Here is a 276,961-nt window from a genome sequence, read left to right as displayed (position 1 = left end):
GATCTTTTGATTTTTTTTTTTTTTTTTTTTTGAGTTGTGTTTCAAGTCGTTATTACATTTTCCATGATAAGAGTCATAATAAGATAAATATTTTTGTGCTGTCTTCTGGAGATGAATGTGGGCCTGCACAGCTCGTTACTGGGCTGTTTCCTAAATTGAATTACATTTAATCATTAAATCAAATCAAATGCAGCGAATTGGATTTTGACAGAATGTCTAAACTCAAATGAATTATCAGAATATCATACATGCCTGACCCGCTCACATCATCAGTAATCTGCTATCTGCTGTCATCTTAAAAAAAATTATAAGAAAATGGTACATGTCAGGTTTAATGATAATGAAATCAGAGTACTTAATATCCTGTGGAAGGTTTGTGACTTCATGTAGTGGTAATCGTAATAAGAATATGAATAATCCTGATAATCCTAATGTAAAAATAAAAAATAAAAATCAAATTTAAAAAATAATATAATTAAAATAATAAAAATTAAAATATAATAAAATAATTAAATTATAATACAATGCAATAAAAATAATAAAATAAAAAATAAATAAAAATTGTGTATCATCAGTAAATACATTAAGCCAGCCTTTCTGTCTCAAACAGCAAAAAAAAAAAAATCCATCTCTAACTCTACTTCTTCCCTCCCTCTCCTCCTCCCTCCACCTCCCTCATCCCGCCTCCTCCTTTTTCTGTCTCCTTCACCTTCACCTCTCTCCTTGGGCTCTTCGGCCCCTCCTCCTCCTCGGCTCTTCCTCCCCGCTGCAGTAAAAGCCAGCAGTACGACAGTAAGTGGTACATCCCGCTGTCGGAGCTGACCTTCCAGGGCCCCGAGGAGGCCGAGCCGCTCACCATCCCTCAGGTCCCCGACGAGGAGCTGGAGGCCATGAAGGTCAAGATCTCCCACCTCCGCAGCGAGATCCAGAGAGAGAAGGTGAGGTGGTGTGTGCACACACACATCGCATTCACACACACAAACACACACAGGGACAATAACAATAGCAATAATAATTAGATAGATAGATAGATAGATAGATACTTTATTCATCCCGCAGGAAATTCGCAGTTTTTCAGCAGTATCCAGAGATTACAGATTAAATAAAATAAAAAATAAGATTAAAAAAAATAAAGAATAAGATCTAAGTACAACAGAATAAGATCTGAGTACAACAGAATAAGATCTAAGTACAAGCCAGTGTGCAAAAAGCAATGTGCAACAAAAAAAAACAGAAAAAAACGTGTGCATGGGTGTATAAAATGTGCATAGAGGTAGGTCAGTGTGCAAATTTAGAAGAAATATACAGTATACACATGATAAATAGCAGTAAGCAATATAAACACTATAAACAAGGATTATAAAAAAAATAGAAATATGAACAATTTAAACAGAAGTATTAACAATTTAAACAGCACTAATAATGCATTTTATTTAAATGATCAGCTGTGTGGTTTGTGAATGTTGAGGACTTTTTTTAATGGCAGAAACAGAACATTATAAGGACGCTGTTTCAACCAAAAATTCAAATTTGAAAATGGAAGGATTTTGATTACATGCTGTGAAATCTTTAGCACTAACCACATGATTTTCAGTATAACTTGTTGCCATGTAAAATGTGGGCCAAACATTCAAAATCACTGGTAGAGTACCTTTTTAAAGCAATTCAGTACTTTTCCACCACTGAAAGAGACAAAGACACACACACACACACACACACATACACAGTCATATCCAGACAGGCTTTAATATCATGTTCTCGCCTCTCTCACTTCAGAGAGCCAACAAGGGCTCCAAGGTCATAGACCGCCTCAGGAAGAAGCTGTCGGAGCAGGAGTCGCTGCTGCTGCTCACCTCGCCCAGCATGGCCCTCCGAGTGCACAACAGGAACGGCAAGGTGAGGAGGACCGGCCCCCTGCCGCTCGCTGAGCCACCAGCCACCTCCTCATCACCTGATCTGACCACTGAATGGACGTTATCGGTCCTGATTCCCCATTGGTTGGGCAGGTTGGGGTTAGTCGGTCTCTACGGCGCCCTCTAGTGGGTCAGAAGCTGTTAGCATCTATTCTTATTCCACAGGTCCTGGTGAATACTGTGTTCTGATTGGCTGGCAGGTGTGTGTTAAAACCGTGGATTGCACACGTAGTTCAGCTCAAGTTTAATCACCGTCCAAAATTCATCGGCTACCCAATGCGTAACCATAGCAACATTAAAAAGCAGCTGACGAAGCTTACTCGTTATCAACTGTGGCCGTTTGTCGAGGAAAACACACCGATGGAGTTTTTCATATTGTTTTTTCCTCTTTCCTTTACATTGTTGGTTAATGACGGTGGTCTAAGCAGGTTAATCAGCTTGTAGGTGTGGGTTAAATTGTTAATTGTCAATTGTGCAATTCGTTGTGCTGTAAATCCGTTTCACTCACACTCACGAGTCGATTATCCCTTACATCGTCAGTCTCTCTTAACCACTCAAACTTTCACTAGCTACGTGGTTAAGGTTAGGAAAGAGTCTTTGTTAAGGCTGGGAGAGGGTTTGTCTTGATGGTTAAGTTTAGGGAAAGGTCATGGTGAAGGTTAGAGATTTTCACACTTAGGGTTGTTTTTGTCATTTCATTAGAGGTGCAGTCATCAGTTTGAGGGGAGTGGGGGAAAAACAGCAGCAAGTTTGAGACAAAAGGTAGCTCGCGTTTAAAAACACACAGATATAGCAACAGATAAATGAATAAGATCAATTATAATGAAATTGTGTGCTATTTTGTATTTCGCCGTCCAGAATAGGATGCAACATTGATAACTAGAAACAAACATGGCTCTTGTCTCAGTCGGGACTCGATCCTGGGTCTCTGGAGTGACTGTCTCCATCCTCCATCCTTCTTCATTGGTCTTTATACTACGTCACGGTACGTCTGGCTCCAGAGACCCACTAGACGGTGCAGCAGGGACCCACTAACCCAAACCTGTTGGGGGGGGTCAGGGCTGATAACGTCCAATCAGTGGTCAGATAATATTTCATTGTTTCCCTCATGCTCAGCTCCTTTTCATATTTCATATTTTCTATTTATTTTCCTGTTTTGTTATCGTCTCCCTCCAGTTAGCAGCACAACAGCTCCCTGCCGATCTTCACGAGACTTTTTCTCATTACCTGCCACATATTTACTTCACTTTTATTATTGTTATTACTGTCAGTGTGGAGCAGTTAGTATATAATAGTTGGGAATGCATAAATTCATAGCCTGAGTTTTCACCTGTTTTTGTTTGTTTGTTTGTTTCAGAGTTACATTTTCCTGATTTCATCTGACTACGAACGCGCCGAGTGGAAAGAGATCATCAAGGAACAGCAGAAGAAATGTAAGGGTCTCAGAAACAACAGCAATAATAATAATAATATTAGCAATAATAATAACCTTTATGTAGAGAGCACTTTTCAAAATCCACATTACAAAGTGTTTCACAAAGGCAGCAAAAACTAAAATGAAACAAACGAGTTATCAATGAAACAAATTATAAATGCATGCGCTGCTGCCGGTGTCCTTTGTCTTCACAAATTAAATTTTTGAGGATTTGATGAAAAAGAGATTTGTTTTTCCCAGTTCCAATAAATATGTGACAAATTGCTTTGTATTTTAAATGGACCCACTTCATGCAGGATACATGAAGCCTTTTCAGCACATCTTGGGATGTAAAATTTACTTCTTTTTTTTCAAGAACGTGGTAGAAACTGCTGTTTTTACAAATACACAGAAGGCATTTTTAGATTCCAAGAGCTACAAAGTGCAGTTCATGGTTTCAGGAAGACCCATGCGCTTTTTACTGGGTTACATCTGGGTTTTTCGTGAGTGTTTTTTCTTGCCCCCCTATGAGGATTAAGCCAGTTTGTTGTAAATGCGTGGGCACGTAAAGCCCTTTTGAGCAATACTGGGCTTTTAAATAAACTTTTACATATATAATATCCACGGCTGCTCGAGGACCCCGACCTTGACGCAGTAAATCCCTTCCCTCCAGGTTTTAAAAGTTTCTCCTTGACGTCCATGGAGCTGCAGATGTTGACCAACTCCTGCGTCAAGCTGCAGACCGTGCACCACATTCCCCTCACCATCAATAAAGAAGGTAAGGCACCGGGCGTTGTGCTGTAAAAACGTGTTTATTTGTTCATTTTAACCGATGCAAATGATGTTTTGTAATGTTGCACTGCACCAGCGTGTTGGGTTTAGTGGAAACGCTGCAGCATGGGAGATGGGAGATGGTTTGGGACTGGATGTATGGATGCTTTGATGCTGCTTTCATTTTCCACCATTTCTGCATTTCAAATCATTCAGTGTGTAAGAAACTGCGCGGGCATGTGATGATGATTGATAGCCGTGGTTTTGATGAGGAGGAAAAGTAGGAAAAGCAGTTTATGCCGCATGTGATGTAGTGTGCAGCTCTTTTTTTTTATGCTTCCTTCCATTTATGACTCCGCTCCAATATAAATAGCGATCTGAATGCCTCTCTAAGCCTCTCCTCTATTTCTGTTTTTTTTTCCTCTCTCTCTCTCTCTCTCTCTCTCTCTCTCCCTCTCTCTCTGTTTGGCTCACTGTTTTTCCAGAGGACGAATCCCCCGGACTCCACGGGTTCCTGAATGTAATCGTCCACTCTGCCTCCGGCCTCAAACAGAGCTTGAGTAAGTCTCCGTGCACGCGGCAGAAAACACAGACGAATACGACATGCTAAAAACACAATGTCGTACGCTAGCGAGGAGGCGCAGCTGGAGCAGGGGGAGGCGCCGTCCTGCTGTTTTATGTGGAAAGACATATTTAAAAAAAAAAAAAAAAAAAAAACACGTAATGCTGCAGTCACACGGTTCCCTCAGAGTTTACATTAGTCTAGAAGTCAAGGTTAACATCCAGCCTCGCAAAAAACAAAAGTAGAATCACTGTTTCACCCTATTTTTTTTTTTTTTGTTATGTTTTTTTAAGTATTGTTTATTTCATGTCATTTTCTCTTTTACTGTAAAATACAGTAAATATAAGAAAATCACCATACAAATAAAATGTATTAATATTATAATCATCATCATCATCATCATCATCATCATTGTTTGTAGTTTTTTTTAATATATTATTATATTATTTTTTGTTTGTTTATTGCAATGAATATTTTCAAATACCTATCTTTCGCCATTGCAGGGATGTGTTTGTAGAACTACAAAAAACGCAAAAATAAAAGCCTAAAAACCATTAAAGGTGGACATTACACATGGAGAATGAAATTTGACCCAGTTTGTGTGCCACCCAAGGTCCCAGTTTGTTGTTTTTGAACATTGTTGGTTTTTGTTTGTTTGTTTGTTTGTTTGTTGTTTTTGTGGGCATAATGTTGAAAATTCAGTTCATTTACAGCCGTTTGCACAATTTCACTAATCAGCATTTGAGCTCATGTAATCCCAAAAAAACAGACCAGCTTCAGTGATGCTGTGACTCTGTGCTGACTCCTCAGATCTCTACTGCACATTGGAGGTGGACTCGTTCGGCTTCTTCGTGAATAAAGCCAAGACACGAGTGTATCGCTACACCACCGAACCCAAGTGGAACGAGGTGAGAGCCGAGCCCTTCTTATGTCCAGCCGGTTGTTTTGAGATTTAAAAAAATAAAAAAACATTTTTAAATAAATCACTGTTGACTAAAGGTACTCAGAGTAAGTCACATTGGACAAAGCCTGAATCATATAATATGATGTAAATACCATCTGTGCTGCACCCGAAAGGTTTGTCTGTTTTTAAAACGTAATTGATTTCTGCACAAATTTGTTCACATATTACTTTAAAGGAATACTTCAACATTTTCTCAATCTGCTTCATCACAATACAAATATTCTTTTATTGTCTTATACCCAAAATACTTTTTTTCCAACTCACACAGATGTTGGACACCATTTCCTCCTCTGTATGTCCAGTGGTTCAGTTCTCATGGGTAGCTTTTCATGTTAGCTTAGCATAAAGAGTTGAAGTCTATGGGAGTCGTTAGCCTAGCGCTGTCAAAGTGACCAAAAAACATGAAAAACCTTACAGCAGCTCCATGTCTTGGATTTTTTTTTAGTCTCAGAAAAGTTAGTTGACTACTTTTATCCCTCCATCTGATCTGCACCGCTGAAGGTCAAGTGAGATCCACCACAAATTAACTTCTCCTAAAACCACTCTCTCTTTTCTTTTTTGGCCTTTTTTTTTTAATGCCAAGCAAGCTACCCATAGGAACCGAACCACTGCATGTACAGAGGTGAAAGTGGCATCAAACATCTTGTCTTAGTCTTGGTCAGGGGCGGACTTACCATTAGGCAAAACTAGGCGGTTGCCTAGGGCCCCAAGTTCCTGAGGGGCCCATAAAACTCCTCATACACTTATGGTTAGTACAGTTATTACTTATTTGCACACATTAATTATGTTTTTGATTAAAATCCTTTCGCTAAAATGCCAGCAGATTGCTTATCGTATTATGTGTGTCTCGGGGCCCCTGTTTTATTCTCATTTCAGAGGGCCCCATGCCTGCCTTTGCCTTGGGCCCCAAATTTCTTAAATCCGCCACTGGTCTTGGTATTGAGAGAAAAGGCTATTTTGCCCAAAACGTTGGATTGTTCCTTTAAGAATGAGGTTCAGCACACGTGGTGTAAACACCAGACCGGTGTCTTCGTTACTCCTCCGCCCAGGGAGACAACTCTTTCCCATGAAACATGCACACATGTATTTATAGTTTCCTTGTTGCCACGGTGTTTACTGCCTGTTATACAGTGTGTGTGTGTGTGTGTGTGTGTGTGACATATGGCTCTGTATAAAAAAAAAACATCCTAATCATCCGGCTGTCTGCCTTTGAGTAATGAAGAGTTAAATAACAGTGGAGAGCTCACATGGTGCATCTGCAACCCCTGCAAACATTCACACACACACACACGCTTGTATACATGCATACACACACACACACACACACACACACACGTTAATGACAGAGCTCAGTGTCAGGGCTCAGAGTGCTGCTACGAGGGCAAACCGGCTTTGATACACAATCAGCGGCTCTGCTCGTCCTCCGCCGGATTTTTCCAGGACTCCTCGAGTGTTTTGCTCAGCGAAGCGGAACGAGTCTTAGAGGAGCTAACGAGGAGCCGCCGCTGATGACTCACATCTGTCCACATGTGAAGTGAACCAGCACGGTTTAGCGCAGAGTGCTCCCTTACATAATTAGAGGGAGCCTCGGTCAGCTGTGCGCTGCGCCGCGATGGGTTCATTACGACACGATCGCGGATTTTTACCGTGGACGTGAAAATCCATGCAGCGATTTTCTCTCCATATTTCCATCTGTCTCTGCTCTGTCTTACCACCGTCCAATCAGTGCCCGCTCAATCCAGATGGGCTTTTTTTTTTTTTCCACACTTAATGACAAAAAAACCCCTGAATTACTCATCCCTTAGTCATTAGGTGACCTTTCGACACCTAACACTGGGCGTAATCTTCCACAGAGAGAAGTAGTTCCTCAAGAACTCACCCACAGGAATCCATGACATACTAACATCCTCCTACAAAATAAAGTGTGCACATTTCAGGAGTGTAACAGCCCAATAAAGCTGCAGTTCGGTGTGTATCACGGTTGTTGGGTCAAGATTTCGGTTTCAGTTTGGTTTGGTTTGTACATTAGGGAGAAAAAAACATTTCTAATGTTCTCTGTATTTTGTTTTACCGTATTTCACCAATTAATCGCCCGGGCGTTTAATATGCAAAATCAACTTGGACCCCGGGCGTTTAAAAGAACCAGGCGGCTATTCGCTGCAGGCCTTTATTTATGTTTGCACCAGGACATTATTGTGATGACAGTTACTGTCCAACATATTTTCAGTCGGTCGATTTAATATTACGGTACACCCTTTTGTTCTAACATTAGCTAGCGCTCTTATTTTGACAGAAAACGGAAGTGCCGCACAGTTATTGTACGGATAATTGTTTACTTCTGCAAAAATAAGGTGAATAGCCTTATTTTGGGTTACTTCAGTATAATGCAAATAATCGCCCCGGCGGTTATTTCCTGTATACATATCTATAAACATTTAAGCAATGCAATAAAATAAGATTATTTTCAGAAATAAATCTGAATTACATTATGTTTGGTATTGTAATAAATAAAATAATAATAAAAAAAAATGTTTGCCCCCCCCCAGCGCAAATTTCAAACTCCGCCTATGGTGCAGACCCCAGGCGTTTAAAAGAACCAGGCGGCTATTTGCGGTCCGGCGATTAATTGGTGAAATACGGTATTTGCAAAAACATTTTTTTTCATTCAGAGATTTGGAATAAAGGTATGAAATTATCAAATATTCTCTCAAAGGCAAAAGTCTTCACTTAACTTAGACTGTTCGAGACAAACGTAAAAATCCCTAACCCTGGAGGTCCAGCCATCACTAATGAAAACTTTGCCTTGTAGGGCATTTTGAGGATTGAACAGTTGTTTTTAACGCTTTTTAACAGTTCGGTTTTACAGCCCTAATATCCATGTATATACAAGAAGTAACTAATATGAAAAAAATCATCTTTTGCTGTTGACCATCAGTATGAACAGATGGCTCCAGGGAAAATAGAGAAGACATTGACATATTGACATATTGTTTTATTACCGTTTATTGTATTTTTATTTCTTTGAATTGCATTTGTATATTGTTTTATTAGCTTTGAGCATTTGTATTTTTAACTTGTAAAGCACTTTGTGAGTTCTCTCTGTGAAAAGCGCAATATAAATAAATTTTACTTACTTACTTACAATGACATTGATAAAGATTATATACAAAAGGTTTGATATCCAAGTCCTCATTCAGGCCACGATGATTTTTCATTTGGTTTGAAGCCTTCGCCCCTTCATGCATAATCTCCTCACAACTCTTCTGTGTTTTTTTTTTTTTTTTTTTTTCTCCATCAGGAGTTTGAGATTGAGCTGGAGGGCTCTCAGACCCTGAGGCTGCTGTGCTACGAGAAGAGCTACAACAAGACCAAGCAGAACAAAGAGGACGGGGAGAGCACAGACCGCATCATGGGGAAAGGACAGATCCCGGTATGGCATGACGTCACCCCCCTTTTCTCAGGCCCACCGTGACTCATTACCGATAGGCGGTTATGTCACCACCGCTGCAGCAGAGCATGAAATCCACATTATGACTTGAGTAACAGATTTGCCTCCTGAATGTCTCCGGACATGTCCGTGACGTCGCAATCATCCGAGTTGATTAATTTGCTTAATAAGTAACGGATCGGTAGACCTTTTTGTTTTACATCTCTCACCGAGGGAGGGAGGGAAATTGCTGTCTCGTTCATGCGCCGGCAGCTGCAATATGAATATGAAAAAAGGTCAAAACCCGGTCATGTGTTGCCCTGTTGTTATTACCTCAGTTCAGGTTTGCATTTAAATGAGGTGAGGCTCAGCGTGCGGCTCTGTCCGTGTGCTGGGAGGCGTTTCTGCAGCTTTCACCCTTCATCACAGCCCGGGGTTTGTAAAGGTTAGAGAGAAACAGCCTGGCCACCGCGCACCTGTAAGTGATGACTTCTGTGTCTGTGTGTGTGTGTGTGTGTGTGTGTGTGTTAAAAGGCCAACACAAAGAACATGGACACACACACACACACACACACACAGAGAGAGAGAGTAAAAAGGCGTCTGTACACACGATGTGACACCGTCGTGAGCAGTCTAGCCGTGAGATTGACTGATCCCAGGTTGATAGCAAACCCGGTGATTTGGTTGCCAAGGCGACGCCAGCCTGCAGAATTAGCCCAGGAGTCATTCAGGATCAGCGGAGAGAGAGAGGGAGAGAGAGAGAGAGAGAAAGAGAGAGAGAGAGAGAGAGGAGAAAAAGAGAGAGGAGAGAGAGAGAGAGACGAGAAAGAGAGGGGGAGAGACGAGAGAGAGAGGGAGAAAGAGAGAGAGGAGAGAGAGAGAGACGAGAAAGAGAGGGGGAGAGACGAGAGAGAGAGGGAGAAAGAGAGGGAGAAAAAGAGAGAGACGAGACAGAGAGAGAGATGAGAGAGAGAGGGAGGAAGAAAAATAGAAGAGAGAGAAAGAGAGAGAGAGGGAGAGAGAGAGAGAGACTGTGTGTGTGTGTGTGTGTGTGTGTGTGTACACTGGGTGCGGACCAGCTGTGTGTTTTGTGCAATTCAGACTGAAACCAGAGTGTTTGCTTTGATGAAGGTGAGGATGGGTGTGTGTGTGTGAGTGTGTGTGTGTGCGTGCGTGTGTGTGTGTGTGTGTGTGTGTGTGTGTAGGGGGCGGGCTGTGCCCTTTATTCTCACCCACCGCTAAAACACTCCTTCTCCACCTGAAGCAGGCCAGGTGTGTGTGTGTGTGTGTTTGTGTGTGTTTGCTTGTAATTGGACACTGCTGAACACCATTTCACACACACACACACACACACACACACACACACACACACACACACACACACACACACACACACACACACACCTGGCCTCCTGTCTGTGTTTGAAGGCTGTGTAATCCAGAGGTGGAAGTAACATGTTGCTGTAATTGAGCAGCTTTGTGTACTTTGTGTGTTTTTTTGAGTTTATTGTGGTGATGAAAAACATTTGAAGTCTCTGAAAGTTCATTTTCATGTTGTGGTGGAATAAATGGAAACCAGCAGCTGCAGGAAAGGGAGGAAAGATGATATGGCAGCTCTAAAACACCACCGCAAAATCACTGGCATGGTCCTTTAAACGCCAGCGAGGTAATTTGAAGGTGATCCACTGGTTTACTGGAAGCCGGCGGGGTGATGTGCTCATTTCTGCATTTTAGTGAGCACCTGACAGACGGCGCTTTGGGCATACTGTACCTCCTAATAGTTTTGTCTGATGGATTTCACGCAGTAGTGTCACACACCAGCCATTTAATCTACAAATTGTGCAGCCTGTGTGCTGAATGGCAGCAGAACCCTATTGTGTGAGATGCCGCCTGTCAAAATGTGAAATATGAGCACACTGCCCCCTCTAGTGGCCGCAGGGGGGGGGAGCACCCGGAGGCGGCCGTGCCTGATGATGTCAGCCAAAACAAACCGAAGCCGGCGGTGAGGAGAGGAGCTGAACAGGCTTTTCCTGAATCCAGGACAGGAAACCACAGAGCGGCTGACAAATCCCACATTACACCGAGTTTCTCTCACTGCCTCACCGGCCTGACGCGTTTTTAGAAAAGACCTAATGGCTGGTTACCTGCCGGAGTGGCTGCTTTTGGGGGGGACCAGACTTATTTTAGCAGCGTTGGCTAATCCTGATGGATTTCCTCTCTCAGCGTGTGTCGTGTTGTTTATCTCTGTTTCTGCATGTCTTCCTCGCTCTTGCCTTCTTTCCGTATATCCGCCGCTTCCTTTCTTTATTTTGACCTGTGGCATGTGTATCAGCGACAGCAAAAGGCTAAATACCTCAGTGTGTTCTCATCATGCTTTCATATGAAATGCTCAGTCCTCCCACTGGCACTTCTGCCTCTCTCTCTCTCTCTCTCTCTCTCTCTCTCCCTCTCTCACACACACACACACACACACACATACAGTAGGAGAATTTATTTTTCAAAGCTGTGCCTCACAGGCTGGAAGTCATCATAGCAGATTATTGGGATCATCTTGTCATCCTGGCAGCCGTACAGATGGTGGGAACCTGCTGGCTCACTGGCCTTGGCTGTATACAGAGGGTGTATGCTTATGTGTGTGTATGTGTGTGTGTGTGTGTGTGGGTTTGGGTGTCTTTATGTTTTAAAGTCCATATGCAATAAGCTCACATGGCTTCTGCTCCTTGTAAAACACAGTATCTTAAATAGTGACATCCTGCACTCGTGGGTGTAAATTAAAATTTCAACCCATACAAACTGTGCAAATCTTTAAACATCCTCTCTCATCCACTTATTCCCTCAAATAAAATTGTCTTTTTCTCCCAAACTGAATATCTTGTTGGTTTTTGCGCTTATGGAAAGCAGGATTATCTCATCCCATTGCCAGATTTTTTTTTTTTTATTATTATTCACTTGAGACAAACAAGATTTTAACACGCAATATGAGACTAAATTACTTTGAGCGATTTGATCAGGAAGGATGAGAGCAGCTATCGTGGTCCTGCTCACTTTCAGCTGACTTTAACTCTCCGTTCTGTCCTAAATGCCTTTGGTTTAAACCAACAAACACCCTCACAGTGAAATAAATGATTTTGTATAGAGAAATGTGATTCAGCATCGCAGGCAAGCAGATGGGGCTTAGCCTAGGTAGGGGAGAGGAAAAGGTACTGCATGAAATGAACTGTGCTCAGATTTGCGTGTGTGTGTGTGTGTGTGTATGTGTGCACCCGGCTCATATGCTCCAGATGGCATGGTTCTGTGTGTTTGTGTTTGGGTGTTGTATCAGTCTGTCCAAACTAATTATATTTGTGTAGCACTTTTCCTAGCAAAGTCACAATGTGATAAAAGACGCAACAAAACAGACATTAAACTTATTCAGCTGCGATTAAAATCAAGGCCTCCGCTGTCGACTGCATGAAGGTGCATAGAAACAGAACGAGCATAAAATTCATAAAAATACAAATAAACATAATAACACTGCAGGCGTGAAAGTTAACTCAACAGTCAGCAGCTGTGTGCACCACCTAATAGGAGCTACATGGACGCTTGATACTGCTAAGATCTGTTCAGAAACATGAGGAACTCCCAGCGTGACAAAACAACACCAAAATAAAATGCATTGCTTCAGACAAAGGCAAGACCAGAAATCATTCCAAGGATATGTCTTATTGTTTAGGAAAAGGTCCTGAGATTAAATAAGATTTAAAAATCCTTATTTAGACAAGGAGTTCCCAAATGTTTTAATACCTTGGACACCTGAAATAGTGAGGAGTGAAAGCTACAAAGGAAGTAGTCATCTATTGTGCCAACCTCCTTTGAGTGAAATTATAATAAAATTAAAATTGTTGAGTATTTTTCCAGGGATGCCCTGGACTTCGCAGGTGCCTTGCTCCCGTTTGAGGAACCACTGATGTGGAGATGAAATGTGACCATTCACATCCCGAAGAAATAATCTGGTCACTCTTTGCCATTATCAATTACCAAGAGCGAAGACATGAGAGATAATTAGTTTTTCAGTTACTTATGAAAAGACAACTCATGAGAAAAAAAGATAATTTTACTATTTACTTGGCATATGTGCATTGTGGTTTGGTATGCATCTGTACATCTTCAGTTCAAAGTAAATATCACTGTGCAGATTGATTGTTAGCCTAACAAAGACCTTTTTTGTCCCTTTTGCTCCCTCCCTACACAGCTTGACCCTCAGACCCTCCAAGGCAAAGACTGGCAGAGAACAGTCATTCCTATGAATGGGGTGAGTGAATCACATGAATAATTGTTTATCAAAATGCATTTTCTCCTTTTCAATTGTTTTGCTGCATGGTTTCCTCTCACTTGCAAGGGGTGGTCAAAAGCACAAGATGCCTACTGTGTGAAACTCCTTACGTCATTAGATGTTACTGCTCATGGTACACGTTGTGGCATTCAAGGTTTCCAAGCCAACATCTTTAGATTTCAGTGTGTAGTGATTTCCCCAATGTCATGAAGAGTTACCAGTAATGGGTATTGGCCTTATAATGTTTCTTGTTGCTTGGTGAAGTGGTTTTAACTCATAGCCTGTTTTTTTTTTTTCTTCTCTTGTGTCAGATTGAGGTTAAGATCTCCATGAAGTTCACCAGCCGAGAGTTCAGCCTGAAGAGGATGCCCTCGCGGAAACCCATGGGTGTGTTTGGAGTCAAGATCTCCACAGTGACCAAGTGAGTTGACTGTTAATAACAGCCATTTACCGACACAAAGGGAAACTAAGGATGTAACCGCCTGGCCTCTTGTACTATTATAACGGAGAAAGCTCCTCATTATGGCAGCTTCTGACCTGATGGTCTGAGTGAATGTGAAAGTAAAGGTCAATTGCTGCGCTGTGCTGTGAAATTGCTATGCTGTAGGGTTTTGGGGCTCCTGCGTAGCCTGCAGAGGCCGTTTCTTACGTGCACCTCTCTAGAAAAGGGTGATGCAAGACTGCAAAATCTGCAGTTGTGCTTTGTGCTGATGCCATGTTTTGCAAATTGATTCCCTCTGAATTTAGACAGCATGTTGCTGGTTGTAATCTCTCTTCAGCTAGCTTGAAGTGAGGAGGTTGAGAATATGTGCTAATGTTGCCAATGTATCCCCAAATTATTCAGACTATTTATTACTGATGGTAATAAACCCAAAACATCATTTTGGATACCAGCAGTGTGGCTGAGAGTGAACTCTGTGTTTCAGAGATTGTAAACAATATTACTTATGTGTTAATCTGTGCTTCATTAGTGCAAAATATTAAAATATTGACACTGCTGCCCAGAGTTTTAACTGATCATCTCTGTGTGCACAGACTGTGCATAGCGCCCTATGCAGAATTATGAATACTAACACCAACATAGGCCACTGTGGTGTAGCTATGGTGACAGTTCAGTGAAAAACTATCAATTAGCCTTAATTTTAGACTGATAAGATACTGAAAGATAATAAGAGGTACAAGAAATGAGGAGAGATACTGAGGGAGGTAAATTCCAGCAGCAGCCTCTGTGCAGCAGTTATAAACACCACAGACACCTATGGCATAGTTATGGTGACATTTTGACAGTGAGCCATAAAGTAGCTTTGATTCCTCTCTGGAGTCAACCCTGAAGTCTGAGAAATAAAGTCCAGCTCAAGCTGTGTATCTTCACCACACACGCTGTCCACTGAGGTTCCCCAGGGTTCAATTCTGGGACCTTTCCTCTTTCATGCCTGTGCTAAATCTCTTTCTTTGTCATCACATCCCACAACTTCCTCTATGCTGACGACACTCAGCTTCACCTCTCTGTTACATTTTCGTACATTTGGAGTGCATAGAATGCCTTCTTGTTTGAAGTACCTTGTTGCTTGTTTGTTTGATCATAAAGAGCAACCAGTCATCTCTGTTCTCTTTGCTAAAATGTCTAATGACTGTGACCTCAGTCCTTTTTTTTAGTTTATCCATTTGAAAAACTTAGGGCCAACAGTACACTCTTCAGCAGGGCAGCAACAACATATTTAAAGGACCATGCCAATGATATGGAATATATCACAATGTGAAGCGCATTTTTTGTCACAACAAACCATTTTACAAATCATGCGGGGGCACTAAAGATTTCACAAATTAATTGAATTTTTGGCTGAAACACCCATCTTCTAATGGTGTGCTCCTGCGGCTTACTAACTTCTTCACCATTCATTAACCATCAAACTTATAATTGTCTGTGTAAAGCAAATGTTTCCCTGATGACTATATTCCAGCCGAGAGACCAGTTTAATCTTCATATCTTAGTGGAATGAATGGGAACCAATGGCTGCATAAAAGGCACGAAAAATTATATGGAGTTCTAAAATATGACTGCATGCTTTGAAAAAAGAGTAGCAGAAATATGAAGTATATACTTTTGTAGATATTAGGATAAACATGCAGAATCACACATGTTTTGAGCATGTTTTGGCCCACATTGCTCTCATCTGCTTCTATTAACATTTTTTTTTTTTTTGTGACCAGCGTCCTGCAGAGCTTCTTGTTGGTTTTCTGCTGGGTAAAAACAGATTTTTTTGTGTGTGTGTTTATGAGCACTGCCAACTGTGTGTGCTTATTTGTGTTTTTTTCTTTTTTTTTTTCTTTTTTTTCCAACCAGGCGGGAGCGCTCCAAGGTGCCCTACATTGTCCGGCAGTGCCTAGAGGAGATTGAAAGGAGGGGCATGGAGGAGGTGGGCATCTACCGGGTGTCAGGAGTGGCCACTGACATCCAGGCCCTGAAGGCAGCTTTCGACACCAGTGAGTACAGCCTTTATCAGCACTGGAGGATGTTTTACACAGGGAGGACATTTCTGGGGCGATGGTGTGGGTGGGCATTTTAGAACAAATGACTAAATGCATTTTGTTTTTTTACAGCACTCAGCATAAGAATTCATATATTATTCACATGGTTTAGGACAGTCTAATTAATAATTGTGAACAACTCTTTCTAAAGTCAGAGAATAAAAACATGTTTTGAAGACCCACATAATGTGGCTTTGTTTTCAGTCAAAATCAGTTTATTTTGAAGTACTGTTGTCAGTTTTGAACAAGTACATGTAACCGGTTTCCTTATTGTATGACAATGTTAGATACATATTCTGCATCTGCTGGCTGTAATGCACTGAAGCTACATCACAATTATATTATATTATATTGAGTGAAATAGCCAAACCCAAGATAACGTTGTTTTTTGGGCTTGTTTTCATGTCTTGTGCATACTTTTTTAGACATTTATTTAGTCATTCAGCAGCACATATTCGATATCTTTGGAAACCTTGGGATTTGTACTAGAATTTAAAATAGAGCTCCGTGGCTTTGAACAAATCTCATCCACACAATTACAAGCCAAACGATGGGAGCAGCAGGGCTGAAGAGGTTAAAATCCCCCTGGTCTTGGCCATCTGTCCCAATTAATTCTCTGAGGAGCAGCTCTATACTTTCTCATATTTAGACAGTTCAAGACCTCATGAATAGCATGAAGGAGTTCATCACCTTTGTTTCAAGCTTGGCAAACAAAAATGAGTCATAATACACAGAAAGAAGAAAGTGTGTTGTATTCACAGACTGCTAATAATAATAATAATAATGATGCCATGACTAAAGATTTTGTCTTTGTACGTGACTTATCAGGCCTCATTACACCACAGGCCGTGCATACTGTAATGTTTTTCTGTGGAAGAAAGCTGAGGGATGATTCACCGTCATCTGAAGGAGATTTGTTTTCTAATCTTGTTGACTGTATCTCTGTTCTTCAGGTGATCCTTTCGGTGCCTCCATGTTTGAGTTTCCTATTAAATATCCTGTGGGTTTGTTCAACAAGAGAATTTGTACCTGGTGTGAAATGATTAACCAGTTTTCTTTTTGTCGTGGGCTAACTCATGTATGAAGACCTACATTGCATTTTTGTGTTAGTGTGTATGCACGGGCGCATACGTACTCATTTTGAGTGTGTGTGTGGAGCGCATGCGGGTGTGTACCTTTATTCTGATGAGATTCTGGCAGCGAAGGAGCATGGCGGCTGTCTGGTTGTGCTCCATAAATTTAAAGCGTCGTGTTATTTCTCCTGTCGCTGCTAAACGTCTCGTCTCAGCTCAGCTTTCATGTCGCCCCTCCAGATAACAAAGATGTGTCAGTGATGATGAGTGAGATGGACGTCAACGCCATCGCTGGGACTTTGAAGCTGTACTTCAGGGAGCTGCCAGAGCCGCTCTTCACTGACGAGCTCTACCCCAACTTTGCAGGAGGCATCAGTGAGTCCCTGAGCTTTAGCCTCATCTACACATCACCCCAATGATCCAAACATATCATTAATCAATTGATCAATTAATCAATCAAGCAAGTAAGCAGTTGAAACTTAACATTACAGATGTAGTTCATCATACAATTCCCACATTTAGTGAGTTTGTAGTCGGGATGTAACCGAATCCAATTATATCATTTGGGAGAGCACAAATCATGCAGTGTAAACAGATATTTATTTGGCCTGAATTTGCTGTTATCATTCGGGTTCGGAGGAAAAAGTTAGTGAGAGAGAGAGAGCCTGGCTTTAAAACAATGCTTGTAAAAAAAAAAAATGACAACCACTGATTGGTCAGGCACCCATTTCCCACTGTAGGGGGTGTCGGTGGGGTTCAGACAGTTCATAAAACTTAGTTTAGAGAAGTAGAGAAATTAAACGTACAGTATCAGGCTGTGGAAATTTGTTTCATAATTAATTGTATGCTAATAATAAATCAATTTGATGCTTTGGAGGCATAACAACTGCATTGCCAGTGAATATTAGGTTAGAAAACACAATACTGACTGATTTAATGTGATTCCAGGTATAAACCACGCTTTTTCCATGACGTCTATCCAAATGAAAATGCAGATACAGATGATTTTGTTGGGTGAAGAGACACAGACACAGATAATGATATCTCTGCACAGCTCTAGTTTGTAGTGCTGGCACTGAGGGTTGCTCCAGCTCCCAAAGGGAAGTGTAAATGAAATGACCTGCAGTGTTTACTGCAATTTGTTACCTGTTGTCGAAGTCTTGACACTTAGTACTAGAGGACAAGATACACAAAACACCATTTAGTGTCTATTTAAAGGAGCACTATACAAAATTAATGAGGGTTGACTTAAGTGAGGACTCAGCTGACAAAAAAGCGGAATAAGCCTGAAATTTATCACTGAGAACCATTTGGTGTCAACAGTTAAATTAAGCGCTTCTGCTACATCCATTTTTTGTTTATTTTTTATTTTTTTGTCAGTTGATTCTAAAAGATCCTCACTTAAATCCACTCTCAACCCTCTCAGCTCTTAAGACTGTTCTTGAAGTAATGAGTGTGTCCTTTCCTCTGGCTGTGTGCAGCTCTGTCTGACAGTGTTGCCAAAGAGAGCTGCATGTTGAACCTGCTGCTGTCGCTGCCAGAGCCGAACCTCGTCACCTTTCTTTTCCTTTTGGACCACCTGAAGAGGTAGGTCGAATGAAAATACTAATGCTGGTGCACGTGAATGTGAGAGATCAAACACATGCAAACACTCACATATACACAAACATATAGTCTGACACATGCATACGCACAAACACCCATGGAAATTTGGGTGCACAAAAATAATGACACACAAAAGCAGCTGATAGTATACATCTTTAGTAATTTGCGGTACTGGCACTTGACTTGAATATTATCATTTTTTGAAACTATACTTTTACTGCCCTGCATGTATCTGATGGCTTTATTGAACATTGAGTTTAACTTCCCAGAATTAAAATACATCTTACAGGTCAATGCATCAATCATTTAATAACTGAAATAAACATTCATCACATTGAGAAGCGTTTACTTTTCCTATTTTAGTACATTTTACTGCTAATACTTCTGTACTTCTGTAACATTTTGAATGCACGCTTTGAACTGGAATATTTTCCATTTTGGCACTGATTCTCTTATCAAAGTAAAACATTTGAATGCTTTTCCCACCTTTTGTATAGTCATAAGAGGGAAAATATTCCTTGTGTAGAGCCTGTAGTCTATAATCTAGACTTTTCACTAGAAGACAAGCAGAGCAGGTGGACAAAATGTACATGGGGTGCTATTTTCACTGCCACAGTAGAAGGAAACACTGAGAAAATTTACTGTTGAACATATGAAGTGAATGTAAAGTTTGCTGTTAGTCTCATATTGCTAAAATAAAAATGCTATATATAGGGCATTCCACAACATCCTGAGTTTGAACCCAGCTTGGACCTTTTGTGACACGTCATCATCACACACACGCACACACACACACACACACACACACAGTGCCTACATGTGGTCATGATCTTTAAATACATAAATAATGTGTGTGTCTGTGTTTCTTCCACCAGGGTGGCGGAGAAGGAGAGCGTCAACAAGATGTCTCTCCACAACCTGGCCACCGTGTTCGGGCCGACCCTGCTGAGGCCGGCAGAGAAGGACAGCAAGATCCCCACCAACCCCACCCAGCCCATCAGCATGGGCGACAGCTGGTCCCTGGAGGTCATGTCACAGGTGAGGCCAACATCACCGGACAAGCCCTCTTTTATCTCGCTGACTCTGTGGTTTTATCCACAACTCTTGACGGACTCTGATTTTTTATTACTTTCTGATCATGATGCATTGCCAGAAATTGTGGTAAATTTCTTTGACTCGATAGCTGATCATCAAGTGAAAGATCCACTGGGGCTGTGGTTTTCAAAGTGGGGCTCCGGGGCCCTGCAGAGCTCCCTGAAGGGCTTCCAGGGGGTCTTCAAATGAGGATGACTTTATTATATAAAAAGAGATAATTTTCTCTATAATTTAACACACTACAAATGTTGATATGAAAAGAAAATGTACAAGTGAGCATTTTAATATTGTTTAAATATCATCACTTGTTCAAGTATGACATCTAAACAGTTTAGTGCTTCACACAAAGCAAAGTAGCTTCTCATGTCAGGTTCTCGGGGGTAAATGGGATGGATTTGTCAGTTGCAGTTTTTAAACACAACATTCAGCCCCTCCTCCCTCCCTAAAATAACTGCCAGCCACCAGTTTTCATTTCCTAGGATGGCGATGGAATGATATGTAAAACATTCAGTCGCCGCCATAGAAAAAAATCCTACCAACAGCACGTCGCTCTTCATCACTTGGCACTTTGTCTCGCTAGATTTCCTTTTTTATGCAGTCCACGTCTACCACTGAGTCTACACATTGTCTTTTAGGAAACTCCTCCTCATTCTGCCTGTGATAAAAGCCAACTAGGCACATTTAGATCCTAGTTACATGTTGTATAAGATGTAATCGAGAAACCATCCTGTGTATGTCCGTACAGGTTCAGGTGCTGCTGTACTTCCTCCAGCTGGAGACGATCCCCACACCGGACAGCAAACGACAGAGCATCCTCTTCTCCACTGAAGTATAGAGGAGAATTGGCCCCGCCCCCCCCAAGTTTTTGACTATGAAGGAGCAAAGAAGAGAAGGACTTTGGCTCAAACTGAGCTTATAATAGTACGTTTTTGAATTGAGTGACTGGTTGAGTTTGGTGCTCGCAGCAGCGAGGGGATTGTCTCTGGAAATACCTGACGGCCGCAACCACAAGAGGGCGCCGTTGGGCCTCTAAAGAACAGCTGCAACTCTCCATAGCTTTTCATATCTCTCTCTCTCTCTCTCTGGTGAATACTCATCAATACTGTGCATCACACCTGATATTTAGTGTGATTCTCTGTACCTCCGGTGATGCAGTATATCCCATCTACCCTTCTCCTCTTAGTTTTGTCTCTTCATGCCTCTTTACCGTTGAACCTTTACAGCGTGTACACAGTCGTACTTAACACACCGAGAAACTGAAAAGCAAGCCGACTGTCAGAATCATTCCATTAGAGAAAGATAACGTGTCTCTGTTGATTTCCTTTCGTACTGATCTGTTAACAGGGAAGACCATCCACGTTTTATCATTTTCTGTTGAGTTCAGATGTGCTTGTTTCTTGTTTGTTTTTTTTAAAAGGACATTATGATCCATTTGTCTTTATTTTGGACAATCATCAAGTCACCGCTCTTGCAAAGCTTTTCTTGTCGATCCATCCGAAACACTGACTGGCGTCCTGTGATGGAAAATTCTGACTGTGTCTTAAATAATCTCAGATTTTTGTCTCTGAGAAGACGAGAGGACACTTCTGCCGAGACTTTTGTTTGTTTTTTTTTTCCTGTGAGTCGAGGAAAGCCACCGGAAACCAACACTTACAAGTTAAGTAAAGTGTTTACAACGTAAACAACCCCTGGACGGAGTCAGAGACAGAGGCTGTGACTTCAAGAAGTACTGTAAGAAAAAAACCAAGAACTGTCGAGAAACGAAGCCGATAATTAGTAGTACACTGCAAATCTGACTGCCTGCGGTTTTCAGCCACAAAAGCAAAATTTTTGTCTTGTTTGTGTTATTTGTGTCTCAAGGTAGTCTTCAGCTTAAATATCCAGGAAGCAATATATTTTCTAACATAGAAGCTGTCTGTGTTCACATCTTTGTTAAGGAAATGTCCTTCTTATTGTAACATAGGACATCTTGCCAAAATAATATGTTGTTTGTTTGTTTGTTGGTTTGTTTCTAGGACAAAAGGAAAACTGTTGTATTTGCAGATGTATGTACATAATCTTAAAGTTGTATTTTTTTTTTTTTCCTTTTTGTTTAACAGTGTAATCGTAATTTATTTTGGGGGTTGGGGGAAAAAATCAAAATTAGTATTTGTTTTTTTGTTTTTTTATGTCTACTTTTTTGGTTTGATTGAGAAAGTGGTATAGGTTTTAGCCTTGACTTCAAGTCTTGCAGTAAATAAGCAGGATTTAGCCTTGTTCTTATAGAAACAACTCAGCTGTTCTGTCCAGCCTATCGATATTCTTTTAAATATTATGAAGGTAACACACACACACACATACACACAAGCACACACACACACACACACATTGTAGTTAAATATGCTGCTGTGTAAAAGGCACAAGCTCTTTAGCTGCTGGGTCAACCGTTGTTTCTCAGCAGTCCGTCTCACAACCTGGAGACCATCGTCTATCTAGTCTTGACATTATGCAAAGTCATGAATCAGCACACACACACACGCACACACACACACACACACACACACATGACATTCTTCTTTTTTTACCATTTAATCTGTGGCTGCAGAGATGCACACAAGAAATGTTAGAACTACTGTATTACAAATCAAGTGACCTGAGCACTCATCTACGTCCAGTGAAGGCCATATCTATTGATTTTAATGAAGAAATATTTGTTCATTCTATCGAGTGTCGTCCTATATATTTTGTTTCTCTAACTACTGCAACCTGATGTCACGCCAGAGTGTGTCATAGAGCCGCTGGTCCACAGGAGGAGAGCGTGTCAGTGTCACGTTTTGCGTCGCCAAGGTGTCACAACGACACGCTGGAGCCTGAGCTGCCAGTTACCAGGTCAAGATGAACATGTTCTAACCTTAGCTAAACTACCTGGTTAAGGTGAGGGTTAGGTTAAGGGTAGGGTTAGGTTCAGGTGAGGTTTAGGTTAAGGTTGGGATTAGGTTAAGGTTGGGGTTAGGGTTAGGTTATGGTAAGGTTCAGGTTCAGGTTATGTTGGGGTTAGGGTCAGGGTGAGGGGAGGATTAGGTTCAGATTCAGGTCAGGGTTAGGTTTAGGTTGGGGTTAGGTTGGGGTTAGAGTTAGGTTAAGGTTAGGGTTAGGTGCAGGTTAGGGAGGTGGCATGTTCAAACCAAACACGAAGCGAAGATTCACGCTACGGACTCAAATGAATACAAACTTGAATTTTTTGCTGGAGTTGAAAAATTTCAATTGGCATGAATAACACAAACTTCACATCTATTTGTGTCTTTCCATTGGCTTGTTATGGGTTAGGGTTAAATTCCGGTTTTGCTTGGACTTGAACTCGGGTCGATCACGGGAAAGTCTGTGTGTTCGACCCAAAAGCACCCCTCCCCACCACCTCCAGCCTGCCTCCTTATCAGAACTCTTTCGCTCTCTTTATACACCGTGATGTTACCGCTCCTTCACAAAACCCTGCGTTTTTCACGCCTCGGCAACTCAAAACGTGACATTGACACGCTTTCCGACGGCAGACCGGCGAGTCCATCACGCTCTCTGCCGTGCCACCGGGCTGATGACTCCATTGTGTCCGCATGTGCCCTTTAATTGTCCTCCATCCCGTCCATGCCTCAAGGTCTCTAACTCGAGGGCCAAGTCCAAGAGAAGCTTTGGAATATTTTGCTGATAAGATAAAAATTAGAGATTTCTAGTTTTGATTTCTTTACCTTGATTTAACATGCAGGCATGTTTTATTGATGGAGATTTTCCGTTCTCTTTTGACAAAATGTGTTTTCATAGATTTTGTTATTCTTGGCTTTAGGATGTCAGTAGCTCACGAGGATCTGGTTTACATTGTACATTATGTCCTTTTTCCTGGCCTATTAAAGGATGTGAATGATTATCATGTTCAACGGTGACTTGTAAGAAACTAGTTGACTAACTCTTGCAATTAAATGTATTTCTGTGCTTTTTCTCGCCCAGTCCTCCCATATAAGCATGGGCATATAAATAATAACCAAATCACCATGTTTAATGGATCTGGGAAGAGTTTGTGTGTGATTGTGTCTGCATTTTAGAGTCACAAGGGAAGCATGCATGAATGAATGATGTTAATTGTTAATTAATAATGAAGCAAAATGCTGTGTTGCTGTGAGAGGTTTTAAAACTTTGAAGACTAGAGGAGTCTCTTCTTCTGAACACATATCAGTCGTCTCTACATGTCAGGAAATTTACATTCAGCCACTTCATACGTCTTCATTAATAATGTCTCTCTACTCAACATCACTTAACATTTAATACCAAGAAAATGACAATTTGCGTGATTTTGGGGGTTCAAAAACATCCAGAAAAAAGCCCTTAACTTTTTTAATGTCAACTCTTTTATGAGGTACAACACTGTCTCTTTTTCTTTTCTTTTTCTTTTCTATTTATGCCCATAAGTGATGTCTCTCACACAGTTATTTTTGTCCACCTTATACTGTGTCCTAAACTGTTAACGCCTATTGCAATGTGTAACTCTACCGTGTGTAGCATCCACTCTTGTATTCCCAGACTCGCCTGGGATGTGAGACAAACATCTACAACTCACCGATCCCATCTGCCATCTGTATCACAAAATCCCCATCGGTTACACGGCTCTACCCTACTGTGCCTCAACACTTTTGCTTTGGTTTTAGCGCCTGTTCTGTGGGATTCAGAGTGTAAAAAAAAAAATAATAATAATAATAAAAAATGAAGGAATGTCAGTGGAAATGCTGATGCAGTCGGTGGGAGGCGTCGGTCCTCTGCTCTCCTACAGCGGCGTCTCAGTCTCCTGTTGCCTTTGGCGAGGACGTCGTTCATCTTTGTAAGACTGATACAGGACCTCAAGACTTTTGGTACGGTCTTAGCTCAAACTGGATATTGAACGCCCGAGCTGCTCGCCACCTTCATCACCTTCATCACCTTCAGACTTGTGTGCTGTAGCTAAAACTGAAAGGGGCAAAGAACTGCATTTTTTTTTCACATCGGAAAGAACATTTCTTGCCCATGCCCTTGTTATAGCTCATAAAATTTGTGTTCATTTTTGTGTTTTTTCCCGTCTATGTCAAGGCCTGCTGCATCTATTTAGACATTATATGAATAACATCAACTGAGGTTAAAGGCAGAATGAGCAGGATTTATCGGTTGTGGTTTATAAACACAATATTCAAAGTTGGCCCCTCCTCCCTGGCTGAGCTAACCACCTGCAGCGAGTTTTCCTTTCCTAGGATGGCGATGGAATGCATGCTGTCGTCGTTCTAGGAAATAAAATTCACCTGCTGGCTCTTGCCTGTCCAGCAGAAAACAAGCCAACTCCATGTTGCTCTTCATCCAAACCCAAATTCACTCTCGTTGTGTCATGAGCTTTGTCCACTTGATGTTTTCGCCTCGCTAGATTTCATAGATGTCCATGATTTTCGTATCTTCCTATTGGATGTCATGCTATCGATCTGGCACCGTGCTGCGCTGTGATTGGCTGGGAGCTACACACCTGCTGCCCAAAGGCTGATGCCCAGAAGAGTCCAGAGCTCAGCAAAACAAGAAACTCCAGTTAAAGGGCAGGGTTTCTGCAGAGACACACACCAACACATACATTTGTCTATGAGTATATAGATTTTTTAAAAGGTAAATCCTACTCATTCTGCCTTCAAATCGGTAATAGAAGAGCGGGTTTATGTGGTCAACCTGCTACAGGAAACTCTAACCTCTCTCTCTGATGTGAGTCCTGTGTTGCAGTCTGCTTACCAACATTTGCTTATTTTCACAGCTGCCAAACAGTTTGTAGTTATTTTGACGCCACGTTGCTACCGCAAAAACAAAGTGGAGCTTCACCTTCTTATATAAACGTCTGCATCATCAGCTAAGCTGCGTATTTATTTGTGTCGTACGTCAGACTGGCCACTGTGATTGTTTTGCCACAACACATAGGTAATGATGAAGAGCAGGTGAAGGTCGATTTAAAAAGTAAGGAAGGATTTTTGTTTTTAGGTTACACCACTCAAGTTTCTCTTACTTTTCCGTAGAGTTGTATAATATGTATTATACTAGGCAGTACAGAATTTGGTTCACGTTTTATTTATTGTGAATTTGATCAGCGAGGACTGATGGTGCCGGTTCTGTCGCTCTGTGGCAGCGGAGAAAACGTCGTGTTGCTTTCAAATCCACATCGCTTTGGTCTGTCGATTGTCAGTATATTAATGTGTTCTCCATATTTCGATAACCTCAGTCCCTTACTTCTGTATGTGAAAGGTAAAATCCAGTATGTCAATAGAATTTGTTTAATTCTAATGTGGAAAAGGCTGAAAATCTCACAATATGGAGTGTATTACTCCATTTAAAACTACTAATATTGGTGTATCAAACTGGATTTGAGATATGTCTATTTTTTGTTTTGTTTAATGTGAAAAATGACACGACCCTGGCAGTTGTCATTATATTTTCATGTTGCGTGTAAAACCTTCATACGACCCACAGTCTCTGAGATCATGCTGGCGTTGGGCTGCAGCACGTCATCCTCCAGGAAACATGCTGGTTTTGTTTTATTTGTGAAATCATTTCAAGCTGTAGATGGGACTTGCTGACCAACAACAAAACACGATAAGTTAACATGTTTTCTTCTTTTCCTTGTTCAGATTTTTTGATTCCTGTTCCTGTTTGACAGTCAATGTTCTGCTTGTAGAACTGTAAAAAGAAATATTGTATTCTGAGGGCAAACATGTTTGGGAGGCATTTGCAGCCGATGTTTGTACACAAAATGTTAAATAAAATCTCCTGTATCTACATCTAAGAATATCGTGTATTTTTTAAAAAAACAGAAAATGAGAATGTCTACTTTTACTATTAACTGTGCATACACACACACACACACACACACACAATACATACTATGACTGTACTATACTGTCAGAGGAATTAGCTGTTTGTGCACTTATGTTGAATCCATGGATTTGTTAAATTCAGAGGCTAACAACTAAACAGTTTTAGACACACAGATATTCAAGTTTCAGGCGCTTCTGTCTGATGTAAATTGTGTCAATCCAGTGGTTTCCTCTTTTCAGATCTTCAGATCTTTTTTAGATTTAGTCCTGGGATTTATAATCAAAAGCCCCCTTCCACTGGGACACCAAAACCCCCTCCTTTAAATCAGTATCAATGATTTGGTCAGGCCAGGAAAATAAAATAAGACTTTATATTCAAGAGAAACAGCTGTTCAAGGTCAGTGACATGTCAATGACAATGACAATGATCATGTTCTTGAAATCAACAAAACTGTGGAAAAGTCATAAAAATTTAGGGCTCCAGAAGCTATGGGAGAAAAAAATTTGGTTTCCAATGACGGCCAGGCCCACACTTATGGTGGCCAGAGGTAATTAAAAAAAGAAAGAAAGAAAGAAAGAAACTCCCACGCTCAGCTGAAAACTGGTGTTGACCTGCCCTTTAAAATAAACTGAAGCCTCACACAGCTGGTGTTTGGTTTGACAAAGGCTCAGCATCTGAGAACGTGTAGAAGCCGTTTTGACACTAGGTGTCACCAGTGAGCTGCTGAATTGACTGATTACAGCGTATGGTATTTACTGACATCAGCCTGCAACACACAGCAGCAAGGCTTCATGAAGTCAGTAGGTGTAAGTAGGTACACCAATACACAACACATGTATAATTAGGTAAGCCCTAAATGTAACCAAGTATTGAATTTGTTACAGCAACAACCTTATTCCAATAAGAATAAATAATGATAAAAAAAAATAAATAAATAATCACGTGATGCAAGGCAGTGCTGTTTTGTGACATTTGTTGTAGGATTCTGGTTTAGAAACACATATTTTATGTTAGTCTGTGTGAAACTCCACAGAGTCACTTATTTTTTGTTACAAACTTTCCTCACAAGTTAAAACCAGAAGAGTTCACTCAGTGGAGTTCAGATCTCCACCAGGTGTGTGTGGAGGCAGGTGGGTGGTGTTCAGGAGCTGCAGGGCACGTGTGTGTCCAGTGTGTGTGTGTGTGTGTGTGTGTGTGTGTGTGTGCATGAGGGTGGTGGAATCAAGGGGAGACAATATGCAGAGTTATCACACCACCATGAGAGATGAGTGAGCCGACGAGGACATTTCAGCAGCTGGCCGACATTATTGAATGTTCTCAAACAACTAAACTGCTGCCATGTTTGTTTGAATGAATAGAAGCCAAGATCACAGTCATAATGTTGGTCATGTGACTTATGTGCATAAGTCACACCTGTGAGTACTCAAGCAATTTTGTTGAGCAAACCTGAGGAAGCAATGAGCCCAATGCGTTGTTTGCACCTAATTAAGTTACAGTAAAGTTATTTCAGTTTGTGGTGGTTAATTTTTATTTTTATTTTCACTGACGATATTCCTGCGATCAGCCGGCACCTGACTGTAAACGCTGTTTGTGCAGAAGGAGCACTATTCAATTTTCGGCCTAGTAGACCCAAGACTAGCTGCAGACAGATACACACAAACACACACACACACACACACGACTGAACACCTGATCCCCTCAAGGATGCCACCCAGCAGAGATTTTGTACAAAAAAGCAATCTGGGTTTTTTTTTTATGGATGATACTGCTTTGGCTATGTTTGGCATCCAACCTTTTATTGTGAAACAGGAAGTCCGCGATGGTAATAGTGGATGGAGGTACATCAAAAGAAAACGACAAAAACAGCTACAGTGCACAAATAATAGAAAAACCATCCCTACCCTTCATAACACAACAAAATCTAAATTATAAACAATACACAAACAATTCCAAAGAACTAAATGGGGAACATGAGTCAAACATCACTGAACTGGGCTAAGCAAATGTCCGGAGCAAATGACATTTATTGATTGTCATTTTCTAAAATCACCAACCTCACATTGCCTTAACTGACCAATCAGAATGGAGTATTCAACACAGTGCTTAATCCAGCGCTGCAGATTGATCCTAATGAAGTGAGGCACAGTCGAGTGGAGACGCAGTGAAATGAAACATGATGAGGCGAAGCGCTGAGGGTCTTCATCAGAGCCTGGCTGATGAACCGTGTCGCTGAAAGCTCATACAAAGCCCGGCTGAAAAGGCTCCCCTCCTCGTCTCACTGCCTCGTCACACACACAGACGGGCAGCCTGTCTGTCTCTCCTTTATCCTGGCTTCTGAGTTTTGTATTCCCCAGTCTCATGGCAGGCTCTTCTGTCGGCCGGTCCAATCGGCTGGTCGACCATCTGAGGCTCAAATTGCAGGTGTGACCGAGGGCAGATGAGGAGCTCAGACAGCATCTTGGACTAAACTCTCCAGCGTTTTCCATGATGCCGAGTGCAGCTGAAACCAGTTATGACTGACATTAAAAAAATAATAATAATAAAAGGAATAAGGTTATATAGACACCGATGCATAAAAATGTCAATATTATTTAGAATACTTGATTCTTAAGACTTCAAGCTGTTGTATGCAGCCTTCATATTCCAGATATTATAACTTGTTTAAAAGCCATCCTGATTATGAGAAACCCCAATATGATTGAATTTAGGCCTAGACAATAAGGGCAAAATCAAATATCCCAATTTTTTAGACTGAATAGCTCAATATCAATAGAGTGACTATAAATGTTTACACAATGTGATTATCGATTGTTCTGTGGATATTGTGGCAAATAACAGAACAGACAGAACAGTATAATATGTTCAGAAAAATTTCATGCCGCCATTAAAAACAGGAGAAAACAACACATATACCATATTATGATGTTACGATTTCCAAATTCCCCGATGACACCTCATCTTATATGACAATATTATTATAATATCAATGTATTTCCCAACCCTACTTGGATTGTCCTGATAGAAAACTATGATAAGGTACACAAATATATATACAATGTATGATTCAGTTTATTTTTGTGTGGTGTAAATAAATTCTGCCTCCATGTGTTTGTGACTGTTTGTTTATAATCACATTTGAAGACGCAGCTTGTAAACAGTTTATCCTGAATGAGAGTGTGTGATCTTTCAAATCGATAATGTAAACACACTCTGTTCATTTTAACTGATTCTTATTTTGCGTCTCAAAAACATACATTAAATGAATTAAAGTAATTATTATGACAAAGCACCCAGAGGTTAGCAAGTGAAAATATATCTGTTCACTTTCCGTGCATCAAAGTCTACGTTTAGTTTGCATTTTATTGTCATTGTGCCACTCTATTCTTCTATTCATGCCTCTGCAGTTTCTCTGAGCTGCACATTTTGGATTTCTTTCTGTACATTTTGTCCTTCTATGCGCAAATTAATTAGTTAAGATGAAGATCCAAAATCTTTTTCGGGAGAGTGGAACTTCCTGCTCATGTGGTGGAGCCCCAGGAGACACGTGGCCAGCAGTTTGTACATCAGTCTCCACTACATTTCCATAAGTTACACTCCTTTTTAAAACTCCGCTCTCCTTGCAAATTACTTTGCAGTCATTGCTGTGTCTATGTACTTTGCTTGCAGAGGCTCTGATGTACAGTCACACACACACAGTCACACACACAGTTACACAGTATTTGCATGTGGCTTCACTGTACACGTTTGAAAACAAGCAGTCAAACAAACCCACTTTGGGTGTGTATACTTCAGTCATAATCCTCGATCCTGCCAGTGATATGCTTCTGGATCATTCCCTGGCTCATGTTTCTGTCAGCCGGGACTCCGCTGTGGTGCTCACCGTAACTCAGTGATGTCCCCAAATATGTGTGCCTCCCTGCTGGTTTCCCATCACAGCCCTTTTCTTCAGTCTCCTTCCTCTGTTTACTCAGCAGGCTGGTCCACCATGTTACCTTGATGCCATCTATCCGGACAGAGCAGATTTCATGACGCCCGTGCCAACGTGCCACAAGTCCAGGCCGCCACCACCAGTATTGCCAGTAATGCCATGGCAATACTGCTTTTTGTTTATGTATTGCAGCATCACGTTACAAATTGTCATCATATTTCTTTTAGCTCTATGAATAATGCATGTTTAGCAAAGCATTAAAGTGAAGTTTTATCATGGGCGAAGGCAGCTCCAGTCCTGATTGTAGCCACCTGCATGCACTAGACAGTCCGCCTGCCTGTGCACGCACAAAAAACTTTGCAGAAATAGACCATGAAGTTGCTGATTCCAGCTGAAATTCATGCCCACGGTGCCTCATTTAAACATTTGTTCTCAAGTTTTCATTTTCAGCTTTCAGTTTCCACCCACCTGCCCGATCTGATTTGCCGATTCCTGGAAAAAAAAAAAATTAGCTCATTTAAATCTAAATCTGGCAATACTACTTTTAAACATATGATAGCACCCCTACATGAGTTTGTGCCATTGTGATCTTAAAGCAAATCCCGAGGAATAAATATTCTGTTGGATAGCACCATGAAGGTTAAGACAGGAGGAATAAAATATGACTGTACTTTTGGCAAGCCAGAATCATTGACATTTATACACATTCAAGACTGCAGCTGAAACAATGCAGACAAAAAAACCTACTTTTCATATATAAAGGACAAATTCGAGCTCATTAAAGTATTTACTGTGGCGTGATTTTTTGGGGGGGAACGCACAAATTAACCTCCGGAGTTTCATCTAGTTGAAAAAAGATGATTGTGATGATACTCTCCGTCTTTGGTTCCCCGTTCTCCTCACCCCGGTGGCCTAGTTTGTTCGGACCTTGGGCTAATTTATCTCACCTCTGCCTGCCTGCTGCTGCTGCTGGGAGCATGCAGGCTAATATTAGCACTGTCTGGCTACAGCTGGGCTTCATGTTAGTTTTTAAGCAGCTGCCGTCCAAACTTTAATGTTTTGAGACCTGCAACAAGGAAAATTGAAATGCACGTTGGAGGAAAAATACCAGTCTGCATAATGTGTGTGTTTTGTTATATGGCTGCATCTCTGGCCTGTCAGGGTGCAACAGCAGAGGTATCGTGCTTTATAATGGGATTTTCCACACCTGTCCCATTGACTTCAATAAAAGTGGCACCAACATCAACATCTGGAGCGCTGTGGCTATGAAGTGCCATCATCTCCTTCATCACATGTCATTGTCCTTGACACATCATAGACTGTTTGAGCCACAGTCCATGGAGCTAACCCTGAACTGTAGTTAGACGTCTAATAGGCAATAGAAACATTTTTGTAACGTGGAGATTTTTATTCTTTGACCTCTTTTTCAATAAGTGTCCAATGCACCAGCGTATACAACACTGTGTGGGGAAGAGCTGGGTAGATGACTTTGTCAGCTGCAGAGGCAGAACATTATAAGGCAGACGCTAAAACCAGAAATTCAAACTTGAAAATGGATTTTTATTATACATTGTGCAATCTTTAAAAATGGCTTGCTACAATGTAAAAAGTGGGTATATTGTGGTTAATTGGCTAAACATTCAAAATCACCGGTGTTGTGTTTTTAACAAAGCAATGCAAGTCTTTAAATAATAATTTCTCTGCCTCTGTGTAACTGTTGTTTTAGTTTGCCTTCAGTGCTGGGTGGATGGGGGTCATGCACTTTCTGGACAATGAAATTTGTTTAATTGCACTAAACAGCATCAGTGAATCCCAGAAAGACTGATTCCATTTCAAACAGTAATCCAACTCCCCTCTGGGAAACTGGATAAAACATGAGGACAGGATGTGAGTGAGACAGAATTGTCATCGAGCCGATCAAGGAACTAAAAGGCCTGTCGCCTGTCCACTTTGTCAATTAAGACCAAAAAACAAAAAAACAAACAAAAAAGTGAAGGCTTATAAATACTGTCTTGTTAAGCCTGTGACTAACCTGCACTTCCTTTTTGTTTTCATGGTTGTTAGAGCATGACTTGTGTGTGTGTGTGTGTGTGTGTGAGTGAGTGAGTGAGAGAGAGAGAGAGAGAGAACAAGAAGGAGAGGCTGGGGGGCAGAAAGGAAGAGAAAACAGAAATGAAAGAAAGAATGAGGGAAGCACGAGAGAGAGAGAGATGGGGTGACAGATAAATCTGGCAGGTTTCAGACAGGGAGGATTTTTTTTTTTTTTATCTCTCTCACTTCGCTGGTGGTTTAACGGAGGCACGAAATAGCAGAAAATGAAATGATGCCATCAAATGACGTCGTGAGTCACAAACTCCGACCTCACGGCAGAACAATTCCATTCAGTTCAATTCAGTTTTATTTAAATAGATTCAAATCAATCAGCTTTTACAGAGACTCAGTAGATTTTGGCTCATCCCATAAACTGAAATCTCCCCCAAGAGTGAGGACATGGCGAGGAAAAAGCCATATTAACAGGGAGAAAAACATATAAAAAGAGAGAGAGAGAGAGAGAGAGAGAGAGAGAGAGAGAGAGAGAGAGAGAGAGAGAGAGAGAAAGCAGGAGGAAAGACAACACAGTCCAATGCAGTACAATGCTAATATGTTGAATGTCTTAGGCTTGCCACCAACATTTATGTGCTTGCCTATTCATAATATACCATTCTCTTACATGTAATTCCCATGTTTTATTTTTTAATTTTATTATTTTTAATTTTATTCACATATTCACTTGCAGCACTTTGCAATTATATGTGGAAAAGGGCTGAATAAATAAAGTTCATTATAATTATTATTAGCAGAAGTGCTAGTGGTAGTCATAATAGTAGTAGTAGTAGTAGTAGTAAATTGTAGTAGTAGTAGTAGTAGTATTACAAAGCTATAGCGCCCCCTGTGGGCATATCAAAAGTTATGAGTCACCCGGACCATCTGTGTGCCAAATTTGAAGAAGTTACCAATGTATGCAAATGATTTATTGGACTGAAAACACCGCAATACTACAATACTAAACCACCGGATATAAATGTCTGTAAACATTTTAATCATGAACATGCTCCAGAAAACTTCTTTTTTTCTTTTCTTCTTTTCTTTTTTGAAGTCTGCGTGTTATTGGTTCCAGTGGTTTACCCTCCTTTTCGCTTATCGCTTCTTCGTTTCGTTTCGTTTCGTTTCGGTCACACACACACACACACACACACACACACACACACACACACACACACACACACACACACACGCCTCATTTAGACGCGTTAGAGGCTGTAAAAGGGTTTTCCTGTCGACGCGTCACGGCGCACGGAGAGCCGAGCGGAGCGCACCGACACCGGAGCGGAAACAGCCGCGCTCTCTCCGTGCTCAGCAGCCGTCCGCGGGCCCGGGTCTCCGTCTGAAAGGTATGTTTAAAGTTTTTTAAATGTGACTCTTTAACACTGAGAGATGAGCTGAACATGTTGATGGAGAAAACAGCAGGGTGACACCTTCACAGTGAGGCAGGGAGCCAGAGAGCGCTCACTCCATATTCATAGTAGACTGTGTGTGAAATAGATAAAACAATTAGTAAATGATATTTATTAATACAGATATGAATTGATTTTGACTTTGCATACCCTGTCATGTGTCAAACAGGTGTTCCTTTGTGTTGTGTTATATTGTGTGTTAACTGTAACAAACATCACACACACTTTAACTGGACCTATATTTAGACTTTACATGTTAGTGATCATTCTGTATTTAATAATTATGAGCTCTATACTGTAGTAGGCTAACAATGTTGCATACAGAAGTTTGTCACAGTAACTTGATGAGTAAGATGGATTAAAATTTTGACATTACAATTATTAACATTGGTAGAAAGTTTGGGACGGTTTACATTAAGTATAAACCCACTGCATAAATAACTGGAAATACTGTCAAAGTGTTTCTGTAATTGATAATTATCAGATTTGGAAAGAGGAACTACAAACTGCGACTCCGGTAGAAGCACTGTTACTTTGCTGATATTTGAGTTCTGCTGTACGGAAGTAAAACTAAAGAGGAGCTCATTTAAAACCTAAATTGGGTCTAAACGCGGCTCACCTCCGTACAGTGCAGCTTTTATTGGAAATATTTGAAATGACATAAAAGTGGAACCAACAAAGTAGAAGCAGGTTCCTCTTCTGGTCTTTGCTGAGTGGCGTTTTATTGTGAAAGGTCCCACAATCTGTCAGTGGCCATTAGTTCTCTGTGATGGATCTGATTTAAAATGCAAAAAAACTCGAGCAAAAAAAAGCCACTTAAGTAAAAGGAAAAATACTAAATAAGTCCACAAAAAGCTACTCAACTACAGTGACATGAGTAAATGTAAATTAGTTACTTCCACCTGTGCTAGTTTATCCATTTCTTAAGAGGTAAAAAGGTGTTTGAGAGGGTGTCATTCTACTTATTAGTCATCAGGCTCACTTCAGAGGACACACAGGTGTGAGGGGGAGATACCTGCCTCCCATCGCTTTACCAAACCACCTTAAAATCAAAGTGGAGTGCTCACCGCGGCTCGGTAAACATGAGCGCCCGTGGCCACTTGTTGGGGATCACAGCTAAAGCCTTTTTCCATCGCTGGCCATCAAACACATAACTCGCCCACTGGCCCGGGCACAGCTGGCCTGAACACTGCCTGTCCCTATCTGTGTGTGTGTGTGCGCTGTTCAGAGTTTAGATCATGATTTCAATCCTTCATACCTCACTCTTCAGCTATGCACAAACACACACACACACACACACACACACACACACACAGAGCAGCGGCCAACAGTAATATATAACTTATTATTATTATTTTTCACTGTTCTTTGTGGTGCTTTGACTGGCAGGGCTCTGATAGATCCCCTCCAGAGGATGTGTGTCGGCTTATCACTTCCTTCAAGGCTTATGTTCACATGCCACACACACACACACACATGCGCAGACACACAAATGTTATTGCCAACATTAGGTGAAAACTTTAGAATTCCACTTTTTGTGATTTTCGTGTTTTACCTTTACCTTGAATTGAAGGATGATGTGACATTATTCTTACTGAACATTTTTTCTCTATATTATATAGGGTTCTTTTCTCATCATAGCTGGAGTGGAGAGTGAGAATTTCATGTTTCAAGGTAGAGCTGAAAGTTTCTTGTGCGCCCACACGATCCTCAGGTGCTTTACATTTTCCTAGAGAGACAAGAGCGCAGAGGAAACCGAGATCTGGAGCAGGGAGGAGCTCAGTGTGACAGACACTCACTCATTTCTGCACTAGAGATAACTCATACATGTGCATATAATAATATAAACTGGTCAAAATGCACTGTTGCTGTGCAAATGTTGATGACTCAAATGCCTCTGTAGATATATAGCTGTCAAACTGATAAGCAAATATTGTGGCATGATTTGGGTAAACATATTAAAAATTAGTGGGTTGATGAAAGTTAGCAAACCACTGGAAAATTTTAACTAATTATCCAGTGTAGAAAAGCTTAAGGAACATCCAAAGCACACTGTTTCGTTGAAAAATATTTGAGAAGTCTTTATTATAACATGGCTAAGCATGGGTAAAAAAATGGGCTGCTGACCAATACATTTCAGCTGCAAGAGGCAAACCACTGTTGACTATGCAAATCAAAAAGCTGCAAAAAGATTTACAGGAGGTGAAGAAATCCATGCACTTTGACTTTTGGGATGCGACTCAAAGCAGATCAGTTGCTCTCAGGACAAAAAGTAAACGTCGGTCCTCGGCCGTCAGTCCTCTCAGATCTTATTCAGTGTGTAGACGTTGGCAGGGAGGAGACGGGCAGCACACACACTGATCCCATTTGCTCCAGCTGATAAACTCTTATCAACCTCAGGCACATAGATGCTTGAAAAAAACGAGTCCACCGTAACTCTTGGTGTGGATAAAACACTGGCTTTCAGCACACAGCGAGTTCAAGACCAAGTTCATAATTGAACAACTACACCGACATATTTCTAGATGAACATTTATACCAACATATTTGAGCTGCAAACTGCATCAGGCTGCAGAACACGCCCTGCTGGCAGCGGTGCAGAAAGTACGACAAAGTACTAAAAATAACTAATCTAACTAATCTTTTTCCAAACAGTAACTGTGTTAGCTGGGATCTTTTCCATGCAGTTAGAAAAGGAGGAGAGAACATGCTGCAGACTGCATGCTTTTAAAGGGGCATTACGCTTAAACTGAAGTGAGGACCTTGTGGAACAAGTGCATGATAGGATGGTTGAGTCTATGGTCCTCTCTTTTCTCAGCACTTATTCCACATTTTGCTTTCCACATATTGCTTACTGCTATTTATCATCTGTGTATACTGTATATTTCTTCTAAATTTGCACATTGACCTACATCTATGCACATTTTATACACCTATGCACAGGGGCGCCGTATATGGGGGAAAAGTTAGGACAATTCCAAGAGCCCTTGCCTGACAGGGGCCCCAAAAAATAGGTAAAAACTAATATAAAATTATTAAACCATCATCGAGTAAACATATATATATATTTTTCATGGGGCCCAAAATTCCTGGCAGCGCCCCTGCCTATGCACACGGTTTTTTGCACATTGCTTTTTGCACACTGTTGTACCTAGATCTCTAGTGTGTTGTACTTAGATCTTATTCTTTATTTTTTATTTATTTAATCTTGTAATCTGTGGATACTGCTGAAAAACTGCGAATTTCCTTCGGGATGAATAAAGTATCTATCTATCTATCTATCTATCTATCTATCTATCTATCTATCTATTTTTTGCCAGTTGAGTCTAAATGGTCCTCGCTCACATCGACCGCGCAGCCTTTCACGGTGTAGCTTTTATTGTGAAATTTGGAAATGACAAAAAGTAGAACCAACAAAGTAGAGAAGCAGATTCCTCTTCTCAACTTTGCTGACTGAGCTTTTATTGTGAAAGGCTCCACGATCTGTCACTGATCATCTGATTTAAAATGTAGTCAAGGACAAAACTCGAGCAAAAATGAACGGAAGGAAAAGTCAAATTACTGACTTTAAAAAATTCTCAAAAATGTAATTAGTCACTTCCAGCGCTGCCTGTTGGGTTTTCTGCCCTCGGTGTGCTCTATCTCTCTCTCTGGACTCCGGATGGTTGTGATATGATTGTGTGTTCCAGCATGTGCACACAGGCATGCATGTATGTATGTGTGTGTGTGGTGTGTGTGTGTGTGTGTGTGTGTGACAGAATGGGGCAGCTCATATCACCGTCAGGACAAAGACGGAGCTCCTGTTCTCCCAGGCGGGAAACGTCACTCTGCAGATAAAGCTGAACGTTTTGTACGCGCCAACATGGAAACGCCGTTCAGAGCCGGATTAAATACACAGATCACACCGGGCAGACTGTGTTCTTTGGGCCCGCCGATACACACACTGACGGACATGTCAGACATTTCCAGTAGGTCTTGTTGTTTTTCTTTGGAAAACAAAACACGCTTTGCTAATGATATGCAAAGCAGATCCAGCAGATCCAGTTGCCGCGGGGTTTGTCTGAATCTCACACACCTGCACCTTCAGCAGAGGAGTGCGAAAACACCTCTAGTGACAAACTTTGACCCGTCAGTATCATCAAAGTCAGACTTTTTAGGGGAGATGAACTTGAGATAAACACATTTTGAGTAGAGGGTAACATTAGTGTTATAGGAAACTTGAAATGATTAAAAATGACTCTGTCTAAATCTTGTTTTTCCTCTTATTATTATCAGTTTTGATGCCCGATGTAAGTCAGTTACCAACTCAGCAAAAACATCAGTTTTATCATGGTTATAATTATCTGACATGATCTGGAAACTTCTGTCTTTCTGTCTCACTCTCATGGCCGTGCTGAATAGCTTGGCCCACATTTCACACTCTTCCTCTTTGTCTGAGGTTTTTGCAGTGAATTACTGCAAAATTAATCACTGCAGAAACCTCACAGTCACTTACTCCCACTAAGTGAAACGTGTTCGTAGCACAAAGGAGTAAATGCTTTATAAATGCTCTGCAAAGACAAAAAAAAGACAAAAAACAGCAAAGTTAGTTGAATAGTGTGTTCCAGTAAGGGCACAATGGCTCTCAATGGTTTATCGCTGCTTTATTTTGTGTGATTATCAGTGATTTGGGGGGAAGCGTGACACTGGGAGCCAGATGATTAGTGTGCCGGGCTTTTGGGAAACTTTTCCCGAAACAAAAGCGGCATTGTTGGACTGTGGGCTCTGGCCCCGTATGGAAAACAAAGTGCCCTCCTCTCCTGCAGAGATAGATTGCCTTCCTGACCTGCGCATGTGTGCACATATCTGTGTGGTAACCTGCAATCTGTTTGTACAGGCTATACCAGTCTGATTGTGTGCTCCTCTCTCTCTCTCTCTCTCTCTCTCTCTCTCTCTCATCTCTTTGCTGACTGTAACCTGTTGCAGTGGCGGATTTAAGAAATTTGGGGCCCAAGGCAAAGGCAGGCATGGGGCACTCTGAAATGAGAAGACAACACACAAAACAGGGGCCCCGAGACGCACATAATACAATAAGCATTCTGCTGGCATTTTAGCGAAAGGATTTTAACCAAAAACATAATTAATGTGCGCAAATAAGTAATAACTGTATTAACCATAAGTGTATGAGGAGTTTTATGGGGCCCTCAGGAACTTGGGGCCCTAGGCAACCACATAGTTTTGCCTAATGGCAAGTCCGCCCCTGACCTGTTGCAGGACAGGGGGGGGGCTTTTCTCTGCTCGGCTTTCATCCTGGGGTCTTGGTGCTCAGGGGCGAGGCTCAGTTCTGTGTTTGGGCAAGCAAGACAAGACATGCAAGACGGACATGACATTTTTGGCTGTTGGACACCATTTTCACCTCTGTACGTCCACTGATTCGGTTCCTATGGGTAGCTTTTCATGTTAGCTTAGCATAAAGACTTGAAGTTTATGGGAGCCGTTAGCCTGGATCTGTCAAAGTGAAAAAGTAAGTCTAACTCCCAAGATTTGTCCTTCAAATCCAGTTGATGCCCTGTGTGAATAAGACAGCTTCAGAGTTCCTGTAAGACTTATTTTTTTCACTTTGACAGAGTGAGGCTAACGACTCCTATAGACTTCAAGTCTTTATGCTAAGCTAACATGAAATGCTACCCATAGGAACCGAACCACCGGGCGTACAGAGGTGAAAATGGTATCGAACATCTGGTCTCAGTCTGGGGAAGTCGGAAAAAAAGGGGGAGTTTGCCCAAAACGTTGGCATATTCCTTGAAGGGGCTGCTTTGGACCAAATTTGAATATTACAGTTTAATTATAGGGACGATATTCAGAGTGTTTGGTTTGTAGGTGAGGCATTGACGGATGGGGAACTTTAGACTGTCTTTGTTTTTCTTTTCTTTTTTATACTGTGTGTGGGCTGCATACTGTTTTGTTAAGGTGTTACGGTTTTTGTTGTATTTTGTTGGTTTGTACATCAGTTGATATGGCTCTGTGTTTGATATTATGTTGTAGGGGGAGGGAGGGTCTCTTGATATTGTGATGCTGGTGTGTGTGTGTGTGTGTGTGTGTGTGTGTGTGTGTGGTGGTCGTGAGTGTGTTTGAGGAGAGACGCAGTGGGTTTTCCTTGGATTTCTTATTTAATCTCTTTAAGATGCATGTGGTGTTTAGTTTTCAAAGGCTGAATCTGTATTTTTGGAGATGTTTTAATAAAGGTGTCAACAGTCTCTCTCTCTCCCTCTCTCTCTTGCTGTAGCAGCTGTTGGCGGACACTCCCTGCCCGTGTCCAGTTCCTGGCAGTGACACGGTTCACTGAGGTGACCGAGAGACTCGCAGCGGGACGGAGACAGACGACAGAGTCAGAGAGGAGGAAGGCTGACAGACTGAGATAGTGCGTCTGACACTATCACTCAAACTTCTGAGTAAAACGCCACTTCCCCATGCAGCGGCAGGGATGTTTGTGGCGAGAGTTTCCTGTCTCAGCCGTCCTGCCGTGACACAAGAGTTGTGCCGCGCAGTTGCACCAAGCGGTTTGGCAAGCACATGTTGATGTAAAGACGCTCGGGGCGGCGTGCGGGCGTGTGGGATGAGAGCAAAGCGAAGGCAGCAGGCAGGATGGATGAGCTGGTGGTGTACGTGAGCCTGGAGCTGCTGATCGCCTGCCTGGCCGTGGCCGGGAACGTCCTGGTGTGCTGGGCCGTCTGCCTCAACTCCAACCTGCAGAGCATCACCAACTTCTTCGTGGTTTCGCTGGCAGTGGCCGACATCGCCGTGGGGCTGCTGGCCATCCCGTTCGCCATCACCATCAGGTATCCCTTCATTTTTTCACCACAGCATCTGTCAGCCCCCTGAACCCTGGATGAAATCATTAATTAATGTTTTTTTTTATTTAAATTAATTATTAATTATTGTTTTTTATTTTGTCAAACAGCACAGACTCTTTATGTATGTGTGTATATCTATATTTGATTTGAGTTTGACTTGAAAGTTTTATTTTGAACAAGAAAAAAAGAAAAGAAAAACAACAGCAACAACAACAGACAATGAAATCTGTATCTATATCTATCTGTATCTATCTATATAATCTATCTATATCCATCTATCTATACACACACAATCACACATTTATGTATACATACATGTCTAGCCTGCATATATATGTAAACAACACAGACTCTTTATATATGTATATATATGTATATGTATACACATATTATATAGATATTAAAGTTAATTATGTAATTATATACGAATATACATGTATAATTTGTATATCTGCATATATTTGTTTAATGTGTTTTTTCTTACTTTTGTCCTTTAAAGGTCTTATATATCTATATCTATATCTATATCTATATCTATGTGTATATATACATATGTACATATAGATTAGTATTAGTATTTCTTTCTTTTCTTTACTTTCCAGGTAAAAGAAATGCCCATTCAACGGGGAAAAAAATAATTTTCACTTGTTTTTGAAAAGGAAAAAAAACATAATTTTGGTGCATTACAGGTTCCAGAGGATTAAATAAAACTTGTCAAACAAACCTGTCACTGAGCGTATGTGCTTCATAACAACCAGATTACTAGATTTCAGTAGAAACAATGAAATAATTTACTGAAGTGTTGATGTGTTTTGTCTTCTGGTGGTGTTTCCGTGCTCCATCGTCTCCGCAGCACCGGCTTCTGTGCCAACTTCCACGGCTGCCTGTTCATCGCCTGCTTCGTCCTGGTCGTCACGCAGAGCTCCATCTTCAGCCTGCTGGCCATCGCTGTGGACCGCTACATCGCCATCAAGAGCCCGCTCAGGTGAGAGGAGCAAAGTCACCTGTGCTGATCGCTCAGACACACACACACACACGACAACACATCAAGGGATTCTGTAGATGCTTTGGTTTTGTCAAATTAATCGTATATCATGTCTTCATCAGCTGGGCGTTAATTTGGACTTACACGGACTCAGTGCAACTTAAAGGACCACATCAGTACTTTTGAATGTTTGGACCATGTTTTACATTCCAACAATCCATTTTGCAAATCAGATGAGGGCACTACACTGCAAAAACTCAAAATCTCACCAAGATTATTTGTCTTATTTAAAGTCAAAAATGTCTTATTCCTAGTCAAAATATCTCATTACACGTAAAATAAGACATGATCACCTCAGAAGTAACTTGTTTTTAGACATTTGTCTCTTGTTTCAAGTGAAAATTCGCTTGAAACAAGTGAAAATTTGCTTGTTTCATTGGCAAAATTTGTTTCTTGTTTCTAGCTAATTTTCACTTATTTCAAGTGAATTTTCACTTTTTCCACTGGCAAATTTTGCCAATGAAACAAGCAAATTTTCACTTGTTTCAAGTGAATTTTCACTTGAAACAAGTGAAAATTGTCTAAAAACAATTTACTTCTGAGGTGATCATGTCTTATTTTAAGTGTAATGAGATATTTTGACTAGAAATAAGACATTTTTGACTTGAAATAAGACAAATAATCTTGGTGAGATTTTGCGTTTTTGCAGTGTAAAGCTTTCACAACATATAATCAAAATTGTTCCTTTTCAAATTTGAATTTTCTGAACAAAGTCCTCAACTTTCAGAAACCACACAGCTGATAACTGGAAAGCAAAATGTTTCCCTGGGGACTACTTTCCCTGGCGGAGGAATAGGGAGCGTTTCACTCTGTCCTAGTTTGAAAAAGTCCTGAAAAGCCAACAGTGCTGCTGCTTTTAGGAAAACTCATGTGGAGGACTTTATCCCGCTGATGGAAAACTGGAGTGAAGAAAGTGTGAAGGCTCTGAAAGTTCATGTTCATATCGTAGTGGAATGAATGGAAACCAGTGGACATACTAGAAAATCAGTTTTGAAATAAATGCATCTCCTTCGGCGACTACAGGATTGAACAGAGGAAATTTCCAAAACACAGATAATGGCTAAAAAACAAAAAAAAATCATTTTGTTTTGGTGAAGCTGGATGGATACTGGTTTACAACTATGATGCTCACACACACACACACACACACGCCACCTCAGGCAGTGGGGGGAGGGAGGGGCGCATTAGGTGTGAGAGGCGAGTAGCAAAACACATTGAATTATAGCGAGGTCTTATTCAATCAAGGCTAACGGGGCCGACAAAGACAGACGTCTCCACAGGCGTTATTGGGTTAGTGTGTGTGTGTGTGTGTGTGTGTGTGTGTGTGTGTGTATGTGTGCTGGTGGAGGGATTCAACTTGCTGAGGGCTTTGATCGGTATCGTCGCCGTTAATCAACACCAGTGGAGAGACAAAAACAGAGACAGGGCTCCTGGCACACACACACACACACACACACACACACACACACACACACATAAAACACTGCATATTTATGACCGTTGATTTCCCAGAGGGACATCGAAATTTTAACCCAAACTTTAACAACTAGACACTTTTTAGCCACGTTTACATTTACTAAGGATGCACTAGAAACCAAATCCATACTCAGCAAGAAACGAATAATAACTTTCTGCTGAATAAATTACCCTTCAAAACATTTTTCTTTTAGTTTGGCTTTAAATAATACATGCAATTTCTTCACAATCTGAGGTTACGTGTGAAGGATAACACTACTCTGGCTGTCTTTGCCATCCAGCCCTTTAATTTGAAGAGGCATTAACCCAGAAGCTACATCTTATCCTGCATCTTGTCCCCTGTAGAGGATGGAGATAGACCAAAAGAACCGAAAATAACAGACATGGTGAACAAAAAATGTGAATAATATTGTATTTCTTTTGATTTGCGGAATACAGAGTTGTTAGAGTGGGTTTCCTAAACCTATATAGTTTCAATAAGCAGGAATTTCAGTCCCTTTATATTTATTTGTAGTTAAAATCCAGCGATTACTTCAGGTTTAAGCCATGCCCACTTTTTCCCAAATCTGAACCCGAATTATCTTGTCCCAAAACAAATACAAATACAGATAGTGGTGCCTCCACACAACCCTAACATTTACATTTACATTTACATTTACATTTACATTTACATTTACAACGGGGATTTTCTGTGCCGGCTGGGCGGCTCGTGGCATTCAAACACAAGAAATCTGATGTTGAGCATCACTGATCTGACCTTTAAACAAGGATTTTCAATCATTAAAAATATAGTTGTCTTCATAATACGATTAATCATAATACATTTTTATTTATAGAGCACTTTTCAAGCACAGGTGAGAACAACAGCAACATCAAAGAATAGATGCAAGAGCTAAACTTTTTACTAATGTTCCAGTTTTTTCCCCTAATTTGCCAGTCGTCTTTTTTCACGTTTTGTGAGAGAAATTGAGTGAATTTGCTTGGGTTTCAAAGGGTTAATTGATTCCAGGTTTGTTTTTTTGTCCCTGACAAATGACAGAAATTCACGGTTTGTTCTTTTCCCCTCTTATCCTTTCCTTAAATCATCTTATTTTCTTAGGCATTCACTTTATTTTTTATTAAATGCTGTTTTTTGGCCTTTTCACACCACAGAACATTTTATTAGACCTGCCACCGAGCCTGGTGGACTAAAAAAAAATTATTCAGCAGGTGGTAGGTGCTAATTAAGGATGCACTGATATTAATACCAATATCAGTGTTTTCCAGTATTGAGTCAAATTAGATAATTCAGTTGTCGCTGTCATTTCACTATGAGCCAAATCTGCTGACTCGTAGGTGATAATGCTGTGAACTTTATTTGAACTTGATTTCCACAGTAATTTGCTCTCCAACACCTGTTTGTCTGTGAAGCCACTTAACCTGCAGCTCAAATGAATTTCTCTGAGATACATTTATATCTTATCTTATTTAAACTCAATGTTTTTTTTGCTCTTTTTCAAAACGGTCCCTTAGTCCTGCATCGCTCAGTGGAGGTGTGTGTCTCCACCTCGTCTGAAATCTCCGGCCTCATGACGAGAGCGCTGATATAAATTTGTTTTTATTGCGTGATGTTGTCAGTGTATATATATGGCCATTTATTTTTAGTGCCAGCCCTCGAGGAGCTTGATAAATATTGACCACTGGGACAAAGGGACCGCACTAAAAACCACCTCGGTGTCCATCCGGGGGCTGACGGAACAACACAATAAATTCATTTCATCACAACCATCCAGCAGATGTCTGATTAGGGCTGTAAAGTCACATTTTATCAGATTACATTGTGTGCTCAGATTGCGATGCTCTAAATGCTGTTTGTGATGCAGAGGGATCTGCTTCCTGCGTGGTTCGCCTTTCTCTCTCGTTTTGCAGCTCACGACTTTCCCGATTTCTTTGCTTCGCTCGGTCGATTGTGTGTGTGGACGCCGTCGGCTCGATCAGACGGTCACAGCTGCATTCTTCACTCTTTTACCCCTTTACTCCTCTAGTAAGCTGCAGCAGGTGACGCATTTGCATAAGCAGTTGCATAATTGGTGTGTGTGTGTGTGTGTGTGTGTGTGTGTGTGTGTGTGTGTGTGTGTTTTATGTGCTTCCACTGGTGCCACAACCCTGGCACCAAAGACCAGAGGACTAATCATTCATTCAAAGTTCAAAGAGGCCTAATACAGTCGCCGCCACCCGGCCCTAAACACACCGCGGTCACATGACGGCAGCTTTGAAACTATGACGGCGTACCAGGGCCACTGCAGTGAGAAAAACATTAATCATAATCTGAGAAAAAAACTCAGAATTTTCAAGACTAAAGTTGCAAGATATCATATCAAGAGATCATAAAGTCAGAAATTTAAGAAGTTTTTCAGAGACAATTAAAAATGTGACATTCGAGGTTTCCCGTATATCATCAAAATGCACATGTGAAATAAGGACAAAAAAAAAGGATGACAGGCAGGTGATGACAGATGGAGAGCGAGGTGGCATTTATTTTACCGTCGAACGCTCCTTTGTTTCCCGTAAAGGAGGTATTTTTCTGTATTGAGCAACACAAATAGAAACGCTTTCATAATTCAAATAGATCCTAATATTCTCCTTTGTTGACTGTAGTACTGTAATACAAACCTACAGTTTTAATAAGCTCCAGCTGATGTGGCAACAAAGTGTACCGCCGGCTAAATGCACACCGGGCAAATAACAGCTCAGCAGCAATCATGTTCAAATTAATTAGCGCTGAATATGAACACAGTATCGAAAGCAGCGACTAAACCAAACAGTCGGTACGGACGCTCCTGGCCGACGGGACGGAGGGAACAAAAGGAAGCTGGTCAGAGCAACAGAGCAAACACAGTGACGGGGAATAATGAGCGAAGCTGTCGGCCTCGCAGGCGACTGAGCTCACCTGCAGTGCCACAGGTGTGCCTGGTTACTGCCACAGGTCATATGGTCATCATTAATACGACGGCATTTTAGGGCCATTGTACAGGTGGGGGTAATATTCCATTAAAAAAAAAACAAAAAAAACTCAGAGATTAAAGTTGTAAATTTAGGAGAAAAAAATGTATATATTCTCTGAGATTATAGTGTTAAATTTATGAGAAAAACTCACAGATTTATGAGAAAGAAACTTGAAAATTCTGAGAGTATCAAAGGACACATTTGCAAGAAAAACTCAGATATTCTCCAGTTTTAAAGTTGTAAATTAATGAGAAAAATTCACAAATTTATGAGAAAAAAATAAGAAAAACAGTTTTTCTGTTTTTTTTTTTTTTGGTCAAAGAACCAAGAAGCAAGAGCCAGATTCAGTAAAGTGAAGTGATGTGGTTCCTTAACACCACAAGATTTTTTTTCTCATACGTTTGTGAGTTTTTTTCCTTGTATATTTACCACTTTAATCTCAGAGAATATCTTCGTTTTTTTCTTGGAATATTCCCCGCACCACCCCAGTATAAATCTGTTGGAACAAGGCAGATTACCCACTAGGATCAAGAAAATAACACTTGATTCAAGAAAAGTTTCATCAGTAATTTATTTATTAATATGTGAAGCACTAAATTTAAATGACCACATATTTCTCACTGCCTCACGCTGTTCACGCTGATCTTAACTAAACCAGGTGACTGTGATCTCTCCCTGTCTTCCTCTCATGCTGTCAGGTACACCAGCCTGGTGACGGCGCAGAGGGCGAAGGCCATCATCGCCGTGTGCTGGGTCCTCTCGGTCGGGATCGGCCTCACACCCATGATGGGCTGGAACACAGGTGAGCAATTTAAAGAACATACTAGAAATATGTAAATGTCCATCTCTTAACCCAGGGGGAGCCAACCATGAGCCATGGAGGGTCGAAAGGCTGCAGGTTTTCATTTCAACCAAAAACTCCACCGGGTGATTTCACTGATCACCTTCAGGCAGAGAGGAAGAACCAATGAACGAAATCACCTGGTGGAGTTTTTGGCTGGAATGAAAACCTGCCGACTCTTGGCACTTGGCACATGGTTGGCCACCCCTATCTGTTAATGTGTACATCAGTTTAAGATAGACAAGACTGCACCAAGGATTTCTGTCTTCCTTGCTTTCACTGCATCTAGCATGCTCTTACTGCTAAGATGATTTTTTAAAGGAAAAATAGAGCTTAAAGAAATACTTTTTCTGACTTCCCCAGACTGAGACAAGATGTTTGATACCGTTTTCACCTCTGTACATCCAGTGGTTCAGGTTTTATGGGTAGCATTTTGTGTTAGCTTAGCATAAAGACTTGAAGTCTATGGGAGTCGTTAGCCCAGCTCTGTCAAAGTGGAAAAATAAAACTTACAGCAACTCTGAATCTGTCTAGTTTGCACGGTTTATCATGTGGATTTGAAATACATATTTGAAATACTTAATATTTAGTAATGACAGTTTTGTTTTTCTACTGCATAAAAAACATTGAATTCATGACTCAAAGTGAGTAACCGCTGGCTCGGCCCTGCAGGCGTGACCACCAGGAACAGCAGCAGATGTCATGAAGGCCTGACTGAGTGCCTGTTTGAGGAGGTCGTCACCCTGGACTACATGGTCTACTTCAACTTCTTTGGCTTTGTGCTGGTCCCCTTGCTGGCCATGCTGGTCATCTACGCCCACATCTTCATGGCCGCGCGGCGCCAGCTCCGGCTGATCGAGCTCAAACTCGCCCACGTGCCCGTCCACAGAGAGGGCACGACGTCCTCCGGCTCCTCTCGCTCGACGCTGCAGAGGGAGGTGCACGCCGCCAAGTCGCTGGCCATCATCGTGGGTCTGTTCGCCCTCTGCTGGCTGCCGCTGCACCTTATCAACTGTTTCAACCTGCTGTGTCAGGACTGCGAGCGTCCGCACATATGGGTCATGAACATCGCCATCATCCTCTCCCATGCCAACTCCGTCGTTAACCCTTTCATCTACGCCTACCGCATCCGGGAGTTCAGACACACCTTCCGGAGGATCGTGCATCGACACATCCTGCGGCAGAGGGACAGATGTGGCAGTGGGGTCGGCGGCGGCGGCGGTGATAGGTCGGCCGGCAGCAGCAGTATGATGCGGACTCCCTCCCGAAACAGTATGGCGGAGGCTTCATCGTGCGGCACCATGGTAAATAGCTACGTTGTGGACTCCGGCCCAGACCTGAGTCCGCCTAAACCCTCTCATGGAGCCTCCAGCCGACGGACAGCGAGGCTAGATGCTGCTCCAATCTGCAGCATCGCCAATGGACACCATGTCGGGGATTGCACCCCGTCACCCTCGCAGCAGGAACCCTATATCATGTCATTTTCTGCAGACGATGAAGTGGAATCCATTACGTATGTGGAGGGAACGACAACAGTTTTGGAGGTAAAAGACAACAGAGGCGGCATTTCTTTTGTGAACGTCCAGCCTCTCTCCCTGACACACAGCGGCCCGGCCCGCCCTGCAGAGCTCACAGAGGTCTCATGATGGAGGATTTCATTCACATAATCTATTTTTGTTGATGAGCTTGTGTGTATTACAGACTAACTGTGGACTCCTGTGTGTATCATACATTAATGTGGGACCAACAAAACAAAACAACAAATCGCATCATCTTCAGACCAGCATCTTCAATTTTCAGATGTTTTATAACGGAATAAGAAGTGTTTATAGATGGTTTTGTAATGAACTGGATAATTTTCTGTGTACTTGAGCTATGTCCCTTTTGAGTTGTTGTTTTATGCATTTAAAATAATTATTTTATAAAAATACATTGTGCAAACTTTGCAGACTTTTTATAATGACCTCAGGTCAGGAAAGAAGGAATATAGAGTTACTTTGATTGGTACAGGATATATGGACTCCAAAAATCACCACGAGGGATGCACCGATTGTGAAGTTCTGGGCTGTTACTGATACAGATGGTTAAAATAACAATTTGGCTGACAGTCGATACTGATACCAATATTTTTTTTTTTTTTATCTGAACTGCTTTAAAGACTTTTAGGATCCTCATTATATTATGTTTGACTGAGCACAAATTGCAAGACTACATTTGAACACATCATGATAAGATAACATATTACTTTATCTTTGCCCATTTTTACTGAATAGACATTGAATGCATCATCATGTAAAACCTCTGATAACGCTGAAGTTGGATAGTGTGGATAAGGACGCAGCTCAGCAAGAGCTCAGTCTCTATGACCCTGTTCAAACTTGACCGCAGATATTGACAACAATAATCAATAATATTAGTGATACTAATGATAAAATCCCTGAAAATCCCCTTTTGTATAGACCCTTTTCCTCTGATGTCACGCTCAGGGTGGGAAGCTCAAATGTGTGTTTAAGTTTTACTGCTGTGTTCCAGGCTGCATCTTCTATAAACGAAGGGAATCTGACAAAACTTTATCGTTTTACTGCTTCCCGACTGATGAACAACTGAAAACACAGTGGAGAGTAGAAATCCAGAGAGACTGCAGATCATATTTCAAGATGAAACAATGTGTTGTTTTACCCTGAAATATGGCCCGATTTCCTTCCAGATTTTTACCATCCATTATCTTTTTAGTCGCTGATCAATTGGGAAAAAGTGAAATTAAAATGTTTTGTCAGATTCCCTACATTCATAAAAGACACAACCTGCAATGCAGCAGTACAACATGACATCAGAGCAAAATAACCACTGTGTGAGTCTGGTCTGTTGGATCTCACGGAGGATGTTTGCCTTACCCAAACACATTTTTTTTCATCAACAAACACCATTTGTCTCGAGCTCTTGACAAAAACGGACTGATAAATAGCGATCAGTGTCATCGGCGAATGTGATCTTATAGCCGATACTGATATTCCAGTCCAATAAAATGAGCACTTTTCTAATCACTACTGTTACGTTCTGTCTCCTGTAATGACCAAATGCTCTGTTTGTCGCCCTGCTCTTCTTCAGATTATAGCCACAAACACCAAAACCTGCAGAAAGCATGTGGATGTTTACAGTCAATCATATGGAGACTTGAAGGGCCAAATCTGACAAAAAGTATAATCAAAGGAATGTATTCTACCTGTATCTGTGTCATTACAAGACAATATCTATCTGTATACCTATCTGTAAAAAAAAAGAAAAAGTGCATTTTCTTTTCACTGTCATTTTGTGCATAATAACCCCCCACCCCCACCCCACAGACACAATACCCTATCAAGTAATCTGTATATTTGAAACTGTATCAATTTTTTATGTTTTAGGTTTTTATGTTTCATGTTTTTATGTTTTATAAATCAGAGAATTAAAAGTCTTACATAATTAAGTTAGTTTTTTTTAATCAACTTGAGTCAGTGTCAGTGTACACTATATTACCAAAAGTATTCGCTCACCTGCCTTTACTCATACTATGAACTGAAGTGCCATCCCATTCCTAACCCATAGAGTTCAATATGATGTCGGTCCACCTTTTGCAGCTATTACAGCTTCAACTCTTCTGGGAAGACTGTCCACAAGGTTGAGGAGAGTGTTTATAGGAATTTTTGACCATTCTTCCAAAAGCGCATTGGTGAGGTCACACACTGATGTTGGTCGAGAAGGCCCGGCTCTCAGTCTCTGCTCTAATTCATCCCAAAGGTGTTCTATCGGGTTCAGGTCAGGACTCTGTGCAGGCCAGTCAAGTTCATCCACACCAGACTCTGTCATCCATGTCTTTATGGACCTTGCTTTGTGCACTGGTGCACAGTCATGTTGGAAGAGGAAGGGGCCCGCTCCAAACTGTTCCCACAAGGTTGGGAGCATGGAATTGTCCAAAATGTTTTGGTATCCTGAAGCATTCAAAGTTCCTTTCACTGGAACTAAGGGGCCAAGCCCAGCTCCTGAAAAACAACCCCACACCATAATTCCTCCTCCACCAAATTTCACAGTCGGCACAATGCAGTCTGAAATGTACCGTTCTCCTGGCAACCTCCAAACCCAGACTCGTCCATCAGATTGCCAGATGGAAAAGCGTGATTCATCACTCCAGAGAACGCGTCTCCACTGCTCTAGAGGCCAGTGGCGGCGTGCTTTACACCATTGCATCCGACGCTTTGCATTGCACTTGGTGATGTGTGGCTTGGCTGCAGCTGCTCGGCCATGGAAACCCATTCCATGAAGCTCTCTGCGTACTGTACTTGGGCTAATCTGAAGGTCACATGAAGTTTGTAGCTCTGTAGCAATTGACTGTGCAGAAAGTCGGCGACCTCTTTGCACTATGCGCTTCAGCATCCGCTGACCCCTCTCCGTCACTTTACGTGGCCTACCACTTCGTGGCTGAGTTGCTGTTGTTCCCAAACGCTTCCATTTTGTTATAATAGAGCTGACAGTTGACTGTGGAATATTTAGGAGCGAGGAAATTTCACGACTGGATTTGTTGCACAGGTGGCATCCTATGACAGTTCCACGCTGGAATTCACTGAGCTCCTGAGAGCGGCCCATTCTTTCACAAATGTCTTGTTTCACAGTCTGCATGCCTGAGTGCTTGATTTTATACACCTGTGGCCAGGCCAAGTGATTAGGACACCTGATTCTGATCATTTGAATGGGTGAGCGAATACTTTTGGTAATATAGTGTATTTTTTAGTCACCTTGAGGATATATGTGGATAATTTTGACAATATGTGCCTCAATAATACTTTATCTTTCTGTTGTTTTCACTATAAAAATGGCTGAGATACCAAACTGTTTGTGCCATAAAACCGTCTGTTGTGTAAAAGTCTTTCAAAAAGTCATTTGTCAGAGGACTGAATGGCGACGGGACAGGCGAGGTCGCCCGATTGATTGGATTTGATAACAGCCAAGCAACATTTACCTCCCGTTGCCTCAATAAACAACAGGACAGATACGTCAAAGACACTAATTTACACAACAGACTTATCATTTTATCTATTCAAATGTGTCTGTCAGTAATGTGGCTTCATGTGTGGCTTCCTTGAAGAGTCACAGTTGAACGCATAGACATCGTGTAAAACACACACAGACATGCAAACATGGTACACACACACACACACACACACATACATCACCACATGCTATTCACCAAGACGTGTTTACAGAGCACAGTCTCAGCGCTGACGCCAGGCAATGAGCCCTAATGCAATGGAAATCAAATGAAGGTTGGTTTGATGATGTCTTTTATAATGCCATTATGCTTTCCCTGTCCTCGTTAAAAAGCCCCTCCGCTGTGGGAAAGACCTGCATTAAGCAACATTTAGTTCCCCTGAGTAATCCTGCGCAGATACTCCAACTCTAATTGCTCTTAGCCCTCATTGTGTGCGGGTATGAAACCGATTTATGTTTATTCAAAAAGGATTCATGACAGCCCACTTCATTGATATCGTGCTCGGGCATAAAAATGAAGGAAGTATGCAGGCAATTATATTCTAATACGTGATGAGCTTGGGATGAGGCTTATAAAAATGGATGATTCAAGCCTTTAATCTCTACACTGCAGGGGGGGAAATAAATGAATAAGGTCCTGTGGGAGATGGACGTCATACACCTAAATAATCATGATTCACCTACAATTCAAGTGTGGTGCAACGACAGAAAAGGGCCAAACGGGACCCATGATGGCACTGAGAAACATAATTGGCTCATGCAAGTGGGAAGGAAGCGCAGTCATTAAGGGAAAAAAAGGCAAATCTGGCAGAAGCAGGCAAAATTTTCATCAGATTCGATTTTTGGATTGCTCCGTCGAGACACAACAAACCAGTGTTGAGTGGCAGATCTGGCCAGCAGCGACTGTGGAGAACTCCCCTCACTGTCTAATCTTGTTGATATCTTCAGTAGAACATGTTCATAAGGGCATATATAGGATGGCTTATTAGGGCCATTGAAAAATTAATACTCCAAGAGAAAAAAATAGAATTTCTAAATTTCTGTAATAGTTCCTCCATCAAGGAACTTCTAAAAGATTTGAGGTTAAACAAGCAGCTCAGCCGGGTTGTTTCTGTTCTGGTTCATTATTTATTTATTATTTTAGTTGCAGAATTGTTGGCTATAAAAAAAAAAAAAAAAAAAAGCCCTGACATTGAGCCCGTAAATGTGTGTGGAAATCATCTGTACGTAACCAAGTTGGCAGATGATTTGAACGTCTCAGTCAGGAATTCAGAGCAGATCCCTCTGCTGATCAAGAACATACACAAGTTTTCTCAGGCGTTCGGTGCCGTATATGACAATCTTCTGATAGATTCGTTTCAGATTCCAGTTAAAAAGGAAGTGATCGCCGCCATGCCAACGCTGCTTTGACGGCCAAACTTTTCAGAGGGTCGAATTTTTTTTAAATTTTTGTGTTATGTAATATTCTAATATTTTGACATACTGGATTTTTGATTTTCATGAAGTGCAAGCCGTAATCATTAAAATTAAAACAAAAAAGGCTTAAAAAATATTTCACTTCATGTGCAATGAATCTAGAATATATTAAGGTTTCACTTTTTGAATTAAATTACGGGAAAAAAAAGAACTTTTACATTATATTCTAATTTTTTGAGATGCACCTGTACGTGTGTGTGTGTGTGTGTGTGTGTGTGTGTGTGTGTGTGTGTGTGTGTGTGTGTGTACCTGGTATTGCTAATGTTGTGGGGACATAAATCTGTTTACACAGTCACGTTGTGGGGACTCGCCTCCTTTATGGGGACAAAAAGCAAGTCCCCATAAGGGAGCACCATTAATTTTAGGGTGAAGATTTGATTTAAAGCTAAGATAACTTTAGGGTTAGGTTAAGGTTAAGGTTAGGGTTAGGGTTAGGCAGGTAGTGGTTAGGGTTAAGGTTAGGGTTAGGGTTATAGGCAGGTAGTGGTTAGGGTTAAGGTTAGGATAAATCTCCAGGAAATGAATGTAAGTCAATGTAATGTCCCCAGAAGTGATGGAAACCAACATGTGTGTGTGTGTGTGTGTGTGTGAGAGAGAGAGAGAGAGAGAGAGAGAGAGAGAGAGTAAGTAAATTTAAAAACTACAACTTCAGCAAAAACAGTGAGAACTTTACACAAATTATACAAATAAAAGTCGTATAAAAAATAAAATATAAACTCCACATATATCCAATTTACCACTGTGATTCTTCATCAGCCACAAATGAACACGCACGGCTTTGCGGAAACGTGACCTAATAATAGACTACATGTCCCACAATGCACCGCGCTCACACCCTCCGGAAGCACTAGGTCGAGACCCTCGGCATTGTGGGAAGGCGGAAAAAGGCTCAAAAAGATACGCGAACCCGACGCCCGCACGTTGCAGCCGCTCACAAACCCCGTGCGAAGCAACAAAAGCAAGCATTTCTCCAAGCAAAACCACGGTAAACTTTATCCACGTTACTTTAGGAAAAATATTTTGATTAAGTAGCTTCGTTATCCGGCTGCGGTTTGTCCGTGTTTGTTCTGGAAAGTTCATTCATTGAGCCGCGAACACGGTTCCGTCTGTTTTCACACAGGAACACCGAACACAATGTTATGCTAAATTTATCACTAAAAACAGAAAATAACACAAGTTTAATCATTGTTTGGGTTTAGATTATCTTTAAATGGTGGAATTAAATAGGAAAGTGTGGCGAAAATGTTTGACGGTTTTCAAATTCACGGACAATGAGTCGAGTTAGCCGGTTGAGCTAGCTAGCTAACAAGCCTGTGTTCTCCTGTATGTGATGAGCTTCATGTCGGCTCTTGTGTTTCTCCGCAGGAGTGAAAGGAGGTGAAAATGTCCATCGGTGTTCCCATCAAGGTCCTGCATGAGGCCGAGGGCCACATCGTGACCTGCGAGACCAACACCGGAGAGGTTTACCGGGGCAAGCTGATCGAGGCCGAGGACAACATGAACTGCCAGGTGGGTTGGATCTGTCTGTCCGTACCCGGGCTCAGACAGGTGGGTTCTGTCTGTCCGCCCCTGGGCCCAGACAGGTGGGCTCTGTCTGTCCGTCCGTCTGTCCGCCCCTGGGCCCAGACAGGTGGGCTCTGTCTGTCCGCCCCTGGGCTCAGACAGGTGGGCTCTGTCTGTCCGCCCCTGGGCTCAGATAGGTGGGCTCTGTCTGTCCGTACCTGGGCTCAGACAGGTGGGCTCTGTCCCTCTCTAGGCTCAGACAGGTGGGCTCTGTCCCTCTCTGGGCTCAGACAGGTGGGTTCTGTCTGTCCGTACCCGGGCTCAGACAGGTGGGCTCTGTCTGTCCACCCCTGGGCCCAGACAGGTGGGCTTTGTCCCTCTCTGGGCTCAGACATGTCCTCTGCATTTGTGTTAAATTGCATTTGCCTCATTTACAATCAGAATCTCTTTGATGATCTCCGAGGGGGAAGTGGGTCAGCTGCAGATGCTCAAATTCTCAAGAGAGAAATGTATACAAGTGAAGTTATAAGACATAGAAAGGGAAAATGTGAAGTGATAAAATGAGTGTGTTGATCCTACAATAGTGTTACAGCAGTATAAGTAAGTATCAAGGCTTGGCTACTGGTTATTTTCATGAGCTTAGGCCTCCTGAAATCTGCATTTTTCAATCGCGAAGAGAGCAGAGTACAACCCCCAGCCAAGACAGGGACGTTGTCTTTGCTCTCACTGAGATATAAATATAAACAGCCAAACATCGATTGTACATCAGTTAGTTGATCATACACACACAGTGTAGCTTGTTAAATTTGTGGGTTAGATGAGGGATTAAAAATACTCTGGGTTGTTTCGTCTGCATTGTCCTGATGACAAACTCTGATAATTTAAGGTGTGAGACAACTGACTAACCCACAGATCGCATGTGTGTGTGTGTGTATGTTAAGTGTTTCTTGTTAAATGAGGCTGAAGATAGTTTGCAGTTATCCCAATGACTGTATATAAATACTCATAGGGCATAGTGATGTAGACAAAATCAAATATCACAGTGTCGACCACTTCTACCAATATTGTGACAACATTGTTGGGACAACATCTTGTGCTTTCATAAGATATTTACATATAAATTTTTTGATAAACAGTCACTAGTAATCTGGAGATTATGACCAAGCAACTAGAGACAAATCTAAGTTCACAAAACTGCATCCCTGTACGACTGGTGGGAATCACTGGAGGTCCCATGTTATGATAGTGTTGCAAATTAAAACGTTTTGCAATATGCTGAGAATTGCATTAATACATATTGCACTATATTGAGATGGGATTGTCAAGCAGACAGACTGACCGACTCTGTCATAAAAACCTGTCATTCGATTCTTGGTGACCTAATATCGATCCTTGGTATCTGTATCAGTACAATATCGCTACACAAAATATCATGATACTGTGCTGTATGGATACACCCCTATCTTTACTGTAATGCAGCCTTTAAAACCAAGAAAATACAACATTTATGCCATATCACAGTATAACAATATCTAAAGTCCCAGGCGATATCTAGTTTCAAATCGCAGTGTTGATATAATATCCTTATACTGCCCAGCCCTGCTTGTGGCTCCAACTGAAATTGAATACTATCCCTGAAAATGACTTTCCATGTTACTTACACAAAATTAAAAGGAAAAAATCCCACGTAATATCAATTTTAAGTTGCAGTGAAGTTTATTTTGTAAGATTATATCCCTCCTCTCCTGAGTCTTTGCAGTACTCATCAGCAAAAATGTAATTAGTTGTGCTTAATCTAACCAAATGTAACTTTTTCTTTTTTATTATTTCCCCTTCCGACAGATGTCCAACATCACAGTGACTTATCGTGACGGTCGGGTGGCGCAGTTGGAGCAGGTCTACATCCGAGGCAGCAAGATCCGCTTCTTGATCCTGCCCGACATGTTAAAGAACGCTCCCATGTTGAAGAGCATGAAGAACAAGAACCAGGGCTCGGGAGCGGGGCGGGGCAAGGCAGCTATCCTCAAAGCACAGGGTGAGTGGAAAGCTTGTGTGACTTACGGAGACGTAATCTGTGTTGAACGGTTTGGACGGCCGACTCTGCGTTTGTTTCTACTGACATTTAGGCCTCGTTGTGTTTACCTCTCCACATGACGGCGTGTTTCACCTCCGGGTTAACCGGGGTCATGATCTCCCGACTCGACCGAAACCCAACGGTCTCTGTGAATGTTAAGTCAGAGTCCGATCCAGAAGATGTTGGTTTATTGGTGAATTATCATATCACACAGGTTAAAGCTACACTGAGGCTGAGATTGCCTTTCTAAAATGTCAGGCGTGTCCTGTATCATCACGCCTACAAAGGTCGGAAATTAGCGGGTGTCAGGGTCTCCTTCAACATTTGGCCTCTCTGCTCACTAATTACTTTTACAGTAAGAGCTGTGTTTTAACACAGAATGAGGCCAGGCTTGCCTCCCTAAATCTAGAATATGTTCTGTCTTCTGTATCGTCACACCTACGCAAAGCACAAATTAGCAGGTGGACTGTGTACTTCTCTGCTGATCAGAGCCAAAGACGATTATTACACAAGACTTTTGGAGCGTTCAGAGCATGGGACTGAAATGTTGGTTTAACTGTTTACAAGGATTGGGGTATTTTTTTTTGAGATAGATAGATAGTTGATAGAGTAAAGATACTAAATGACCTAAGGAATGTGTTGGTACCATGCATGTCATGCCAGGTTGTTGGCAAGGGGAGTAAATATTGCTCCAAATTTCAGTTAAATTTTGGCGAGGGAAAATCTGGCATGGCCATTTTCAGCGGGGTCCCTTGACCTCTGACCGCCAGATGTCTGAATGAAAATGGGTTCTCTGGGCAGCCATGGCTCTCCCCTTATGCTGATCCCATGCAGCCCAAGAGCCATTTCATTGATGTCACTGTATAAAATGATCTATAGTGACCTCTAGGATAATCACAGCCTCATGAAACTTTACAGCCACAAATTGCAAACTGAGGGCATTCAGAAGATGTTTTTTCTTGGTATATTGACAATCAAGGGGAGTTTCTAAGCAATTTAAGACCAGAGGAGGATAATTGATAAACAGAAACTGCAGTAAATTAAATTGAATTGAAATACTTAAGAATCGTAATACGTATCGTATCAGCACCAAAGTATCGTGATCGTATCAAATCACGAGATAAGTGTATTGTCCCGGCTGTGTTGTTTACTCTGAGTTCAAGTTCCATGGGATTTTAGTTTGATTTAAAATGGATGCATCTGTGTGAAAATGTGATGTCAAACTGGTGTTTTTAAAATGTCTTTTTTTTTTTTTTTGTTTCTGCACAGTGGCTGCGAGGGGACGGGGCCGTGGAGGGATGGGAAGAGGCAACATCTTCCAAAAGAGACGATAATTACTCCAGATTGTTGTTTTGTACAGACTCGTTTTTTGTTGTTTTTAATCGGATCGGTTATCTTAGTTTTTATTTGTCCATTGCGATGTTAAGCTTTACAGTTGACTTCTTTTTTTTTTTCCTTAATTGGATCGGATATCTCCAGTTTTCTTTGTCCATTTTGATCCCAGTTTTGTATGAAAATAAACATTTATTTCTCTTTAATGTTCCGTGTCATCTGTTTTTTAATCAACCAAGATGTTGTTGAGAACCATCACTGTGGAAACTTATTTTTTTCATTTCATAAGTCGACTCAGTTTCATGTTGGAACAGAAAAGCCAGTTGCAAACCATTTCAAGACTAGTTATCTGTGCATTTGGGCCTCGATAGGTTGTGGCTTGCATGTTTACTGAATCATTTTAATTTTATTGGTGTACATTGTGAGTGATTTCTTAGTTAGCTTTTGTTGTCTCTTTGTCCTGGATCATATCACTCTGTCAGTCAGTGTCACTCCCAAATTAAACGAAACACTGTTAGTCTATCAGAGTGAATCAGTATACATTTATGGACACATATTCTGCTCAATATTGTGTTTACTAAACATATGAAGTCTCTCATTCCCAAATTAAAGAGTATTGTTTAACCCTCCTATTATCTTTGGGGTCAGTTTGGTCCCATTCAGTGTTTAACATTTCTAAATCCATGGTTAACTTTTTATTTATTTATTTATTTTTTTGCTTCATATTTAATTACTTTTAATTCAATTTAATTTAATGAGGACAAGCGGGTAAAGATAAAATTAACACTATTTTTTTAATGTCCTGTACACATTTTGTATGTACTGGTCTTTCTTTGAGGTCAGTTTGATCCCAGCCTGTTAAAGTTGTATAAAACATGAATTATCAACATTTTGCACACATTTGTTAGAGTTGTTTTGGATGACACTGAGGAACTATAACATGACATTTATAATCTTCAAAAAGCTTCCCTCTGCTTTAGGACCCTCACCATATGTTTTATTTAAAGGGCTGCTTAGGTAGTCAACAAGATATAAAATACCTGACATAAACTAGAGTAACAGTTTTTATTATAATCATTTTCTGGAGGTTTAAATTACTGGAGTCAAATTGATGAAACAAAGGGGTTAGAATTATTCAAGGATTGCTTTAGTTCTGTTTCGTCCTGGGGAATGACAAACAAGACAAAATATTTATTGTTCATATTCCTATCTTTTTATAATCCTTGTTCATAGTGTTTATATTGCTTACTGCTATTTATCATGTGTATACTGTATATTTCTTCTAAATTTGCACATTGACCTACCTCTATGCACATTTTATACACCCATGCACACGTTTTTTTCTGTTTTTTTTTTTTTTTGTTTTTTTTTTGCACATTGCTTTTTGCACACTGGGTTGTACTTAGGTTATTCTGTTGTACTCAGATCTTATTCTGTTATACTTAGATCTTATTCTTTATTTCTATTTTTTTATTTACTTAATCTGTAATCTGTGGATACTGCTGAAGAAAATGTGAATTTCCTGCGGGATGAATAAAGTATCTACCTACCTACCTAAATAATACAAAATTCTTGGACATCAAGGGTCCTTGTTTATCTTTGTTGCCCCACTAGGGAGACATTTGTTGTGCAGCCAGGCTTCACATAAAAAAAAAAAAAAAAAAAAAAAAAAAAAAAAAAACGAGTGCAAACGGTCAACACCAACATAATAATAATAATAAATCACAGACCCAGAGGAAAGGAAATGGGAATAATAAGGAAATGGCCTCTTGTGTTTGTGTTTTGCTGATAATTTGGATGGGCCTGTTTTTCCACGCTGGGTGCAGTTCCCCGTTCCGCCACTAGGTGGAGTCCGGAGGCTGGCTGGGTTGGAGTCTCGTATCAAGGAGCGTCACCACAACCTAAGTCACATATTTGGAGATTGTGCGCTTAAATGCAGAGGGGATATTCTGATGAGCTTTAGTCTGACGTGGCTTGCAGTTTGAAGAAGTCGTGTTGAGTGTCTCGCATGGCGGTGAGGCTGTTTCCCCAGCACTTCCTCTGTGTGTGAGGCACGGGGTCGGCGAGCTCAGCTGGATTGGTCCTTCACATCTCCGCTTGATGCTCTCAGCCTCACGCGGCTAACGGCTAGCTGCCCAACAAATGCTACATCGCTGCTAGACGGAGCGGACACTTCACCATTTGGACGGGCGGACCTGCGGGATAAGGTGAGATACACTTTTTCTAACAGCGTGGTTTGTCCTCATAACCCCTCTTGGTGTGTCTTGGTGTGACTTTTTTTTTCTGGAGGTTTCTCAGCCCGCACTAGCATCCTCGTCCCATCCGCGTCCAAACATCTGTCTGAGCTAGCCGTGATGCTAAGTTAGCATGTCGCGAGCCGAAACCACGGCAACTTCCAACTGACATATTTTCTCTAATAACCGGTTATAACTCATCAATAAAGACGCTGAAATATTTTAAATAAACCAGCCAGTGTGGTGGTACACTAATATGTGCACGTCGCAGGTCACATTTTGATTTTTTACCGTGTCAGAAAGTGCGTTATTTAAAGACGTTAACGCCTTACGTTATCCAATCCACTTTATTTATATAGCACAATTTAACAAACACAAGGTTTTCCCAAAGTGCTGCACAGCAAGATAAAACACCACAAAATAACACAACAAAAGCAGAATAAAAAGGTAAAAAAAACACAGTAGGATAACACGATAAAATAAGATAAGATCAATTAAAATAAAATCAGATAAAGTAAATAATGATAATAATAGTAATACTAATAAAATAATAAAACAAAATAGGATAGAATAAATAAAATATATATATAAAAAATATAAAAATATTAAAATAAAATAAAATAATAAAATAAAGTAATATTACAATTATAATTTTAATAGAATAAAATGATGTAAAATGCACTGCCCGCACAGCATAAAAGAAAAAAAAAACATGCACATATAAAATCATAAATCATAAAATGACGTTAGACACAGTTGATGTATCGCATAAGTTCTGCTGTTAACGTGGGGTACACACGGTTAGCTAACATTACATAATACCAAGGACTCGCCCGAACCCTTGGTATTTCTGCTTTTTTTACACGGTCAACTTGCTGCCATATGTGCACAGCTGTGGATTTTTATTATGTAATAGATTTTGTTTGTTAATTAACGAATCGCGTAAGAAGCCAAAGTTGGATTACTGTTGTTGTTTTTGTGCAAAAAGACAGCAAACTGTGTGCTACTAATCATTGGCGTTATGTCACCGACGGTAAATCATGCGTTGTAGTGTTGTTTGCAATCATCATCAGTCAAATTTAAGTGTGTATTTATTACACCGCTGAAATGTGTGTAGGAAGTTCGCACAGCATGTGATAACAGGTGTATGATCAAATAAAACACTAATGTATGCAGTGCACCATCATCTTTTGCTGTTACAGAAATTGATGGATCAATATGTATTTTATTTAGTTATTTATTTATTTTTTGCAAATTGTTTGATGGCGACTTTGGCATAATGGGCAACATTTACTGTAGGGGCTGCCTTTGAGACACCTGTCAGGCTTATGTCAGCAAAATGAAAATCTAAGTTTGGAGGTAATTATTTCAGTGTTATCAAGTCAAATCACACTTTATTTCTATATAGCACCTTTAGTGTCAAACTGCAATGCAAGGTGCTTAACAATACAGTGAAGGTGCAGCCATGCATGAGGAATGATGAAATAAGAAATGACTGAAGCGTAGTAGAAAAGGGATTAATGATCATACTAATAAAAATAATAAAATTGCAAATGTATTATCACTGTGCTTGTATGGTTGATGGTGTTGATATTGGCTAAGATGTCTGATCATGGTGTATCTTGTGATATGTTAGAAATGTGATATTATATTGTGGCTGTCGCAGTAGTAGAGGCAAGTTGGATGAGAATACTCATGTTTCCTTTCACAATAGCTTTTCTAGCTGGCTCTGCAGATCTCTGACAGGCGGGATAAGTTGATCTTTTAATGGCCCTCTGTTGCACTTAAAGGTCTGCGGGCCTGTGTGTATGTGTTGCTATTATTGCTGCCCTTGGCTCGGAGCCCCCTCATGTCCCGATAAGTCCCCTCCCCCCGTGCTCCTGCCCAGATAGTGAAGGTCAGGTCACGTGACTTTTGTTATGACAAGAGTCACGGCACATCATCTGGAGCCAGGCAGCATCTGTTTGTGTTCCTCAGCAAGCTGCCGTGATCACCAGGGATCAGGGAAGTTTAGGGCTTTAGATTACAGTCATCCACGTTATATCTTTGTCTTCGAGCCGGGACGCTGAAGAAGGCTTTCCTCCTCTTTGAATCAATGCTGTGTTGAGCCTACCAAGGTCAGAAGTTTGTTTTTTTGTCTGCTTGTTGCAAGATAGGGATTTGATCTCTATCTAGGACATCCGCTCATCTTGCATCGATGATCATCAGTGATCATAACATGTGATTACTCTGTTGAAAGGAGTTAGCTCTGGTTATGTCACAGTAACTTTCTCAGCTCCAAGGTGAAGGAGTCTAATGATAGGCGTGCAAACAGCTTGCAGAGCCAGAAATTTCCTTACTGAAAGTAGCACCAGCAAAAACAAACTCAGCTAGCATTTGGCTGGTGCCTGACGCTGATTTCCCATTCTTCTGTCTATCCAGCTGGCCAGAGAATGATTGTTGACATCATGGCACAGCCAAAAGACAAAATGAACCACCGTTGTGCTGGTGTTGGTGTTAATTTCTAAATCCTGCCACCGCCCACCCTGCTTCCTGCAGACAGACATCAGCAGCAATAAAAAGGTGCTGCTGCTTTGAAAAGGCTAGTAAAATGCAGTGTAATGTATGTGTTTTGACCTTTGCCCAGCATCACCTGTCTCCATAAACGTGGAAACGGGTCTTGATCAGCACCTTGTCATCCATCTGAGATCAAAGTAGGTCAGTGCCTGATACGTTGGCTCCCTTGTCTGGTTTAAAAAAAGCTCGCTGTGGCTGGTGCAGTGCGAGTTTCATCCAGGGTCACGTCTCCATTTCTCTGCTCCACCGAGACTCCAGTCCAGTTATCAGGGCACGCCACAATACTCTGTGGTGGGATCCTGGGAGTTCAAAGACGAAATGCACTCAGAGAGTTTCCTCTGAAGGTGAAAGACATGGTAGTATTCTGTCTTAAGTTTTACTTGGATGTAACAAATGTAATATTATCCACAAGGTGTACCTAACTTGTAACCTGTTTCATTTAGAAGCAGGGAGTGTCCTTCACTGGCCTAGGATGCAAATGGTTGCATCCAATCTTTCCAAGATTTTTGCCATCACTGTGCCTTACTCACCCTTTATATTTATACTAAATGATGTATCTACCTTGCGCCTGTCTCTCCCTAAATAGCAAGTTTTTTTAGCTGAGCTGACAGCAGCAGAAAAATTAGTTTCTACCCGATGGAAACTTCGACACACTCTTTTCACTCTTTTCATGTTTGGGTTTTGGCTTATGTTGACCTTTGGGCAAGGGAGTAGGGGTTATGGTTTTGTTTTCATTTTCAGTTTTCATGATTGTCTTTCTTTTCTTTTACTTCCTTTTCTTTGTCTGTTTTTGCTTCTTGTATGACATGAGCTGTTGTTGATGTATCGTTTACTTTGGCACCGGATATAAAAATCAATAAAAATTTGATTGCATTAATGGACAGTAATGGCCATGACCGCAAGTCTGCTTTTAAGATTTGCTTGGGAATCTGGCAGATCAAGTACATAAAGACTATGCTGACTATGCGCAATATGGACAGAATTTCATACCTTGATATTTATGCCAAATATCTTGGTAGCAGTTATATATCTGACATGACTATGGGTTCACAGTTGCTTGAAATTTTAAGTGTTGGAAGAGTGGATATTGAGCATTCTTCAAAAAACAGCATAATGGATGTAAGAAAATGCAGTTAACTTCACAAAGTATTTTATCGATCAGAACAGATCACTCACTGTCTTTGGCTAACCCTAACCCTAAATTTGATATTGTCCATACTGTTGCCTTTTGAGATATCAGTATCACATATGTGAATATCAGGATTACAATATATTGTTCAGCCCCAATAAAGACATCTGGATTTGAGGGAGAGAAGCCACAGAAGCCACCGATGCAGATGAATTGGCAGAGTTTATATTTGTCACATCCCTGTAACATGGCAGACTTACAGGCTCTGTGTGCAAACGCGGCTGAAATAGAGGATGGAGTTAATAAGAGCAAGCAAAAACAGATTCTCTCTCTATATATATCAGTTGTTCTCAAAAGCCATTCTAAATGAAAACAAGTGCAAAAGTTTCCATGCGGTGACTTGTTGTTGCAGCATACATCTCTCTATATAGGCTGCTGAGTGAGGCAGAGAGGCCACCTGCTGTGGGTGTCTCTTCTTCCCACACATCATTTTCTCATTCTGAACTTGGCTGGAGCTACCACCACCACCACCGTCTTGTTTTTCTTATACGGCATCTTTTGTTTCTCTATCTGTGCAGTTCAGTCAGCACCCACACAGCGACACAGCTACAGAGCTCCAATCTTGTCAAAACCATGACAAGAATCAAGGCTCTCTCTCCCTTTTTCTCTGTTTCCTTCCCTCTCTCTCTCTTTCTCCCTCCCTTTTCTCCATTCCTCTCACAGATAATATGCGGATAATAAGCTGAGTGGACTTGGAGATGAAAGTGGCCCTGTAGAAATTATGTAAAAATGGCTCTGGTTAGACACTGTGGAGATTGTAATTAACCATGTTGTGTAACTGACATCAAAAGCAGACGGAGCTCTTGCTTTTGTAGACTCCCCATCAAATCCAGCCTCTTTAGAGAATGAAGTTTGTGATTCTAGACGTGTTTGCATGCATTAATTAGCACATGACAGAATGTGCGGAAAAAGACCAAAGATGGTCTGTCTCGGTGGGTGTTACATATGGGATTATCGATTTCTACTTATGCCCTAGAGCCAGAGAACAACAGCTCTTAGTTGTTTTTCCGCCTATCCTTTCGTCACACCATTAACTTGTTACCTTCATGCCGGCTGGTGCAAAAGGAAGTCACACACACGTCGTGTAACAAAGTAATGCCTTTAAACGCTATAGGATTGGAATTGGCCCTGAACTTTCCTCCGTTTTTTGCGTTGAAATGATGATTCGATATAGTTAATTGATGAAAAATTAATTGATTGGAATTCTGAAAGCTTGTTATCCTTTATCACGTAACAATACCAAACATTAATTGTTTTCGGCTTCCCTGAGATAATAGAGATGCCAAGGTTTGCTTACGTTCTCCGTTTCACATCATTATGAATTAAATATTTTGATTTTTGTTCTGGCTGCTGGTCAGACTAAGGACGCAATTTTCAGACATCACCTTGAGCTCTGGAGGCTCCTCATGATCAGTATAGACTAAATGAATAATCGATTAATCAAACACATAATCTGTAAGTGAATCACCAATGAAAATAAAGATAGCAGCTTCAGTTAGCCAGGGTTAACAGCACTGGTACAGAAATAAAGTGAAATTGATTTAAAGGCTCATACCAGTGATTTTGCTTGTTGCAGTGTATAAAGGTCATGTTTATGCTAATCTTTTCTCAAAGCGAGCAGTGGTATTTTAGAGCTGCCATATCATTTTTCCTCCCTTTTCTCCAGCCGTTGGTTTCCATTCATTCCACTACGATATGAAAATGAACTTTCAGAGACTTCAGACGTTCTTCACTCCAGTTTTCCATCACCGAAATAAAGTCCTCCACATGAGTTTTCCTAAAAGCAGCAGCACTGTTGTGTTTTCAGGACTTGTGGCAATTGGGGCGGAAGGAAACGCTCCCTCCGCTAGGGAAAACAGTCCCTGGGGAAATGTTTGCTTTCCACAGCCGATTATCAGCTGTGTGGTTTATGAATGTTGAGGACTTTGGTAGACACAGAAGCAGAACATTATATGGCGGCTGTTTCAACCAATAATTCAAATTTCAAAACGGAGGGATTTTGATTACATTCTGTGAAATCTTTAATACATCTGCATGATTTGCAAATCATGTTTGTTTCAGTGTAAAATGTGGGCATATTGTGTTAGATGGGTCAGACATCCAAAATCACTGGTGTGGTCCTTTAAGAGACCGTCTGTCTCATAATATCATTGAATTAGTTAAGGGAGTGCAGCTGCAGGTCGACCTCCAGTTTATCTGCACCTGCTGCTCTAAATATGCAGAGCATGAACTGTGTGTAGGCTTCCCTCTGGATGACCGGGCAAAATGGTTTTAGCAAGTTCTCTCAAAAGATGAAAAAAACAAAACAAAACAGAATGTTCTGTCAATATTCATTAAAATATAAAATAGTCTAGTTGCTCCTCCTCAACTGGATGAAGTTTATACAGCGATAATGGCAAGAGCTCAGTGTTGGCACTGCATGTGGGTCAGAAAAACGAGAAGGAAGAGAGGGGGTGCAAGTGTGGTAAAATGAAGATAAGAAAGAGTGGCTAAAAGTGAAAAGGTCTCATCATGTAAATTTGTCTCCATTTCCAAATTTAGGTTACGGTGGCACAGTAAACCATTTTGTCTTCAGCCTTAGCCTGAAGTTCAAGTTCATTTATTTATATAGCACTCCATCACAGGCACGTCTCAGTGGACCTCCCAGAGAACGAGCCTACCCAGATCCAGCTAATCAACATCCAGTCACGGAACAAAGTGTAACAGAGCATGCAGCAAAATAAAACACAAGCAAGCAAAAACACAGAACAAAACACACAGAATAGCATGTTGGAGAGACACAGTATAACAGGCCTGTTTAACCTACATAACCAAACCTATCCTGAACAACCAAAGTTGGAAAGTGCATGCTAGGGGGAAAAACATTAAAACCTTTTTAGGAAAAAATGGAAGCAACATTAGGATGCCGCAGCAGGATGGCTGAGTGTGCAGTTGATGCTGGGACAAAACAAAAGCTGTCACAAAGATAAGAGAGGAGACGAGTGATGGGGCTTCACTGCCAACGTCCACAGAGGCTCAGGCAGCACCTGCGGCCACTGCCAGGTAAAGCCGCTGTGTCGGACAGGTGGCTGAAAGAGGAACAGATAGCCTCACAAACACACACGCACACACACACACACACACACACACACAGTCATGCTGAGCACAACCCACACACTCAACAGACATCCAGACACACACACACACACACACCTAGAGGGTGAGTGAAGATAGAACGGCATTGGATTCCCAAAGTCGAATACTTTGAAAGCTGAGGTGCATTCGTGCTCAGACAATATCGCATTATAGCTTGGCTCTGTGGCGCCCTGCTGGAAACCTGATGTAAGGAATGTTATTTTGAATTCTTCTTTTAAATTAGACACGCAGGTTCAAACATTCAGTTATGACTTTTTGCCAAGGTCAAACCGTGACTTTGTCCTAAAGACCTTGAGAAGGTCACTCATGCTCTTATTACTTGTCGGTTTATTGTAACTCGTATGTTGGAATGGACCAGGCGCTGTTATGCAGGTTGTAGCTTGGTCAAAACGCTGCTGATCGGCCTCTGACTGGCACTCGAAAGCACCGTTCGCCTGTCCTGCCATCCTCACACTGGCCTCCTGTTCAGAGCAGAGCCCATTTCAAAATTTTTCTGTTTGTCTGTCAGTCATCTAAACACAACAGTGCTGCTGCTTTTAGGAAAACTAATGTGGAGGACTTTAATACGGTGATGGAAAACTGGTGTGAAGAAAGATGTAAATGTAATTTAGAAAGTCTTTTTCTGTCTCTTCTCAGAATACTCACGGACAAAGTCATTTATTTTTCATGCTGTGAAGAAAGTCAAGAATTGGTCCCTTTGGAAATTAGGGAGAATTCACAAAATAGTCGTCTAGTTTTGTTTCAGCTATTTTAAGAGTACATTATTGAGATGTGCCAGAAGGTGCTCTTTCTATCCATTTTGTAATTTTCTCTGTCCCAGTAGTTTATACCCCTCAAGACTGTCTACTAAAAGAAGAGAGTACGAAAAGTAAATAGTGTCCCCGATCCCAGTGGGTTTCAGCGTGGGCTCCAGGGACCCCCAGGGACCCTTCAGGTCCTCAGCAAAATAAGGAATAGTTTCATCTCACTGCAGCTAAATTCACTAGAAATCGTGACAATACAGAAAATGTATGAGAGGTCATTTTGACATTTTCTTCTTTCTGGTTCACTCTCCACAATTTGTCAGTATTCAGGTATGACATGTAAACAATTTAACCAGTTGAAACATGAAAAAATTCACCTCACATCTTTCAAAAGCATGGAAAAAAATGATAATCAAATTAGCAAAAAATTAATAGGAACATTAATGGAATGTTAAGAAAAAAATGGTAAGAAAATGATCAGGAAGTTGGCAAAAATTACCAAATAATTGGCAAGAACAGACAGTTTGGAAAAAAGTAAACAATTACAAAACAATTAGATTTAGAATTAGTAAAATTACATATTTAAGTGTCAGATCAGTCATGCTGGATTGATGTTCAGCATTTAATACTTAATACACACCAAAATATCTCTTGAAGGGTTTCAGTAGGGCAAAACAACGTCAATAATGCAATAATTTTATACCTGTAATTAGGGCCCGAGCGCTGAAACAGCGCGAAGCCCTATTGTTATTGTAGTGATTCTTTCTTCTTATTATTATTACGTGTCATTAGACCTTAATTTGACCCCCTAAACATGCTCAAAAACTCACCAAATTTGGCACGCAGGCCAGGTCTGGTGAAAAATTGGATAAAATGGACAAACGGACCCCCTAAGTGCAAAAATGGGCTCGGTAGCGCCACCTAGGCACACAAAGGCAGCCGCTGCGGCCCACAGGAATGTGCTAGAAAGACCAAACCAATGCCGAAATGTAGGTCTCATCAAGCACTACAATTCATGCGCTGACACCCCCCACCTAAAATCAACAGGAAGTCCGCAATTTGCATTTCAAATTCACGTTCTCATCCAAAATTCCGCTTGGAGCAAAATCTATCTCCTCCGAGGGCATAAATGGAATCGGCTTGAAAATTTGACAGATGACAGAGGACACAGTGCTGAACAAAAGTTCTGAAGGATTTCGTCATTACTCGATTAGTTTGGATTTTATAAGCCCTCAAAGTCAGAGTGGCCAAAACCAAAACCTCATTTTTTCCCATGGAGTTTGGTGTGCAGAGGCTGACACTGGGCACTAATTAAGCCCCTGGAGTCTAAAGTAAAAGTCTGACAGCTTTGAAAACTATGCAGATGGAAAGAGGACAAAAATTCCTACAAAAATATGTAGTTTTGATGTGGATTGGACCAAGTTTGTGGGAGCTATGAAGACTTTTCAAACATTTTTGACTCTGGTGTGCTCTGCTCTGCACTCTGCCTGGACATGTGACTCACTCTAGCTGCCTCAGGAATGCGCAATACACACCCATTGTAAGAGCTCAGAGGGAGCAGAAAACACTCTCAAACTAAAACTGCCATAACTCAAAAACAGTAAAAGATAGCAAAATCATGTAAATGGGAGATTTATAGATCCGAGTCTCGTGCCTCGTTTAAGCTTTGAATCAAGTCTGTAACTCAAACGGTGACCGAGCTGTGACCCCTCAAACAGGGGTGGGTTTTCTGGATTTCTCCACTGGATTGAATGAGGATTTCTCTGTCTGCCTGCATTTTGGTGTGATCATGCCACAGCTGCCAGTACTCAAGTCAGTCACACACTAGGACATGCTAAGAGCGCCATCTGCTGGAGGGGCGCTGCTAGTGGCCAGAGGGGCACCAGCAGCGAATGTACTACCAGTGGGTTTTTGTTGGCGTCGTGTGTGTGCGTGTGTGTGTGTGCACGTGCGTATGTGTGTGTGTGTGTGTGTGTGTTTGTGTGAGTGAGTGAGTGAGTGAGTGTGTGTGCCTGCATTTTGGTGTGATCATGCAGCAGCTGCCAGTAGTCTTGTCGGTCACACACTAGGACTTCCGCGGCCTTTCAAAATAAAAGCCCAAAACTCTTTCAAAATAAAAGCACCGAAAAATACCCTCAAAACTGGCATAAACGGACAAATTGTCTGCGCTTTGACGCGCGCACCGTCCCCGACGTGCACGGGGGGCGAGGGCCCGTCCAACGCTGCTTGCAGCTTTAATAATTAATAGTTCACTCCAGTATCCTGGTTTATATATGGTGTATATAGGTATACAAATTACATATTCTCAATTTCTATTATTTTAGCATTAATGCACATATTTTTTACATAATGCACTTTTATTTACAAATTTCCAATGCCAGTGTTTTTATATTTCTTATTTTCTTTTACTTTTTCTTATAATTTCACTTATGCTTATGGACATTTTTCTCTGTAGAACTTGAACAACTGCAGCTGACCTGGTGACCCCTCGGGGATCAATATACGTATTTCTGATTCTGATTCAAATGGGGGTCCGGGGCTTATTGAAAGTCAGCTTGGGCGGTCTGGATCACGAAAAGTTTTACAAACCGCTGCCCTGTGCTACATGCATTTTTATCCTGTGATTTCCTTTGTTTCAGTGACTGTCCCCCCTGAGGTTCCCTCTCTGATGGAGCTCTGGTTGTCAGTCTTTGTGAAGAGGCGCCATGTATCCTTGCCATGTAACCCCCTGGCCGTCTGCTGAGCCGCCGGCCTCCTGCGGCAGTCATGCCCCCCCGACGCAGCCCTCGCAGCCCCTGCCTGACCTGCTGTGCAGCTGCCCCGCGCCGCCCTTGAACACACACTCCGAGTCGCCCTCGCCGGACCCCATGGAGTCCCTCATCGTGGTCACGGAGTACGAACCCAGCCGGCCACACGGAGCGGACGGAGAGGAGGAGGAGGTAAGACAAGACAACCCGGGCTGACTTTTTTAACTTAATTCAACATTTTTAGTCTTTACTAAATGATCACACATTGGCTGTGTTTCATGGAGTGATTTTATTTCTTCTATTTCATCATGATATGATGATGAAATAGATGATCAGAAACGTTGTATTACATCTCAGGTGGAGGACATGGACAGCTCTGAGACGCCTGAACCTGCCTCCTCTGCGGCGCCGCCGTTCCGGACTCCGTCCTGTGACCTGCTGTCCCACACTGTTGGCCGACCGGAGGCCCTGCTACCTGACGGCCAGGAGCAGCGGGGACGCCTGAGCCTGTCAGACAGGAAACTGTCGCTGCAGGAGCGCTCGCAAACCTCCACATCGCCCTGCAGCTCCCCGGGACTCAACGGGCGCTACATTTACCCCTCACTGCCATACTCCCCCATCACCTCACCCCACTCGTCTCCCCGCCTGCCCCGCAGGCCCACCGTGGAGTCCCACCGTGTTTCCATCACTGACCTCCAGGTAGGGTCAAGCCTTGTGGCTGATAAAATTCCAACTTTTAGCGGTCTGGAATATGTTTTTACTATTTTTAGTGCACACAAGGAAAACTGGGTCCTTGCTTTGTCTGTATCACATTTTATCTGGCAACATATTACATACAACAATGTGAATGCATCAGTTGTGAAGGGGAATGAGAGAAGCTGATTTGATTGGCTTTTGTTTAAGTCCGCCCAGTTTCCCTCTGTTAATTATGTACTCCTGCTTCTAGTGGTGTTAGCTTCTGTTCCAGTCACCTTTATTCAGATATCACTGGGATGATGCGGGTCAGGAAACTGCACAAATAAGTTGGCCACATTACCGAGAGAATACAGCTGGGTTTCAACACCTTCACTACCGCTACAGCTACTGCCATGGAAATAGGCTTCCAGGTGTTTTCATGGGAAATATTGAATGTAAACAAAACCAATATCAGGAACACGAGGATACTATTAATACGAGTGCACTAGGGATATGAGGATGCTAGGAATACAAGGATACTATTAATATGAGTATACTAGGAATACAAGAATACCAGGAAAACAAGGATACCAGGCACCAGAGCTAGAAAACCCACAGGTTTCTGGAACTGAATGTCATAGCTTTATCTTCTAAAACTTTTATGGGATTGTATTTGTTACCAAGAACAAATCAAACAACTGATTATTTTGCAGGGATTGTTCATTATGGGAGAAAATCAACACTGCTCACATAAAAAAATCATAAAACTACTGTTTGCCTTAATGAACCAACAGTTTAATCTCAGCTTCTCTAGAACCAAAGAAATTTGTTTTAGTTAATGATGCATAAGGAAAGTCACAGAAAATGTGCTAATGTAAAATGACAGCCACTGTGGATATCCTCCTTCATTTTCTTAACTAAATTATTTAATAAGGAGTGTGTGCATCACATCCACACCTTCCTACTCCTTCCTCTTACATCACCCTGCAGACTGGCTGCTGGCTGCAGCTACGCAGTCTTTAAAGACGTTTTTTGTCCGGTCCTCAATACCAATACACCTGCTGCAATGCTCCCAAGGGCTTTACCACATTTCAGATATTTGACAAAAACTGTTCCAGTTTATTCAGCACTGCCCTCTGTGCAGTGTGACCAGCTTGAGTCAGCTGATTCTTCTTTAAATTTGAACATACTGCCTTATGTTCACTACAGTGCCTATACTCTGGCTCTCAGCCCTCAAGCACACCAGAAGCTTTTTTTTTTTTTTTTACACCGTCTGTCTGCTTCCCTCAGTGAAATGCACCAAACAGTGGAGAAATAAATATCCCAACTATTTGATAAACATCTAATAAGGCAAAAGCATTACACGTAAATAAACACATGCACAAATAAATACACAGAGACACCAGTTCTTATGGATGTAGTCATCCCAAGCGACTAATAAATATCACAGTATCACAGTTGTCTGACCGTAAGCAGAGCTACATGTGCGTTTGTCTCCAGTCTTAAAACAGCAGCAGCAGCACACTGGCACACACTGATCTCTGTGGATCTCTGTGAAGGTAAGGTCTTACAGTCTCTGCAGATGTAGACAGTAGAGCTGCTGTTGCTCCCGTGTAGTTGTACGTAGACGCAGACACATGTAGATGTCCTGTAGGTAGAAACTCCACAGTCTGCAGGGCGCTTGTGCTTTAAGATAAACAAAACTGGTCAATGTTTATCTATGCAGCAACGTGGATTCCAGAGAGCCAACACACCCTCTGCCTTTAAGGAGAATACCAGTGACATATGGTGCTGTATGGTGCCGTCTGTAGCCGTGTTTCCATTGACGTATTTTTATGTGCGAATAACACGTTTCCCCCGTTGCTTCCTCGGGTTCACTGAACAAAATTAAGTGGTCACAGATCTGATAAACACTTAATAAATACATATAAATGCATATTTATCACAAAAGAATTTTAACATTTTCATTAAAAGGTGAATCATATTGCAAAACCCATGACATAATTCCACAACATTACATTTTTCAAAAAACATGATTAATATAGGAATTATAAGAATTATATAATAATAATTATATTAATTATATTATATATACATTTTCCATAGCTTGACTTAGTTAGAAACACATTTTGATAAGAAATGTTGAAATGCTTTGAAAAAAATGAAACAGTGATGGCTGGTCATTTGACCGATATGTATTTATCACACCTGTGACAACTTAATTTTGTTGAGTGAAACATGTTGTTCGTTCCCAGTGAAGTTACAGTAAAGTTATTTTAGTGTGCGGTGTATGAAGTTTGAAAGGCAACATGTTTTTGTGGACGTCAGGTGATTGACAGTAAGCAAAGTGTAATGTAATGGGCACACTGGCACTGTTAACCTCTGTGGCCTTTCATTTATTAGTAGTTAAGAAAAATGGAGCTCATAGTCTGTAAACTTTCTTGTACAGTTCTCTTTCCTCTCACATGAATTTAGAGTTAAAGTTAGAAACCCTTGTCACCTCAGTGACGGTGTCCCATACGCCTCCTAAATTTTGAATCCACCGTGATGCCCAGAGCTCCTGCGTGAAGAGTCACCTTGCCAAGCTTGAATCCTCTAGCTGTCGGATGTGCTGTTGGGCTCAGCGTGGCCATGGGACACATACTGGTGCTCCAAATGTCACTTTTGAAACTGATTGAGGTGACATTTTCTTTCAGCAGGCTGTCACTTTCCTTTTTAGTAGGTTATTCCATACAACTTCAATACAACTTTATCATCCGGGATGGAAATTTGTTGCTGATATTCGATATTTTCTGACTCCTAATCAGTGGCAGACTCCCAGAGATGCTTTCTAACCTTAAAGGCTGGCCAATATATTGATAATTAATCAATATTGCGATTCAAGACTAATTATCATCTGGGATTTTAGATATCATAATATCATGATGTGGGATAATTTTTGCCTTTTCCTGGTTTTAAAGGCTGTATTACAGTAAAGGGATGCAGTTTTCTGAATTGTTAGACTGTTTGAGCTGTAGCTATGGTCCAATAGTTGTCTCTGGCTGCTTATTAATAATATCCCAATTACTAATGAGTGTTTGTCAAAAAATCTTGTAAATGTCTTATGAAAACACCAGTACTCATCCCTACAATATCGTTCCAGTATTGACATTGAGGTATTCGGCAAAAAAAAAAAAAAAAAAGTGATATTTGATTTTGTCCATATTACCCAGCCATAGACAGTTTCATGAGGCACAGCACTTTATTTACTGATGTTAAGAACGATATTGAGAAGGGATAAAACCCCTCAGGTTCATGCAAACACTTTTAAACGGCTGTCTTCAATCCAATGTTTTGATGTCAGATGTACACAAAAGCATTAAGAAATGGAGCAAACGTCTCTCCCATTTTGGGTTATGATGGGGTAAAGTGCATTTCTAAAGTCTGCTCTTTTGAGAATTGAGTGGTATCGATCGTTCTTTACCACATCATAACAAGGTGGGGGGCCTGTTTTTACCAAGAGAGTGAGATCAGCTGATAGGACTACCTTCAAAATGTAAACTGCCAGATTCTTTGTTTTGGGTGTATTTAATGTCTGCTGTGGACTCTGATTCACCGCAAACCCAGATTTGGTAACATCGAGGTGTTACCTTACAACAGGGGGGGTTGATAAGCTGAGCAGATCTTTTTGCATGTCGGGAGACATCCAGCATTTCTTGGAACAATGAATCCCAGAAGACTGAACATAGCAGATTTTTGTCGTTGTTGAGAAAATGTAATTGATGGGATTTCGTGTCATACTTAGGTAAATAAGACCTTGCAAGAAACACAGGTCATGCATGTAGAGTATCTAAATGCAAAGAAAGACAGAAAAAGGCAGACAGTATCACCGCATCATCTGAAATCGAAAAATAAAATGTTCTCCTTCTATTTTCACTCCCCTCCTTTTCCCTCCAAGGACTGTGTGCAGCTCAACCAGTACAAGCTGAAGGATGAGATTGGAAAGGTATGACTCCCTGATTACTGCCTTTCACAGTTCCTCTGTTTTCTCTCTGCTCTCTCGTCTCTCCTCCGCTCGCTGCGTGTCTGTTAAGTAGCGCACATCATCAAGGACAGTGCAGTAACAGCCTCTGACATCTTCTCTCCCGGCTGTCCTCGTTTCCCAAACTCTCTGTAAACCACCAGGCCATGGGAGAGTTGTAGGATGGATGAGAGGCTGGTATAAATAGGCGCTCTCTAAAGGGTTGTATGAAGCTGAGTGGATCCGAGTATGTGTGTGTGTGTGTCTGTGTGTGTGTGTGTGTTTGCAAGTGTGTAGGTGTGCATATTTGAATGTATATGTGATAATGCAAGTGGGTTTTAAGAAAAATGTTTGCATTTACATGTAAGTCCTTGTGTTTATGTGTGTGTGTGTGTGTGTGTGTGTGTGTGTGTGTGTGTTTGTGTTTAGTGGAGACAGCGGGGGGAGCTTTTCAGGACTGTTGGAGAAGCTTCTGTTATCAGCTCATCTCTGTGCTGCTTCCCCAATCTGCTCTCCCAGCGGGGACCGATCCTGCCCCCCTCTCTCTCTCTCTCTCTCTCTCTCTCTCTCTCTCTCTCTCTCTCTCTCTCTCTCTCTCTCTCTCTCTCCCTCCATCTCTCCATATGTGCCCATGTCTGCGTGCATGAATTTGTGCATACAAGCAGAGAGGGAAAGCTTTCCTACTAATTGGGTCTAGTTTTTATTCTGAATTTCCTGTGTGTGGGTAGGGCAGGCTTGGTAGCACAAACCAGATTCAGTTTCCATAATTAGCCTGAAATCAGAAATGAAAGAGGGAGAGAGAGAGAGTGAGTGAGAGAGAGAGAGAGAGAGAGAGAGAGAGGGAGGGAGAGATGATTTGAATTTCTCTGTTCTTGCTTTGAAGCAGCTGGTCCTCTTTTGAGTGTCAGCCCACTCACTTCCCTCAGCTTTAGAGTGAAGCTTGTGTGTGTGTGTTTGTGTGTTTGTGTTTGCTCTCGTGTGTATTTCTTCAGTTCCTTTACACAGTGTGGTGTTTTATTTTTTATGTTAAGGATTGACAGCTGCTGAATCTCACACTTATTTTCTCATACTTCTGTTTTACTTATTCTCTGACAAGGGCTCCTATGGTGTTGTCAAGCTGGCTTACAATGAAGATGACAACACATACTATGTAAGTCCTACATACATAGACACACACACACACACACACACACACACACACACACACTGAGTAATCCTCCCTCTCATTTATCTCTCATTCCAGATGTTTTGTCACTCATCCCACGAACAGTAACTTGATGAAAACCCGTAACGTTAACTGTGAGGTGAGATTTCATTTGAAATCTCCATCCAGCAAATGCATCCAGTTAATTGGCTGATGTAATAGCACAGCAATTATTTGACTTATTTGCTGCTCATGATTACTACACCAGCATGGTGCTGACAGTGACATCAGGATTATTTTAATAATCCTTCCAAAAAAAAAAAACAACAATAAAAAAAAAAAACACAAGGCCCAAATGTCACATTATCTGCCAGTGACTATTATCATTATGTTGTAATAACTGAAACGTTTAGACAATTAAAAAAAGTGTGTTTGCTAAAATTGTCTCATGAAAGAGATGCTCACATTTGATTCTGAGGCAATTTGAAAAAACAAAAAAGAAACAAAGAAGAGGTTTTGATCGGCATACAGAGCATGCATCACTTAATTTCTAGCCACTTTCATGTTTTTCTTACTTCCCCAGGTGTCTCTGTTGTACAGTCTGAAATGTAGGGCTGTACCCGACTCAGTTTCTAGATCGACTCAGGGTCGGCATTTCAATATGATGATCCAACGATTCGTACCCCGTTGGTTATGGCTTAGATTAGGGAAAGGCCAATTAGTTTCAATTAGTTTGTTCCTAGGAAAGTCCACCGCCATTCTCTGGGTAATTAATCCAATTAATTAAACATCTACCATTTCTATTGCAGTATATTCCCAGTGCATTTTTAAGAGAATGTGTTTTGTGTTTTTGTCATATTGCAGTGCCCAGTAACTGCATCATCAGGCATCGCCACGACAACAGCATCTTTTAAGACCGGCTAATTGTTCATCTTTTAATTTATCAGTGCTGAAACATTTCCTTGAGCACAGAGGGATTTGTTGTTGACTTGTTTACTTCTCACTGTGCACTGTGAGGGCGCCACCAAAGAACCAACCGGTCGGGTATCTTAGACATATGGTCAAATCTTCCCCCTGGGAATGAGAGCAGTTCCAGACCTCAGGAATCACCACGTAATTAAAAATGTGGGCGTGGAAATTCACAGGGGCTGGATCCAGGCTTGACAAATGGCAGCTCAGCACCTGGATTTGTTAAAATAGCTATATTATTTGTGCAGCTCTTATTCTGTTGTCATCTGTGGTGAAATGCGGTTTTGCAGCAGTTCACTTGACTGTATCTCACTGCCTCTTACCTCTCTGTTTCTTTGCTTCATCTCCCACCCACCTGTCTCTCCGGCTCCCTCTCGCTCTTCCTCTTCCGTAGGCCATGAAGGTGTTGTCCAAGAAGAAGCTGATGAGGCAGGCAGGTTTCCCACGTAAGTTGACAGCAGAGAGCACAATCTCTAACGTTTCCACAGTGTGCACTGACACCTCATGTCAACACTAAATCTCTCCCTCCTCTCATCCTTTCCCCGCCTGTCTCTGACTCCCGTCCTGTTTTCTTCTCTCCTCCACCAGGGAGACCTCCTCCACGTGGCGCCAAAGCAGCACCCGAGGGTCCTCCTCAACCCAAAGGGCCCCTGGAGCGAGTCTATCAAGAGATTGCCATCCTGAAAAAGCTGGACCATCCTAACGTAGTGAAACTAGTGGAGGTGAGTATATTTGTGAGTATGATTCCTGTGTGATGATGTTAGCCCCCATAGCAGCCATTTGTTGAAACCTGACGTCATTCAGAGGATTTCTGGTTTTCCAGTTGTGTCGACAATTAAGGGCGAGTTTCTGAGCAATCTCCAGAACCGAGGTGCTCGCTATGCAATCATTGAAAAATGCACTTCTTACAGAAATCTCCAGATGCCAAACATTTTCAACACCAAATCACAGCATGAATTTTTCTGTGGTGTTCCTCAAAGTCTTGGTGTTCTAATGTGATATTTTCGGGGGATTTTTGACCATTTTCGACCATTTTTATAAATTCTCCAGTGGTCAAAAATTGTTTTGCATTTTGCATCTGTGTAGCAAATGGTAACTTTTGACACATAATTGAGCATGGGAGTTGCCATTATGTGCTCCAATCATAATGTCCTAACTAGGGATGCTAACCGGTGGCCGTTTGACCGGTTGTTGACCGTTTGAACTTTAACCGAATAATCTTGTCGGTTAAAAACCCTTTAAGCCCGAACTAGAGTGCCTGTAGAGAGAGGGTCTCCTTACGCCGCCATTGCTGTGAAAAAACGGAACCGTTGGAGTGACGGAGTTGTCGCCACTCTCTCTACAGGCACTCTAGTCCGAACATGTCGTCGCCGACACAAATGCGCATGTCAGATTGTAAATACCGTAACTACCGTAAGATTTTATCGATCGAAAAATTCCAACTGTTCCTGAAGGCGGAGAAGTTGCTAATGCGCTTACATACGGTTTAATACGGTAACCATGGCGACGGGACGCTCTGCCGGGTTTCGATGACGTCATTACGCACAGAGCTCAGCTCGGTAGAGACAGACCGGAGAAACCATAGATATCGATAATAATTATATTATAGTATATTATACTTATATTATAGATATTATAGATATCTACGGGAGAAACGAGCCAAGCTTATGTTTGTCGCGGACGTAGTGGTATGCGTCCGGGGCAAGACAATGGCGCCGGTGCTAGCGCTGCTAGCTTCTATTTTGTTGCGGTTATTCTTTTATGGTTTACAGACAGTAAAATAATATTCTCGGTTAACCGAAATAAACCGATTAATGAGGCCCCGGTGGTCGACCAAGAAAATTTTCCATTTTCGCCATCCCTAGTCCTAACCCTTATAAAATGTAAATAAATAAATAAATAGACACCTAACCAAAACACAATGCTTATTAAAAATTTATCACTATAACCTATATCTTATAACTATATCTTGACACACAGCGCTGAGCTGCATCTCAAAGCATTCAACTGGTTTCCAGGTTTCAGATGATGTTCACCACTTCTATTTGGCTTCTACTGTTGAAGTTAACACACACACACACACACACACACTAAAATGGGTCTAAAGAAAGTGGCAGAACGATGAGGGGCTACACAGAATTGTGTATATTTATTGTTTTGTTATTGTCTGTGATGATAAAATGTTAAACCACCAAAATTTCATGTTTTAATTCACTTTCAGAACCAGATTTTTGGCCTCTTTTCATTAACAGAGTTGGATAATGAAAAGGCCAAACGTTATAACTTGGCAGGACAGAATGTTGTTGTGTTTTGTTTTGTTGTTTTCACAGTCAGGCCTGCTCAAGCTAAGATATTCCATTGTTGAACAGAGCCAAAATGTTCACACAGTTTGGGCCAAGCGTATTGATTGCTCCACTTCTGTCCCGACAGCGACGGAGGGACGTTTCCAACTCACTGACGGCAACAAATTGGAAAGCAGCCTCAGTGGAGTGTGGCAGAAAGACTGATGAAGAGATCCAAACAGTTTTTTCATTCAGGATTATTCCAAATATGTCAGTGATATGGGCAAAAGTCATTCATCACAACAGACTTGATTGTATAGAAGACTGTTGGTGTTTTCATAAGACGTTTAACACACAACAGATTTTTGACAAACGGTACTTAGTAATTTTGATTGAGGCAGAACACCTACAACAGTCTAATTCAGAAAACTGCATCCTGTTAATGTTGTACAGCCTCTAAAATCAGGAGAAGACAACATGTATGCCATATCATGATATTATGACTTAGCTTGAATTTAATGTTGTTGCACCAAAACCTAACAATTTAAATAAACTGTGATGTGGTATTAACTTTAAACTAAAACCTAAGGAGGTTTAACTTTGAACCCTTTGAAACCTGAGCAAAATCACTTGATTTCTTTCAAAAACAAGTGAAAAGGGGAAATTAGAAAAAATGGCCCAAAAATTAGAAAAAAATCTGAAAATTAAGTTACAACAGAAACAGAAGATTTAGTTGCCAAAAAATGACCAGATAATTAGTCAAAAAAAGAAAACAATAATGATGATGATACTACTACTACTACTACTACTAATGATAATAATAATAAAAAGCCATCAGAAAATTAAGTAAAATACTACTAGAAAATTAGAAAAAGTAAAAAAGAAGCAAAAATTAAAGTAAAATTGCAAGAAAATGACCAAAAACATATTTTTTAAAAATTTACAAGAAAATTAGGTTTATAATTATTAGAATAATATATTTAAGAGTCAGTGATGTTGGATTGATGTCAGATATCTTATGATTAAATGCTTGTGAAAGCATTTAACTCTAATTGTTTAATTTCAATTTAAACCTCTTAACTTGGATTTACTAAATCAGGATTAGTTTTTGATTGTGGATTAACTCATTTTACACCTGGTTTTGGTCAAGTGATTCTTACATCAAACTTTATATCAGTATGTTGGTGTGTTTTCCACTCACTTCCCTTTCTCTGTGACTCGGCTCCAGGTTTTGGACGACCCCAGTGAGGACCACCTGTACATGGGTAAGATGTGACACACACACACACACACACACACACACACAGATACACATATGTATACTGATTCATATGAAGCCATGCATGAACAGAGGTCATTTCAAACTCATTTTAATAGATCATGTGTTGACCTGCTCTGCATTTTGGTAACAGAACGAACCTTACTCGTGTCTCTCTCACAGTGTTTGAGCTGGTCAAGCAGGGGTGAGTTAAGCCTCTTTTACCATTATCACTGTGACACTGGAACGAGCTCTGTTTCATTAGTAATGATTGCTAATTGTGTGTGTGTGTGTGTGTGTGTGTGTGTGTGTGTGTGTGTGTGCGTGCGTGCGTGCATGCGTGTGTGTGTGTGTGTACTCAGGGCTGTGATGGAGGTGCCAACAGATAAACCGTTCAGTGAGGACCAGGCTCGATTTTACTTCCAGGACCTGCTCAGGGGAATTGAGTTCTGTGAGTCTGTCCAACATCCTTTTATCTTCACACTCGGCTTCTGACTGCGTGTTAAACCAGAATGCAGGGATGATGGTGATAAAAATTATAGCACTATTTTACTGCTGCATGTACATCTACAGTACCACAATGTCAGGTAGCACCTTCTTTGACTAGTCCCCTGTAGATATTCAACAGAAAATCAATCGATATATAAGTTAAATATCAACACGAGTTTAGTAGGATGTCGTTATAAAGCCATAAATTACATTTCTACATCATGTGTGGGCCACACATATGATTGATGTGTACGCACAAAAACCGTGCATACCTGCCATTTCCTGCACATAAACTGGTATTTATAACAACAGAACGTGCATATATTGCACTTGATGTTTATCTAGAGCGATCTGAGGGTGATGATGAGGTGGAGACGAAATGTCAGGTGAGAGACGAAATCTCTTAGTAAAACACTGATTTTTGGCTGCACTGACTGACTGGTGTGTGATTGTTCCTTTTTAGTTTTGTTTTCTTTTTGTTTTTTGTATTTACACAGATTTGTAAAATCTCAAAGACGCATTTCTTAGGGCAACATTGATTAATTACTTTTTGTGATTACTTCTTATCCGTCTTCTAATTTACATTTACAACATTTTATCTGTCTGTTAATATTCTTTTTGTTTAATTAGCTGTGACACATCTTGTAATGTCAGTTTAGATATGAACGCTATAAACCACCGTTGATACATTTGTGAGATATCACTTCACAGGTTCATGCGATGAATTAATTATACGGACGGTATAATGAGCAGCACAGCCGTGCGTAATGACAGCTGCCGTGGCTGAACACAACAAAACGGCACTTTAGATTTCCTGTTTGTTTCGTTGACAGATGTAAAGCCTGGTGGAGCAGGCGTCAAACTGATTAAAAAAACAGCTGCTTGTGTCCTCATACATTTACGGGTATGGATCTGATGAAAAGAGCTCAACCGTAAGCATGTGGGCGTATCTTGCCCAGAACTCTGGTGGGTTTCATAATAATCTAGTGGGCATCCAGCGATAATGTCAACTGGGCCTCCATGTTAAAATTCAGCAAACGCATACAACAGGATGTCAAATTGACGAAAGATATGTCAGAAATGTTGTTGAAAAGTAATTTATGGCTTATTGATATTCTGCTGCACTGATGTTGATCTTTAACTAACACACCATATGTATGAACTGACATTCTGTAGAACATCTAATAGCCAAAGAAAGGCTGGCCCAATCTGAATAGAGTTGAGTAGAGTCTGTGAATTATTTAATTTCATAGGCGATACAGTTTTGAAGGGGGAAATATTACCTGATAATCACTAATTGTACAGATACAGACTTGAGTGCATTGTCAAAATGAATCTTTCTGATAGATGAGGGGTGGGAACATTGGTGTGATTGGTCTTCATACTTTACGCATTGTTGCATAATCTTTCATATACCATGTAGGAATATGAATCTTCATTGTGTACACAGACACATGAAAACTACAAATATAGAGCTGTGGTGTTGATACAGAGCGCTGTGTGTGTACTAGTGCCGTGTGTGTGTATCTGTGTATCTTCCCCCCGTCGTCTTTGCCTTAGTCTATTTCTTGCCTGCCATTTACACAATCCCTGCGTCTGTTCTGCTCTGGCTGCACGCCACCCACGAAGGCTCATTTCACTTAATTTCAGAGGCTCTTAGTGCGTTTCAGCATCGGAGAACAGCAGGTTGCAATCCTTTCTGAGAGAATGATCACGCTAATGTGGCTGTCAGGCAGGCGAGCACGTCTATCCAGCTGCCGTGTTTAAGTGCACTGCCTGAGAAGCCTCCTCATTTGTGCAAAAACAACAATAATGATGTTCAGGAGGGCCGGACAATATATTGATAATATATCAATATCATGATATATGACTACACTCTCAGAAAATGAAGCATATAATTGTGCCTTTAGGGGTCCAGTTGTATGTCAGTAGGGCCTCTAAGGTGCAGCTTTTGTACCCTTGACATTGGGAAATTATTTGTCCCCTTGTGGTTTGTACCTCATCGAGAGCCGTCTCGTTTCATTGTATTTGACCTAACAAATGTTTGACATGCGTGACATTTAGAGGAAACGGTACATATATGCACCTTTCACTGCTTGGGAACATACGTGTACCTTTTTGGCTCTGAAAAAGCTTCACATAATTACCTTGAACTCCAATAATTAGCTATAGGGGGTACATTTGTGGTGGATTGTACCTTTGGGGACAGAAATGGACTCCTACTACTGCTGCACCCCTGTTTCTGGCACAAACAAAACATTTTGCATGTCTTTCCATTTTCAAACAGTGCATTACCAGAAGATCATCCACAGAGACATCAAGCCCTCCAACCTGCTGGTGGGCGAAGACGGACACATCAAGATCGCCGACTTTGGTGTCAGCAACCAGTTTGAGGGGGCTGACGCCCTCCTGACCAGCACGGTGGGAACGCCCGCCTTCCTTGCCCCTGAGACGCTCTCCGAGACCAGGAAGAACTTCTCTGGCAAGGTGAAAGAACAGACGGCCAAACAGCTCCCTCTGCAGGCGGCTTTCAGAAATGCAAGGCCCTCCTCTGAAACAGCAGCTTCCAATAGTGTGGTTTTGAAAATGATTCCTTTTTTTACCCATACTTCTGATATCATAATATCTAATAATCTAATAATATAGAAATATACATGCGGTTATAAGTTAGCCTTTAATTTTGTAGTTAAAAATTTGTGAGTGATTTTCCTAGCTTGCCATTTGGATACTTGGCCTCTGGTGGAGCGTAACCAGTCTCTAAATGAGGATTTTAAAAGAGTAAATTCTCCACAGAATGTGCATCTTCTGTGTTGAAGAGGGGTAGTGAGACAGTTTGGTAGCTGGACCTGCTAATAACGATGTGATCAGACAGAGCCTGGGTCAGATTACCAGGCCGTGCTGGGCAGTCATACCCCAGTGTGACACGGATGTAGCCAGTGTATATATTTTATCTTGGTAACACAAGATTTACTGAACTTTTCATGTTCAATAAACATTGTGACATTTCTCTCTAGCTCCTTTCACACATGCACGGGATTGTGCAGTTTATATTGACATTGAACTGTATGTGCGAACACAAATGTCAGTTGTTCTTGCACTTTGCACTTTATCCTCCCAGCACCCTGGTACCAAGTCTGCAAAATGTGCAGCTGAGCTCATGTGTGAAGAGAAATCCAAGAAAATCTGTGCACTCAATCGGTCCCAAGGTCTGGGGGGAAAGAGGTTATGGTTTGATTTATGTATTTATTTATTTACAGTGGCACCTTGCCATCTAACCTAATGTAAAATCTTATTAAAGGCACTTTCAGTGATACATCTATTTAAAAATCAACCATATTCCTAAAAGCAGACCTCTGCACTGGACCAAATGTGTAGTGTTTATTGTAATACCCACAATGCTTAATCGAATAAGATGAACTGTCCAAAAATCACTCTTAAATTTGGTTAATATTTGTGTTAAAAGGTCTTAAAAAGCATTAAATTTAACACTAGGAAGCCTGTAGACATCCTCATACTGCCTGCTCGCTCTGCACAGACGTCCCCGCTCTCCTGAAACCATACGAAGTATTTCCTGCAGGTGTGAACGCGCCTGACACAAACAATCCCGTGTTGTGTGAAAGGGCAATATGTTTACCCTCCTGCTTCATTTATCGTGCAGGCTCTGGATGTCTGGGCCATGGGAGTGACACTCTACTGCTTCGTCTTTGGAGCGGTGAGTCTGTTATCTTTCATGAGAAATGCAAACAGTAAATACAGTAATTTTACAGCTTTTCTCGTTAAGGATAATCTGTATCGATCTCCCGCTGATACCAAACCCCGTCTTTCATTCACAGTGTCCGTTTATGGACGAGCGCATCCTCAGTCTCCACCAGAAAATCAAGACGCAGCCGGTGGAGCTGCCTGAACGGTCAGTGCAACTCCTCCAGCCATCCTGTGTCTCCTGCTGTTTTTATACCGTGCAATGAAATTAATCTTTTGTATACGTATAATGTGCAATTTATTGCCATTTTTTACATTTTGAGGGTTTTCAAACTACCTAATCTAACTTTAAAGATTTCTCCTGTCTCAACAGTGCCGACATATCTGAGGATCTCAAAGATTTGTTGTTAAAGATGCTGGACAAGAACCCAGAGAGCAGAATATCAGTCCCACAAATTAAGGTAAACATATCCTGTTAATTGAGGACATAGCTTTTTATTGATGTTGCTGAAGTTGTGGAATATGGTCAACGCCGGGTGAGGTGCTCAGTCCTTCCCCTCCTGCACATTTTATTTTAAGTGAAGTTGTCATGTTTTTATTTGTGAAGATAAAATAAAACTAAACTTGAGCACATTTGGCATTGCGTTTAACACGCAGAGAATTTTACAAAACATTTCTGTAAATGAAGACAGAGGTGTGGTGAAGCTGCTCTTTGTGAAGTTCACCAACAGAGCTCATATTGATTAGGAAAAAAAGCCTTTGCAGTGCAGGCATAACACCGTTCTGTTTCAGTCAGCATAACCCACTGCACTTCTCCTTATCTGTGAAATTTATCCTGAAAATTCCTCCTCCTCTTGTTTCCAGTAGAGGTTTGATCTGCACTTCTCCTTTTCATTAAGTCGCATTTTTCTAACCAAATCAAACTCGTGACCTGTGACATATTTGAATACTGATCTCGACTAATGAGCTGTAATTTTTTGCAGGAAGAAATATCAGGTTTCAAAGGCCGTGTTGATAATAGTAATTAGTACGTGGCTTATAAAGCTCCTGCACAGATCTCATAAAAAGCTGCCAGAGCTCCTCCTCAGAGTGTCTTTAAGCTGTTAGTGGCATCGACGGGCACCTTAATTGTTTTACAGTCGACCAAATAAAGGCTGAGTAGCACCTGGATCTGTACTCATGTTGGCTGATGTGCTGAATGAAAAGCTCGGCGTGCTCGTGTTAGGTCTGACAAAATGTTGCTGCTACACCTCTGAAGACGGTGTGTGTGTGTGGGAAGCAGAACAACAGAGACTTCCTCCCTTGCGTCCAGGTTCACCCGTGGGTGACGCGGCACGGCGCAGAGCCTCTCCCCCCGGAGGACGACAACTGTTGCATGCTGATTGAAGTGACTGAGGAGGAGGTGGAGAACTCGGTGAAACACATCCCCAGCCTCGCCACCGTGGTGAGTGTGTTCGTTCGCTTTTTCATAGAGACGTATGAGCAACAGCCGGCCCAAAGCCTCATCTGTCTCATATCAGCAAATATTATCCATTATGGGTGAAGCATCCCTTAAGCATCAGTTGTGGGGAAAATAATTAACATGGAGAAGAAACATTTTTGGTTCGCCCCCATTTCTGGAAGTTTACCGTTATTCCCTGTCGGTTTGCAGATCCTGGTGAGAACCATGCTGAGGAAGCGCTCGTTTGGAAATCCCTTCGACTGGGGCCGGAGAGAGGACCGCGGCAGTCTGTCTGCACCGGGGCAAACGCTCACGTAAGGAATCCTCCCCGACCACACACTCTGATCCCAAACCTCAGCGAAGACTGTAACCGTAGCAGCCATAGTACCTGCAGTAGTGTACTATGATTATCACTTTCTGACTTCAAGGAACACTCCAATGTTTTGGGCAGAACACCCTTTATCTGACTTCCCCAGACTGAAACAAGATGTTGGATACCATTTTCACTCTCAGTGGTTCAGTTCCTGTGGGTAGCATTTCATGTTAGCTTAGCATAAAGACTTGAAGTCTATGGGATTCATTAGCCCGGTGTAATTCAAATCCATGATAAGCTGTAAATAAGACAGCTTTGGAGTTGCTGTAAGGTTTATTTATTTATTTATTTATTCATTTTGATGGAGCTAGGCTAATGACTCCCATAGACTTTAAGTCTTTATGCTAAGCTAACATAAAATGCTACCCCGATGCTGATTATACTGTAAATTTGCACATTGCCCACATCTATACACATTGTATACATCGATACACACTGTTTTTTTTGTTTTTTTGCACATTGTTTTTTGCACATTGGGTACTTAGATCTTTAGATCTCGAGTGTCATCTTTTATTCTTTATTTTTTATATTCTTTATTTTTTATTTACTTAATCTTGTACTCTGTGGATACTGCTGAAAACTGTGAATTTCCCTCGGGATGAATAAAATATCTATCTATCCATCTATCTATCTATCTAAACCACTGGACGCACAGAGGTGAAAATGGTAGGAATGGGACTGAACATCTTGTCTCAGTCTGGGGAAGTCTCACAAAGGGTGTTTTGCCCAAAACGTTGGAGTATTCCTTTAAAGCTGTCACGTTTCCTCATATTCTGATGTCGTCAGTGTGTCCAGTTAAAGTTTGTTAAGTAGACTCTTATGGTTTCTCCCCACCCCTCTTCTGCCCACCAGCAAAGGCAGAGCGGGCAATGTGAGATACTGCTACATTCATAGTAAGCAAAGAAGGTAAAGAATTTAAGGACTATGCCAACGCTTGCCTGCTGATCCTGGTGCTGTTAAAGTGGCACAGAATCCACTTTAAGCCCGTAGGCATGACGTTGCAAGCTGAGGTTCTCACTATGGCTTTGGTGGTCAAGTAGTCCTGTGCGTCAGGTGTGTGAACGAGCCGGTGCATACGAGTGCTTGGACAAGCCATTTTTGGGAACACTGACTGTGCTGTGCCTCCAGAGTCTGTAGTATCTGTGAAGCCGGGGTTTGTTCTCCATGTTCAGTGCGATGTCGGGATGCTCTTGGCCGAGGATGTGCGAAAACCATAATATAATGGTAGAAGTTATTAAAATGTTGTCGGAGGTCATGTTTGATGCACTTAAGCATGAGCATGGAGATTCATCTGAGCTGTGATTAAAGGACCATGCAAGTGATTTTGAATGTTTGGCCCCCATTTTCCATTACAGCAAACTGCTTTTCTAATCATGCGGTTACTACTAAAGATTTCACATCACATAATCAAATCCCTCCATTTTCAAATTTGCTTTTTGGGTTGAAAGAGCCTTTTTAAAATGTTCTGTTTCTGTGGCTAACAAAGTCTTCAATACTCATGAACCACACCGCAGATAAGTGATAACGTTTCCCTCTGGGGCTATTTTCCCTGGTGGAGGGAGCGTTTTTTTTTTTTTTTTTGTTTGTTTGTTTGTTTGTTTTTTTACTCTGTCCCAATTTGAAGTCCTGAAAACTCAACAGTGCTGCTGCTTTTAGGAAAACTCATGTGGAGGACTTTATTCCGCTGATGGAAAACTGGAGTGAAGAAAGTCTGAAGTTCATTTTCATATCATAGTGGAATGAATTCAAACCAACGGCTGGAGGAAAGGGAGAAAAAATGATGTCACAGTTCTAAAATACGTGTGCACATTTTGTAGATATTTCACTGAACATGGAAAATCACCAGTATGAGCCTTTAATCCGTTACAGAACTGAAAAATGAAGTGAATCACATCATTAGCCAAGAGCATCCGTGTCGTCTGATAGGTTGCTAGTCTTTTCCTGTGCATGCAGCGCCATAAACACCGCCCCCCCCACATCCGTAAGGAAATGCCAGATAATTATATTTGTCTTGTTGTCTGTCCCCGACCGACGTGATCCAGTAACAGCTTGCCAGGTCCCCTCGCTGTGCGCTGTCTCGCATTCTGCAGCACTTAACCCTCCTATTGTCTGTGGTGGGTCTGATCGACATCATTTTTTCTTTATAATTAATAATTTAATGGGGACAAATGAGTAAACATGAAATGAACATGATGGTATGTTTTGTCCTGCACACATCTGGTACCCATCAGTGTTTCTTTGGGGCCAATTTGACTTCCAGGCTGCATAAAACTTATTAAGAAATATCAACATTGTTTTAGTAGTTTTGGACACTGAGGGACGATAACATGTCACTAATAATCTTCAGTAAACTTCCCTCTGCTTCAGGGTCCTCACCTGACATCACCACACCTGTAGCAGTGAAAGAGACAGTTAATGTGACATTTAGGAGGGAAAAACCTGATTTCCATGAGAACTTGGATGTTTAAGAGCGGCTGAGTGTGAGAGATTATTTATTTTAAGGGTAAATTTGACCCCGATTGAAAACAAAATCTGAATGTACCAGGAGGGTTAAATCGTCCTCGACGTTTCCCCTTCACTAACCTGGGATGTACAGCGGCTGGCTCTCTACGCTCCTGCAGCGACACAGAGCCGACAACCGGCCAAACGCCGTTCTGTAACGGGATCGTGTTTCTCTCTGATTGTTGCCTAGGAAACAGGAGAGCGGCGACGGCATGAGGAGCATGGAGCTGCCCTACGTGGGGGAGGACGAGGCTCTTTCCTGATGCACATCGCAGCTTCTGACGGCAAAACACAGCCGACACCCCTTTACTCACACTTTTATACGGTGACACCCCCCCCACACACATACACACACACTCACATACACACACACACACACACACACACACCACCACCACCTTGGAGGCGGACAAGACTGACATGAACGACGAGAGGAAGAAAATGGAAATGAACAGCGAAGGCATTCCAGCGTCACTTTCTAAAGCTTTTATTCCATCGCTTCCTCGCGCGTTTTGCTCGTTTCAGGACTCGCTTTTGAGGTTTTAGGACTTGGGACTGGAAGAGAGGCGCCTTCCAAGGGGGAGGAGATGCCCCCCGACCCCCACGCACCCCTGCACCCCCCAAAATCTGTCCTCACCCCTCCCTTACCCACCGCCCGCCCTTATCCTGCATGCGTCTGTAGTCCCAGCATGCTCCGTCTCAGGCTTCACATGTACAGTTTTCGTCTTTTACCGAAGCTCAAGCCACTTGTTACTCTCTCTCTCCCTTTCTCTGTCTCTCCTCCTCCTCTTCTTTTACTTGATAATGCTGCCATGTTTACGGCAGGGGTTTAACGGGCGACAGATGGCGGTGGTTTGTTGTCGAGGGCCAGTTTCCTCCTCAGCAGAGCCGGTTTTCTTCACGGTGGTTTTTCTGCTGTCGCCCGTTTGAAGAGGGAAGATTAAGAAAATGTACAGTTTACTCGAGTTTTTTTTTTTTTTTTTTTTTTAAAAAGGGAGTTGAAAATGTTTACTTCATAGGATGCATGTGTTCACTTTCCCCAATGCAAACACTGTATAAGCTATATTGTAATCATTAGCAAGTTAATCATTTTTTGAAGCAGCTCTTGTTTTTTGTAGTGGTGCCGCTGGCTCGTGGTAAACTCTCCAAAATCACTGACGACAATAGAAAGCTTTAAAAAAAAAAGAGGAAACAGTCGAGAGAGCTGTGCTGTGTGAGCAGTCAGAAACACAGCTCCTCACTGCAGCGTATTAACGTAGAAGAGGATTATTAGGATTTTTTTTTTTTTTTTTTGCTTTTCTTTTGCAAGATTTGCATTAGGCAGCGAACAGCGATGTGATTTTAAAACTTGATGCATCTGCAGCCATTCTCGCAGCGAAACCACGTCTCTACCAAATGACCGTGAGGAAAAGAAACCCTTCAGCGGAAATATTCCAGCTGCGAATCGTCTGAAGCGTTGGGACAGACGCGGTGGACGAGGTGAGATGAACCAAGTGTTTTTAGAAGACTCTCTTGTATTTGTTTCACTTGTCAAAGTGAATGTTTGTTTGTACACTGAAAACAGAAAATGGTGACTATTGAATTGTGAATGTTTGCATTTGTTTGTTTTTGTATTTCAAAAAAAAAAAAAAAAGGTTATTTTTAAACGGCACATTTTCAGAACACCAAAAACTTAAATCGATTCTGTATCGTTTTGTAACTGACTACTAGCTTATAAAAAAAAAGAAAAACATACACACACACACACACATAAGACCTTTAAACTCTCTGTTCTCTAATTGAGTGTCTTTGTTGAACTGTTTGCTCCGTGCAGATGGAGGCAGAGTGCAGCTGCAGACCTTTTGTATAAATCTATGCATGTCATAACGTTCAAATTAAAACAGCTGACGTCAAAAAACAAAAAACAAACAAAAAAAAACTTTGGTGAAGAAGCAGAACCAGTTAGAACAGCAAGTACTTTTCATTTTTTCTAATTGATTAATGTGTTTTCATTTTTAGGTGAACCCAAAGCACTTGTTGCCATTCTTTTATTTTATTTTTTTTTTTTAAAACCCTTTAATTTTTCAAAGATGTTAATGTAAGGATAGCTCAAGTTTACCGGAGAAGTTTTATAGTTAACTTTAGGATAAACGACTCAACATTAATTAATTATAATAAGCAATGCTTCCACACACTAATTATTTCAGCACTTAAGTGTTGAATGTACAACAAAGGGATTTTTTTTCTAACTTAATGCATGTCACTCTGAATTGTATGTCGTGTGTTTTTTAAGACTAGTACTATGCATAAGAAACGTCTCTCTCTCTTTTCTCCCTGTTTCTCTCTCTCTCTCTTTCTCTCTCTCTCTCTCTCTCTCTCTGTATGGTGCAATAGTACGCCCCGTCAGATTTTCACGTACAGTGTGTGCACTTGGTGGCAAAATGAGGACAAAATGAGAATAATTTTAATTTATTTCTACTCGGCCAACCTTTTTCTGGGAAAAAAAAAAAAAAAATCGGAGCACATGTTTACATGACGTGAGTGAATTGGTGAGTTTTCCATCTTGTGCATCTTCCTCCTCGGGATCCTTGAAAACTATTACCTGGTACATTTGAAGGGAATTTAGTTGGAAAATCCAGTCATCACTGCCCAGTGCTCATAACTCGAAAACAAAACAAAAAAAACAAAACACCGCAGAACTGTTGTGATGTGTGAAAACGGTGGGAAAGGCTACCTCAAGTTTACCACAGATTCATGAAGGCAAACGTCTCTGGTTGTTGTGCACTATCGCTCGCAGGGAACAAGGTTCACGGTTTTCTTTTTTGCTCTGAGGGAAAACGGGACTCGGCGGCTCGAGGCACCGGGGCGACGATGCAAGCCACAGAAAGCTGTATGATAGCTGTATTTTATAATATTTAAACTTTTAGCTTGTTTCTATACAGAACTGTGTGTGTGTGTGTTCTCCTCAGCGGGGCCGGGCCGAGGGACGATATTATTTAGCGCTCACATGACTTTGCATTCTGTAGAGTTAGTGTCATTGGTTTTAGTGAAGAGCCTCGGGGCCCCAGATGCATGCCAACATACTGAACACCTTATTACCACTGTATCGTCACAGCATGAGAGGTCCCCAACTAAACTACACTAATCAAAAACAGGACCTCGTTAATTATTCTGTACATACTGTATCTGCTTCATTATTTGAATAAAATATGATTGCCTTTCTGTACGTTTTTTTTTTATTTCCTTTTTCTGCATTTTATCATCAAGAAATCCCAACACAGTGTCTTCCCTGTTCTGCAGCATCACTACAGTTGCAGAAGATGACCACTAGAGTGCGCTCCATACCATAACATCAACGATTCCTTAATTGATCAAATAATCTGGTGATCTTTAACATATTCATTGTATTAATTTTGTCTGTAGAAAACACAAATTCACAGATGTTACTAGCTGTTCCTCATTCTACAACTGCCACAGATTTACTACTTCCACTGTTTATTTTTTTAACTTTTATTATACATTTTTTTATATACAATACATTGCTTATTTATTATATATTATTATTTATACATATAGACAAATTCTTAAAACTTATTTTTATTTTGTATTTTATTTTCATTATTAATTTATTTATTTACTCACTTATTTATTTATGTATTTATTTATTTTCCTACTCCCACTTCTATTGCTGATTATTTCCACATAGACGAGGCAAGTCATTTGATGAAGTTGCCTAAATATGATATTAAAAAAATAATTATGATCTAATAATAAACTAGGTGTATTAGTTTATAATTTCCACATGTGTGACTGTGCCAGGCTTCGACAGGCTTTATAATTCGATTAACCCACATTCCACTCATTGGCCCTTCTGAGCGAATAACATGTCTACATTCATCTTCACTGAATTCATTATTTCACTGTCTACACTGTTCAGTTACATGTAGACAGAAATAAAAAAGTATATAATGCATGTATATCTTTACATTTATAAAGTGGCTGGTAATAAACAGCATACATGAAAAACAGGAAGACAACGTATAAAAAAAACAAAACAAAACAAAAAAAAAAAACATTTTGGCCCTTTTCTCTCATCCATGTCCCACTTAGAGGAGGGTCACAGTCGCCCCCTTGTGGTGCTTTCTGGATGATGCAGGCACAACATGTTTACTCACACAGGATTATTTTATATATTTATTTAAACTTTAAAAACAGCATTTTCAACGGTCACGGTTGAATAATGAATAACACTGAATGATGGATAATTTAACTAAATAATTAAACTTTTACCAGGAAATAAGTGGGTAGAAGGTATATCACCTCATCTATCTATACACACATACATATTCATACACACTCAGTGGTCACTTCATCAGCTCCACCTGCACAATCTAATCCAATCCAATCCAATCCAGCTGTTGTGCCATAAAGTTTCCTCTCCTGCTGTCTATAATGCTCAGCTTGTCTTGTTGTCACGGTAACAGAGGTGCTCATTCACTTCTATGTTTGGCATTGAGCTCATAGTTAGTGCTGCTGTTGGACTGGACCGCACTTTACTGACAGCTGTTTCCACTATTCTGTCCCTACTCATTGTATATAAATAGGGGAGGACAAAAAATCAATATAATGCAAGACCTCTGCAAACTACGACCTCAATAATAAACACAGAATTAAATTGACACGAAAACGGAACATTATAAACTATTAAAATGCAGATTTTATGTTGTATTAAATTGCATTAGATTGTGCAGGTGGTGCTGATGCAGTGGCCGCTAGAGGGCGCACAGACAGCTGCCTGGTAGCTGTCGGAAAAAAAAAAAAAAAAAAAAACACGACCTCGACGTTTACGGCAGCTGAGCACGGATTTGATTGGTGTGTTTTGTGCCGTAAGTCGCGTCGGCTGCAGAACGCATGGGGAGCCTGCAGCAGGAAACGTGAGTCTGCTCCCACAAGGTAAGAAAATACAATAATAACAATAATTACAACATTATTTATTGTTTACAAAAGAGATCTCAGTGTTTTTCTTCACTACAAAATAAAAGCCCGGGGGTCCGTGAGCTCAGTCGATCAGCTGGATGACATTTTATCAGCCGGTGTTTATTTTTACTGAGAGTTTAAAGTTACAGACATTAACGCTGCTCATTAAAGTCTTGTTAATTAAAACTAACAGTGTAACTTAGTGTCAACACCCGGTGAATGATTTATAATATTTCCGCGGCTGAAAAAAGACTAAAGAGAAATGAAAAGGGATTTATTTTAATTTGTTTTCAGCGCCTCACCACTAAAACTCGTTAAAAATCCTCATTATAACCCGCTCAGTCTGTTCAAACCTCAGTAAAGTCACGACACGATTATATACTTACACAGTTGTAATGTATTTTTACACAATTATCCTTTATCTAGTGATGTTTAACCATCTAATTATGTTAAATTTCACGCTAGAAACTCAAACACACTCTCTTCAGTGGTAATAACATCAATTCATGGATGATACTGATAATTATAATGATAATAATGAGCTTTATTTATGTCGTATGTTTTAAAGTTTACCTAAAGTTTACAAAGTGCTGAGAGATGCAGAATAATCAGAAAGAAAAGAAAAAACAACAGAAAGTCAAACAAGAGCAGAACAGAATGAAGGTAAAGTCCAGATTTCAGGTTAAAAACAGGAAAATAAAAGATGAAAAAGAGCAGAGAGGAAAGCAGGAAGGTGTTGGAAAATAAAGACGGTAAAAGAAATAAAAAGGCAGTAAAAAAAAAAACATACAATATTAATAATAATAATAATGAATTAATAACTACAACTACAAGAATAAAAGCAATGATAAATAAATAGTGAGTGATTCAGATGTTAAAGTGTTGGCATGTGATTAACTCGTGATATTAAAAACCCTAAAGTGATGAAAATCAAATCTGGTCATGTTGTAAGTGGACAAGTTTTTCTGATTTTGGACGTTTAAAATGCCCAGGAACTGATTTCTTACTGTCTGTTTTTGTTTGTTTTTTCTTGTTTTTTTTGTTTTTTTTTTCCTGTCCTCCTCCTCGCCGCCGTGTGTCTCCGGGTCGCAGATCAGGATGGAGGCAAAACCCAGGAAGAAGTTTTCTCCCAAAGCTGGAAAGAAACTCTCACACAAAGGAAAAGGTACGTCAGGGTCTAACATCAGAGCTGGGATCAAACGTTTTCATCTCCTGATCCCATACAGTCAAGATACTTTATTGTGACTTTTGTTTTTTGAATTCTCGTTTAGTTTGTGTCTGTCAAGTTTGATCAGGCTCTGATTCTCCCAGAGGTCACTAGAGGTCATTTTATACAGCGATTCCCAGTTTAACATCATCACCCAGGAATCAAATGTGGCTCATTGAATCCACAAGAGTCTCAGCTTTCCAGTCAAAGCCAACTGATGCAGCTCCAAGACTGAGCACGTTTACATGCACACCATATTCCGGTTCGGCTCAATATTCCGGTTAAGGTAACTGCGCCGCGGCAACTGGAATATTCCGTTTACATGTTACTTGGCATGCCCCCGTGTTTCGGCGTATTCCACTCTCTGACGTAATGCGACACTCAGCCGCGGGGGGCAGCAGTACGCGTATAGGCGTCTGGTCTGCCGGAAAAACAGACGAAGAAGTCTTCTTGCTCGTCTTCTTCTTCTTTTTCTTCTTCTTCTGTCGCTAGTTCTATGTTTTCTCCCATCTATATCCTCCATGATATTTAAGTCTTTCATTAGCTGAGGGTGGACTGCAGTCTCCTGGCTCTTGCTGCTGTTCGCCCTGCCGTTTTCCCCGCTTGCAGGTAACCATAGCAACAAAGACGCCACAGAATTCCTTGTGAGTCGAGCATGCGCAGTCGTGACTGAATATTCCGTTTCGGGGAGTTTTCCGACTAAGGTGTTGACATGCCCCAATATTCCGGTTGGAACAGGAATATTCCAGGGGGCTTATTCGGAATTCTCTCCAACCGGAATATGACCTTAATCGGGTTCGGTGCGAGTTTACATGACACGTGCGCAACCGGAATATTGCGAATATTCCGGTTAATACAGGAATAAGGTGTGCATGTAAACGTGCTCACTGTTTATGCCCCAGTCTGCACAAACACACCATTTTACAACAGGCCACAAGAACACATGTGGACTGCAGGCTTTGGGGCCCAAACTGCATGGGATTAGCAGAAGGTGGGCGTGTCTGCAGAGGGGAGAGAACCCATTTTCATTCACACATCTGGAGGTCAGAGGTCAAGGGACCCTGCTGGAAATAGCCATGCCAATTTTTCCTTAAAATTTAGCCAAACTTTGCAGTGATATTTATTCCACTTTCTGACACTCTGGCATGACATGACTGGTACCACCTGATTCCTAGGGTTGTCTAGTTTCATATGATACCAAAATCTTTACTTTAAGCATTTAAAAGAATCAGGATGTGGAGGTTGGAGGATCTGAAGTCGGGTCTCCAGCTGAAGGCCTCAATCCTCAAACCGTCGCTCAGCCGGTTTAGATCTTAGACCGATTGATGATATCGGCTGTAAAATGAAATATCGGTGTCTCTGACCTGCCGTTACGTGAAACAGGTCACCCTGTCCCGGGTCGTGTCTGCTGTCAGGATTTTCTCAGGATTTTCTCAGGCGGAGACTCCGAACCTGCTCCGGTGGGACGGATCTTACAGTGTTCTTTGAAAGAAAGTGTTGCATGAAAATAAATACGGCATGGTTTATGTCATTTAAGTGAATGTGAACATTTTGAATTTGAAAACGAGAGTAGCCATAATAATTAAATGTTAATGCCATTGCAGGAGAGACTTGATGTTCTCTGCAATTAGGTGGAAAAAAAATCGGAAAATATCGGCAATCCAGTATCGTGCATCCCTAATTTATTTGTTAAATTCTTGGTCCTGATGATTTTACGAATCATTACTTTTTTTAATTGCACTTTTGGCAGCAAAATATCTCACAATGTTGACAGATCTCAACTTGCTGAGTGGCTCCTTGTGGCTCAACTCTGTGGTTTTTAAAAAGTGTATTTTCAGCAAAGCGTTTCCCAGCTCTGACGGCGTTTTCCCATCAGAGGTTTTTACATGTTTTGATGCAGCGGAGCTTCTTGGATGGACTGAGCTCACACTCGCTTGTTGTTGTTGTTGTTCCCGCTCTGCCCAGATTCCATCGGGACCAAACTTGGTGGGAAACCAGGCGGTAAGCCGGGCGGTAAAAAGCCTTTCAAGCCCTACAACACCGCCGAGAAGAGGAGCAAATGGGGGAAAAGCGGAGACGGAGCCAAGAAAGACCAGAAATTTCCGTTTTCCAAAGCTGGGAAGGGGCCAAGGAAGAGGAAACTGGAGAGGGAGATAAAGAAGGAGGAAGAGGGAGGAGAGGAAGAGGAGGTGGACGAGGAAGAGGCGGAAGGTGGGAAACCACATCTAAAAAAAAAAAAAATGCTTTAAAAAATTTTTTTAAAAGTCTTTTTCACACGACGGGTTTCACCTGTAAACATGCTCGTAGATATTTCTAGAAGTTTGATAAAAGCCTGAAGCCCAAAACCTTCAGGTGTACATTACTGTAACTTCTCTTTCTGTGTGTGTGTGTGTGTGTGTGTGTGTGTGTGTGTGTGCGTGCAGGCTCAGAGCCTAAGAAGATGAAGTGGGGCGACTTCAAGCAGAAGAAGAAGGAGCTGAAGAAGACGAGGCAGCAGGCAGAGAAGAAGGACATGTTCGACATCATCAACCAATCAAAACACATCTGGGGAAACCTCAGGAGGTACACACACACACACACACACACACACACACACACACTGAACCCCTCACCCTGGCAGTTTTACATAAAGTCTAAAATTTCCTTTAAAATTTCACAAATCCAGTTGGGTCGAGGGAAAAAAAAAAAACGCTAAAGTCAGTGCCACCTTTTAATCACAGTTTATTTTTGTTTTTATCTTTTTGTATTGTTTTTTCTAAATATACACAAAAAACACACTGTGATTTACTGTTTATCTTTGTATCGTTTGGTAAAACACTAAGTTTTAGATAATCGTGTTATAATCTTACATAACGCCTCTTTTAGGCCGTCTCACCGTCTCCTGTTAGTTTGGTCTGTTCACACGGCGACTGTCCGGTTTGTGTTTGGTGTGTAACGTGATGATGATGATGATGATGATGGTGGTGGTTCTTGTCTACAGGAAGGACTGCACCAAGGAGGTGAAGAGCAGGCTGATGCGGGAGCTTCATGATCTGATCCGGGGCAAAATCAAGCCGGTGAGTCTCTTGTTTTTTGTTTTTTGACTGAATTCTGTTGGCGGATCAGCTGTCAATCAAACCGTGTGGGCGGGGCTTGGACTCTGAGTTTCTGTTTCGTCGTGTCCGTTGCTGCGTCGGAGGTAAAATACGTCACTTTTCTCAACACGTCACGTCTTTTTTCTGAAGCTCCTTCTTGCTGAATCAGCTGGAACAGAGACTTTTATTTATGTGAAAATGTTCAAGATCAGAATTATAAAAATAGTGTTTGAGTTGTAATGTAATAAGTTTTTTAGTTTGTTTTGTCCAGCTGCCAACTCTGGTGTGATCACTGCTTCGAAAAGCTGCCAAAATCTCATCTCCAACTGCAGATGGAACTTTTTAAATTCTTTTTTTAAAGTTAAAATATTTACATTTTTAATTCTGATTTTTATTCAGGTTTTTTTTTGAAAATATTTTAACTTTAAAAAGTTTTTAAAAAGTAAAAAAAAAACAAAAAAAAAACCTGAAACTTAATTTTTTTCCCCCGTCTTTTTATTTTAATTTTATTTTAATGGGATTATTATTATTTTTGCCTGCAGTGACCGTTCACTGTTCTCCATCCTCCTGACTCTGGCGACTCTGCAGATCTCCTTGAAGTTTTTTCCCCGTTTGGTGGAACATGCAGACTTTATAACAGCTCGGTTCGTCCATCAAGGATCAGCTGTCGACCGCAGACATGAATCCACTTTACAGCTTTTTCCTGCTGAGGGACAAAATCACTTCCCAGTGCGCCCAGACTGCACTGGGAGAAGATTTGTAAAAAGACGTATGATTTTGTTTTTTTTTTTAAAACAGTCCCTGGAGTGACCAAGCTGAGTGTGTTGTCCTGCAGTGAAACGTCTGTAATGTGGGATCTTAATTTAAAACAATGCAGCGCTATTACCACTCAGAAGAGCATGTGTATTTCAGTCTGCGGAGTAAAGATATGGAATGGCTTGACTGAGGAGGTTAAACATAGTATTAATATCATAAAATAAAAAATAAAAAAAAAACGTCTCAAACATAATATTCTGGCTAAATACAACATAATATAGATTAATAAATAACGTAAGTAAGGTGGTGACGTTTGTGATGATGGAGGAGATGGCAGACATGGAAATTAATAAACAATATAGTGGGCAAAAGGTGTAGATTAACATTAAATAGGAATCTAGGTAGATCCTTTATTGTCAAGCTCTTTGTATTTTTCTTTGTTCCTTTTTTTTCTTTCTTTTTGCTGTTTTCTTGGCCTGAGTAATGCACTGTATGTGTTGAGTCTTATATCTTTAGTAACCTAACTAACGGTACATACGTAGGATAGGCACCTATAAGCTTTAGCTTCAGCCTAAATCCTTTTGATCACCGTAACAGTGCGACTGATGGTTTTTTTTGTTTTTGTTTTTTTGTGGAGGTATGATTTTGTTGATGTATTATTTTATTGATACTGTGAGGATGATCAAATAAACCTTCTTCCATCTTCTTTCTTGTGTGTGTGTGTGTGTGTGTGTGTGTGTGTGTGTAACGGCGCTGCTCTGCCTCCAGATGGCGTACGCCCACGACACGGTGCGGGTGCTGCAGTGCTTCATCCAGTTCGGCAACAACGAGCAGAGACAGGAAGTGTTCGACGAGCTCAAAGGTGTGTTTGGACCTTCATCCCTCCTTCATCTTCCTCTGCTGACCTTCATCTTCCTCTGCTGACCTTCATCTTCCTCTGCTGACCTTCATCTTCCTCTGCTGACCTTCATCTTCCTCTGCTGACCTTCATCTTCCTGTTTACCTTCATCTTCCTCTGCTGACCTTCATCTTCCTCTTCTGACCTTCATCTTCCTCTGTTGACCTTCATCTTCCTGTTTACCTTCATCTTCCTCTGCTGACCTTCATCTTCCTCTTTCTAAAACTGCAAAGGCTTAGTGATATTTTTTTCCCTAGGATGGTAAAGCCTTCCTAGTCGTCTAACCCTGACCTTAACCAGGAAGCCAAGATGGCCGGTCACATGACCTCGCTGTCCACGGGAAAAAATAAAATCTGGCCCACAGTTACGGTTAAACTGAGCATCTTGATGTTTTGGCTGTTGCTCTAAATGAGGAGATAATTCACAACACGTTGCTCGTGTGTGTGTGTGTGTGTGTGTGTGTGTGTTAACGCGCTGCCTTGTGGTGTGTCCACAGACGACATGGTGGGCCTGTGTAAGTCTCAGTACGGCAGACACATCGTGAAGAAGCTGCTGATGTACAGGTGAGTCGCTCAGCCGGCACCGTCTCACCGCCGACTTGGTTTTTCTGATCAGATTTGACAGTAAAAATATAAACTGCTCGGCGTCACCGAACAAAATAACTGAGACTCATTTTTTCCTCCACTCTGACATGCCTCCGTTTAACTTTTTTATTTATTTTTTAACCTTTAAATTGAGAAATTGAGCTCAGCTGGTTTATTTCTCTCTCTCTCCACCTGTGGTTCTTGGTGTGACTTGGTGTCGCTGTAACACAGAAAATTAAGGCTTGGTTAAAAAAAATTGATACAGGACAGTGTTGTGATTATTAGTATTTGTGCGGCAATACTGTATCGATACACAGACGCCAAATATCGATATTGTATCACCAAGAATCGATGCAACATTTCAGGTTTTTGTAACCGAGCTGCTCAGTCTGTCGCATTTTGCTGCAATAAAAATGACTGAGGTGACATGAACAGAATGAAAACTTTATTTTATTGGACAGAATTTACAGCTGAGAAAACGTATTAAATCCCAATAAATCACAATACATGTTATTACAATACTCAGCTTGTTGCAAAAATGATAAAAAACGTCACCACTGTTGTATCGTGACTTAAGTATCGTCATAATATCGTATCATGGAGCCTCTGCTGATTCCCACTCGGACACAACATCCAAATTCCTATTTAGAAATGTGTTTTAGAAACGTGCCTGTTGTCTTTATAAAATTTACCAAGAGTGTCTGTATTTACTATGTATTTATTTGGGCTGATATGTTTCATCTGACAATCGTCTAACAGCCAATCTCAAATAAAACTAACCTCGCTTAGTTTAAATACAGATATAAATATATCTGGCAGGTGTTACAGGTCCATCAAATCCAAATCAAATCATACTTCTGTTTAAATTGTTCATATTTCTATTTTTTTTTATAATTCTTGTCTATAGTGCTTATATTGCTTACTGCTATTTATCATCTGTGTATATTTCTTCTAAATTTGCACATTGACCTACATCTATGCACATTTTATACACCTATGCACACGGTTTTTTTGCACATTGCTTTTTGCACACTGGGTTGTACTTAGATCTTATTCTGTTGTACTTAGATCTTATTCTTTATTTTTATTTTATTTAATCTGTAATCTGTGGATACTGCTGAAAAACTGCGAATTTCCTGCGGGATGAATAAAGTATCTATCTATCTATCTATTTATCTATCTATCTAGAACCACCAGATTCACATACAGTTTCTATCCATACGCTATGACCTCATTAAAAACAAACACAGATAATAAACCCTCCCCACCTGTTGCCCTCTTGCACATGAACCTGTTCTGCATTTTAAATTGTTTTATTTATTGTACATGTGTTGTATTTATTGTATATTTATTTATTTATTTATTTATTTATTGTAGGTGAGTACCATGGTGGAGTAGCACTCGTAATCTCGTTGTATTGTAATGTACAATGACAATAAAGGCATTCAATTCAATTCAGTTCAATGCAATGTGTGTGTGTGTGTGTGTGTGTGTGTGTGTGTGTGTGTGCGTGCGCGCAGCAACAAGGAGCTGCTGGCGGCCGTCATGCAGATGTTCAGAGGGCAGGTGCGTCAGATGCTCCGCCACGCCGCCGCCTCCTTCCTCATCGAGTACGCCTACAACGACAAGGCCGTGCTCGCCCAGAGGCTCATGCTGACCGAGGAGCTGTACGGCAACACCTTCATCGTCTGCAAGGTGCACGCACACACACACACACACACACACACACACACACACAGAGAGAGACATGTGGTGTGCAGGCTGGAGCGCAGCAGCTGATCAGATCGATTTGGAGAAGATTAATGAGGCAGAAACAGACGAGCAGCTTAAACCTCCAGAAAATGAGAATAATAAAAAATATAACCCAGGTTTATTCTTGTTGACTATCTAAATAGCCCTTAAAATAAAATATCCCCCCCTTACACATTAAAGTTCAGGTTTATATCAGCGGTTCTCTCTCTGCTGCAGGTGTGCTCGAGTTTCCTGAGGGAAGGTTTTTTCAGATCATAAATGAAGTTTTAGAGTTCCTCATTGTCGTCCAAAACTACAGGAAAAATGTCGATAAATCGCTAAAACAGCCCGGAGTCAAACTGACCCCGTGACTGCGACGACTGCTGGTGCTTTCACTGAATTTTCACACGACAGATTTTTCATAATCAGTCATTAATCATGACTGATGTGAATAAGACGAGCAAACGGGTAAAAAAACAGGCCGGTAAGTTCAGAAAATTGCATCCCTTAAGTGTTATAAAGCCTTTAAAACTAGGAAATGACACATTAATGCTCTGTCGTGATATGATCATATCCAAAACCCCAGACCATATCCAGTCTCCTATAAGGATATTGATTATAGTATTGATATATTTCCCAGTCAAAGTGTCTGCTTGGAAAAATTTCAGACGTTTGGACAAAAGTATTTAATGAAATTCAAATTAAAACACTGAAATCGGCAAAATTATTAGGATGGTTCTGTCTGGAGTGACGTTCACACCTTTACCTGCAACAGATGCTGCTGCACCGCATCGTTTGTTTGTTTGTTTGTTTGTTTGTTTGTTTGTTTGTTTGTTTGTTTGTTTGTTTGTTTACACGTCACACACAGGAAGCGTCTCACCGCCGCGTTCTGCAAAATGTTAAAGTGAGCGGACGAGACGCGACGATGTGTTCGCTGCTGCTTTGTGGCTACGAGTGAAATATCTTGACGATGTTCACTGGATTTACTGTTTTGTTGCTCTCTCTGTGTGTGTGTGTGTGTGTGTGTGTGTGTGTGTGTGTGTAGTCCACCGTGTGTCCCACCTTGGAGAAAGTCCTGGAGGCGAACCCAGACAAGCTGAACAACATCCTGGACGAGATGAAGCAGATCCTCACACCAATGGCACAGAAGTGAGACTCACTCTCACACACACACACACACACACACACACACAAACACACACACACACACACGCTGTGACACTGAACGCTGACTTTTTTTCCTTTCCTTATTTTCCTCAGAGAACAGGTGATCAGACACTCGCTGGTCCACAAAGTCTTCCTGGACTTTTTCCTTTTTGCTCCGGACAAAATGAGAATGGTGAGCACCTGCGTGTGTGTGTGTGTGTGTGTGTGTGTGTGTGTGTGTGTGTGTGTTGCTTCTTTGGTTTTTCAGTTAATTAAGCCACACTGTAAGGATCAGCCCAGGTTCAGCTGATCTGCACTGATTCTGTGATTTGAAACTTGTTTTGCGAGTTCACGGCTCTTCATGGTTCTGGACCGGCTTAAATTACTAATCCCTTGTGATTATATTAATCCTCTGATGCTGGTTTTTTTAACTGTCATGTAAACAAGAAAATCAGCAGCTCAGAGTTTTTTTTTTTTTGTTTTTTTTTTAAACCAAACAGCCCAGTTATGGCGTTCTAACTGAAACGTATCAATAACCTGAACCTATTGATTGACATACTTTTCATTTATATGGCTTTTTAATAAATCCTGCTTCATTTAATGATCCATGTGAATCACAACAGTCTGCCTTTTGTTGTGTTTTCACTTTTTTTCTGTCTTGACGAGCAGCTGATGATTTCTGCCCGAGTCGATTATCCCTGCGCCTCCCACTGCAATATAATAATAACAGTAATGATATAATAATAAATACACTAATGAGGGGTAAATATGGCCATATTTACTGTTTCTGTAAAAAAAAATCAGAAACCAGATTTTTCTTCTTCAAACTAAATGAACTTCAGCAGATCAACTTCATGAGCCTTATGTGAAATACAGACGAGTAAAAATAAAAATATGATGCTTTATTTTGGTCTGAAAAGCAGAGACACTCAATAAATGTGTTCTGACCGCTGATGTCTGTCCTCTATTGTTTATTTTATTGGTGATCGATTGGTGATCGATTGGTAATCTATTGTTTCTGTTGCTGTGATCTGAGCAGGAGATGATCGAGTCCATCAGGGAGTCGGTCGTCTACATGGCGCACACACACGACGGAGCGCGAGTCGCCATGCACTGTCTATGGCACGGGACACCCAAGGTACACACACACACACACACACACACACACACACACTCACACACACACACACCACGGTGCACAGTGTTCACGTTCAATAAACTTTGTGTTTTTTTTTCCTCAGGACAGGAAGGTCATCATCAAAACGATGAAGACGTACATGGTGAAGTTCGCCACGGTGCGTTCAGGCTCTCTGATTCATGATCATCATAATCATGATGATAATGATAATATTCATGAATTCAAATCAAATGCTGTTTGAAAACCCACTTTGACTCTCGCATTTTCAGTTTCCTGGTTTTATTTTGCCTGTATTTTAGTTTTAGTCGCTGAAGAGTTAAATAAATAAAATGAATGTGTTGCAGTGTGACGCTGAACCCACAATCCAACAGTCGTGTTCAGAAATGTGGAAAAAGTAGAACAATCAAAATTTTTAAATCAAGAAGGAGAAAACACTCACACTTCACCTGTTTATTTGGCTCAGTGATTGATTGGCTGACTGATTGATTGATTGGCTGGTTGATTGATTGATTGATTGGCTGGTTGATTGATTGACTGACTGGTTGATTGATTGATTGATTGGCTGGTTGTGTGTCGTCCTCAGGGGGAGTTCGGCCACCTGGTTCTTCTGGCGATATTCGACTGTGTGGACGACACCAAGCTCGTCAAACAGGCCGTGTTATCAGTAAGTCTGCTGTTGTCATGACAACGGAGGCAAAACCTGCAGATCGATGCTCCTGTGTTCCTGCAGCTGGAGGCTCGCTGCAGTTTGGCCACTTCAGCTGATTATTCATTATTACTGGCAGAGACACTTTTACTGGCCGTTGGGACTGAGCACGTGTTTCTCCCACTTTTTACCTGTGGATGAAAGAAGCTCCTCCTCCTCTCGTCTCACTCCTCCTCTCGTCTCACTCCTCCTCTCGTCTCACTCCCTCTCTCCTCACAGGAGATCCTGTCGTCGCTCGACGAGGTGATCAGTAATAAATACGGTAAGAAGGTTTTGTTGTACCTGCTGAGCCCCAGAGACCCGGCCCACCTGCTGCCCGAGATCATCAAGGTGCTGGAGCAGGGAGACGGCAACGCCCACAGGTGTGTGTCTGTGTGTGTGTGTGTGTGTGTGTGTGTGTGTGTGTGATGTAGAAGTCCAGAAAGGTCATACATCAGTTGGTGCATCTTTTTAAAAGGCGTTTTTTATGCTGCGAAACCTCTTTTGCCTTAAAAAGAAAAGAAAATCCACCCTAAAACACTGAAACCCAGTTAAAAACTCTGGATAATGTCATTTATATTTCTTGGTCCATTTATTTATTTGGTTTATTATCTTTTTATTCCTGTGGATAACTGGTCAGTCGTAGAGGATGTGACTTCAGCAGCTACAAGTTTGACAGCAAAAAGTGTTTCAGTGATCTAATACAGTGGTTCTCAAACTGGAGTCCAGAGACCCCCACAGGTCCCTAAGGGGCCTCCAGAGGGCCCTCAGCAAAATCAAGAATAGTTTAATCTCTCTGTATTTTAGCTAATTAAAATTTACAAAGTTCAGTCTTTGAATCTTTCAGTGTTCAAGTGATATCTGAACTATTTAACAGTCAAACACAATTGCTCTTTCATATCTGGGTCCCTAGGGGGCAGTAATACGTCAAACAGGGTCTCCTCCGCTTTATGAAACTCAACTTGGGGGTCCAACACATGGAAAAGTTTGAAAACCCTCACAGTAGATTCAAGTAAATAAGAACTCTAGATCACAGAATCCCTCCTGAGACACTGAACGTCGCAGACGGAGAGCAGAACAGGAGACGATCTCAGGATTTAAAAACATATTGATTATTGTTTCTCTTTTCTCCGTCAGTAAAAAGGACGCGGCGATTCGGAGGAAGGAGCTGCTGGAGGCGGTCTCTCCCCCGTTGCTAGGGTATCTCCATGACAACGCTGCCGCCATGGTGATGGACAAGGCCACCAGCGTCACCGTGAGTGACATCCTGGCGTCGGCCTGCGGGGACCTGCAGCCCGCCATGACGGCCGTGGCTCAGCTGGCCAATCAGGAGCTAGTACCGGGCGGGACAGATGGACAGGTGTGTGTGTGTGTGTGTGTGTGTAAATAAGATGGTGTGTTTTGTTATATGATGTGTTTTTCTGAGTGAAAAGACAAATTCTTATTTTTTGTAACAAATGAGATTTTGATTAATTTCACTGCAGATTAATTTAAGTTCTGTAAACAAACAAAACCTGTAACAGTTTCCAACCCGGTGAAGTCAAACTACTTTTTTTTAATTTCCATGAATATAAAATATGATCATTGCTCATTTTTATTTATATTTATGAAATACAGAGCTTCTGTATATTTCTTGAAATTTGCCTCAGCGTGCGATCGCAGCTCCAGTTTGTTTTCTTTGGTCTGATCCTGAGAGGAAAACTTGACTTTGGTGTTTGTTTATTTTCTTTGGTTTAAACTGGTTGACAAAAGTCACATGGACTCAGAAGGAGTTTGAGTATTGGACAGTGTTTGTAAAATCATGTCATCCCTCATTTTGCCAGTAACAACGCATCAAAAGGCTGTCCGGAGACTCTAGAATACTCCAGAATTTATTAATTTCAATATTTGAATAGGAACAATTATTAATTATTATTATTATTATTATTGTTATTAAATTATTAAACAAATTGTGCAATAGGGGCGCTCCAGACAGACACTCAGTCTTTTCCCCAGCAGGGTCAGACCTTCACAGTGAAACAAACGACACTGGAAATGATACCCGCCAATGCATCTCATTTTATTTTCATTTGAATCTATTTAGATTATTTTTATTTTCCCCGTGGCCACAATGGTCTCATTATATTTTAAATCTTTCATCAGCCTTGAATGAGCAGACAGAACAGGCTGAGAGTCGCTGTTTCAGGTCAAAATGTTAAATTCAAAATGAGGCGCCGGTTCTTACAGACGGTTTAGAAAACATGACGTTTTACAGGTTTTTTTTTTTTTGTTCTTTGCATATTTGACACTCAGCCTCATCATCAACCGCTCTGAAGTGATATCTGCAGATTTTTCCAGCTTCTTTTTCCGTCTCCATCTCTGTTGTTGGGCAGAACCGCCTCCTCCCCCACATTATCTGAACAGTAAAGTTATATTTGAGTCGTAAGCCGGTGATCGATGATATAAACATCCAGATATTTGGTTCATAAATCTTGAAGCTGCTGGATCTTTTCCTCCCCTGTGCCGGTCAGTCTGACTGTACCTGCAGGAGCAGAGACAGACAGACGGACGCTGTGTGATACTGACACGCTGCTTTCACAGAGCAGAGAAAGAGAGAAAGAGAGCGCCTCTGGCTGTCGGACAGGTGAGGCGCCCCCTGCTGGTAATCACTGGTGTGTGAACTGTGTGTTTCCTCTGCAGCTGCACATGGCAGAGCACCCAGCGGGACACCTGGTGCTGAAGTGGCTGATAGAGCAGGACTACATGCTGGCTGAGGCTGGCAAACAAGGTACACACACACACACACACACACACACCTGGCTACCTCTATACCTCTATACCTCTGAGCTCCTTCTGCTGTTCAGAGCCAAACAGCAGTAACTATTTTTGATGTTTTTAAAGTAAAACTGAACATTGTCACAGTTTTGTCTCGTTCCCACATGGCGGTGAAATCTCCTCGTTATATTCTCCTGCTAATCCACTAAACACTGGATTTATGTATCTCTCCATTCACCTCCCTGGCAAAACAGCTCCCAAAATGAAAATAAACCAACACAACTGAAGCAGATTAGATCCACATTAGATTTACCTTTGTGTCTCCTGAAGGGGGACATCAAAACGAGTCAAAGTTAACATCAAGGCAAGAAATTAACATCAGGGCAGGATTTTTCCCCCCCATGTCTGTATAGAAATAGTTTGTCCTATAAGAGTAATTTAAGAAATAAAAAAAATCACAGTACCTCTATACAAAAAAAAGTAGAATAAGGACACAATAGATCCACATATGATCTACATATGTGTGCAGTGTGTATAAGTATCGTAGTGGTAGTTGTAGTAGTAGTAGTAGTAGTAGTAGTAGTAAGTGTGTGTGTATGTACTGGATGTTTACGTCCAGCCACTGCAGCTTGTGCTAACTGTAGATCCCACTTTGGTCGTGCAAGGATACTATGTGGAGTTACCTGCAGACGTAACCTGCCGGATCTACTTTCCAATTCAAATAGGAAAAAATAACAAGAAAAGAGCAGTTTAATTTCCTAAGAAAATGGTTAGTGGGGCTTTTACTTAGTTTTTATAATGACATAACCTGCTTCATTTATGTTTACTATGATCATTTACCAACAATATAAAGGAAAGTGGAGGAAGCGATTAAAAAAAAAAAAAAAAAAAAAAAACCTTCTAACCCAGTGGTTCCCAACCCAGTGGTCTTGACCCCCGTCCTGTCCTGCAGGTTGTTGTTTCAGCTCTGCTCTGTCACACCTGAGCCAGTTAAGGGCTTCATGCTGATTGGCTGAAACAGATCTACCTGAGCAGTGCGTGCATGAAGGTGCACGGGCCTCACCTGGATCAGGTGTGAAAAGAGGAGCTGGAACAAAAACCTGCAGGACGAGGGGGCTGGAGGACCGACCTAAATGACAGAGTGAACCTTTTAAAGAGAATAAAATGAGTCAAATCAACATGTTGAAGTGATTAGAGAGTGATTAGAAAGTGGTGTGAGCTTTACAAAGGGACATAAAAACGAGGGATAGGAAGTGAAAATAAACAGGAAACACTGAACAAGTAAAAAAAGTGTGATGTGTCTCTCACCGTGTTTGTCGCTGCCTCGCTCGCCCTCTCAGAGCGCTTCGGCAGGATCCTGCTGGACACGGTCGGGACGGACAAACTGAAGACCTGGGCCAGAGTCAACAGAGGAGCCATGGTGCTGTGCAGGTCAGTGAACACACACACACACACACACACACACACACACACACTGCAGAGGCTTTGCAGCTGCATCACATTTTTAGCAGCCACGTCAGCACCAACATGGAGGTCCACTGGAGACTTGACTGGTCACACTTACTGTATTGTTTCAGTCAGCAGCTGTGTGTGTGTGTGTGTGTGTGTGTGTGTGTGTGTGTGTGTGTGTGTGTGGGAGGTGAATTACTTCCTTCTTTACTGTGTTACTAATGAAGAACAACATTTAATTTCTAAAAGAAATGACAAAATGCAGATGCAGTTTTTGTTTTCATGTGCATGAAAAGCATGAAAGACACCAGAATGCAGGAATAAGGTCACTGAGTCTGGTTTTGTGTGTGTGTGTGTGTGTGTGTGTGTGTGTGTGTGTGTGTGCGTGCGTGCGTTCAGCCTCCTGAACAGTGACGACAAGGCCGTGGCTGCCGAGGTGAAAGTGGCGCTGACATCCATCACACCTGAACTCCGCAGCATCAGCAACAATAAAGGAGCCGAAATCCTGTTGGAGAAACTGTCCAGTTAGAGACTGGGATCCACAACACACACACACACACACACACATACACACACACACACACACATACACACACACACTCTCACATTTTCCTCAGTCAGCGGCGGCTGGCTGAGTAACGTCCAGGTCGAGGGCTGTTCAGCAGGAGATTTTGCTTTCTGGCTCTTGCAGAGACTAAAACTTTTTGTTTTGACCGTCTGTCTGTTTGTCTGTTTGTTTGTTTGTTTGTTTGTTTGTTTATTCCAGTCAAAGTGGAATGGTAAAACGCATCACTTCCTGTGCAGCAGGAAGCAGCCAGCAGGCGCCGAGTGTTTGGAAAAGACTCATGAACTGAACTTTGATGGAGTCAATGTAGAACGAGTCTCTCTCGTTATTTCAGTACAAACCTGCCATGTGTTTATATGGAAGTGTTAAGGATTATCACAGTTAACAGGATTTGTTCATTCTTTCCCTGGAAGGTCGTGTGTGTGTGTGTGTGTGTGTGTGTGTGTGTGTGTGTGTCACTGGAGTTATTAATTTGGATAAACTATGATCATATTTGGTCTCAAACCACATGAATAAAACCCACCTGATGACAGAAATGAAGCCAGAAAAATATTTCAGTTTGCTGTTTTTGTTAGCTTGTTGTTTTTTTAAGGGGTGAAAAAAATTGCACAACCCAAACCTTTTTTTTTTTTTTTGTAATATTTTATAACTTGACTCATAACTGTATAAACTGTGCAAATCGCTGAAATAAAAATCTACTTGCAACCTAAAGATTACTGATGACCTTTTTTTTTTCAAATCAGATGTGGGAAGAACTGAAGTGTGTGAGTGTAAAGTGTGTGAGTGTAAAGTGTGTGAGTGTAAAGTGGTTCAGTAAAGTTTTAAAACACAGGTAACGGCGTCCTGTGGTCAAAAGGTAAAAAAAAAAAAAAAAAAACCTGTGGGGATTTTTACCTGCAAGTCAGACGTGTCAAGTTTCTGGAAATCTCTTTCAAACGGAAACATTTTGGTTCTAAAAGACTAAAACTGAATAACCTTGTATTACAAAACTAAACCCTTGATAAATTTTTTTCTTTCACTTGGCTAATTTAATCTGTTTGGTCTAATTGTCTTATTCAGGTTAATAATCGGTCCACCTGGATGGCACCTGTCACACACCTGTCTGGCCTGTAAAGCAAACTAGAATTTTCCAATCCACCTTTAAAAAAAAAAAAAAAAAAAAAAAGGCATTACACCTGTAGATGGCGTTGTTCAGTCATTTTCAGGGCAATGGGCAAATATAATGAAAGTTTTGAGGTCAATGAAAAAAAGTTACAGTTAAAATGAATGAAACTCAGGATCACTACACTCTGTCATGTCCTCTGTCATATTGGACTGTTTGTTTGTTTTAATTTAATTTTTTAACACTGAGCAGCTGGAACCACAAGGAAGAAACGGCAGAAAGGGCAATGAGAAAAAAAAAATCAAAATCTAGGAGTGTAAATCAATAAAAGATCACTGTATGATTTTTTAAAAATGTTTTTCAGTTCATGAATTAGCTTGAAAATGCCGGAACGACATCATGTACAGGTGTTACAGGTGTACATGTACAGGTGGACTGGAAATTTCCAATTTAACTTCAGCATACTCAGAGTTATAGTCCAAACGCAAAATTATATCAGGAAATAGATCTGCAACACAGATTCAAACGTTTCTCAAACGTCCTCCAGTTCTCAGATCAGTGCTCTGGCTTCCTGTGTGTTAGGCCAGCGGTGCTCAAATATGGGTGCAGGTACCCCTAGTGGTATGTTGGAGTACTGCAGCGGGTACATGAGATTTATAATTTAAAAAAAAAAAAATGTTAATTTAAAAAATATCAGTCATGCATAATTCCCACAACAATGGGAACAACTGGGAAGACAAGACAAAAAAAGGTGAAAGTGAAAATCAAAATGGGTACATAATAGAATAGAGTTTAAGAGCCCCTAGTGGCAGATGGAGGTACTGCAGAGGGTACACAATAGAAATCTGAAAACAGAATTAACAGAATAAAATAGATTAATTTTTTTTTAAAAGGAAAACTCTATTTTCATTGTTACTATACTTAAAAATATGTTGCAAAGATTACGTTTTTTAATTTATTCTAATGCAGCCGCAGACAGTGACCAGTCTATTCTGACTAATAAAATACTTTGTGAACTAACTACACTTTATATGTCCGTTTGATATTATTATGCTGTTATTTTATTTTTAAGAACATTTACTTTTTCCTGTTGCTTCACTTAAAATAAACCCAAAGTCATGTCATACACCCTGTTGCTATTGAGACATCTGGCCTAAATACCCAGGTGTGAGATTTTGTCCACAAAGTGCAGGTTTATTGAAGAACACAGGTGTAAAACTCACACTCCGGCGCCGCGCTGCCGTTTGCCGCTAATTGTCGCCACCTAGCGGCCAGGAGTGGAACTGAATCTACACTACTGCAGATGACCTCTCTCAGTTGGACAGTAAAAAATTAAAATTAAAATTTACTTACATTTTTTTAATCAGCTGAGGTTAGTTTGACTCGAGTAATTTAAACCTTCAGAAATTATTATTATAATAGAAATTGATACTCAAGATGATGTATCAGGGACTTTCTGTGTCTTGCTGATGACCTAAATAAATAAAACATGACCTCCTTCTCAACCAGAAATGTTCATATTTCTCATGTTTTATACAGCTGAAACTGTTTTAGCTCTTTCCAAAGAAACTCCATGCAAAGAAACTTAACACTGTTTTAGCTAAGAAACACTAATGTGTGGAAAATGTGTTCAGCATATTGAAAACATATATTGATTTTATGTTTGCCTACTTTTCCCCATTAAATCAGGAAAAGTCAATAAATATAAAGCAAAGAAGAAAAAAAAAAACATTGAATGGGGTCAAACGTCAAACTGACCCCAAAGATAATGGGAAGACTAAAATAACATAAATAACAAATGAACACAAAAACTATACATGAAAACTCAACTCAACTTCATTTTCTACAGCAGCCTAAAGTGCTACATGTTGCAAAAATAAAATGAAATGAAATGAAATATAATGAAAATTATACAATAAAAAGTGTAGGCTACTAGACTAAAAATTACAACAGTAAAAATATAAAAAAAATATTAAAATAAAACATAAAAGTCAATAAAATAAATTAAAATAAACTCATAGATAAAAATAAATATGAAAACCAATGATCAAACTAAAAAACTAAGACAATAACATTACACTAATATAAAAGCCAGAGAAACTGTGTGGAGGAATAACACAAGTTCAATATATTACCTAAACAGAGGGAGAGACATTAATATTGACTGGTACACATATAGATATACAGAGATATAGATATCAATATGTTAGTAGTTGTACATTTTTCAGAGATATTAACACTGATAGAGGGGGAAAACATGAATTTATCTTTAGTATTCAGAGAAAAGTTCTTCAGAGGAAAATAAACGACAGAAATTAAAAAAAAAAAGTGCAGATTTGATTTGAGACCAAAAAAAAAAAAAAAAAAAAAAAACAAGCAGCAGCTCCAGATATCAGGCCTGACCTTTGACCTCATTTTAAATCCCATTTTGGCCTAATCTGTGTGAGAAGACAGCGGAGGGAAGGAAGACACAAACAAGAGAGTTAATCTGTGTGTGTGCGTGTGTGTGAGTGAGTGAGTGTGTGTGTGTGTGTGTGTGTGTGTGAGTGAGTGTGTGTGTGTTCTGACCCTCAGGCTCGCTCAGATTCCATCTGTGCTGCTCGGCGTCTCTTGATGCCTCTGCCCGGCCATCCATGAAACACATACGGCCTCATGAGGAGCGACACACACACATACACACACACACACACACGCACGCACGCACACACACACGCACACACACACACACACACACACACACAGAGTCTCTCTCTCTCACACACACATGAACACAACTTCTCAATCATTTAATCACATCTCTCATCCTATTGCTCTCTCTCTCACATGTTGTCACTCATTCAATTACTCTCTCTCTCTTTCTCACACACACACACACACACACACACACCTTTCACTTAATCACTTAAACACTTTCTGCTTGCTCTCACTCAGTCACTTATTTAATCACTCTCACATACACACTTTTCATTTACTCATCCTGTCATCTCCCTGTCTCACACACACACACAGACACACACACACACACACACACACACCTTGAGCTCGTCCTTGCAGAGGGTCGCAGCTCCTCTGAGGCTGCAGCAGCTCCTGCCTAACCCTAAACTCATGCAACCAAAAATAATAAATAAACACATAAACAAAATAAAATGAAATTCCATTAAATTGAAGAAAAAACAACAACAGATTTTTTAAAGACATTAGCCCTAACCCTTGTGAACAGGAGCAATACCGAAACACTGTTGAAGCCTCAGGTTCCTAACCAGGTTCAGCAAAAACAGGAAGGACAATAACATGCAGAGACACACCGAGCCTTTTGAGGTGACAGGAGCAGAGGATTATTTGGAGATTCTGGATGTTTCCATGATGCATCAGAGAGGAAAGTTTACCTGCCGTTTTATTTATAAATAAATAAATAAATAAATAAAGGTGTAAAGGGGGTACCACTGCTGTATGGCGTAGTATCACCTTTATGAGAAATATTTTGTTATGGAGGTATCTCGGTCCGGGGTGTGTTTTCAGCAGCACAGTCTGAATGATCATAGAGATATTAAAGGAATATTACAGGAATATTACAGGAACACTACAGGCAGCAGTGTGTCTCTGTGTTTTCAGCGACTAAATGTTGTTACTTGTCACTTTGACCATGAAGGTCACAGCACTCTGTAGAGCACTGCTTCTCAAACTGTTTTTCGTTAATGTTCCACCTATGAAATACGTTTTCAGCCAAGTTCCCCCTGACCAGTGTTAAAAAAAAAAATAATAATTTGGTTGCAAAAAAAAACCCTCCTATATGCAGAGGTGCAGCTCCATCAGTGTGAAACAGCAACCTGACAATGAGGAGATTCTGTTGTTTCTGTTTCTGCTCCCTCTTCTCTTCTTCCTCCTTGTTTCCAGCTGTATCGCCGCTACATTTCAACCACTGATCCACTTTCTGGATTTTTTTTTGTTTTATTTTGTTTTGTCTTGTCTTGTCTTCCCGGTCCTCGCTTGACGACCACGGCAGCAGATTTAAAGCACACAAACACACACATGTGACACCTTCAGGAAACCCAGAGGGAAAACTGAAGATAAAATGTGCTTCATTGAACTTATTATAGCACAGGGTAATTATTTTAGGAATTATGCATGACTAGTATTTTTTTTTTTTTTTTTTTAATTAACATGTTAAAAAATCTCTGCAGTACTCCAACATACCCCTAGGGGAACGTGTACCGCCATTTGACAACCACTGCCATAAAGGCCACAATATAGTCTAGAATCGAGTATTTATAGGATATAGTTGAGAGACTATTATCGATCCAAGTCAAAACTGACAGGAGGGCAGGACTTCAGCACCACGGACAGCACCGTGGATTTATCAACACACAGCAGAGTGAGGCGGCAGATGTGTCCACAACACAGTCAAACTGGGCCCAGAAAAACTTCCTAACAACAGGTACCAAACACCTCAGAAAAAAGAATAAGCTTCAATAAAGATGCAAAAGAATCAGGCAGTGTCCGAAGATTGCAGGCTGTATTTTCTGTTAGAGGCCACTCACACTGGCAAGTTTGATCCGCGCCCAAGCACGATTGCCCTTAAAATCCGGATTCTTTGACCAGTGTGATCGCTCCGTATCGTGCTTGAATACAGTACACTTCCCCCGCTCTGGCACGGTTGGAAGGGGTGTGCTTCAGCACGGTACGGGCGCGTACATGAGCACATGCACGGTCACGCACGCAGTGCGCGGATGTAAATCATGCAACTTTCCTCCTGCCTCTGCAAAACTGTTTAATGTGCGCAGCGCGATTACCGGCGAATGGCCGCGTTGCGCAATCAATAATCAACCATGTTGTCTGTGTGGCTGTCCGTTGTGCTGCTGCAACCGCGTATAAACAAAAGTCGGTTTATAATGAAAGTACAGCAGTCTGTGTGCGGAGATCCGGCAGACCTGGTGCAGACCTGGTGCTGGCCGGCACCGCATCGGCACCGGCCAACACCGGCCGCGGCACCTCGCGGTGTGCGGCCACCCAGTCACCCGGTCTGCCGGATCTGACAGGTGCTGCTCCGGCAGTCAGTTGGACCTTTCTGAAGAAGGAGGAAGTTACCTCCGAAACTGTCAAGGTAAATAAACACCCCATGTCTGATTAAAAGGACCAAAAACGTTTTTTAGTTAAAAGGAAGACATGATGTATTTGAACTACATTGATTTATAATGACGTCGGGCCATGCCTGTTGTTGTCGTATTTCAACGTGATGACGTGCACACCGGGGGCAATCGTGCTTGGGCACGTTTGGGAAAAAGGTAATGTGAGTGCAGGCCAGCCGGGGACTGGGGAGGGGGGGATTTTGGCTTTAGCACGATACGGGCTCAAACTTGCCAATGTGAGTGGGCCCTTAGAGATCTTCAACAGGAGTCCTCCCAGGGGCCGTCCCTCGAGAGAACTGACTCGAATCCACTCGTTTTTTATGTTGTTTAAAGGAACCTCTCATTTTTGACACCGGAGCTGAGATACAGCCCTCTATCTATCCTTTTTTGGGCTATTTTCTGGGCCTAAAATAATGTCGTCATTGGGACTTTCCCCTGGATGCCGCCATGTCTTCCCAGACCAGTTCTGACCGGTTCAAACCAGCTCATGACAAGCTTTCTGCAAGATCAGCACAAATTCACTCCACGTTCATGCCAAGTTCAGACCAGCCCTGACACCATTATATTCAGGCCCGATCTTAACTTTATCTCTTATAAACAATTTCTGTCATGCATACAAACCTTATTTTTAGTTAAATCACATAACAGTCTTGATTATTTAGCTTATACATTGTTACTGTTTGCTGCCTTTTGATTAAAATAGCTTCCACAGGAGGTTCAGAGCCACAGATTCAAACCTCAGATAACAGATCAGTAAACAGCTCCTCTTACTCTCTCTGCTGCTGCTGGGGGATGGAGAGGAGGGGTCGCGTCCCTCCTCACCGCCCCTTAAAGTCACCTACAGGTGGCGCTGTTTGCGCCGTAAAACCCGAGGAAGAAATGACCCGGTGTATTTAATCAGAGGCGACACCACGGCCCAGCAAGCTGCTTCCATACGTACAAATCGGCTTTTCAAGACTCAATCTTATACCTCGTGCATTTGCCCTGATAAAAAAGAGAGAGACAGAGAGAGAGATGGAGAGAGAGAGGGAGAGAGAGAGAGAGAGAGGGCAGACAGAGGCTCATGTTGAATACAGAGAGATGCGGGGCTTTATAATGGCAACCAGAGAGGGAGACGGGGGAGGGTCAGTTGATAAATTGGTCCCATGTCCATCATCCAGATGCTGAGGCTTCTACTTATCGTTTATTTGAGTCCCGTGGCTGTTCAGCCGTGGATCCTGGATTACATCTTAGAGGTTTAGAGGATGTATGAGAGAGAGGGAGAGAGAGAGAGAGAGAGAGCGAGACTAATGGGATGGCCCGGATCTATGTTGCTTCATCGGATGCAGAAATATCTTTAGGGTCTGGATGATGATGATAGTGATAATATCTTTAAAGTAAGGATGATGATAGTGATAATATCTTTAAAGTAAGGATGATGATGGTGAGGACGGCTTTGGTATAAATGTAGATGCATTAAACATGCATTAAACACGTCAAAAAGATCATTTCTGTTACACAACAGAGTTAGAGGGGAAAAATATGAAAGATCAGCTAAAGGGTTGAAAGTGACAGGAATCAGAGAAGGGTCACTGCAAATGTTTTTAGACTATAATCATCAGTAATTAAAAAAAAAAAAAAAAAAAAAAATCTGGCTGATAAATTCCAGTAGCCACATTCAGCTCTGAAATGGATGTATTCTAGTTTGGAACAAACACAAAAGTTTGGGTTAGATTAGGACGTATTGTTCTGGGTTATATTAAAAAAATCTCCCTCTCAACAATCCATTTTTATATTATTTTCCATCCAAAATGTATTTTTTTTCCTAAAACAAGCGCTAAATAATCTGCTACTCATTTTCACTTGTTTCAGTAAAATTCTACCAAGAACTTTATCAAAATAAGGGACAAACTTTATTCAGGAGAGAGGAGAGAGCAATGACATTATCTCACCCAAGAGCTGCATGGTTTTTGAAAATCTGGATATTGAGCCTCAGTGTCAGAGTAAACACTTCCTAAGAGGTTTTTTTTTTGTATTATGTCTGCTTGAGTCAGCACACTGACACTCAAAACTTGATCATCAGCAAAATGTTTAATAATCATAGTAAAGTACAGGAGCTCACAATGATCAAGAACAGATAAATTAACTATTACAATGTAAAGTTACGTTAAAGAACTGAATCAGTTTATTTACAGTCCTGTCGACGACATCCAAGCCTGTCCTTTTATGTGTTTTTAGTATTTGGTGGGGCAAACTACTTCAACGGGATCTGGATGATGCATTTATTAAAATACATATTATACATCATAATCCCAGACATGCTTTGCAGTTGCATGTCACAGCCACTGCAGAACTGACTGCAAAGGAGCAGCGTCTACTGTCTAAATACAACAACCAGACGAGGAAAACAGAGACACAGACACAGGGAATGTGATCAGGTAGACTTGTTTCCAAACTGTCTTGTTTTCAGCCCTACAGTCTCCACTCCAAAACAGCCAATCAAAGTCTGACTCGGACCTTTTTTTCATGACTCGTGACTCGGACTTGTGCATTAACCGCCTGTGGAGGCTTACTTACTACTTGACTTCCTAAATGAAGTTTAATACTGCATATTATAAGTGTCGGTGTGTTCCATTTCCCCCCCACCTGCTTACAGTTTTTTGATTTTATTGAACACACTAGTTTGCCAAATTTGTACTACTAGCTTTCGATAGTTTTTGTTGTCATTTTGGTTTAATGTCTACTTTTTTAAACATGTGTCAACTCCTTCACTGTAGCTGAGCGGCTCCGAGCCCAGCGTGAACATCAGCTCAGGTTTGGACAGGTGACTCAGACTCAGGCTCAGGTGATGCAGACTCGACTCACACTGACTTTGAGTCAGTGTTGGTGACTTGGACTCAGACTCTGCTTGAACACTGAGAACTCGTGACTCGACTCGGACTCGAGGGCTAGTGACTCGACCACAACACCAGTTAGTATCAATTAATTAATGCCATAGAAACTGAACGGGCAGAACCAGCACGGGCCTTTTGGAGTATTTCTGGTCGGCTCACCTGGTCAAAGCAACAACTGTGCACGTTCAGTCGATTTAATCACGCCGACAGGGGAGTTTGTTTAAGTTGGGAGAACTCGTGCACGGCTACCGGAAACATGCTCTGTTTTCACAAAACAATGAATTTTAAAAAATGTGCAAATAATCTCATGGCTCTTGATTGTGATTCTGGGAAGAGTTGAGTCTTATCTGGCAGGTTATGGGTGGTTTTGCCAGAACATTATCCAATAGCTAATCAGGAATTCACTTCGCTCACATTTAATTAACTAATATTAACTTCAGTCCGAGACAGGCTATGACTCAGTCACGATAGAAATTTCAATAAAATTATTCAAACAAACTTCTCTGGCGTGAGTAAACGCTGCTGCTCTGTGTTCCCCTGTATTAATCCACAACACTGGATTTGTGTCTCTCCATTCACTCCCATAGCAAACCAGCTCCAAAAATAACTTTTAACACATAAATTAAGTTGGGCAAAGAGGATTATGCGAATATAAAAAAAACAACAAGTCCTGTTACCTATTTTTATTTGTGTATTTGCAATTATTTGTGAAAGTACTCTTTGTCTCTAATCAAAATACGGCTTGGCAGAATTATTTCACAAGCTGATGGCTGCAGTTATCATGTTCCTATGGTCGTAAATCAGTGATCTGATTTTTCTCCTTAGATTATTTCCTGTTTTCTCTGTTCTCCAGATCACATCCTCGTTTATCACGCCCACTATGCCGTGTTTTACTTCCCTACAAACAGGACAGGCGGGTCACTGCAGGCAGGGGGGTGGGGCCTTGGATGATCGATGTCCTCGCAGCACTCGGCAAACTTCTTGGCCACCCTCTTGACAAAGTGCACCTTCCCACGGGCCTTGATGACCGCCGTGTACTCGTGGGACTTGAGCTTGGCGTAGTAGTCGGAGAACTTGTTGTAGAGGATGGAGATGGGCATGCCGTTGAGGATGACGCCGAAGGAGATGCAGGCGAAGGCGAACATACGGCCCAGGTTGGTCTCTGGGAACATGTCGCCGTACCCCACCGTGGAAATACTCACCTGCAGGGAGGATGAGGAGAGGAAGAAGACAAGGAAGCAGAAGAGAAAGAAGAAGAGAAGGAGGAGGAAGAAGAAGAGGTGGAGGAAAAAGAAAATAGAAAGAGACAGTGGGGGAGAGGGAGAGGGAGTTTTATTTTGAAAAGATACACTCACAATCTCATACAGACTACTGGCATCAAAGTTAAGAACATTATGGGTTAATATCATAATAATAACATGTATAATAATATGTGTAAGTATTATGAATATATAATTGTGTGTGTGTGTGTGTGTGTGTGTGTGTGTGTGTGTGTGCGTGTGCGTGTGTGTGTGTGTGCACTCACAGCAGCCCACCACCATGCATGAGGAATTGAGGTGAAGTTAGTGTTGTAAACGTCGTGCTCCACCGTGTACACCATGGCCGAAAACATGAAAATCCCCATACCGATGAACAGCAGCAAACAGCCCACCTGCACAGACACACGCAGGTAAAATCTGAAGAGGGTTTTGTTTTTCTTCAGACCTGCACAGATCAGCTACAGTCGCATCAACGATACTCAGATAATACTCGCCCAAACTGACTTCGTCGTCTCGTTCAAGAGCTTTTCTTTGATAAGGGCTGGTTTCACACCGACTTTATGCATGCCACAGCTCATGTTGAAATGTAAAGCTAATTTTTCTACATCCAGAGGAGAAAATGTGCCACAAACAAAATAAAGGGTTGTATGACAAGCTGTGTGGAATTAGCATTATAGATATCTAAATACAAGGACATTTGTACTAGTCAGAAGACACTGTGACTTGTCCATACTGTAATTCAGAATGTCTACAAAACCATTCTGCCAGGTCAAAATGACAGTTACAGATATTTGTAATTTGATTTTGCCTGGTCAAAACTGAATTACAAATATCTGCAATGACATCACTGAAAGCAGCACTGGACTTGGAAATTTAAAATATCTGTGATTCAGTTTGGATTCAGTCTAAATTAATGTTTCAGACATCTCAAATGTTAATCTCAAATAAAACTGGACAGATTTGTTGTTGCACAGTTGAGGCTTTGCATTGTAGTTAATACAGAAAGGCTTATCATCAGGGGAAACAAAAAAAGCTTTGTTAGTAAGAGACTTGCTGTAGAAATCTACAACTTCAGTTTGACTAGTCAAAACTTTCACAACATTCACAACATCTCTAATTACTACACAGGATGGGAGTTAGAGACATCTCCCGTTTCAGATTATCTCTCACACTCATTCTGCCCGTTCAGAGTTCATTTCAAGATATCCGTAACTTGATTTTAGATATCTTAAATTATATTATGACTAGTCACAATTTAAATTTGAGATATCAAAAATGTCAACTGGACAAGTCAAAATTACACTTCATGATGTCCACAATGTCACCCTGCCAAGTCAAAACCTGATTTAAGAGATCTAAAAATAACAATGTAGATTATTTGAATAATGGGGGATTAAAGAATACCTTGAAATATCTTGGAATTATGACAAGATAGAATTAAATTGTAGATATCTGAAATTAGATTATGACTAGTCACAATTTAGTTAAAGATATCGGTAATTAAAGACCCCATAAACATGAATAATAACGGTAGTTTGAATCTTACTGGCTAAAATGAACTGAAATGAAATGAATATCCAGTTGTGCTGATAAACGACTTGCTATACTTGGTGCTTTGTTGGCAATAACTGGGAAAAAGCTCAAAGAGTCCTCTGTGATCTCCACATGTAGTCTAATCTGCAGCGATTCAGCGAGGCAGGGGACCTAAACTTAACCAACTGCCACCTCGCTCAACCTGTGAACATCTTTCAGTGTGAAAACAGGTTCGGTATCTCACCTGTTGGTAGCACTGCCTCAGCGTGAAGCCGAAGGCCCGGAGCCCCGTGGAGTGACGAGCCAACTTCAAAATCCTGAAGATTCGCATCAGACGCATGATCCTCAGGACCTGACCCACCTGAGAGAAATGCAAGTACAGAACAAAAAGAGGAAAGAGAGGGAGCGGGGAGACGAGATACGATGGAAATAAAATGCTCTTCACTCCGCATGTTCATGGTCCTGTGGTTGTGTTCGCTGTTCCACATTTACATAAAGTCAAGGTCAAGTTAGTTTTATGCAAATCATCCAGTGTGACTTGCTGCCTCTCAAAACTTAATAAACTTGTAAACTAAGGGCCCTATCTTGCGCCAGACTCCCTAAACCCGCTATTTGCGGATTTAGGATTTAGGAAGAGGCGTTCCCCCGTAAAAGTTGCTATCTTGTGCACCTCCCGCTATCCGCAAAACACCTCCGCTACCCGCTATATTATGTATAGGTGTGTTTTGGGCGTTACGCCAGTTAAACCAATCAGTGTGCCAGGTGCCATTGCCTTTAAGGGCAGGCTGCGCTATCCTAAATCCTAAATCCTAAACCCGCGATGGAGAGAAGGAGGTAGATTTTCTCAGGGCTTCTACTGAGGCTAAAGCAAGTTGGCTTTATATACATATTATATATTATATTATAGGCGAGTTAATTCGGGAGGTGGAGCCACGTGTCCAAGTGGACATGTCACAAGGTTGTACTGATTGAGTAAAATCCCCGGGCCACACCACACACACACAAGAGGCAGAGGTGGAACTATGTGTAAACTAATTTATTGACAAGGTAGATTGGGCAAATAGAATATTAAAAATAAAAATATAGCACAGCTGCTGGCTTATGATAAAACAATAAAACGTGCTGGCGTAAGTGTCCAATTAAAACAGTCTTTCCTCTAAACAGTCTATATGAGTAATATACTCAGTCCATTCCGGCAGCGTCCCGGTATCAGTCCGACCGTGTGTGTGGCGAGGCTCCGTCGGGGCGCGCATTGAAGCCGCCTGGACGCGCTGTCCTAAGAGCCCAAACTTTAGCGGATAGCGGATAGCGGGTGGTCAGGACCACCCGCTATCCGCTTTCCCTAAAGTGTGTGCGCAAGATAGCAACTTTAGGGATAGCGCATGAAACACGCCCACGGACGCACCTCCAGGCGCAAATGATGCAGTCGGCATAAGGATAGCGGGTAGCGGGTGGCGCAAGATACCGTTTAGGGATAGCGGAAGCTCCTAAATCCGCAATTTGCGGGTAGCGGGTAGTGGCAGCGGATAGCGGGTGGCACAAGATAGGGCCCTAAATGTTGTAGATCAGTGGATCAAGGTTTTGTGTAGAAAGTTTCACATGTTTCAGGTCTAAAGCTGAAATACGACAGATTTGTTCACAAGATTTTCAAGAGGGTCCGAGTTCACACTGGTTGTCCCTGGTTTGAAAGTAGACTTAACCTGTACTTTGAGTAAAAGTAGTTTATGTAATGAAGAGTGGCAGACGAGCCAACAACCAGATATATTTGCAAATTTGCATGTCAATCTTATTTGTTTTCTTCTGCTTTCCATATTCCCACCATCCACCAATCCCCCCCTTGGCGGTCCCCACATTCCCAAACCCTCCCATTTTACCTTTCCGACATGGGCCACGGTCTCGATGTCTCCTGAATGTCTGTGCGTGTCCTCGTCATCAAAGCACTCCAGGGTCATCTGCATGTAGAGCGGCAGGATGGCGATCAGGTCGACGGCGTTGAGCATGCTGTGTCCGAAACGCCTCAGGTCGGGTGTGGACACCAGGCGGAGCAGGTACTCCATGGTGAAGAAGGCGATGCAGAACGTTTCGACGTATTCGCCGTAGAATCTGCCGCTGAGCTGTCCCGATCCTGTCTGAAATGGAAAATCAGCACCACCTGATGATTTCTTCAATGTAAAATTTCCTGTAGCTGGTTCAGATTCTTGATGTTGAAGCTGTTATTTGGAGTTCAAATCTTCCACTCAGATGAACTGAACTAAAGAAGGTAACACTTAAGACTTTAGTCGAGTGTACACTGCGTGATTTTGGGCTGTTCCTGATGAAAGATCACCAACGTGGAAGAAACATGGCGATAACTTTGGTCATAGTTCCAAAGTGGCAGTCGTATGTCAAAGATAGGTTCAAAGATGGCCGTGGTCACAGTCTTATGACCAAAAATAGCCTGGGACAAAATTCTGACAGCATCAGAAATGTAGGATAAGAACTATCGCCCAATGTGAGCGCTGCTATGACCTACGCCTGCTAACCAACCAATAGGAAGTATGCAGTATAAAATGACAAACACAGCACTGGCGCTAAACCCGATGATGGAGGTAAATTCAGCAAAATGAAATGTTTGGGATTCCAACAAAGAAGAAAATGACCAGGTTTACATTCTCCTCCTCTTCTTCTTTGGGATTTTGGTCCAAACAATCATTATTACAAGGCTCCATTCTTGCTTGGCTTCATTGTTTACCACTACAGGAGAGCAGATGGATCACGTACGCTGATGATGTTTTCTTGTATATTGACTTGTGTCCTATAAAATTAAGCCATTGTGATTGTTGTACAGTCGACATACATCAAACATCAAACAAAAAGTTTATTAGATCCATGTTGCAGTGTGGCTTGCAATAAACTTGAAAGGCTGCTGAAATCTCGCAGCCTGTAGGCGTCATTAAAACCACTGCAAACTGCTTGGTGTGAACGAACACATGAACTCTTGCTCTCTCTGTCACACACACACAGAAACACACACCTTGTACTGCATCTCCTCTACGGTGTTGAGCGTCATGGCGACCAGGGACACCAGCACGAAGAAGGAGGAGGCGACCGCCATCAGCTTTGCGGTGACCGAGGAGAACGGCTTCTCCATCAGATTCCAGATTTGTCTCCTGGTCGGCCCGAAGGTCATACCGCGAAATGACTCCTCGTCCTCCTCCACCTCCAGCTGCAGGACAGAGGATGGAAAGAGACAGCGGTGGAAAGAGTACTGCAAACTGCTACTCAAGTAGAAGTACTGTTACTCTGCTGATATCTGACTGCAGTAGAAGTAGAAGTACTGTCACTCTGCTGATATTTTACTGCAGTAGAAGTAGAAGTACTGTCACTCTGCTGGTATCTGACTGCAGTAGAAGTAGAAGTACTGTTACTCTGCTGATATTTTACTGTAGTAGTAGAGGTTGTGCTGTAAAAATCTACTGCAGTAAAAGTAAAAAGTCTCATTTAAAATGTTCTGGCATGTTCCTCGGCCCTCGCTTCCACTGAACATCTGCAGTTTTTCATTGTGCAGCTTTTATTGCAAACTTTGGAAATGACAAAAAACTTGAACCAACAAAGTGGAATCAGATTCATCTTCTCATCTCATGCTGACTGAGCTTTTATTGTGAAAGGTTCCACAATCAGTCACTGATCATTTGTTCTCTGTGATGGATCTGATTTAAAATGCAGTGACGGACAAAAGTCAAGCAAAATATCGACTGATGTAAAAGTAAAATTACTGATATTGCAGTAACTTGAGTAAATGTAATTATTTCCTTCCACCTCTGGAGACAGATTAGAGTGACAATAGAAACAGAAACAGAGTAGAATGGGAGATTCAAAGACAAAACTACATTTGTCTTGCTAGACTGAAGGATGCCCTCTGTTTGTCTGTCCCTCAATTTAATCTCAATGTAAAGCATTGAATAAAATGAAATAGATTAAAATACAACAGAATTGGATGAGACAGATTTAAATTAGTAATTACTGCAAACATTCAAACAGTTCCTTGTGACAAAACACTTTGAGTTTAGATTTTAGTTCAGCTTGATGACTCTTTGTTTTACTTTTAAGGCATGAATTAGACTGGAGATTTAAAAAAACAAACAAACAAACAAACAAACCCCAAAGGATTAGAAAACATGTCACCTAGAAATGAGAATAAAACAAATGAACAAAAAGAAGAGGTTAAAATTACAAACAGACAGAAATAAACTAGATAAGAAAAACTAAATGACAGCAAAACACAGCAGGGATGAAAGTGGTGCATCAAAGTGGGACTCCTGATGGAAACATCTGTCTGAGGCTGTGCCAGGAAAAAGCTTACTCTCCTTCATCTCCATCTGTCAAGACAGCACAACAGAGTTTCACAATGTAGGTCAACTAGCCTCCGTCTCAGCATGTCAGTCTGGATTAGTGAGGCGGCCTCCTATAGGTCCAACAATAACCACAAGTTCTATAAAAAGAAATTAAAAAAAACAAGAATACAAGCAGCACCACCTGATCATTTCTTCACGTTAATCTTCTTTTTATTTTATTTTGCTGTACTTTGAAACTTAAGGAATATGTTTATTGTCACTTTGATTATTATTAGCTGTTGTTGTTGCGGTCCAATTCATAATCTAGAAGTCCAAACTTTTTCCCAAAGCGAGCAGTGGTGTATCATTCCTCCTCCCTTTCCTCCAGCCGTTGGTTTCCATTCATTCCACTTTGATATGAACATGAACTTTCAGAGCCTTCACACTTTCTTCACTCCAGTTTTCCATCAGCGGAATAAAGTCCTCCACATGAGTTTTCCTAAAAGCAGCAGCACTGTTGGGTTTTCAGGACTTTTTTTTTAAATTGGGGTGTAGTGACACACTCCCTCCTCCTCCGCCAGGGAAAATAGTCCCCGGGGAAACTTTTTGCTTTCCACAGCCACATTTTCATCAGCTGTGTGGTTTCTGAATGTTGAGGACTTTGTTAGCCGCAGAAGCAGAACATTATAAGGCAGCTGCTTCAACCAAAAATTCAAATTTGACAATGGAGGGATTTTGGTTATATGTTGTGAAATCTTTAATATGCCCACAGGATTTGGAAAATGGCTTGTTGCCATGTAAAATGTGGAGAAATTTTATTAAATGAGCCAAACATTCAGAAGCACCAGTATGGTCGTTTAATGCTAAAAATGATAATCGTCTAAAGGCGGATAATCACCGAAGTCCAATCAATACGTCCTTGGGCCAAGAGCAATTCAGTCAAATCTGTTTGTGACTGTTTGAGGCGGCCTGCTAATAGACAGTCAGGCTGACAGACAGACAGGCAGGCAGGCAGGCAGACAGACAGACAGACAGACAGATAGATGGGCTGACATGACGTCCTCACTTTGCCAACAGAGGTAAATTAATGGGTTTCGGTGACGGCAACAGCAGGCACCGAAACCAAATATCTCTTTATGTTCCCCTCATTTTTCACTGAGAGTCACTTGACAGCCTGACGAACGGCTCCCAAAATTATCTGAGAAAACGGGGATGAGGTGATGCCACTTGTTTCCAGTGCAGTTTGACTTCCTGCATGACTTTTTTTTTCTGGGATCAAGTATAAATCTGTGGAAACGAGGTAGAGTAATGCAGATCAGCTGCTAGGGTCAAGAAAATGACATTACAACTCAGTCAGATGTTAGCAGACGACTGACCACTTCCTGTGCCTTCAGCTGTGGACAGTCTGTTATGATGTTAACCATCCACACACACAGACACACACACACGCACACACACACCTCTGCCATAAGCTCCCTCTGGATCTTCAGCTGCTCGTTGAGCTCGTCCTGTCGCTCCTCAAAGGAGATGCGGCAGCAGCGATGGCTGTTCTTGATGCGGACGCCCCAGTAGTTGATCTCCTCCAGGAAGCTGCGGGGACACAGCTCGTCCTTAATCCACAGCACGCCCGTCCTGGTGGAGAGGACAGGGGCGGGACCCGAGGCGTGAATTATGTAGAGATATGAGAGGAAACCGAGTGGAAACCCCTGGCCAGTGTGAGTGAGGAGAGGAAGATGCTCTGTTTTGACCGGGGTTTCTATTTTTGTGTGAAGGATTTTACTTGTTTGGGTGTTTGCTTTATTTTTGATGAATTTCCCCAAACAGCAATTCTTATTTCCAGGCACTGTGGAGGCTGAATGGACAGCACATGAATCGTAAGCCTGAGATTTTGACACTAACAAACACTAAAAAACTAAAATAATGTGTGTTTAGTGTTGCTGTTGGTCAGTTTGGTCAGATGTGCTCACACAAGCAGCATGACGAGGTGTTGGTGCTGATGTTTACTGAGACTGGGACGTCGACATGACTGGGAGTTACTGCGTTCACAAAGTGAATACCTGCTCTGACAAATAGCGGCCAGATTAGAATAAAAACTCACACTGACACTGAGACTGATACTAATGAAAACTAAACAAAAATTAAACATCTTAAAACAATAAAAACTAAACTGAAACCAGCAAACCCACTGTGGAAAGTGACCAAAACTAAACTGAACTGAAAACAAAAATCAAACAAAATAAAAACTAATGAAAAATACAAAAACTATGATAACTCTGGAGCTCTTCTTGTTTTGCCACATGTTGTATCAGGCTACAGGAGGTCGGCCTCGGCGGCGTGAGCCCACCTGTAGAAGTTGAAGACGTTGTGGAAGACCTCGGGGTCCCGGTCGAAGAAGAACTCGTTGCTCTGGACGATGTAGTCGTCACACAGATCCAACTTCCTGCTGTGGTCGCTGGACGTGGCCAGCCGGCCAATCCGTGTCTTCGGATACCTGGCAGCCAACCTGTAGGGCAGGTAGTACACCTGGAGACAGGATGGAGGAGGAGGAGAGCAAAAAAATACTTTGATGATTATGGAAGCAACATAAACAATATTCCTACAGGTGATGAGTGTTACCACAATAAAGTTTCTCTTCACTGGAAAAACTTTAAACCATTAAATCAAAAAGATGTTGGGAAATTAGGAAATGTTGAATATAATTTACCAAGAGAAGTCGTGTTGAGAGGTTGTGCTGTTATACTGAAAATCAACACATTTTGCTTTTATACAAGTTTGACAAACATCGTTCATTAAATAACAGCAATAAGACACAACAGGTTATTATTGAGGCATTAAATCAATTTCTCAGCTCCACAACACCAACAATTTAATTACAAATCAAACAGCTGGACTGAACAGTGTAGCGACTCCAGTTCAGACGTCTGATCTGATGAAGAACCTGTTAGCCTGTTAGCCTGTTAGCTAAACACAGCACTGACTTCATGTGATCAGCAAACTGGATGCAGGAAGGTGGTTGCCATTAGCCGCATAAGCTAATAGCTTAACAAGCTAACAAAACAAGACTGACAAAGCTAACTTTAGCCACCAAAGCTAACTGGAGCTAACAAGCTTAGGTTTGTTTGACGCAGCCATAAACACGGGACTAAATGGATTTATTTTTATAATTAAATTTTTAGATGTGGCTCTTTGAGGTGCACAAGCGTCAACAAAAGTTACCGACAGGAAGGCGGGTAACAGACCCGCCGCTCCACCACGGGAAAGCGTGTCAGTGTCACGCTTTGGGTGAAAAATGAACATTTTTATGATGAAGCAGAAACTTTCCTGTGAGCGACTCGAGTTCAAATCCGAGTCCGAGCAAAATGGAATTTGTTGTTGTTTATTTGTGTTTGCTAACAACTAACAAGCTAACATACACGCTAACGACTAGCTGAACTAATAACTGGCAGCTTCGGCTTCACAAAACATGACCCGGCCGGTCTGTCACACACTTTCGCGTGATATCGGGTCGACAAGTCGGGTCGAGACAAACATAAACAGTTTCCTGACGGGGAGCGAGCTTCCCAAGAGGTTTACAGTGTAGTTTACACTCATGCTGCTCTCTTGTCCTGAAAACTGGCTGGAAATAAGCCTCCAGAACCAGAACCAGAACCACAGCCTCTGATCACCATTTAACTGGTAACAGGTGTGAAGTTTGTTAACGTTAAAAAGTAGATCCGGGTTGCTAACACAATTAACAGCTAATACTGAACACTGGTGAGGCGGAGTGATACGTAACAGTCAAACACCAGTGTGCTGTTATAGAGTGGTGAAGTCCCGCCCCTTCCGGTGGACCCCCATGGGACCTTTCGGAGCAAAAAAAATGAATGGTTTGTTGTTTATAGGCTTAAATAACAAATTTTCATGTCAAGAGTTTGACCGTTTATTGCTCCATTGTTCAGTTAAATGCTGTTGAGAACACACAATTAGAAAGACTACATACTGTGTCGCGTATGTGACGTCACGTCATCGCCGTTTCCCTCCATCCAGATTCAAGTCAAGATGCCGGTGTGTTTTGTTCCCGATTGTCCGCGTCTCCGAGGGCCGACGGAGTGCCGGGCCGGGCGGGAGGGCGAGCGGACCCCGCCGCCGGGCGGAAAAACTCAGAACCTCAAAAACTCAGCGCGGAGCAGAGAAATGGCCATGTCTGTTGTAGGCTTCCAGTGCGGGTGGTGACGTATATCATTCGCACCGAGAGCAGCGAAGAGTTGTAGTTCACAAAGCGGGCTCACACAAAACCTAACATTATCAATATTCTTCGCGCTAAATTGTAGTCTTCTTTGCGTGAAAAATGATCTTTAAATATCATAAACAACATATGTGAAATCCATGGCACAATTCAAACGGGACCAGAAAATAATTTTTATCTACCCATTGGATCGCATTCATAATTTTTTGCTTTTGAGGACCCATGTAGCGGAAGTGGGTGGGCGGGACTTCACCACTCTATACTGTATATCAGCACACCTGCTGTATCAGAGCTCCTCTTGTCCAATCAGACGGCGGCGCTGGAACACCTTACCTTCCCGCCCACGTTGATGTTGAGCGTGCCGTGTTTGGAGGGCGAGAGCAGCAGGCGGGCCGGAGACGAGCGGTCGTCCTCCCCCTCGCCGGCGTAAAGATCGTAAACGTCTTTCTCCAGATTCTGCACAAACAAACCAAAAGCGTCATTTTTGCTCTGAAGGGCTTTTGGAAAATTCACTACACAAGACAGTGATGCAGAAAAACTGACAAATTTAGAGGAGAACAGAATAGAAAAAAATTGGGAAATAAAACAATGGAGATGTGGAGAAAATAAAAGGAACAAAAAGGATGAAAAGAAAAGCAGACAAGAAAACGAGGCTCCAAATATGAAGAGAAGAACAAAATTAAAGGGGCTCAGTTATAGGAATTCAAATAATTTTCTTTTATGAATTCAAGATGTAAGACTATAAGATTCAATTTTGTTGGAGTGTTTCAGTTTTACTGAGAGATTTGAAAAATAAATACTTTTTTTCCTTACAGTTTTGGGCTCTCTCCAGTATCAGTGAGAAAAAAAAGCACATAATCACAGGGGCAATATTCCAAGAAAAAAAACTAGGAATTTCAAAGATTGAATTTGTAAATTTAGTAGAAAAAAAAACCTCAGATCTTCCCTGAGATAAAAGTGGTAAATTTATGGGGGGAAAACTTGAAAATTCTGAGATTATGTTCATTAGTCACAATTTTTTTGATTCATTCAACTAAACTTTTTTTTTTTTTTTTTTTTTTTTTTTTTGGCAACATCATTCTGGAGATGACTATACCTATACCTCCAAGCACATCCATGAAAACTGAATAATAACAGAGGAACAGGGATGGGAATCGAGAACCGGTTCCAGTTGAGAACCGGTTCCAACTGGTTCCATCCATCGACATCATTTCCATTTCACCTTAACGAGTCTCTTATCGATGCCTTGCTTCTCGCGAGAGGCGAGAACGAGAACAGAGAAGTGGAGGACGCAAACATGGCGGACAGTCAAGAGAGACAGAAGCGTTGAAAGTTTGGCTTAATTTCTCAAAAAGTGAGACGAACATCACGACGTGCAACATCAAACATCAGGAGTCACGTGCGTTTGATGCTGTTTTTATTCTATTTTAGCTCGTTCTCTTCCCAAACACTTTGTTGTTTAATGTTGTTAGTTATGAAAACTATAACTGAAGTGTTTTTTTATCATTAACTCTGAGTGAAGATGCTGTACATCTTGTTCAGTTTTCAGAAAAAAAAATTTGTATTATTGACAGTAATAACCTAAACAGTCTATTTTTCCCGTAAAGAAAATTCACAAGAAGGAATTGATAAGGGAATCAATAAAGAATCAAATCAATAGTGGCATTGATAAATAAAATCTTATCAGTTCCTGCCCCTGAAGAGGAAAAGACTAAACCGAATGAGAGAAGCAGTTTAGTTTAGTTTAGTTTGTTTATTTCAGACATGTGAAAAAACAAGATTACTATGCATTAATGAAAAGACAATATGCACACACACACACACACACACACATATATAGATAGATAGATAGATAGATAGATAGATAGATAGATAGATAGATAGATAGATAGATAGATAGGAAAAATAAAATAAAATAAAATAATTAAATTACAAGGCAGACCTAACCAAAAGACATAGATCCCATTAACATGTCTGAAAAGGAGTGGGAGGAAGTAAAACTTATCTGATCCCACCCCCTCTTAATAATCCATCCAACAAAAAAAAAAAAAAAAAAATATATATATATATATATATATATATTATATCACCAGCAGAGCAAGAGAAGTGAATAAAAATAAAAAATAAAAAGTTTAGCTGAGGGTTTTACCTGCATGGAGCTCCATGGCTTCACCAGCTGCCTGACGAACTGCAGCTGCTCTGCCGGCTCGCTGGCCGCCTGCAGCCGGCCGCCCGGCCTGTAGCTCGGCAACAGGCTCCTCCGACGGTCCCTCGAAGGCGTCCGCATGGCCGTCCCTGTGTGAGTGTGTGTGTGTGAGTGTGTGTGTGAGTGAGTGTGTATGGAGTGTGTGTGTGTTAAACTAAAACCTGTAAACCTGCATGCAGAATCCTGGCGGCTCTAATGCCCTCTGACACACATCACACACACACACACTGGAGATGCATGACAGGACACACTAGTCACATGCACAGCTACACACACACACACACACACACACACACACATATGCATACAGCGTCTAGCAAGCAAACATAAAACACAAGCTTACACACACACAAATTTAGCAGAGAAATAACACACTTGTACAGAGAAGTGAGTGTGAGAGAAGTGGCGACACACACACATGCACACACACACACACACCCTAACACACACACTCTCACAGCAGCGAGGCGGGAAGCGACTCTTAGTGTCTAATGCTGCCGACTGAAATGATCTGGGTGCTTAAAGTTTTAAACAGTATTATCCTCTTCCATCCCTCTCTCCATCTCTCTCTCCTCCCACATCTCCATCTCTCTCTCTCTCTCTCTCTCTCTCTCTCTCTCTCCAGATGTGACTAAACACACACACACTTCACTTCACTTTGTTTTTTCACTCTCACACTCTTTCCTGGTGATCAAAACTTCCATAAATCTGTTGATGGTGGGAAAATGAATCTGGTGCAGAGGTGAAGATCCAGTCTGCTGTGATCAGGGATTATCTGAACACGGTAATCTGGCCTGATCAATGTCAGGTCAGATTTCTCTGCCATGTTGGAGGCAACGAAAGTACAGATTACAGATTAGAAAAAGTGAAAAATAACAGAACTCATGAACTTTGAGTAAATATGAAAACCATTTATTGTAACATGACTCCAAAATAAAAGCCAGATTGAAGAGATGGGTGTACACCAGGTGAGCTGGCCCTGCTGATATCCAGTGGAGGAGGGGCGACCACTGCAGCAGCTTTAGTGCCTTGCTCAAGGGCACATCAGCTGCAGGAACTGAGGGAGGCATTCATTTCACTTCCAAAACCAGATTTTCCTCCCGGACCTCAGATGGAACCGGGAACTTTCCTGTCACGATCCTGCCTCTCTGACCATTTGATGATTTTTGCATAAATGACATTTCAATTCAGTATACTTTATTAGTCCCTCAAGGGGCAATTTAAATTGAAATTAACATCATGACAGATATAAAACATAAACGTGCAGGAGATAAGACAAGATATGAGAGACATAAGATTTAAGGACATTAAAGTGCAAAAGGCAAAGTGCAAGTGTAAGATTTAAAAATTGTCCATTTAAAAACTGATACGGGTCATTGGTTCGAAGGTGGTTGCTTGACCATCTCAGAATCTGTTGAAACTTTGCAGGAATGATCTCTGGCATCTGAAACTGACATCTGCCAATTTTTTTTTATGTGAAATTCCAACATTTTCAGAAATTTTTATACCCAATAGAAATTTCTAATAAATCACTCGCATTCAACAAGATGCCACTTTCAGATGTCCACATCTCTTGAAGAATATGTCCTAGAGTCTTCAGATTTTCTGGAGATGTTCAGAGGTTTCTGGTGAATGGAGAGGATGCAGCAAATTCTGGCAGTCAAGCCTCAATTTTTTTTTTTGCTTAAGACCTCTCAACTTAAGGATTTGTTCCAAAATTTCAAATAAAATGGATTTTCAAAACATTTGGAAAAATGTATCTCTAATTCATAGATATTCAATTCATATCTGAATGACATTACCAATGCTTAGAAAGCTTTCATATGTTAGAAGAAATGGGAGTTCTGGCCAATCAAAGTTGACACAGGTAAAAAAAAAAAAAAGTAATTAATTGGATGGACATCTTGGATCATGGGTAGGTTGATGAAATTTGGGATAGTAAGAGATGGAAGTATCATCTACTTGGTGCACAAGTATTTCGAATGCATGAAGTTTCTGTTCATGCAAGGAGTTTATTTTGTGTCAGCATCTTTCTGCAGCACGTGGGAGTGTGAACATCCTCCGTGTAGCTGAATTAACGCTGAATTAACGCTCTTTAAATGTCCAAATTTAAAAATACTGATATTTGTAACTACTTATTTTCGTTTCAAATCATTTCTGCATTTTTCAAACCCACAGAACTTTATTCTACTCAAGATCACTCTGGTTCCAAAACTAGCAAATACGTCAGTGAAATACAGGAAAATGTGTAGAAAAAGATGCACAAAATGTTTAGATTTTTCAGTTTTATTTTTATGGAACAGCTGTAAAAATGTTAGTTTTTGTTATGGATATTTCACCCAGTAAATATTGTAGCTTCAGTGGATTTTTTTTTTTTTTTGCAAACTCTGAAGCCGCTGAAGTGGAAAAGAGAGACTCACGGTGCAAAAGGTGACCTTCCACCTCGCAGTCTGGTGTCCCCTCTTTAATCCGAGCTTGTGAGTGTGTGTGACGTTTGACACACACTCGGCACCACTCCCCCCGAGGTCAACTAGGTGGAGATTAATCCTTGTTTTGATTGAATGGCGATACTGATCTTAATACGATGACTCCTGATGGTCACGTCATCCCTCCGCCTTTCTCCCCAGTCTTTTCAGAAATCAGCTGTTTTGTTGGGACATAGATCAAATACTAAAAAAAACAACACAACAAAGTTTTTCTGGGTTGTGTCGGCGGCTCGGTGGATTAAGGCGTGTGAACCCAAGTAGTTCATGAACACAGCGGCTTCCTGTAATCACAGCCACGTGACCCAAAGACGTGCAGCATCAAGAGTCTAACACACCACCAAGTATCAAAATACAGTGACTCAAAAGTCAGCGTCCACCTTGCTGGTAGCAGGTTGGACCGCCTCTTGCCTTAAAAACTGCTGTAGTTCTTTGTGGCGTAGGTTCAACACAGTGCTGGAGACATTCCTTAAGAGATTTTGGTCCAAATTGTGTGTGTAGATTTGTCGGCTGCACGTCCACGATGCCAATCTGCCGCTCCTCCACGCCCCGAAGCTGCTCTGCTGGACTGAGATCTGCTGACAGTGGAGGCCAAGTGAGTCCAATGAACTCACAGGTCATGTCCAAGAAACCAGTTTGAGATGATTTGAGCTGATCTGAGCTTGGGGGCATGATGGGTTCTCCTGTTGGAAGTAGATCAGAAGATGGCTCACTGTGGTTGTAAAGGGATGGACCTGGTCAGCAGCAACACTCAGGCAGGTTGTGGCGTTTAAATGAAGCTCAGTTGGTGTTCAGGAGTACAAAGTGTGCCAAAAAAAAAATCTGAATCGCTGATTTCCATGCATGGTTTCATGTTTTTTGCCAAATTCTGACCTGATCATCTGAGTGTTGCAGCAGAAATCCAGACTCCTCAGACCAGGTGATGTTTTTCCAATCTTCTGCTGTCTGGTTTTGGTGAGTCGTGTGAACTGCAGCTTCAGCTTCCTGTCGTCGGTGTGTTCCTCTGCTGCTGCAGCCCGTCGGCTTCAAGGTTCCTCATGTTCTGCCTTCAGAGACGTTCCTCTGCAGACCTCGCCTGGATCAACTGGTTCTCTGAGTTCTTGTTGCCTTTCTATCAGCTCCAACCAGTCTGGCCGTTCGCCTTTGGCATCAACAAGACCTTCTCAACCAGAGAACTGCTGCTCAATCTCTCTGTATATGTTCTCTTTTCCGGACCGTTCTCTGTAAACCCCGGAGATGTTTGTGTGTGAAAATCCCAGCAGATCAGCAGTTGTCAGTTAAATCACCTTTCCTCCCCGTTCTGATGCTCGGTTTTGTTTCGGTTTGAACTTCAGCAGATTATCTTGACCTTGTCTACAGGCCTGGGGCGTATTCACCGTAGACATATTGGTATGTAATGTCAAGCTAACAGAAACGATAAAGCTCTGAACAACCTGTTGTATTACGAAAGCGATGCAAGTATGGAAGCCGAGAGGGCCATTCTTCTCGCGATTGTAGCCGAAGAACTGTCTGAGCAGGACATTACTTTACATGGATCATTAACTATAGCGGTACTGCAATACATTCAATGTCCACTATGAAAAAAAAACAGTTATTGTTAAACATTGTTTCCAAGATTTGTACCAAAGGCCCACACAAATGTGTTTTAAGTTGAATAAAAGTTGCCATATTATTGAGAAAAGCAATAAACTATGTCTGATCTATCATACTAACCACATACATGTGCTTTTACCTCTTCAAATGATGGGTAAAATTTTAAACATAGGCTGCACTGATATAGCAACTAGGAAGCCATAATGGAGCACTAGCGTTTTAAATCATGGAGGCTTAAATACAGGCTGATGCTGATTGGATAACACCTGTGACACGCCCACCAAACGGAGGAAAACTACCTCCGAGGCATGTTGCTCTCTGTTACAAAACGTTAAGGCCAAACATATCATTCAATGAGACGTCACACAACGTTACGCATCGTAACGTCATTGAATACCCTAACCCTAACCCTGGATGCATTGACCCGCCGCCATGTGATTGGCTAATTAGAAATTTGTTAACGAGTGAATGAACAGGTGGACCTAATTAAGTGGCCAATGAGTGTATTTCACTACAGAAATAAGTGTCTGTGTGCTGCTCCTCTACAAAACATTTTTTTTCCCTGAATGTCAAAATTGCGGCTCTAGAAAGAAAAGTCCTGCCCTTTGATTGTGAAGGACTGACTGACTGGACGTTTACCGTTAATATTTAACATCCCTGAAACATTTTCTCATTTTCAAACTCCACTGAAGCTGCTGGATAATTTAGACAGTCACATAATACACAAACAAACACAGAAATAAACAACCCAACAATGAAAAAACAAAATATTTGAGGCTGGATTTTGTCCTTTAACCCAAATCCTGACTCTGAAATAGTCTGCTGAAGAGGCAAAATATAAGTTTACACACTCACACAGACGACGGAAGAGACAGAATGCCACATTTTGAGTCAGGTTTTATTTTGAAGTGATTTGCAAATCAGTTTCTTCACAGATACAGAGCTTTTTTTTTCTTTTTATAGTCTCCCCCCCTCACTGTACAAGGCTAGAAAAAGTTCACAGCAACAGCACACAAACATACAAAATAGTTTAACAAATTCAGTTGTGTTCATTTCATGATTTTTTTTTTTTTTCCTTGTTAAATACATCTTAACTCTAACCCTGGTACTATGCCCAACCATAGCAAAAAATTGATTTCAAGTCAAATGTATACAATCTTATTTACAGAAGGAACATTTGATCAAAGTGCATCAAGAGAGTCCTGATTGGCGGTCTGAGGGTCGATGGATAAATATATACAATGTTTACAAATGTTGTAACCATGGTGATCCTTACAGAGCTTTCATAATAACAACAACAATAATAATAATTGTAATAATAATAATGCATACCCAATATGGAGTGAGAAAACAGAAAGACCAAACAGCTTTGTAAGAATGCGCATCAGGAGGTAACGTTCATAGGAAGAAAAAGAAAAAAAAAAGAAAGAAAATTAAAGTAGTAATGCCTTAGTCAAAAAATAAAATCACATAAAATTAAAATAAAATAAAAAATAAACAGATAAACAAAATTAAAAAGAAACGAAATGAAATAAAAATGACATTTGAATTAAGATATTACTGCCCCAAAATATAAATATTCACAGATCAGCGCCCTGATGGGACAAAAGACTCCGGAGAAAAAAGGTTCGGCTCAGGTGTCCCGCATGAACGCCTGGCCTTTAAATGACCTTTGACCCCCCTGAACGCCCCGGCTCGGATGGCAGGTCAGAGCCGTCGTCTCTTAAGTTGGAAAAGGAAAAACCTGATCCGGTTTAACTTCGGCTCTAACGGCGTCAGTCTGGCTAAAACGAGCGCCGAGCTGTTTTTCCTGCGCAACACGGAAAAAAAAAAAAAACAAAACATAAAAAAAAAAAAAAAAAAAAAGTCTACGAGGTGATGTGAAGTTGAGGAGGCTGATCATGTTCGTCGTCTCTCCCTGTGTCACTTGAGTAAAAATGCCATTTGACACCGTTTGGATGGCAGGGCGAGAGTGGAAACCTCCCAAAACAAAACAAAAACAAAAACAAAAAAACTGAATTCAAAAATAAAGAAACATCCCTTAACACTTTGGACACACTGAAAATAGTTTTGACATATAATTCATTATAGTATTCACATAATAAATAACATAACATTTCCTCCCCTCACCCTCACCATAGATAATAACATAATGCACTTCAGAAGGCATGTGGTCGTACTGTAAGGGCTGCTGCTACGGACAACCGTTGGCACGGAGACGAGGAGGCGCCATGCAACGCTGGGGGCTGCCGTAAAGAGAGACGGATCACGATAAATCGTCCTCTGTGCTCACCACTGAGATCTGGAGAGAGAGAGAGGGAGAGAGAGAGAGAGAGAGAGGGAGAGAGAGAGAGAGGGATTTTTTTTTTATTTTTAAAACACTATTTATTTATACACAATTATTCAAAAAGAAAACACAAAGAAAAAACAGCACAAAAATAAAATGAAATAAATTAAAGCATACTCAGGTCAACATTTGACCAAAGACCAATTCGTCATCATTCACACAACAAAACCCTTTTTTAAGGCACCACATTTTCTTAAACTCCTCTAGGTTATTTGTTAAAGCAAAGAAAGTGAGTAAAAAAGGTAATATTTTAGTTAGAGATATTTTAGTTAGAGAAATTTTAGTTAGAGAGAGGGAGAAAGAGAAAGAGAGAGAGAAAGAGATTCATCAAACGTTTCTCTGAGCGTCTTCAAAGACAACAGGGCTGGTTTTCTATACAATTCAATTCCATCTGTATATTTCACATCTCATATCTCTTTTTCTTAGGTTAGCCCTTATTGTACATTTTTAGTTTTAGCCTTTATAGTCTTTATTGTATATATTTGGCTTTTATTCTATTTTATTTAACTTTATTATATGTTTCTACTGTTGCTGCTGGAACACCAGAATTTCCCTGGTTGGGATCAATAAAATCTATCTATCTATCTATCTATCTATCTATCTATCTATCTATCTATCTATCTATCCATCTATTTCTGGCTTTAGCAGAGAGATGGGAAACTGTGATTTAATGTCGCTCTGTGTTTTAGAGAAGTCTCCCGCCCGTAGAGCCACAAGCAAACAGTCATTTTTGACAGCGTCTTCCTTTGAAGCAAACAGGACGATGAAGCGGGGGATAAGTGAGTAAAAAAGGTAATAAGTGCTTTTCAGAATCTAGGTTACAAAGTGCTTTACAAAAAGAACAAGGTTTCTCTATCTGTATATATAAATAGTACTGCCAATAAAAAAAACAGAGAGAGATATCACATAAAATCAATATCGCGTACATGATAAACCAAAAAACTGACAAAAAAAGACAAGTCTTCAGCTGTGACTTGAAGGCAGAATGAGCCACTAGCAGTGTGTGTTGGTGTGTGTGTCTGCAGAGACGCTGCCCTCTGAGCTCGGGACCCTTCTGGGCGTCGGCCTTTGAGCTCCCAGCCAATCACAGCGCAGCACAGTGCCAAACTGATAACAGCACATTCAATAGGACGCTATGAAAATCGCAGACTGCGTAAAAAAGGAGCGGACAAAACTCGAGAGTGAATCTGGGGTTGAGCTTTCACCTGCTGGCGAGCACTGAGGGAGAGGAGGAGGAGGATGAAGAGGTGGACAGGTAGGTGTCGACGGGGAAATTTTTTTTTTCCTAGGATGGCGCCAGACTTCATTCTGTTGCCATTCTAGGAAACAAAGCACAGTTTCAGGAGCCTGGGAGCGAGGACAGCAGGACTGAGCCCAAACCTGCTCTACCAGGTAACCAGGTGATACATGAAGTCTTTTTTTAACGTCAAGGAGAGCTGCTGGCGGGTACAGACGCTGACGAGGCGTCCTCGAACTGCTCGTCCACTCATGGTAGGTCAAAAAAAAAAAAAAAAAAAAAACCCTAATGCTGCCATGTGGAGTCATTTTGGATTCCAGCCAGAGGATCGAGGACAGAAGGAGAATCTAAATGAAGCAAACTGCCGTCATCGTTTTAAAATAAGTGAGCACACAAAATGGAAACGCTTCAACTTTGGATGGTAAAAAGCAGTTATCACAATTTAACAAAAAAAAAAAGAAAAGAAAGCAGACCTCTGCACGGCCTGAAAGGGGCAAACAACGTTTCTGTTGGATCTGCAGGGAAAATATTAAACCCCTGAGAGTTTCCCAATAATTTATCAAACCGTGGTGGCAGTTTAATTTCTGTCGCCACAGTTTCAGCATCTTTATGATAACACACACACACACACACACACACACACACACACACACACACACACACACACACACACACACACACACACACACACACACACACACACACACACACACACACACACACACACACACACACACACACACACACACACACACACACACACACCTCTTCCCTATGCATGGTCCATACATTGATTATAAACTAAAACTGATTTATGTTTCGTTTTGTTTTGTCTCTGAGTGAAGGAAACCTCTCAGCTGCTGTTTGGAGCCGTGGATCTTCCTGTCGCCCCACATTCAGAAAACACAAAGGGAAAATTTAGTCGGAGGTGTAAACAGACGCAAAGTCGCTGGAAGGAAGAGACCGAAGCGAGGCGGAGAGACGCCAACTTTCCCCGTTTGACGGTGTGAACTGACGCCTGGCGGTCTTGCTGCCGCGACGCCGGCTGGGTGGTGATCTCGGGGGCTTTAGCCGGGCTTTGTTTAATCTGTTTAATCTGAGTACGGAGGCAGAGACGTGCGCGGCGGACGGGTGACACAAAGCAATGAGGATTAATAAAGTTCACAGGGTCAGAGTGAGTTCAGAGATCGTTTAGTGTAGGGGTGTCGAAGTCAACCAACGAAAGGGGCTGCGACAAAAAATTAAACTAATTCGAGAGGCCAAACAGCGCCTAGTTACTTTATTTAATTTTGATTTTGATTTCAAGTGGTTCTTTTAATCACATGTGCTGTATAAAAATAATGATTACTACAGTATGCATGTATTTACATGAAATATCACTTTTTTTTTTCCTATACTGCATCTGTAAGCCCTGAATATTCTCAAATGGCTAATAGTTTCATCACATAAAGAAATTAACCGTATAACTGATATTTTGCTGAAGAGAAATCACATCAGGGTAAGACTCTTCCTTACCCATGATGCCTCTCTCTGGGCTACTCACCGCTGGGTAGGTGTGTCCCACGCTGGAGCTGTGCCGGCTGATGTCGATGTTCAGGTCTTCTTCCGTGGTCTTCAGGTACACCGGGTTGTCAAAGTTCATGCTCTTCTGGTTCTTCAGCTGCCAGTTTCTCCACATGAGATAACCGCCTGCCGCCGCCATGGCCAGCAGCACTACACACACACACACACACACACACACACACACACACACACACACACACACACACACAAAATCATGTCCAAAGTCAAGGTCAAGTCAGTGCATACATATGATCATGAATGTTTGGCCAGGAACGCTCTGGATGTGATCGTGTGCTCTCAGTATGTGAATAATGCATATTAATAATGCATATAAATGAAAAAATGCTTCGTTTTAATTAGCATCAGTGTCAATTTCACTTTGTTTTTTATCATAATGTGGGGGGTGTTTGATCAGAGTAGGTATTCCAATAAATAATAAACATCAGCAGCAACGCCTCGTCATGCTGCCTGACCGAACTGACAAATATGCTGACTAAGCTCGTGACATTTAATGACTCAGCTGTTTTTGCATCAATTCAAAACATAAATTCGCATGAACTGATTTATCGCCCAGCTCTAGTTTGGGGTCGAGAGCTCAGGAATGAATGCAGCGAACAGACGGTCCTCAAAAGTATAGAGAGAGAGTGTGTGTGTGTGTGTGTGTGTGTGTGTGTGTGTGTGTGTGTGAGACACTCACAGACGGGCAGGATGGCCCAGGCAGCAGCTGAGCCTCTGGCTGTGGAGTCGACCTGGATGGACGTGCTCACATTGGCTTCTGGAAGAAAATAAATAAATAAATAAATAAAACGATAAAAACCAAAGTCAAGAGTGAAAATCAGACACAGTCAGAGTCACTTTCAGCTCGTCTGCATGTGCAGCGTCGTTTTAATGTGCTGACGAGGGTTCGGCCTCAGTATATCAGTCTGATTTCGGCCCGTCATTGTTGCCCTCCTCTGATTTGATGAAGGTGAGGACGGATTTTTCGTCGGCCTCGGACGGTAAAACCTGCCTCCCTCTGCCTCAAGGAGCTACCAGCTCAGTTTCAGAGGAGAGATTAACACCCTGTGACGATTTAAATGATTTATCACCGTGACTGGGAAAAACCATGGGGAGAAAACATGAATCATCATCTTTTTTGGGGCACAGAAATGATCAAATTTCAGCACAGAGGCACAAATTATCAGCCCAAACTATCAGCTGTCAGCAGATTCAATCCAAAATATGTGACTTTTAACACCAGTCTTACCTACAGGGAAGCCAAGAACTTAAATTACTGCATGTTTAATACTGACAGACTGCATGACTACACCATTTAACTGTTTTTTTAAACCATTTAACTGTACAATAATTCATACCTGTGGGACTCGACAATAATTCAACAGTGCAATAGCCCAGTGTATGTGTGGTGAATATAGGCATCTCATTTACATATGCTTAATTTCTTATTTCTGTTTTTATTGCTGTAATATTTTTGTAGGATCAGTGCACATATTTCTGCACAATACACATTATATTTCAAATTTCTAATGCACATACTAGATTTTTATATTTGCCATTTCCTTTTCTCATAATTTCACTTATGTTTATAATATATTTTATGAGTTTGAGCAACTGCAAATGACCAAATTTCCCTTCGGGGATCAGTAAGAGTATTTCTGGTTCTGATTCTTCACGTTGTTGAATAACTTGTTGTAACTGAGGGCTGTTAATCACCTCTGAAACAGCGCTTGCCCTGTTTCTGAAGTGGTGAACCCCTAATTTGGGGAAGTGAGACTTTCTAAAGATACAGTGTAAGAGTTACAGGCTGCAGAGCGTCCAGGGGAGCGGCCTGGGAGCCTCGGTGGCCGGCAACACCACTCGACGTGCCAGCGGCGGCTAGCAACGAGCTAGTGACATGACTGGCAAACAGGACGGCTGAATGGAGGGATGGAGAGTGGAGGACAAAGGGACAAATAACAGGGTTTTGTTAACTCGGTGTTTTTCAGTCTGTGGCCTGCCAGCTAACTTGGTGACGCCGGTCGCCTTGCCAATCCTCCGCTGGCTCTCGACGAGGCCGAGGCCGCGGTCGAGGAGCTGGCACCGCCGCGCGCTCGCTGCCTCGGCTCCGATCGCGTCGACGCTGAATTTAAAAATGAATTTAAAAATGAATGAATGAAATTGTGCCATCCGTGCAGCCTCCAGTGACTGGGGGAAAAAAAAAAAAAGAACTGCTGCTTGGGGGAAAAATTCAAATGTAAAGCAAACACCTTCACACAAAAATAGAAAACCCGGTCAAAACAGGGCATCCTCCTCTCTTAAATAATTTACTGAAGCTCTTGACGCGTTTTCATGTAGCTGCAAAAACTGTAAAAAGCTCTTTCTGTTTGTAGATACTGAGCCACTGTGTTGTGAGTTGCTGTGAGAGAAGAGGAAGAGGGGGGGAAAAAAACGACAACACAAAAAGCACTTTCTGCTTGCAAGCCCTATTTTTTCAATCTAGGCATGTGCGCCCGTAAATGGGGTAGAGGAAAGAGCGGATTTCCCCAGACACCTGAGATCACAGAATTTGAAAATAATATGGTAAAAGAGGAAAGTGAGTCAGTGAGACTCCCTGCTGTCAGCGTCTCCCCCGACACCTCAGCACAACTCCATTTCCTGAAGAAGTCTGAGGGATAGAAGACACGTTCTCCTCCGTGCGGCAGAATGAAATGATGGAGAACTGAACCGTGACTGACACGACTACACTTTCCGGGTAAAGTGTGGGTGAAGGCGTTTTGGGACATTTCCTCGTTTCCGCCACCAGATGCTGCCGCTGTGCCGTTGCATCCGGACAGACATGTGACTGTGCAAAATCATCACACTGAAACAGATAAATATCTAAATCCCGTGTTCATCAGGTCACAAGATATCCGATCCTGCAGAGACGCAGCCTAAAGCCTCCAGGTTGCCATCAGAACCAGCAGCAGGACAACATCTGGCAGCAAATAAAGCCAAGGGTGGAGCTGAATGCAATAACATCCATGACAAAAAAGGGGTGACATAATGTCACTAAAGCAAACAGGAGTTTACTGTCAGCAGGATTTGACTGCAGGCTCATTATGTGGCTGATTATGTCCTCGTTTCTTTCAACAGCTGAAACACGGAGCATCCTGCGCGGGATTAGCAGGAAGTTACAGAGCAAATATTTCAGTTCAAACACCAATTTGCGAAAACACTCACACTCTTTAAAACCTTGAGTGTTTGTTTTTAAAAGACAGGCTGATTTGACCAAATCCTTGCTAATCAGGGATTGCCTGCCTGCTTGCATGCTAGCAAGCAAGCAAGCCAAAGCCTCACTCATCAATCTGGCCCAGGATGCTAAAACAGCACAGGCATCCAAACCAGCGTAAGCTGCCTAAACTAAACTAAATGAATCGCCCTCCACAGCAGTGAAACAGAGAGCTAATGAAAAAATAACAGCCAAAGTGTGCCTTACAGCCTTTTGGCTATGGGGAGGCAGTGCTGAGCGACTGCTAAACAGGAGACTATGGCAGCCAGTGGGGCTAAATGCTGTAAAATGATCACTACATTTGAGTCCAAGTATTTGCCAGGAACTGGACTGTTACTGTCATCGTATAAGCTGCTAAACAAAATGCAAGTAAAATGCAACTCAATTAAAAAATGCAATTTAAATGACAAACTCTTTTTTTGTAAACATACGCAGCTATTGTACTATTTTGGGTTATATTTGTCCCTGGGGCAACTACTAAAAATGAAGCAGAAAATAGACTTAACTCAATGCCTTAACAAGAATTTAATTAGTAGTATCACACGAAATACATCTAAATCTACTGGACTATCCAGCCAAAATCATGGCAGAAAGATTACAAAAGATTACCACCTACACCAAAGCACACGTAAATGTCCCTGTCACAGATATAGAAAAACATTTTGGCAAGATATAAAAACACTTAACCTATAATGTTATAAAGGTTCAACTGCCACCAAGGCTACAAGAAGTGATTTAACATTTGATTTTAGCGGAGAGAGGACAAAGCGAACGCACACTCACACCCGCCATGTTTAGTCCACTTGAATGAAAATCTGGTTCTTGTACCATCTTGTGTGTTTGAGAAAACATTTTTCCAAGCAGAGTGCAGGCAACCAGTGGAGAGGATGTGCTCCTAAAATTTCATTTTCGACACTCGTGTTCTTTCAAAAGCAACGTTTTGCTTCATTGGCCAGGGACAGTTAGTAATAATTAATCAGTTTCCATAGTGATGTGTCACTCAGATTCAAAGCTACTTTATATGTCGTACAAGGATGTCAGATGTTTAATTTTTTTTGTTTTTGTTTTTAATCTGTGCAGTATATGTCAAAGTGTAGCTACACTGTCAGGACCTACTAAGACACACGTGGTACATCCATGCAGGAGTGGAACCACGTCGTGTTCGGCTGAGTCAGAACGCCTTGACACAGAAGGAAAGCGGGCACATCGACACTTTAAGTAAAGGTCTAAAGGGAAAATCTGCTGGGCTTCAGACAAATTTAACTCAAGAGTGGAATTGCTCCTGGGTTACCTCGACTAAAAAGGTTGCAGCTGTTCTGAAAAGTCCTGTTTCTGGTCCATTGTAGTTGATAAAAGACGTCTTTTTTAGGGCTGCGAGGGTCACTCAGACCTTTCAGATGTTGTGTAGTTTAATCATGCGGACGTCTGAACCTCAGAGCAGCTAAAATTCCTCCATGGGTCATGACTCTGAGAACTTCTGTCTCCTTAAAAAAACAGGATACTGCTAAGTGTCGCCATGGTTACAAGGTGAGTTAGCAAACAGCTATCATGGAGATACGAGGTTTTGGTTGGACAGCAGCGACATGTGACTGCTCCACTCTGCGGTATTTGTAATGTCACAGCGACATTTTAGAGAAACCTGATGCACCCTGGGAGCCCCGACCACTTCAGCGGCCTATGAGGGTGTGAGAGCAAACTCACTGAAAAATATGGCAGTTTGTGGGTTCAAATCCTTCTGAGCTCAACGGCAGGAAGCAGCAGCTCAATCAGACAAACTTAAAGCCGCGTGCAGCCACAAGCGAGTTTCAGGCTTCAACACAGCCGAGCAAAACAACTTCAGCTGGTTTGATTCTGTTTAAAGCAGGAGCTAGACCAATCACGCTTCTTGTAATAAGCCACACCCACTTTGATCAATAACCACCAAACTTAAGGCCTCAACTGAAATTTATACGACTCCGTGCAGCTGATTAAGAGATAAACTTTTGGCATTTTGGCGCCCCCTATTGGTGAAGCACAATGCTCTTCACCAGATGTGCTCGATGAACACAACATGTGTGAAGTTTCATGTTGATTCAATAAAAAAAAAAAAAAAAAAAAAAAAAAAAAATCATGAGTCATGGTTAAAATCCTGCTAAATCTCACCCTTTGCAAAGCTGTTTGATCTACGGCGGCCACGGTTTCCAACCGATTTTGCTCATTTATTGCAAAAGGCTGTGCACTAAATTTGGTCACATGTCACTTTACTGCTCTTCAGTTCATGCAAATTAGCCTCAAATCCATCATGCTGACCCCAATGGTCCATTTGGCTTTTTTGAAGAGCACATTCAGCCGGATGCAGCTGTCAAATTTCAATTAAACTGGACTCTTGATGAGGGTGCCCCGGCCTTTCAAAATGGAAAGTGAATTACAGAACCACCATCTGGCCGACCGCAGTCATTTTCCTTGTGGAGCGTTTGCACATCATTTCCATTTATTGGGCCAAGTTTCGTGTCCGCATCTCGTTCCAGCTCACGGCAATTTGAAATGCGGCAGAAGACAACAAATGATAAACCAAGGGAAGCTCAACAGGGTTCCACCCCCTCCGGGATTTGAACCCTAAAAATAAAACAATTACCAGTAGACCCAGAACAGACCTGAGCAGCCCAGCATGCAAGGAAGCGAGTCACCATCCCAGAGACACAGAGCAAAGCGACGGCTGATGGTTTTACCTGGCGGAGGCTGCGTTAGAGCTTTCCCATCATCCTTTGAGGGAGATGTAGATGGCTCTGTCATGAAAGAGCAAGAGTCATGCTTTTGACAACAGGGACCAAAAAAAGCTAAATAAAAACAAACAAAAATAAAAAAAAAACCCAAAACAAAACACCCAGGCTATATAAGTTGCCCTATTTTAACGGCACACATGCAAGTAGGTCTTTCTTTGAAATTAGACTACATCTCAAGAGACTAAGCTAGTAAATAAAGGCTGCACAGATGAAAGTGGGAGCCGTTTCTATGTAACTTTCGGATTCGGAGGGAAGACAAGGGAAAGCCGAGGCGAAAAAAACAAAACAAAACAAAACAAAACAAAAAAAAAAGACAAAGGAAAAAAAGGAATCAGCTACAGCACCTCATCCTCAGCGTACGGAAACATCAAAACAGAAATGCCAGGAGTCTTTACCTACAGATGTAGCGCTTCAGGCGGCTCTTAATAAGACAAGTTAAAGTGTGATGAAGACCAAAGTGGAGCGATGACACCGCCGAGTCTTCAAACCTGCTACACCAGGATTGTTTTTTCTTTTTTTTTTTTTTTTTAATTATAATCAGCATCTGTATGACCGGGCGGCCCCAGCTGACAAATTCCTTCAAGGCTGATCAACAGATATTTGACCAGCTGTGCCGAGGCAGCAGGTTTACATCCTGCTGGTGCTGCTTTGTTTAAAAGTCAACGACATTCTATCTTATTGTTTTTCATCTTGTTTTTTTTTTTTATATATATTTTATTCAGTATCTTATTCTTGAGTTATTTTATTATTGCTGTGTCTTTGTTGTTTTAAATCATTTCATATTGTTTTTATATTTTTAATCAGTATCTTATTTCTTGAGTTATTTTATTATTGCTGTGTTTTTACTGTTTTAAATCATTTCATATTGTTTTTATATTTTTATTCGGTATCTTATTCTTGAGTTATTTTATTATTGCTGTCTTTATTGTTTTAAATCGTTCCATATTGTTTTTTTTTATATTTTATTCAGCATTTTATTTTATTTTTTTTTTTTTTATTTATTTATTTTAAATTAACCATACTTTATGAGTGTGCATCGGTCTCCTTGTCCTTTCACTTCTTATTTTATGCTTATTTGTCAATCAAGATGTAAAGCACCTTGAATATCATGCATTTGTTTGAAAGGTGCTATATAAATAAAATTTGATTGATTTTTTGAATGAGCAGAGCCGATCGTCTGCCGTGTGGACGCTGCAGAGACGGAGCATGGAGGGCAAATTCTGCTCGCTAAATAACAGTCAGACCGTCAACGTAACACATCTCAGTTCATTACATGGTAATCAACACGTCCTTTCATATGTGCTTTAGGCCGGGAGTCGGCATCACATGTGGCTCCCTGTAGCTCTGACAAAAAAAAAAAAAACATAACAGAAATAAATAAGTTACTTTTATTTAATGTTTGTTGCATAGTGGACCGTTTTCTTATCTTGGGCTTGTTTTAATGTTTTGTCACATCCTGCTACGTCTACAGCCCAGCGCCCTTCCCTGCAGGAGGCAAATCTGGGAGTTTCTGACCCAGTCCACAGCCCCCAGTAAGCTAACCATGAATACATCCCAAAAAAAAGAGAAGAAAAGTCTCAGAGGAAAACAGAGTTTAATTCTGCGTGGGCAGATTCATTTGCTTCCACTGCCAACGATGCCTGCTTACCTGTCTGCTTGATATGTAGTGTCATAATTAAATACAAACTGGCTTTTTATGTTTACTCATTGTAGCTGTATGTTTTATTTGATTCAAAGTGTGCTGCTTTTTATTTTATTCGTTCATCTTTCACAAATATGGGGAGGCCGCTTACATAGTTCTGTGTTTAATTTATTTCAAAGTAGGCCTACATATGCCAGTGTATTTTTCCTCTTCATAAAGGTTTGGTGTTTTCCTTTGTTATAACAGATAAAAATAGCAATAAAATGTCAGGTTTTCTCTATTGTCTTTCTATACCTTCAAGAGTTTCTATAAACGTAATTAACTATAGTTTTTGTACATATAAAATTATAGATTAAACTTTATAAGCTGTGTTATTAAATATGTTTTATGACTCCAGATGAATTTTATTTGTTGGAAGAGGAGGGGAAAATGGCTCCTTTGATAGTAAAAGGTTGCTGAATTCTGCTTAAGGCCAATTTCAGCTATTAAAAAACAATCATAACAAGATTTCACAACATGTAATGAAAATACCTCAATTTCCAAATGTGAATTTTTGTTTGAAACAGCCACCACATAATGTTTTTACTCTCCCTGGGAACTATTTTTCCTGGTGGAGGGAGCATTTTTTTTTTCCCACTCTGCCCTGATTTCAAGAAGTCCTTCAAACCCAACAGTGCTGCTGCTTTTGGGAAACCTAATGTGGACGACTTTATTAAGGTGATGGAATAGTGGAGTGAAGAAAGTCTGAAGTCTTAGATAGTTCATTAAACACTAGACGCTGTTAAACACACACACTGACCACATTATTGGAGTGCAGACTGGCTCTTTACCACTCTGAAGTAACCTCAGAGTATATTTGGCAAACCAGGAGCTATAAAATGACATGATATGGCCACATTCCTCTACTGTTTGACGGGTAAAAAGGGAGCAGATGATTCGCTGAACACCATCAGAGAAATGTCCGATAAAGCGAGAGCAACATCGCTAAACAGAATGCAGCACAAAAATCATGTTGAGTCCCATTTTCTGGTATTCATGACTGTGGCAAGCCAAAAATTGTTACTGAAATTAAAATTCTATTAATCGTGCAGCCCTATGAGAAAACAGTTTTCCAGACATGTAACGTAATCAAAGTCGAGGCAACCAGAGGAGAGGCTGTGCTCCTAAAACCTCATTTTCAACACTTGGTGTCCATTCAAAATCAACTTTTTTGATTTGTCTGCCAAGGGCAATTAGTAATAATTAATCACCTCTCACAGCGTTGCGTCACTCAGATTCAAAGCTGCTTTATATTCCGAATGAGACACTGTGTGGAAAAACTCACTGGTGTTTTGCACAGAGCCTCTGATTTTGCTTTGCTTTGATCTGATAGGCTGACAGTCGGAGGAAAAGGGACGGTGGCCAGCAAGGACAAAGTCTGAGAGCAGAAAAAAGACCAAACAGACACTGACTGTTCCACCCATATCAAAACTTACTGGCATTTGCCACTTAGCAGCTGGCAATTGCTTGCTTGTGTGTGTGTGCATGTGTTGAACTTGGTAAAAACACACTTATGCTGCAAAGCCCCATTAAAAAAAAAAAAAAAAAAAAAGACGAGTGCTCTGCTGAAATCATCCATTCACTATTTATTAGGATGGACGCCACTGGTATAAACTCAAACATCAAATCAAATATCAATCCATAACCGCATCTCCAGGCATGTGCAGCGATGAGTCGAGGCCTTGACAAATAAAAGCAGATCATCTACTGACACAGTGTGATGATGAAAGACGGCCGGAGCAGGATGTCGCCGTATGCCGCTCATCAATAACATTTCTTTTGAACAGGCGGTGAGGGACACTCTGACTGAAGCAGCTGCCACAACGCCTGATAAATTTATTTCACAAATAGGACCGCTGGCTACAGCTGCAGCCACAACAGGGCAGCAGTAAAATCTACAGTAGCAGCAGTCACAGTAAGAGTAACAGCAGTAGTAATGGTAGCACTAGTAGTTGCAGTAGTATTATAGTACTAAACATCCTCAGACTTGAAAAAATGGCCAAGTAAGGTAAATCTAGTCAGGATACTTTCTGCTAGATTATAGTTGCTTTATGATCTTAAATCGTAAGGTGATTTAAGATCATGATTAAACTCTCCTCCATCATTTTTGACAGGTTATGAATATTTGCCCCGCCCCTTCTCTTTCGTAATTGGTCGCTTGTCCAAAAACTGACAGTAACTGAGCGCTGCACCTGAGCAAAATTTTTTTACTTTCACCATTTGATGAACTGAGAACATCGAAACCAGTGCATGGTTCTGTTTTGTTCTGACACAAACTGCTGAACTTCTCCGAGCTGAGAATGATTTCCAACAATCTGCTTCCTTTAAAAAAAAAAAAAAAAAAAAAAAAAAAAATAGGGAATTTTCTGGCCAGATTTTGGGGGACAGGCATTGGCAGGTGGACCAACGACCAACATCCTGGTGACATCTTATGTGGCTGCATTATATCGTGTTCACAGTGTCAGCAAGAAAAAAAAAAAAAAATCCTCCATGAAGTAAATAAACACTTTTCTTTTGATTCAATTCTCATTCTTTTCATTGGTTTATGTTTGCTCTGAAGTCATTTGCACTGAAATTGGAGAAACTGGGGCTCTGAACTGAAACCTCAATGTAAGCTGGAAGTCAGAGCTCTTTTTTTTTTTTTTTTTAAAAAAAAAAAAAAGGACCCACCAGAGATCCAGCATGTTGAGTCTAGAAAATGTATAAATGTCATGTTTCTGCTAATGTTTAGCCAAAGCTATTAGTGGTGTTGAAGGACTCTGATATATCTTTTCTTCCCTTTTATCCTGCTGCTGGTTTCAGTTCATTCCAATGAACTACAATATGAAAATGAACTTTCTGAGACTTCAAACTTCACACCAGTAATCCATCACCGTAATAAAGTCCTCCACATTTTTTTTTCCTAAAAGCAGCAGCACTGTTGTGTTCTGATGACTTTTTCCAAATTGGGCGACTGAGGGAATCGCTCCCTCCTTCAGAGAAAACAGCTGGAAAACGTTTACTTTTCCACAGCCAATAGTCATTTTTATGGTTTATCAATGTTGATGGCTTTGTTCGCTGCAGAAGCAGAACATTGGAAGGCGGCCATTTCAACCAAAACTTCACATTTGAAATTTTGATGGATGGATGGATAGATAATTTATTCATCCCGCAGGAAATTCACATTTTTTCAGCAGTATCCACAGATTACAGATTAAGTAAATAAAAAAAATAAAAATAAAGAATAAGATCTGAGTACAACAGAATAACCTAAGTACAACCCAGTGTACAAAAAGCAATGTGCAACCAAAAAAACAGAAAAAACTGTGTGCATGGGTGTATAAAATGTGCATAGAGGTAGGTCAATGTGCAAATTTATGTAAATTTTTACATGTTATGAAACCTTGAGTACACACAGCATGCAGAATGCAGCATTAATGATGAATGTTTAATTAATCAATTTCTTCATAAATGAAGAAAAATGGCAAATTAAGAGGACACACAGCCAGGGAAGGGATGCGAGTAGGATTATGAGCTGCAGTAAAAACACCATCAGTCACTTCTTTTATTCCTTTAAGAAACTTCTGAGGATAAAACTCTGCCTGTGTGTGAAACTCTTGATTGGCTATGTTGTACAGAGAGCTCAGAAAGAGATCTCACAAAACATAAATCATATGACTAAGTGGGTCAGAAAACCCCCCAGACAACATCTTCTCTTTCAGCGATTTGCGACTGTTGAGCCCGGCGCTAAACGCTCCCCGGCCGCCTATTACAGGCTGTAAAATGAGACCCTCTGTGGTAGTTTTCAGTTCGGTGTGGGGTAAACCTCAGCGTGAGAGGAATTGTTTTATTACTCCTCTCGCTAACAAGATTAGAGCCTTTACTCCGCGCTGGTAAAAGCTGCCGCCGCACAAAGCGCTATACAGTCCCCATTCGGTCCAGTTGTGACGGCTGTGAAAATGGGATAAACGTGTCAGTGAGGAGGTTTAGTGAGGAGCGCCGGGGCCTTTGGCTGGAGCCGGGGAGGCATTCAGAGAGTGACAGGCATCGCTCTTTCAAACCCACGCAACGCCTCGCTTTTAAATTCCAACACACACACACACACACATTAAAAGCATGCAGCTGTAGAGAAACACACACAAAAGGTAAAGAGACACTCACAAGCCACCCAAATACACAGGACAGCCACACCGTGAGAAATAAATACACACATAACCCAAGATTGTTTATGTGCACGTAAACACACACACTCTCACACACACACACACACACTCTCTCGCACACAGAAAAAGACTCCCAGGCCACCCTGAGCTTGGATAAACACACGAGCTTGCATGGATGCACACCCGCACACAGAGCACCGGGATAAAGACACTCATGAGCCACGTCAAGCATGCACACAAATGCACAGAAGCCACCCAAGCTTGGACTCACACACCCACACACACACACACACGCAGAGCTCGGCTGCCTGGGTGGCTCATTCAGCCGTCACCGCGGCTGTAAAAGCGCTGGTGGCATCTTCAGATTCCCCAAACAACCAGCGAGGTGAGTCAGGCGGGCAGCGCGGACCGCCTGCAGGCCGTGACACATAAACGATGAGCGCTATTAAATTTTTGTGGACCGTGCGGGCTGTGGAAGTTGCTGCAGAGCCGGCAAACCCTTTTCGAGAAGGGTGTTATCTACTGTACGATAGCCAGGGGGGGACCAAAAAGTCTCAGCCGGTGTGTTACGACCCGAGCCTTTAACACAATGCGGGAGCTGTCAAGCAGTTTTTTTTTTTTTTTTTGACGCACTGCAGATGTTTGCCAGTAATTATGACCAACAGCAAATCTCTCCCTCGACAACCCCTTCCTTTTTTAATGTTTATTTTATCGGCGGTTAGTGAGTTTTTCTGTTTGTCAGCAGCATCTCTCAAAAAACTTTTGAGCAGGTCTCCAAGAAATGTGGGAGCCAGCTCAGTTTTACTAATAGCTGATCAGGTTTTGTGATCGGGATAAATTCCACACTAAATCCTGTGAACGGAATGAGTCAATATGGAACGCTTTGAATTGAATCGTTCATGGAAAAAAAAAAAAAATCGACTAAAATACGATTAAATTCTGTCAATACTTTAATTTATCCGATAGCTGACGTCAAAGTAATCCTGTGAAGATTTTTCCGGCCATTCCAGAGCAGATGGTCTTAAATTACGGCACAACTTCATTTGATGGATGTGGAAGTTGTGGCTGAAAATACTGAACTGTATCGCTGACTTCACTCGTGGTTTACAAGCTCGAGCTGGACCAAAATATTCCCCAAAAATTAAAAACAGTGTTCTCAAATCGAATCGCCAACAGCTGCATCAAATCTTGTTTTTAGTGTTTGCTTTGATCATTCAGATTCCACACTGATAGTGTAATATTGCTTATTTAATTTGCACAAAATGCACCATGCATGTCAGGACCTTCATGCAGGACTATAAAGTACAAATGAACAGAGTGGACTTTGTTGGTGACAGTCTTTTTGGTGTTTGTAAGCCAGTCTCTCGCTGATCAAAGAGACCTTGGCTGGGGAAGAAAGGAGCAGAAAAGATGCAAGAGGGTGAAAGCACAAAGTTGCTGGAAAAAAATAAAACACAACACAAGATCATAACAAAATCAGACTCAATTTAGCCATCAACAAAGGACAAAAGACACAGGGAGCAGAGAGCAGAAGAAGGAAAAGAAAGGGTGCTGTCTGAAGAGATTTACGACTCATCCAGGAGTCTTGTTTGGTGCAAAGGAGAATGGGGTCACATTTGACAGTGAAGATATATACACTACTCACAAAAAGTTAGGGATATTCGGCTTTTGGGTGAAATTTCAGGATAAACCTAAAATGCATTATAACCTTTCCAGGTGAACTTAATGTGACCTTCTGTAAACTTTTGAATGCACATGTCCAACTGTTCAATGTTTCAGTACTTTTTGCACAAGTTGCTGTTCTCTAACAAGGAGTTTAACGGCAAAATTCACATCAGGTGTTTGATGCTCCAGCTCATCGAGGTCGTATCATTAGGGAACGGCTGCTGGAGACTGGGGTACCTCAAATGGAGTGGCCTGCACTTTCTCAGACCTGAATCCCATAGAAAACCTATGGGATCAGCTGAGTCGCCGTGTAGAGGCTCGGAGCTCTGTACCCCAGAACCTCAATGTCCTGAGGGCCGCCCTTCAAGAAGAGTGGGATGCCATGCCTCAGCAGACAATAAGTCGACTTGTGAACAGCATGAGACGTCGTTGTCAAGCTGTAATTGATGCTCAAGGGCACATGACAAGTTATTGAGACATTGACATTTTTTGTTGTGGTATATCCACCACTGTTGTTGGCTTTTGTTTCAAGAAATTGTTTGAGATGAGGAAATCACCAGTGTATGCTTCAACTTAAATGCCCTACTTTCATGATATAATATCACTGTAGCGTGAACTTTTTACATTTTCCATAAATTTCACCCAAATATCCCTAACTTTTTGTGAGTAGTGTATATGTATTTTAAAAAGTTTTCATTTTAAGGTTGTATTTTGCACATTGATGGCTCTAGATGGCACCAAGAGGCAACTCTTGAACATTCGAGGAGCTCAAAACCCAAAAACGATGCAAAGTGACGTCAGTAAAGCGCACACCGCTCGGCAGCCTGTGACGTTTTAGATCAAAGAGACAAGAGGAGAAAAGATCTGATGAAGTTCAGGCTCTTCTGGACGAAACGCTCACTGATAAAATCTCAATCTGTCACTTCCTGTGTGCGGATGTGTGACCCCATCTAATGACAGAATTTAATTTTGGCGTCTCAATTAGCGAAGACAGGGGCGCTCTTCTGCTGTTGGCATTTTGTCATTTACACCCAAATATTTTCAGCACAGCATTTCCAAAACAGATTTCTATCTCCAAAAATATCCTCACCGCTGTTGTTATTCAACATTCGATACACTGATTGATTAATAAATATCAGATACCGTCCTGTTATGGAGATTCCTCACTGACGTCAGCCACATTAAGTCAAGTTGACTTTCATTAAGCCGCAGATCCCCAAGTTATGTTGCTGTCAGGACGCTGACATCCAAAGATAATTTAGTTTGTGTTGTTATTAAACTGTACAGGTGTCAAATACATTCAAAAGTGGTGAGATTAAAACATAATCACGGATCCATATTTGTGTCGTAGCAACATCCAGCTTATTAATATTGTATAATTAAAAATTTTAAGGCATTTAATTTTTATAAATATAGTATTATTATAATGTAGTTACAAAAAAATATTTGTTACAAATTTTTTGGCAATTTATTTTGGTAATTTTCTGTAACGCTTTTTTTCTTGAATAATGTTCTGGTAATTTTTGGCTAATTTGCTCTTTACCTAACCTTACCATGTTTTGACAGAAATCAAGTGAATTTGCTCATGTTTCAATTCGACAAATTAGCATGGAGAAATGGAGAAAGAAATTAGTCAAGTTACAATAAAATTACCGGGAAGAAAGCATAAACTATTATCTCAAAAAAAGTAAAAATAAGTGCAAGAAATGTAAATTATCTGTCTAAAAAGGTCAGATCAGTGATGCTGGATCGACATCAGATTTCTTGTTTAAAAGGCTGCATTTAAATTTTAGTTTAAAGTGAAATAAAACTCATTTTGTTGAGGGTAGTTTCTTTGAGAGTATAATTCCTCTAATTGTTCTTTAATTTTTTTTTTTTTTTTTTTTTTTATAAATTATTACTTCACTTGAAGAGTCACGAGTCCCACATCACTGAACAGGTGTGGTGGGTCAAGTATTGATAATTTTTTGGTATGAAAATGGTCCAAATTAAAAGATGCTGAACATCTGCACAAAAATGTCAGCTGTCACAGGATTTCAAAACAAATATCTGAATCTGTCCTCAGAAATCTATAACAAAGTAATTGCAGGAGCTTTGCAGAACAATGAAGGAACGTCAGCATTTGTAAGACGTTGAAAAGTATAAAAACGCGTCTTCCCAAAGTGGACACACTGATGTGATGGAAAACTAAAAATTCGTCCTCAGGCTGAACGTCGAGCTGCTGTGAACATGAAGTGAATCTGAACTCAGCTGCTAAACTGAGAAGCAGGCAAAACGCAGCGTTTGCACCGATATAGGCCAGGACACAGAAATAGAACCGAAATAGAATAGTTGAACAAAAATGGAGTGGCACAGCAGAGAAAGAGAAACTGCAAAGGAGGACAGGGTAGAAAAACCTTCAAGAAAGACTGGAAGCAGACTCAGAGCTGCTGCTTGTATGTGGAGCAGGCCGAGGCAATGCTTCACAGAGGCAGAACAAAACCTTGGAAACTAGGAAAAAACTTTGATTCAAAAGCGTGAGAGGAGGACAGCAGAGCAGAAGAGTTGTCAGGACAGTGTTTGAGTATTTTATTTATACGGCAGAGTCAACAGTTCAGTCCGATTAAGGAGAATACACCGAGAGACGATTCAGCTGTCAGGTTAGAGTCTGAAAACGCTCCAACACACCACAGGAGAGCAGAGAGGAGCTGCACAGTTTAAAGGGATGGTAAACCCAGTTAAAAATGTGGATTTTCCCCATCTTTTCCTTTAGTATTATTTTTGAGTTGTTTCTTCATCATCCACTAAGATCTGAGATTTCCTAAAAGTGGCTACGACTATAATAAAATGGAGTTTCAGGGTCTGCATTTTCAACAGTAATGCATTCCAGCAGGGCTGAGTGGGCTTTAGAAACACATGTATTTTTGTTTAAATCTTGCTGCATTTTCCAGTTCATGAAGCACTCATTTGTGCACGCATGCGTCATGACCATGCATGAGGGGATTTTGCAGAAATGGTCTTTGCAGCAAGATCCAAGTGAAAATCTGGTGTTTGGGAAGTCTTGATTACACGATGGGATACCGGAAACTTGGATTATACCACATTAGTTTGGTCTAGTTTTATTTTTGCACAATTTAAAAACAAAAATCACGAAAAGAGCAAATAATATACAGTGCAGGGAGAGGCAGAAAACCCAGTGGGCTTTTTTGAAGCCTCAATTGAAGTTAAAAATTTACAAAAAACACAAAATCGGCATACAGTAAATGATATGCCTAAAAGAAAAAAAAATTAAAAAATACATAATGACAAGCGTGAGGTTTTTAAACTTAACATTTTGCTGTTGTTAACCCTAACCCATAAAATTACAAACCCAGTTTGTTTCATAGGATCAGAGATGGCGGGCCTTTTTGGAATACAGGTTTACCATGACGGCGTACGAGTAAAACTTTTTTCGTCAGGGACTGAAGGCAGCACAAGGTGAGCACTTCATATAAAAATTATGCATCACAGGCAAAGTATCTCTTTAAACTGACAGCAAATCCAAAAAAAATGAGATTATTCAGTAATTTATTTTCACCCCCCAGTTACAAGACGTAATTTTCAAGGTGTTCAAATGCACTGACTGTTGGCTGCAGGATGACACTGGGGAGGAAAGTTCAGTTGCCGTGGTTACAGACGGACCGATCACAGTGATGGGAGCAGGCGACTCACACCAGCAGGCAAAACAAAAAAAAAAAAAAAATCGGAGGACGGCGCTGAACTGAGGCCAAGAAAAGCTGAAAGAGGGATCATCCTCAGGACGGCCACAATTCAGCTGTCAGGACGGGACGACAAAGACAGTTTTCAAACGGATGAGGGAGCGCTGAGCGGTGTAGTTGAGATGTAGCGGAGGACGGCGTTGCCAAGCTGCCAAGAGAGGCTGAAAACGGGATCATACACCGACTGACTCAGCTACTATTCAGCTGTCAGACTACAAACAGCAGCAGACAGGCGGTTTTGTGGCCGGCATGGATACAGATAAAAGGGCAGACACACACAGGACACACACACACACACTCACACCAGGGAAATATGCTTGAGCGGGTGAGTAGCAGAGCGAGGATGAGGGAATAATGAAACTCTTCTTTCAGCATCGAAGCCAGTTTAACCCATAGAATTAGACTGAATTAATTCGGTCTTACAAATGAAACTGTGGTTTTTGGGGGGTCCGGCGCCCTCTTTTTAATTAATCCTTAAAAAAAAAAAAAAAAAAAGAAGAAGAAGAAGGCACAATCAAGACAAGCACCAAAGAGGACTTAAGAGCAAAGGGAGAGGAATGCAGAAGATCAGCTTCCAACAAACGCCGGCTGTGTGCGCTGTATCTGATGAACACGTTAGCAGAACCGGGCGGCGGCGATGCCCTCTGTTTGGAGGTGTGACCCCTCCCTGCTCGTTTCACCGCGGTGTGGTTACGCTCCCCTAACCATGAAATTAGAAACTTTTTCCCATGATGCTATCACCGCGTCCCCCCCCTCACTCCTCCCCCCCAGGCCACTGAGAGCAAATTCAGGTCAGTCAGACACAAGCAGACGAAGTAAAAGTTGGATTTTGTGAATATTTACCCCGGGGATTCTACACAGCTCCAATTTAAAGACCCAATACTTTCTCTACACCTTTAGTTATCTGGCTTCATATTAAGTGTCATTTATGTTGACACCATATCACTCTATAGATCATTATTCTTCTAATAAGAGTTGGTGAATTTTTTGGTATTTTTTGGTTTTTTGGTACGCCACAGGAGTCGACCCTTAACCTGACTGTTAACTTCAAATTTAACAACTTTTTTTTTTTTTTTTTAAATCAGTAGGGGTCAATTTGATCCCAGTGATTTAAACCTCCAGAAAATGAAATAGTAAAAATTGCTACCAAAGTTTATGTCTGAGGTACTTAATGTGCCTCAGACATAAACTCAGAATTGTTGACCGAAATAGCCCTTTAAATAAAACATAACCTCCGCCACACACACACACCTCTTACACATCAAAGGTCTGGTTTTTCCTTCCAAAATGTCACATGAACTGTCAGTGGTTCTGGCACTCAAACAGGTGTGGTTATGTTAACTGAAGTTTTTTTTTTTTTTTTTTTTTAGATTATAAATGTCATGTTATAATTCCTCAGCGTCATCCAAAACAAGTAAAACAAATGTTTGTAAAATGTTAATATTTTTTAAATGTTTTATACAGCTAAAAAAAAAAAAAAAAAAAGCTTGAGGTCAAATTGAACCCAGTGAAACACAGATGTGTATCAAATGTGTCGAGGACATTGAAAACATATCACGTTCATGTCATGTTTACCTATTTGTCCCCATTATATCAGTATAAGTCATTAAATATGAAGCAAAAAACAATGTCAATCATGTAATTAGAGATGATGAAAATTGCATGGAGTCAAATTGGGTTAACATTATTATTAATTCAACATATAACAGTGTTGACCTTATTATGTATGTCCATTATATACTGTGATGTCAGTAATGTACACCATGCTGGATCTACGCTCTGTAGCAGAAACAGTTTCCAGCAGCCAGACTGTGTGGTCGGTACAGAATCTGAATCTAAATGTGACTTCAGTGCAGCTCTTCGCTTTGTGCTTCTTTCCTGTGCATTCACACCAAGCACGTGTAGTGTTTTATTCAATATTTGCACCGTTTCCTTCTTTGGTTTTGTCTGCCCAGGCAAGAACAATGTCGCCTCAGTGGCACCGAGTAACCTGAAAATGTCCCCAGTTAAAAATGTAGTGAGATCAGGTTCCAACCAGCTACAGGAAATCAGCCCGATGCATTGTTTCCGACGGGGGATTACGGGTAGAGGAAGGAGGATGTTGGCACGCGATTGGCAGCCAATTCGTCATACTTGAAAAGCCAAGCGTAACAAAATGAGATGTGGACTGTGGTCACGTTCTGATCACCAGAGGAGAGACAGACGAGTCCCTTCGTGATAAAGTTACAGGAAAAGGAATCAGATTTGTTGCCAAAATCTCTCAAAAAACTGGCCGGACGACACGTTTCCAAAGCTGAGTCACTACGTCATGTGACACATTTAACACGCCGTGGCGTTCGGCTGTAACAGGGCTGTGTGAACCTCAACAATAACAATACAGCATGTAGGATATAGTCCAGTCATTTTATGACTCAAGTTCAAACAAATTGCAGCAGAAACAAACTCAATTGATTTCGTATCCTCGACATGTCCTGAGTGAGGGAAAAAAGCCCCGAAGAATCCCACTGGGGGAAAGTTTCAAAAAAGACCAAAATACATCCCATTCAAACGCCTATTAACTTTTTTTTCTCATGTGAATAGGGTAAAAATTTTAACCTCTAGGTATCACCATGAAAATTGCTGAGTTGATTACTTACCTTAAGACAAATAAAAATGTATTGCAAGTTTGTTGAAATTTTTTATTGACATGAGCAAATGGTGCATATTTGAATTATGTACACACTAATTTGCATAAATGCTACAACAGATATAAACCTTGGGTATAGCCAGGTGAAAATCTCATAATCAATCCTGTTGACATATAACAGTCAAATACTAAACATTAAGGTCTGAATGGAACCCATTTAGGCTACCAGTGAACATTAAGGAAGAAGGAACTTAAAACCAGTCTTTAGCAATTATCATTGCAGCATGTCATAACTGCTCCACTAAGGTGGTAGCAATCTTGAAAAATGGCAGCCATTTTGAAATTTCTAAGTGGTTACTTGTCAAGTGACCCATGGAGACAGCTCATCCCAATTTTCATGCTAGTATCATAAGAAGACCACTTTATATACCCTCTGTAGTAAAACTATGGAGTTTATTCAAATTTATGCAAATTAGCTCATGTTACTAAACAATTTCAAAAATCTTGCAATACATTTTTTATTTGTCTTAAGGTAAGTAATCAACTCAGCAATTTTCATGGTGATACCAAGAGGTTAAAATTTTTACCCTATTCACATGAGAAAAAAAGATATTTTGGTCTTTTTTGAAACTTTCCCCCAGTGGGATCCTTCGGGGCTTTTTTTCCCTCACTCAGGATATGTCAAGGATACAAAATCAATTGAGTTTGTTTCTGTTGCAATTTGTTTGACGTTGACCCCTTATTTGGCTTAAAATTACTGGACTAAAAAAGTTGGTGCTGTTGCTCACCTGGCCTGCAGCGCATGCTGTCGGCAGCCAGCTCCTGTCCCTCCGGACACACACAGGTGTACCTGGGGGAGTGTTTGTTGATCTGAGGGGCGGGCAGGCACATGTAGCTGCAGCCGCCGTTTTCACCTTTCTCGTTGCACCAGTTTGTACCTGGACAGGGGGGAAACAGCGAGTTTGGATATTAGTCTGGCAATAAACAGGAGGAAACAGCATGCATATTCAAAAAAATACATATGAGATGAGAGCTGAACAATTAATCAAAGTATTTCTGAAATCACAATGTGGCAAAGAGCGATATCCAGTATAATTTTTTTTGATAAAGGTAAAATGTGACAAAATGACATTATAAATGAAGTATTGTGGTGCTCAGAGATGCCATGCGCTCAGTCGTACCCTCCAGATGTAAGAAAACGCTGTTGTTTGCTATAGAGCTCAGCATAAATCAGATCATCATCATGTTCAACGAATCCTCCAATGTTTTTGACAAAATACTCTTTTTCCAACTTACCCAGACTGTGTAAATAAGATGGCTTCACTGTTGCTGTGAGGTTTATTTCTTTTTTTCACTTTGACGGAGCCAGGCTAATGACTCCCATAGACTTCAAGTCGTCATGCTAAGCTAACACGAACATCTGGTCTCAGTCTGGGGAAGTTGTAAAAAGGGTATTTTGCTTGAAATGTTGATGTATCCCCTCAACTCTTTCAATTTTTTCCAGTGAAAACAAAAATTATGATGTAAAAATCATCATTCCTGCTAAAATGATGAACCATTCTGCAATCACAACTGTCAAAATGATTGTAATATGATTTTTTTTTTTTTTAAACAACACTGTTCAGCCCAATATCAGGGCTCCCTCAACCAAGAAAGGATGAGCAGGTTAGAGGTTCAGTATTTTGAAATGGCAGACCGACACGAAACACGACTCATGGGGTTTGAGCCTGTGAACTTTTCGTTTCCGACTCCCTGGTGCCTCGATCGTGGCTCACTGAAGCTCAACTATTCAACAAGGATGGAAGTAACTGATTACATTTCTCCAGTTACTGTACCTGAGCAGTTTTGTATACTTTGTACTTTGAAATATGATTACTTTAGCATGCTTTTCACACAGACACATTTTCAACTTCTCATTTTTTTTTTTTTATCTTTACTCCGAGTAAAATGAGTTAAATGAGCCTCTATTTAGTTTTATTCTGAGTATATTTATAAACTGGTGACTTTATTTCTACTTAAGTAAAATACCAGCAAATGAACAGTACTTCTAATTGGGTAGGTTTTTTTTTTTTTAAGCTCTGATTAGATTTCATTTTGATTTGATTTAAATTTTTAATTGCACACTTGGCAGCCGCTGCACTCCTGGCTGGCCAAAGGGACTTCTCTCTGTTTCTGTCTCTCTCTCTGTCTAAAGTTTCTCCTATTTTTTCCTGTATGGCTTTTTTCTTCCCAGCATGAGGGTGTGGGTCAGGTGACTGGTCAGCTTTGTGTTGTTTTCTGTAAACTGTGGGCCTGTGAAGCCCTTTAGAGATTGTAAACAGGGATCAAGGCCTATAAATAAAGTTGAACTTTCCACACCTGCAGTTCAGTGTCTATAATAAACTCGAGTCATGTTGCTGATGTGTTTCTGATGCAACAAAAAACCTTTTCATTTGTCCAGACACCACTGTTCTCTTGCTGGCTGTTACTCTCTGCACTTGACGTCAAATGTGTCGCATGAAAAAAAAAAAAAAAAAACAGTTTGAATTACATTTTAAACTCATAGGAATGTGGTTTAAATCCAATCCAAACAGGCCAGAGTCCATGTTTATTTTTGTAATTCAGACTTGAGAAATGATTTATAAATGTCAGTCTTGTATGAGTTAAGTGGCCACATTTTTTTTTTTTTTTGGGAGGAGTGAGAAAAACCTCCAAACATTAACAGCCTCTTGCATCAATGTCACAATTTCTCCTTACAGCAGCTCGAAAATCCCTGATATGAGCTCAAGCCTCTCTACAGTTTTTACTCCTCTCTTTATTCACATTTCATGCCGGTGCTTCACCTTGGAGAGATTGCTGTGATTTCACTGAGTCTGCACGAGTCTGATAAATAGGGAGATTTTCCAGCTCAATAAACCTTAATGTCCATCCGTTCCTCCTGCTTCTCCCCGTCCCCCTCTCTCTCTCCGCCTCTCTCTCTCCCTCTCCCTCCATCTCTTCCCTCGTTCTTACCGGAGAGCTGGATGAGCTCGTGGTAAACTATGATGTCCTGCGGGTCGTTCAGGTTGCTGGCCAGCGTCACCACGTCAGAGCCGGTGAACTTGTTAGCGCCATAGATCGCCTCATTTTCTCCATCGGTCCAGAAGACTCGGTCCTGGAGATGAAACAAAGAAAAAAAAAGGCAAAGTAAAAAATTAAAGCGCTTAATTTCACAGCACTGTACAATAGTAACTGTAGTGGTCCTCCTTCATGTATTTATCCTGTACTGTAAGTCCAGTATACAGTGGTAGTGGTTGCAGTACTTATACTGTATCTATCCCACATTACTATTTATTTATATTAGGCCTGGGACGATGTGCTCATCTCCCAATTTGATACGATCACAATGCTTGGACGGTGATTCACAGTGGATATGTACTGCAATCCTGTATTATTTATCGCAATTGTTGTTCACTTAAAAAAAAGAAAACAAAAAACAAAGCACCAGACCATGGGAAAAAAAAGTTTAATTATACTCTATAACAAACTATTAGTCATGAGTCATATTTCCAAAAGCAATGCACATCAAGTATTTAAGCACTTAAATATTATGATCCTACAAGCATTGCAATTTGATTTTATGATTTATTTTGGTTTATTTTTTTTAATCATATTGATTCAGGAAACAAACAAAAAAAAGACTCACGATACTTAAGTGAATCATTTTTTCCCCACCCCTAATTAATACTGCATACAAATCTTTTAATGTCAGGCCAATACTGTCATTTAAATAAATAAATAAATAAATAAATAAATAAATAAATAAATAATACTACTACTAATAAAAATAAAAAGTATCTTTTCACTGACTAGCTACCAGACCATTCCTGGAAACTTTTCATAGCTGAAAAGAGAATAAAACATGATTTTTCCAAGCAGTTTCTCTATGGGATCGGGCACAACTGCAGCAGCAGCAGCGCCACAAACACTTCAGTGGCTACAATAGAGATGCATTATGTAAAAAAGCTGGGGCCTGAAAATTAGTCAGCGCAGAAATACAGATTATTCAATTACACAAAAGCCTCTATTTTGAATGCAAAGATCATACGATGATTCAGAATAGCGGCCAATAAGGTTCCTAACCTTCCTTCTGTCAATCTATTTTTCCCCCCTCAATGATGGATCTCTTCTGAGAATTCAGTTCTTTGAAAGATGAATGTAAAATTGATGCCACTGTGTGTCCCACACTGTAAGGCCGGGACACACCGAGCAGACTTCAAAGAACAAACACCAACCGAGACAGATGGTCACATCGATTTGCGTCCCGTCACGTTTCCTGCTTAAAAGAAAAAAATAAAAAACCCTGTCCATGAACACATCACACAGAGTCTAGCTAACGGCCGACAAGCATCATGTTCTGCACCTGAGAGGAAATAACTCTCCATGACAGGAGGGGGCGGTAGTCTCAAAAAAGTTAACCAAAACAAAATGTTAACCCTTCACTTTTATGCTGCTCTGACTAACGGTTTCATGAGATCAATCAGAATTGATCTGATGCGTCGCTGTAAACGTGAAGCTCTTTAATTGCTTTTCGTCAGCTGAAATTTTCTCTTGGGCTCTCTGCGAATCGGTGACAACATCTGCCGTCAGCTCAACCAGCTAAACTGCCCGGGACACTGCCAAGGAAAGCCGACATGGACTGAAGGTGTTGGGCACACCACACACACGTTACAGGAGAGCTTCAGTCACCATCAGCCTTACAGCATACACCCGCAGACTGTGCAGGGATAAACACAGCGACAGTGCAGGAGCGTCAAAGCAGATAAACTCTGAGTTGACATTTACACACATAAAAGAGCCACTGGCTAAACTCTAGTTAGGGTCTCAGAGGTTAAACTGTTCATAAGAACCTTTGATACCCTGAGATGGAGTTTCACTACTGCCCTGTATAAATCACTTCACAGAATCCCTGTCTAAAGAACATCTGCTAACAAAAAATTAAAAATACAAGGGAAAAAAAAAATCAATGTGTAGCTTCTATCTACCCTCTTTGACTGAGCAGAAGGTTTCTGTTGTGCATTTCTGTTTTATTTGACAGATACAGTGGAGAGACACTGCATATAGAGGGTTATTGTTATTACAAAGGTAACAGAGTAATAGCTCACTCGAGAATAAAACAATCCCAAATACAGAGCTGTGTTTTGACCACCGTTCATGCCATAATTACATCATTCTGCCGTTTGCACCGTGGGCACAAAATCAGCCTTAAGACTCAACAGCATGTGGTAGACACTCCACACAGTGAGCCACCGGGTCACTTCCCAGGTTACGTCCTTTTAACAGGGAAAAATAATGATCTTAAAGCACTAATACTAGGACTGGAACCATATGTTCATCTCCAGATTCGGATAAATATTGTGATTCGACTATGATTTATTGAAATTTGTTTGCTTTTTTTTTTTTTTAACACTAGACCATGGGAAAAACTGAATCATACACATCATATCATGAGTGGTATTTCAAGTATTTAAGAATTTAAGCACTAATGTATTGTGATTCTACAAGTATAGAAATTCAATATTACAATCTATTATGATATAAAGAATCACAATACTTAGGTGAATCGACTTTTTACCCAATCCCTATCTAGCACTGGTGCATTATGAAATTTTCCATGTTTTGTTTAAATCAAAAAACCTCGATAATTTTGAGGACAGACGCTTCCACAGAATCCCGTTTGATATCAGAGTCGTTTTGATGAATTCTCCAAGTCCAGAGAACCGGCTTAACTGGATTATTCCAGCATGCATCGACCCAAAACCAGGTTACCTGATGATCGGGGTTATGAATGCAATTTTCCGAGTTTGAAAACAGCCAAACAGCGACTGGACCCGACTGCCCTGTGTATTAGTGGTTGGTCAGAGTCAGTGTGGCTCAAGGAAAAGGTCAGACTATTCAATTTATTGTGAAACAGCTGAAGACAGGCCATTTTGGAAAAAAAAAAAAAAATCAAGTCAAGCCAAGCATCCAATCTTTTTTGATTTATTCTGGTCGCTCTCATTTACTATCAGGTGGTACAAAACTTACCAAGGCCTAAATCAGAGTGAGAGCAGCGAAAGTTAATAGGATTTTAAATAAAGAAAAAGAAATGGAGAAGCCATGTTTAATAACAATAACAACTCCACTTGATAACATGCTATCCATTATCATGAGAATTGAATCAAAATAGAATAAGATGGAAGCGTGCCCAGTCCTCATGCAGTTACACATTTAAAGGAGGTTTCACTTGAAATTCCTTGTGAAAATTACTTTTTAACACTGTTGCTTCAAAATATAATTGCATTTCTGCAGCTTCTGTAACAAGGAGCAAGACGGCGCATACACAATGACAGTGAGCCGCTCTGAACGAGTGGGAAAATGTATTTGAGCGACAGAATGGAGTGATGTGTGATCCGTCGGTCTTAATGGGCCCCGGCACGCAGCGCTAACAGCTTCTCAACCCGAATGGAAGCATTTAGTTTGGCTGAGCTGCCCTAATCGATTTCGCTGAGTCACAGATTGAGACGGCGTGATGGAGTGTGAAGCTGTGAGTGAGTCAAATTGTGAGTGACAGGGGAAGTGTGTGTTTGTAGACTCTGTTTGTAGACCGTGTTTTGCACTAGCAAGATGCATTTAAAGGCAAAATGAGTGGGAGTTTCCTAAAAAAAAACAATTTATCATACAACAAATCTCTCTCAGCTGACACTTCTGAGCCTCTAGAAGCATCAGGGCTTTTTCTTCCTGGGACTTTACGTTTTGGGTGGTTGCTTCACTCCCTCGCCATCCTAGATAACGAAAACTCTCTGCCAGCTTTTAGCTTAGTCAGGGAGGAGGGGGCAATTCTCATTCTGCCTTTAAATTTTAGTTACTACAGGTTATTCTGCAGTTAAATTTAGTGCTGTAAGACCTCTTCTCTAAGTTTTGGACAAAGCATAAAAGGTAATTATATCTTAGGTCCAGGTCAGAGATCAGTTTTACGCAGGAATATTGTGATTAACTAGATCATTGTAACAGTCCTATCTGTTAGACTGCTGCTGGAATAAATCTGACTTGGGACAGGTAAAGCCAAGGATTTTGTTGGATTTCTCTCTATAGGTCAGTACGACAAGTTAGAATAGAAGAATTTGGGTTAATATAGAAGAGGTATTTCCCAACAGGCAAGTATAAAAGCACTATTAGGTTCAACAGAAAGCTTAGTATTTGAGAACATCAGACAGGCTGACTCCGATGCATTAAAACTTTACTCATTTTAATGAATAAATGAAATGGGCAAGAGTGCTGCAAGTTGAAAACCTGAATTTCAATTTTAACACTCTTTAATGGCCTTTAAAGCCTCACGGTGAATCCAAGACATTTTAAGATTTGCACCTGCACAGATCCTGTGCTGATCTGAGAGAGCAGGTAGGAGGTCTTACCATCTTGTTCAGGTGCACTTCATGTTCAAAACTATTAAAATGATTCCAGAAATGCTTTGTATGAAATTGAGAGATGCACCGATTGTGAAATGTTGGGCAAATAGGCCAATATCGATTTTTTTTTTTTTTTTACGAAAGCCTAAAGGACAGCTTTAAAGTCCTTTAGGCTTTCATTAAAAAATGAGCATAAATTCAATCTCATAAATTTATGAAACAAACTTTAATATAACCGTCTTTTACCTGACAAAGATTCTGTTAAAAATAACTGTTTCAAATCCTGTTTTACAACTACCAATCCAACAAATTCATGTAAATGAAAACATAAAAAAATCCCTTTGAGACACTTTTTTGTGTTTGATAGCTGCTTTTCAATTTTGAAGTTAGAAGCCAGCAGAAGGTCACATGATTCACGTCACATGGCACAGACATGTTGCCTCATCTCCTGTTTGAATAAACATTGTCGTATGTTGAATTTCTGCTATACCAGCTGCCAAAAGAGTATATTATGGAGATGATTATATACCGTAGGTACTGTTTAGTATTTGTATGTTTTTGGGACATGGTTATGGTGTTTATCACTGCTCATGTTAACTAAAAAGTTCTTCCTCTTCTGTTTGTTCCACATTAACACATCACTTCCTGTGCACCAGAAAAAATAAACCCATCAGCAATAGAATATAACAAAACAGACTCATTTACATGAAACAGTCTTCCATGATTTCCTCTAGTGTACAGTGCAGGACTTAGTGTAACAATGCTAAACAACTGGGTGTTGCTTACTGTTCAAACTGTGCACAATGTTCAGACACGAGAGGATTGGGTCTGATATTCTTCTTTCAACACGGCAAACGAGAGTGACTCTGTCTGCAAACTGTCATCTGCTGTGTGACGATGTGACGCACTGAGCAGTTCTGTGAGTGGGTGTGAGTGAGAGAAAAATGTGAGAGCCAAATGTTCATGTTTCTGGGTTTCTAATGAGATTACAGAACGTAATATCTCAACATTTCTCACCTGCCACATACCATCAGATCTCCCCTACAGCGTGCACACACACTGCAGGTTTCAAATAAAGCCCCTGCATCACCATCAATATATTATTCTTAAATTAATTTTGGTCGCATCAACTGGTTTTATTCTACGGTCTGCTCTCTGTGTGCTTAATCTTTTTTGTCCATGGTATGATTTTATGCAAACTGTGCAGAATGGACTAACAGCAGGGCAGAGCCACTATCAAAACAGTAAGAGTGGCTGCGCCTCACTAGTCTGCAGCACTGCTATCTCAATCAAGTTGAAACTAAAAATATGCACTGGTAAAATACTTTTTTTTTTGCGACAGATTAGCCACTGCAGTTGAAAAATCACATAATTATATCAGATAAAAACAGAATTTGCTGCTCTAACAGACTTGCCTCTAAATTACCCTGTATCAGATGTAACTGTATTGTTTATTTTACATTTCCTGCATTACAATCTGTAGCTTTGACGTTGGGAGTGTTATTTTTCAGATAGGAAATGAAGTGTGTGCCTTCAAAATAAATCTGCCTTGTGTGCGAAAGAAGAGTGCCTAAGTGATTAAGATAATATGGTAATCGGATGCTTTGAAGGTGAAAGGTCTGTAATGCTACCGACTGTTTTGGGGTTAGGAAAAAACAAAAACAAAAAAAATCAAAGGACACAGTGTCATAGATGCGAAGCAGCACCCCATGCTCTGAAAAGTGAGCTAAAACTCGCCCCGTCTGCTCAGTAGACGTGACGCTGGCGTCTGTGGAGACACGTGCACCGGGGAGGCCGACTGACAGGCACGAAGCTCCACAGGAACTTTAAAATGTTGTCAGCCAAATGAGACAGAAGTAACAAACCGAACAGAAAAGCAAGAAGAGAACCGAACACCTGTGCACGGCTCCACTCGACAGCTCGGTTTTAGCTGGATTTTAGATGAACGCCACACTAAAGGCTCATTTATGCTCATCGTTAAATACGGACACGGATGCGGTTGGAGCCTCCTGTCCGTACTCTGCGTTCATTTTGTACATATTCGTGCACGTTTTCAGGAAGCTTATGGATATGGACGAAGCGAAGCAGAACCACAGGAAATCCCACAAATTTTTCACTGAATTTGCACTTCCCCATGCCACCAAGGGTACAGGGACAGCTAGCTGCGTGACATTAACGTGGGAGGCAGTCAGTTCATTATTTAAAAAACAGATGTTACCAATTAATTTCAGATTTTAAACTGCAATGCCAGAAAAAAAGAAAAATCCAATATAAAATCCTGTCTTTTTTGACACTGGGAGTGGATTTGACACATTTTTAAGAAATCTTCATTTAAAATATTTCAACAGCATATGCATGCAGCATATTATTTTTAAATTATGCAAATAAAAAAGTTATTTAAAAAAACTAGATGAATAAATTAAAAGCCTGTTAAGACTACTGGAACACTCTTCTTATTGGTCAGTGCTGATTGCTTACCACACCCATCGTCTCGCCATTTATCTCCAGGAGGCACAAATTAGTCGGGTTTCCATCCAAATATATCGCAAATTTTAACCAAGTTTTCAGAAAATTGGCAAAACAAAATACAAATTTATGAACGTTTCCATCCACTTTGGTTCATCGAGTCGAGCAATAGGTGGTGCTAATTCTCCATTACATGATATTATACCGCTGCAGAAGAAGAGGGCGCACCGTGACGACGCGTTACAGGCGCCTCAGTCAAAAATCAAAACTTTGTTGTTTTCCTTAAATTAGTTCAAGAAAAGTGAAAGTCTCTTCTTCGGTCCAAACAAACCGGCTGTTGTTGTCGTCTGCCGCCATTTTTCCTCTGTACAGCGGAACGGAAGTCACGTGATCATGAACGTCACAGATTATTCGCTAAACCTGTTTCCATAGCAACTTGTTCGCGTTTTCCTTTTATCGATGCACCAACTTTTCCACCTCCCCCAAGTGTAAAAACAGTTTTTTGCGATATTTGGAGATTTTTTTTTTCGAATTTTCAGTGTTTCCATTCAGGTTTTTAATGCGCAAATTGAAAATGCGAATAAAAACAGGTGGATGGAAACCCACCTATTGAAATTGCAATACATTTCTTTAGACAGAGAGAGGGAGAGAAAAAAAGAGAAGGTGTCAGCTGTACCTCAAACACAGTGAGGGCGAAGGGGTGAGCCAGGTAGTCCGCAGACTGCAGCACTTTCCTCCTGTTGTCTCCGTTCAGATCGACGCTACAGAGCATGTGCAGCTTCGAGTCGACCCAGTACAACCTGCCCTTGATCAGATCTGGTGAGGGACAAAGAAGGAAGGGAGGAGTTAGGAGATGAGGAGGAATAAATCGAGGGGGAAAGTGAAGGGGAAAAAATTTCAAGTTAAAAAATAAATAGCATGAGACGAAGGGAGAAAGAACAGGAGGGAAAGCAATATGGAGAGAGGAGAAGATGAACATGAATAAAAAAAAAAAAAAAAAAGAAAGAAAAAAGAGTTGGATGGAGGAAATGGGACCAGAGAGGTGAAGACAGAGCGGGAGGGCCAGATGAGGAGGAAGAAGAAGAGTCGCACAGAGAGAAGATGAGGCATGGAGAGCAGAAATAAAAGAGGAACGAAGGAGGGTGAAGGAGAAAAAAAAAAAGAAAAAAACAAAATCAATGCAACATTTCATCATGCGGGAAAAATCGATGGTTGCACCACAGCCTGGACGCTGAGAGAGAGAGAGAGAGAGAGCGCAAGACGGCGTGGCTGCTTTTTTTTTTTATACGTCTGTTTGCTGTAGCAAGCAAAAGGAGAAAACTGACACCTCTGCTACCCTCACACTGCCGAATATAAATCCATCTGTGATGTTCAATGCATTTGAAAAATTATTTTATGATGAGATGTTGGAATATTTTGGTTATACACACCTGCTCATGCGAAGTGGTAGAGCTACTTTGTATCACTACGCAACGGCTTCCTATACCTGGTGTGTGAATAATTGCACAGTGCTGAGGGGAGCTGCTGCGTAGTGATACTAAAACAAAGTAGTTCCAGCTGTTAGTAAAAAAAGAAATACCACTATCCAACAGCTATAATGAATATGGTGTGTGTGTGTGTGTGTGTGTGTGTGTGTTTTCCTACCTAGTGTGATTCCATTAGGCCACTGGATGTCCGTCTCCACCAGAACCTTCCTGTCCATTCCGTTCATACCAGACTTCTCAATCTTTGCCGGCTCGCCCCAGTCTGACCAGTACAGGAACCTACGTCACACACACACACACACACACACACACACACACACACAGTGAAATGGACCAGTCCCTGTCTATACCCTCTTCAAATAAAACACATTTTAAAAACAGCATCATGACATGGCATTTTATGAATGGAACAGGCATAAAAAAAAGAGATTCTACTAGATTCCTTATCAGATCTAATCTACAGCCGTTTCACGTTCACCAACTTCTAGTCAGATTATGCCTTTAAGTAAGGACAATTTAACACCACGTCAAACACCAGTTTACACAGGCTGGTGAGGCTTGTAAATTTGTCTGACATGACACCAGAAAGACAAGAAAATTCAGCTTGATCGCCTCTTATTAGGGAATCAAAGCTTGTTCAACATAAACGCCACTTTGTGACTGTCACAGCATAGGATTACATGGTTCTCTCTAAGGCAGCGGTTCTCCATCACACTCATCAGAACCAAGAGCTCTGCTGTTTTTCTATCCTACCAACTAATTAATTCCAGATATGTACAAAAAAAATAAGAAAGTAATCGCTGACCAGACAGCTAAAATGAAAACCAGAAGGGTTCTAAGGATTGGGATTAGTAATTCCTGCTCCATGGGTTGGGACAAATAAGTCCCTCAGATTTATGCAGGGTGTCTACAGGTTTCAGAGGGTTAAATATAGCGCTTTTTAAGACCCGTTTAAGACAGATTTTAATGAAAATTAAGACTTTTTTGGGACGAATCTTTTTCAAAATCACACAAATCAGCATTTCAGGTGAATGTAAAGATAAATCCTTTGTAGACTGAGTGCAGATGTAAATTTTTGGAAGGAATATGGTCGTTAGGAGCTAGATGGTTCAATGAAATGAAATGTATTTTAACTTCACAGGTAAGTATTAAGGACTTTCTAGGATTTCCCTCTACACTAAGTATAAAGTGAGCCGAGTTACTATACAAAAAGTACACAGAAACACAGGGATAAATGAAATAAGATAAAATATTTTATGCTGAATCAAGACCTCAAACTCCAATTTAAGACTCTGTAATGACTTTTGAGGCATAACATTTGCAAAACTGAATTTAAGACATTTTAAGACTTTTTACAAAAAGGAGCTGCAGACAGCCTGTTATGAAATGCTTTCAAAAACCACAGAGAGAAAAACTCAAAACCTTCAGCTGAATTAATTAATGACATTAACATTTTGGAAGTACAAGGTTTTCATGTGAATGCAGCAATATACCAAACAGGAATACATATACACTTGGGATGGGTTTTGATTTTTGAATTTTCAAATAGTCACAAAGAAAAAACATATTAAATAATTTATGCAACTGAGGACTTGCCTTAAAAAAAGAACAACAGATACAGCACTTTTGCTTGACATGCCCATATCAAACACACAAAAACACACGAGCCTCCACTCACCCTGACAGCGGATCTACAGCGATGGAGGCCGGCTCTTTGAGGCCGCTGCTGAACAGGACTTTCTGTTTCGTCCCGTTGAAGTTGGCCACGGCGATTGTTTTGGTGCCGAGGTCCGACCAGTACAGGTTCTTGTAGATCCAGTCGACGGCGATTCCTACAGGAGTCTGGACATTTTTGATCACCGTCTTGTGGCTGCCGACCTCTCCTCGTTTGTCCAGCACGGTGCTGGGAGAACAACAGAACGGGTAAGACAGGCTGATAATGAACCACATTTTCCATATAAATAAATGTCTGTTTTAATACTCTCCAGCACCAATTTATTTAATCGCCACAGTAATTCAACTTGTTGTGTCGCTATTTCTGAGAAACCTCCTCTGCTGCACAGGAAGTGATGAGTTCCACACCGTCTTCTTGGAATAAACCGAAGAATAACAACGAGGTAGTTGGCATGAGCCACCATGGCTGAAAAGACAAAGAGCCTTTGCCTTCTTCTTAACAAATTGAATCAATTTTCCATCTTGGTTTCAGTATGTTTACACTATAAGCATAATTAATAAAGACAAATGAAGAATGGGGGACCTGGCCCCGGCTGCAGCTGGGAACACTGATTTTGGAAACTCATTGCATCACATATAATGACAGGGATAACAGATTTTGTCTCCCAGTGGTAAATATGCTCACACTAGGTGATTAGTGAAGAATGAAGTAATATACACTTTAACAGCATAACAGATGATGTTTCCATGACATCAGACAGCCTAATGTCTTGGGTACCTGCAGGCTCTAATATGAATGAACAGGTATCTATGCCATGGATGTATTATATTATTAATGTGTATTAATATGCCCTGCGAGTTGTGGCTGGAGAGATCTGCTCAGAGTACTTTTTCATTTCTACATTTCCTAACCCTAACCTGACCGGCAAAAATCAGAGAGGAGGGATCCGGTCGATATGAGCTGTGAACTCCCGAAGGAGAGATGGAGGTAATTTGGAGAAAAAAAAAAGGGGGTTAGGATAGGTTAGGCTTGTAACTAAAATCCACTGCAGGACAGGAGGTCCAAATTATAATGGAAACATCATCATCTATCATCATCAATTTAACTTAGTAATGTAACTCCTCTGCCTCTCTGCTCTGTAAACTTTAATTTGAATGAATGCCTAATCCAGGTGCCTCAGATCGGTCTGCAAATCCATCAGTGCAGTTAAGGTTGTATCTGTAAACCTTTAACATATTAGATAATCTGTCCTGCTCAAGTCTCAGTTCTCCAACTCCCTGTTTGTACATCCAAACGCTGTGTTGACCGCCTCAACCGTTCCCCAGCTTTTATATGATCCTGTGCGTTTTTTGGTTTTTTTTGTGTGTGTGTAACCCTACCTGTAGATAGCCTTCTGTCCCAGGTCGGCCCAGAAGATCATCTGCTGGTTGAAGTCGGCGTCCAGGGCCACTGTGTTCCTCTGCTGCTCCACTATCTGTGTGTACTCCTTCCTCTCGAGACCCAGGCGGCGGATGTCACGACGGTTTGTGAAGATCAGGCAGGGCTCCTTGCCTGCGATGGACGGGAGGAGGAAGCAAGTCAAGTCCAGTTCAAATGATTTGCTTAAAAAGGATAAATTAAGACATGGAAACCGGAGGCCGATCTGACAGCTCATCTCTTCAATAAGTCCCTCAGGTCTCCCTCCTCCATGTCTCCGGGCCTTTATGTGAAATGATTACCTAATTAATGTGTTGGTGTATTGAAGGGAGGCTAATTATTTATAGATTTTTTTTCTTAGCTGTTATACTCCAAATACAAAAAGAAATCAATCATTATATGAAGACAGCAGTACTTGTTACAGCTATTATTGAGGGCAATGTTGCGTTTTCTCGACCTCCTTCAGGGCTTGTATGCCGTAGTAATTTTAAATTTTCATGACTTTTCCAGTACCAGCCAGATAAAAAAAAAAACCCATGACCAACAATTAAGCACTTCAGTACTGAATATCCACAGCAAAATGGCATGGACCGACCCAACATACCAGTGAACTTTTAAGTGTAATGGATTGTGCATTGTTAACTTCTGCCTGCTTGCATAACCAAACAGGAAATTATGTGCCGTTTACACAAGCTTCACACAGTCACCGGACGATGGAGTTTAAGTTACAATGAGACAGCAAATACTAAAGAAAGAAAGAAAGAAAGAAAGAGATATATAAAGAAATATCATTGTCCAATTTATCATTTGCAGCATGAAATAAGATTATTTTAGGAATTCATAAATCATGTTTTCAATGCCTTGTCAGCACATTTTTGTTTTATCCATTTCAAGATGTTCCAGTGCTGAATTTTGTAAATTTCTCCAGGTTTTCTAGGATATACTGTATATACTGTATATACCTTGTCATTATTATTTAGCATTTGTGATGTTTTTTATGTCCTTGAGTTTTCTCTACAGTTACGCTCATGACTCATGACTGACGAGAGCATAAGCTGCATTCCTAAGATATAAATTTAAATTCTGACGGTAACAGAAATTGGAATCCCCAGTTGGACTGGAAAGTCGAAGATAACTGGCGATCCTCCATGAAATGCAGTACCAATGTAAACAAACTTGCTATAAGATCCTCCCTTAAAAATCCCTGTCACTCAAATTGACTTTGACACTACAAACATATCCAGTGGAATCGAATTTTTCTCCAACAGTTTCAAAGTTCTGTCTAACAAATTATCTAATTGTGAAAATGCCACAGACACACCCAAGTCTCATCAAAATCTCATCTAATCAAGGCCGCTAGTTCGCTAAATTTGATGGAAACTGGTTAATAGGTTTGGTCTGACATAACGTGCTGACAGACAGACAATCTGGTGGAAACACAGCCTCCTTGGTAAAGGTAAAAATGTAAAACCTGATTTTTCTCAGTATTTGTCTTTTTGCTACATTTGAAAAGCCACGGCTGTTTCAAATGAAAGGAGAATGAACAAGCCAGCGAGTTACATACAATATTTACATGTTAAAGTCACAGTCATGCATTGCACACAACTCATTGCGCAGAACAGGCATGTATCTTTTAACACGTAAAAAAAAAATTAATGCAAACCCAAGTAAAAGCTTCTCCACAGCTCACTGGCTTCCTCCATCTCTCTTAGCAGCAGGAACGATTTTTAAATTTCCTGCTCAGCGGGTTGGAAAATATTTAAGAAGACAGGGGGCAAGCGGAGCTGATGTGCATTTGAGTTTTTAACTTGTTGTCCTTTCACTTCTGTCCCCATCTGCCTTCTGACTGTGTACTCTCACTCCATTCAACAAGTCACCAGCAGTGCCTTCGTTTCCTAAAGAGCTCAACGAACAGGAAAACTCGTCCGGTGTGTGGACTGTCAAAAAGCGAGCCAACAGAAAAAATCTGGACACCACATCACAAACTAGGGATGCACAATCCATTTTTTCCAGTTCAGATCCAATTCTGACACATGGGCTTTGGGTATCGACCGATACAGGGTACCAATCCCACACCAGCTATTTTTTCCTTTATCATTATTATAATTTTTGCTGCTGGTATCATGTTCAAGGTTACATAAGGCTGTAGTAAACCACACAAAACTTAAATTAAAAAGAGCAAAAATACACAAAATCCATTAAATTTGTGTGTATGCCAAAGCAATTTATTTAAACTGCAGGTTAAGTAGGTTTCTCACAGAAACAAGTGCGGGAGAGCAAATTGCTGTGGGAACTCCTTCAATGTTTTGAAAAACCTGAACTAATCAAATACACAGCAATGTGTTATCAACCATTAGTAAGGAGATTTGGCTCATAGTGATGAACACTACAATAGAATTTATTTGACTGCAGTACCGGCACACACCACTGTGGCGCTGCACTGTAATCAGCTCAGTGCATCCAGGAAGACACTGCAGAAGAAGGAGGAAAACCTGTGTTCACCAGCAACAGCCGGGCTAACACACTGCTGAGAATTAGGCCTGGATTGGACCCCCTACCACAAACAGCCAATCAGGTTTCAACACTTCATGCACCCTACTGTACCAACATGGTTTAGTTTGATTACCAGCAGTGCAAGTGTTCATTTTTGCCTAATGCGAACCACGTGTGCCTGCTAGACAGCTATGTTAACTCATCAAAAAAATGCAACTCTGAAAATCAGTGCACAGACACATTCAGAGTCTTCTGCACCTCCCATGTTCGTCAGCAGACCTGCTCAGTTAATCATCAAGGAGCTGATTTATTTAACCCTTGTGCTCTCCTAAGGAAAAGTTCCTAATAACACCCTTTGACCAAAAATTGGTCATGCATTCATTCTTTCATAAAATTATGAATTTTTTATCAATTTTTCCATTTTGGAATTTTCCATTTGGCATTTTGTTCCATTCTATATATGTATATATATATATATATATATATATATGTATCTCCCCAGTCTCCATCGAAGTTTCATTTTCAATAAAAATCCTTAGCCTGCATGATTGCTCTCACGCACAGGGAAGAAATGAATAATTCTGGAGCTGGCTGTATTTATAAGTTTAGATTGTTTACGCACCTGCATAAGCAGACTCCTGCTTCAGACAGCCTTATTTAGATTTTTGCACTTTCGCTGCGCTAGATAGTGTTGTTGTGGGGCAAGGGGTCATGAATTCATGTTGAAAAACTTTGAGACGGTACTGCTGTTTGATCCATTTATTTGAAATAGACTTCAAGAGAATGGAAAAAAAGCTGTTAGAATCACAAGATCCCTGGCCAGTTTCCCCTCATGCACAGTGCATGCACATGCACAGTGCATGCACATGCATGTACGCACATGTACGCACATGTGCGTGCACGCACGGCTTGCATGAGTGTGCCTGTACACATAAGAGCAATGAAAAAAAGTCAGGACAATCATACAGGCTCTTGTTCCCTAGCTTGTGCATATGCGTGCATACGCGTGCACAAATGTGCACGAACGAACATGAAAATGCATCACTATAACGAAAATGGGAATAGAATTGAGAATCACCGTCAATAACCTTTGTTTCAAGAGAAAAGGTTTGGAGAATCAACTTCATTTAATTTTGTTTTATGGAATAATAAAAAACATGATTTTAATGTATTTCAATCTGCCAAAAAATGGTCAAAGGAGGCTTAACTGTGTTTTTTTTTTAATGACAGTGTAGAAAGGTGTTGTAATTACAATTCTTTAGAAACTCAAATTTTAATGAAAACTACACATCTCTACTTAATTTCAAGGCTGTGGAATGATCACAGCCAAAATGACCGCAGAAAATACAACTGAAATGACCAAAAAATGGTCAAGGAGAGCATGAGGGTTAAAAAATGATCAGAATTGTTGAGCCTCATCAAACGTGTGCCACCTAGTGTCAGATATTTTTTCACTTTAAGAGGAACTTTTACCAAATGAAGTGGACGGGAGGGCAGACTGAGGGCACAGTGACAGTCATTGTCAACAACCAAAACAATAAAGCCTTTTGACTGCGTCTGATCTGCGACAACATGTGATCTGACAGGAGAAAGGCACTCACATCCCCCAGCTGCAGCGCCGGACCCCGAGCCGCCCCAAATACATCTGAAGAATATCAAGTTTTCCATGATCTCAGATTCCCCTGGTTTTCTGTTTTGACATTGTGTTTATTTTTGTGCAAATGTTGGTCACTGAGAGCCGACCAGGCCTCTCTAACGGAGCAGTAAGTTTGCTCAGCTGACGTTTTGAGGACAGTGTCAGTGTTTGTTCACTTTTTTTCATCTCACTCCCCCATACTCCAAAATTTCCAGGCCAGCCTGGTCTTATGATTCGATCCGGCAACCTTCTGCCTATTTGTCCAATGCACCCAACGCTTTATTTGAGTGCTGTGAGTTGCACAGTCGCTTCTTTCTTGATTCGATGTGCACCATTAATGTCGTACATTTCAGGAAACTATATAGGTCAAATTCACTGACAACCTTGCAAACTCTAAAAAGTGATTTCACTGTGGTGTATTTCACCAAAGAGACTCTCAATTCATGGGTCAGAAAACCCTCAGAAAGTTGTGGGAGGATGTGTTTTATTTAAAATAAATAAATAAATAAATAAATAAATGTTTTGTGATAAGCTTTTCTCTTGGGGAATGATGAATTTAAGGCTTCTACACTTATTACACAAGATGATTTGAGAAATATGGAAACTACATTACCACAATACAAGTCATTTAAAAAAAAAAAAAATAATAATAATTTATAGTATTTTTCTTCCTTAGGCAATAATTAACATTTATTCTTAACTGTTGGTTGTACCTCCAAATTTGGTGATTTTAGTGTTATAGCTTAATTTGAGTATTTACATGCTCCTCTTTGGGTTCAGAAAGTTCTACAACCTTTGGGGTCATGAAACCTTTAAAAAACTGATTATATAAACTGAAAAATGTCGTCAACTTATAGCGACAAGACCATGTTCCTTGGTTTCCTTTGGTTTGTTAGTTTGATTTTAAGGGGATACAAGGTTTAGGTTGGACAGCAGTGATATCAAACATGAGTTGAACTTCTTCCCTCTTGGAGGTCACAACCTTAGTAATTATTTATTTATTTATTTTGGTGGTGCTGCAGCTGTTAACTCACCGACGGCCTTGCAGACTCCAGTGGTTGGATCCATCTGGTAGCCGTTGTGGCATTCGCACTTGTAGCCTCCCTTCAGGTTGATGCAGATCTGACTGCAGATGCCGGGGTTCAGACACTCATTGATGTCTGCACAGTGAGCGAGGGAGGAAGACGGGGAACGGAGAGAGAGAGAACGACAGGTGGCATATGATCAGTCAAGTCGGCTTTTAATTCCATGTAGCTGTGCATACAACAGGAAACACAGCACAACATGCCTTGAGAAAAAGACATCTTTTTAAACAGTATTTAGCTAAAATCAGCACTAAGCCACATTTTTGAGCTGTATGTGTGGTCATTTGTCTTCTTTGCAGCATTGATCCTGTGATTGACTTAAAGTCATGTTTTTGCCTCTTTGGACAGAAAGTTTTAGCTACTCTGCTAATAATGTCACAGCAGGCATTTTGTTTCTGGCAGTGTCAGCTGAACAACAAGTAAAAAAATTGATGTTATGTGTTATTACAGACATATTCCCAATCTTTCAGAGGGTTCAGAGGCGTTTACTGAATCTGAATCCAGCGCTGAATCTGCTTACTGAATCGAATTGTTTAGAATTAAACCTTTAACAATTGTTTGTGGGGAAAAAAGACAAATTAAATAAAAGCAAAAACACAGTACTCATATGATGCTGTGCTGGTAAGTGTCTATATATGACATGCAAACCCCTTTCAGTCAATGAGACGATGCCACAAATGTTGTATTTTCAATGATGGATCAACACTCAGATTAGATAAATGACGTAACTGATTTTAAAAATCACAAAGAACCAGGTAGGAGAAACAAACCCTAGTGTGTGCACATTTTGGGAAAAAAAAACATTACTTGTATAAATAATTTCCTTACTTGACATTACCTGAGAGACACTGACTGTAAGCTGACGTGAGTTTGGGATACGCAGAATGAAAATCTGAAGCTTCACGTTTTATTGATGGAAATGTTTTGCTACACCCTCCCTCTGCTTGAACTCTGAATCTGTTGATGGTTTCAGCAGGTTGACGGTAGGTTTACATGCAGGAGGGCAAATACCTATATGAAACCAACAGGGGTCATTCCAGACTGGATTATACGTATTATCCAATATCCAATCCAGTGTTTGAGGCCGAGACTGGCTCAGTACCAACACTCCGAGTTGGATCAGTGCCTCCCTAAGCAGAACCGAGAGGATTTCAGCTTTGAGAAAAAGATTAGAACATGACCAATCACATTACACACTAAATCCCCTTTTGAGGCTGCAACAGCACAATAAAAAAATATGTTACCCGCTGTAAGAAAGCATCCAGCACTCATAGCACGTACCAGTTTCAACACAGCAGTGCACCTCTCTTAAGTTTAGAGATAAAACATAAAAGGAAAATGCTGAAAATATTGCAATTAAGTCCAAAATGCAAAACCACAGGAACAGCAATTTAATGAAGAAGTCTGACGAAGAAAAAAAATGGATAACAGCGTCACCACTCACACTAATAAATACCATCATTAAGTTAATAATTTCAGTCAAATAATTTCATGAAGAGCTGAGCGCACGGGGAAACATGGCCGCTGGAAGCTGGACATGCTTGTCAACTGAGAAAAGTTTGGTTTTACCTCATTTCACTGCTGATGTGATTTTGTTGATTAAACAAAACACTGACCTAACACAAGCAAAATGGGAAAAAATGGACTCAAATCATTAAGACCTCCCAAGTTCTCTCCATATTTTACTAGAAAAATTACAGAAATTAAGGTCTCAAAAAGTTAAAACACATAACACATAAAAGTTAACACATTGACACATTGTTTGTTTATTTTTTAATTGACTAACCAGGACTTTCTAGCTAGCTACAGTACTCATGTTGTAAAAAGAATGTAAAGTTATGAGAAGCAACATCAGTGGACATCAGCCTCTACAGAGATGTGAACAAAGCCTCTGCCGCTGTCCACAGTCAAAACAGAGCGACCCACCGACAAAGTTTCACGCATATTCAGGGCCCAAAATTAAAGTTTTTTGGCTCCCCTACCAATGGCAAATAAACAATTTTTTTTACAAGCCATAAAACAGCATCACACTGTGCTTTTGAGCTTCATATTTTAGCCAGGAGCTCAGGGAACCAGTTATTCAAGCGCAAACCTCCATGACGTTTCTCTTCACCGTTACGTTTTCTTTTTGGAGGCTTTGTGTCACCACATCTCTTATAACATGTAACACAAATGTTTCTTACACCAAAAACACAGACAGACATGGTGTAGAGAGCGCACAAATAGCAGTAAGCAGCTTTGATTGGATTGGTTGACCATTGGTACGGTGGTGAGTGAGGGTCACATTGGCTTCAGTCGATTGAAATAAAAAAACAGCGCTGAAACCTGGGTCTATGCTGTAATCCCAGATTATTTACTGGCCACCTGGCTGGCAAACCCAATTTATGTACCTACCAAACCTAAAATTTACCTGCACGTGGTGGGTACATGGTGTTAATTTTGGCCTGTGTGCTTTTTAATTAACAGTGCCACACTCCCTACTTACCTCCGCAGGTCTTGCGGTCTATCAGCTGCAGTCCAGGCGTGCAGTCGCACTCGAAGCCGATCACCATGTCTCTGCAGATGTGGGAGCAGCCGCCGTTGTTCAAGAGACATTCGTTCAGATCTGAGACACAGGAGGAGAGAGGGCAGCGATAATATGAGAGACTGATGGGAATATAAATCTGGTAAGAAAATGAAAAGAAGCATACTGGATTTATAATTATAAGAGCCTTTCTTGTAGTGCCATGAATGAGGAACTGGTGATTGAAGACTATTAATTAGGAATTGTTATTAAGGATACTTTAACTTGTGCACAACCTTAGGTTATATAGGATATATTTCATATTAGTCCAGGTGTTTTAAATCTCCTCGCTGTATCCTATCGGCCAAAGGCATCATCCTACATTGCATAACACGCTGTTTAATGCATTTGTAACCCTGAAATTACTAATTTTGTCTACCAAGCATAAGCTCAGTGTCTCTTTCTATTGTTCCACCATCACACCCGTAACAGTTAAAAGCTAAAATACACATTTGTCTAAAACAGTGGTGCCCAACCCAGTCCTCAAGGGCCCCCTGTCCTGCAGGTTTATGTTTCAGCTCTGCTCTTCCACACCTGATCCAATTAAGGGTTTCATGCTGATTGGTTGAAACAGATGTACCTGAACAGGCTGTGCATGAAGGTGCATGGGCCTTAATTGGGTCAGCTGTGCAGGAGCAGAGCTGAAACCAAAACCTGCAGGACAGGGACTGGGTTGGGCACCACTGGTCTAAAGCTTTTGTTACTGGCTTTTTTAGTATAGCCCACTAAGGAAACCTCAATTCAAAGTCATATATAAGAACTCTTTAAAGTCATGCTTTTAATTCATGCATTTAAGTCATGCTTATTTCTTAAATTAGCTGCTCAATGTCTGCTGTTTTTAATTGCTACTTGCTAGTACAACATAAAATTTGTCTAGTTTTGCTTTTTATTCACTTTTTTTATTGGCCCGTCTTACGTTTACCTTGCAGCTAGCAGTGGAGATAAGAGTTCACGGTCAAGTTTAGGGTGATGGTTTGGTGAGGGCTAATATTATTTTTTTGTTGAATGGTAATAGGCAAACAAATTTTAAAAGCTTTCAGTAACTAATTATTTTGTGTACTTGTACTTCTGAGTATTTTTTTAAAGTCACGAATTTTGCTTTTGCTTGAGCACATTTTTGCTTGACTTCACTACATTTTAAAAATCACATCCATTACAGAGAAAAAAATGATCAGTGACAGAATAGCTAGGAATTCTTATTTTTCATCAACTTTTTGTTCAGTCCTGTGGGTATGATTTCATTTTGTGTAATTGTATGCAACGTGTTTTCACATCAATTAAGAGCAGAGTGGCTTCAGCACTGTCGTTCGCAATTCTCCAGTTAATTAGTCCAATTAATTAACTCTAAAAGGATATAAATCGTAATATTTTTCCATTCCCATTTTCATTCATGTCGTATTTTCCATTTCCTCATTTCCATTCCCATTTGCTTTTATATTAAAAAACACTCTTCGTCCCCACCCTCTGCGTCGAATGCAGAAGTCTGGCTGATGATTTGACTTCAGGGTGCAGCCCTGGTTGCTAGGGTGTTACGAGGCTGTTGCTAGGTGATTGCTATTCATATACAATTTCATGAGGCTGGTGGCGATGCAGGTCATCAAGTGTAAGAACTCATACAATAGCAACAATTGAGCAAAACCTGAACAAAAACACCAACAACGCAGTGAACGTCACACGAGTCAACGAGTACACTTTTTTTTTTTTTTTTTTAAATTGCAGACTGGCTTCCTCTGCCTCATCGATTAACGAGGAATAACTTGTCTAATTTTTCATAAAGTGCAGCTCAACATGCTTTGTTTGGTGATCGATTGGCGTCGTTCCACCAGCTTTGATCAATCAGAAAGCCTCGACAGAAGTAAGATGGCTTCAGTGTCTGATTCAGTGAGGTTTATGACAATGGCTATTGATAGTTCCTCCATGTTTACATCAGCCAATAACACATCGATCAATACACAAAAGGACTTCTGTGCGGTCTGCACATTGTTCAGCATCCAAACACGGAGGTTCAAACATGACCAGAGCGGCTACAGCGGCGTTACTGCAGCATAAAGAAAACAGCAAGTCGCTCAAAAATGAAACCAAGATGTCCGTGTTTCAAGCCTGGCTTCTCAACTTTTTTTTTTTTTTTTTTTTTTTTTTTATAAAATCAATAGCAGCAGACAACGATGAGATGGAGATCACTTGGAGAAACAAGCTTTTCAAGTGATGAAGTTGGATTAATAAGGCTGGTGTGCAGCTCATTATCTGGGAGTCACATATTGATTCAATCTATTATTTACTATTAAACTGTGCAATGACAGTACAGTAAACCAAAAATGATCAGAGAGTGTACATTTAAAAAAATAAAAAAAATAAAAACTCACTCCAATATGCAAAAAAAACAAAAAAGTTAAAAGGAGACGAGTTCATAGCTCAGGCAGCAGCAAGTTCTCCAATACATGAACTGTTTACACCTAAAAAAATATATGTAGTATTGCTTCTCTCCAGTTTTTAATATACTTTAAACCCCCAAGCACAAGTTTGGTTATCTACTCAGTGTGTCATTTAATTAAAAAAAAATAAAAACACAAAGCTTTTCTGTTTCACAAGCTAGTAGCAAGCTCTTCCAGGACTAATTACATTATTTAGAAAGACACAGTGTCCAATTTTTCTGTCTGTGCTCAGGGCAGGTGTTTATGAGTGTACCTACTTTGTTCTTTGATAAAAAAAAAAAAAAGAAAAGAAAAAAGAAACAACTTTCTTTCCCTCGGTATGAAGCAGCATTTAGTGAACAAACACGTTCAGGATTTATATCTTATCAAACTACACTGCAGTCGACTTCAAACGCAGAGAGCTGAGGCTCAGTCAAATTTTTAAAAAGAAAACAAGTTCTTCAAGACATTAAAGTGGATTACTTACATTAGATATGCCAGTCCTGTTTGCGCTACAAAATTCAGTATTCTACTCACCATGTCCATTTAATAAAAGCACAAAAATATTTTGGCAATGTTCTTCAATACATCAAAGAGAATTTTTTAGCCGTTCCTTTTCTCACAGTGAGCAGCAGCACACATTAAAGCTGCAGGAGGCAACATTCATGTAAAAATACACATCAAAAAATCAGCCTAAAATCTAAACCCAACACAACAGCAGCCCGTCCCCACTAATTGAGATGCTGCAGATTTGCCCAAATTAAATTCTCTCGTCGCTTTTATACACACAGTAAGTCCCAAATCAAAATTTAAGAGCAAAGCACAAGCTGTCTCCTAAACAGCAGTGAGCTACTCCATCCAGAGAAACATTAGATCTTTATCCTCCCTCGTCTCTTTGCTATAAAGCAACAAACACACACACACACACACACACACACACACACACACACACACACACACACACACACACACACACACACACACACACACACACACACACACACACACACACACACACACACACACACACACACACACACACACACACACAGAGCCTGGGTTGGTAAACATGAGCGAGCTGTGTACAGTTTGCTGTCATCATCCTGGAACTCATTTTTTTTTCCTCTCCTCTGTTTACAACTATGTCCTCTCCTCATTTTCTGTAGTTATGTTACTGTGAAATGTCTGGTTTACTGTATTTTGCTGTTTTCAGTTTACCTTCTATTCTTTTTTTTTATTTACTGTTTTAATCTCTTTTTTACAAAAGACCTTGTAGTGACAGACTACAAATCAGCATCGGCTACCAACACTAAAGGCTCACTTACACTCAACTTTAAATACAGATACAGACGGAGCCTTTTGTCTGTAGTCTGCGTTCATTTCGTTCATATTTGTGAACGTTTTCAGGAAGCTGACGGATACGGATGAAGTAAATCTTTATTTCAAGTCATAAACAAACAAAGACGACACGCTTACAAAGAAATGAAGCATTAAGACAATAAAACGAGGCGGTGCAAAAGAAAAAATACAGCAAAAACAAAACAAGCCAAAAGATAAATAAAAATAAACAAACATGAGTGTATGACAAACTCATTTAAAAACGTTGAAAATATTGCATATATTCATCATGTGTGTGTATGTATGTGTGTGTGTGTGTGTGTCTGTGTGTGTGCGAGTGTGTGTGTGTGTGTGTGTGTGTGTGTGTATGTGTTGTCTGTGTGTGTGTGTAAGAGAGAATCGTGGGGTGGGGGTCTAGAGGTTGGGGTGGGGGGGGGTGTTTTTAACATGTAAAGCACTTTGTGCTACATTTCATGTATGAAAAGTGCTCTACAAATAAAGTTTGATTTGATTTTGATTTGATTCATTATTTTTATTTTTATTTTTTTTGCCTCTTTTCGTCATTACGACGTCCATGTTTGTTGTTGTCAGAAATTTTTGACTCCGAGCTGCCCCCTAGTGGCTTTATTGTTTAACATCCATGCAAACATAAACGATGCATGGAAGTGTTTGGGACGGGTACATCTTTTGAAATGGACGTATTTATCTTCATATGTAAAGGGAGAATAAAGAGCCTTAAGATACTTGCAGTGGATAGCTGTCAGTCGCTGTAAAATAAACCTTGAATAAATAATAAATAATAATCATTCTACACTGAAGTTAACTTTTTCAAGCAGCCAGCGTGCAGAGACACCAGGTGCAGCTTTACACTAAAATTAAATGTTGTTTATTCTACCAGGTGAATTCTGTGCTAGACATTCAGAAATCTCATAGAAACTAGAAAACAGCCAGTGGAGCGCAAATCTCCCCCAACACTGTGCTGTTGTCAAGACGCACCAGTCCCACATGTTGGATATTCACTAAAAAGTTAATCACACCCACCGCCACACCCTTTCTCTGGCCAATCAATGTGAAGATGAATCCAACCTTTCCACAAAGTTTCATGCAAATCTGTTCCCGAAAGTTTTGAGATATTCCTGCTAGCAAACAAACAGAGTGGGGTGAAAACAAAAACAAAACCCCGTCCAGCTGTGGGCCAGCTGTTCTTGTACTCACTGCATTCCTTGATGGGTTCGTCGCTCCAGTCAGAACAGTCCCTGGCCTTGTTGCACACCTTGCTCATCTCGATGCACTCCCCGTTGCGACACTTGAACTTGTCTGGTCCGTTGCACTGAGTCACTGAGGCGGGAAAAAACAAAAAACAAACAAACATCAACAGAGAGGAGATTCACATGGGAGTCCTGGACCTCGCTACCTGGATCACTTGACATCTGCTGCAAACTTCACCGCTTTTAAGAGGGCGACCCAATCCTGGATCATTCAGCAACAAATCTGCACTCATTTTTTTTGTTTTGTTTTTCCTCTTTTTACTACTATGTCCTTTTCTAATTTCCTGTAGCTATGTTACTGCTGAATGTGTGTTTTATTGTATCTTACTGTAATCAGTTTACCTTCTATTCTTTAGTTTTAATCTTCATAATAAATCTAAAAAAAAAAGACATACTGGGACGTCATGACACATCTTTGTACATTTGTTATAACAATCTAGGATGTAAAGAGCCAGTTAGCATATGATAATATATCAGTATATGAAATATTGCTTCGTACTTTATTACATTGAGAAATTTTGGGGGTATCAATGTATTAAAATTACAATAAAACCTAATTTCTCCTTGCTATTGCACTCTACAAGATGGTGGATCCACAGCTTGGTGTATTTTAGGGAAACGAACTTATAATAAACAAGTAGTATCTGGATATTGTATATGTTTGAGAATTTCATTTAAAATACTCTGATATATTATGAGGAAACTTTATGGAAATGGATGTGTGCATCTGCATTTCAGTTTTAAGATCTAAATCTATCAGATGCCTCATTTTTACCCTCGTATTTGTTGTTTTATTTTTCAGTGTTTAGTTGCTTTTTTGTTTTAACATAATATTGTTTAATGTTTAGGACTCACTATTTGCCTTATTCTCATCTAGAAAAAAATTCTCTGCTTTTACAGCTGAATGCAATCATGAAAGTCCCATCTAAACTAAATCAAAATATTAAGAGCACTGAGCATTTGTGTGTGTGTGTGTGTGTGTGAGAGAGACTAATTGGGTGTCTCAATATTCTTCCCAGTGCAAAAGTTCAGTCCATCAAAGCCGTTCGCTGCACTCATTACGTCAAACAGTGCAGACAGAAATGATGATTTCCTTCTTGTTTTTGTGTTCACAGATTACCCACCGACCTGTGATCTTTGTGAGGACATTATAGAGATCTATTGTGGAGATGAAATGAATTATTAATTTGGAGTGTGTGTGTGTGTGTGGTGTTTGCACGTCAGCCTGTGTGTCTGACCGTGTTTAATGTTGACAGATTCCCCGCTGCCACCAACAACCATGAGCCTCACCATCCTCTTCCATTTTGCTGCGGCACATGAACTAAAAGCTGGAGAGGAAATAATGAATGGGCTCGTTTGTGAGCGAGCGAGGAGGGGAAAGAATGTGCTGAACGCAGATGTTGGGCGAAAAACCTGCTGCGATCAAAACGTTTCAAAACCCGTCGTCAGTCCCAAAGTCACGGCTAAAAACTAAAAGGTGACGCTGCACTTTGTGTTCGAGTCGCCAGACTTTGGAATGCCCTGCCAGAGGAGGTCAGCCTGCTGAATCACTCCCCCTCTTTTTTCCTTATTTATTCTACCTTTGTCTGTTTGTTTTGCTCATTTTATTGTTTCTACACTCCAATTAGTAATTGCTCCTGCGGCGCGTCTTGCTTTAACTGGCATTTTGTCTTTTTCCCCATGACTTTTATTATTTTATCCTTTTGTATGTATGCACAGCACTTTGTAACTCTTTTAAAAAGTGCTATTCTATTATTATTGTTGTTGTTGTTGCTGTTAAATGTCAGCAGCCTTGTTTTTATCTTGGCAACCATTAGTCTTATTTTATCTGACAGTTCTGAACAGGTTTCTTGAGTGCAGTCGCTGAAGAAACTTGTCAAAACTGTCAAACTGTAACTGGCCGATATTTAAACAACAAAATCCCACAGATTATAGCTGCAAGTTGTGGTCGGCTGATGTGTTTTTCAATGGCCGATGCCAATATTTAGACAGCAGGGTGGCTGATGGACGATTCATAATGCTGATATCATGTTGTTCTTTTCTAAATTTGATGTTAAAATAGCACAATTTAATAATAATCACAAATAAGACACAAATGCTAAACTTAAATCAGTGGTTCCCAACCCAGTTCTCAAGGGCCCCCTGTCCTGCAGGTTTTTGTTTCAGCTCTGCTCTTTTACACTTGATCCATTTAAGGGCTTCATGCTGATTGGCTGAAACAGATCTACCTGAAGAGGGCGTGCATGAAGGTGCAAGGGCCTTAACTGGGTCAGGTGTGCAAGAGCAGAGCTGGAACAAAAACCTGCAGGACAGGGGGGCTTTGAGGACTGGTTTGGGAACCACTGACTTAAATGAACATTTATTTACCATTAATGATGTCTGCTTGTCTCTGTTTGCTTAAATATATCTGATTAAATCGATCGCCCACTGGCTACAAGGTTTCCATCTGACGGCACAGACGTGTTTTTCTGTTTGTTTTGTTGTTTGTTTTTCCTTTGAAGTTTTCACAACCAAAATGTTTTCTTCTTTCCGGGGCAAAAACAACTGCACTCAAGGAAACAAGCTAATGGGACTGACTGCTGTTTTATTCCTCACAGATAACGTCTAGTGAGCGCACACAGAAAAATAAAATTAAATAAAAACACCTGAGGTGGACTGTGAGAGCATTTGTTTGTAAAAACACTCAGGAATATACTTGGAAACCCATCTACATACACATACACACACATACACACACACAAAATAAATAAAAACACCGTGCTGTTGTACCTCAGGACACCTTAAGGTGGAATGCAAAAACATCTTTTTTTTTTGCTTTTGCTCTTCCCCCCTAACACTTTGAAACACAAACCGAGCAATTCATGACACAAAAACAAAAGAAACACTGTGGTTTTGTATCCAAGCAAGCCCGGAGGTGAAAGCATTTGTCAATTAAAATACACACACACACACACACACACACACACACACACACACTCATGCCACTTACAGTTCCTACAGTTGACTTCATCCGAGCCGTCGGCGCAGTCTCTGAGGCCGTTGCACTGTCTGCCGCCAGGAATACAGTTTCCATCGTCACACTTGAAATGATCCGGTCCACAGGTACGCACAGCTGTAGACACACACACACACACACACACACACAGCGTTATATGTACATTCATCCGTTTCTCTTTTCCCACAAGTGAACAGTGTTTACGGTGTATACAGGTGTGTAAGTGCAGGAAAGGTGAAAGGCAGAGCGAGACAAAACACAAGAGAACAGGGCAGGACAAAAACTAAACGGAAAGACGATGATGCGATACGGAAAAAGTTACGCAAATAACGGGTGGGCACAATAAACAAAATCTTATAGCTATACGTGTTTGCATGAATGTTTTGTGCATGTGTTTATGCACATGTAGAGAATCTGGTGTTGAGTATAGTGGGAATATGTATGTATGACAATGACAGTCATATGGTGATATGTAATGAGGGACGATAACTATGTTAATGCGGAAAAAAATCATACAGATAAGGGAGTGAGTACATATTTATGTAATAAGTGACAAATGAGGCGAAGGAGGTAGGCAAAGAAAAGAAAGAAATTCATGAGTAAATTATAAGATCAATAATGAATAGAAGAAAAAATACATTAATAATAAAATTCAATATCATGGCAAAACAAAAAAGGATCGGCTGAATAAAGAAAAGAGCCACCTGCTGAAAGTTACACTATTACTGTTAAGTGGCTCTCAAAACTTAAGTTCACAGTTAATTTAGAACGAGCGTCTACAGAGTAACCACGTTGACGGTGATTTTCAGAGTTTTGTTTTGTTTCTACATGCAATTCCACCTCTAAACCGGATCTTTTCCAAATTCAGAAAATGTTCTTCAAACCGAGCACGTCAAGGAGCAGCAGCTGGAGTTCCTGGCCTTAGAGGTGTAAACACACACACAAACGCACGTTTGGTACAAAAGTGACTCCTGGCACATCTCAACTAGCTCTAATAAGTTTCAGACTGCTGTTTTTGTTCATTGCAACAGCACAAAGCACCATGAACCTGTCATTTTCCGTAAGTTAATTTTTGTATTGTTTATGTGGACAGAAGGGGGACAGCGGTCAGGCGTCTGCAGCTGGACTTCAGTATCGTTTGAAAGCTGTGAGTCTGCCTCGGCCCCTTGCAGCGCCGGCTTCTGTTTCCTGACATTTTGAACTGTGAGGACGAGCCGATCAGACGCTGAGAGCTCGGCGTGTTCCTGGCACTCGCCGTGTCGAACTTTATTGTTTATTCTCAACAGCAAGAACCATAACTAGCACCTCCAACACATTTTTTTGTGAGCAAAAAACAAGAATGAGGTCCAGTTTTACACACGGACTCAGTACAAAGGAATTTCAAGGACTGAATGTTTGATTTTGAGTGTTTGGTCCACTGAACACAATTTCTCTACATTTTACACCACAACAAGATGTTTTGCAAATCTTGCAGGGGAGCTAAAGATTTCACAAGATAAAATCGAAATCCCTACATTTTCAAATGTGAATTTTTGGTTGAAACAGCCTCCTGATAACGTTCTGTTTCTGCGTATAACAAAGTCGTCAACATTCAGAAACCACAGAGCTGATAAAGCTGATAATTGGCTGTGAAAAGCAAACGTTTCCCCGGGGATGGCCAAGTTAGTTAACATTTTGGTGCAAAACTCGTGTGTCCAATCCACACACCACCTTTAGCATGTGGACTGTACAGAGTGTGTGCTGGACAGAGGACGCTGTACATACGACAGTTTGCTTCGTCGCTGCCGTCCTTGCAGTCCGGGTCTCCATCACACCTCCACTTCTTGTGAATACACTCTCCTGACCGGCACTGCATCTCACTGGACGAACACTTGGCGGGCGGCGTCGGGTGGCGGCCGCACCGAGACGGAGACTCGTCTGACTGATCCTGCATGGCGAGGGAGAGAGAGAGAGAGAGAGAGAGAGAGAGAGAGAGAGAGAGAATGAACGTGTGAGTGAGAGAGAATTTCATGTCTCTTAGACTGCACATTAAAGTCCTTGCTCTTCAGTTTCTAGTTTTGAGGAGGAGGAGGATAACTGTTGATGTTATTTTCAACTGTAATGAGAAAATGAGGAAGAGATCCTTGAAGTAATAATCCATGCCATTCACATAAATAAAAACTGACAATAAAACAAACAAATAAATGTCCATTTTACTACTCTATTGCAGACTGTTCTAAACACTCAGTGTCTAGCAGCTCTTTGCAGCTGCAAACAAAGTGATGCATTTTTCATTTTTCTTAGTTTGGAATAAACAGAAGGACTCTAGCACTGGTGAAAAAGGACTAGAAATTACTCAAGTAGAAACAGAAACAAACAGAAACACTTTATTGGTAGAGCAATTCTTGCTTTGCTGATATTTTAATTAAGCAGAAGTAAGACAAAAAAATTCTGCTTAAGTAAAAGGAAAAGAAACTCATTTGAATGTAAATGAGTAGAAGTCATATTTGTTAGATGTAAGACTTACATCTATTTTCCTTTGAGATCTCTATGGCAGATTACTCCTCACATCTTTGCCAGCTGGCCAGTCACTGTGAGTGTGAAAGGCTCAAAATTTGTCAGCTTATGACAGTCCAGTTTATAATGGTTACATGGAACCTATAAAATATGCACTCTAATGGATATAACCTAAAATAAGTGCAATACTTCAGCAAAAATGTACTTACTAACTTTAAAATCAAAGTGAATTGAAAGTCCACTTTAGTTTTGAGCGATTCAGTTTGTCTGATTTTCAACTGCAATTTCTCAGCCTAAAAACTGACTGGGCCGATCAGAGCTGCTGTACAGCCGGTCAAACGCTGTCAGTGTAATCAAGCTTTGCCACCACCAGAAAGATCATAGCATGTTGGCTATCACTAGCTAACACAGGAAAATGCACAATAACGTTACAGACACCGCTATGAAACAAACTAAAAACTACAAACATAACGCAGAGCAGTGTTGTGCACCGAAGGCATTTCTGAGATTTTCTGCCGGCCGGATTTGGCAAAAGTTTAATTTCAACTTCAACAAACCCTGCTACAAAGGACCCCTGGTCAGTTTGTTAGAATTATCCCGACTCCACTGACCACTGGCTTTTTGGCAATATACAGCTCTTGCATTTGTTATGTTCCTTTCACCAACAAAACTGGCATAACCGGCACAGAATGTCAACATTGAGGGACATTTTTGTAGGTGGGTAAAGCTGCTATGTTAGACTCATTTGCAGTAGCGCTCGGCTGTAAAGTGACTAACGTAGCTACTGTGTCGACTGAAAACTACGCCAGAGCGTCTGGCCAGGCACAAGTGACGGATTGGTGAACGAGACTTTAATCCCTCCGCCTACAGACATTTCAGACCAAATAAAACATAATGGCCCACAATTACAGTGACATGAATCTCAAGGAAATTGAATCAGGTCAACTGGAGTTATATGTCTAGAACACAGGTGTCAAACTAGTGCCATGGAGGGCCAAGAGGCTGCAGGTTTTTATTCCAACCAAAAACTCCACCAGGTGATTTCACTGATTAGTCCCGCCTCTCTGCTTGAAGGTGGGGTGATCAGTGAAATCACCTGGTGGAGTTTTTTGTTGGATTGAAAACCTGCAGCCTTTTGGCCCTCCATGGCGCCAGTTTGACACCCCTGGTCTAGAGGAACTAGAGGGGCGAAACGTCTTCTAGACATAACTAAGTCCAGTTGACCTGATTCAATTTCCTTGAGATGCCTATGACCTGGACGAATGAGAATATGCACAGACATTTCTGAGCACTCTGGGTTGAATACCCTTTAAAATGGTGCAGAAATTTGAAAAGATGGCTCGGAAAACTGCTGATTACAGGAACCACTTGGGTTTCAATCTAAGATGCAGACAGAACAGGCTGATAACAACGAACCTGCACCCGTGTTCCACTGTGAAAAGCCACAGAGCGGACAAAATCTCAGAGAAAGCCCAGAACCATCTCTTAAATGAGCGAATACAGCAGATCCAATTCAACATTGAGGGCCTGAAGGGGAAAGCTGACCAGTTAACCCAAGAATTGAAACCAATCCTGCCTGCTGCAGTCTTGGAGAAGGTCACTAATTTCACCCAGAAAGCCCAACTTGCCTCGTCTTCTAGATATATAAATAAGTCTAGTTGACCTGATTCAATTTCCTTGAGATGCCTATGACCTGAACGAACGACAATATCCTCAGACAGTAACGTGAATAAATGTAATTCATTCCTTTCACCCCTGCGTGGTTAGCATGAGCAGTGTTAGCCATCATCACCAAACAGACAAAGAAAAGAGAAACAAACTCAGAGAACACAAGCTCCACGCACACCGTCTGATTGACAGGCGGTCCCCGTGGCGACGGGCGGCGCACACACACCACAGCAGTGACCGCTTCGCATCAAAAGAAACAAATCTCGCACATTACCCGCCTAATTAGAATGAAATCTTTACAATCAGAGAGAACGGGATCAAGAGGAGCGGCACAAAGAATTTCTGATGCTTTCATCATCTCAGAATATCACTGGCGCACATGGGAGGGGATTAATGCGAGTGTGAGAATCTGTTTTTGTCTGCAGGGCAGGGCAATAATTCATACAGCTGACGGTTAATACTGACATGCGGGGGCGAGAGAGAGGGAGAGAGGGAGGGAGAGAACGAGAGCGAGGGAAAGAACACACAGTTTGAAGTGTTTGTGGGCGTGCAGGGCAGGGCAATGACACATGGCTGTTGCATCATTTTTGTTGTTATAAGGCGGTCGCCGTTAGCCACACGACCTGTCAACAGGTATGAAGGAAACGCCGACTCAGTGGAACTTGTTCTGCTGTTTGTCAGCAGGTTAGAGTGTGTGTGTGTGTGTGTGTGTGTACATAAGTAAGCATAATCACCCAGCACCTATTTAACATGGCAGCTGATGTCCTCTAAGCTGAGTGCTTTGGGGCGGTGGAGGGGGGGCAGCAGGTTGGGATGCTGGGATTAACTCCCTTCACTTTTCCAGCAGTTGGAGAAACAACAGACGAGATTTTTCTTGTGTCTCAAATCGCGCACTTCTGCACTTACACTTAGTATTTTGAGTGCATAAGTGCGTTCACACTGAAAATACTAACATAATGCAGTGCACTGCAAATACCCGGATGTACTCTCAAAACGGTCAAAAAGTTGAGTGTGGAACGATGGACACTTCTCACCCTAACAGCACCACTGACCGGAAGTAGCTGCCTAAAAAAGCTGAGTTGACTTTTCGTTTTACGACTGTTAATATGTCACTTTATTAAGTTTTAATTTTTTTTCCAGGCGGGAAAGTAACCACATAGATTCCAAATATGTGGTCAGTTTGTCCAAATAACGTCTGTTTTGAAAATTGCTTCGACGTTTTCGGATAACTCTCAAGCTGGCGATTGTGCAGTCACTTCCAGTTATTTACAAAAATAAAACTCTAATACCTTAGAAGCAGTGGTGATGCTTTTATTTTGAAGATAGGATGTGTACACTAGAGTTCTCATATTCTGCCCGAACCCGACCCGACCCGACATTTTCAGGTCGGGTCGGGCCTAAAATTTACGTGAATTGGGCGGGTCGGGTCGGGCTTCGGGTTCTGTGGGGGATTTTTTTTTTTTTTTTTAAATAAAAAAATAGAATTATGTGTTCTGTTATTGATTATGACGTTTCATTTTTATGTGACTGGTGGAGAGAGTGAGAGACTGGATTGGATTTGGAGGCTAAACTTTCAGTGACAGACAGACAACCAGCTGTGCGAGCGCAGCGCAAACAAGTGAGAGAGAGTTGCAGCAGCATCCCGCTGTGCTGGCAGACTCGGCAGCAGGGACAGTTTTTGCTATGGGCAGTGCAACTGCCCAAGGAGCAATCTACTTGGGGGCGCACGAGAAAAAAAAAAATCCCCAGTTTTCTAGACTACCGTATTGACCCGCACATGCCGCGGTACCATCCGTCGGCATCAGGCGGGCCGGCCGCGGCACCGTCCGACACCGCGCCCACCCGTCAGGTCTGCTGGATCTGACAGGTGAGCTGCCTCATGCTGGCCGGTGCCGCGGCCGGCCCGCCTGATACCGACTGATGGTGCCCCGGTGCCGCGGCCGACCGGCTCTGCTAAATAATGGCGAATTTGGCGATTTTTTTTTTTTTTTTTTCGGGCTTTATCGGGCTGTTGGGCCTAAAGTTCGGCTAATTAGTCGGGTCGGGCTGGCCCAGCCTTGCCCGGGTCGGGTCGGGTCTTAATTTTCAGGCCCGATGAGAACTCTAGTGTACACGTCTACTTCTGGATAACTTTACCACCAAAAACCAAAGCCGGCCAGTGCCGCGGCTGGCTCGCCTGATGCTGACTGTCGGCCGCAGCGCCAGGGGGTAGGGGGTAGGGGGTGCTGCGGCCGACGAAAGATTCTTCAATAACAAATGATAAATTTCAGAATCAATCAAAATCAGTAATCAATAGAGCTATTTACACCAGCGACGGTAGTTGGCGGTAAATCTCCGTTCGGAATTAGAGAGGAGAAGAAGAAGAAGAAGAAGAAGAAGAAGAAGCTGTGGCGATCATCATTTCCGGTAAGTGCACAACGAGAAGTGCGCCAATTGAGACACCCTTCACTGTCGAAATTCGCGCACTGTGCCGGTAAGTGTACTGTCACCTAAGTGTACTTACAGACAGTGCACTAACAGAAGTGCGCGTTTTGAGACACACCATTGTTCTTGAGAAGCTGCAGCGTTTGTTAACTAACACATTACAGCCTAAAATGTACATTTACTCGCATTCACCGTCACTTTTCTACTGCTCACTCTTCACAGCCACACAAACATTATAAACTACCCCATCCCTTAAAGGCACAAGGAGCAGGACAGGGATGTGCTGGCAGGCCAAATTTTTTTTCCATGGACGTCATTTGATTCCGTCACCATCCTAGGAAACAAACACTCGCCGCCAGCGGTTAGCTGAGCCAGGGGGAGAAGGGGCCAACTTTGAATGTGGTGTTTACAAACCTCAATCAAACAAATCCCACTCATTCTGCCTCTAAAGAAGCTGTGCTCCTCTCGTACCAGGACTTTTCACATAGACGTTGAATGGATGAACGAACAAAATGAAGAACGAGGAGAGCGAGGATTCTGGGATTTGATGCGCCGGTCGATAACTCAAAACAATTCCACAACGATGTAGGGTATTATCATGCTCACACAGTGTGCAAGTGAAAATCATTAGTACCCCATTGATAATAATAACTGAAATTTTAGCAGCATAACGCGCATAAGAGAAACACTGCGCTCTGTGACTGGTATGTAGGAGGCATTTATTGGTGTGTGTGTGTGTCGATGTCAACTATTTCCACAAAAATCTGCACAACCAGTCTTTAAAAAAAAAAAAAATCAAATCAATGAGCTTTGTGCGGGAAAAGTAGAAGAAATCAGTTTCTCCGGCAGGATAGGATCAGGCAGAGGAGAGACGACTAAAACTTGTCACTTCTGAGATGGAAAGATGTTTCCTGTAGTCGTACACTTTATTCTGATATATGAACATACTATTTATTCAGAATAAAAGGTGTTTGTATAGTAAATACATCAGGGGAAAATTGAAGGCAGATTGCAAGCCGATACAAAAACTCAATGACCAATCAGATTAGCTTTCTGGGTCATGTGGCTGGAACAAGCATTTAAAACGGACATTGAAATCCTTGGTCTCCGAAATTAGAGAACTATATTATTAAAGCCGTAACAACTAAGAACTAATATGGCAATAAACTGCTGACGAAATGAGAATCCATGATGGTGAGTTTCTGTTGAAAACTGTGTGTAGTGGAGGAGGTCGGCCAAACCTGACAGATACACACACACACACACACACACACACACACACACCAGAGGATTTGACTGGGAGAGGACAGGCTGTTTTTTTTTTCCTCCATTCATTTCATTTTTGTCAATTTTTTTTCTGAGAATGATTTGGCGTCGAACTCAGACCATCAGCTAAGCCTTTCGAGCGACCAACAGATAAAAATGTTTCGCAATTTGAACTCATTTCAAGTGCATTTCGTAAGACTGTGATGGTGTGTGTGTGTGTGTGCACTGTTGGCTTGTGTTGAACAGTTACCTGGCAGTCAACATCGTCGTCACACACCCAGCTCGCAGGGATGCACGAGGAGTTCCCACACTGGAACTCGCTGGGGCCGCAGGAGGACGGCGCACACTCCTGCTCGTCAGATCCGTCACCGCAGTCGTCCTCGCCGTTACACACAAAGTTACGAGAGATGCAACGACTGCTGGCGCACGTGAACTCGTTTGGGGCGCAGGTGATGTTGCCTGCAGGGCGAAGGAGCAGAGAACAAGGGCGTGGGAGAGTTAAGAAAAACAAAACAAAACAAAAACAAAAAAGGGATTTGTTTCTTATGACTGGCATGTTGAAACAACTACAAGGCCACACAAGTCACTACATGAGATTGTCCTGGTTATCCAACACTGTAAATAAGACAGCTTTGCACTGCAAAAACGCAAAATCTTACCAAGATTATTTGTCTTATTTCAAGTCAACAATGTCTTATTCCTAGTCAAAATATCTCATTACACTTAAAATAAGACACGATCACCTCAGAAGTAACTTGTTTTTACACAATCGTCTCTTGTTTCAAGTGAAAATTTGCTTGTTTCATTGGCAAAATTTGTTTCTTGTTTCTAGCTAATTTTCACTTATTTCAAGTGAATTTTCACTTTTTCCACTGGCAAATTTTGCCAATGAAACAAACAAATTTTCACTTGTTTCAAGTGAATTTTCACTTGAAACAAGTGAAAATTGTCTAAAGACAATTTACTTCTGAGGTGATTATGTCTTATTTTAAGTGTAATGAGATATTTTGACTTGAAATAAGACATTTTTGACTTGAAATAAGACAAATAATCTTGGTAAGATTTTGCGTTTTTGCAGTGTGGGGTTGCTGTAAGCTTTTTTCCCCCACTTTGGCAGAGCTAGGCTAATGACTCCCATACAATTAAAGTGTTTATGCTAAGCTAACATGAAATGCTATCCACTGGACACTGAACCACTGGACATACAGAGGTGAAAATGGTTTTGAACATCTTGTCTCAGTCTGGGTAAGTCGGAAAACGCGCATTTTTTGCAAAAAACATTCCTTTAATATCTTACTCATCTGTCATTTTGTAAGAGCTGGTGTCAACCTCCAAACAGCAGCTACCTCATCTTAACACTAACCCCTCCATATTCAGGATAAAAGTGACATTTAGACTATGTATAATGTTTTAAGCCTTCCTGGTCAATTCCAAATCGCAGCCCAGCTTATTTTTTTGAAAAACTGTTTTGTGATCTTCAGTGTTCTCGGACACAAACAGTATCATTTAAATTTTTTTCTTATTATAGTTGCATTTTTCATTCGTTTTTGCTTTGTTGCATTATGACTTTGTTTTCAATTTCGCTTTAGATTTAATTTGTTTTTCAAGCAGGTTTGCTAGTTAGTTTTTTTTTTTTTTTTTAATGCTTATTTTTAGTTTAGGTTTTATTAGTTTCAGTGTTAGTTTTTTGAATCTCACCCCTGATAAATACACCGTCTTAAAAAACTAGATTAAGGGAGGGATGTGAGGGAATCATACTGCCGCAACCAACATCATGCCCTAAATCCTACACACTGTTCCTTTAAGAAAGCTATTTTTACATTTGCATGATGGGAAATGATTGATTATACGAATGATGATATTAAGTCTACATAGGACAGGTAACTTATGTCTGTTAGGGTGTGTGTGTTTGGGCGTGTGTGTGTGTTTCCACCTACCACAGTACATCTCGTCCTCCCCGTTGTCACAGTCTTTCTCTCCGTCACATTTCCAGAAGATGGGGATGCACTGGGTGGATCCTGCGCCGCAGCTGAACTCGTTCATACGACACGTCCTCATGTCTGTATGGACACACACACACACACACACACACACACAGAAACTGTCACTGTTTTGATCTTAATCAGGCTTTGGTTTGTAATGAAAATTTTACAACTAGTATAATGTGGCCAAAACATTTTTTTCCAAGCTAATGTTACCAGTGTAATTATCAAATTTCACCAGGCAGAATGCAGCCACACTGTCCTTTAACAAAAAGAACGGCTAAAAACTAAAAACCAAAAGTCCCAACCATCACAGAATGGAGAAAAGGACATTTAATCAAACACAGATTAAAGATCTTAGAGGAGTGGCTAATGGGGGCCACATCCATTGAGCCGGGCGTTCAGTGGAAACCATCAGCACAAGGAAAAAATAAAAACACATTCCTGATTAAACTAATGTGATGCATTAGAGAAATCAATGTGAGCAGCTGCTTCAGGCCTGTAGCCTGATGATCCAGGCATGTTCAACCAGATCTGATGTAATTGAGATTAGTGTAGGTTCCTCCGGTCTCCGTTTCTCTCCTCCCTTTCCATTTCATCCTCTTCATTTTCACTCTTCCTCGTGTTTTGTCCACCATTTCTTCCCATTTGCCCTTTTCCCTGCGTCCCTCCCTTCATTTTAGCCACTTCACTCTTCTATCTCATTTTTTCCCTTTCAACCTTTACTCCCTTTTCCATTTTTCACCCATCTCTTTTCCCCTTTCCCTCTTTATCCACCCTCAACAACAGGAGAGTGACCTTAATGCCTAGATTACCAGTAGAACAGGTAACCACTAGGAGTTAAACAGAGCCACAGTAGATGCAATTACATTATATATGCAAGCATAGATAGTCACTGGTATGCAGCTGCACTAAAATATCCAACAAAGTCTTTTTAAAGAATGGAGCTCCATCCCTCCAGGAGAGTTCAGAGACTTGGAGAATCTCTGCTGAGCAGCACTGAGGCTGTTCTGGTGGCCCAACACCTCACTAACACACACTGTTGTTTTTTTTCCCCTGTAATTTGCCATCTGTCTGTGTATGAATCATACATGATATGTTTAACATGTACATTGCCATGCTTTTGTGCTCTTTATTGGCAAGGCAGAATATCAAGATTAAGCACAGAAGTAAGATCCCTAACCAAACATTATTGATTTGTAAAACATCTGATGTCAAGAGGAGCAGTTTTGCAGTGGAGGTAGCGGGTATGAGGGGTTTAAATTAGCATGTAATATTATATAAAAGCATTCTTTGGGAAACCCTTTGTTGTTTATTACCAATTGAGACCGTATAGCAGCAGCTCTTGGTCCTGGTTTGGACTCGCTGTGCTGAGATCTTTATACATATATCATTGTTATTGCACCTCCAGTGTCGGTACATTAAACTAATTTACATTAAAAGGTTGCCTGATTTACCAACTACACTCTTAAGCCACCCTGCCAAAACTCACCACCCCTTGGAAAAATTTCTACATCGGCTTTTGCCTGACATCAACACCACAATGAAATAAAACTGCTTAACCAAAACTTAGTCACCGACCATCACACACGCACACACACACATATTTATATATATTTATCAATGACTAAGTAAAGAGAAACTGATGTTCACAGTTTACTTCCCTAATCGAGCACTTTGACGCACGAACACTGACGCCAATATCTTTGCAATTCTTCACATGAGCAAACCACTTGGACAAGGCTGCATTCATGTAGCCACACACAGACGGACACACACACACACACACAGACTTTAGATTCCATTCCCTGCTGCCAAGTCATGTGTAACAGCTGGTCAAACAGAACAGTGATATAAAGACTACAGTAGCTGGGGCTGACCTGCACGTACACCACCACAGCTATGGCAGGAACTTGACACACACACACACACACACACACACACACACACACACACACACACACACACACACACACACACACACAAACACACACACACAAACACACACACACGACCCCTCTCTCTACTTCTGACAGTCTACTATATGTACACCATTAAAGCTATGGCTTCAACCACACATTGTGAGGCTATATACTGCTAACACATACCCCAACACATTTTATCCACACACACACACACACTAATAAACCATATGAATTGCAAAACTGGAATACTGTCCCAGGAGTAGGGCTGCGAGATACTCAATAGTAATCACACTCAGGGCGATTTCTGATATAAATATTATGATAGGAGATTAGATATCGTCTGGGATTATGGATTATGTAATATGCGGATATGACAGTGTTGTCTTTCCCTGGTTTTTTAAGGCTGCATCACAGTAAAGGGACGCTGTTTTCTGAATCTTTCATGCTGTTGCAGCTGTTGTATTATCTGTCTCTACCTGCTGGTCATCATATCCACAGCACGGCTGGTTCAGACCAGACAGCTCTGGGGACGGCCTGCAATCTGAAGCGCCAGTTTTGGAGTCTAGTCTATTTTCCTCTGCACGCCTTGAGTGAATTTCACTAGTAAACACACTGAAAACACACTACAAATGCTCAAATATGCATCCCAAGCTTGTGAGCTCTTCCGATTTTCCCGATTTCCACGCTCCAACTGTTCTCCGGGGGTTTCATTTCCCCCGATTTTCTCCCACGTTTTGAAGAAGTTTCAGAATCTGCCCATCCAGAGTATTTTATTTATTTATTTATTTATTTTTAAGAAATAGTCTCACGGCTGTTTCTTAACTGTCAGCAGAATACACTGTCTGCATGGTGTCCTTATTGGCAGGTCTCTCATGAATTCACAACACAGGGACAGGATTCACGGTTCACCTGAGAAATATGCCTCTGGTTCGAACAGCCAAGCTCCTGCACACGTGTGAATTTACACTTTGCATCTGTATCCGGTCTGAACAAAGCCTTAGTGATGATTTTTTTTTTTTTATTTTTAAACCAGAAATCTCTTGTTTATAAGCCTAATTATCTTTAAAAAAGCGCCGACAGCCATCCCTTCAGTATCACCACAATAAGATGCAGGTATTTGGTCAAAGATATTGTAATTTGCTGATAGCCTCTTGTGATTTTGAGACTGAAATTGCTCCAATAGACCTCAGCAGTCAGATGTAATGTTTACTACAAACCTTTGCCATAATTCGAAATTCAAGATCCAACAAATTCTTCCCGTTTGGGACAAATAAATCCATGGGTTTTCCACATCCTCGTTCCCCTGTCACAATCTGTGAAAGCTGGTGTTTAAAACTTGGACATCTCTATCTGCACATTTCTCTATAGAATGAGACTGGATCCCCTGAATTCCCAAATTGTTATTTTGCTAAGACGAAGCCAACACTGAGGCCCTATTAAATACATAGCTGGCTGTTCTGTGAGCGGCTCCTCCTGATAAATGTACATCCAGAATGACGACTGTCCATTTCTTTGTCTGATTTGTTGTTTTTGTTGAAGACGAAAATAAAAAGCATGAAGAAAGAGTCACTACAACTCTGCTTGTGTGGCAGGAAAAGAGGAGGAAGCGACCTTGCTGTTAAGTCATTTTTTGTAAAAGCTAAAATCATGTTGAGGTTACAAAAAAAATGCCGAAAAAAAACTTTCCATATCCAAACATCCAAATGTCCTAAATTATTTCGAAGGACTCATAAAAACCCTATTCTTTGGTCCCGTAGTCGATGAATTTTTGAATCCAGCAATCTCAGAAATGCTAACAAACTGGACAGACAACTACAATTTAATGCATTTTTCCAACTAACTGTTGAGTCCAAGCTAAAATCCCCAGTTGACCTTCTGACAGTATTTATAGAAAAAACACACACACACACACACACACACACACACAACTGGTACAAGGTAATACACACAAGTGCTGCCTTGTGTCAGCAGGTGGTGAAGGGAAATCTAAAGAGGGAAAGATCAAATGTCACAGTGGAAGGTTTCAATGCCGTTCTCAACCACTCGGCTCAAGATCTCAGCGTGCAAGCAGCTAGCACTCAACGAGAGAGATTCTTTGTGTGTGTGTGTGTGTGTGTGTGTGTGTGTGTGGACTGTAAGAGTGGTGTTAAAAGGAGGACAGATTTCTAAGCCTTCTGTTCTGGTCAGAGTCTGGGTAACGTTATCAAGAGAACAGTGTGTGTGGAAGAAAGATAGTGTGTGTGCGTGTGTGTGTGTGTGTGAACCTGTTATATTGGACACAGTCTTGGGCCCTTGCCACCTCCTGCACTGACACAGCTGTTGCATTAAAATCTAAAACCCTGCAGCCGGGAAAACAGTGGCTTTGAAAATCTGCATAAACAAAAAAAAAAAAAAAAAGAAAAAAAAAAAAATAGTGTCCAAGAGTCCAATGACAAAGACGCATGTAAAGGATTTTAGAAAACGACCACACGCCTCGTACCGCCATGACTTCCAAACTGTACCGCAAACATGACGAGTCTGTCCACAGGCTAAAACACGAGTCAAGTCTTAAATTTGTTTTGTCCTGAGGTCGTTTTCTCCCTCCTATATCTTCCTGATTTCACTCTAATTTGCTCTGATTTTTTTCAAAACACACTTTATGTACGTACAAACCTGTATCTCTGCTTTCCTTCTTCATTTTCCCAGCACTTCTTTCTCACAGGAGCATATCTCAAAAGATATCGTAACAGCATTATGGCCCTAATCCTTAATCTTCTTACTATTCAGTGCACGCGATGTTTTGGATTTATGTACAAATGTTGAAAACGTGAAAATAAAACTACAGATGCTGGTGTACTCACTGGATAAGGGCGACACCTAAATGCCTTAAATGAGAGAGAGTAAAAAAATACCACTGAGATGTAAAAGCTGCAGCTGCTCCATGCCCATTTATGTCAAACGATTTGATGACTTGAAAGCTTCGCATAGAGCCACCAGCTTTTTCCTTTTTTTTTTTTTTTTTTTTTTTATAGCCAGTGTTTTAAAAAGACTCAGCGTCTGGTAGCTCTTTCCTAAGAAAAATACGCACAAAGTGATGTGTTTGAGGTTTCCAGTTTGTTTCGTAATGAACAGAAAAAGAAGAGGAACTGTGAAGTTACAAACAAGTGCCAACGACAGAAACTCAAACTCCATCAGCAAGGAATCCAAATCCCGCCCACACCTTTTGATTGACAGCTGATCTTTGGAAAACGCAGTGCAAAACCATGACCGTGATGAATGCCTGGCCATAGTCATAAAGTCATAAAAGAGCTTTTGCAGAGATCCACCGTATATGTTTGACTGCATGTCTTTTGTAAAACAATCACTTTAGCTCAACTACACTGTTTGATATGACTGTTTTAAGTTACCACGGCAACAGCACGGGCTGCTGCAAGGCAGGATGTCGTAATCTTGCTGTGTGGATCACGTACACGCCTTGGAGAGTGAAAAATACTGTTTTTCTGCGGCACTAAGTTCATTCTGAAAAAAAAAAAAAAAAAAAGTTTGTGACTCAGTGTATTTAGGGACAGTGTCAAACTGTATTCAACAAGATACATACGCTATTACGCCAGAAGCCTTGATACAGAAAGCTCCCTACATTAACCCTACTTTATCTCCCTACTTCTACGGCCTAGGTGAAGTTTCAAAGATGGCACCGAGTGCAGCATCTCCTTTAGTAATCTTAAATATCTCTGATAATAGTCTACAAGCTGGGGTTAAAATCTTGTACTAGGGGCACCCCAGTAGCTCATGCCCAAGACTTAAAAAAAAAAAATCATGCTCTAATTGGATAAGAGCATCATCCTTTGGAACCACTCCAGTGCAAATATCAAAATGATCTGCTGGCATCAAAGCTTTGCTTTAGCACAAATATTACTATTAGTAGTAATTTATTTTTCCAAGTGTCATGCACCAAAGGGTACCCAGCCTGCAGGGGTTTACAAGACACTACAAAATATAACAGAAAAGAGCAATAACATACTGAGAGAAAAAAGACAAGTATAATACACCTCCTCTCGCGTTAAACAATGTGCAGCCCAAATATGAACACAAGCTTGCTCCTCAGAAATCACAGATCTGAGACATAAATTTGGCACATCTGAGGCACAGACTGAGCCCTTAAATCTCAACACTTTAAACAAAGCGTCCTCATATGCTACTGGTAAGTATTTAACATGAACTGAGCTCCACAGAAAACAAATTTTAACACATTTTTACGAAAAACCTATGGACAATAAAACAAATAGTGTATTTCATTTTCAACCTCTCCCACATCACACAGTTGATACTTTCTGTCTTCCTCTGGGATCGAATGTTGGTGTCCAGTTTTCTCCACCAGAGGCAAGGCACCACGTCTGAGCAGGGCACAGAGAGACCTCTGTGCTCTGGTCAGGTTGAAGGTCACATAGTGCTCTGACTGGTAAATACTCTTCAGACTATACCTTCTCAGTTTTGGTTTACACAAAATATTAGTTTGAGATTAAATGTTCCAAACATCCCAAGAACAACTTGACTCCAGACTCACGGCTGGTTAAATTTTCTCCAGAGTGGAGTCATTTTTCACCCTGTTTTGTGGGCTTACCTAACGCCTGCTTTTGTTCACCTTACCAGCTACAGCCGATATTTTATTTGTCTACCTGACAACACAGGGGCTTGGGAAAGCTTCGGCAACACGGCACAGCCAGCAGCTTTGGATGACTCCAGATAACTCCAGTTTGGGGAGCCATGTAAAAAAAAAAAAAAAACACCACTATCATTCTGGCAGACAGCGCCACTTATCCCCGTCCAGGAGAGCATGAGGGATTTACCCCAACTGTAAAATGCAATGCGGTTTTCCTTTTTGCCAGAGGTAAAGAGGGTTTTTTGTATTGTTTTGCAGGTCGACAAGTTGTGTTGACACGGTGCAGCAAACAGAAACCTCTGCTCAAGAACAAAAAAAGGCACTGACTTGCAAAGCTGAAGCCAAACCCTGACACACACAAGAAACCTTCCATCCGCCCTGCCAAATATCACTTCAAACACCGTGTGATTAAGCATTTATACTGCAGCTGTGGAGTGTGGTTTCAAAACTGGCTGTATTATTATTTTTTTTGTTCCTTTATAAACAGATCTTTTCCATCCTATTGTGTCCTAAAAGGAAAGTCATCTAATATTTATGCTAAAAAACAAAAAGGCAGAGAATTGTACTTTCTTCAGAAAATCTATACTCATATCACAAAGTTTAACTAGAATCTAAATGTTCATAATATTCAATATTTCTAAGAATTGAATTTGTGAACTATTCCCAAACTGAGAGAGCGAGAGAGAGCGAGAGCGAGAGCGAGAGCGAGAGAGAGGCATGCAGATAATGGCCTGAAGTCAGATTCGAACCCAGGACACTGTTATCAGGTGAGATACAAAACTTTTAAAAATTATGTTCAGTAAAGCTACAGATTAATATTAAGTTCAGAAAACAAAAATAAAGAAATAAAGAAAATAAAGAAAATCAGAACAGAGATCCTGACTAGGAAGCCACCTGTTGCAGTGACATGTCAGACATGAGAAAATCAAAAATCCACCCAGGAGGTGGAAATCCTCGCCAATCCTCCAGTGAACATTTCTTTCTACCTAAACACGCCGTCGCTGACAGCAGACAGAGGCTCCAATTCCCAATGATGGATGTAACTGCTGAGCATTTTTTTTTTTATTATTGTTGTTTTGACATTTTATTCCTTCAGTCTTTCGAGAAACTACAGAGCTGAGAAGCTTTGAGCCGCCGTGATCGACTTCATGTCTATTTTGTTTTCACCAGGCAGAACCACCGTTCATGGCAGTAACATCACATCAGCTGGGAGACGAGGCAGCAGAAATCTGACTCGCCATTAGGGACGTGCATTTTTTGACTAACTTCACTGGCATTTAACAGAAGTTTTGTAAGCAACTACACAGCCAGTCTAAAATAAAGAATGCTCCAGTGTTTTCTCTGCTTCTGTATTATAGGCTTGAATTAAAGAGCCAAAGTCTCACCACCATCACAGGGCAACAGTAAAGTGACAGAGGAAAGGATCCAATCACTTCAGCTTCAAAGTCAAAAGAAAAAAACAGTGATGAGCCCTTAATGCCTCAAAATCAAGTCTAATAATAACTTTATTCTTACTCCAATATTTTGGGAAAAATACCCTTTTCCAACTTAACCAGATGATTTTTTTTTTTTTTTTTTTTTTTAAATTCTAAGACATGTATTTCAAATAGACGATACCGCAACTCTGAAGCCGTCTTTTTTAGACAGTGTAAGGTTTATTTTTTCACTTTTGCGGAGAAAGGCTAATGACTGCCATAGACTTAAAATGTTTATGCTAAGCTAACAAGAAATGCTACCCATAGGAACCAAACCAGTGGACATACAGACGTGAAAATGGTGTCCAACAGCTTGTCTCAAGTCAGAAAAAGGGCATTTCGCCCTAAAACACTGGCATACTCCTTCAACCACATGCCATTACTGCTATTAACAATTTAAATGACAATATAAATCTTGTACAAAAAAATCCAGTGACTTCAATTATACACTGTTTCAACGAGTCTGAGTATGCAGATAATATTGACATGCAATATGGCTCTAGGAAGGCGTAGGTGAAAGCAAAAAAACCCATAAAAAGAAAAACAAGCCTTTTTCTAATTGGCATTAACGACAAAAAAAAAAAAAAACAGCAAAAAATTAACTAACAAAACAACCAATACCAGCAGTAACAAATAACAAGTTACAAAACAAATAACTTACTATGCTTCCCAGTACAGCTTTATATTCCTGCCTTACCAAGGAGTGAGGAGGCAAAGATGCTTTTAACGCCTAGGGATTTTTTTTGGAAAGCCTAACTTCAAACTAAAAAAAAAAAAAAAGCGTGTGATGAATAGCTTTCATCTTTGCTCTGATGTTTATCTCCATACCTGGAGGGTATTGCTGAAGACTATTAGTCTTCAGGCGGCACGGTGAAGGCAGGATAAGACAAGAGCTTCTCATTAAATTATAAAAAAAAGCACCTTCAGTAAGGATACACTCCCTCATATTTCACCTCTTTGATTGGAGCGAACACTTTGGTGAGACTTTGCCACACAGTTTTAGCATTTTGAGCACAGCAGCAGCACTCCTTAGCTCCCTTTAAACAACTTACTCACTTGACAGGGCAGCCCGCGGGAGACTCCCCTCGCCGCTTTTAAGTGCCTGACTGAATCGTCGGAGGAGGCTGTGATGCCGGTTAGAAACTGCAGCTATTCGGCAGGAAGCGAACAACAAGCAGGCAAACAGCGATCAATCCAAGACACGCTACAGCGGAGTCGAGGAGTCCTGCCAAAAGTTGGTACCGGATGACAAATTTTTCCATTCTTATGCATGTAAGGTTTTATTTTGCCCAAGGTTACAGAGCAGTTACATCAACATTTCATTAAAGTATGCCAACACATGCACACATAGCACATTAATTAATCTTATTACATATTCATTTTTTTTTGTTATTTATATTTCATGTCTTATGTTTCTGAGTGTCTATCCCCGAGGGTCAAGTGAGATGGCAGGCGTAAGAACACTTTGAGTTGAAAGTTTCTGATGCCACTGATCGCTGCTTGCAGATTACAGATTTCTCAAGTTTTGATTTTTAGAAGAAAAAGCAGTCAGGATGCTCCATAGAAAAATTTGTACCTCTGTTTATTAAAACATGGCCTTTATACGATGGCCTATAGGGCCATTGTAGGAAGAAAAAAAAATGTGGAGCCATGGGAGGAGGGGTAACATTCGGAGGGAAGAAAAAAAAATATAAAGAGTCAGATTTCTGAGATTAAAGTTGTAAATTTGAGGGGGAAAAAAATCAAATTTAGGGGGAAAAAAATCAAAGTTTTGAGATTATAAAGTGACAAAGAGATTTTTTTTTTTTTTTTTGGTCAAGGAGCCACATGGCTTGATTTTGCGAGGTAGGATCAGCCGCACACTGCAGACGCTGCTGCTCGCCGAGTGTCAGGCCAGCAGCTGATAAAATCTTGCTGATTTTTGTCCAAAATCTTCTGAATCGGCCCAAGTCACGGCAATGTCTCTTCCAAGTCCAGATGCTGAGGAGAGTATTGTGATTCTGGGCTCAAACCACCAGGATTTCCTTATTACTAAATATCATAGTAGCTGAAAAACTAGCTTTCTGAGTTTATTTTGCTTGTAAATTTACAATTACAATCTCATAAATTCTGAGGTTTTATTAATATGCCGCTGCACATTTCTACCAGAGGACTGTCTGATGAATAAACAGCTACTTTTGCATTATAAATAAAGAGTTGCATTGACTTAACTGTAATGATCTATTTCTGTCAGCAGCACCTTGTTCTTAATTCTGTTTGAACTCAGACCTATTTTTTTATTATCAATTGAATGGTTTTGATTTACCCCTTTTTGGGGGTGGGGGGTTTCTCGGTAATCTCCATCTCTACTTTGTCAGAGTTTTTTTTTTTTTGACAGAAATTAGCCATTGCTCTCATTTCATGTTCACTTCCCTCCAGCTTCATGTCTCTGACGAACAGCTTGGCGTTAAGTCCGTACAGTGTAAACACGGCAGTTCAAACAAAAACTGTTTGCCTTTCATCCGGTAGAAACAGTATGGATAAATCTAACTTTAAGAACAGACTTGTGCCGGGGTATTTCTACATTCATGCCTCCCATCATTTGTCCACATGTGTTGGTACCTGTGGTGTTGAACAGCTTTGCAGCCACTGTGCATCAGTGTGATTCCATAATACCAGCAAGGAAAACACCCTCAGGTATCATTTATAGTATTGTGGAGGTAAATAAAAAGGTGGAAAACAATTTATTTTTTTGCTTTTGCATCATTAAACAACCCTTATATAACTAGTAGTTATGTTGTTGAACACCTGAAAGAGCAGAGAAGTGGTACAATTGTATTACAGTGGGTAGCAGTGAAAGTGTTTGTAATGTTTATGGAAATTGTAATTAAATTTGCAGATTTATCAAATCCAGCTGAAGGTAATGCTATCTTTCAGATAGCGCTGAGCAATAGAGACAAAATATCACAATGTTTTTGACCAAATACAAATGTAAATGGATATTATGATGATGTTGTAGGGATGCTGTTGCATTCATAAGATATTTACATACAAGATTGTTAAACAATCTTGAGTATTTTGGATATTATGACTAAGCAGTTAAAGACAAACATTAAAACAGGTAGAAAAGTCTGATAAGTTCAGAAAACTGCATCCCTTTACTGTAATACAGCCTTTATAACCAGGAAAAGTCAACTTTTACGCCATATCATTATATCACGACATCTAAAATCGATAACTAGTCTCATAATTTTTTATCTTTCTTTACTTTTTCTTTATCCCCCTTGCCCCCTTCCCTTCAAGAGGTCCTTTTGTCCTCTTGCCAGGCTGTCATTGTAAATAAGAATGTGTTCTTAATTGACCTACCTGGTTAAATAAAGTTAAATAAAAAATAAAATAAAATATCACAATATCATTATAACATAGATACCCAGCCCTACTTTCAGACTTTGTTTTTTCTTTAGCAGCAAAGTCAGACTCTTCTCTGCCCAGTTCTGGGAACATTTCTGCCTTCAGTCCCTGCAGAGATAATTTGTGTTGCATATTTTTACTTGGACCACCTGTCTGTTGTGTTACATTAAGCCTTTCAGTTCCTCTGTTGCACATCCGGCTAACGCTGCACCGCGTGTGAATGTAAACGTATTACATAGCCAAAATAATATTTAATACTGATGCCGCCTGGCTTCTTTCTTTGTATTTTGTTATGATCATACATTATTTTTACACTGATACGAAGTGGGTAAGATCATCCTCATGAAAGTGTATTCAGTAATAAAAAGGACTAAATTCTTTACGAACTAGAGCAGGGACCAAGATCAGTCAAATAAAGCTGGTGTAAGGAGAGAGTCCTGTAAGTATTCAGTGTTTTTTTAAACAAATCAGCACCACAGCCCTTCCTTTCAGGTGGAAGGAGGATATATGGGGCTCCACAACACTGATTTAGGGTTTGTGGTCAAACCCTCGTGTTTAAAAAAAAAAAAAAAAAAAAAAAAATCCCCTCTCTTGTTTGCCTCGGAAAGTAGGGTGAATAAAGTTGCCTCATAAGGATTCATGACAGCCTAAAGAGGTGGACAAGCTATTTTTAGGTGCTATTTATTGCAGGCTTCTATGCAATTAAGGCCGTACAGGACGACATACACTTTCTGTCTGTACAAGGTCACATGCAGTGCCGTGTGACCTTTTTGTTTAACGAGCGCCGGACACAAGCACAAGGCTCTGACCTCACATCTTAAAAAAAAAAAAAAAAAATTGCTATGTTCTGCCTTGATGTTAATCTGTATCTGTGTCTGTTGTTTATCCGTTAAGCACTTGGTGGTGAACCCGTTTGCTGCGAATGCTTCATAAATAATTTAAGTAGTGGATGACCTGTTCGCTGTGGTGTTCTCTCAGGTGGCAGTTAGAGCAGAGAGATAATTATTCATACAGCCTTCACATTATTTACTGCACACTAAAAAAAGGCCTCAGATCTGTTCAGCTATTTTCACATCGTTGAGATTTCTTCGCAGCAGCGGCTCTCAAGAGGAAGAACAAATTCAGCTTCTCTTGCAGGCGGATGGTTAAAACATCTATATTGGTGGTAAAGTCTTCATAAGGGCGCTGCTTTTTTTAGGTACCAATTAAAGCATTTTATGGTGTTAGCTGGCCTCCAAGAGCAGCTCGGTTTGTTCTTCGTCCCCTGATGTTTTGAAGTGCATGCAGAGGAAAACTCACGGCAGATTTCCACGCTCTCGTCAGACCCGTCCTCGCAGTCGGGCTCCCCGTCACAGTGCCACCTCTTGGGGACGCACTGGCCGTTGCGACAAACAAAGTCCATCGCTGCACAAGTCTTTTTCTCTGGAGGCAGACAGGGAAAAAAAATGTACAGTTTTATGATGTACAGGAAGAGATTCAGATGTTCTAATAAAAAATATCAGAAAAAAAAAAAAAAAAAAAAAACAGGAAAAATATGTAGGTTAGGGCTGTACAATTAATCACATTATGGCATAAGTGCAGTTTCCAAATCACAGCAGCTGTAATTTTTTCATAAAAGTGAAATGTGTGACAAAATGTGTGTTGGAAATAAAGTATATAGTGCTACAGAGAAGCCTTGGCCTACACATTGTGTTTTCCAGATGTAAGAAAACATGTTTGTTTGGTACAGACCACAGCAAAAGAAAAATAAATAAATAAATAAAACGCATATGAATAGCTTTTTCAATTAAAATAAAGATGCAAAAAACGAATTCCTACAAAATTATAAAATATTTTATAAAATATTATATCACAACCACAATATCTATCAAATTAATCACAAATTTATCGCAGCTGGAGTGGATGAGTAACAAACCCTGTGAATGAGGCATGTATGGACAAGAAGTACTAGCTCCTTATCCTTGCAGTTCAATTAACTATAAATAAAATTCTTTTTTTTTTTTTCATTTCTAAACTGATAAACGGATCCCTTGCTGGTTGCTTTTATCTTTCCACTTGCAGAGCGTTTTACGTTTTGCCCAGAAACATACGATGGATATGAAAACGTGTATTATGTGCATGCCAGGGCTGAACAATTAACAAACTATTACTGAAATCTCAATATGGCCAAGTCTTTCACATTTTTCAGCTGAATTTACTTTGAAGACTGATTGACACTGAATTAGTACTATCAGGGGACTTTCAGATGGTTTAAATATGGTGCAAATTTTTACTGGCAGATTCACACAGAAAAAAAATGATGATCTCCACAGTTACTACAAACCACTGGATGCCTCCAGTTACAGTCGGTTCTGTGTGAATGGGGCCAAAGAAGGAAAAAAAAAAAGATAAATGTGAAGAAGAGGTGGAAAGAAGGAAGAGTGGGAGAATGCATAACGGAATAAAACAAGATTGAGAGAAAGTGAAACAGACAATAGAGTTGGTTAGTTAAAATAATTGGTTCAACAGGGACAGGAGCATGAAGCTGCTTCTGATGATCTGCCTGCCAAAAAAAAGCAAAAAAAAGACGGTGGGGTGTGGGGATTTTCAGCATTGTAGAAAGCGTGACATATTGTTTTGATCAAAGTTGATGCATGGGGACTCGCACACACCAACTTGTTTGCTCTCTCTTTCTCGCACACACACACACTCGCACCTCTATTCTCAGTCTCTCCATGTCCATTCAGTATTTAAGTGTCTCCTCTAGGCCTTTCCTCGCTCTCTGACCAGAATGCCAAATGCACGCAGAAGAAAACAAGAGACTCAAACTCAAACTGCAGCAGCAGCCAAAGACGCAGCGGGACTCATTATCGCCCTCTCAGAAATTCATCATTTAGATACAAATTTATTTCGGATTTGTATCTCTCACATGCCTGTGTGCCTCGTTTTCTGTCTCATTGGAGGAAAAAATAGCTTAGACAAACAGGGCTGCAACCATATAAAACATTAGGGTAGAAAATAGACGAGCGAGAGACCGTGAGAGAGAGTGAGTGAGAGAGAGAGAGAGCTGTGATCACTGGAAAATTAAATGGCCAGGTAATATAATTTTGTCCATTAACACTTATTTGTTGTCATTAGCACACCATTTATTGGTTTCATCCCTCAACACACTCTCCCTGCCTCAGAATCAGCGTATGTTAAAGAGACAGGAAAGTTAAATATGCATTTTTTTCCCATTAAAACGTTTTTTGTCATTACTGGATGGTAAGGGACCTTTCAGCTGATTTCTCCAAACCGGCATTTTTGTTGGTGATTAAAAGTTACTTTCAACCGTAAGGCTGGGGCGATCCAATCAGAACACCAGCTCAGTTTTTATTCCCCCCGCCCTCATTTGATTGACAGCCTTCAGCTGGAACTGCTGGCTGGGTGGAAATCAACCATTTTCCCGAGGATTTTTACGAAGCTTCTATCAGAGCAGGCAAAAGCTGGCAAAGTGCTTCAGTCTGACAGATGGAGCTGTGCCTCTTTAGCGGCTGTGGACTTTTTCATAATCAACTCTGCTACTGCAAGCCTCCAAAGTTCAGGTTTTTAACAAGTAAGCTTTATAGCAATGCTAGCTGAGGAAACATTATTGTTGCAGTGCCTGTTAAGAGCAGCGGTAGCAACAAGTGGGATATTTTCACTTTGCTGGATAGTTATCTTGATAATATTGTTACCCTACAAGGGGAACTAAAGCCCACCCAGCCCTGTTGGAATGGATTTCGGTATTACCCAATTTTATACTGACGTTTGGGCTCTGACGCCTTGGCTACATTGAACATATAATGTATGCAGATCACCTGCAAAGCGGATGCTGCAACCATGACAGTCAATGAAACTGGCTCCACCAGTCACAAGAGCAGCACTACAAACATAACAGACCAGTCTTCTATTTATATTGTTATGCAAGATATGCATGGCCCTTTTCACACAGAAATAGGTCATTAAGTGTCTATATTTTTAAAAAAAAAAATTAAACTACCAGTATACAGAAAATGCTCCAGCTTTGACCGCCCTGTCACCATTGATTTTGCCAGTATCAGCTGACGGTTGCTTAGTGACTTGTAGATGTTGATTTACCCATAATCACACAAACTTGATGAAACAAAGCTGCTGTGCTAGGACCCAAAACTAAAAGACCCAATCTCAGCCAATCCCAAAATGAGTGCTCACCGTCTTGTTTTGCCTCTGACTTATCACACATCCTTACGCCTTACGTGCTTAATACTGAATGAGAAAAAAACATGTTTCTGGGTTTACCTTATCTATAAAGTAATATCTATGTGATTTTCAAACAAAAATGTCTGCTTTGATTCTCCATTCCACAGAAATTTTCTGTTGGAGTCTCCCTTTTCTTTGTTTGTTCGCTGCTCATGCTAACTACTAAGTAGAGATGTGCAATATTGACAAAAAATAGATATATTTGGGGATTTTGACGATATTTTGCATCCCTCAAAAATGTGTTTGTAAAAGTCTTGCATTGTACTAACCCGCTCTTGTTAATAGTATATTAGATGCTGTTAATGATTATCAAATCCGTTGTTGGGGCAAAATATGAAACCCTCTGCAGTTGATGCTTTGAATTTGGCGACATGAATTATACAATTTAAGCAGAGCTGTAGGACTGAAATATTTCTGGCCAGGCAGGGTGTCCACAGCAGTCAAGGTTGTTGGAAACCATCTCTCTTGGCCGCTTGAACTGGCACCATATCCTCTGTAATGTAATTGGTGACAGTGTTTGTTATTTCTTGCCATCTGTTGCCCTTCCTGTTGTAAGGCGCTCTTTTGCAGAATGACTCTGCCAAACTTTGCTCAGTGTATTTTTGTTTTGCCAGTCAGCTGGTCGTTCGTGGTCGACCGCTGACTCCTGTGAAACTAGTTAGTTGTGGAGTTGGATTAACGGCAACCACTTTCCAACATAATCTGCAGATTGGCGTCTTTTGAGCAACACCCGTGTTTTCCAAAGCCAAACCACCTCTGTGCAAATGAGGATGATCCCCGTCTATGCAATTGAATCTAACAATGTCGATTCCGAGGCCGGTGGTGTTTGTGTTTTATCTCCTGGCGCTGTTTGTTCACTCATTTTAAACTTCAGCCACGCTAGCTTAGCGTCTCGTGATGTGTGAACATTGTTCGCGTTGTGTTCTCGGTGCACATGCGCAGTCGCCTGTCCTACTTAGCTTGATCATATGCAGTGAATGTGTGTGGACTCTCAAGGCGTGTTTTGATTGCTTTTTGTGAAATGAGTGCCATACTCGAGTTTGTCATTTCGCACATCATTAAAAAAAACAATTATCGTAGACAATATATATCGCTCACCTCTACTGCCGAAGCCTAACTTTTCTTGTTTTGTTTAATGCAACAAGTCAGAAAGAGAGAGGCAGGAAAGTGTTTAGACCAGAGAAAGGAAAATATCTGTGGAACTGGATACAGACTGGATCACTGCTGTGTTGTAGCAATCGACAAAGGAGGGCGGCAAAACCGCCATTTATTTAGAAAATATAAAGCATGTTATTTTAAAATCGACAAACCTCTGTCCTCTCCTCATAACTCAAATCTTCCCTTCCTTTTCCATGTCTTAGTTCCTTCCCATTTTCCTTCCCTTGTCTTCTCTTTCCCTCCAGTTCTCACATGACCCAGATAGACAGGAGGGATGAGGGAGAAAGAAAATGGAGAGAGGAGATCTGAACGTATTTGACAAAACACACACACACACACACACCTCTGTCATATCCATATATAGCTCTGCTCTATCTGCAACCTCCCCATCACCAGGTCATACTGCCTCAAGGGATTCTGGGAAGGCTCCCGCTGGGGCTAAGCTAGCCAGGGTTGTTCCAACTGTACAATGACATCTGTGTGTATGTGTGTATGTGAGTGTGTATGCGAGTGTGTGTGTGTCATGTGAGAGAGAGAAACTATGCCATGGCATGCAAAGAGTTCATTACCATATGCAACACTACAGTATGATGTGACTGAGTGTGTGTGTGTATTTGGGCACAAGAGATACAGTGTGTGTAGGTGTGTGTGTGTGTGTATGTGCATGTGTCTACAAACACCAACGCAACACATATAGAGCACACATTAAAGTTGTGGCCTCATGCTGAACAATGGAGAATGAAAAAAAAAAAAGTGTGTGTGTGGGTTTTATTCATCTCTTTTCCCTCCAATGAAGCACTGATGAGAAGGAAAGTCAATTTAATACTTTGTGAAAGATATTTAACAATATATTCTGAATGTTTATGTTGTTTATGTTTATAGTGTATGGTTTTATTACCATGTAAAGTTACTTTTGCTTCCATTTTTATTTCTTTAAACTGCATATATTTGTAATGCAACCTAATAAATGCAACACTCACGGTGCTGTCAGGTACTGAATTTAGTCAACAGTTTTTTGTTGCTGTTACTCAACACTTGCACGAGGACGGGAACCTTTGAGGAGCATCAGCGGCAGCATTAGTTAACATATTAAACAGAAATTATTCTAAAACAGATTCAGTGCCGTTTCATCGCCTCCTGTCTCACAGCTGACTGCAAGCCTCACGCTGAAGTTTATGATCTGGGAGTGTTTTGTTCGCAGCTGGTGGTGGCACACAGTCAGAAATTAAAAACTGCTCCACTGTTCTGACCACAAAGGAAAGATGTGTTTCCTTTGGTCGTTTGTGCAAATTCACAGGTCAGAGTTCAACACATCAACTCTGACTTTTGAGTATGTGCATGGTCGGTGCCAATGTTTTCTTCTGCTGGATGAGAATGACTTTTTTCATCATTCACATTGTTTTCAGTTCAAGTACATAGAAAATTTAATGAATTTCTGTTTGGCAAACAGAAAAAAAAGATGATCAAATGTAGCTCAAAAATATGTGCGGTGCTCTTGGAAACAGAGATAACAGAGTGTCTCAAACAAGGAGGCAACCCTGACACTCTGAATATAAGAAAATGTGACAGTAAGGAGGGAAATATTTACCACGGAGGATCTTGACGAAGACCTACAGTGGTCGAAACATGTTGGCTTTTTAATGCTTTAGCTACCACAATAAAGGCTTTTTAATATTTCTTTCCTCGCTGTCACATTTTCTGGCATTTGGAGTGCCCGACTGCCTTCTTGTTCAAATGTCTGAATGGGTTTATTGCTAATCTGACTGCCCTCTCAGACTGCAATGCAATGCAAACCCAATCCAATAACACAGCAGGAACACACTCTCTCACTTGGAATGAATTTTCTGTGGCGAGTGTAAGATCCATACAGTATTAGTCTAATTTCTTCTGTAATTGCGAAATCCAGGAATTGATTATTTCCTCACTGATCCATCTGATTGATTTTGTATTCATCATGTAAGCTAGCCACCCATTAGGGTGTCTACAGGCAACAGAGAGTTAAATTTAATGCTTTTTAAGACCTATTCAATTTCCATTTTATTCAAAATTAAGATCTTTTCTTATTCAAATGAGCACTGCAGGTAAAGGTAAGTACCATATATTCAGTCTTGAGTTGAGGTCAGCTTTAGGCAAGATTGGATTAATTTTTGTAATCAATTTTTTTTTTACTGCTGAATCATATTAACTAGATTTATTGATATCATGACATGAGACAACCTAAGGAATCACGCTGGAACCACGTATGTCATGCCAGGTTGTTGGCAATGAGGTTAAACATCGCTGGCACTTTCAAAGGGTCCCTTGACCTCTGACCTCCAGCTGTGTGAATGAAAATGGGTTCTCTGTGCAGCCACGGCTCTCCCCTTTGCAGACACGCCCACCTTCTGCTAATCCCATGCAGTTTGGGCCACAAACCCTGCAGTCCACATGTGTTCTTCTTGTGGCCTGTTGTAAAATGGTGTGTGTGTGCAGACTGGGGTCTAAACAGTCTTGGAGCTGCATCAGTTGGCTTTGACTGGAAAGCTGAGACTCTTGTGGATTCAATGAGCCACATTTGATTCATGTGTGATGATGTTAGACGCCATAGCAGCCATTTCACTGTATAAAATGACCTATAGTGACCTCTAGGATAATCACAGCCTCATGAAATGTTGCATCCACAAACTAGACAAGAACTCAAAAAACAAGTTGCAATAAATTGTAATATTGAACCACAATACATATCGAATCAGCGCCCAAGTATTTTGACAATACTGAATCTGGAGATAGGCATATCATCCCAGCCATAATCAGAATGGATCTACAGACACATCACAACAAGATTTTTCATTTGGCCTGGTTGCGGTATTAATTAAACATTATTTATGTGCAGCCAATTCTCCAGCGGGCCTCCATAATGGTGCCAGCTGTGGCTGCTGTTCTGTGTGTGATGCAGCTGACATTAAAGCCTGTATACTGAGCGCTGGTGAGTGTGTGTTCAGCCTCTTACCACAGGAGCTCTCGTCGCTGCCGTCGGAGCAGTCCTCGTCTCCGTCACACTGCCAGACGGACGGGATGCAGCGACCGTTCCCGCACTGGAACTGGTTGGCCTCACATTCTGTCGTGGTACCTGACAGGAAATCATACAGGGTGAGGAAATGAGGCAAATTAACGTGATTATGCTCCCATATGTTTGCATCATTATCATTTACTGTTTGTTTACATGTAAACACTCTGTGTAGGGTTTCCCGCAGCACTGTGGAGCGGGCCGCCTTGACAAAAAGAATGCAAATGCTTGAGCAAAAAACACATCCAAAATTATTTGATTCATCCGTTTATTTTATGTAAAAATGATTCAAAATATCTAACAGCTGCATTCACGGACAAATGCATCACTCAACACAATTATCACTTTAGCCTTGGTTACCCAACAAGCAAGTTGAATTTTACCCAACCATCCCGTCCCCGATCCTGTTGCAAAGCCTGACTTTTTCCTGCACTTTGACACTTTAACCTTTAAAGTGACAGTTAACCTTAAAACAGTATTTGACCCATAAAACATTTTGACCCTGAGACTGTAGAATGTAATGGTAGGGGAAACACTAGGACCTTGTTTTTTTCCACTGGATCAGGGATGGCTGTCTGTTTTGGGGATATAATTTAACCATGAAGGCGTACAAGAAAAACTTTGGTCATCAGGGACTGAACACAACACAAAGTGAGTGCTTGATACAAATATTATGCATTAAGGGTGAAGTATCCCTTTAAAACAAAGAGCCATGATGTAGGCTATTTTTGGCTTCATATGCTTCACTTGCTTATAATGCATTCAGTGTTTGGCTTTTATATATGTCGAGAGAGAGGGACTGAATCAGCACTCAGTATTGGAACATAAGTACATAACAACTTGGACAACAGACAAATAAATAAAAGGTTGATTAGTTGATTGTTAAACAACTGGAACTCAAATATTTCTCATGCAAAGTCAAGATAAATGGAAATGGCAGATATAACAAAAGATTAGTGTGCACGAAGCTTATTCTCCTGTCTGTTTACGCCGACATGCCTGATGCTGGAAAGTCATGTCTGCAAGCTGCAGCTAGTACCTAGGACAGTGTAGCCTCACATAAAACCACAGAGTGATAAAACTCTTCAGGTTTGACACAGCAGGTTAACCTTGTGCTGAAGCCTGAGGGGCACAGGTTTCAACTCTTATAAACACATCAAAACATCAGGGATTTTCAGAGCATTTCAGCTGTGAACAAAAATGTTTGGCAAAAACCACAAAACCTTAAGATTGCATGTGCAGTGATCTGGTTATATTAAGTGCTGTATTACTGAATAGGCTGCATAGTTAGTGCAAATAATGTTAACTAATTGTCTCAGTACGTCGCACTAGCAAGTACTCAAAATTCTCAAATACACCATATCAGAAAAAAAAAATAATAAAAATCAGTGCAGCCTACTATAACTTCTTCAATTTCACTGAGAAGACAGAAAGATGAGAGAAAGTTGGAACCACACACACACACACACACACACACGTCCAAGCTCAGGTCATGTGTTTGCACTGCAGCTGCAGACAAAATGACATCAATATTTTAGTGGAGAAGTGAACCTCACTGTTCTAAAAATGTCTGTTCAGTAACATCTGTGCAACCAGTGAATTAAACAGTAAAAGAGGGTACCCAGTTGAGATTTACAACTTGATCTCTCGTGTACAAAAAGGTCAGTCTAATGACCCCAAAACAATGGAAATTTAAATAATAGAGACTATGAGCAAAAGTCAGAATGGAGGCAGTGAAAGGAAAATTCAAGAAAAGCCTTTTCAACCTAACAAGTAAATTTTGTCTTCTTTTGAGGAAAGAAAGGATTTTAAGAATCAATACCATATTCCAGAGGAAAAATGTACATGTTAAAAATCAGCATGGTAGACTCCAAAAAAAGGTATTTGGGTCATGACGAAAAAAAAAAAAAAAAGCTGAAAATGTGGTTCCCCTGAGGAAAGACACTGATCTACACACTGCAAAAAAATGTCTGTTTGAGAGGTTAAGCAGCCTAGTATGGAGTCCTTGAATCTTTTAAAACAAATTAGGGAAAGACTGTTAGTACTGACATATTCAGCTGTTTTGATGCTGCATGATTGAAAACTACTATTGAAATAAGTTTGTTTCCCATTGAAGACAGGAGGTGTGACCAGCTTTGCTTCAACAAACTCTGGTGAAACAACTCTGAAAACAAGTAAATTAGCACAAACTAAACAGGCAGATTTTTTTTATGCCCAATACTTCCACTTCTTCTCAAGAAAAGCAGTACTTTTCAAAATCAACACTAGACTTTTTTTTTTTTTTTTTGCAGTGCAGTGTGCAGACAGTTATACTGGAGGTCTTAAAATAACGCCAGGTGACCTTGACGCGGGCTCCAGTGCCAGTCCAGGTGGGCAAATTGAGCAGGCAGTGATAGACGCCCTGGATCGCTCGCAGTCCCAGCTGTACCGTCCTGGTCCACAAGTTTTTAGAAAGGTTACACACTTTCCCTGTTTAACCCCGAGGGCGTCTGTGGAAATGTCATGGGGTATATAAAAAGGTGTTTATACAACAGCTATTTCCGGTCGAGGGATTTGATTGGACAAGAGGCATTCAACAAGCGGTGCTATACATTTTTAAACAGCACTCTGACATTTTATTATGATTTATCTCGCCACTTTAAAAGTGTTGTGTGATAAACTGTAATAAAATCTCGCACCACAGTAGCACAAAGATGGACATGTTTCTAAAAATAACATGTGAGTCAAATTATGAATGGCCGTCAGAAGAGGACAAGGAGGAGGAGAGAAGCCTCCAGGTGTGCAAATATTACATCAGCACACCTGGACGAGTTAGAGGGAAAAGGAAAAATGAAGCTAACAGCTGTTATTTCTTTTTTGTTTGTTTGTTTGTTTGTTTTTTGGGGGGTGGGAGGGTAGAGCGGGGGTCTTGCCCGCTACGAGGATTATTCATTCATTCATTCACTCATTCAACCTTTATTTGGATTCGGGGAATCATTGAGAGCAAGCCCTCATTTACAATGATGCCTAATGTACAACAACCATAAAATACGGAATTACAATACAATAACAAAAACAGAATAAAACAGGGATTAAAACAGAACAACATCTGCCAGGATTAAATCAGGGATTTGTCGTCCTGTTTGTTAAAGCTTGTGGGCATGTAAAGCCCTTTGAGACTGTCAACACTGATAATGGCCTTTAAATAAACCTGAATTTGAATTGACACTGTAAGGCAACACGTGTGCAGGACACAAAACTAGCTAGCCTTCGAAAATGTGGAGACCTACGCTAAGTAGCTAGCTAGCTTTCATTAGAGAGACTGTTTCTGTATAACGGCCTAAACTGTTGGAAATCTGACTGAACTATCTGTGTCGGTGAAGCTGATTTAATTAGTAAATAGTCATAATGTGATATCCGTTATAAATGGCATTTACATAACTGTTGTATAAAAGCGATATCACACAAGAGGGAGTGTGTAACAGCGCTCCCTCTTGTGTGATATCGCTTAAGTGTCATAATTTTCAATCCTCTGTCTGACAGTGTGTATAAGAGTTAGGTTTATCACTTCCTCCATCCTGAAGATTTTTGATTGAAGTCCGTGCTGATATACAATATAAATCTGACCATGACCAAAAAAAATTCACAAGTATTCAATGTTCTCTTCTTGAATATCCTCCTTTAAAGTTTTGTTTTTTGCATGGGAACCATTTAAAAAAAAAAAAAAAAAAAAAAATCACATTGTTATTGACCAATCTGAGCATTACAAAGGATCAGGCTTATATAGAAGAAAGAAAAAAGCATTTTGAGGGTCAGCCACTCTTTATTCAGTGTCAGGTGATTGTGATGCCCTAGGCCTTAAAATAATTAATTGGCAAAAATTAACAGTTTATGTAGCTCTGGGCTGAAGGAAAGCTTGTATCAACAACATGACTGACTGAAAGCAAATATGTAACAAAAGACCATACAGACCACCATGAAGAGAGCACACACACACACACACACTGAGAATTAATTCATACATGCCAATAACTACATAAAACATTTACATCCCCGGCCACTGAGTGAATGAGCAGCGATTTAAAGTTGTATTTTTCTCTCTAATGTTTTCGTAAAATGGGACTAGATATTGTCTGGTATTTTGGATACGGCATACGAGTCGGAGTTGTCTTTTTCTGGTTTTAAAGGCTGTATTACAGTATTAATTATTACAGTAAAGGGATGCAATATTAAGAAATGATCACACGGTTCCAGCTTTTTGGTCATCATATCCGCATTACAGATGATTATCAAAAATCTCGTGTAAATATCACCAGTATCACCCCTACGATGTCAACTTCACATTGACAGAGGAAGAGATACAGTTATTTGATTTCATTCATGTCGCTCAGCCCTAAAACCTCCACATAAATAACTCAAATTCAGTATTATTCTGCTACATAATAATAGGGATGGGTACGAATACTCGAGTACTCGTTGTTGACGTCAGTATTCGAGTAACGTCTTACTATTCGAGCACCTGCGCAGTGTGTCGGTTTTGGCTGCAACTCATTTGGCGTCACATGTCAGCCGCGACCAGGAGGAGTGATGTCTGGAAATACTTTGACATAAAAGACGACGATAACGTGCAGTGCAAGATACAGTATGTGGCGTTAAACTTGTATATCACATAAATACCAGCTCGACGCTTAACCACATGCGCTTAAAGCACAAGGAGAAAACAGCGGAGACGGCTAACAGACAGCCTCGCGTCACATCTTCTGCTAGCCCTGTTAACACACGCCGATGTGATGATACCAGAGCGGAGAAGATTAGATTTATTTGAGCTTTGTGCTTATGATTTAGGCTGCTGATTGACAGTTACGTGTGAGGCAACACAGAACAGAAGTCCATACCGCTGAGACGTCTGGCAGCTGAATGTTACAACAACGTGATTACAACGCTGTTGCAGTTCTTCAATAACTGTTGTTGTTGGAAACGCACTTGGTTTACAGCACAGGTGTCAAACTCGTGCCATGGAGGGCCAAGAGGCTGCAGGTTTTCATTCCAACCAACAACTCCACCAGGTGATTTCACTGATTAGTCCCACCTCTCTGTTTGGAGGTAGGGTGATCAGTGAAATCACCTGGTGGAGTTTTTGGTTGGAATGAAAACCTGCAGCCTCTTGGCCCTTCATGGCACGAGTTTGACACCCCTGGTTTACAGTGTTGGCCGTTTATTCACATAAATGGTTTATTATGATGTAATAATGTCCTCTGACAGCCAGAAGCTGCTTTTTAGTAAACAACAGGCCATGTCGGGGATGTCCGTGTCCGACAGGAAACACTAGCAGAACCGATGTTAAGTACGGACCTCCTGTAATTTTTTTTTTTTTTTTTAACGATAATTTATATAACAAGTAATCGATTACTCGTTCACAATGTACAGTTGTCCCTCGCTATAACGCGGTTCACCTTTCGCAGCCTTGCAGTTTTGCAGATTTGTTTTAGTGGAATTTTGCATGCTTTTTTTTTTTTTTTTTTTTTACAGCGCATTGTGTTCTGCGTCCTGATTGGCTAAGGGACTGTAGACCATTGTCAATCAATCTCCTCCGTGCCGTGTCTCCTGTACAGTACAGAATGCGTTCATTCTATAATACTGGACTTATTTTTCTACGAAGGTTTGAACTTTGAGAGTTTAAACAAGAGAGAAAAGTGAGAAAATGTTAATGCCTGTCTGAGAAAAGTGTATAAAGTGTGTAGTGAGGGGTTTTACAGCCTTAAAACATCTAGAATAACTGTAAAAAATAAAGCTGACTACTTCGCGGATTTCGCCTGTTGCGGGTTATTTTTAGAACGTAAGTCCCGCGATTAACGAGGGACCACTGTAATTCAGTTACTCGAACATTGAAATCACTGAAAATGCCCTTCTCTACTACATAACAGCCAATAGGAAAATAAGGATAAACTGCATGTCGAGTCGAGTCATATAGTCGAGGGTATACACACTTCATCTGATCCGGGGACGGATTGTGCTGAGCGTGCAGATTCACTTTCAGCGTTGCCCTGCTTCAGTCATAAAACCACATGCGGGCACACGTGGGAGCTGCCCGGCACAAAAGAAGTGCAACTGCAGCAGCTGGACGGGCCTGAACCCCTTGCTCAAGGGCCACATGGCAATAAACACCCACTGAAAGGAGTATCTTGTTTTCCCTGGCCAATTTTTTTTCCACCAGATTCAAATCCCTCTTGTCACAAGCCAAAACAAGGTCTCACACACAAACAAAGGAAAGAAGCACTGAGGAAAGGACACAACCTTCACAGCTGCATTTCATAAAGTGATTTTTTTTTTTTTCATGAAAAGTGGAAAATCAGTCATTTAGAAAAAGACAGCAACTCTTGATCAGCATTCAAAACAGTTTCCTGCTGTGTATAATCAGCTCAACTTGTACTCTGTATTATGGAGTCTGAAAAAAAGCTTTTGGGATGGAAAGTTATTGTTGGAGTCAATAGATATTTTATAAAGCCCTAGTGTTTGGCAAACACTCGGTACAATTTTTGCTGAGACGCTTGGGTGCTCCTTGGATTATCTCTTTCAAACCCGGCGGCCTGTGGGCAGGCTTTTATTTTGAGGTTTTATTTCACACTCACAAAATTCAGTTCATTTTTTATGTTTCGGGGGGTAATTTTTTGGTTCTTGTTTCTAGTTCCTGTTTTGTTTTCACAATTTGAGGGAAATGCAGCAATTTATGGTAATTTTCTTGTAATTTATTTCTCTATACACATTTATGATACTTATACATAGTAAAAACCAAACTACAAGAAAACTAATTTTCTGGGGATTTTCTTGTGACTTTCTACTAATTTCCTGTTAATTTTTCAGTTAATTTCCTCTTAATTTGGCCCCCACCCCCCAATGTTTTTGAAAAAAAAAATAAAAATCAAGTGAATTTATTAAGGTTTCAAAGGATTAAATACTTGTGAAAGGCATCTGAAGCCTGATCTGAAATCTGATGTCAATGCAACATCAATGACATTTAAATATCTCTAATAGTTTACTAATTTTTTTTTTTTTTTTTATTGCTTTTATTTTTAAAGAATTTTCAGGTAAATGTTTAGGTAATTTAAAAAGTAAAAATTTATTTTAGAGCAACTTCTGACAGTTTTGCCCTGGGCTGAGTAACCATGTGCCATGGAGGGCCAAGAGTGTGCAGGTTTTAATTCCAATCAAACACCACCTCAGGTAATTTCACTGATTACAAATTCAGCCACAGACAGAAAAACTAATTTGTGAAATCGCCCGCTGTAGTTTGTGTCTGGAATGAAAACCCGCAGACTCGTCCCTCACCTGTCAGCTGAGGCGGGCTTTACTCTCAGGAAAAAGGGCAAACCCGCCTAACCTTTAGCCAAATTACCACTGACGTACTCCAGAACAGAGCTGTTACAGAATACCAAACACACCAACCTTTCACCCACATTACCATATTAAACACCACATACAAAAAGGCAGGCTGGGATCACAGCATACCCAACTCTTTATCAGGGCGAATGGAGCTCAATCCATCACTCAAACGACTATTGACACACAGAAAAAAAAAAAAGACAGGTCACAGAAACACCAATCTAATCCAACAGTGTAGGCTTGGACTGTTAGTTTGGGGATATCAAAAAGCCGGAGGGGGCACTTCCAATGCGATCTCACAACTTCGGCACCACATATCCCAGAGATTATGTAATAAATTATGACACAGCTGTATCCTTTTGGTTCCACAGGAGATTTCTAGACCCCAGAAAATGAGCAGCTTTTCACATAAACGCTCCTATCACAGTCTTAGTGAAACACAGGCAATTCAAAAATACTGCCCAGCCAATGTATCAGCCAATACTGGTCAGTCACATACATCGATATCAGTATATGTTGACTGATATTCACTGATATAAAAACACTTGTAGCAGGCTTTAAAGCTGCAGTGAAGATACTCGTATCATATGAAACTGGACGACCTAAGGAATCCATTGGCACCAGGCATGTCATGCTTGGAGGATGGCAAGGGGGCTAAACAATGCTTCAAGCCAGGAATAATCAACAAGTAGGTGTGCGTTAAATAGTTTTAAAGCATGACATGGAGGCAAAGAGCCGCCTCTGTTAAGGACCTTAAAACTGTTTAAGGCACACCTACAAGTTAATTAACCTTTTTTTTTTTTGGTCATTTACCAACAATATCGAAAGGAAAGAGGAGGAAACAATATTTTAAAAACCCGTTGGTGTGTTTTCCTTCTTAGTTTATCCAGTTGATATCTCAGCTGTGATAACAAGTAAGCTTTGACAGCTGTGCTTTTTAAATGTTGTTATGGTTACAAGTTGGGTAGCACATGGATTTAGACCAGTGATTAAACTTGAGCCGAATTACAAATCATAAAACAGTATTCACCCAGACCATGGTATAAAGTTTAGATAAATTTCGGGGAGGGTGAAACGGTGCATCTCTTTTTCAAAAAGGTGTCCCCTTGACCTCTCACCTCAAGATGTGTGAATGAAAATGGGTTCCCACAGGTGTCCCCTCTGCAGAGATGCCCACCTTATGCATCACATACTACTGCCTGTCTCACCTTAGAGGGTAAGACAGGCAGGAGTATGTGGCTGGCTGCCTCATGGGCCCTGTTACCCACAACTTTAGCTTCAACATATAGCAACCAGACTCTCAACCTCCTGCTGTATTTGTACACACTGACACAGCGACACATGCAACAGTCTGCTCAGTGGGTTTTAATATTAAAAACAGCTTTTCATCTCCACTGCTGCCAGTAAAAATTATTTGTTTTGTTCACAGCAGTGTTGCCAAAAGGCCAAGTCATGTCCCTGAGGTTTCTGTTTATTTTGACTTTTTGGTTTAAAAAAGAAAAAAAGAAAAAAGAAAAGAACTCGTATTTCACATTCATGCAATTAATAGCACAAATACACATTCTGGGCCGAACAACATTAATGTCATACGGCAATATGTTTCAATAGACAGTAGCATTACTGTGCGTGAAGCATAATTTGGACAAAAATCCTGGCAAAACCCCTAAAAACACACAGGGACAGAGGTATGGGAAACAGCTGCTAATAATACAATGCAAGAGCTTGGTTTCCACAGAACAAATAAGCAGAGCTATCCAGGGCTTAGCCATTAGCCTGGTAACCGAACAGGGCCAGTTACAAGGATTAAAGGGCCAAAGGGGACAAGCTTGAGCACTACAGTCACAGGAGACTAGTTTGGGGGACTATAGTGTTAAACGGTGCTAAACTATCATCTACCAAACCAGACAGGGCCACTTAAGACACAACTGGGCCAAACAGGGGACTATAGGACCAATGAAGGCCAAGAACCAAAGAGGGGGTAGTTATGGCACTACCAGACCAAACATGGCTACTTATGGTACTACAGGATCAAACCTCACTTGCCGGTGGATTACAGAAGTAAACAGGACTCCCCTTTCTGCAACACTCCTGTCTCCCCATTTGTGCCCAATTAAAAGATTGCATTTTGTCTTGTAGCACTTTTTGTAAAGAGACATTACAAATGGGATTCAGGTTCAAATGAACACAGCAGTACTCTCAGGTTCAACATCAATATGTGTGGGCCTTAAATGAATGTAGAAATAAGCAAAGGACAACTCACAGAACCAGTCAGTGCATTATATTTTTTACTAACACAACATTCCAGATAATCATTCTTCATATTCTGTGCATTGTGATAAATGACAACCTGAACATTACCTTGCAAACCAGGCTCACCCAGACCTTGAAAACCAACACATACTGCAATGCAATAAGACTTTTATTTGTCTCAACATCCTCAATCTTGAGCATCTCAGCATTGAAATGAATACATCTTATGTTACTGTAAAGGGATGCGGTGTCAAAAACAGTCCAAAATCAAAACGTCAAATGCTGAGCATCTCTAACAATAACAAGGTATTTTATGTGTACTTAAACCACAACCGCTGAGGAAAAGTATGAGACAACACCTTCTCAAAACTTACTCAAGGAAAAAAGTGAAGTGGAACATAATCCCTAGAGAAAATGGGACACTAAATCCTGTTTATTTACTAAGATTATTTACTTGAGATAGAGGCTAATGTTTACTAATCCGGAAAGTGTGCAGTGATTACATAATGTTTTCACAAGTGTGACAAATAGAAATGCACTAGAGCTGATAGTTGAGCTGTCCTAGAGAGATGGGCACTTAAGGCTTCCAACAGCACAAGTATACAACCAAATGAGTAGTATTTCGCAACAGCCATCAACAATAGTTGACTCTAAAAATCTGCTTGGATCAGCAAATCACAGCCTCCTTTCTTCCTCCTTTATCTCACAGCTGAAGTATGATGCATCATTGTGCAAATTGTTGTGTTTCCTGGAAATCTGGACAAACAGTGATGCACGGGGTGCTTAAGACTTTTAACCCAGATATGAAACCATTTCGGCACTTTCCACGAGGGGACCCACCAGAAGCACTGACCTATTTTAAAGTGCCGGGTTTAAGAAAAGCAGGTATTAAACCAGTCCTTCAGACAGCATGGCATATTTTGTGAGATTCAATGGTTACCTTTGGACTTAGTCCAGATATTCCCAATGTGACACAAATGTGGAGATGTGGCTAATGCTAAAGCCATCTCAGAGGAGAGCAGAGGTGACCGGCACAAAGAAGCTGATAAGGGAAACACTGCACACACCACTGAGAGTGTGTGTGTGTGTGTGTGTGTGTGTGTGTTTTGGAAGGTGCATGGAACCATACTCTCCTGATAAGACTGCCCTGTTCACCGCTGCATAGCCTAAATATTCCCCTCAGACTACAAATGCCTCCATTTGGCTTGGAAAATAGATTTGGTTGGTGAGCTGAAAGCAAACTCTGCTTTCACCTCCTAATAAGAGGTAAAAAAGGAGTCAAAGAATGAGCTATTGTTTGCTTTACTCTGAAATAATCCTAAATACCGGAGAATCTTTTCTTCTAAACAAAAAAAAAAGATAAAAACTCATCCAACAAAAGGTGGAAAATGATTTCAACACAGTTTAAGATCAATGCCAAACAAAATGTTGCATAATTTTAATTAAAGTATAATTTAGCAAGCTTTTGCTCTGACAGTATTCCACCTACTGAACCTGGGCCTCGTCCAGCAGCTTGTTGGGACAGGACATGTCACCCCAAACTTCAGCAAACAAGGACCAGTTTGGTGCATCTTGTAAAGGTTGCAATGGTAGCAAAAACATTTAGATCTACTGCAGCAATCAGCATCTCATGATGAATACACTATGACTCATGTTATAAAGACCTGCTGCAGAACACAAAGACAAATAAGACAAAATACAGCCTAGCTGTATAATAGGTTTGGTGAAATGAATACCTGCCATCAGCCAAATTCTGGCTAGGTTTGCCTGTGCCTGTTGATTTTGCCTCGCCTACTTACCACTTTTGTAAGTAAACAACCATCAACTGCAGTCGGATTTTACTCTCAATATCAAGTTGACTGGAAAAAAGTAGTATAATGTGGGTGGTATATTTCATCATAAACCATAAAACTTAGTTTGCACAGGTAAATCTGCACTTTTGAAACCAGGACTTTTGCTTTTATACCTTACAGCATAAGAAATCAGCTGTTTTAGGTCTTTAGTTAGTTTAAAGGTTAGTATTTTTCAAATGTCAAACCCATTATGATCCTATATAGGGTATATGGCAAACAGTTAGCCTTTGTTTGCCATCAGCTTGGCCCAAAATTAGATTTAAAATACATTTTATACATGTCCTACTAGTTTTCCACTTTTATCCCCTATCATAATGATTTACAAGTTACAGTAAGCACATTTATACATGGATATTTTACTTATTTAGCACCATAAATAATACAGTAGTTTAGTTTGAACTCTTCTCTACTTTTTAATTGCAATTTGTCATGTGTAAATGCAGGACTGCAACTTAAATTTGCTTTACTCAGTGCAATGACAACAAAAGAATCCATCTATAATAATCTTTCCAGGTACGTAAGGCTTAAGGAACCACTGCATGTGACTAATTGCAATCATAAAATCTGGTTATGTCCTGTCGGAAATTCCCATATAACAACCAGCAAACTCAGCAAGTTATCATGACAGAAGATTTCTTACTCTGCCTCCCAGGAGGGAAAGCTTGAAAGGCCTGATTTAGACTTTGTGCAGCTTGTTGCACTGCTGGCAGTGACGACTGGATGTCTTAGATAAACATTGTGTCCATGACATTTTAAAATAATAATCATGATACTATGAGAAAACTGAAACACTGTGCAATCCAAAGTCAAGAAACAACATTGCAAAACCAAAAACCATATATAACTTACTTGCAAAATAATATGCTAAATCCTAAAGAATAATAACTTATTGAAACCAAATGTGCACTGATATGTGGACACAGCTGTGAATTTAATGTATATTTAGAAAAATCCATGATAATTAGTCTTGCTGGACATACAACTATAACTCATGAGAGCGATTATAGTTTCCAGCTTTTTTTTTTTTTTTTTTTTTTTTTACACTGAATATTTCCTACATCCTCCTTGTACCTGAACACATCCATGCTGATGCAACAACCCACATGAAAAAGAAAAGCCAGGAGGCAATCATGAACCTTTCACAAACCAAACAAATATACTTACACACCCAACCCATTCATAATGACTAGCTGTTCATTTCCATAAGCAGACTTCCAGTGTAGCAGAAGCACAAAAGTCCATATATCAGAAAAAGCAGGACCTTATGCACCAGCCATGATCATGAGTTGTTATATAGGGAGAAACTAGAGTTCACATCAACAGTAAAACTCCCAACTCATCACATCAGCTCGGCCTACTGCTTGCTGTTTACGTCCATTTAATGCTGTGGTAGCTAGAGAGAGAGAGAGAGAGAGAGAGAGAGAGGAACGTATGCAGTAAGTGAGCCTCGGGCGCCCAGCAACTGCTTAGAGCTCCGTTGATCAAAAACAATCACGTTGACACTGGCGCAAACCACAGAAATATTTACAGGCTAACATAAGAGTGCAACAGCCTACTTGGATGAGGAAAATATCAGTCAGCTTTTCTGCCAGTTCATTCTGCTGAGTCTTTAGTCCTTGATGCATTGTTTTGGTGGGTTTTTTTTGGCCATTTCCTTCTTAACACATAGGACAGCTGAAGTGATGTGACCGACAACAAATGCAAAGTTTCGCTCTACATCCTCGAGTCATCCACGGTTTGGAAAAACTGATGCCTATCATTACAAACTGTTTGCTGGCAAAGGAGGAAAGAAAATTATGGGGTACAAGAAATAAGTTCAGGCTGCATGTCAGCTTGAAACATTCCCTTACAAAAAAAAAAAAACAGTCAAATTCCTATGGACAGATTCATAGAGCACTATAAAATCCCTAGAATGATCCTCTGAGTTTAATCAAATGCAACCAGGTGTATTACAAGCCGAAGGAATTTCCTGCGCAAAAAGTCTTTTTGCATGGATTTATTTAAGCCAGCAATCTTTTCTGCCCTCTTGATTTACCTATCATTATTATGCATGTAAATCTATTGATCAAAAGGTCTATGGATCAAAATACATACTTGTCCTGATACAGTCATCTATTGAAAATACACAGGCTTGAAATCACTTGGTCATTTCCATAACAGCCACTGAATGATTATTATTCAAACTGGCTTTATACGCATGGATTCAAAAAGGCCTATGGCGCTACAGACATGCGTCCTATTGCTTTGTTGTCCTAAAAATAGCAGCCCTATTATTCTTTATATAAATATAAATTGTCACACTGGAGGTCACAGTAATACAATTTGCCCCAGTAACAGAGACGGCCGCCGTGCACTTGTCGCTGAAGCCTTCCGCCCCTTCTGTCCGCCGCCCCGCCCACTTCAAGACTGCAAACCAAGCGCACCCAGTGAGACCCCCCACCCCCCACACAAGCTTAGTAACTGGGTCTAGCACTGTATCACAGTAACCATGGAGGAGAAATACATCCATTTTAATTAGGCCAGCGTGGCTGCTACTGCTATCTAATTTGCGTGACGTCTTGTTCAATGCACGAGCAAATAGGCTCGTACAATGTGTGTGTGTGTGTGTGTGTCTATGTGTGTGTTTGGGAAGGGGGTGTATGTGTGCACAAACACTGGTTTTGATACAGCCACCAAAGGCCATTTTCCACGGTGGGAATCAGAAGAGTGAAATCTGTGCAACACACACACACACACACAACACACAAAGAATAAAAGACATTTCAGCAGTGCTCTGGGCTGCTCCAAAATTCAGCCTTGCTTTGAAAACTGCACCCTGTCCGCCCGTCAGCATCATCCACCGGTAATGATAACCTAACCAACACTCAGCTCATAATTACATTGGCATCACCTTAGGTCGGTAATTGGCCCCGGTCACTCCCCTCCTCCCCTCCTCCCTCCGTCCCTGCTATATCCTACTGGGACTGCGGTGCTGCTACACCGCTATGTCAATTTTATTGGTCCATATCAATCCACTGAAGCCTCCTTTCCCTCTCTCTCCCTCTCTCTCGGCTTCCACTTCAGGAATAAATAAATAAATTACCAGCCCGCTGGGGATAGCGGAGGACAATCCTACACTGGGCGAGAAATAAATTAAAAATAATTATAATAAATCACAGCATGCACAGATGCATCGTTATCCAGTGCACAAGTGGGGTTATCGAAAAGCTGCAGGTTTACATTGAGGGATAAAATTAATTAGCGATAATTGACCGTAGGCTAATTGGTCATGAATGAGCAGCGGAAAACCACCGCCGCCGCCGCCGCGGTGGTTTTCTCCGACACAAATCGGGCCTCTTTTTCCCTTTCAGAAACACTACAGCTAATTCAAATGAAGGCACACACACACACTCCTGAAAAAAGCTAGAGTTCAAACGGGAAAAGGAAAAGAAAACAAGAAAAACGCCGTTGTTTCACACGTGTTTTTTTTTTCCTGAAGGAGCAGGGCAAGGTGGACTGGCCCAAGGTGGAGCTAAACCGCGGCCATTCCTTCAAGGAGCAGGCGGACAGGTGTACGGCTACAGCCGGGCGTTAAGCTAGCCGAGCCGTTCACACACACCGAGCCGTGGCTCCAGTGTGTGGAGAATTAACACACACACACACACACACATTTCACACACACACACACACACTCTCTCTCTCTCACACACACACACACACCGGAGCAGTGTCTTACCGTGTACGGTAGCGCAGTGCTGGAGACATATTAGCATCGGCAGGAGAAGGAGCCCCGGTGCGGACGTGACCATCTCGCGGCGTGACGGACGGCTGTTTGCTGAACGTTGAGCCTGCTTGTCTCGCGCTGGCCTGGTCTACGATTCTGCCGGTTCACGCGCTCCCTCCTTCACTCACACACACACATACACACACTCACACACACTCGCACACACACAGAGAAAAGGCGCTCCTGCCCGACGCCGCCGCCGATCAGCACAGCACGCGCTACACACAGAGCGAGAGAGAGAGGGGGAGAGAGAGAGAGAGAGAGCGCGAGAGGAGCCACGCAACGCAACAGAACAGAGGCGACCGCCGCCGCCGCGCACCACGCGCCCCTTTTATCTCGTGCTACACGCCGTGGCCGCTCGGGCTGCCGTTCCCGCCGCCTGTCCGGTTCAGATCCATGTCGTCGCGTTCGGCACCGAGCGGCGGCTCCGGTGGGGGCCGGCAGAGGAGCTGCAGCGCACCGAGCCTGTCACCCTCCTTCAGCACGTCCTCAGCACGCTGTTAACCCCTCACCACCCGGGAACCTAGTCCTATAATACTGGGATTATCATTAGTATTAGTAGTAGTATTAGTATTAGTATTATTGCTATTATCCCACCAATAGAGCTGTTTATTTAATTTTCTTTTATTTATTTTTATTTATTTAATTATTTTGACCACCTAAAAATTATTATTATTATTATTATTATTATTATTATTATTATTATCATCACCATCATTATTATTATCCAATAGAGCTGTTTATTTAATTTTCTTTTTCTTTTATTTATTTATTTAATTATTTTTACCATTCTAACCCTAACCCTAAAATTATTATTATTATTATTATTATTATTATTATTATTATTATTATTATTACCATTGCTATTTTTATCATTGCTATTATCCCACCAATAGAGCTGTTTATTTAATTTATTTTATTTAATTATTATTTTATTTATTTTATTATTTTGGCCACGTAAAAAAACATTATTATTATTATTATTATTATTACTATTAATAATAATAATGATAATAATTACTATTGTTATTATTATTATTATCATTATTATTATTATTATTATTATTATTATCATTATTATTAATAATAATTATAATTATAATATAGTTATTATTTAATAATATATACATATTTAATTTAATTTAATTTTACTTTATTTTGACCACCAAAAACAAGGTATCTAACAATGGCAACATTAATATTATTATTATTATTATTATTATGTATTGGTATTTACTTATTCATTTATTTGTTATGAATAATAATAGTATCAGTAATGTTTTAAGGTATTGTATTTTCTTATTTAATTTTCATATTATTTTGTATATTTATTATTTATTTATTTAACCACCGAATAACAGTAGGATAACTAATAATATGATAGCACTTTATTGTCATTTTTATTATTAGTATTAGTCTTGTTATTGTTGTTGTCAGGGAGAAAAGGGGCAATCTTAAAAATATAATTTTTCCTCCAACATTTATTTATTTATTTATGATCAGACCCCATAAAGATAAAATAAAATATTGGGACTGTGTCTCCTACATCTTTCAGTGGTCTTCAACAAAACACCATTATGACACAAAAGTCTGCAGGTGGACTCTGTCCACCTGCTCAGTGCAGATGCCCCTAATTAGCACACCTTCTCACAGAGGGGAGGAGCTTATTAGTGGGATCACCTGTGTGCTGTGGTTCCAGTCAACACTTGTGAGCTGCTGGATCACCGAGGCACATGGCTCGAACTTGTTAGGCTTTCTGGAGGGTTTTACTGTCCCCGCCAGCAGGCAGTCTAGAGGGGAGTATGTGTTTAGTCACATCCCCTACTGTCTGCCCAGTAGTATGTGAGCTAATCTCACATGCTACTGAGACTATCAACCTAAAATTTCTTGTGCACGGTTCTGAAGGCTCTCTCCTGGTCACAGTGATTCAAAACCTTGAAAATACCTGTTATATGCCACATATGAGCGCTAACTCCTCACTTCTCTTATCCAGCTGGGAGGGGCCAGTCGTGTCTTCTTGCTGTGGATTCAAAAGTTAACATACGTGCCGGTGCAAGTTAGGTGGCGGATTCCTTTGTTGGCATTTTATCATTCCTAATGCTTCATTCATGGTTAAAAAAAAAAAAAAAAAAAGCTGCCTTTCAATATCTGGAAAGCATAAATGATGTATAAATGCCAGCAGTCAATACAGAGTGTGTGTCTTTTTTTTAAATGGCGGACATCTCACTTTGGATTGAAGCACTTCATGCTTCTTACATTATGAAAATAGTTATCCATGAATGTGAGAATGGAGTCCTTAAGGCGCTGAGATCCAGGCAAAGTATTTTCTGTTTCTGCAGATGCGGTGCATGCAGTCAAGGCCAAGCTTGCTCTATTCAACATTACGTTCATTTTTAGAACTTGTAGCAAAACAGGCTGGATGAAATAAACTGGACTCATATCAAAGAAAGTGAGAACCTGTGATAATCTGCAGTTTAATGCATAGACCAAAACTAGAACAGCATAAAGAACAACATCTGTATGTGTGTGTATGTGCAAAGATAAGGTATTATTTTCATCTGTGTGTGCAGCTTGGGAAAATCAGCACACATAATGACATGAAATATGTTTGTCCTTACATATATTAGAAAACACAAACCTATGAAATTCAACACTTAATATAAGGATGTTTTTAAGCATGACACAGTATTTTTGAGAGTGAGAAATTGGTGTAAAATTACACCTTGAAGGAAAAGGATAAGCAAACATGAGCATCCTCAAAAATAAATGTGACACATTTCAACCATTATTTATCTTAACTAATAATGGTGCATGTATATATGGGATTTATGAGTACAGAATGTTGTGTTTTCTCCTACACTACACATACAGTTGTTTTTTGAGTGTGACCTTATGTGTCCAGTCACTTTTCAAAGCCATATTCAGTCATCATTTAGTTTTTTGATCACAGTACGTCCACATCTCTGTAAGACAAAACATCCCCTGTCACTTTAAGGATTAGTTATTCATTAAATCCATTTGTTACAGGTGTGTGCACACCCCTCCCTTAGAATAAACTGGTGATTGTGCAAACCACATTCCTTTGTTGGAGGACTTTTTTTTTAATCGCTTTATCACTTTATTTAACATTATCTCGATTTTTTTGTGATAAGAGACTCTGTATCGGCATTTTCTTCTGTGTGGTCACTTCTCTTCAACCCGGCAGCCAAACTTTGTTCAGTCATTTAATTTCATTTCATTTTTATTTCATCTCAGGGATTCCAAATATGTTCTGCTGAATTACAGGGAACTTTGTATAAAATGATGCACAAAAACATCTATATATTTTCTACTTGATGTGATGCTGCAGCCATAAAACAACGGCATCATTCATTCATTCATTCATTTTCCAAACCGCTTATACTCACGTGTGTATTATGCCATGAACCAAGTAAACTCTGATGGAAAAGGAAGTGAATCTTCTCCTCTCCCCTGTGTGTTCATGTCTGGTGTTTTGGGCTTAAAGTCGAAAAGTTTAAAATAGCAGTTTTGATTTAGTCATATCATGTCATGGGGAAATGATTATTTTCCATCACACAGGCCACTGAAACATTTCATTGCTCAGATGTTCCTACCAACACTGAGCCAAATGTAAGCATCATGATACAGCATCAGTAATTTGTGTCATCCATAGTGGCTATAGTATGGCTGAGGGAAAAGATCAACAGTGTATCTGAGTGACTGAAAACTTCAGTGGGAGAAAATATTTTCCCATGACAAGATATGACCTCAGTGATGTATGGGAGCTTTACATACAGATTTTTTTCCTACCAGTAACTCCATTATACTGGGCCTACTATCAAAATAATAATAATAATAATGATAATTAATTAATTATGTGAACAAAATCCATGTGAACAGGTAATTTATCCTTGTGACTCATCTTAAAATCTTGTTTTTCTCCGCGCCTGGATATTGGAAAGTGAGAAAGTGTTAGATTCTAATTCTAACTTCACCAATAATACCGAACCTGCTGCATGGTGTCAGCTCTGTATGGGTTTGGATTTGAATTACTAATTACAATTTATAACAGGAAAGTAACTGCTTCATGTGCAATTATGACTGTGACATGGTACAAAGCTGCAATGGAAATCATGTTTTTCATTCAGAAACCAGACAGGCGGTGCTCAGCGGAGGGAGGGCAGACATCCTCAAACACTGTGCAAGTCTCAAGAAGTAGCATTTCCACATCACATAGTTTTCATGGATTTAATTGAAAGTAATGTTTTTTTGTTTAATAAATCCAAGCATTAAACAGTTATGTGTGTGTCTGTGTGTGTGTGTGTGTGCCTATGTGTGTGTGTGATTTTGGTTAGCATTTTTGTTGCTGGAGTTATGCGCCTTTTTGTGATAGGCCACGCCCACCACCGCAATCCCCTTTGGCCAATCAACATGACAGGTTAATTAGCTCCTCCTTGCTCCATGACTCACCCTGCGTTCCAATACCCATACTACCATACTATTTAGTAGGCAAGAAAAAGAATTAGTATGTCCCAATACATAGTATGTCAGATGCAGTATGCCAAGAGTACCAGGATGTTCTACTACATCCGGTCAGATTTCGCAGTATGGATTTCAGCAGGCTGCTCTGGCCATTCTGACCCACAATCCTTTGCGCAGCGGAAGTTACGTGGCACTGACTGAGCTGCGTGTACAAGCCACGCCCACATACGGAAGACAACAAGACACACACATCGCACTCACCTCGCTCAGTGACAGCAGAAGCGACAGGAAGTCAGAAGATCAGAAATATGACAGTATGAAACATGGCAGTATGAAACAGCACCGCCATTTTGACAACAACATTCAAATGTGGCGCTACAGACGGCGGCGGAAGTGAGCAAGAGGGTCGGACTTCAGAGATGATGTATGTAGTGTGTCCCTATAGTATGCATACGCATGCATACTGCATACTACACTACATACTTTGTAACGGCAGCTGCAGTACATACTAAAAGTAAAAAGTAGAAGTATGCAATTTGGAACGCAGCCCAAGCTTTCCACAGGCTTTTGCAATGTTACGTGAATCTGTTTGGAAGTTAAGCACCTTTTCGTCATAGGCCGTGTCCACTGTCACGCCCCATTTTCACCACTTGTGATGAAAAGGAATTGGACCTCCTCTCTCTGCTCCTTCTCAAGATTTCTTTCATTTCATTCCTTCATTTCCCTGTTACAGCTGGGGGTTTCTTAGGGAGTTGTTTTCTTGCCCCCTGTGAGGATTAAGTCAGGGGTGGGTCATCCAAAACCAAGCCAAGTGGAGGGGCAGGCACTGTCTCGGAGAAATCACGGACTATTCCTTTAAAAGTGAATTGAAATGGTCAGTGTGGTTCTCAAAACTATGTTCTAAATGTGTGAATTTTCATGTATAAATATCACAGAACTGTGGGGAAAAAACTGGCTCTCATGGCTTTCATCACTGGAAAAACAGGAGGAGTTTATTTCCAAATACATTTTATCAGAAATAAAAAATAATCCCCACCTGCAGCCCATCAGTCAGTGTCTCTAAAATATAAAATATCTGGCAATCAAACTGTTTTTCTGCTAATGAAAGCCATAAACTACCCAATATCCCCTGCATAAGCTGTTTAACTTTGTTTTTACTGCTGATCATTTTGTAACAGGACATGTCTCTTTTTTTGCATAGTGAAAATCTAATGGCGAATGCACAACTTTGCATGTTTTTTATGCTCTGCCTGATGCTATTTCACCAAATTTTGATCAGCAGGTCTTTCTTTTTTTTTTTTTCCCGACAAGCTGAGCATTGCCAGGTTTCATTGACTCCCACAGTTCTTATCTGAGGACTGAACCTCGTCTTCGATGATGGCTGATGACTGTTGATACACCCCAAGGCTTTATCTGTCCCAGATTTTTACAGCCCCAAAAACACACACACACACACACACACACACACACCACTGTAGCCTACAATTGTAACTCTTCTCTCTCAGTATCTCTTTCTCTCACTTCATAATCCCATATGTTCTTGTATTTCTCTTGTTTAACCCACCAAACACACACACACACACACACACACACACACACACACACACACACACACACACACACAGTGAACGACAGGGAAAGTAGGACCCAAACTATGTGATAAAAATCCATAATTTATAGTATTTCAGAGTAAACACATGGAAGCTTGTGAGTAAGATCCTGAAAAATAAAGATGACCCCCATCAGCCTGAATCCACCAGCTGCAACATATCAACCTAAACTGCCTTTCCCTCCACTCCCTACTCGCTTACATCCAACATTTGAGCAAATGAAAATCCAGGCTGCGTTTCCCCGACATGTTTTTAATCTAAAATGTTCTTTATTTCACTTGACAAGATGCCGGGCAGCTCACAGGGGAGACTTACAGCATTAAAAGTGCAATAATTAAGATTTTTACTGCTGCACAGCACAAAACGACCTCAGTATATCTGCAGGGGGTTTGATAGGGTTCTTGATCAATACCAATTACTCAATGATTACTTCACTGGCTGCTGAGATTTCTGGCTTTCAAAACTTATTTTCCAGCCGGTGCTGTGCTGTTTACTGGGACAAAAACTCGCCACAGTTGCAGCGTCAGGACGCTCCCAACCCTCCGGTGGCCTTTGAGTAAGAGGATGAGATGCAAGAAAGAAGTTAAGAGCTGACTTATTCAGGGTAATTGAATGGTGTGAGACACAGATGCTCTGTAAAACCAGCTGCTGGCTGTTTTTTTTTTTTTCCTTCATTTTTGTCTAAGCGTGAAAGTCTGACTGTATCCAACCAGCCAGTGCAGAAGCAGCGCCTCATAAGGGAGGATTACACACAGCCTGCAGCCATCAACAAGTCCTCAGACCAAACAGCTCCTTCCTCCTCTCATAAAGGCTGCGGTTACACTGTCCGCCGGCTCAAAGCAGATATTTGATCACGGCCAGATCTGGGCCGAGCTTCTGAAGACGTTTGTAGCCGACGGGGCTTCGTTTCTCTGTAAAGCTGAGTGGGTAGTCCACTCTTTTCAGGGCTTCCTATTCCTGCAGAGGCTTTAGGAAGACTGAGAGGAAAGCAGAGCAGACAGAAGGCTTTGTCCAGATTGAGATATCCCTCTTTGCAAAAAATAAATAAATAAAATAGACTCTAACAACATAGTTTATACCATAAAAGAAAAACATATTATGGTACTTAAAAGATATTAGACAAAATGGCAGCATAATCAAACGATGAACATGTCACTGTCGTTGTAAATCGTTGATTGATGCAGGGCTGGTGTTGCAGCAGGTTTGGCTTCTCAAAGTTTAATATTGTGACCTTTAATCAGAAAGCAGCTTTCAGAACAACCTTATTAAACTCTACGACATAATGACAAAATGCATCAGCCCTCCGAGATTCAAGCTCCCAGCAGCAGTGACTGAGATACCACACGCTTGAGTTGAATTTTTTTTACCTTTTCCACCATAGAACCAAAAAAATATGATTTCTTTGAACGCTGGAATGCAGCTTCCCTCAAGTTCCATCAGAATCCGAGCTGTGGTTTTTGAAATGTCGACTCAGAAGTCATGTTTGAGGGACAGATCCACGACACCCCCTGCCTCCCCTCCTGTCACCATCATCTATATTTAAGAGAGACTCAATAACAACTGGGCGGCGTGGCGGTGCAGTGATTAGCGTCGTCACCTCGCAGCAGGAAGGTCCTGGGTTTGATTCCCAGCTGGCCGATCAGGGTCCTCTCTGTGTGGAGTTTGCTCGTTCTCCCAGTGCCTGTGTGGGTTTCTGCCAGGAGCTCCAGTTTCCTCCCACAGTCCAAAGATGTGGACTTGCTCCTCAGCCTCTCTGATGATAACACATCAAGAAGCAGATCCACCAGAGCAGCTTCAAGTGGCATCTCTAAAGTTTCTCTCTGCAAAACATCTTTCGCTCAGACAGATTTTTCTCTGAAAGGAGCAAAATCTCCTGGATCTTGCTACCTGATCATTTGAAATTTGCTGCAAACTTTACCACTTTTAGGAGAGCTGGCAAATCCTGGTTGATTCAGCAACAAACCTGTACTCATTACTATTAAATATGTGTTTTATTGTATCTTGCTGTAATCAGTATACCTTCTTTTTTTCATTTTAATGTCTTATTCTTACAAAAACTCTTGTCTAGGAACCGGTGTTACAAATTAGCACCTGCTATAAAGACTATGATGCTTGCATTGGATAACCATATTCAGTAATTTCTATGTACAGTGTATTGGTCCCTATCAAATAAACAATAAATAATTTGGTTGTATTTGGTTGTTCAAGTAAACACATTTTGTAAAATGATACAATGTTTTGTTGAGTTTTTATTACACAATACTTTCCTAATCTTTTTGAATGTCGCCCCTGACAAATACCCCATATTACCAAAAAAAAAACAAACAAAAAAAAAAACAAAGACTGATACCAACACTGGAACTAATAAAAACTAAACAAAAACTAAGCATTTTCAAAAAAAAAAAAAAAACTGCTTTAAAAATGAATTAAAACCAAACTGAATGATAATGACCTTGCTTCTAATTTCAGAATCAGAAATACTGTGTAGCTTCTCGTGGGGAAACTGGGTGATCAGTGATTTCAAAAAACAAAAAGCAGAGAGCAGAAAGCGACTTGTTGCATGCAGCCACTGGTTTCATGAGGAGATGTGGAGAGTAATTTTTGGACCAGAGGAGAGTTGTGCTCCTCATGTGACACCCACTGTGTCTTGTGGCTGCAGTGCATTCTGGTCTATGTGCCACCCCTGCTGTCCTCCTCTGGGATGGATTTCTCCTTCCTGTTTAAATGTTGAACGTCGGTGCAAAATGGCAGCTCTGGAAAGAGACTTTGGCTCTTTGCTTGTGAGGAACTCACACCGACAGCAGCCTCCGGAAATATCTGGATGTGATGCCACGTAGGTTTTAATACATTTGCGCAGTTTGCACCGGGAATAATAAAAGTACAACATCAAACAATAAAAGGGATCCAGACATTCAAGTTGCATTGCTATAGTTTTTTTTTTTATTATTATTTATTTATTTTTATTTTACTGTTGCATGGATTTTTCCTTTCCAGTGCTTCTGCAGCTCAGGAGACAGACTTGCACGTCTGCTCTCACTGCTCAAATAAAACTCAGACATCAGATACTGTGAGAAAATAATGGGTATGTATTCTAAGTAAGGAGAAGCAGTCGCAGAGAAGATGAGCTCAGAGGAATACAGCCACTCCAGCTTCTGCAGGATCCTGGGAGAGGAAGATGCAAGACCGAGCAGTAAATGAAAAATGTCTCTCGGCTCGATAAGGGAGCTCTCGACTCCTGAGGCAGGAGACAAGATTACTAATTTATGTGACACGACAGAGGCAGGGGCCGGCCGGTGCACCAATAAGAAAATATGAGGTAATCAATAAGCAAGGCAACACTGCATCCAGTGGTTTCTGTTGCCGGCAACTGCCTGCCTGCATGTGCAAGGTCACAAAAAAGAGAGTTTGGAGAACGAAAGAACGAAAGAAAGAAAGAAAGAAAGAAAGACTGGCTGCTGACCGAAGTCAACAAACAGATTTGGTGAACAGGAGCAGAGGTGAAAAATGAAAAGATGTAGAAAAAGAGGTTTTTAGCACGCTCGGCAGACGGAGGCAGGCCTGTCAGGATATTATGATGAAAATTAGCCCTGGATGATAAATTAATATTGACCAATCTATCAATCGGTTTATTGATCTGCTGTGTAGGAAATGGAGAGACGTTACAACTCCGCTGAACAGCAAATTTAAAGGCAAATGAGTGAGATTTACGTATAAAAAAATGTAGAGACAAAAATCCTCTCCATCATGACTTGTGAGCCACTAGCAGTGTGTGTTGGTGTTGGTGTGTGTGTTAGTGTGTGTATCTGCCCTCTGCCTGGATTTTCTTGTTTCCTGAGCTCGGGACTCTTCTGGGCGTCGGCCTCTGGGCAGCAGGTGTGTAGCTCCCAGCCAATCACAGTGCAGCGCAGTGCCAGATTGACAGCACCAACATCCAATAGGAAGGTACAAAAATGAAACGTGAAGCGGACAAAGCTCGTTACACAGTGAGTGTGAAGACACCATTTCCAACTTTTAGGTTAAGAGCAGAACCCCTTAGACTGTAAAGATGCAGACACGCCCTTAAAGGATCATCCGAGTGATTTTCAATGTTTCAGTGTTTGGCCCATTTTGTAAAGTTTATCCACATTTTACATTACAACCAACCATTTTGCGAATCTTGTGGCAGATTCCACAACATCTAATCAAAATCCCTCCATTTTCAAATGTGAGTTTCTGGTTGAAGCAGCCGCCTTATAATGTTCAGTGTTGCTAACAAAGTCCACAACATTCAGAAACCACACAGCTGATAATTGGCTGTGGAAAGCAAAACATTTCCCCGCTTAGGGACTATTTTCCCTGGTGGAGGAGGAGGAGGAGGGAGCGTTTCAGTTTGAAAAAGTCCTGAAAACCCAACAGTGCTGCTGCTTTTAGGAAAACTCATGTGGAGGACTTTATTCCACTGATGGAAAACTGGAGTGAAGAAAGTCTGAAGTCTCTGAAAGTTCATTTTCATATCGTAGTGGAATAAATGGAAACCAGCGGCTGGAGAAAAGGGAGGAGGAATGATACGGCAGCTCTAAAATATGACCGCTCGCTTTGGAACAAGATCAGCAGAAACATGCAGTTTACACATTTTGTAGATATCTAAACGTGTAAAATCACTGGTGTGGTCTTAGAAGATGAGAGCGTAGGGCTGCATGACTACGGCCAAAATTAAATCACAAATTAAAATCACATTTACTTTGGTCAATACTGAGATCACGATTATCAAGACACGATTACATACATTGCTTTTACTGTAATTAAAAAAAGAGAATATGATCCTTATTAACCGTGGATCTCCTTGGACTTTTAATTTAATTCATATATTTTATGGATATTACCATGCATAATCGCCAGTGTGGTGCTTTAAAAGTCACACTAGCCAGACATTAATGCAGAGGCTTTATTCCATCAAAATTCAACCTCATTTTCTCCGGTTCTCCGACTGTAATAAACGAGCTGTGATCAAAGTGTAGTCAAACATTTCTTCCTAGACTCAGCAGTGGGTTCATGAGTCCAAACAGGCCCCGGGTCACCAAAAACATGTTGTATTGCAGTCAAATCTGGCTCGCATGTATTACATATACAAAGCTGAGAGTAATTAAAATCCTCATAAACACGGCTGTCACGTGGCACTTTGGAGCTTAGAGTCGGTTTCCATTTGCAAACGCAGCTCGGCCTCCTGGTGGATGATTGTAAACATGGCAAATTAAACAGAGATAGACAGACCATGGATAGATAGAATATTTTGTCTTGAGAGAGAGAGACAGAGAGAGAGCGAGCGAGGCGGGGGGAAAGTGCGGGCAAATTACAAGCTCACTTGGGTGTTTCTGTCAAATCTGAGACAGACACTTGCACAGTTTTCCACTTCAGCGAGAAACCGCATGACAGTGAGGAAAAATTAGCATTAATCACAAAACACACGCTGTCATTTGTTCAGTTTCGGCGCCGGATGGAGTCGACAAAGGGGGAGGGTGGCGTTTGTGGAGTGAGGGAGTAAAAGCAACGGATGAATAATTAATCTGGAGATTTGTGGTAGCTCGTTACTTCCACGATACGTCCCTGCCTTTCAGATATTCTCTCGCTTTTGCTGTATATTTTGATTTTTGCTCCACAACTTGGCCAAAATGACAACAATTCTTACAACACAACTGTTTAAAGTCCACCAGCACACATATAATCTAACATTTATTATTTTATTGGTGATGGTCTGGCTTAATCAGACACTTGAAAACTATTTTCTGCACTTTGGAGATGCTGCAGAGTCTCCATCACAGGAAAAAAATGAGGCAGAAAGTGTGAACAAAAAATTACAGATCAATGATTTTGATGGCATCCGTTTGAGCACGGTCGCTCTGGTTTCATGAACAACACACATCTGTGTTTGACAAATGTTGTCTGGCTCTGAAAATGGTTCAGTTTGAGGCGTCCTGGGAAACAGAAAAACACCGGCTCACACACCGGATTACACACACACACACACACACACACACACACACACACACACTGGAGAAGGAACTTTTTTTCAAACGTTACAGCAACAACAGCACTGCGAAGGAAAAAAAAAAACTTTAGAGGAAAGGATATGTAACCAGAATCGGGTTGAACAAGCATTAGAAATTAATGTGTGCATCTCTGTGTTTAATTGTGCATGAAGGGAACGCACGAGGAAAGGCACAACATCGCTGCCGGGTGGAAACCTTGTATCTCCAAAATGCCAACCTTTATTTGGAAGTGACTGTCCTTCATCTGCTGGGAATTTGAACGGGTTTCGTAACAACAAGAGGTTGGGGGATTTCCTGAGATCATTAAACAGCCCGTAAAATAATCCCTTCACTTGCAGCGAACGCATGAAAATCAAGCAAAACGGAGTTACGAGGTTTTCACAGCACAACAACAGTCAGCACATGAGGTCACTGGAGAGGTCGAAGCTGAAAAATGGTGTTTCTCTGTATTTTCCCTTCAGGGTGGAGGCACAATTATAAGACGGGGCTAATCGAGGGTCAAAAAGCATCATATTTCCCTCAAATACACATAAATACACATAAATACAAAAAGACACAACAAACAGCGGCGGAGCTTATATGGTGCCCTGGGTGAAACTGTGTGTGTGTGTGTGTGCGAATCTGATTACAATATTACATTTCAAACAAGAAACCCAAACAAATAAAAAAACTGCCACCTAAGGCCTAAATAATCCTAACATTTACAACAATACAAATATATAAAAATATCAAATATCAAAACAAATATCAAATGGTAACAAAGATACACAGAAACAAATTTTAGTATATAAACACAAAAGAGGATCAAATTCTTACACCTTTACACTATTACACCATTTATATTTTGCAGAAATGAGAAAAAATGCAACAATATGTCGGTGAAACTATTTATTCACAGTGTTGTGAATGAATTGTGATTTATTTGGTAGCATTTCAAGGTGTGATTGATTTTATTTCTACGAACAAAGTTAGAGGTGCGTCCAAGATAGGGCAGTGTTTGTTTTTAGCTAGCTAATATTAGTGAACATTTCCTAATATTTTCCTAATATTAGCATTTCCTAACATTTCCTAATATTAACAGTATTCATTACATTAGTCATTAGTGTTGTTCTTCACACGACCACTAGAGGTCGCTTAATTTTAAAACATAACCTGCTGTACAAACAAAATAATAGGTCACTTTTTATAAGACAGTCTCAAAAAAAACAAAAAACATAAATAAATAAATAAATAAAAAAAAGGAAGCTCAAGTTTCACTTGAAGGTGGGTATGTTGTTTAAATAAAACAGCAAAACTTATACACATTACACATTATACATATTATATATATTACACACTCCAGATAACATCTATTGTTGAAATAGTTATTATAAATTGATGACCTAATGTATTTTTTTTTTATTATTATTATTTCAGTTGTTGCTTGTTCTTATTAAGAAAATTGTTATGTGAAATGGCCTTTAATGTAAAATTTGCTTGGGGCCCCAGCTTGGCCAGGCGCAGCTGGAAAGAGTCTGAACAGTCTGCACTGTACAACTATTTCCTTTTTTATTTTTGTACCAAGGACTATTTCAAGACATGATCTGCTTCATCAGGCTTTTATTTTTCTCTCCACTGTCATCTTCATTCCTCCTGCAGCTGTGAAACTCATGTATGTACGAAACCTTGAGTCTGATTTATCGCTCTGAAGTCGTTAACAATGATGGAGTTTCTCCTCTGAGACACGAGGGTGACCAGTCAGCTCAAACTGCAACTAACTAAAGGTTTACAGTGATTCAACATATTAAACTATATCTAACATATTAAATGACTACATATAGTATGTTACCACAGTGTATGTCAGCATGTATATGTGTGCTGTGTCAATGAAAAATCATTATCGAACATGAAGTGTTTTTTATTTCTTTATCTATCAGTATGGTGATGTGTTGTAACTTTAATATTGTCAAGGCAGATGCATTGTTCATTTTATTTGATCTTGTGTTCTCGATAAGGTGAAAAAATAATTAAGTTGCGACAAGTTTTCATTCAAAAATGTCATTATGTATATTTGGAGAATATTAAAATCTTTACATGAAGCAATTAAAGTCATTTGATGCCTCAAACAGTAAAGAATCTGGTCTGGAAAAGTGTTGTTATCTCCTGCCAGCCAACTTACGTTGCCTTCTATTCTTTATTAAAAAGTAGCATGATTTTTTTTTTTTTTTTTAATTCTATGTTGTCAGTCATTTTAGAGGAGGAGTGACGATTTCTCAAAATTATTCTTACATGCCTCTAACCAGAGTCAGTGTGATTATGGGCTCAAACACAAGCACATCTGGTTGCTTGTAACCACCATCTTTATTTTGCACACACACACACACACACACACACACACACACACAAGCCACACACACACTTTTCAAACTAAAATACACAGCTTGCTCATATTCACCTCCGCTCAGATGCCCGCCTGCCCTGAAAGCATCATCACACAACAGGAAACACCTGTGCCAATCAGGCTTGCCACAAGCCACGCCCACCTCCCTCCCCTGTCGCTGAGCCCAGAACACACACACACACACACCATGGGACCAAAACCCAGCGCTGCACCAGTGTGTTTAACAAGAGAACAAACTGAAAGTGAAAATGAGTCTTGAATAAAAAGACAAACTCATGTGCAAGTCCAGATTTTTGTTCACCTCTACATCCAAATCCCAGTGGGCTGCATTTTCACAATCTTATCACCTGGTCAGGTTCACTGCTGCTGTTTTAACGGCGGGAAAAAGGCTGGTTCCTCCAGGCTCCTGGTTCTAAAGGCTTGTCCTGAGTCTCTTCATGAATCCTGGCTGTGTTTTGGGCGTAACATGCAGTGAACCAATCAGAGGCCGTCTCCCGTCCCCTCTAACAGCCAGGTGTGTCCCACCTTGGTGGGCTGCTGTTCTAATGGAGGATTCTCCAGGTAAGAAGGAAGGAGACGGAGTGAAAGCTCCCGAGCAGATCAGGACTCCATCTGAGCTCCCTGAGGTGAAGCAGCGTCCCTGTGTGTGGGACAAGCAGAGCGGACGCTCGCCGGCGCCCCCTATGGAGGCCACCATCACTGTCTGGATAATGAGCTTCAGACAGCAGAGAGACCTGCAGCACTGACCTCAGAGCTGCTGTTTGCTGCTCAGTCACTTTCAGCTGAATTGAATCAAATCAAAATTGCATCGTGGCTCTTAGTGATCCTGGCAAATTTTGAATCATTGTCTGAAGAATTGATATAATATTGTATCATGATCAAACTTGTTATTTACACCCCTGTCATGAACACTGACCTGCTCTGTGGGACTGAATTAAATGAATGTCAACCTGAATCAGAGCATAAATATCACAAAATCAGTCAAATCTAATGTTTTTTTTTTTGTTTTTTTTTATCCTGTAACATTTATATCTGTATATTGTTTTGCATTCAGCTCAGTGGTAAATTATATTGCAGCTGTTTAGAATAGTTTTCAGAACAGCAGCCATAGGTAACTGTGAAATTTGAAATAATAATAATTTAAAAAAAAAAACTGGAGAATTTACTTCATCACTTCCTTTTGAAAATGAAGACTTTTGTTCCAAAGGGGGAATAACCAAGGGTTGAAAAACAAAAAAAACAACATGTGACCGCCCCTTTAACAAAATGATTGATGGCGGCAAATTAAAACAAATGAGGACATTTGTAACGGGCTGACAAAGCGATCACGTTTGATTTCCACAGACCTGGATCCTCCTCACTTTGGAGACAGTGAATGATGAACGCTGAGTCATGATTTTCCACCCCATCAGGTACAATTCCTCCAAACGGATTTATATTAATTTAGAATAGCAGCCTTGTAGTTTTGATGCCCCCAGTTCCTCAGAAGTAAACTGAAATAGTTCTGCATTACAGAGTTTAATGGCTTTTTTGCAGCAAAGGTTACAGTCACTTTTAAGGACTCGGCTTTAATTTGTTTTCAGAGTTTCCCCTGATGCCCTTTTAATCTTTTAAAGTGGATATTTTCTTGCTGCTCGGTGGCCAAGGCCAGAAAGTGTGAGGAAGAAAAAAGAAATCAGCATAAAACTAAAGTCAGAGTTTGTTGGAAAAGCGTGTACTCTGTGAAAATCTCTCTTAACGAGTCATTTTAGTCTCATGTTCAGTCTTAAAATCTTGTTTTTCTTCCAACAAGGTGATAGATCTGCCAGTGGAATTAGATAATCCAACTTGATTCCAATGCAGTTTCACTTTTTTTAACCCTTAAAATGAGATTAAATGACTTGAGTGAGTATGGAGATTTTTTTTAAATTTTTTTTAGACACACACCTCCTCCAGTCTGTTGTTGGTCAGTTTCCTTCTCATGTCCAGTGTGTTCATATTGAAAAGTGCTTCTCTCTGCAGCTGGAGTTCCTGTCTCAGCTGGTTTTTGGTGTTGCAGCGCCCCTCTGTGGCCAAATAACAGCCATACAAGTGGAGGGGAAAAGGCTCGCTGGCTCTGGATCAGCTCTTGGTTTTTGATTCATCACAGACCCTCTCTCTCTTTTTTTTTTTTAAAAATGTCGTTGTATTGCAAAGTCTTGCAGTAAAACTCTAACACAAACCTGTCTCTGTATGTAGGTTGAACGGAAAGCAATGGTGAGTTATTGATCCAAAAATAAGTGAACTATAAAGTGTGAGTTTGTACAGAATTTTAAAATGAGCTTTTTGCTTTGCCTCGTCATCACATATTAATCAACATGTTCATGTTACAGATGTTCCCATCCGGGTAAATTAATTCAAACTCATTTAAGAAGCCGTGTCATTTCCAGCTCGTCCACTCTGTACCATTTTTAATACATGTGCATCTTATTTTCTTTCTTTTTTTGGCGCAACAAACGACATTTTCTTTTATATTTTGATAAAAAGCAGAGCACCTGGGTCCAACTTCAGCAGGATCATGATTGCTCACATGAGCCTATAGGTGAGAGATAGACCCATATACCAGTTTACTGATACAGTACATGAAGACGATATTGGCCTTATATTACATATTATATATCAGCCAGATAGAGTCACTCACCTCTGATATGATGCAGCATTTTTCCATGACCAATCCATAAAAACAACAAAATCTGATTCTCTTTGCACATTTTATTTGTTCACTTAACTGTTCAGTTATAATATATTTTGCATAAATAAAAATCCATATGTAAAAGGCAGTTGTGTATCCCAGAGTTTCCCTTACCACTGAATATTTGCAGTTTTAGTGTCCTGTGATTTGTTCTGACGAGAATAAAACACTGGTGAGAAACTTTTTGGCACAGAAAAGGTCATTGAAGATACTGAATATTGCCTCATGATATAATATCAGCGGCTTCAGTCTGAAAATATCAGTATCAACCTCCAAAGAGCGTATTAATCGCTCTCGTGTCCAGTTTATTTCCTTTTTTTGCCTTTATAGGTTCTTTGAAATCCCCTCAGCGACCGAGTAAAACCTTGGTGCGACGACTTTTTTCCACTCTGTGTTTTTGTGAGTTCACTTTCCAGCGTTCACAGTCGTCGACTTTTCCTTGGAGGCGTCAGGAGAGCGTCCACAGGCGACTGTCGGACAGACGAGGCCGGGAGCAGGCCAAGGAGGGGGGCCGGGGTCCGAGATTTGGGGTCAAAGGTCGCCCCGGCGGAGAGAATCCCTCAGTCTGCAGGTAAGCAGTCGCTGGTTAAAAGCTCATCAGGGGAGCGGCGGCTCGTGGCTCGGCCGGTCCCTGCAGGCTGACAGCTGCGGGGGTCAGAGGTCACCTGGGCTGTGAGTAGCCGTAGGGCCGCTGCAGGCACAGCGAGCCCTGGTTGGGCAGCGGGTGGCTGTGGTAGTGTTCGATCAGAGCCGCCAGGGAGGGGAAGCTCACCTCGCTGTCCAGAAACACTCGCTGACCCTGCTGAGACATACAGAGGCACGGCATTTCACTAAACCCATCTTTTACATCGTCATTTCATTTACTTGAACTTTTATGTTCAACACTGCTTCATCAAAAAGGCATTTTATAAATGATTTTAACAATTATGTTGCACTGTTTTATATTGGCTGTTGTTCTGACTCTACGATGGAATACTGGGGTTGCTGTAGGAAGAAAAAAAAATCTGAGATTAAAGTCACAAATTTAGTTTTTTTTTTTTTTTTTTTTTTTGGCCTTTTTGGTCAAGAAGCTACAAGTTTGCGAGGTTGGATCAGCCACACAGTGCAGACGCTGCCACTTGCTAAGCCATGCCCACTTCAGGTAATATAACACAACATCTCTGGCTCAGACCAAAAACTGTCTGATTTGGTGATCAGGCTGGAACTGTCTCTATCTTGGTCATAAAAAAAAAAAAAATCTGTATCATGTCATATATTTCATTGTTTATTAGATTTATCTTCATTTTTATTCCAAACAGAGTCAAATAAAATCATGTCTTACCTCCTCAAACAGTCTGTAGTTTCTGGCTTTTCCCAGACTGACATCCCACACCACCAACACCTGCAGACACACGAGGAGGAAATCATATATGCAGATGATATTAACCTGTTGCCTTCTTTTTTATTATTTTATTTTAACTCTGTGACGTGGAAAGGAGTGGACGTATGTTTTGGCTCAGGGTCATATCATTTGGAAATATTTTATTTTAGGAAGAGATTTTGTTCATTTGAAAAGAATCGGCTCATTTAACCTCCCAGAGTCGAACTTTTGACTGGTATTTTTAATTTTCATGTCTTTTGAAAACAGTTTGTTTACCTTTGCGGTTTTGGTGCCGGAGTTTCTGATGCCGTAGAGTCCGTCCTGCGGTGGTGACGAGCTCTCCCTGAACAGCCTGCACACACAAACACACACACACACACACAGATGTAATTATATATGTCTTTATGACTGTTTATACATCTCTTTCTGATTTTAATCTCTGTCTCTCTTTCAGTTTTCAATTTCAATTTCAACCCCAACAGCACCAACATTTCAATTTGGGGGTTTCAAAGCATACAGAGGTGAAATCAACATAAACACAACAAAAAGAGAGAAAATTTTAATAATACAAAATCGGCTAACCAGGGTAAAAGCAATAACTGATCATAAAATAACACTCAAATCCTTAAAGGCCAAACTAAGTCGGCCACTAGAGGGAGCAAACACTCCGCCGGGCAGCAGAGCTTTAGCCGGCTGACGGAAGATTTAGATTTACTGTTTATACATTTACAGGAGAAATATAATAAAATAAGTAGAATAAAAATAAAAAAACTTGTGTCTTACTTTTCCACGCTGCTGGTCTCAGTCGTGTCGATGAACACGGAGTCTGGCAGCTGCACCTGCACAACCACACACACACACACACACACACACACACACACACACACACACATGAACATGAAGGTCAACCACATTGCGGAAAACACAACAAAACTGCAAAATTTGCCAGATAACTGTAAAAAAAAGATTGCATTATATCCTGATGATACTGATTTAAATCTGACAAATCACAACGATAAATGTTAAGAGCAATTAACGAAAATATGAACACAACATGAAACAATTTCAACGTTTTAGGTTCAACTCATTTGTCTGAAAGCAGTTTGTGGTGGAAAAAAGTGAACAGTCCGGAGGATAAATGTGTGCACAAGCTTTGAAAAAAATCAACTTTTATGGAAAAAGAAATGATGAGGGATGTAATTTTGGCTCATGAAACGTGGAACCCAAATGTTGTGTTTATATTTTTTCTTCAGTATAGTTACTTTGTCTTCTGCTGAGGAGCAAATGAGGCCAAAATACAAATAAAGACATTTCAAAAACCTAACAAAAATCAGATTTGGCAGAGTGCGAGCAGAGCAGAGCTCTTCCTCTGAGCGATATGAGGTTGATTTTGTTGTGTGTGTGTGTGTGTGTGTGTGTGTGTGTGTGTGTGTGTGTATGTGTGTGTGTGTGGTGGCAGCGTCTATAAAGCTCTATGAAAAACTCGCGGCAGCACTCACGTTCTCGTAGCCTTCGTCGGATTCGTCCTCGCCGCTGTGGTCCCGCCTCTTCCTGTGGTCGGCCGGCATCTCGTCGCCCGAGGAGCGGAAACTCTGGCCGTCTGGAGACGCTCTTCTGAGGGGAAGGACAGATTTAAAACTGTGGCACCAACTCCACACAATCACAGAAGATCTGCATTCAACTTACATTTAAGTCAGAATAAATAATAATACATATTGTTGTCATGTAGGGCTGGGCGATATATTAATATAATACCAATATTACCCTGATGTGAAACTAGATATTAGGAGTATTATGATTTTGAGCGCAGACATGCCAAAAAACATCTTAAATACAGGATTTTATTCATTCATTATTGTGATCTTTTATTGACTAATTTGATTTAATTGTGTAGAATATGCTGAATGTGTGAAGATGAATGAGAGGTTGTGACACCTTACTAGGGAGCAGCACCTTAATTTCATTGTATTGTTGTTGTTGTTTTCTTAACAATGTAATGACAATGAAGGCACTTTGACTTTTGACTTTAAATATTTAATAAAGAAACCCCAAAATGATTGCTCTCGGCGCTCCTGGTTGTGAATTGCTTTGCTGCACTGGCTATTCCTGTTGGAAAGCAAAAAAATCCACCAGTGGGATGAGATAATCCCGCTTGTTTCCAGTGCAGTTTCACTTGTTTCAGTCTGATTTTGTTCTGGGAAGATGTATAAATGTGTTGAAACAAGGCAGAATAAGGCAGGTCAGCCACTAGGATCAAGAAAATGACACTTGACTCAAGAAAATTTTGAAAACAAGTTGTCTGGCATTGGAAACAACATGGATTATCTCAACCTATTGGCAGATTTTTTACCTTTTATTGAGAAAAACAATATTTTAAGACTTATTAAGATGGACATTTTTGCAGTTTATGTTTGCAGTTTACTTTTTAAAGAAGAATTTGAAAGTGTAAACAGCAGCTATCAGGCAATAAAACCAAAGATCTGATTATCTTTATGAATCAAGACCTGATAGTCTAACAGCGGCATTGACGTTGGTGCAGGAAAAAATTACATCAAAAATCTAATTGCATCAGCCAAGCTAAATCGAACCATGACACCCCCTCTATAGATGGAATCTGGCATTTGGGATTATGTCAAATGGTGATTAGTACCAGTGTGTTGTTTTTCTGGTTTTAAAGGCGTGTGTTGTTTTTCCTCCACCTGCTTGCTCATCATGTCCACGTTACTGATAGCTGTTAACCAAAACCCTCCTCGATGGAAATGTTTTATGAAACCGCCAAAGGTCATCTCTATGGCATCATCACAACATCAATGTCAAGGTCAAAGATATATTTGATTTCGTCTCATATAGAGATTTTGGATGATTTTTGCGATTCAAATTCAGCTGAAGGATTTTTCCTCCGCGGCGTGAGAAAAGTCTCTGTTCTCAGCAAACAAATCGCTGCACTTACGAAACAAAAAATAAAGGAAAAAGAAAGTACCTCAGTCAAGATGAGGCTGTTTTTTTTTTTTTTTTTCTTTTCTTTTTTTGCATTAAGAAAATACGAGGTTTCCGCCGCACAGCTGTGATATTTTTATGATAGTTGTGTTATTCATCATCAGCCACAGAAAAAAAAAAAAAAAAAAAAAAAAAAACAGTGGAGGAAAACGGGTTGATTTAGCGAGGGGGAGGAGAGCGACACTGAAGCCGCACTCTGCATGTTAGTTCATTAAAATCTGCACCTCTTTCACTTTTCTGTGCCCAGAAATCCTGTAAAGTGACGTGTCAGTGAAGTGCACGCGCCCGGCTGCTCTGTGACGTTTCAAACCAAAGAAACCAAAGAGACGAAGGAAGGGAAAGATCTCATGGACAGTGGTTTCCAAACTGCGGCTGAGGGACCACCAGGGTGGCTTCCCCAGCCAAAAGAGAACTATATTAGCCTCCCGGCGATTAAATAGCAACAAGAAAATGTGTTAATGTGACAGTTTTGATTGGAATTTGTTTTATTTATCTCCTCAAAAGTTTTCAGAGGGGATTCCTCAAGTCAAACTCCTCTAAAATGAAGGTTTGTGGTCTTTTTTGGGGGGTTCTGGGGTTCTTGAAATGACAAAGTTTGGGAGCCCCCCGGTTCAGCAGAAAGTTTTATTTCACTCTGCAGTTTTGATTTGAGTTTCATCTGGATAAACGAAGACTGTGTGTGTTCATCAGGATGGGATGCTCGTCTCTGTCAAACTGTGGTGAACTCTGATAAATACGGGGGATTTTAACACCCACGTGCTTTAATGCATGCAGCGAGGAAAACCTGTTTGAATATTTTCTGTCTTTCTCTTCAGACGTCAGAAGAGACAAACGGATTTGACAAGAAGTAAAGATGTTTTTTCCTCTTTTTGTTTTTTTCTTTTTTCTGTTGCATCACATTGGGTAAGGGGTGTGAATTCACGGCCCAGCAGAGATTCACAGTTCACTAGTTGGCGATTCAATAAAAAAAAAAAAAAAAAAAAAATTAGAGAGGCGTTAGCCTATTTGAGCAGTTGAATTCTGTCTGAGTTTGTAAACTATGATTTGAGTCACTGATTTGATGCAGTACTTTTAGCCAAAATGTTATATCCATCAAATAAACATGAAAAAAAGTTAAAAAAGGATTTTCTTCTGAGATCTAAAAACATACAGAAATAATTTGCCATTATTCTAATTAAAAAAAAAAAAAAAAAAAAAAAACACTGCCATGTTGCACTGTATAGTGTCCTGTTAGATCACCACAATGTTATTTTCTTTCTTTTTTCTTTTTTTGTAAAAATTGTGAATTGGGTCTTATGTTCTTTTTCAGGCTGAAGTTAAGAGTCTTTGATCCTGTTTCTGGCTTTCAGCAGATCGATGCGGTCGTATCGTCAGAGTTACGATGAAGGAGCCGGTAAACCGCCATGCAGATGTTTTGTTTGCGTACGTTTCTGAGTGAACTTACTGAATGGAGCGTCCTGCTGCTGCTCGGGGTTTGGCCGCCGGCATCGGGGGTTTGCCGGTGGGCGGCGGCGGCTTCTGCATCGGCGGCTTCCCGGGCAGTCCGGGTTTGAGGTGAGGAGAGAGGGGCGGGAGGGAGGAGGGGGGAGGCGGGTGAGAGGAGGAGGGAGAAAGGTGAGGGGAGGGGGGAGAAAGGTGAGGGGAGGGGGCAGGGAGGGGAGGGGAGTGGAGAGGGAGGTGAGGCGAGGGCGTCGGGCTGAGCGTCGGAGGGTCTGATCTGTGATACCCCCCGGGGTTAGGGGGAGGGAGGGCCGGGGGGGTCGGTTTGACACTGTGGCGGGTGTTGCCAGGTGACCGGTTTCCCCCGGCGACAAGGTGGGGGCGGCCTGGACCGTTCAGCATCATCCTGCTCTCCAGCTGGTCGCAGATGGGCAGAGTGGCGGGGGACTGGATCGTCACGACCGGCGGGGTCCTGCGGTCCCTTGGGTCGGTCCCGGGCGCCGGCACCGACGCCATCCGACCCGGCAGCGGCCGCTTGGCGCTGGAGGGCGGCGGGGGAGGAGGGGTGAGCGACGACGGGGATTTCTGCAAATGGGGGGCGAAGGGGAGCGGCGGGGGCGGGCCTTTGACGGCGGCGTCCTTCAGGTTGGAGTGGGGCGGGTAAGGCGGCGGCGTTTTCTTGGGGACCGGGCTGGAAGGAGCTTTGCCATGCTGCGGGACGGGAGGGGGCAGGCCTTTGTGGAAAGCGGCGTTGGTGGAGTCTTGGCGGTGCTGGAGCGGTGACGGGACGGGGGGAGGGGGGTACGAGGGGGGCGGTCCCGTGGGTCGACCTGCAGCCATGACGAACACGAAAAATCAAAATTAGTGCACAAAAACAGCAAATCAAAAACTGATAAAACATGAAGTGAACTCAATGCATAGCCTATCTGAGCAAGTGTGTGTGTGTGTGTGTGTGTGTGTGTGTGTGTGTGTGTGTGTGTGTGTGTGTGTGTGTGTGTGTGCGCGCATACGGCACCTGTGGATGTTGGTGAGCAGTCACCGTCAGGCTTCAGGTAGTCCTCCTCATCGTCATCATCCTCATCCTCAATGTAATCTGTACAAAGAGAAACGTGTCAGTGTGTGTTTTGGTTCTCTCTCTCTCTCTCTGTGTGTGTGTGTGTGTGTGTGTGTGTGTGTGTGTGTGTTAAGCCAGCCTTACCATCCTCTGCATTATCGATGGGGTGTTTAATTTCCATCGGCCTCTCAATGGATCCATAGAAACTGTCGGCGTCAGAATCTGAATCACTGCAGAAACAAAGAAAATACTTTTTTATTTTTATTTTTTTTACTTTAATTGATAATTTCATATCGAGGAGCTGCAGATAAAAAACTATTTGAAATTTGTAGGACATTTGATTCAAACAAAAACTTTTGAGTGCATTGGAAAGGCTCTACAGGTTCATAAAAGTTTTTGAAGGACGTTAATGATCTTTCATCTGAAGTATAGACACATGAAATAACACAAACTGACAGATAACCTAAAATGAGTTCATAAAAAAAACAAAAAAACAAAAAAACAATAAATCTAAAAAAGTGCATAATCAGTCATAAACAAAAGATCAGGCGAAGAAACCAAAAAGTTTCAGACTGGAACTGTTTAAATCCCGTTTCCTTCCTAAATTAAGTTGGACAGGTTGCAGACAAACATGTTTCTCAGACAATAGAGATCAGCTGACAGGCGTGACGTGATCAATATCCTGCGCATGGAAAGATACAGCAGATAAAAATAGATGACAGCTTGACGGCTGCTCGTGGTTTTTCCCACCAGCCTCTCTGTGCGTAAGAAACGCCTCTTGATCTCAGATGATTTAGAGAAACCGATGCAGGTCAATCCCGCTCGCCGTCTGAGTCACGGCTTCCTGCGGCCCAACGGCTCTCACAGCCTGATGCACCGCCAGGAACCATCCTGCTGCGCGGTTTGCTTCACACCTTCTCTCTTTTTGTTTTGTTTTGTTTTGTTAGTTTTGTCTTTGACTCAAGAGCAACTTTTCCAAGCATTTATGATCCTCTTAAGCAAACTGCTGCTTTTCATTTGCTGAATTAAAAACCATTAACAATAATTTTCTGCTATTGGCAACTTTACTTTACCCACAAAGATGATATCATCTCCTACATGCAAAGTGTCAGTATATTCAATTATTTAGTGTTTTGATCTACTTGTTAGGTAGTTACAAAGGTTTAAGGAAGCTACTATTCTTCCAATCTGCACTGACAAACAGAATTAATCCATTATAAAATTAGACTGCCTCTTTTTAACTGTAATATATATTTCAGAAACCTGCTTCTCTAACCGCAGTCCCGCTACAACTTGTGTTTTATATTTTGGGAAACTGTCGTATTTGTTGAATCAAATTTTCTTCCATTCACGTCTTGACATTTCTATCGGATGCATCAGGGTTTCGTTGCCATGTGGTTGATCGTTATGTTTGAAAGGGCGCTGCACCCACGTCTCGCTCCGTGCACAGAGAAATGATCTGATTTTGGAGCAGGGTCTCCCGACCTTCAACCCCCGCAGGATCCGCTCTCGCCTCGCAGAAATTAGTCACGGGCCACAAGACAAACTGTTTACCGAGAAACTGTTTTACACCAAGCTGACGTACTGTTCCTCTGCGGATGTTTTACTGCAGTAGAAGTAGAAGTACTGTTCCTCTGCTGATGTTTTACTGCAGTAGAAGTAGAAGTACTGTTCCTCTGCTGGTATGTGACTGCAGTAGAAGTAGAAGTACTGTTCCTCTGCTGGTATGTGACTGCAGTAGAAGTAGAAGTAGTGCAGTAAAAATCTCCTGCAGTAAAAGTCCAAAGTGTCTCATTTCAAATGTCCTGGCAGTAAAAGTGACTGAGCTCCTTTTTCCAAACAGTAACTGTGTTAGCTGGGATCTTTTCCATGCAGTTAGAAAAGGAGGAGAGAACACGCTGCACACTGCATGCTTTTAAAGGGACATTACACTCAAACTGAAGTGAGGACCCTGTAGACTCAACTGACAAAATGTGGACAAAGCTCATGATATGATGGTTGAGTCTGCATGATTTGGGCTGCATGTTTGCATGAATTCACTGCAAAAACTGAAAAATCTTACCAAGAATATTTGTCTTACTTCAAGTCAAAATGTCTTATTTCTAGTCAAAATATCTCATTACACTTAAAATAAGACATGCTCGCCTCAGAAGTAACTTGTTTTTAGACAATTTTCACTTGTTTCTAGTGAAAATTCACTTGAAACAAGTGAAAATTTGCTTGTTTCATTGGCAAAATTTGCCATTGGAACAAGTGAAAATTCACTTGAAACAAGTGAATTTTCACTAGAAACAAGTTCTTTCTTAGGTGATCATGTCTTATTTTAAGTGTAATGAGATATTTTGGCTAGAAATAAGACAAATATTCTTTGTAAGATTTTGAGTTTTTGCAGTGCTGTGCTATATAAATAGAGTTGAACTGAATTTGTCAAGATGCTGTTAAGTTCCTGTGAGAGTATAAATGGGCTGAATGAGAAACTACAGGCCGGTGTCTCGTGCATCAAAAATAATCTCAGGTGAGAATAGCGGTCGTGAATTCTAAATTATGATGCAACAGATGCATCGTGCACAGAGAAGCTGAGCCTGAGAGTGCCGCTGATTCTTGATGTAAATTAGCTGAGAAATTTCACATGCAAAGTGTTAAAGATGACCGAGGTGACGCTGCTGGGAAGGCTCTCATCTTAGTCAGAAAGGAGAAGTGTGGGCTTGTCTGAAGGAAGGAAGGAAGTGGATGAAGGTGACATGTCCACATGTTCACAGCATTTTTTCCACTCTGATTTTTTGCATTTCATCCCATATCACAAACTACACAACACATGGAGATGACAGATTCGATTTTACTGTAATTTCATGAGATTTTCCAGAACTGACCTCGGGATGAGTGACTCTCTCCGGTCGTTGTAATGATCGATCTCCCTCCGCAAGTATCGCATCCATTTCTGTAAGACAGGAACACCGATGGAACAGGGGCTTGTATGTGTATGTGTGTGTGTGTGTGTGTGTGTGTGTGTGTGTGTGTGTGTTTGTGTGTGTGCATGCTTGTATGTGACAAAATATGAATGTATGTGCATGTGCAAAAGTGTAGCCTTCATTCATATGTGGGAATATCATCTTTAGCGTCATTAGCGTGATCCAATCACATGAAAGCCAATCAAATCAAATAAAAAAAAAAGGCTCTTATTAATCAAACAGACTCTTCATTGGCTGCCTAAATCAGGCTAATAGACTTGGGTGTATGTTGAATTCTTTTGCACATACTGATGAATTGTTGTTCCTCTGCACAAGTGACTGAGCAAGAATTAAATTGACATACCAAATTATTTTGATAAAATTAAATGTAAAACTAGTCAGATGACACACTTTCAAGACAAATGTCTATTCATTTTGGCTGATGAAAAATATTCTCCATGAGTAAATGTTTGCTATTTGAGCTGAGAAGTGAATTTTGGACATTGTGTTCATGTCTTTGTGGACATTTAATTATGTATAAAAGTATTTATAAGCTCCTCACCCTCCTCTCGTCCTCGCTGGCCGCAGAGAAGAACCATGTCCTGTGTTTCTTGCTGAAGTGGACGATCTTGAAGGGAAACACGTTGCTGGATGTCGTCTCCTCTGCCGCCCTCATCACCCTGCAGGGGGCGATCAACATCGATAAAAAAATTAATAAAACTCCTGAGACGGTTAAAGTTCCCCTCCAGTCATTAATGAAGCCCCTAGAAAGCCCCTAAAATCATCTCTGTCCATCAGCCTCGCCCTCTTTCCCTGGCGATGGATTTACACACAGCTGCGTTATAATGGGTCATGATGGACGGAGGATGCTCTGACCTGTTGTAACCGTTGAGAGAAAACGCCCCCTGTGGGGAAGGAGAGGTACTGCTCTTGAAGTAGTAGACGCAGCCTTTGTGGATGATGATGTATCGCAGCGGCCCTGCAGCACAAAACAGACGACAAGGAGAAAGTCTGTCAGCGTGGAGTTTGGTGTCACTTCACCACAGTGGAGCATGTTTTTATATATGGTACACTTCATTTTTTGAATGGTGATTAACGCACACTGTCCCTTCTCATATAAACAATAAAATAACATCAACCCTTTATCGGGCAAGTGACTATTTCTGGTCATTTCAGAAATGTTACATATCACGCCCATCCCCTGTCTCAGTTAGTTCAATAATCATTTGGTCTTCACCCAGCCAATCAGCAAAGATCGCTCTACATCCCAGGTCACATGATTGTGGCATTTGACCAATCTCATTGGCTTTGATTTTCTATAGGAAAATGAAATTTTTTGAAAAATTTTATAAAAGTAATAAAGTCATGTCATGTTCACTAATAACAGTCTAGGGTTGTTTTTTTTGAATTTCAAAGTATTTCAATGAGTGCCCTATAAAGGGTTAATATTCAATTTGTGTTGTTGAGGTGATTCAAAAATAATTTTTCCCCTGTGGGACGATTCACTTCAGTCGGAGTTTGTAAATCACAGCTCGACTCAGTGATTTGATTCAGTGCATTTGGCCAAAATGTTTATGTCCATTGATAAACATGTGCGATAATCTAAGATTATCCTGTTTTGCTATTTGAAAAAAATGAGATGACAGAATTACTTTAATATCATTTTTAACTAAAAAAAAAATTCAAAACAAGTTGAAAGTCATAGTATCCTGTTACATCAACACAAGATTACGGTGCCTTGCGTAAGTTTTCACACCCCTTGGACTTCAAAATGATTTTTACTGATTTGAGTAACACAGCATGCATGCTGCTGTGAAGCTGCAAAATACTTGTGGTTGTGACACAAACACTAATAAAGGCAAAAAAGCAGACATCTGGTGCAATCTGAAGAATCTTTTTGTCTTTTGTCAGAATCTCCTCTGACAAAAGCTCAATCTCAGTCGGATTAGATGAAGACCATCTGCGAACAGCGATTCTCGATGCAAAGCATTTCATTTTGGTTGAGTAACTGCTCAGGATTCAACATCGCTGTGTGTGTAATAATCAGAAACAACAGACATCAGAACGGCTTTGTTGGCCAGGCAGAGGGGAGCATCCACAAAAAGAGCCGTGTGATGAAACAAAAACTAAATCTGTGATGATCCACTCACATTTCATGAGGCTGAACTGGCTGCCTCCCTTCTTGTGGAGGTATCCCGACGTGGACACTCCTCCCGGCATGGTGAGGAGGTTCTGCGCCCCGATGGCTCGCATCGGCATCGGCCAGCAAACCTCTGGAGACGCCATGGTTCTGCCGGAGAGGAGAGGAGACAAGGAGACGAGGAGAGGAGGTTAGGAAACACTAGACAATATGGAAAGACTATCATTCTGCTGGAGAGGAGAGGAGATGAGAAGAGGAAACAAGGAGAAGGGAGGAAACCAGGAGAGGAAACAAGTGAAGGAGAGAAGATGAAGGCAGGAGAGGAAACAAGCAGAGAAGAGGAAATGCGGAAAGGAGAGGTAAGCAGGAGAGGAGGGGAAACCAGGAAAGCAGAGAAGAGGAAACAAGGAGACAAGAGGAGAGGAGAGGAGAGGAGGTTAGGAAACACTAGACGATATGGAAAGACTATCATTCTGCAGGAGAGGAGAAGAGATGAGGAAAGGAAACAAGGAGAGGAGAGGAGAGGAGGTTAGGAAACACTAGATGATATGGAAAGACTATCATTCTGCAGGAGAGGAGAAGAGATGAGGAAAGGAAACAAGGAGAGGAGAGGAGAAAAAACAAGAAGAGAAGATGAAGGTAGGAGAGGAAATAAGAAGAAAAGAGGAAATGAGGAAAGGAGAGGTAAGCAGGAGAGGAGAGGAAACAATGAGACAAGAGGGGAGGAGAGGAGAAGAGATGAAAGATGAGGAGAGGAAAGGAGAGGAAAGAAGAGGTGAGGAAACAAGGAGAGGAGAGAAGAGGAGAGGAAACAAGTGAAGGAGAGAAGATGAAGGTAGGAGAGGAAACAAGGAGAGAAGAGGAAATGAGGAAAGGAGAGGAAAGCAGGAGAGGATAGGAAACAATGAGACAAGAGGGGAGGAGAGGAGAAGAGAGGAAAGACGAGGAGAGGAGAGGAGAGGAAACAAGGAGAGGAGAGAAGAGGGGGAGGAAACAAGGAGACAGGAGAGGATGTGGTTTGGAAATCAGGAGGAGACATAATCAGATTATGGGCTCTGATGGCTCACACAGATTACACAGTTCAACAGAATTTAACACAAAGGCGATGACAACAGAAGAGGTGCGTACACACACACACACACACACACACACACACACATAAACATGGCTGTATGCAGCATTAAGCTTTGACCTAATCATTTCCATCCAACATAACTGACCCTAACCCTCCAGTGACCTGCAAAGTGTCAGTTTCGTTGGCCACGTGTGTGTGTGTGTGTGTGTGTGTGTGTGTGTGGGTGTGTGTGTGTTTCCTGCCAGTGCCCATTCAGTAATGTTGTGACTCATATTGACGTCAGTGGCACTGAGATGGGCAGAGGGCAAACCAGACAGACCAGAGTGTCAGTATCCAAAATTACACGTCATGTTACAAATCCTGCATGTGGTTTCTGTCTGATGCACCACCACAAGGTGACTGACGGATTCCACATTTCCAGTAATTATTCGTATTATTATTACTGTCATGGGATTCTGACAACCGCCAAAATAGTCTTTCTTTACGATTGAATATTGCAATGTGGAAAAACGCAGCACACCGACAGCGTGTGAGTTGCTGGAGTCAGCTGATTGAAAGAACGCGGGCCCTTCTTCACACCTCTGTGAAACAAGGAGAAAAGAAACAAAGACTTCCTGTCCCCGCAGGACGCCGCCAAACACAAACTGGTGAGTGGAACGGGTTAAAAAAAAAAAAAAAAAAAACACGAGCAGATATACGTTTTTTTAAGAATGAGTACACAGTTTCCTTCACAGAGTTTATTTATATCACCCAAAGAGAGAGAGAGAGAGAGAGAGAGAGAATGACGTTTGATTCTCCACTGACCTGCTCTGAACCTCTGACCCTGGCACTGCCTGGCTTTTACATTTCTTACATTTCAACACTTAAACATCTTATATTCTCAGGCCACTTTATTGTATATACTTAGCCCTTTTTGTATTTAGTGTATACATTTCACATTTTCAGTCTCTATTGTATATACTTTTAATTATAATTTTATTTTATTTTTTTTTAATTTTATTTTTATTATATTTTTTTGTTTTTATTGATGATGCTGCTGTAACGTGTGAATTTCACAGTCTGGGATCAATAAAGTATACCTATCTATCTATATCTATCTTTTATTTATTTTATTTATTTATTTTTTTTTTCAGATTTGGCCAACTTTGATCAAACTTTGCCTGATCTCTGGAAGCCGCATCTTTTTCCACAAGTGGTCCAGCAAGTCAGAGCCGATCAGGTTTCTCTTTCCAAAATCCAGAAACAAAATGAAATCCCTCCCTCCTAATTTGCATAATTTGCTTCAACCTGTCCTCCAGGTGTGCGTCTCAGTCGGCGGTGGCCCTCCTCGGGTGCCGCTTACCTCCCGTTGAGCCTCCTCTTGACGCTCTGCACGGCGGCGCTGGCGGCGGAGGTGAACGTCGGCAGGTAATCCATGATGCCGGGACGAAAGCGGAGGCTTCAGATGGAGGAGAAGCAGAATGTGGCGCTCGGACGGACGGAGGCTTCTCTCATCTTCTGGTCAAGTTTTCATTTTCTTTTTTTTGTCGGAGAGGGATTTGTCGTCTAAACTCCTGCCTCCTTCTGGCTCTTACTTTTGGTTTCTCTCGTTTTGTCTCTCCCCCCTTTCTTTTTCATTTTCTCCTTCTGTCTGATGTCGATCCATCTCTCTCTCTCTCTCTCTTTATGATTCCTATCTCTCTCGCTCTTACTCGCACATAAACACACTCATACACAGAATCTGTACTTACACACACACTCACACACACCCAGAAACTTCAATGCAAATATGCACACACTCACACACAACCCTCCCCCACACATGCAGACTTCTGCGCACACACACACACACACACAGACACACACACACACTGAGGCACAGCCATTGGTTCAGACAGGAAACACAAAATGCCCAGGGTCCAAAGGAAGCCTCCAGTTTCCTGAGCACTTGTTCACTACTGCTAATAGCTGTGTGTGTGTGTGTGTGTGTGTGTGTGTGTGTTTGAGAGTGAGTGTGTGTGTGTGTGCACAAGTGAGCAAGAGAGAGCAAAAGCATGTGCAGGTGTGGGTGTGTTTCTGCATGCACATCTGTGTGAGAGTCAGTGATTGAGACAGAGAGGATGTTTGAGTGTTTGTGTGTGTGTGTGTTTATGCATGCATGCATGTGTGGGTGGGTGGTAGCAAGAGACACAGCGAGCGTGTGTGTGAGTAAGTGTGTGTGTGTGTGTGTGTGTGTGTGTGTAGGTGGGTGGTTGCACGAAATCACAGGGTTTAGCAGTAATTGAGATTGAAAATGAGGCATGTCTTCAGAAATTAAAACTAATGTGCTGTAGCTAATGTGAGAGGAGAGCTTAACTACAATGAGTGTGTGTGCGCGCGCGCGCGTGTGTGTGTGTGTGTGAGTGAATGTATGAGAGAGAGAGAGAGAGAGAGAGAGAGCAAGAGCACAGTAGTCAAAATAAACATCAAGTCAAATCCTTCATCATCTCATGTGTTTATGCTGAACTTCCAGTCTATCAACAAACTGAGAGAGAGAGAGAGAGAGAGAGAGGGAGGGAGGAAGGAAAGAGGGAGGAGGAGATGGAAGGCAAAGGGAGGAGAAGACAGGGTGAAAGATGGAGGAGAGAGGAAAGAAGGTCATCGGTGTGAAGGAGGACAGAAAGTAAAGCAGGAAAGGATTTGACCTTTATTTAACCTGGAAACCCCCCTGAGATAAAATCTCTTTTCAAGGCCGACCTGACACGCCATCACAAGGCTGCAAAATAATACAATAATAATATAAATATAATAATAAATAAAAGCAAAGAAAAAGTAAAATAAAAAATAAAAAAGGAGGTAAAGTCACCAACCAGCCACATGAAGGTAAATGTCCACCATCAGCGCCCACGTTTTGGTGTCATTACATTTTATTGTGAAAGTACTATCACTTTTTATGTTAGTGGCGCGAGGATACGACGCATATTCCTGCAGATGCTGCCTGCCGGATCTACTTTCCATCTGAAAATGGGTACCAGGACTTGTTGCTCTTTACATTGAATATAATCCACTGCAGATGTGTTTATTTGCACTAAAAGTGTTTGTTTGTTTGTTTGTTTGTTTAATCTATGGAGGTTCCAGTTTTCCATCAGCAGGATAAAGTCCTCCACATGAGTTTTCCTGAAAGCAGCAGCACTGTTGGGTTTTTCAATTGGGGCACTCCTTCCTCCGCCAGGGAAAATAGTCCCCGGGGAAACGTTTTGCTTCCCACAGCCGATCATCAGCTGCAGCATTACACATCATAAGGCGGCTGCTTCAACCAAAAACGTGAAAATGGATGGATTTTGATTACATGTCCCATAAACATCTCCTGATAAACATTATTTATGGGCGTAAACAAACTTGCACCCCATTTGCTTCTTGTTGAAATCTGAGAGAGAGAGTCTGGCAAATAAATATCAAGAAACTACAACAAAAACATGTTACAGTGCTTTATGTTTCATCACAGTGAGCTGACGCCCTGCTGGCAAAAAACACAATGTTGAGTCTTGCTCCGAGAATGTGGAGGGGAAAAGAGAGAGAGAGAGAGAGAGAGAGAGAGAGAGAGAGAGAGAGTTTGGCGTGGAAAGGAGGGAAAGTGGAAAGCAGATAAGATGTCGAGGCAACGGGGAGTTGAGAGAAAAATGCCTCAGACGCAATCAATCAGCAGGGTGGTACCGTAAGTTGTTGCTGACCTCGCCGTGCCCTGTGTGTGTGTGTGTGTGTGTGTGTGTGTGTGTGTGTGTGTGTGAGAGAGAGAGAGAGAGAGAGAGGGGGACTTCAAGAGGACATGAAAGACTGTAACTAGTAGCGTCTTTATCGCTGCCTCTCCTGTTTGATGTTTATTCTCAACTGATAACCCTCCCCCGCACACACACACACACACACACACACACACACACACATGCGCGCTGACAGATAGATAGCTGCCATTCAACATACGGATGAGGTTACAGTTAACGAGCCTCCATCTGTGTCGCGGGCTGCTTATCGTCCACACAAAGGATTTCCTTTAAAAAAAGAAAGTAAAAAAAAAGAAGAAGAAATTGCCTGTTTGGTCGGACTTACAGCAGAGAGAGAGAGAGAGAGAGAGAGAGAGAGAGAGAGAGAGAGAGGCGGGCGGCCGGCAGCAGGCGCAGCGCTGGAACAATATTGTGGTGTGTGTGGATCGTCCACTCAGCATTTATCATGTTTTTTAGGGGAAGCGGAAGACCCTTTTCCTTTTTTTCCCTCCTCCTCCTCCTCTTTCACTGAGGGAGCAGGAGGGAGGGAAGGCTGCGGCCGCATCAAAACGCATTTTGATACACAAAAAAAGAAAAAGAAAAAGTACAAAAAGGCGCAGTCAAAAGTATTAATCTATTTGAAACAGTGTCAATACTCGCAAAACTGATACCTGCAATATTTCATTTTAGATTTAATCAACAATTCATTCTTTCTCAGAGTCCATTCAGAGCAAAGCGAGTCCGAAAAAGGTCCGAAAATAAAGTTTTATTTCCCTGATTCACTGATTTGTACCGCCGCTCCCTCTCCTCATTCACTCTGCAGCTCGCTCGCCCGACGCTGCTCCCTCCCTCTCTCTCTGGTGCTCTCGATTCCCTTGTGCTCTCTTTCTCTTCTTCTTTTTTTTGGTTCTAAATGTGTTGGGAAGCTGACAGCAAAGTCTAATTTTATTTTTAACGTCATCAAATGAAGATAAATTTCCTCCCCTCGTGCCCTCTCGCGGTCGGCGTCGTCTTCGGTCTGATTGTCGGCTTTGTGTGACGTCGGGTTGATGCTGGTTCTCCTTCTTCGTCCTTTAGTCTCTTCTTCGGTGTTCAAATCTCGTTTTTCTTTGAACAACTGAAAAAAAAATCTGCAAGTAGGATGAGATAATCCCATTTGGTTCCATGACTCTTGATTAGCATTGGACAAAAGTGGGATTATCTTATACTACAGGCAGATTTTTAACACTCAAAATGAGACTAAATGACTTGATGAAACAGAATTTTTTTTTTTTTTTTTGCAGCATGACCTTTGCTGTTCAGACTTTGACCTTTATCGTTTTGACCAACAGGAAAGTGAAAGCAGCAAATGGTTCAGTTGCAGTTAATATTGTTATTTTTTTCATCGCTTGGTCGAGGTGTTAACCTCCACACTCATCCTCTCAGCCCAGCTCTCATGTTATTCAAGCAAATGTTCCCAAATTTAGTGAAACTGCTCTCACTGTGAGACACATCAGTCAATGATACAGACCAGATCTCACGGTTTGTCCCGCCGCAGACACCGACCCCGACACCCGCAGCTCCATTTGGCCCCAAACGTGACTTTAAGAAGCAGCGGTGCTTAGAAACTGCGTGGAAAACTTAACACCAACATGACCGCTGCTAATGGTATTTCTCTTTTATTCATATTTTTAGATACACTGCAAAAATTCAAAATCTTACCAAGAATGTTTGTCTTATTTCAAGTCAAAATGTCTTATTTCTAGTCAAAATATCTCATTACACTTAAAATAAGACACGATCACCTCAGAAGTAACTTGTTTATAGACAATTTTCAAGTTTGTTTGTTTTAAGTGAAAATTTACTTGAAACAAGAAACAAATTTTGCCAATGAAACAAGCAAATTTTCACTTGTTTCAAGTGAATTTTCACTTGAAACAAATGAAAATGGTCTAAAAACAAGTTACTTCTGAGGTGATCATGTCTTATTTTAAGTGTAATGAGACATTTTGACTAGAAATAAGACAAATAATCTTGGTAAGATTTGGAGTTTTTGCAGTGCAGAATAAAGGAAGATACCAGCACTTTATGGGCAGAATAAGGAGGATCTCAATCACCACTTTTGAGCCACTAGAAGTGTGTGCCGGTGTGAGACCCGACCTTCTGTCTGGATCTTCTTGTTTGGGTGTGTGTCGCTCCCAGCCAATCACAGCGCAGCACGGTGCCACATCGATAGCACCACATCCAATAGGAAGCTGTGCAAAAAACACGGACGTGGAAAAAAGGGAAATCGAGTGAGGAGAAACGCTGAGCGGACAAAGCTCGATCCGCAGAGAGAGGGAATCTGGGCTTGGCTTTCACTGAGGGAGAGGAGGATGAATGTTTTTTTTTTTTTTTCCTAGAATGGTGAAGGACTGTTTTAAATTTTGGATGGTCATTTCATTCCATCGCGTCCTCGCCGAACCAGGGAGGAGGGGCCAACTTCCAAACAGGAGACCGGGGCTCATTTTGATGAAATGATTCATTTCTAATTTTGGAATGAAACTAAATCTTATTTGGTGCAAATAATTTACATATACAGGCCATAATCCCAATCCCTCAAAACATCTGATTCTGTAAGATTGCAGTCACATTTGCTGGCAGTGGGACTTTATTTTGGAAAGGAGTCCAGTGGAGGTTTTTTTTTTTTTTTTTGAACCCTCTGACCCGTGTGAGCGTCTCCGTCCTGAACTCTGCTGCCGTTTTTGAGCCAGAGATGCTAATCAGAGCGCCGCCGCCGCTGCCAGGAAGGGAAGCTCGGCAAAGAGTTTCCCCTCCTGGCTGCTCGCATACCGGGCTCATTCAAACACACTTCCTCCCTGCGCACACACACACACACACACACACACACACACACACACACACACACACACACACACCAGAAAACAATGCATAGCTTCGAGAGCGGTTTAAACCTGACATCCACGTTTCCCTGCTGTGTGTTCAGCCTTAAATCCCCTCGTTACGCTGACAGGATCTTTTCGGTGCTGTTGGGGAATTTTGGCTGCGTAAAGCACTTCCTGTGGGTGTGGCATGTGGGCGTGGCCAGCTTGGACCGGCGACTGCCTCCATTAGCACTGCTGGACCAAAAACTAAAGACGCCTTAGTGCCAAAACTTAAAACTTGACTGGGTTGGAAGTATTTTTTCCCTCTAAAAACACATTCTGTAGTCTTTAGTCTTTATTTGGATCCTGTTGGCTTCCAGAAAGCAGCTGCTAATTTTCCTACACTGGATGCAAAACAGCTACGATAAAAACACGCAATAATTAAAATCACACTGTCGATGACACAGAAAGACAAAAGCAAGTCAAATGTAAAGATCATGAAAAATTCAGACTAAAATCACAATAATATTTATAAGAAATTCATCAGGTTTTGATGAGTTAAACTATTCAAAATAATCTAATCTGCTTAACTCAGTCATTCTAATCTGTATAAAAATGATTTTTAATGTCCTCTTGCTGCGATTTGATCAGCTGAGTCATTACTATTTCTTATCATTACTAATTCACGACCTCTGCCCTTTTTTTTTTTTTTTTTAAATAAATACAAACTATCACACAAATGAGAAAATTGGCAGCTCAAGCCTTTTTTTAAAAAAAAATGATTCACTAAAAGTATGGGCTATGAGAGATGTGAGCATTTTTCAGTGACAAATGACAACGTATTTATTTAACATGGCTTTTAAATAGCTGTCATGCCTCCTTTGTGTTGTTCTTTTATTATTATTTTTTTTTTTTTTTTTTTTTTTTTTACAAATTTTATGGTTCTTGTCTTCCTTTTTTTTTTTTTTTTTTTTTTTTTACATTTTTTTACTGATTTGTTTCTATGTCTCCTTTGGTTTTATCTCCATCTTTTACACGTCTTACTGGTATTTGTTCCTGCTTTTGCTGCCTCTGTTGTTTATTATAAAGTGGATTGCCTGGTTTTATCACACAGTATTTGCACTTGATTTTAATCGCCTGTTTTATTCTCTTACTGAACTTTACTGAAAAGCACTTTGAGCTTCACCGCCTGTATGAAATAATTTATAACTATTGAAATAACCGTGGCACTACAGATCTACAAGCTGTTCTGTGGCTCTGTGTTGCAGCAGAGAGCGAGCAGGCCGGCTGACGTCAGCTCAGACGTCTCCAGGCTGTCACAACTGAGTGCGCAATCTTTCTTTTTTTCTCACCGTGTGTAACTCTGCCACACGCCGTCACCACACAATCTGAATCTGACAAGAAATCTCTAGAAGGTGGAGGGGCTTTTAGGTGCCGACCAGGTGGACCAAACAACAGAAAACCATAAAACGCTGATTCACCATGAAACCCAGATGATCCTCACTCACAGAACAGCTTTGCACACACACACACGGCCTCTAATATTATGTGTTTCATTTCACCCAATAATTAAATTTTAGCTCTTTCATAAGACTGAACTCTAAAATGTGAGCTGTGTGTCACTAAACGTGGCTCATCTTTGTCACGGCTCTCATCATGACACATGCTCAGAAACGTCTCTCTGAATATCTGAAGGATGAACACAATGCAAATAATCTGCTAATCTAACACACACACACACACACACACAATGAAACCAGATTTTTTTTTTTTTTTTTTTTACAGCATCTCGCTTCATTAATGTGTTTTACTTCCTGTCGAAACAGGATGTTAAATAATGACGAGATCTAAAGTGTAAACCAATGGGACACAAGGTAAATCTACACGATCTGTTTATTTAACTATTCAACTGTGCATTCATTTTATACCTGCAGGACAGGTGCAACACCTCGGTGTATATATATATGGTGATTATAGGTATATATTTTACATGCTCAGTTTCTTATTCCTGTATGTATTGTTGTAATATTTTTGTAGGATTAACGCACATATTTCTACACAATACACACTTTTTAAAACAAATTTCTGTTGCATGTTTTTGTATTTCTATTTCTTATAATATCTCATTTATGCTTCTTCTTCTCTTGAGAATTTTTGAGCAACTGCAAATGACCCAATTTCCGATCAGGGATCAATAAAGTGTTGCTGATTAAAAAAAAAAATCTGTGATGTATTTTTTAATTGTTTGGAAAAATGTCTTTGTTCTCCTCCTGGTACCTGGTGAAATCAAGACTGTTCTGAAATTTCAAAGAAATAAAAGCAATTTTGACACCAAAGTAAAAGCAAAGGAACTGATTCTCATTTTTCAGACATAATTTGTGAAATATGTATTGAGTCATTTTTG

At 40.9% G+C, this 276,961-nt stretch overlaps 8 protein-coding genes across 12 annotated transcripts in view; 5 read left to right on the top strand and 3 right to left on the bottom strand.

Annotated features, from left to right (window-relative positions):
* Positions 1-22,628, top strand: part of bcr (BCR activator of RhoGEF and GTPase) — a 164,356-nt gene extending 141,728 nt beyond the window's left edge. Inside the window, exons 10-23 of the mRNA XM_030065922.1 lie at positions 773-938; positions 1,777-1,896; positions 3,271-3,346; positions 4,001-4,105; positions 4,584-4,658; positions 5,471-5,568; positions 8,923-9,054; positions 13,283-13,342; positions 13,675-13,784; positions 15,708-15,847; positions 17,206-17,340; positions 18,447-18,552; positions 19,446-19,608; positions 20,411-22,628. Of these exons, the coding sequence (XP_029921782.1) occupies positions 773-938; positions 1,777-1,896; positions 3,271-3,346; positions 4,001-4,105; positions 4,584-4,658; positions 5,471-5,568; positions 8,923-9,054; positions 13,283-13,342; positions 13,675-13,784; positions 15,708-15,847; positions 17,206-17,340; positions 18,447-18,552; positions 19,446-19,608; positions 20,411-20,500 (1,576 nt within the window). The 3' untranslated portion in view covers positions 20,501-22,628. The remainder of the gene's footprint in view (positions 1-772; positions 939-1,776; positions 1,897-3,270; positions 3,347-4,000; positions 4,106-4,583; positions 4,659-5,470; positions 5,569-8,922; positions 9,055-13,282; positions 13,343-13,674; positions 13,785-15,707; positions 15,848-17,205; positions 17,341-18,446; positions 18,553-19,445; positions 19,609-20,410) is intronic.
* Positions 22,629-33,802: 11,174 nt separating this feature from the next.
* adora2ab (adenosine A2a receptor b) lies at positions 33,803-48,904 on the top strand. 2 transcript variants are annotated; one of them, XM_030065936.1, is made up of 5 exons: positions 33,803-33,858; positions 40,190-40,739; positions 41,608-41,739; positions 46,959-47,062; positions 47,774-48,904. In XM_030065936.1, exons 2-5 carry the CDS (start codon positions 40,546-40,548, stop codon positions 48,745-48,747), a joined length of 1,404 nt encoding a protein of 467 aa, XP_029921796.1. In that variant the 5' UTR covers positions 33,803-33,858; positions 40,190-40,545; the 3' UTR covers positions 48,748-48,904. The 2 variants fall into 2 exon arrangements, with proteins under 2 accessions (XP_029921796.1, XP_029921795.1); XM_030065935.1 differs by having other exon boundaries at positions 33,815-33,858; positions 40,187-40,739.
* A 5,516-nt stretch (positions 48,905-54,420) lies between these two features.
* snrpd3l (small nuclear ribonucleoprotein D3 polypeptide, like) lies at positions 54,421-58,714 on the top strand. The gene is made up of 4 exons (XM_030065946.1): positions 54,421-54,584; positions 54,965-55,108; positions 56,945-57,137; positions 58,446-58,714. The coding sequence occupies exons 2-4, from the start codon at positions 54,983-54,985 to the stop codon at positions 58,508-58,510; spliced, it is 384 nt and encodes a 127-aa protein (XP_029921806.1). The 5' UTR covers positions 54,421-54,584; positions 54,965-54,982; the 3' UTR covers positions 58,511-58,714.
* A 1,713-nt stretch (positions 58,715-60,427) lies between these two features.
* camkk2 (calcium/calmodulin-dependent protein kinase kinase 2) lies at positions 60,428-93,149 on the top strand. 3 transcript variants are annotated; one of them, XM_030065933.1, is made up of 18 exons: positions 60,428-60,715; positions 71,005-71,304; positions 71,470-71,811; positions 75,725-75,772; positions 76,884-76,937; positions 78,295-78,346; positions 78,489-78,622; positions 81,411-81,447; positions 81,624-81,645; positions 81,803-81,891; positions 84,217-84,416; positions 85,588-85,641; positions 85,763-85,836; positions 86,002-86,089; positions 86,941-87,072; positions 87,280-87,383; positions 88,295-88,335; positions 90,135-93,149. In XM_030065933.1, exons 2-18 carry the CDS (start codon positions 71,071-71,073, stop codon positions 90,158-90,160), a joined length of 1,731 nt encoding a protein of 576 aa, XP_029921793.1. In that variant the 5' UTR covers positions 60,428-60,715; positions 71,005-71,070; the 3' UTR covers positions 90,161-93,149. The 3 variants fall into 3 exon arrangements, with proteins under 3 accessions (XP_029921793.1, XP_029921791.1, XP_029921792.1); XM_030065931.1 differs by having other exon boundaries at positions 88,295-88,348; XM_030065932.1 differs by lacking the exon at positions 88,295-88,335.
* Positions 93,150-94,776: 1,627 nt separating this feature from the next.
* On the top strand, positions 94,777-111,598 carry pum3 (pumilio RNA-binding family member 3). The gene is made up of 18 exons (XM_030065928.1): positions 94,777-94,876; positions 95,993-96,065; positions 98,073-98,318; positions 98,531-98,669; positions 99,088-99,163; positions 100,706-100,799; positions 101,332-101,398; positions 102,940-103,114; positions 104,196-104,299; positions 104,411-104,489; positions 105,336-105,434; positions 105,538-105,591; positions 106,018-106,098; positions 106,360-106,502; positions 107,257-107,479; positions 108,799-108,886; positions 110,214-110,304; positions 110,722-111,598. Exons 2-18 carry the CDS (start codon positions 95,999-96,001, stop codon positions 110,849-110,851), a joined length of 1,956 nt encoding a protein of 651 aa, XP_029921788.1. The 5' UTR covers positions 94,777-94,876; positions 95,993-95,998; the 3' UTR covers positions 110,852-111,598.
* Positions 111,599-120,878: 9,280 nt separating this feature from the next.
* kcnv2a (potassium channel, subfamily V, member 2a) lies at positions 120,879-133,605 on the bottom strand. The gene is made up of 9 exons (XM_030065780.1): positions 133,468-133,605; positions 131,652-131,774; positions 129,438-129,616; positions 128,554-128,725; positions 125,794-125,985; positions 124,655-124,909; positions 123,025-123,141; positions 121,514-121,639; positions 120,879-121,190 (listed from the first exon to the last, which is right to left on the bottom strand). Exons 1-9 carry the CDS (start codon positions 133,603-133,605, stop codon positions 120,879-120,881), a joined length of 1,614 nt encoding a protein of 537 aa, XP_029921640.1.
* A 4,875-nt stretch (positions 133,606-138,480) lies between these two features.
* On the bottom strand, positions 138,481-238,208 carry vldlr (very low density lipoprotein receptor). 2 transcript variants are annotated; one of them, XM_030065926.1, is made up of 20 exons: positions 237,729-238,208; positions 222,495-222,614; positions 215,408-215,530; positions 202,635-202,757; positions 200,948-201,156; positions 194,608-194,770; positions 192,838-192,960; positions 189,796-189,918; positions 184,754-184,873; positions 182,218-182,343; positions 177,018-177,189; positions 175,642-175,866; positions 174,124-174,242; positions 173,156-173,295; positions 165,599-165,740; positions 163,396-163,545; positions 148,703-148,759; positions 143,445-143,522; positions 142,728-142,897; positions 138,481-139,902 (listed from the first exon to the last, which is right to left on the bottom strand). In XM_030065926.1, the coding sequence occupies exons 1-20, from the start codon at positions 237,799-237,801 to the stop codon at positions 139,867-139,869; spliced, it is 2,592 nt and encodes an 863-aa protein (XP_029921786.1). In that variant the 5' UTR covers positions 237,802-238,208; the 3' UTR covers positions 138,481-139,866. The 2 variants fall into 2 exon arrangements, with proteins under 2 accessions (XP_029921786.1, XP_029921787.1); XM_030065927.1 differs by lacking the exon at positions 148,703-148,759 and having other exon boundaries at positions 237,729-238,205.
* Positions 238,209-255,077: 16,869 nt separating this feature from the next.
* On the bottom strand, positions 255,078-269,470 carry sh3bp2 (SH3-domain binding protein 2). The gene is made up of 14 exons (XM_030065947.1): positions 269,341-269,470; positions 266,934-267,073; positions 265,660-265,762; positions 265,346-265,463; positions 264,706-264,773; positions 261,980-262,065; positions 261,797-261,874; positions 261,098-261,611; positions 260,786-260,974; positions 257,844-257,958; positions 257,128-257,183; positions 256,621-256,696; positions 256,306-256,365; positions 255,078-255,783 (listed from the first exon to the last, which is right to left on the bottom strand). The coding sequence occupies exons 1-14, from the start codon at positions 269,412-269,414 to the stop codon at positions 255,646-255,648; spliced, it is 1,815 nt and encodes a 604-aa protein (XP_029921807.1). The 5' UTR covers positions 269,415-269,470; the 3' UTR covers positions 255,078-255,645.
* Positions 269,471-276,961: the final 7,491 nt, after the last annotated feature.

The sequence above is a fragment of the Myripristis murdjan genome, chromosome 12 (genome assembly GCF_902150065.1).
Source record: "Myripristis murdjan chromosome 12, fMyrMur1.1, whole genome shotgun sequence".
Classification (NCBI taxonomy): domain Eukaryota; kingdom Metazoa; phylum Chordata; class Actinopteri; order Holocentriformes; family Holocentridae; genus Myripristis; species Myripristis murdjan.
This window is presented reverse-complemented; position numbering and strand designations above follow the sequence as displayed.

Excerpts from the sequence above, each read along its gene's own strand:
- sh3bp2 (XM_030065947.1), bottom strand. The coding sequence starts at position 269,414 with ATGGATTACCTGCCGACGTTCACCTCCGCCGCCAGCGCCGCCGTGCAG. Across the intron at positions 261,875-261,979 it reads CATCGATAATGCAGAGGATG|ATTACATTGAGGATGAGGAT; the intron begins GTAAGGCTGGCT and ends CTCTTTGTACAG. Across the intron at positions 255,784-256,305 it reads ACTACAGACTGTTTGAGGAG|GGTCAGCGAGTGTTTCTGGA; the intron begins GTAAGACATGAT and ends ATGTCTCAGCAG.
- snrpd3l (XM_030065946.1), top strand. The coding sequence starts at position 54,983 with ATGTCCATCGGTGTTCCCATCAAGGTCCTGCATGAGGCCGAGGGCCAC. Across the intron at positions 55,109-56,944 it reads AGGACAACATGAACTGCCAG|ATGTCCAACATCACAGTGAC; the intron begins GTGGGTTGGATC and ends CCCTTCCGACAG. Across the intron at positions 57,138-58,445 it reads AGCTATCCTCAAAGCACAGG|TGGCTGCGAGGGGACGGGGC; the intron begins GTGAGTGGAAAG and ends GTTTCTGCACAG.
- camkk2 (XM_030065931.1), top strand. The coding sequence starts at position 71,071 with ATGTATCCTTGCCATGTAACCCCCTGGCCGTCTGCTGAGCCGCCGGCC. Across the intron at positions 78,347-78,488 it reads GAGGCAGGCAGGTTTCCCAC|GGAGACCTCCTCCACGTGGC; the intron begins GTAAGTTGACAG and ends CTCCTCCACCAG. Across the intron at positions 78,623-81,410 it reads ACGTAGTGAAACTAGTGGAG|GTTTTGGACGACCCCAGTGA; the intron begins GTGAGTATATTT and ends ACTCGGCTCCAG.
- pum3 (XM_030065928.1), top strand. The coding sequence starts at position 95,999 with ATGGAGGCAAAACCCAGGAAGAAGTTTTCTCCCAAAGCTGGAAAGAAA. Across the intron at positions 103,115-104,195 it reads ACACCTTCATCGTCTGCAAG|TCCACCGTGTGTCCCACCTT; the intron begins GTGCACGCACAC and ends GTGTGTGTGTAG. Across the intron at positions 105,435-105,537 it reads TATGGCACGGGACACCCAAG|GACAGGAAGGTCATCATCAA; the intron begins GTACACACACAC and ends TTTTTTCCTCAG.
- adora2ab (XM_030065936.1), top strand. The coding sequence starts at position 40,546 with ATGGATGAGCTGGTGGTGTACGTGAGCCTGGAGCTGCTGATCGCCTGC. Across the intron at positions 41,740-46,958 it reads GCCATCAAGAGCCCGCTCAG|GTACACCAGCCTGGTGACGG; the intron begins GTGAGAGGAGCA and ends TCATGCTGTCAG. Across the intron at positions 47,063-47,773 it reads CATGATGGGCTGGAACACAG|GCGTGACCACCAGGAACAGC; the intron begins GTGAGCAATTTA and ends TCGGCCCTGCAG.
- kcnv2a (XM_030065780.1), bottom strand. The coding sequence starts at position 133,605 with ATGCGGACGCCTTCGAGGGACCGTCGGAGGAGCCTGTTGCCGAGCTAC. Across the intron at positions 125,986-128,553 it reads AGAGGGAGCTTATGGCAGAG|CTGGAGGTGGAGGAGGACGA; the intron begins GTGTGTGTGTGC and ends TCTGTCCTGCAG. Across the intron at positions 123,142-124,654 it reads CCGTGGCCCATGTCGGAAAG|GTGGGTCAGGTCCTGAGGAT; the intron begins GTAAAATGGGAG and ends CATTTCTCTCAG.
- vldlr (XM_030065926.1), bottom strand. The coding sequence starts at position 237,801 with ATGGTCACGTCCGCACCGGGGCTCCTTCTCCTGCCGATGCTAATATGT. Across the intron at positions 192,961-194,607 it reads CAGCGACGAAGCAAACTGTC|CTGTGCGTACCTGTGGACCG; the intron begins GTATGTACAGCG and ends GTGTGTCTACAG. Across the intron at positions 148,760-163,395 it reads CAGCATGCGCTGCAGGCCAG|AGCCATCTACATCTCCCTCA; the intron begins GTGAGCAACAGC and ends CTTTCATGACAG.